The 286,525-nt window shown below is 35.1% G+C and overlaps 26 protein-coding genes, 1 non-coding gene and 4 pseudogenes across 55 annotated transcripts in view; 15 read left to right on the forward strand and 16 right to left on the reverse strand.

Moving 5' to 3' along the window:
* Window positions 1-13,901: 13,901 nt before the first annotated feature.
* LOC147392259 (UDP-Glycosyltransferase superfamily protein) lies at window positions 13,902-15,573 on the reverse strand. Its single transcript, XM_086459947.1, has one exon. The coding sequence runs from the start codon at window positions 15,528-15,530 to the stop codon at window positions 14,082-14,084; it is 1,449 nt and encodes a 482-aa protein (XP_086316073.1). The 5' UTR covers window positions 15,531-15,573; the 3' UTR covers window positions 13,902-14,081.
* Window positions 15,574-21,813: 6,240 nt separating this feature from the next.
* Window positions 21,814-25,173, forward strand: LOC147392260 (GDSL-like Lipase/Acylhydrolase superfamily protein). Its single transcript, XM_086417273.1, has 5 exons — window positions 21,814-22,126; window positions 22,248-22,469; window positions 22,549-22,697; window positions 23,866-24,139; window positions 24,815-25,173. The coding sequence occupies exons 1-5, from the start codon at window positions 21,886-21,888 to the stop codon at window positions 25,045-25,047; spliced, it is 1,119 nt and encodes a 372-aa protein (XP_086273399.1). The 5' UTR covers window positions 21,814-21,885; the 3' UTR covers window positions 25,048-25,173.
* An 11,046-nt stretch (window positions 25,174-36,219) lies between these two features.
* Window positions 36,220-38,004, forward strand: LOC147392261 (adenylate-forming reductase 06235-like). Its single transcript, XM_086457356.1, has one exon. The coding sequence runs from the start codon at window positions 36,271-36,273 to the stop codon at window positions 37,918-37,920; it is 1,650 nt and encodes a 549-aa protein (XP_086313482.1). The 5' UTR covers window positions 36,220-36,270; the 3' UTR covers window positions 37,921-38,004.
* Window positions 38,005-47,331: 9,327 nt separating this feature from the next.
* Window positions 47,332-48,984, forward strand: LOC147392262 (adenylate-forming reductase 03009-like). Its single transcript, XM_086459160.1, has 3 exons — window positions 47,332-48,128; window positions 48,213-48,723; window positions 48,775-48,984. Exons 1-3 carry the CDS (start codon window positions 47,332-47,334, stop codon window positions 48,982-48,984), a joined length of 1,518 nt encoding a protein of 505 aa, XP_086315286.1.
* A 719-nt stretch (window positions 48,985-49,703) lies between these two features.
* On the forward strand, window positions 49,704-51,474 carry LOC147392263 (uncharacterized). The gene is made up of 3 exons (XM_086459161.1): window positions 49,704-49,719; window positions 49,791-50,947; window positions 51,187-51,474. Exons 1-3 carry the CDS (start codon window positions 49,704-49,706, stop codon window positions 51,472-51,474), a joined length of 1,461 nt encoding a protein of 486 aa, XP_086315287.1.
* Window positions 51,475-51,838: 364 nt separating this feature from the next.
* IPT9 (isopentenyltransferase 9) lies at window positions 51,839-62,891 on the reverse strand. Of its 2 annotated transcripts, none has more exons than XM_086458400.1 (11): window positions 62,593-62,891; window positions 62,465-62,518; window positions 61,184-61,226; window positions 60,217-60,325; window positions 58,907-59,105; window positions 58,395-58,620; window positions 56,729-56,823; window positions 54,053-54,147; window positions 53,212-53,287; window positions 52,356-52,495; window positions 51,839-52,278 (listed from the first exon to the last, which is right to left on the reverse strand). In XM_086458400.1, the coding sequence occupies exons 1-11, from the start codon at window positions 62,851-62,853 to the stop codon at window positions 52,200-52,202; spliced, it is 1,377 nt and encodes a 458-aa protein (XP_086314526.1). In that variant the 5' UTR covers window positions 62,854-62,891; the 3' UTR covers window positions 51,839-52,199. The 2 variants fall into 2 exon arrangements, with proteins under 2 accessions (XP_086314526.1, XP_086314527.1); XM_086458401.1 differs by lacking the exon at window positions 51,839-52,278 and adding an exon at window positions 52,690-52,726 and having other exon boundaries at window positions 52,376-52,495.
* A 10,622-nt stretch (window positions 62,892-73,513) lies between these two features.
* On the forward strand, window positions 73,514-79,324 carry LOC147392265 (Tetratricopeptide repeat (TPR)-like superfamily protein). Its single transcript, XM_086417128.1, has 6 exons — window positions 73,514-74,938; window positions 76,449-76,580; window positions 76,669-76,850; window positions 76,941-77,052; window positions 78,845-78,979; window positions 79,091-79,324. The coding sequence occupies exons 1-6, from the start codon at window positions 73,730-73,732 to the stop codon at window positions 79,217-79,219; spliced, it is 1,899 nt and encodes a 632-aa protein (XP_086273254.1). The 5' UTR covers window positions 73,514-73,729; the 3' UTR covers window positions 79,220-79,324.
* Window positions 79,325-79,544: 220 nt separating this feature from the next.
* On the reverse strand, window positions 79,545-80,352 carry LOC147392266 (uncharacterized). The gene is made up of 3 exons (XM_086417130.1): window positions 80,153-80,352; window positions 79,949-80,065; window positions 79,545-79,837 (listed from the first exon to the last, which is right to left on the reverse strand). Exons 1-3 carry the CDS (start codon window positions 80,213-80,215, stop codon window positions 79,634-79,636), a joined length of 384 nt encoding a protein of 127 aa, XP_086273256.1. The 5' UTR covers window positions 80,216-80,352; the 3' UTR covers window positions 79,545-79,633.
* Window positions 80,353-81,245: 893 nt separating this feature from the next.
* On the reverse strand, window positions 81,246-86,645 carry LOC147392267 (protein trichome birefringence-like 38). Its single transcript, XM_086417129.1, has 5 exons — window positions 86,296-86,645; window positions 86,028-86,199; window positions 83,448-83,623; window positions 83,151-83,309; window positions 81,246-81,951 (listed from the first exon to the last, which is right to left on the reverse strand). Exons 1-5 carry the CDS (start codon window positions 86,580-86,582, stop codon window positions 81,660-81,662), a joined length of 1,086 nt encoding a protein of 361 aa, XP_086273255.1. The 5' UTR covers window positions 86,583-86,645; the 3' UTR covers window positions 81,246-81,659.
* Window positions 86,646-104,709: 18,064 nt separating this feature from the next.
* Window positions 104,710-105,970, forward strand: LOC147392268 (senescence-specific cysteine protease SAG39 pseudogene; annotated as a pseudogene).
* Window positions 105,971-107,770: 1,800 nt separating this feature from the next.
* On the forward strand, window positions 107,771-108,961 carry LOC147392269 (senescence-specific cysteine protease SAG39 pseudogene; annotated as a pseudogene).
* Window positions 108,962-110,877: 1,916 nt separating this feature from the next.
* LOC147392270 (senescence-specific cysteine protease SAG39-like) lies at window positions 110,878-112,458 on the forward strand. Its single transcript, XM_086457918.1, has 2 exons — window positions 110,878-111,501; window positions 111,782-112,458. The coding sequence occupies exons 1-2, from the start codon at window positions 111,066-111,068 to the stop codon at window positions 112,369-112,371; spliced, it is 1,026 nt and encodes a 341-aa protein (XP_086314044.1). The 5' UTR covers window positions 110,878-111,065; the 3' UTR covers window positions 112,372-112,458.
* Window positions 112,459-112,577: 119 nt separating this feature from the next.
* Window positions 112,578-124,075, reverse strand: MEE18 (maternal effect embryo arrest 18). 2 transcript variants are annotated; one of them, XM_086457915.1, is made up of 14 exons: window positions 123,839-124,074; window positions 123,126-123,242; window positions 122,862-122,994; window positions 121,112-121,208; window positions 120,727-120,770; window positions 119,850-120,006; window positions 119,326-119,397; window positions 118,943-119,026; window positions 117,427-117,528; window positions 115,022-115,069; window positions 114,669-114,794; window positions 113,639-113,731; window positions 113,063-113,270; window positions 112,578-112,955 (listed from the first exon to the last, which is right to left on the reverse strand). In XM_086457915.1, exons 1-13 carry the CDS (start codon window positions 124,011-124,013, stop codon window positions 113,148-113,150), a joined length of 1,371 nt encoding a protein of 456 aa, XP_086314041.1. In that variant the 5' UTR covers window positions 124,014-124,074; the 3' UTR covers window positions 112,578-112,955; window positions 113,063-113,147. The 2 variants fall into 2 exon arrangements, with proteins under 2 accessions (XP_086314041.1, XP_086314042.1); XM_086457916.1 differs by lacking the exon at window positions 117,427-117,528 and having other exon boundaries at window positions 123,839-124,075.
* Window positions 124,076-125,699: 1,624 nt separating this feature from the next.
* Window positions 125,700-139,361, reverse strand: LOC147392272 (uncharacterized). 7 transcript variants are annotated; one of them, XM_086457525.1, is made up of 6 exons: window positions 139,208-139,341; window positions 137,056-137,134; window positions 136,470-136,590; window positions 128,516-128,591; window positions 128,321-128,447; window positions 125,700-126,355 (listed from the first exon to the last, which is right to left on the reverse strand). In XM_086457525.1, the coding sequence occupies exons 3-6, from the start codon at window positions 136,581-136,583 to the stop codon at window positions 126,166-126,168; spliced, it is 507 nt and encodes a 168-aa protein (XP_086313651.1). In that variant the 5' UTR covers window positions 136,584-136,590; window positions 137,056-137,134; window positions 139,208-139,341; the 3' UTR covers window positions 125,700-126,165. The 7 variants fall into 7 exon arrangements, with proteins under 7 accessions (XP_086313651.1, XP_086313652.1, XP_086313653.1 ...); XM_086457526.1 differs by having other exon boundaries at window positions 137,056-137,177; window positions 139,208-139,315; XM_086457527.1 differs by having other exon boundaries at window positions 137,056-137,145; window positions 139,208-139,285.
* A 2,802-nt stretch (window positions 139,362-142,163) lies between these two features.
* On the forward strand, window positions 142,164-144,338 carry LOC147392273 (Phototropic-responsive NPH3 family protein). Its single transcript, XM_086459163.1, has 3 exons — window positions 142,164-142,192; window positions 142,278-142,347; window positions 142,675-144,338. The coding sequence occupies exons 1-3, from the start codon at window positions 142,164-142,166 to the stop codon at window positions 144,235-144,237; spliced, it is 1,662 nt and encodes a 553-aa protein (XP_086315289.1). The 3' UTR covers window positions 144,238-144,338.
* A 782-nt stretch (window positions 144,339-145,120) lies between these two features.
* LOC147392274 (uncharacterized) lies at window positions 145,121-151,446 on the reverse strand. 8 transcript variants are annotated; one of them, XM_086459550.1, is made up of 6 exons: window positions 151,284-151,443; window positions 150,720-150,775; window positions 146,248-147,834; window positions 146,098-146,163; window positions 145,629-145,801; window positions 145,121-145,545 (listed from the first exon to the last, which is right to left on the reverse strand). In XM_086459550.1, exons 3-6 carry the CDS (start codon window positions 147,743-147,745, stop codon window positions 145,339-145,341), a joined length of 1,944 nt encoding a protein of 647 aa, XP_086315676.1. In that variant the 5' UTR covers window positions 147,746-147,834; window positions 150,720-150,775; window positions 151,284-151,443; the 3' UTR covers window positions 145,121-145,338. The 8 variants fall into 8 exon arrangements, with proteins under 8 accessions (XP_086315676.1, XP_086315675.1, XP_086315680.1 ...); XM_086459549.1 differs by having other exon boundaries at window positions 150,657-150,775; XM_086459554.1 differs by lacking the exon at window positions 150,720-150,775 and having other exon boundaries at window positions 145,121-145,540; window positions 151,284-151,446.
* Window positions 151,447-154,231: 2,785 nt separating this feature from the next.
* LOC147392275 (UBP1-associated protein 2C pseudogene) lies at window positions 154,232-161,313 on the reverse strand (annotated as a pseudogene). 4 transcript variants are annotated; one of them, XR_015183106.1, is made up of 2 exons: window positions 159,977-161,313; window positions 154,232-155,852 (listed from the first exon to the last, which is right to left on the reverse strand). The product of XR_015183106.1 is annotated as a UBP1-associated protein 2C pseudogene, transcript variant X4 (transcript). The 4 variants fall into 4 exon arrangements; XR_015183104.1 differs by having other exon boundaries at window positions 154,232-157,822; XR_015183105.1 differs by having other exon boundaries at window positions 154,232-157,835.
* A 2,411-nt stretch (window positions 161,314-163,724) lies between these two features.
* TRNAG-GCC (transfer RNA glycine (anticodon GCC)) lies at window positions 163,725-163,795 on the reverse strand. Its single transcript has one exon. It is a non-coding gene; the product is annotated as a tRNA-Gly (tRNA).
* Window positions 163,796-164,375: 580 nt separating this feature from the next.
* APG7 (ThiF family protein) lies at window positions 164,376-169,647 on the reverse strand. Its single transcript, XM_086459948.1, has 14 exons — window positions 169,321-169,647; window positions 167,798-168,018; window positions 167,484-167,675; window positions 167,330-167,384; window positions 167,153-167,247; window positions 166,782-166,990; window positions 166,589-166,693; window positions 166,361-166,505; window positions 166,120-166,278; window positions 165,838-166,026; window positions 165,544-165,744; window positions 165,334-165,449; window positions 165,071-165,230; window positions 164,376-164,754 (listed from the first exon to the last, which is right to left on the reverse strand). The coding sequence occupies exons 1-14, from the start codon at window positions 169,457-169,459 to the stop codon at window positions 164,584-164,586; spliced, it is 2,157 nt and encodes a 718-aa protein (XP_086316074.1). The 5' UTR covers window positions 169,460-169,647; the 3' UTR covers window positions 164,376-164,583.
* Window positions 169,648-174,130: 4,483 nt separating this feature from the next.
* Window positions 174,131-176,338, forward strand: ABCG10 (ABC-2 type transporter family protein). Its single transcript, XM_086459452.1, has one exon. The coding sequence runs from the start codon at window positions 174,396-174,398 to the stop codon at window positions 176,229-176,231; it is 1,836 nt and encodes a 611-aa protein (XP_086315578.1). The 5' UTR covers window positions 174,131-174,395; the 3' UTR covers window positions 176,232-176,338.
* An 8,428-nt stretch (window positions 176,339-184,766) lies between these two features.
* LOC147392279 (increased DNA methylation 1-like) lies at window positions 184,767-195,815 on the forward strand. Of its 4 annotated transcripts, none has more exons than XM_086458468.1 (9): window positions 184,774-185,060; window positions 185,942-189,328; window positions 190,812-190,935; window positions 192,282-192,361; window positions 192,942-193,183; window positions 193,747-193,914; window positions 194,168-194,267; window positions 195,142-195,346; window positions 195,464-195,815. In XM_086458468.1, the coding sequence occupies exons 2-9, from the start codon at window positions 186,056-186,058 to the stop codon at window positions 195,553-195,555; spliced, it is 4,284 nt and encodes a 1,427-aa protein (XP_086314594.1). In that variant the 5' UTR covers window positions 184,774-185,060; window positions 185,942-186,055; the 3' UTR covers window positions 195,556-195,815. The 4 variants fall into 4 exon arrangements, with proteins under 4 accessions (XP_086314597.1, XP_086314596.1, XP_086314594.1 ...); XM_086458469.1 differs by having other exon boundaries at window positions 184,778-185,060; window positions 193,828-193,914; XM_086458470.1 differs by lacking the exons at window positions 193,747-193,914; window positions 194,168-194,267; window positions 195,142-195,346; window positions 195,464-195,815 and having other exon boundaries at window positions 184,769-185,060; window positions 192,282-192,377; window positions 192,942-193,140.
* Window positions 195,816-197,628: 1,813 nt separating this feature from the next.
* Window positions 197,629-201,239, forward strand: LOC147392280 (ketol-acid reductoisomerase, chloroplastic-like). The gene is made up of 10 exons (XM_086458567.1): window positions 197,629-197,989; window positions 198,111-198,203; window positions 198,869-198,934; window positions 199,031-199,171; window positions 199,414-199,641; window positions 199,746-199,863; window positions 199,947-200,086; window positions 200,172-200,339; window positions 200,564-200,719; window positions 200,829-201,239. Exons 1-10 carry the CDS (start codon window positions 197,693-197,695, stop codon window positions 201,195-201,197), a joined length of 1,776 nt encoding a protein of 591 aa, XP_086314693.1. The 5' UTR covers window positions 197,629-197,692; the 3' UTR covers window positions 201,198-201,239.
* Window positions 201,240-206,086: 4,847 nt separating this feature from the next.
* LOC147392281 (ketol-acid reductoisomerase, chloroplastic-like) lies at window positions 206,087-211,029 on the forward strand. The gene is made up of 10 exons (XM_086457857.1): window positions 206,087-206,401; window positions 206,527-206,619; window positions 207,883-207,948; window positions 208,047-208,187; window positions 209,100-209,327; window positions 209,432-209,549; window positions 209,635-209,774; window positions 209,862-210,029; window positions 210,239-210,394; window positions 210,496-211,029. The coding sequence occupies exons 1-10, from the start codon at window positions 206,108-206,110 to the stop codon at window positions 210,862-210,864; spliced, it is 1,773 nt and encodes a 590-aa protein (XP_086313983.1). The 5' UTR covers window positions 206,087-206,107; the 3' UTR covers window positions 210,865-211,029.
* A 9,138-nt stretch (window positions 211,030-220,167) lies between these two features.
* Window positions 220,168-224,583, forward strand: LOC147392282 (TPR repeat-containing thioredoxin TTL1-like). The gene is made up of 7 exons (XM_086460272.1): window positions 220,168-221,367; window positions 222,054-222,249; window positions 222,354-222,538; window positions 222,632-222,965; window positions 223,085-223,289; window positions 223,405-223,511; window positions 223,616-224,583. The coding sequence occupies exons 1-7, from the start codon at window positions 220,436-220,438 to the stop codon at window positions 223,766-223,768; spliced, it is 2,112 nt and encodes a 703-aa protein (XP_086316398.1). The 5' UTR covers window positions 220,168-220,435; the 3' UTR covers window positions 223,769-224,583.
* A 4,164-nt stretch (window positions 224,584-228,747) lies between these two features.
* Window positions 228,748-239,331, reverse strand: LOC147392283 (ubiquitin-conjugating enzyme E2 36-like). Its single transcript, XM_086459868.1, has 8 exons — window positions 239,132-239,331; window positions 238,910-238,937; window positions 235,081-235,167; window positions 231,415-231,473; window positions 230,222-230,263; window positions 229,968-230,041; window positions 229,536-229,633; window positions 228,748-229,267 (listed from the first exon to the last, which is right to left on the reverse strand). Exons 1-8 carry the CDS (start codon window positions 239,165-239,167, stop codon window positions 229,230-229,232), a joined length of 462 nt encoding a protein of 153 aa, XP_086315994.1. The 5' UTR covers window positions 239,168-239,331; the 3' UTR covers window positions 228,748-229,229.
* Window positions 239,332-242,104: 2,773 nt separating this feature from the next.
* Window positions 242,105-243,096, reverse strand: LOC147392284 (olee1-like protein pseudogene; annotated as a pseudogene).
* A 4,513-nt stretch (window positions 243,097-247,609) lies between these two features.
* LOC147392285 (uncharacterized) lies at window positions 247,610-254,142 on the forward strand. Its single transcript, XM_086458113.1, has 6 exons — window positions 247,610-248,359; window positions 252,636-252,786; window positions 252,881-253,165; window positions 253,270-253,441; window positions 253,541-253,619; window positions 253,690-254,142. The coding sequence occupies exons 1-6, from the start codon at window positions 247,794-247,796 to the stop codon at window positions 253,892-253,894; spliced, it is 1,458 nt and encodes a 485-aa protein (XP_086314239.1). The 5' UTR covers window positions 247,610-247,793; the 3' UTR covers window positions 253,895-254,142.
* Window positions 254,143-254,665: 523 nt separating this feature from the next.
* On the reverse strand, window positions 254,666-259,128 carry LOC147392286 (14-3-3-like protein D). 2 transcript variants are annotated; one of them, XM_086458115.1, is made up of 7 exons: window positions 258,969-259,128; window positions 258,521-258,827; window positions 258,334-258,421; window positions 256,276-256,385; window positions 256,031-256,179; window positions 255,182-255,234; window positions 254,666-255,093 (listed from the first exon to the last, which is right to left on the reverse strand). In XM_086458115.1, exons 1-7 carry the CDS (start codon window positions 259,039-259,041, stop codon window positions 255,091-255,093), a joined length of 783 nt encoding a protein of 260 aa, XP_086314241.1. In that variant the 5' UTR covers window positions 259,042-259,128; the 3' UTR covers window positions 254,666-255,090. The 2 variants fall into 2 exon arrangements, with proteins under 2 accessions (XP_086314241.1, XP_086314240.1); XM_086458114.1 differs by having other exon boundaries at window positions 255,182-255,237.
* Window positions 259,129-262,163: 3,035 nt separating this feature from the next.
* LOC147392287 (Hydrolase-like protein family) lies at window positions 262,164-270,169 on the reverse strand. Of its 2 annotated transcripts, XM_086459810.1 has the most exons (11): window positions 269,854-270,161; window positions 266,752-266,896; window positions 265,625-265,692; window positions 265,308-265,378; window positions 264,895-265,155; window positions 263,857-264,020; window positions 263,687-263,742; window positions 263,512-263,564; window positions 262,920-263,088; window positions 262,753-262,850; window positions 262,164-262,666 (listed from the first exon to the last, which is right to left on the reverse strand). In XM_086459810.1, the coding sequence occupies exons 1-11, from the start codon at window positions 270,023-270,025 to the stop codon at window positions 262,562-262,564; spliced, it is 1,362 nt and encodes a 453-aa protein (XP_086315936.1). In that variant the 5' UTR covers window positions 270,026-270,161; the 3' UTR covers window positions 262,164-262,561. The 2 variants fall into 2 exon arrangements, with proteins under 2 accessions (XP_086315936.1, XP_086315937.1); XM_086459811.1 differs by lacking the exon at window positions 265,625-265,692 and having other exon boundaries at window positions 265,308-265,344; window positions 269,854-270,169.
* An 8,926-nt stretch (window positions 270,170-279,095) lies between these two features.
* Window positions 279,096-285,018, reverse strand: LOC147392288 (disease resistance protein At4g27190-like). 3 transcript variants are annotated; one of them, XM_086460106.1, is made up of 2 exons: window positions 284,731-285,018; window positions 279,096-282,382 (listed from the first exon to the last, which is right to left on the reverse strand). In XM_086460106.1, exon 2 carries the CDS (start codon window positions 282,375-282,377, stop codon window positions 279,321-279,323), a length of 3,057 nt encoding a protein of 1,018 aa, XP_086316232.1. In that variant the 5' UTR covers window positions 282,378-282,382; window positions 284,731-285,018; the 3' UTR covers window positions 279,096-279,320. The 3 variants fall into 3 exon arrangements, with proteins under 3 accessions (XP_086316232.1, XP_086316233.1, XP_086316234.1); XM_086460107.1 differs by lacking the exon at window positions 284,731-285,018 and adding an exon at window positions 282,732-282,847; XM_086460108.1 differs by lacking the exon at window positions 284,731-285,018 and having other exon boundaries at window positions 279,671-279,854; window positions 279,997-282,859.
* A 509-nt stretch (window positions 285,019-285,527) lies between these two features.
* Window positions 285,528-286,525, reverse strand: part of LOC147392289 (phosphoenolpyruvate carboxylase 2) — an 8,505-nt gene continuing 7,507 nt past the window's right edge. For all 3 annotated transcript variants that reach the window (XM_086458182.1, XM_086458180.1, XM_086458181.1), the window contains 2 exons: window positions 286,121-286,507; window positions 285,528-286,023 (listed from right to left, as the gene is read on the reverse strand). In XM_086458182.1, the coding sequence (XP_086314308.1) occupies window positions 285,727-286,023; window positions 286,121-286,507 (684 nt within the window). In that variant the 3' untranslated portion in view covers window positions 285,528-285,726. The remainder of the gene's footprint in view (window positions 286,024-286,120; window positions 286,508-286,525) is intronic.

Genomic DNA, 286,525 nt, shown 5'->3' on the forward strand with positions numbered 1-286,525 from the left:
AGAACTACTCATGAAAAATTAAATGCTCTTATTTATTTATGGACTTTTTTGTCTTGAAATTAGGTTTGACGTATAACATCAAACATCAGTTAGAGATGGAAGGAAGAAAGAACACAAGTTTCCTAGGGATCAATACATGTTTCATAGCAATCTCTTTATTTGAAAATCCCTAGTGGATATCGTCCCAACTCAATCTTTGGTTTGATGGAGAACCTCAAACATTGGTTGAGGCTAGTGTTTTCTTTTGTTTGAAGTTTTAATAAGGAGTGACTAGTTGCATACCACCAAGAACCAATTGCACCTCATTACTTAAAAATTCCCTTTTGCACTCCATTGATATGATTACACCATCAATGAAAAAAAAAAAAAAGTTACACTCCATCTTTCTTCCTTCAACAAATAATAATAATATTAAATAAATAGATAAATAAAAATACAATTGTAGTTCCCTACCTTGTAATAGTTTTGTAAGGGGATAATCCTCTCATTAGTTGCAATTTTGTAGGATAAGCCTTCTATCAAATTATAATTTTGTAAGACCCACTTTATTCCCATTACTCTTCACCCCTTATAATTTTACTATATTTTCTTTTTTATTTTTTTAATCTCAATTTTTTAATAGTACCCCTTCAACCATATTTTTCCCGTTTTTACCCCCTTAACATGTACAGCATGGGCGGATTATATATATATATATATATATATATATTAAACAATAGTACCCCATTCTTTTTATACTCCATAAAATATTAGTTGTTCCTATTTTATGGATATAAAGATTGATATAAATGAGTAAGGTCAGGACAATCCCATTTTATTGTCTTTTCTTTTCTCTTCCTTCAACTTTATTGTATTTGTCCTATTTCCCTTTTTAACAATAATACCCCTATAATTTTATCATATTTCATCTTTTACCCCTTTAACCCTAAAAAAGATGTTCGTGCTATATGTATGGACAAACTCTAGTCTATATAATAAAATACAATAACAAGTCCCACTCTCTTTATCTCAAGATTTATACCCCATAAAAAATGTATCTTGAGGAAATGTTTTACCTTTTTACATTCTTTCTTTTTTCAAAATTATCCTTAACTTTATTCCCTTTTTTCTTCTACCTTTTTTCAATACTACCCATCCAATTTTCTTGTCTTTCCTCTTCTCTCCCTTTTCTTAATAATAACTCTTCAACTTTATTATTTTCTATTTTACCTTTTTTAATCTTAATGATATTTTAATAATACCTACAACTTTATTAGGATGTCAAATTCTAGGTATACATATTAAGATTAGAGTCAAACTAATAACTTTTGATCTCGAACCAAGCCTTTCTTCCAATATTTCACTTTTTTATTGTCTAAGCACCGTCCAAATACGGCAGATAAAGAATAAAAAGGCAAATGGTCGGTCAACAAGAACATTCCATCTGATTTGATATTAAGAGAGAGAGAGAGACAAAAGAAACATTGAAGTGCACATGGGCTGATCCTATACTCTATGAGTTGAGCAACTTAACCCAACTCCACATCTTGTTTTTGCCATGAATCGTGATCTTTAACCCACTGACCCAAGATTGTTTAGCTGGTTGACCTAGGCACACCTTAGTTGGTGATCTCTAGCAATTGCATTTAAGCATTCTTCGTGGGCCGGTTAGCCATAACCAAAGAAACTGCTCTAGTCAATGTTTCCATACCATTTTTTCAAATTAGCAATTATATCATTTTTGTTCTAATTTTTGTGCATAAATGATTCAGAAGAAACCTTCCTTGCACGAGATAGTACTAGAGTGGTGGAATTGGAAGCTAGGCTGATAAACTTGTAATTATCAAGTCCAAGGTATCGGTCGGGCGTGCACCCCAAATTTTACTTATTACTCCCCAATTAAAAAATAAGTTCGTGACTGAGAATAAGTAAAACTTGGGGGTGGCAATAGAACCCCCCCTCTCAATTTAGACTTCAATTTGTTAGATTGAGGATTTTATATGTGCCTAATACTAATTGTAAACAATTGCTGAAGTTGTTTGAATATGTTATAGTGCTTGGTAAAGTTGAGGTAATAACCTAAACCAAAATTTTGTAAGGTTTGTATGATGTTTTTTAATCTTAATTAGGGTGGGATAAATAATTTAAGAAATTAGGTTGCAATAAGTAAAATTTTGGGTTCCAATAGTACCTCTCTTCAAAAATAAAAACCATTACCTGTACTTAGTAGGGTGGTAGGAATCTTTGGATTCCTACCAATTTAGTGAAGGCTCAATTCATGGGTACCTTTTAATATTTAAAAAAATAAAAAATAAAAATAGAAAACAACGAAACACCCTATGGCTACTTGAGCTTATGACACATTAATTACCAATCTGTTTGTTAGAGAATAAGATGCATATATATGAGATACATTGTATCATTTTCATTCTATCTCATCATAAATAATAGGATGTAATAAGGAATATTGTATTTATAATAGATCAATTAGGATATTCTACATAAGAAAGTATTAATAATTTATTAGAATCTTTATTTTAGGTTACATTTTATATCTTGATTGATATTAATCTATATATAAATACCCTATTATCATTCTTTTAATAATAATCCAAGAATTATCAATAATATCATTACTCTATTGGTTTCGTTGAGTGATTTTTTGTTCACAGCTCAACGGCCATTTGACATGTGGTGCAAATGAGATCAACAATCTGCTCGAACATCCTCTACGCACAAATTTTAATTTTAAGATTTAAAATTTTAAAATGATTTGTTGAGTTCACATGGATTATCACATTGGAAATCTAACACCACAAGCTTCTAGATTTTATGAAAAAAACTCATATTAAAAAAAAGGTTTTCGAACTTGATCGAAGGAATTGAAAATGGACGGTTACGAGCACCCAAATTTAAAATTAAAATTCAACATTGAAAAATATATTTTTTTTTCATTTTCTTTTATAGTTCATAGAATTTCTTCCTCTACAACCTCGTGGCACTGGATCATGTTTTTAAATGCCACAAGGTGATCCAATCACGAAATTTTCCATTTTCCACTGTGGGCAGGAGAGAAATTTTCTCTCTTATTGCTTATGTCATTTGTGCCATGTCAAATGGCCATGTGAGCTAAAAATCACTTGTTCATTAAGCTCATGAAGAAAAAATTATTCACTTCCCATTATCACTAATCTTTCAGTGTAAAGAGATGATCAACCGATACTGGATATATAGATTTGCACGTGGAAAAAAGGAGACATGGATTATTAGGTCACATTACTCTTAAGTCTTGGAGTAGAGAATGCTTATGGCGCACAACCAAGAACAATGGTCCTCAAATCTAATGAAAAGAGAGGATTTTTTTTGTTTTTAAGATATGGTGGAGCATAAGAAACATAAACCATGCTCCATTTTGGATAGAAGACAATAGTCTACGTTGGATTTGTCTGCATGAAGTGGCAGTTGAGATAAATTCTGCTTATACGATCTTCCATTATAGAATGTTTTATAACATTTTCCGGACCTTAAGACAATAAAACACGTACACGTTTGTCCCACTAACACTTTAAGCTCTCTTTCTCTCTCTCTTCATTTGATCTGCTTGTATAAATATGGGTTACCATCAACTATTAAACTACTTGCCTTCATCACTTATCTTGGTAGCTTAAGTTACTGACCTTCTTTATAGCTCAAACATTGCAAGAAGAGAGAGACTTGGAGATAGATGGCTAATTCAGTTATGGTGCAAGTGTTAATGTTAATTCTAATCATCTCATCCACGTTCACCAAGAGTTTGGCGGGTCGTGTTTGTCCTACAAAGATGATCAACAACAGCGGACTTATTTTACATAGGTTAGGGTTCGATCTCTCAAAGCTGGAGTATTATCGAATGAGATTGATGACGGAAGGAACCAGAAGAATCTCACCAGGAGGCCCAGATCCACAACATCACTCTCAACCACCTGCATTGCCCTAATTCTCACTCTGGAAAGTTGTTGGGTTGCATAGGAATTGAGCTGGCATGTTCTTTTCAAAACAGAACTTCTTCTTTTTTTTTTTTCTTTTGTTTTTTGTTTTTGTTTTCTGTTTTTGTCGACTAGTACAGGCGACAAAACACCCTAAAAGTGTTGCTGTGCTTGCTCTTGTTGTTTTGCTTTTCTTTTGCTTTCTGTTTAGGTTCTTAGCTATAAGTAGGCCATCTCGACCTCCTTTCGATCTTTTTTTTTTTTTTTTTTCTTTCTTATGTAGTAAATTTGCAGGCTTGCAGCTAAAAAAGAATCACTTTCTAATAAGGTGTAAGGGCTTCCTCTGGTTAGTGTGAGGATTGAGGATAAGAAAGTTGAATGAAAAAGAGTTTGAATGAAAAAGAATATTATTTCTTAGGCAATGGAATTAAGTGTTGCATGTCATGTTTTCTTTTCTTAATTGTATAGAGTAGATTTTTGTTGGGGCTGAACGTCAAATTCTGCAACCATCCAGTTCTTTTTGAGATCATTAACCTGGAAAAACGAACACCTAATCTGTCATTAATTCAAAGGACATTGTACCCCCAAACTTCAATATATAGTGCACTTATTAATCAAGATTTCTCAGTCTATAGGGTTCACATATGAGGTTTAGGGTCCATGATAATAATAGAGATATTTACGAAAAAGTGATCAACTTCTGACAATGATTCTGGATCACTGTTAATATTAATTACCAAAATGTGAATGATAACAAATTCGGAGCTTTTTAAAGTGACTATTTTGCAGGTTTAACGTGATAATTTCACTTTAAACCTGTGAAATTGTCACTTCAAACCTGTGAAATAGTCACTTTGTTCTAAATCTTTTTTAACGAAAATGTGATTGTTCACATTTTGATAATTAAAATGAAACGTGGTCGGAATCCTAAATTACTCATTTTAAGCTCACGAAATACTAATTCACCCCTAATGATATTTGATTATTCCGGGTGTATTAGAATAAGGTGTGTATTATGATACACCAAATTATCTTCTCTGAAGACGAGGATGAACATTAGGATATAATATGATTAGATTAGATTTATTTAGATAGAGTTTTTTAATTTCTATTTAGGACTATTCTTTATTTAAAGTTATATATCATATATTACACCTTATTATAATGCATCTTATTATAATATTCTAATAAATGATAATGATGATGATTACCTTTGTTAGAAATAATATGTACATCACTAACGTGATTTGACTAAGATAAATATCAATAGGATTAATTAGATTAAAGCATTGATGGATAGAGATTACCTTTGGCGATAGCTAGCTATCCAGTTATTAATAATTTTTTTCTCTATTGACATTATAACATTATGAATAATGTGAGCTCGGATCCCTAGCCCAATGATAAACATTGATGAAAAATAGCCAAGAAATATTAAATCACGAAAATACAAGATTTATGTGGTTTGGCAAAACCTATGTCCACGGATCAGAAATAAGAGAATTCACACTTCTTTTGAGAATGATTATACGTAGCCCTAACTTATGTAACTGTAGGTTTTCCAATATTACAAAAAACAATTCATTCGAGGTAGATTTATGAGGTTCGGCTAAACCTATGTCCACTGTAGGTATTCCGTGGACATAGTTTAATCCATTGGGACCTTAATTCAAGGAGTCGTGATAATCTGACTATCCCACGTGGCGCACTCAATCGACTCTCTTGATGTGACAAGTTCATGAACCGTTGATCTATATGCCTCAGGATACATGGTTCCCTCAAGATACACTTTTTATGGGAAAGTGCAGTTTTGTATCCCGAGGCATAAAAATCTACTATTCCCGAACTTATCACGTTAGGAGAGTCAGATTATCACTATTCTAACTCAAGACATCTAACTTAACAAATAATTTACACTTCTTTTTTTTGTTTTGAGGGTTCTTAAAGGAAAACCAAAAATAGGGAGTGCAAGGGACTCTCTGGATCTCTGAAAGGAACATCAAGTGATCTCTAGCAACTTATTCAATCCTTGCCTATCGTAAACTCCACGTATACCTTAGTGATCTCTAGGAATTTGATATTATAAGATTTTTTTCATGATGGGCTTGGAGCCTAGTTATAGAAATGTTCAAAAAGCCCATGAGGAAGGGTAAATTCAATGGCAAGAAATCACCAATCAAGCTAAGTGATTTAAAAATGAGACCACGACCAGTCGCAATAGAACCTAACTCGCCCAATAACATGATCCGCATTAGTGTGCAAGGTGCTTGTTAGTTTAAAAAGAAGAGAGGAAGCGTGGATAGCTTTAAAATGCGTCAAAGAAGAGGACTCCATTTGATTGATGGGTAAACAAACTCTTGTATAAAGCCTTTAAAAAAATATAACTTTTTTTTTTGACAAGTATAGATTATATTAGATAAAAGCAAGGGGATACAAAGTAGAAGCCCTGACAAGCAGAAGAAAAAAAAAAAAAAGGAGATTGGGGGAAATTTACATAGAATGGGCTCAAGTAATGGACAATTTATTCTGGAGTTTGATTGTCTAAGATGATATCTATAGAAGCACGGATCGCTCCACCCCAGGGTTACAGAGCTTTGTTCAGATACCTTTGGTATTGATCAATCCTTGAAATGACGTTCGGTTCCCCCTTGCAAAACAACCTCTCTGATGATCAAATTAGAGAATATTTATTATTCTCCACTTGTTTTGTAGGGAATGACATTAATACCTATGGAACCGACCGTTCTTAGGCTAGTGGGAAGCTAATATCCACCCTTTTCTTCTCTTGATATTCGCTAAGGATTTCAAAAGAGATAATCGTCTTGTGATTCTGTCGAATTTTGGCCATCCTTGATTCTGTCGAACTTCTCATGTTTTCCGTTTCTTCTGGTCTATGTGATCGGTATTTTAACTCTTATGCACAATGACATGTGAGCATCTTGCTATTGGTTAGGGATTTTTGTCCTCCACAATATCTATATGACCCCACAAGTAGGAGCAGAAGTATAGACTTGACCAAAATTTGATCATATTTGTAAAAGAAATTAACTAAAATACAACATCTGCTCCCACTATTAAATTCCATCTCGCATCTTTCATTTGTGTTGTAATGCAAAGGAGGGCATTTATATGCTAACAACGGGAATGGGATGGGTTAAGTTTCTTCATCGAGGAAATATTCATTTACTTTTCAAGAAAATTGGATCTTCCATTGGAAGCTAGTCTTGGCCAAGTGCGCAAGGTAGACCTTTGGCCTATACACTTGTAAAGTACGGGCTGTACCTGGTCTTGTATGTAAATGCTTCAACTGGTGTATATATATATACTCATATATCAACAACGTGTTTTATCCTAGTGGTTAAAAGTTTCAGATTGAGGTGATTTTTGGTGATGATGATCTCTATGATCAGGAGATCATCCTCACCAAAAATCACCTCAATCCGAAATTTTAAACCTTGTCAAAAGTGATTTACAAAAAATGAACGGTCCACGATTCTTCAACTCATAAATATGGGGTTAGAAGTTTTAGAATTAGCTGATTTTTGGTGTGGATGATCTCCTTATCATAGAGATCATCCTCACAAAAAATCAGCTCAATCAGAAATTTTTAGTCCACATAAGAAAAAACACGTTGTAAATATATGAGTAGATATGTGTGCACACGGATCCTAATCCATATATATATATATATATATATATATATATATATATATATATATGGGTCCCGTTCGGCACCCTAAGTTTTACCACACACTTTAACAAACGCGTTTTGTCTTACATGGGTTAGAAGTTTCGGAATGAGCTGATTTTTGGTGAGGATGATCTCTATGGTGAGGAGATCATCCTCACCAAAAATCAGCTCATTCCAAAACTTCTAACCCCATCAAAATTGATTTACAAAAAAGGGACGGTCCATGATTTTTCAACGTGTAAACATGGGGTTAAACATTTCGGAATGGGCTGATTTTTGGGGAGGATGATCTTCTAATCATAGAGATCATTCTCACCAAAAATCAACTCATTCCAAAACTTCTAACCCATGTAGGACAAAAAACGTTTGTTAAAGTGTGTGGTAAAACTTAGGGTGCTGAACATTTCCCTATATATATATATAGGACAGCGTTATTACGACTCACATTGCGACATACCGTTTGTCTTATATGGGCAAAAATATTTGGAATGAGTTGATTTTTTGTGAGGATGATCTCTGTGATGAGGGGACATCCTGGCAAAAAATCATCCCATTCCAAACCTTCTAACCCCATCAAAATTGATTTACAAAAATTGGACGGTCTAAAATTTTTCAACTTGTAAACATGGGGCTAGAGGTTTCATATATGAGGACGGTTCAGCAGCCCTAAAGTTTGCCAAGTTTGGTGCCAAACATTTTTCAAAATATGAGTAAGAAGCTTTGGAATGAGCTGATTTTTTGTGAGGATGATCTCTATGATGAGGAGATCATCCTCACAAAAAATCAGCCTAATCCAAAACTTCTAATCCCATCAAAAGTGATTTACAAAAATTGGACGGTCCACGATTCTTCAACTTGTAAACTAGGGTTAGAAGTTTCAAAATGAGCTGATTTTTTGTGAGGATGATCTCTTCACCGTAGAGATCATCCTCACAAAAAATCAGCCTATTCCAAAACTTCTAACCCCATCAAAAGTGATTTACAAAAAATGTTTGGCAACAAACTTGGCAAACTTTAAGGCTGCTGAACCGCTCCCTATATATATATATATATATATATGGGAAATGTTCAGCACCCTAAGTTTTACCACACACTTTAACAAACGTTTTTTGTCCTACATGGGTTAGAAGTTTTGGAATGAGCTGATTTTTGGTGAGGATGATCTCTATGATTAGAAGATCATCCTTCCCAAAAATCAGCTCATTCCGAAATGTTTAGCCCCATGTTTACACGTTGAAAAATCATGGACCGTCCCTTTTTTGTAAACCATTTTTGATGGGGTTAGAAGTTTTGGAATGAGCTGATTTTTGGTGAGGATGATCTCCTCACCATTGAGATCATCCTCACCAAAAATCAGCCCATTCCAAAACTTCTAACCCATGTAAGACAAAACACGTTTGTTAAAGTGTGTGGTAAAGCTTAGGGTGCTGAACGGGACCCTATATATATATATATTTTACAAATGTAAATAAACGAAGAAAGGGATGCAGAAGCGACGGGTAACCTGGTTAAGGACAAACAGAAATAAAGGAAAAGAGAATACGAGAAGCTAGCAATAACACAAACCAAAACAGTATATATATATATATTTTACAAATGTAAATAAACGAAGAAAGGGATGCAGAAGCGACGGGTAACCTGGTTAAGGACAAACAGAAATAAAGGAAAAGAGAATACGAGAAGCTAGCAATAACACAAACCAAAACAGCTGTATGGCATCCTTATAAACAGTTTCTCACCTCAAAATAAAGTTCTCAAAAAAGACGCCTTAGCCGTCCTTAAAGAATTTGCACCAAAAGAAAACAAGGCCTAAATTATTAATGATAACAACCTCATGCATCGGTCTCTCATCCTGCATTAAAGCACACTCATTTTCTTATTTTTAAGTTGCCAATGGGATCAAACTCTATAAGATCTTTTTTTTCTTAATAAAAATTTGTGCACTCTAAAGTTTGAAGAAAGATAATAGTACTTGTCAAGAAAAAGATTCCAATTGAAATAAAAAAGATTAGTGAAATAGAACTGTCACATGCAGGGGTGGAGTCAGGATTTTTGGTCAATGAGGGCTAAGTGTAATGATGGTCGACCAATAATCTTTGTTTCCTTCTACCCCCAAAACACATTCTTCTCCTACGACAAAAATCCTATCTCGATGTTTATGTTTGAAGGTGAAAGAGAAAATCTTAAGGTTCTAGACTTTATTACCTTAAAATTTGTTAATGTTCAAGTTGTTAATCTTTAGGAAAAACTATTTTTTTAAACCGATTCGTCTCTTTTTAAACACATCACCTTCAAAGTCTTGTGGAAATCCTTGATTTCTCTACCAATAAAAAAAATTGTACTTCTCTGAAAATTCCAACTTGCTTTTATTGTTTGAATGTTAAAGAAAAAAGGCATTCAAGGCTAAAAAGAGGAGATAGCAATCTTAGCCAAAAGTTGAAGATGACTGATTTTGGGGATATAAGCAAAGGGTATTTAAGTAAAGGTTGAAGATGAGGTCAGGTTAAACCATCTTAAATATCTGATTTTTTAGTGGGCAAGGGATGCATGTCATCAGTTTGAAAAACGGAATATCTCAAATGTCAACCAAATTTTTAATTTTTTTTTTCAACAGAGGATGAAGGTGAGGATCCTTAAGTAATTTTACATTAGTGTATGAGAAGATTGAAGCCAAGGCATGCATTTAATCAATTTGAAAAACATAGGGGATCTCTTTAATATCGATCTAAACTTGTGCGGGTGGGCAAGGTTAAATCTCAAGATTTTTTTACTACAACTCCCTAGGAGTTCTAACAACTCAAAGAGAACATCACTTTATCAAAAAATTTACCCAACAAACTTATACCTATAATACTCTCATTTCTTTTAATAGGGCTTAAAACAGGTGGGATACGAGTGTTTCCATATCCATATTCGAATATTTTATTTGGATTCATATTCGGATCCGAATCTGACTTGGATCATACAAATAGAAAGGTCTGTACGATAAGGATCGGGTTATTTTAACAAAATCCTAGACAACATTTTAGATAAAGTTTTGTCTTATATGGCTAAATTTTTTGGAATAGACTAGTTTTTTGTGAGGATGATCTTTTTAGTGAGTAGATCATCCTCACAAAAAATTAACCAATTCTGAAACTTCTAACCCCATGATATGAGTCAGATTTGAATCCAAACTTCTAATTCCGATAAAATATTCGGTTATGGATATAGAGACACTAGTATCTGACCCATATCTGACCTGTTTTAAGCCCTATCCAAAGAAATGAAGGTATTATAAGTATAAGAAATGGCGGGGGGGTTCCTCAATCATCGAATTTTTTTTTTTTTTTTCAAAAAAATTTACAGAGGTTGAAGGTGAGGGCTCTTAAGTAATTTTACATTAGTATATGAGAAGATTGAAGCCAAGGAATGCATTTCATCAATTTGAAAAATATAGGGGTATCTTTAATATCGATCTAAACTTGTTGGGGGAGGGGGCGAGGTGAGGTTAAATCTCAAGATTTTTTTTTACTACAACTACTCCCTTGGAGTTTTAACAACTCAGAGAATCTTACTTCATTTACCCAACAAACTTATACCTATAACACCTTCATTTCTTTGGATAGGGCTTAAAACGGGTCGGATACGGGCCAAATACTAGTGTCTCTATATCCGTATCTGAATATTTTATTTGGATTCATAATCAGATCTGAATCTAACTCGGATCATACTAATTAAGATTATTTCCGAACCATTTTACTTTTATTAAAATCATATCCAAATTTCACTAGGTTCATACTAACAGAAAGGTCTGCACGATAAAGGTCAGGTTATTTTAACAAAATCTTAAACAATATTTTAGACAAGTTTTTGTTTTTTATGACTAAAAAATTTCGGAATGGACTAATTTTATGTGAGGATGAGATATATAGTGAGTAGATCATCCTCACAAAAAATCAGCCAATTCTGAAACTGCAAATCTCATGAAAAGTAATTACAAATTAACAGTAAAAAATTGACGGTTCATGATTCTTCAACTTATAAGCTAGGATTAGAAAGTTCAGAATTTGCTGATATTTTGTGAGGATGATTTTCTCACCATAGAGGTCATCTTCACAAAAAATTAGCCTATTATAAAACTTTTAGCCCATATAAGAAAAAATATTTTATCTAAAACATTGTCAAGGATTTTGTCAAAAGAACCCTACCCATATAGATATAATAGGTATTTGATTTAAAATTTGTGAGTATCATATCTCCTTTTCATATCTATTCACTTCAAAAACATGGAGAGGATATAATAGGTAATTTATTAAAAGAACTGAAGGTGTTATAGGTATTTAATTATATAAAATGACATGAGTTCCATTTCAAGATTTGTTAAGTAAGAAAAACACTTTACTTAAGTTAGTAAGAAAAGTTTTCTTATCGCATCTATTTGTCGTATCCAAAAGCATGACCTGATGCCACATCCAAAAACAAAATTCTAAGAACTTAATTTTTTTTTTTAAATAAAATAATTTTCATTGTTGAATTTTAATTTTGAGAGTTGGCCAAGCTTTAAAAAGATTTTTTTTTCGAAATCTAAATTTTTCGATGAAAGTTAAAAGATTGTGGTGTTGGATTGACAATGTGATAATCCTTGAAATCTTACTTAGTCAGGCTAGCCACATTCATAAGAAACGTTTGTTGAGTAACATACTTGATAAAGTAAGGGATTTTTTGTAATAAAATGCAATAGAAGGTCTACCAAATAAATCTCCTTTTAAAACTTCTATGGGCATGCCTGTCGTCAGTTTCAAAAAAATACATGGGTGTCTGTAATATTGATCAAATTGTAGGGGTACCTGTATATATCTCTTTTATTAAAACCTCGGTAGGGGCTGCATGTAGTCAATTTCAAAAACAGTTGAGCTATCTCTAATATCGATCAAATTTTAGGGGCTAAAAAACGATTTTTTTTCTTCATAAAGTTCATGAATATGTGGTGTGGTGTGGGGGAGGGGTTAGACCCCACTCGTCCCGATGTGGCTCCGGTCCTAGTCACATGAGAAATTACAAGTAAGGAATTTAGGAGGTGATTAACGGATTTGCCACCACATTTTACAAGCAAGGAACAATAATTATACCACAAGACAATTCAAATCTGAAAGCAGCTCATTTTCATTGATTAGCAAAGAAATATTTCAAATCAGAAGCATAATTGAAAAACTAACCCGAGTATAAGACTAAATATCAAATCCAAAAACCTGTAGAGGAGGTTTCATCATTATATAATTAAAGGAGTTAAACTCTTCTACCCTAAAAAGGACAAGTAGTACAAGCCTTTCTCTCAAATGAAGCATCTCCATCCCTTGGAATCCAGTACTGTTTAGAGAAGAACAAACAATACAACCCCAATTTTTATACAAATCAGGAAAATAAAAAAAAGGGTTTTCTTCTTAGTTGATAAGGTATGAAATCCGGGGGAAAATATAGAGACCTTCCAAAGGTTGATTGTTAATCAGAGGAGAATGCTCCAGTTCCTCTAGTAAGTGCAATGAGATCCATATCACTGTTTTATAATAAATAATAATAATAATGATAATAATAATAAATGACTAATGATGAATGCACACAGTTAATCATATGCGGCTGATGTGGCAAGGGCATAGAACCGCAGATTTTTTCCTTGTTATCCTGGAGAAAAAGATCTTTGGTTCTGTGCCTTTGCCTTCGCCACGTCAAATCATGACTAGAAAAATTGTCATCTTATTTTGCCTAGCCTGAAAGAGTCACGATGTGTCTTGCTTAGGAGCCTGATCTGTTTTTATCCAACCAAAACAGACTAACTAGATGCACTACTGGATCCTCATTCATCTTGAATAAGGTACCATTTGTAAATGAGTCGTGATAATCTGACTTAGGCATGTGACATACTCAATGGACTGCTTGACGTGACAGGCTTGAAAATCATAAATCTGCTTTCCTTGGGATACAAAATTACACCTTTTTATGAGAAACCGTATTCTGTATCCCGAGGAGAGCACATCTACGGTTCCCCAACCTGTCACATCAGGTAAGTGGGTTGAGTTGCCACATGCCTAAGTCAGATTATCAGCATTCTATGTAAATATGTAATTAACTATATGTCATTGGTTGTTGGATGCTTTTGACAATGAAAGAATCCTATTAAATTTAATTGGTCTAATTGATAAAAAATTGGGTCCCAACTCTGACCAGAACAAGCTTGGAATGAATGACATTTCTAATTAATTATGGGCACTTCCACCGACCTAGGGAGTTATTTTGTCTAATGGATGAAGAGTTGAGGTCAATCCAAACGGATCGTAGTGAGTGTGTATGTGTGTGTGATTAATTAGACCATTTCTTTGCATTCTCCTTCTAACAGTACCGTTGACTGTAAAAGATAATATATAGTGTACTGATATATATTGGTACAAAGAATCGAATGAGAGAAGCATCTAACAATCTGTAGGAAGGGGATACTGGCAATATCTAGAGTTCTTCATACATAGAAAGAACCGCTCATAAGCCGAAGCCATCTTAGTTGCTGTGAACATCCCCGATGCATAGGCCTTGCATGCCATTCCCTTCTTGTGCAATACGTCGCGTCCATCTTTTATTGCTGACTCCAAGGCCTCCACGAAAGACCTCACATTGGGAGAAAATGTATACCCAAATCTTTCATTCATGATAACTGTACCCGTTATGCTAGGGAAATTAGGTGTTAACACCGTCTTCCCACACTGCATTGCTTCCATCAATGTCAAATCGAGCCCTTGAGGCCTCAATGTAGGGTTAACAAACACATCAAGCGCATTATAGAACTTGGCCAGCTCTGATGGATCTAATGCACCTAACACCTTTACATTTGGCCCTAAGTCCATGTAATGCTTCCCCCATGGGCCTGACCCGGCTACTAGTAGAAATACATTGGGGTGATGCTCGCTTATTAATGAAAACGCCTCGTAGAGAAGAGGATGCCCTTTGTCCCTCACCAGCCGCCCCGCAACTCCCATCACTAAACTTGCATTATTAGGCACCCCATGCTGTGCCCTAAAATGTGCCCCGGCCTCTATGTCGTGCACAAATTTTGTGTCATCTACCCCATTGAGTATAACATGGACATTCCGACGGGGAAGTTGGTAGATATTAGTAAGGACCTCACCAGCACTATTGCTAATACATATATGCTGTGTGTAGCTAGAGAAGAACCGAATCTCATCTACTAGCCGTGACATTGCATCATGAAGCTCAGGGTCCGGTCTAATGCCGTGTCCTGTCGGAACCAAAATTAGTTCTTGTAACAACTTGGAATGCATGATCTCATACCATATACCATGCCAAGTGACAGCGACCTTAGGCACCATCTTTGCGCGCCAATGTGGTAATGATACACTCTCAGTGTGGACATAATCGAATGATCCCACCATGTTCTCCCGGTTAAAAATCTCAAACGCTAATGAGCAATTAACAGACCCGTGATCATTGGCTGCAAAATAAACATGAAGGTTACCGTCATGGATGTCAGGGTAAGGCTGCCTATCACTAGGCACAGTGAATATGTGCACCTCATGTCCCTTAGCGGCTAGAGTGGTGTATAAGGTCGAAGCATGGCGCTCCATACCACCAGGATCAGCATCAACTGGCCATGTCTTGGAGAAGACAGCCAGTTTGAGCTTATCAACAGTGGGACCAAAGCAAAGCTTGTTCCAGGGGAACTGAGCTTCTCGAAGATCACCATGGAATCGATTATCCTCAGTTCGAAAGAATGGTTCGGGGAGATGCAGTGTTGGTGGCGTGACAAAGAGGAAGAAGGAGGTGAGGAGGAGAGCTAAGGGGAGGAAGGTTGTACACTTCATGGTTGAGGAAGAAGAGGAGCTCTTGGAAGTCTGATGCTTCAAGCCCATGCTTATGTTAATGATTGAAGAAGAAGGGTTTGATCCTTCCTTTTTCAATGTATGTTGGATTGCTGATTGAAGTAAAGTAATGGGCTTCAGTTACTTTAGTCAAATATTAACTAAATTATGTAAAAAAAAATTATTTAATCATATTCAATTTTTTCGAACCAAAAACATGGAGTCAATTGAGTTATCTGGTTGACTCATCGAGTCAGTAAATATGTTGGTATAAATCATTTTTGAAATTTTAAAACACATTTATTTACTATTTTTCCCAAAGGAAAAAAAAAATGAGATATGACAAATTTAGCTCAGTCAAGTTTCTAATCTGACCCAACAAGTTTTCTGTGGACCCCTAAATCCATTCTTTCTGAGTTTATGGTACGTTGAGTAAAAAACCTACCGAATCGAGTTGACTCGAATTGAGTTTTTGGCCAACTTTATGAGTTTTAGACCTATTATTTATTGATATTAGTTAACAATCTGAAAGTTAATTATTTAATTATATTTAGTGTTACTGAAATTAATGGTTCCTCACCATTTATGCCGGATCTCATCTAGCTTTATTCCATAAATTTTGTGTATGAAATGCACATGGCTTGTTTCTCTCAACCTCCTTACTTTCAGACTTTTAAGCAACCTTTTTGTTGACTATTTTGAATCCGTATGGTCTTGGAGTTTGGACTGTGTGGTTTAACATATAATTTTAAAACTTGTTAATTGAGTCAATTCAAAACCAAGTGAAATTGACTAGACTGATTTGTAAGGTGATTCGGCTCTGAACTCGATTAATCAATTTGCAAAATCAAGTCAGGAAATCACAGTCAATTCATTAACTCGAGTCATCTCAAAATTTGTTTGAACTAACTCGGCTGAGCAGAATCGGAAACTTGGTCAATCAAATTATAATATCTAATGTTCATCGAGTCAAAAACCATAAAATAAAATTAAAAAGCGCGGTCTATCTACATCCACTTTTTTACTTTTTCACCCCCTTTTCCAATAAATCACGAAATTACTCATCACACCCACTTAAGAAAAAGATTAATTTATTCATTCAGTAGGAACCTACTAAAATTTACATTGCAACTCGGTAGGATCCTATAGAATCCACCTAAAAGAACTCAGTAGGAACTTACCCATTGGCGCTTACTAAATGAAGCTTTGTTAGATATTTTTTTTCTAATAACTACTACATTTGGAGTTGGGTTTAGATGTGGTTTAGGCGTTGAACATGATTTGGTTGGCTTTAATAGTTGGAGAGGGTTAGAGTTAGCTTAAATAGTGGATCCTAGAGTAAAGATGGGCTTTAAAAGAAGCGAATTTAGGAATTGACTGAGTCTAGGTTAGGAGGGTGGTCTGTGAACTATTGGATTTGAAAGGTGGGCCTAAGTTAGGTGTTTGAATGGGCTTAGAGAGGAAATGGGCATGAAAAGGAAAGTGCAAGATGCAATGAGGAAAGTATTTTATAGTGGATGCATAGGCCAATTAAAGGCCTTAGGACTTTTATTTTGAACAAATGGTAGATTTTTGAAAATTTGGGACTTCAACCTTTTTTAAGAAAAACAAATATTTTATGGATCCTTTTTGAGTGGAGCCTGTGAAAATTGGGTGTCTACAATAACTTTTTGAAAGTTTCTCTCCATAACATTCCAATGATCCGCATCACTTTCTACGACCGACGTTATCTCTATGGAGAAAGACATAATTCAAATTTTTGGAACTCCACTTCTCAAATAGTATAGAAATATAATAGCCTAAGACTCACAACCAAGAAGAAGAACAATAATTTAAAAGGATGAAAAGAGAATTACTAAGTTAATTCAAAAATAAACTTTACAAGTTGGAAGTAAAACCTCCACTCACACACACACACACACATGCATATATATATATATATATGTGTGATGGAGAAAATTTCTAGTAATGTTAGAATGCTTGTTCAAAAAATTTTAAGAAGATTTCTAGAAGATTCAAGTTAGAAAATGAAAATGCATTGGGAGTTAAGGTTGATTGCATGGGAAAATGGAGATAATTGATAATAATGTGATTCATCAATGAAGATGGAGATTTTAGAAGAGTACATGAGAAAAGCACTAATGATTACATGGGAATACAAAGGTGATGAGATAGAGAAAAGAGAGACAGTAACATGTGCCAATCACACCTATGAATTAAAAAAAAAAACCACACATGTGAAGTTGTGCCCATACAAAATTACATAAATACCCTCACTACAACCCTTAAAATAAAATAAGAAAATATAATAAGACTTCTAAAAAATTAACTTTAAAATTTAACAATCTCGACATCACCCCTACATTAGGTTTTCATGTTTTGCACCATCCACAAACTCCCTTTTATCAATTCTCAAACCATCAAGTTAACTCCAAGTTTGTGCACATCAAAATCAAAAGTTAGCATGATGGTATAGTTCTAGTCACCCAATATTAGTATTTATTGGATTTTTCAATTTTTTCTCATCTTTTATTTGATTTTGAAGTATTGTCTTCTTTTTCATTACTAGTTTAGAGATGGAAGAAGTGGATGGATGAAATTGGTGAAAAGGGACACTAGACCAGACGAAGAGGTCATAAACATCTTAGTTATGAGCATCTCTCAAGTTTTTTCTAACAATTATTTTTCTATAAAATTGGAGAAAAACACTCAAGCTTTTTCTCACATTTTTCTCTCATTTAATAAACTACACAAGTTTAATGTCATGTGTTTTCATTTGTATAGGACGAGTGTTGTTATTTTCTTGATCTTTTTTTTTTTTCTTTTTTTTATTTGAAAATTTAACCATCTAATTCTTAGCTAGCAATGAAATCAAACTCGATTTTGGCATGTTAAAAATTAAAACAAGAGCTTGGCTCATAGGGGTAAAGGTGAGATTTGGATTCTAGCTATTTCTCTATGAAAATATACTGTAGGGGCATTGTCACTTCTTAGGATTCATCTACTTTGACACAATAAACATAGTTGATGAGGTATAACCCCTCTATTTATGAGAGAGGCTTGTTAAAAAACAGATGAAAATTAAGATGAGAAAAATATTCAAAAGAAATACTGCTATTGGCACCCTAACTTTTACTTATTACAACCCAATTGAAAATAAAGGGTGAATCTGCATTTCATACTCTGAATACGACAAGTTTCCAAATTTGGTACACTTTTCATTTTAATTCCCAAAGCATGCATTCAGCATTTTTATAACCTATGAACTCGTGAGTTCGTCACTTTTAACATCAACAAATTCATAGATATATCAACGAATTCATTGATTATAAAAGTCACTCGAAATGCATGCTTTGGGATTAAAATGAATAGTGTAGTGATATCGGAATTTGGAAATAAGTTGAGTACGTTTTGAGAAAAATCCCTAAAATAAATTAATGATTGAGAACAAGTATAAGTTGGGGTGTCAAAAGGAAAGCTCTCTCTTTGTTTTTTTTTTTTTTTTTTTTCCTTTTTTTTTTGCTAGATTTTCTATTTTTTGTGTTTAGGATTTTATACGAGCCTAACCATAAGTATAAACAACAATTGAAATTGTTTGTTGGATTCTTATAATGTTTTGTAATGTTGAGATTATAATTTGAGCCAAACAATCTTTGTAATGTTTGATGGGTGTGTTCTAATCTTTAATTGGAGGGTGACAAATAATTTAAAAAATTGGGGTATAATAAGTAAAAGTTGGCTGCCAATAGCAGCACTCCGAAAAAATATCCCAATAAGTTTTTAGTATTTGGATTTTTTCCTACGAACTCGTTCCTGGTAATCCCTAGAAAATCTTTACAACTCATCGATTCATTGAAAGCTCAGTATCGAATGAATGTTGGCCACTACAATTTTCTAAGGGAAATGTTCAGCACCCTAAGTTTTACCACACACTTTAACAAACGTTTTTTGTCCTACATGGGTTAGAAGTTTTGGAACGGGCTGATTTTTGGTGAGGATGATATTAGAAGATCATCCTCCCCAAAAATTAGCCCATTCCAAAATGTTTAACCCCATGTTTATATGTTGAAAAATCGTGGACCGTCCATTTTTTGTAAACCATTTTTTATGGGGTTAGAAATTTTGGAATGAGCTGATTTTTGGTGAGGATGATCTCCTCACCAAAAATCAGCCCATTCCAAAACTTCTAATCCATGTAAGACAAAACATGTTTATTAAAGTGTGTGGTAAAGCTTAGGGTGCTGAATGGGACCCATTTTCTAATATCCATATATTTCCATTTAAATAATACATCATGGGCATCTGTCAAGTTTGCCATTCATACTCAACAAAAACCCTAATTTGGGCATTTGACTTCAAACATAGTGGACAGGTGGACTTTTAAAGATTCAACTTACCAACTATTGCTTTTATATTATTGTTTTAAACCGTGATAGTAGGCAATCTTTTCTTGGTTTTCTTCTCACCTACAGCATTGAGATTGCTAATGGGTTTCTTGTTGCATCCCCATCGATTTCTTGTGCTGTTGGATTAACACTTCAACCACCTACCTACACATGTGAGTCGACACATAAACACTAATATAAAATTGAAAATTTTATAATTTTAAGTATAGTCATTCACTGTATTTTGGGGAAATTTCTTGACATGAGCATAATTAACACATGTAGCTTGATGAGTACCATATTTGACTCGGTAAAATTTTGAGTTGATTAGATAATCCTACTTTTTCCATGTGTATTGAATCCAATTGACTTAGATGAGACTTGAGGCGATTGAGTTCTAAAACTATTTGTGGATTTTTTTTTCACCGGATCGATACCATCAATTTAATGGAGGATGAGAGAAATTCTACGGCTCTAAGCCGTCAAAACTGGTGTACATTAAAAATTCCATTGGCCTTGGACCATTGAAATTCGATTTTAAAAAAATTTGGACTTTGGCCCATCAAATTTTCCAATTTTCACATAACGATTTAACCCACATGGATTACCACATTGGCAATACAACACCATAACCTTGGAGATTGCATGGAAAAAACTCAAATTCAAAATGAAGTAAAATAAAATAAAAAGAGCTTGATCAAAAGTGAAAATTTACTTTATTTTGAATTTTCTTTTTAAGTTCTTAGAATTTTTTCCTTTATACCCACGTGGCATTGGTTCAAGTTTTTGGACGCGACAAGGTGCTGCATTAAAGAAACTTTCCTTACCAACTCTATGAGGAAAGTGTTTTTCTAATTAAAATGGCGAACTAGTTGTGATCCTCAATCATTGGAGTCTTGTGCTAATGCATTAGAGCTTTCTATTATTTTAGTTTTTGATAGGCAAACATGGGTTACTGGTCTGCGTGAAAGCAAGTCGGCCCTGGGTCCTTGGGATAAGATTTGTCATTGTTGTTATTGTTGTTATTATTATTTTGACAAATGAAAGGATTGATGGTTTGTGATTGGTAAGTGATGGCAAGTTTTAAACCTAAGTTGTGGGATAAACACTTATCAAACTTTAGCCAACCTAGTAAATTTGACACCTTTTATTATTGTTGTCACCATTGTCATTGTCATCATTTTCTTCAAGTAAAAGTACGTTAATTCAAAAAAAAAATATATATTTTAAAATATAGGATTTGATTGTTATTTTTTACCTAAACGCAAGCCTAACTTGCTATATTATTTTCTAAAATGTTCTCTCCCACCCAAAAGATTAAAAAAGAAATGGAGTTTTTGTTCAATATCAATAGGATCAACATAACTAATGTGGTTATTATTTAATAGAGTCCTAATAATATGACTTGCCAGGTGTCATATATCAACTCCCTAACGTGAATAAATTCAAGAATTGTAGATCTGTACACCTTGGGATACACGACTCCTTTAAGATACACTTTTTTATGGGAAAGCACAATCGTATATCTCAAGATGTATAGATTTATGATTCCCAAACTTGTAACGTCAAGGAATTGATTGACTATACCACTTGACAAGTCATATTATCATGACTCTATTTAATTTGCATTCATGTTCTTGACCTAAAAATTTAGTCTAATGAAAGCAAGTGATTTTGGTATGTCACTGACATGGTAAAGTCACAAAATCATACAACTTTTTATCAAGGTACAAATAAAAAGTATCAAGAGTCATTATTCTTATTCTTATTCAAATATTTAAGCTAAGACGTAACCGATGACCATGATGTCATATCGTACTATAAATCGAATGGTCAAAAATTACCAGACACGCAATAGTATGGTGAGATTTGTAGCGTTAATTAGATCACGCTTCATTGCCAACAACTGGAAAATCATGCTATTTAAGGATGAAAGCTACAGAGAGCAACCACTATGTACACCTCCACACCATAATTCTGAATCAACTTGACTATCTCCTTCTTTCTTTTCAGAGTTCATCATGAATCTCACTCTCCTCCTTATCTTCCTTTTTTCTACTTTCTGCTTCATCAAAACAGATTCAACCCCCGGACCCTACAAAGCAATTTTCAGCTTCGGTGACTCACTCGCCGATACTGGAAACTACCTACTCTCTGGTGCCATGGCCTTTCCCGCCATTGGCAGATTCCCTTACGGCGAGACCTTCTTTCGACATCCAACGGGTCGGTGCTCCAATGGACGCTTGATCGTCGACTTCATTGGTATATATGATACATCTCTTTTTTCCTCAAATTCAGTCCTGATCGACTCAGTAAAAACCGAGTCGACCCAGCTCATAAGTAATTAATCCTTATAATGTTGTCTGAAAATTTTATATTGTAGCTGAAGCATATGGACTTCCACTCCTACCACCTTATCTAGCACATTCAAAAGTGGAAGATTTTCGATTAGGAGTGAATTTCGCTGTTGCGGGAGCTACTGCACTCGATGCTAAGTTCTTCTATGATCGCAATCTTGCGTCAAACATGTGGACAAACAATTCATTAAGCATCCAACTTAAGTGGTTCAAGGATTTGAAATCCTCACTTTGCACTACAAAAGAAGGTAACACAAAAGATATCTTTTATATATCTATATCAAATAAGAAAATTTTCTCTAACTCAAGTTTTGTCAACGTTAACAGATTGTTCTGAGTACTTCAGTAAATCACTCTTTCTGGTAGGAGAAATAGGAGGAAACGATTACAACTATCAATTCTTTGTAGGCGCAAGCACTAAACAGGTTCGAGCTTTGGTGCCATCAGTGGTAAAAAACATAGCTGCAGCCATTAGTGTAAGTTTTTTTTTTTTTTTGCTGGGTATCAGTGATTTATATTTTATAGTAGGAATGTGCTGTACTGCTGTATACTAGGAAAATACTGTATATTTATATCCAAATTAAGGTCACAAGAACAATTTCTTCTTTGTTTTTATTTTTTATTTATTTTTTTATTTGTTATACTTTTTTTAGCCTTAAAAGAATTTGGATAGAGAAATTATTGGAAGGGATTTAATTTGGTTAGTTTGGATAAATCCATAATAGTTCCGGAAAAAATTCATGAAAATTTTGGGAGGCATTCAAATGATGTTTTTGAGTTTCCTCCCAAAAATCCATTATCTTCAACCCCTGTAAAAAAAATAATAATAATAATAAAAACCTATCTTGTTCTTGAGATTTAAAGATTGAAAAAGATAAAATGTTCAATAAAATTTGGAAGAAGAAGAAATATGAAGGTTGTCGAGGATGGTTCGTTGATTTAAATGGCTGGTCCCTTATTAGACAATTAAAAATATACAATGAATATGAACAAATATTTTTCTCCAGCAAACATATATGACTGAGATGAGAGAAAAAACATATGTTTCCTTCCAGATCAGAACAAGTTTCCTAGGGATCCATTTCTTGAGAATCCCAAGGAATATTCTCCCGTGTCAATCATGGGCTCGACCAAAAGCCTCAAAATAATCCCTTTTAATTTACGAAGGATTTTTTTTAAAATTCCCTTTTATTAAGGCAACAAATATGCTTATTTTTTAAGAAACCAAATTGAATCAGATATAAATGCAACCAATGTGATGTGTGGGCGTTGCACGTGCCCAGGGAAGGGACCCATATGCTTGACTCTTCTCGTCCCCTTAGTCGGACGTAAGTTCAGACACCCCCGTTATAAAATTAAAAAAAAAAAAACAAAAATACTACATATATATATTTGATACTTATTTGAGGATAATTCTCTATGGTTTGCGAATTTCACATTTTACATGGTCAGGATCAATCAAGTGTTTTTTGTTTAGTTAATTTCATATTTCAATCGAAATTGGAGGCTTTTTATTTTTATAAACTTTTTGATTAATTTTGTCGAGTTACTTTCACGTGGGTCAGATAAATGGTTTGCCATAATCTGATCACAAGTTCACAACTGAAAATTTGGATGTGGTGTTGACTTCTTGTTCAACTTCAGTCATTGATTGAAGAAGGTGCGGTGGAGCTAGTTGTGCCAGGAAATCTACCGATCGGGTGCTCCGCGATATACCTAACTTTATTCCAAACCCCTAACAAAGGAGAATATGACCGTTACGGATGCTTGAAAGCGCTCAACCGCTTCTCAGAGTATCACAACCGTCAAGTTAAAATCGCTTTGGAGAAGCTGAGAGAAAAGTATCCAAATGCCAAGATCATATATGCAGACTACTATGGTGCAACTATTCCTTTCTTTCACTCTCCGCGCCATTTTGGTGAGTTAACTCACTTGGAAAATCATACAATGCACCTAACTAGTTTTTGGAGACGATGTTCTCTACGCCAAGAACCATCAAATCTTCAGTGCATGCCACATCAAGCATAGCAAGTGTAGTTTTGTAAATTAGGGATGCCACTCAATACATACGGGCAAATGTGATTGGTGGATCCCGGATTTTCTTGGATAGGTGGAATGTCGATCCTGCAGACTTCTTCCCGTGACAGTAAAATTACCATTCAAGTTTTGGTAATTAAAATGAACAGTTAGCCGAAATAGTGAACAACTCATTTTCAGCTCACAAAATTGTAATTCACCCTAATTTCAATTCTCAACTACTTCTCTCGCCTTGCAATAACTTTCCAAAATAAAGAGATAGATGTGTCTATGTGTGTAGAAAGATATACACACCTGTATCTTGGGTCCACATGATTTATTAGCACAGATGAAGTCCATGGGGAATAAAATATATCACGCCATGACGGACCTGGACAGGTCCATCAATCCAAGTTCTAGACAGTTGGATATTCCTTGAGATTTCTAAATTGAAAATCAAGAGTTGACTTGGATGAGTCAGATTTAAATTAATAAATATTTAATGATTTTTTTAGAATAAGTTTTCGACCACGATGATGATGAATTTATTAATTAATATTTATGAGGTTTAATGCAGGATTTAGCAATGGAGCTCTAACAGCATGTTGTGGAGCGGGTGGACCATACAACGTCAATGGAACAGTAAGATGTGGAAATAAAGGAGCTAAAGCATGCATTGAGCCATCCACTTATGTGAATTGGGATGGAATCCATTTAACGGAGGCTGCTTATCGGAAAGTTGCAATAAGTTTAATAGAAGGCCCTTACTCATTTCCACCTTTCACATCTCCCCATACTTTGTTAATTTAAGACTAATACATTATTAGGTCATATTGTGTGGAATTAAATAAGGTACAGTCTTATAATTAAGTACTTGTAATGAACTCTCCATTTGTATTATTTCATATATATAATATTCTATCAAAATTCGATTTATGAGAGTCACTAGTTAAAAAATCATTTTTCGATGACCTAACTCAATCTCTTGCCATCTGATTCGTAAATTTTATCCATTTGATTGGAGTATTTTTCTCATCATGGAAACTATTAATGTTGATAAAACCATAAAACAATAAATGTTTGGATAACGGTTGGAATTTTCCTATAATTAAGATTGGATTTTATTTTTAATTTAGGCCTACAATGATAGCCCAAATTTCATGGGGTGCTGGCCTCAAATAAAGAATGAGTCCTCCATTGCATGAGTTGGGTGACGTTTCCGACTGTTAGTTTTCTTTTTGAGTCCTGATAATAAGACTTGCTAGGTGGCATACTCAATCGACTCCTTGACATATGTGGACAAGTTTGGGAATTGTAGATCTATATGCCTTGGGATACACGACTCCATCAGGCCATACTTTTTATGGGGAAATGCAATCATGTATCCAAAGACATACAGATCTATGGTTCTCGAACTTGTCACGTCAGGGAGTTGATTGAGTATGTCACCTGGCGAGTTATATAATCACGACTCATTCTTTTTTACACGCGTGTGGTAACCTCTCTAAGGTCCACTCATTCTTTTTTTTTTTCCACTTATTAAAAATCTAAAACAGTTAGCTAGGCTGCCTAACTTAGAAAGATTTAAAATCTTGCCGAGGGTCTTTGGGCCTCCATGGATTTCCACATTGGCAATTCAACACGGCTCTCTAGATTCCATGGTGTATACTAGATTTACAAATATAAACTCAAAAGGAAAGAACTTTTTTTTTAAAACTTTTGTCCAAGGCTTTGAAAAATGATAGCTGCCAAACACCCAAATTATAAATTAAAATTCAACTTCAAAAGTTCTGAAAATTTTGGGCTGTACATCGTTGTCATGTCCGATCATATTTTTAGATGTCATAAGGTGATGCGGTCCTGAAACTTTCCTGCTAACGATATAAATTGTTGTCCAATTTAAAATGAGTCTGCCACGTCTTACTAAGCTAGTAAGGATTTCACTTTTACTTGGAGTCCTTGGGCCATTAAATGCTTTAGGGTTGTAGAGGACAAAAATCTATGAACTTTGCAGAAAAAAATGTGAAATTTTCATTGTTGGGTTTTAATTTTAAAGTTTGGAGTTATGTGGAAGTCCATTAAAGGTCCATTTTTAAAACCTTGGACCCAGCCCAAAAGAAATTGTTAGTTTTATTTTTATATCAATTTTCCCATAAAATGTAGAGGGTTGTAGTGTTGGATTGCTAATGTGATAATTCATATTAACAAAACGACCCTTAGTAAAGTTTAAAATTTACTAAGTTAGTAAGAAATTTATTTCTCATATAAAAGAATGTGATAATTTGACTAACCCATGTGGCAAACTCAACCGAGGATCTGACGTGACAAGTTAGGGAACTGTAAATCTACTCTCTTCGGGAAACACGACTGCAATTCCCCATAAAAAAGTGTATCTCAAGGGAACCATGTATCTTGAGGAGCATAGATCTACGATACCCTAACTTGTCACGTCAAACTAGTCGATTGAGTTTGCCACGTGGGGTAACTGATTATCACAACTCCATATAAAATCATGGCGAGTAGTCCGAATTTCTTTTTTATGGATCAGGATCTTTAGTAATACAAATAAACAATATAACATATACACACACAAATAAAGGACTTTTCATTAATTAAAAGTATAAAATTTGTTAGAATAACAAACCACGTAGAAGTACATTTTGTGCTTCTTCTCCCTTTTATTACAGTTGATTACATCTCTTGGCAGCATAGAAACTGATCGCCGACACATTGGGCAGACCAGAAACAGCTGTGTCATGGACAATCACTTTCTCTTTCGGAAACCCACTCACCATTTCCTTAATTAATTCCGTGCCAAAATTCTGCTACACTCCCTTCGCCACCCACACCAAGCACACATCCGCCGAGCATGGCGGAAGAAGGAATGACAAGAGCACACAGATACCTGACCCTGATCGAAGGAATGACAAGATTTACATGAGATACTTTAAATTTATTACAATCGGTCTAATTGAAGGAAGATTCATAAAATCTCCATGTACAAATGCCCTTCGAGCTAGAAGAAGGAGATCCTCTTATGAGAAACCACGTCATCCTGACTTATTAAACACAAGATCCAACTGTATTGAATTATACTTATCCCGATAACATATATTTTGGGACTACCAATTCTGAGGGGAAATCTAAGTCACTATATTTCATGTTTACATGGTTGAGATCATGAATTTTTTCTAAGTCATGGGTAGGGCTGTCAACGGATGCTTATCGGTTTGGATACAGCAACATCTGAATCCGAATCCGAATCCGAAATTTTTATCTAATATCCGAATTCGAATCCTACGGATGTTCTAAAACTCTATCCGAATTCGAATCCGATTATCCTATCAGATATCGGATAATATTTGATTAGAATTCGAATAATTTGTATATTAAAAAAAATATATAATTTTTATTTATCCAATTGATTTTTTATTATTTAAAAAACTTATTATATATTATGTTATATATATAATAAATAAAATAAAATAAAATAATATATATTATATATTATTTCGAATCAGATATTATTGGATTCGAAATGTTAATATCTGAATCCTTATCCGATAAGGATTCAAATGTATAAAACTATCCGAATTCCAATCCGATATCCGAAAATTTCAGATAATATCCGACTTTTAGAATTCAAATTTGAATTGATTGAATTTTCAACTATCCATTGATTCCCCTAGTCATGGGAACCTGATCCATATATTCAACTGTTCCACTCGTCCCCACAAACTATTCTTATTTTTTTGAGTACTATCGAGTATGAGTCTAAAAGATGGATAGAGACTATGTTTCATTTTTATTGGGGAAATTACTAATTAATAAGCCCTAAGGGAGTGGTTTCTTTCTATATAGTCCATGAGTTTTGGGCAATTTTCTTCTTTCTTTATTTTATTTTTGTGTATTAAGAGAGCGGAATTTTATAAATAAATGGGAAAAAAAATATATTACAAAATTCTAATGTTTGAGAGATTCATTTGATAATCTATTTAGTAAACTTTATATATCTATATGCTCCCTCAATCCCATTTATAATATTTTTGGAGAACCAAAACTACCATTTTCTCATTTTCTACACATATTTGGATTTTTCAAAGGCAGTTTGCAATCATTTCTAATGGAGGACACACTCCTAAATTTTAATATTTATATGTATTTTTTTTTTAATCTATTTTGACAATTTGTAACAAACAAACAAAAAAAAAAAAAAATGAATAAATTTGGATTCAATTTTTTGTTTTGTTTTGTTTTTTTTTTTTTTTTTTTGAAGATTTCATTGTAACTTCTTATTCGAGTATCCATTTCCCAATTATAAACTTGAATTTTGGATATTTTGAGAAGATCTATCCATTGTCAAGGTAAAAAAAAAAAAAATTGAATCATATTTACAGTGTCGAATTCAACATTTTTCATTAGAAGGGAAAAAACATTACAGAACTTTTTATCTTCATGCTTTCTTATTTTCTTTTTCCCATTAAAAATAAAATCCAAATATGTATTATTAAGAAACTCCCTCATTTTAGAAATTATGTCGTCATTTTAAAAGAAATATTTTTAAAATTCAATATTTTAAAACAGTTGGTTGAAAATGGTAATTCACTTGGTTCGATGATTGAATCACTAGATTTAGAAATTATATTGTCTTATTGTAGGATATCTTCTTATAAACATCTCTTGGTTTCTCGCCCTAATGACAAAATTTTAAAATATCAATGATTGAGCTGCAAAAGCTACACAAAATTCTTTGTGATTAAATAATATTTTTCTTGTAACTTTCCAATATGAAATACAAAGTTTCGCTTTGCCGACAACATGCTATTGACTCAGTCAGACAATAATTGTATCCAATTTTTAAAACGCTAAAACTCAAGGTGCAGGTCTTCGGTATATATGTATCTACCAAATAGTCCCCATCAATCTGGCTGCTTGAGTTTATATTTTATGGATCAGGATTTTGTGCTTGTTTATGAATCTATGACCCGATCTTTCAGTAAATAACCATTTTTTGAAAATTGGACCAATCATTGCCCCATATGATTGACCAAGTTGGTCCAAAGTGATCCGACTGATAGGTCAAATCTGACAGATCCAAAAGTAAAATATTAAGTAAAAGTATTTTTATTTTTTATTTTTTTCCGAAATCAAGTAACTTCAACTTTTAAAAAAAAACGATCAAAATGACATAACTAGTATGCAGATTAAAATATTTTAATAATTTTAAAAAAATAAAAATAATTTTATTTTTCATCCTTGGATTTGAATTTGAATTTAAAATTTTAAAATTTAATCATCATATATTTTCAAAGCATGGAAATCCAAAATAATATTTTTTTATTATTATTTTAAATATGATCTACGCCTGAATTTTATAGGGTTGTAGTGTTATTTTTCCAACATGACAATTCATGAGAGCCCTTAAATTAAAATATTTCTAAGTTTGATTATTTTCAATTAGTTTATAAGAGAAATATACCTTAGGTCAGGGGCCATATCATCAATTTCAAAACACAAAAGATATCTTAAATCAGATTGTGACAGGGTATGTTATAAGTCATCACCCAAAAATTGGACCAATCTTTTTTCAAGCCCAGACGAGTCACCAGGTAAATCGGTGGAACCAAATGGGCCAATTGGCTTTGTTAAAATTGGAGTTTTGTGATCAACTCGACCAATTGAAACTAACGGATCAGGTCCAACCCAGTTGAACTGGCTAGTCTGATCTAATTTTTAAAACGTTCATATATAATGAAAAGGTCTTGTATAAATTACTTATAGGACTGGTTTCCTGGCCTCACACCTGAGGTCAAGCCCCACCAAACACGAGAATTGTTGATCAGACTGAATCAAAACTAAATAAGCACAATGACACTACCAAACTCGATCCACTGGCCCATTTGACAACCCTAGTGCAATCCATGTTTGCCCATATATATATATATGCGTAGGGACGTCTCACAAACTGATTGAGAAACCGATATGTAGGCTTCGTCGGACTTGAGGGAAACAATGGCGTGGATTGCGTATTCAGGTAATTGCGAGACAGCTAGAAATGATACGAAATATTTGAGGTATTTTCAAATACCTCCCTCGTTTTGTCTTTTTTCTTTTTTAACTTAAATAAACTCTCATTCTCTCTCACTGTAATCCAACGAAATCAATTCATTCTCTTCTCTTTCTTTCTATTGAAAACACAAACAGAGTAGAACGAAGTCCAAGAACTCACAAGACTCTCTCGAGCTCTCACACTCTCTCTCTTTCAATTGACAGCTTCACTCTCTCTTGATTGACTCTTGAGAGATGACTTTAAAGAACTGGAACCACAAAGAGTAGAATGATTCGAGCTCTCACAAACTCTCTCTCCATCGACGGCTTCACTCCCTCTCTCTCTCTCTCTCTCTAGATTGACAGCTACGATAAGAGATTGTGGGATGTCTTCCTTCTTGACAATGATCGTATATCGATTACTTGGCACAAAGAAATTGTTTCCCTACATGGAGAATTAGTTGGAAGTAGATATACAAGGAGAATCAGTATTGGAAGTAGAAGATTAGGCATGGTGACCAACAAAGAACATCCAGGTTTGATCGAACTGTGATACTTCCCACAAAGAGAGGAGGGAGCTTCAAGGAATCCTATAATTTGTTTGTCCTTTTTGATAATAAAGGAAATTTGCAATTTGATTCTCATTCAAAATCATGTTAAATGAGGGAAAAAGTGGTTATATCTGTGCTTGAGTTCAAATTACTGTTATTAAACTAATGATGTAATATTATTGAAAGTTGCTTAAAATTCCTTATGAAAGGGCTCCATAACCAAAGGTAGTTCCAACAACTATTGAGGGAAAGGGCCAAATCATCATATCTAGAAATCAGTGGGGTATCCTAAAATAGATTTGATAAACCAAACTCTCACATTCCAGTTGACGTATGAAGGCAACCAATCTACAGACTATAGAGGATAAAAAGGTTGTGCTGTTGTGTGCCTCTATAGCTCATCAATGGTAGGGGCACCTCAACACAAGTGCTGTATGTACAGAACAATGCGCCGAGATGTAAATAAAACCAAGAAAATAAAGCACAAACCATAGCCAAACAGCTAAAGATCCAGATGCACATCTGTCTTTGTTTGTAGTAGAGAGAAATAGAAGAGAATGAATCGATTTCGTTGGATTACAGTGAGAGAGAATGAGAGTTTATTTAAGTTAAAAAAGAAAAAAGACAAAATGAGGGAGGTATTTGAAATACCTCAAATATTTCATTTTATTTCCAGCTGTCTCGCAATTACTTGAACACGCAATCCACGACATTGTTTCCCTCAGATCCAACGAAGCCCACGCATCGGTTTCTAAATCAGTTTGTGAGACATCTCACGAACCGCCCAAACATTGTGCCAAACATTTTTCAAAACATGGGTTAGAAGTTTTGGAATGGGCTGATTTTTTGTGAGGATGATCTCTATGATGAGGAGATCATCCTCACCAAAAATCAGCCTATTTCAAAACTTCTAACCCCATCAAAAGTGATTTACAAAAATTGGACAGTCCACAAAGAGATCATCCTCACAAAAAATCAGCTCATTCCAAAGCTTCTAACCCATGTTTTGAAAATGTTTGACAAACTTTAGGGCCATTGAACTGCTCCCTATATATATATTTCACAACTAACAGGTTTAATCTTTCATTGAATATATTAATACCCTTTTTCTCAAATAACAAATTCATATTCTTGAATTTTCTTGGAGGGATATCGTATGATTGTGGAATTGAATTGAAAAAAAGATTTCATGCAATGGGTTCTCTCCAATATTATTATATTTGAGTGTTTATCAGTTTATTTATTTTATTTCACATCTATTGGAAAAGTCTATCATGGTGGCTTTTTGTTCGCTACGTGAGGATGATTAAACTATGACAACATGGTATCCATTGAGTTTTATGTGGTAGCAGAAGCTCTCCTATTTTCAAATGGTAGAGGTGATTTTTGTGATTCACCTCGAGATTTGCAACTTCTATCAAGATCACACCCACAAAAATCATATGAATGATACAAAAGTATATAAAAGAGAACATTAAAGATTTTTTATATGGTTCAACAAATGCGTTTACATCTGTGGGCTCTGGGAGCATTCCACTATAATTTGTGTCTAATATTATATAACTGCATTTAACCCCAAATCCCTCTTTTTTCCTTCCTCTTCCTCTCTTTTGCTGCCTCATTTTACAATGACCTTAAACTTTTTAGATAGACGAAAATCATAAACCTAGAAAAGACAACATAATCTTAATTACATTGTAATTTTCATATTCACCTATATCCAAAATTTCAAATAAAGTAATTGTCTAAATAGAAGAGAATCCTCTCAAATTGGGATTTTTCTATAATTAAATAGATTTCTAGTCAAATAATGTCACATGTGCACCTCGAGATTTTCATGATGGGTATGACATGAACAATCCATATGGGAGAGGATTCTTTTCCTTCACAACAACTCTTATGGTCTTCGAGAATTATTAGAAGTATGGACTCTTTTAATGTGATCTAGGTTATTATGGGAGAATTTGATTGTGCTTAGAAATGTGATTTCTTAGTTTTTGACATTCGAAGAGTAATGAATAATTTTGATATATGTGAGTTTGAGTTCTTTCGGAAAGAGACTAACAGGACAATAGACCTTCTTACAAGATTTGTTGCGAGCTAGAGCTATACATTTTTTTGTGACTCTTGATTTTAGTGTAATTCCTCATGATTTGGCCATTTCGTCATGATGATGTAATAACTATCTCAGATAGTTGATTATTTTAATATTATCATGGGGGTAGTTAATATCCCAACTTATCGATAAAAAACTCTTTATTTTTAGATAACTATATTTTGTTAAATTATTTATATATAGGTGACGTGAAGATCAACTTGTAGCTGATAAGATTTGAAACATGTGGCATTGTAATGCTATAGATTCATTTGGATACAGTGAACCAACGTCGGATTTAGAAAAGATAATATAATCTTCATAAAAGAAATTTATCTAACAATCAAAATTTAATATAAAGTTACAATGTTATTTTTTATAAATGAAAATATTAAAATAGATAATTTAAAAAGTAACGCGTTTTAAAAATTCTTTATTAAATGTAAACATACCCCCCATCAAATCAAATCATGGCCTAACTTCCCTAGTCATACCAATTGATACAACTGGATTTGATAAAATAAAAATAAATAAATTAATCAAAATTATTGGATCAATAAAAGATCATCATATATGTCAAATGCAGAGAGGATTTGCTCCACCTGGAAAAAGATCATCATCACCTACACTTCTCAAGCTATGGTCCACGATCAATGTCTTGAAGTGTGGATTCATTGAACACTTCATCATTGAACTCAAGTCGGTCCAATCATCGATTTGATTGTCAAACGATTGACTTTGACCAATTCAAAAAGTCAAAGGTTTTGTTATCCCACTTTCACATTTCTCCGTCCAACCATTTGGTTCGGTTGCCTATCACATCTATTTGGACCAATGGCAAAAAGTCAAACGTTTCGATTCTCTCATCGCAATAACAGTCAGACTATCTAGCCCGAGTTTAGGAGCAATTGATACCATGACTTGGTCGTTGAATGTTCTAACTATGCCACAACAAAAAGACCTGTCACGTCACAAACTTTTTTTACTAATGATACCTTACCGCCGTAAACTGATGCAGTTGACGAGGCATGGGAACATAATCACATATCTTTTTTCTTTTGTATTGCAAGGAAAAAAATGATCAGAGACGGATTTATTGAGGCACTTGTCCTCAAGAATTTTCAAATTCTATGGATTAATGAATTATTACGATAATTTTTAATCATGGATAAAAAAAAATTTCATTGTTAGTCTCATAAAAAATATTTACATTCTTAACAGTCCTCACAAATATATACTTTTTTTCACTTTTAATTACTCCCACAAAAAAAGTTTAGTATTAATTGTTCCCATATGGGCAAAATCCTGATTTCATTAGAGCTTAAAACAGGTCGGATATGAGTATATCTCTATTTGTATCCGAATTCATATTCAAATCTGAATCTGACTTGAATCATACAAGTTAAGATCATATCTTAATCAATTTATTTTTATTAAAATCATATCTGGATTCAATCTGATCGAATTTGTTAATTTAGGTCGATCGAGTCAAATAATATCATATTATTTAAGATTATTTTAAATAAAATTGTTAAAATGTGATTAAATTATGATTTGAATTCTAAGTTCTCTCCATTTTGAAGAGAGACATTGATCACTACACCTAACCATTTTTGAGAGATTATTTAAAAAATATAAGAATACCTCTTGCAAAGTAATATATCATTCGGATCTTGACGGATATAGGGATTGAACCGTATCCGGCCTGGATCCGACTTCGGTCAAGGGACATCAACCCATATCAAAACATATTTTAATTTGGATATACTTGATGAAATAAAACCCGCTAAATTCAAATTTCAGATAAAATCTATATCATTTTAAGCCCTAGGCTCTACCCATGTCTATGGTTACGTGCACATGCCACATCAAGCATGTCATCATCACATCAATTTATCATAACTCTTTCTTTTCTCTCCTCTAAGTTGATTATGTAAAAATGATTCTAAGTATGATGTGGAAAAGAGAATATAGAACTCAAAAGCAGATTCTATGTAGTAATTCTTTCCTGAAGTTTCTTGTGTTGATCTTGGAAAATTAGAATATCACCCCATCAACAAGAGAATAAATTTATACCGTGCATTTAAATTTGAGAGTTCAATAGTCATTTATTTTCAAAATCATGGATCATGGTTAAAAAAATTATAAAATTGAAATTCTTTTTTCAAATCTAATCCATCTCATGAAAATTAGAGGTTTGACTTGTTCATTGATTTCAAAATAATCTTATATTGACTGTGGAAGATCCATGGTTTGACCTCCTGATCATCTGCTACACTACCTTCCTATAACATTGTGCATTTTAAAACCTATAGACTTTTCTAGATAGTATAACACTCATATCTCAAGGAAATAATTTATGATTTTGATTTTTGTGCACTTCACCACGTTAGTGCAATGTTGAAGGATGTAGGAAATCAATTTAGCATTTTTCACGAAAAAATATTTAAAAAAAATTAAAAATAAAGTGTCGTGCTACACTGATCTCATTGGACACTGCATTCAACATTATGTTGATGTGGCAGTACACAAATAACCATAGATTTCTTACCTTGAGATACAAGTTAACAAGTCAATGGTTCTCTATGCACTGTCACATTTACACGATATCCAATGAAGTCAATCCAACATTTTCTCAAAATAAAGAAAAATGTTAAAATAACATTAAAGTGCACATTCTTTCACACATTGCTGACGTGAATGTGTAAATAGAACCATAGATACTTTTCATCAAGATAAGATTGAAAAACATCTATGATTATGTGTACACCTCCAGATCAGAAATGTGTGAAACGACAAAAATTTTAATGTCACAGTAGCACGACTCAAAATAAATAATCGTGATGGTACACAGTTGGATACACGGCTGACATGGTAAGAGCACAGAATCATAGATCATTTTCATCCCCATACACAATAAAAAATAGTGAGTCTTTACCTTTACCACGTCAGCTGCATGCCGAATCACGTCTCACGACTGTGTGCATTCATCATTATACCAAAGTAGAAAATGTCAATCAGTATGACTTTCCATAATTGGTCCATATTCCCAAATAGGACATATATCCAAATAAGGATGCCGCGTGCCATCTCAAGAGCTGAAGCATTGACGCTATCATGCCGTCATCTGGCTACACGAATTTACTTCTATCAATTATTTATGCCTTTTTTTTCTATGGAAAGTTGTTGGAATACTGAAACAAACGCTTAGGTTATTCTTCACTTGGATCTCCCCATCTATATAAAGGTAGCCCCCCTCATGCCCTAAACTCATTCTCAAGCTCCATCTCTCTTCTCTAAGCTAGAATCTTGGGTTCAAAGAACATTAGCTAACTAAGCATGGAGGAGAACAACGTGGTTAGATTCTCAAGCTGCCGTGGAGTTGCCTTCGAGATCAACCCAAACAAAGTCAATCCATTTGCTGTCGTCGAACCTCCCCAAGAGGTTAAAAACAGTGGGTGGGATTGGCTCCCTTGGGCTCAGAAGAATTCTATCAAGGTGTTTCCCATGTCGGGTTCAATCCAAAGAACGATGAGTCGACCCAGTAGCCACTTTTGTGATCTAGAACTCGACGATAATAATGGAAATGAAGTCGTAATCTCTGATATCGACGAAGAAGATGAGAAAGATTTGGAGGAACAGAAGATAGCTGATTTGGTTATTAAACAAGAAAAACTTCCCCATGCACCGAAAAAAAAAGAATCGAGGCTTTCGATAATACTTCTCGATCAAGGCCTCTTCACAGTCTACAAACGCCTCTTCGTACTTTGCTTCACACTTAATATAATCGGTTTGGTTCTTGCTGCCACTGGAAATTTTCCATATGCAAGAAAGAAAGCTTCCCTATTCTCCATAGCTAACATACTTGCTCTCACTCTCTGTCGAAGTGAGGCACTATTGCGTGTCGTCTTCTTTCTTGCAGTGAAACTGCTTGGGAGACCTTGGGTTCCTCTCAGACTTAGAACGGCAACCACTTCATTCCTCCAATGTCTCGGAGGGATTCACAGTGGTTGCGGCGTTTCTTCCATAGCTTGGCTTGTTTATGCTTTAATTCTCTCAGTTAGAGATAGAGATAACACTTCTCCAGAGATAATTGCGGTGGCTTCTACCATATTATCGCTTATATTCATCTCAGCCTTGGCAGCGTTCCCTCTGGTTCGCCATCTTCATCATAATGTCTTCGAACGAACGCACCGGTTTGCCGGCTGGACAGCTCTCGTTCTAGTCTGGGTCTTTGTCATACTCACCACATGTTACCAACCTATCTCCAAAACCTATGATTTAAGCCTCTCTAAGCTTGTTAAGCAACTAGAGTTCTGGTTCACTTTAGCCATCACACTTGTAATAATTCTTCCATGGGTGTCGGTGAGACGGGTACCAGTGAAGGTATCCGCTCCTTCAGGTCATGCTTCAATTATTAAGTTCGAGGGGGGAGTACAACCTGGCATACTAGGGAGAATTAGTCCATCACCCTTATCAGAGTGGCACGCGTTTGGAATCATATCGGACGGAAAAAAAGAACACATGATGTTGGCTGGTGCAGTCGGAGACTTCACTAAGTCCTTGGTTTCTGACCCACCGAGCCACCTATGGGTTCGACAGGTGCACTTTGCCGGGTTACCTTACCTAGTGAACATGTATGAGAGAGTGGTACTTGTTGCGACTGGGTCAGGTATCTGTGTGTTCTTGTCGTTCCTTCTTCAGCCATGTTCGGCGGATGTGTGCTTGGTATGGGTGGCAAAAGGAGTGGAGCAGAATTTTGGGACGGAGATTAAGGAGATGGTGAGTGGGTTTCCAAAAGAGAAGGTGATCGTTCATGACACTGCTATTTCTGGTCGGCCCGATGTGTCGGCGATGAGTGTCGATGCTGCCAAGAGATGGAATGCTCAGGTGGTGATTGTTACCAGTAACCCTGAAGGGAGTAGAGATGTTGTGGATGCATGCAAGGCCTCTGGGATACCTGCTTTTGGGCCTATTTGGGATTCTTAGATTTATAGTATTCGCTTGCTTACAATATTTATGGCTTTTTTGTTTTAATTTATTCTTTGACCTAATGTAATCAACAAATTATAAAATCCCAATCCTTGAAATACAAAATTCAATTGTTAAGATTTATCTTTGGTATATGTAAATACATGCATTAAAGATGTCTAAAATTGGCCCGTCCCAACCAGGCCATTTAGATGGGCCGGACTTGGGCTAACATTCTTAAGTTTGATTAAAGAGTCATGATAAACTGACTGTCCCACGTGGCATACTCAATCGACTCTCCTGGTGTGAGAAGTTCGGGAACCGTAGATTTCTATGCTTGGGGATACATGGTTCTTGGGATACACTTGTTTTTATGGGGAAGTGCAGTTGTGTATCCTGAGAGGTACAGGTCTACCGTTCCAAACTTGTCAAGGGAATCGATTGAGTATGCCCCATGAGGTAGTCAGATTATCATTATTATTGATTAAATTCAGCCATTCAAGGGAATAGCTACTTATGCAATTAAGAGGCTCCAGCTGAGGTGGAACCAAAATTCAGCCCATTTATGGGTATAGGGAAACGATTGGATGGGAAGCCTTTGAAGCATCAACCTCCACCAGTTTCTTCCCTAGGAGCCAAAGGCAAGCAACTAGAGGCATCTGATAGTGGTATTCAGTAGGGGTGCACATAGTTCAGATTGGTTCGGATTTTTGCAAAATTGGAACCAAACCAATCCAATTATCCTATAGAACCGAATCAATCCAAACCAACCTTGGTTCGGATTGATTCTCGGTTCTCATACTTTCAAAATAGAAAAACTAGTATTTTTTTCTTTTAAAAGAGGAACCCTTTGGATCAAATCATAAATAATGCCTATTTTTAAAATAAAAATGATTTTATGATTAAATTTTGACTTAAATCTGTATAAATTGAATACTAGAGGAAACTCAATGAGACTAAAAAAAAAAATACAATTTTAAAATTGGTATTTTGGATGGATTAATGAGAAAACTAATTCATAAATGGTAGAATAACGAATCTAAGTCTAGTATATTTCATTTAACAAACATGGCATAAAGGTTCTCATAAAAAAATAAGGAATCAAACTTTTAAGAAAAGTTTTTCTATAAATGGATTGATCCATTTGAGAGTTGAGAGAGAGATTTGTATACATTTATTTTTTTTTTTATGAGTTTTTGTTAGAAAAAATATAGAGGAGATGAAGTTGAAGAAGAGAGAAATAGATAATAGAAGAACGGAACTATTTTATTTTTAAATAAATAATATATATATATATATAGGGTCACGTTCAAGGGCCAACTTTTTGGCAAAACATTTTTTAAAACATGAGTTAGAAGTTTTGGAATGGGCTGATTTTTGGTGAGAATGATCTACATGGGTTAGAAGTTTTGGAATGGGCTGATATTTGGTGAGGATGATCTTCTCACCGTAGAGATCATTCTCACCAAAAATCAGCCCATTCCAAAACTTCTAACTCATGTTTTGAAAAATGTTTTGCCAAAAAGTTGGCCCTTGAACGTGACCCTATATATATATACTTCAGATTAGTTCGATTCTCGGATTGGTTCGGTTCTCGGATTTATCCAATCCAATGTACACCCCTCATATTCAGCATTCAACAGGGTTAGGTTGTGTTTGGTTCAAATGTAAATCATACTCCCAAAGGAGCACAAAAGGTACATCTTGTCTGATGTTTGGTTCAAATGCTATTTGGGCTTTTTATTTCCTCAACGTGGATATGTTAAGAAGTCTTGTTGATTTATTTTGTATGTAGAAGATTGCTGTTGTTAAATCTTCTTTTAGCTATATGTTAAATACTGAAAAGAGCTAGACATTCTGCAGATTTTAATGCTATAATATAAATATATTTTGATTGATACATTACCTCTGTTTATATACAATATTTCCTATTGTTTATATGTCGAGAACTTGCAGATTTTGGCTACAAAATTGGGTGGGAGCGCACTATTCAGCTTTTGTTTCTTTATGAATTGGTTAGTTCTGGTAAGATTAGTTCTCATTTCTAATGATAGCTAGCTTTAAAAGAACCTATAGTGAGCTCAATTTTTGTCCTATGATTCAATTCGTATTCACCATTAATTAACATTTTTCCTCTTTCTTTGGCTTATACATTTGTGTACGTTGATTACCACATTTTGAAACCTACTTTTCAATTAATAAGGCCTGTCAAAGCTGTTTGTAGTGAAATTCTCTCGGGACAGTTTCTTGAGCTTCTACTGATATTCCTTAATATGTTCAGAATTAGTTCTACAAATTCAAAGTAACATAGCCTATATCTCACACGATTAAAACAAATGGATGGTATTGGGACATTTTTAAAGGTTTAGTGAAGATGCACAGAGAATTGCTGCTGGAAAGCCAAGTGGATGTCCCCTTTTCCTATTCTTCTCTATGAGTTCCCGTTCTAAATGTTGGATGTTGCATTTTTCATGATTTGGACTTATTGGTCATCCAAGTGAGGTGCCTTGGATAGTGTCAAGGCAATAAAAGATTGGGTATATGGTGGCCCATTATATATATTTTTTTTCTACTTGTATTTTGTTTGGCTCATGAAAGTTTATTCAAGTGCAGCTACTTAATGCAAGTGGGAATGATCGAAGAACTTGCTTCTGTAAGTTGGAATAATAGAATATGGCGGCCCATTACATTCAACTGTTTGAATGTCTTCTTCAAGGATATGGGTTCAACTGTTTGAATGATTGAAGAACTTGCTTCTGTAAGTGGATTTTTTTCCCATTTATGATTAAGCATACTTGATCAAGCATTGATTGCCTGATAGTCTTAAAATCCGTGTCTCCATATTCCCCTTTGATAGTTTACATATCTGTTTGATTGGCATAGAATAACTATTGAATTTTATAGAGATCATCATGATTTGGATTGTATTTGTTGGAAAAAGACAAAATCTGGGATTGGAACTCTAGTTCTACTATTATTTGATACCAACACATTTCTGGGGGTCCACTATTTAGCATTTTTATTTTGGAGTCATATGACATAACATTAATTTGGATTGAACTAAAAGAGGCTCAAAACTGTTCTGTTTAGAGTCAACCTAAGAAAATACAAAGCTAACAATGCACACCAAATGAGGTGAAAGAGTGACAAGTAAGCAAAATCACAAGGCAGAGAGAGCAATACAAGGAACACAATGACACTCCATGGGCTACAGGTGTAGGCTACACTTAGGAGAAAGTTTGTCAAGCTTTGGTCCTCTCCACTAACTTAGGCAATCTGCTTATTCTCAATGAACACTTTTCCATATAGCACCCTACGACATATGATTTCTTATAATGGCTTCAGATGTTTTTTGCAGATATTTCACATGGTGTAGGTTACGAAAAGCATTGTTGAACATAGATTGTGACCCCTTTCAGATTTAAGCATTTATTTCATGATGGTCAGGATTAATTCTAAGAAATTGACTACAAATGCTGAAAAACTGAAAAACCAACTTCAACTAGTTACAGCTCTTTAGGCCTAAAGAGGTCTAAAAATATAACTAATTGAAATCAACATCAAATTCAGCTTTCAAATATGATAATTCCATCTAGTATTGGTTTTCTCAATGATTGAGTGCAAAACCATGTTAATTGCTTCAGTTTTAATATATTATTTTATTTCTAACTTCTGAGTAACATGAGTTTAATTTCTTATATATATATATATATATATATATATATATGTATATATTCGAAACATGTCGAAGAGCAGAACAAGCTGTGTTGAAAGGACCATTGATGAAGCTTGAGAAAGGTGTGTTCCTGATCTTAATTTGTCTATATTTGTTGGTAGAGTACATTTAGTAGTTCTCTTAAATACATGTACTTAATTTAATTTTTATTAGATCATTCTCTTTTGATCAAAATTTATGAGAAGATGATGGTCATTCCAGCATATAATCTCTGAAAATATGACTATATAAAAGAGAGTTCTCTAATTATATAAACAAGAGTTACTAAAACATTTAAAACTTCCTAAAACAGAAACCCCATAATTAGAACACCCCTTAAGAAAATATACACACAAGTACCAAAAATTCCAAAAAATATAGACACAGATACCACTACTTCACAAAATGACGGAAAATTTCCCTTCTCTGACTGTCTGACCTATGCCCCCATCTTAGAGCCGTAAATCATTTGCCTCGGGATACACACATTTTTTAAAATATGATTATGCATATCTTGAGGCAAATGATCTAAGGTTCTGTGAAAATCATTACACTTTCACAAAATATTTAAAACTTCACAAAATTTTCCAATTTTTCTAAAAACTTTGTTGAACTCTTCAAATCAGCGATTTGCATATCAAATCCAAGAATTGACATTTACCAATTGAATCATGATAATTTGACTTACCCACGTGGCATATTCAATTGACACCCTTGACGTGATAGGTTCAAAAATCGTAGATCTACTCTCCTCTGTATAAGGATGTTCACAATCCTCTATGTTTTAATTAGTTGAATATATTAATAACTTATATATATTAGAAAAAAAAAAGATACAGCTAGAATGTAGTACTAAATAGTTTCTTCATGCAGAATGTTAATGTTTTTCATTCATTTCTGCTCATAGAAAATAAAATGTTACTAATATTCATTTTCACGTTCCATATGATATTATTTATTGTATATTATTTTTAATATATATATATATATATATACTATTGTGGCGGATAGTATTATCCGCCGCTATATGTGTTAGATTTTATTTTTTTTTTAATTACCTATTGTAGTGGTTTTAAGTATCCGTCGCTATATGGGTTATATTTTATTTTAAAAAAAATTACCTATTGCAGCAGTTATTTGTATCCGCTACTATATGGGTTATATTTTATTTGTTTTAAAAATTACATATTGCAGTGAATTTTAATATCCGCCACTATATATATTATATGTTGTTTGTGAAGAAAATGATTTATTGCAACGGATTTTAATATTCACCGCTATATATTATCTATGACAGCAGAACAAGATATCCGCTGCTACGTTTAGCGACCAAGGCAACACCCTCGGATCCCAGTTCCACTGCTCATGTGCCGCAATAACTTTTATCGAAGGAAAACCTCCCCTGTAACGATGGAAAAATCTGCCATTGTAAATCAAAAATGTTGTAGTGGATTCATTGACTGCCTAGTGGCACAATTCAACTGTTTTGTATTCTTATAAGACAAATAATAGCTGGCTTTTTATTTAATAGGATCCTTTGGCACATTAAAAAATTAAATGAAATCTCAACTATTAAATAGCGAATCCAATGATCAAGTTTTATATATCTTAAGAATGCATGATGATCCTCACAATATGTGCTTTATCTCATTGGATAGTGTCTTTTAATTTGTTGGGATTTTGTGATTTTTCATGACTAATTTTTAGTTAATGACCAATATATACGTGGTTGAGTACCTGGGTTTCATGAGAAAACACATAATTCAACGGTCGAAATTCTTACATATCTTGATATGACACATCTCAGAGGCACTTTTCAATCATCAAATTTCAAGTTTACTCGGTCCAGGTCATTTGGTGTTGGGTTCAATAACTCTTTCGAGAAAACACATGATCCTAGTCGTGAAAACAAGAAATCCAATCATCCTGAATTATACTTATCTAGAAAACATATACATTGCGATTACTAATCCGAATCATTGGTTTCGTGTTTACACAGTCGAGATCATATGTTTTTACTATGAGTCCTGGGAACCTGGCCCATATCTTCAATTGTTCCACTTATCTCTACAAACTATTCTTATTTTCCCTACTAAACGCGTTAAGAGAAGATCGATAGGGACTATGTCTCATTTACTTTTTATCACTGAGGGCCGGTCTTGACATCTCATTGGAGAAGCAGATTTATAAATTGCTGCCGACTCCCTTCTCCTTTTTTTTAATTAATTATAATTATAGATAATTAATCTGACCAAGTCATTGGACCCATGTGCCCCACATTATTGGATTGAACCCACAACTCCAACTTTGGTTGATACACTCAAAAGATCAGCACTTTGAGCTGTAATGTTTTAAAAATTGATTGCTTGTCTGGGTTCAGTTGGATTTTGTAAAAACGCTGGTCCCATTTTCAAATTGGTTTGACCCAGTAAGCAGGAACAATGTTGCCACCAAAAGTAGAACTCTTTGTTTCTTCTTTAAAATCTCACAATTGTTCCAAAATAATTAGAAAGATATTTTTTTAATCAATAAGAAAAAAAAAAAATTCCACGGCACTAGACCGTCGAATTATAATGAATCAGGAACAAGCAAATCGACCTATTTTTGGATGGCTTCCTTGATCGTCGGAATAATTCTTTGGTTTCGACAAACTTATTTTCTTTTGGATTTTTTGACTCTGTGGGCCGTTGAATTTTTTTTAATATGTAGGCTTAGGAATGAAGAATTTCAAAAAAATTCACATCTGACAACTCAATCATATATGATGGAATCATCAAATATTTGATCTTTTCGATCGATTATGTGTATAATTGAATGTTTGAAAATCAAAGAGAAAATGAAAGAATCAATTTTTACAAAATTAATGGTTCAACCATTGCTTTATGAATTATTTTAAAATAGATAACATAATTCCTATACTTGGAAGGCTTTTCAATAATTAAATCTTAATAATACGCATTTAATGTTAAATTTTTACGAAAATAAAAGAAAGAACACATGAAGATATGAAGTTAATAATGTTGCTTCACTTCAGAGATTATTATTTATAAGCTTTAGGTATATTATTTGGTTTCCAACTTTGTAAATCTTATAAGATATTTACTTGCATAGCAATAAAAAATATATAAAATTTTGAAATTATTGCACATTTTCGGAGATTCCTCATCACAGTAGTGATTCGGTTCTTAAGACTTTAGCAGATTTGTGTTAAGTTTCTATATCTATATTCCTTTTCACACAAGAAAGAGTCATTGGAGTTTGGATCAATGTCAAGAAAGAGTCAAAGGTTTTTCCTTCTCCCATTGTAAAAATCGTTATGGACAATGCTTCCATGACTTGGTCGTCCAAGGTTTCGACCATCCCACATTCATTACTGCCACATACACTCTTTGGGTCCCACACTCACGAATCAATATTTTTTAGCGAAAGAACCAACCCATCAAAAACTAAATATAACCAGGATGATTTCTCACCTTTTTTTTTTTGAAAAAAAAAAAAAAATACCTATGCTATGATTTTATATATATATATATATATATATATATATATATATATATATATATATATATATATATAGAGAGAGAGAGAGAGAGAGAGAGAGAGAGAGAGGTTCGAGGGTCATATGTAAAAACATATGAAAAAACAATGATTTTTCAAAATATGGGTTAGAGATTTTGGATTGAGCTGATTTTTTGCAAGGATAGTCACTATGACGAGAAGATCATCCTCACAAAAAATCAGCTCAATCAGAAACTTCTAAATCTATCAAAAGTGATTTACAAATTATTGATAAAAATTGACAAAAATCGATGGTCCACATTCTAAATCACTTTTAATGGGTTTAGAAGTTTCAAATTAGACTGATTTTTTTTTTCTAATGATCTTCCCATCATAGAGATCGTCCTCACAAAAAATCAGCTCAATCCAAAATTTCTAACCCATATTTTAAAATTTTATAAATGTTACATTGTTTTTACATATATTTTCTCATATGTCCCTTGAACCTGACCCATATATATATATATGAATTGCTTGAATCCTTTCTTAAAAATTAGGGAAAGCTACTAAAAAATGATTAAATATTTTAATATTTACATCAAAGATTTTATTTTAAAAAAAAATTACCAAAAATGAATTAAGTTGCTGGACAATCCAACATTTTAAATGGAGGCTAAATTATTGGGATGTCAAAGCAAGCTATTAAAATGTTGGGCAATCCAACGTTTTAAGCATTCAAATAGCATTCTTGGTAAAGTAATGTATTTTAGCACATTAAAACGTTGGACAGTCCAACGAATTACTAAAACGTTGAATAGTCCAATGAGTTACTAAAACGTTGAATTGTCCAGCGATCTTAATTCGCTTTTGATAATTTTTATAAAAATAGATTATGTTATATAAATATTAAAAGACTTTACTCTTTTTAATAATTCTCCCTAAAATTCATCAACTAGGATGCTTTTGAATGTTAAGGTCCACCAAGAGTGGGGCAAAAGTTGATCCCACCACAACTTGAAAAAAGCTCATATTCGGCAAATTAGGGCGTCAACTTTTTTTTCTTCCAACGGGTTGAAATAGTCTAATCAATGGAGGACAGGAGAAATTCGACGGTTCTAAGCCGTCAAATCTAGGGAATATCACAAATTACGATGGCCCTAGGCCGTTGAATTTTTATTTTTAAAATTCAAAGGCCTAGACCTATCAAATTTTGTTATGAAATTTTACAATTTTCACATTGTGCACAATTTCCTATATTATACTTAATAACCTACCTAATTTGTTGTAGAGATTTTATGAATCATGCATATGTTATTTCTATTTGTTCTTGGATTGTCAGATCAATTTCTATAGTTTACGAATCTTGAAAGTGTCATTCTTTATGAGATGAGATGGTGAAGTCTACGAATCATAATGATTTTTCAATTAGAAAGTCTTCACTCGGCTTTACTTGCCATGGACACGAAACCATAGATTCTTTTTGTCGAGATACACAACTGCATAGATTTTATGAGAATGTGCAATTGTGTATCTCGAATGAAAGAATCGATGATTCTGTGTCCATGCCATGTCAATCAAGTATTGATTGATTGAAGATTTTCTAGTTAGAAAATCAGGACTCAAAATAAAAATATGAGTCCTAATAATATGACTCACTAAGTGGCATACTCAATTGACTCCCTGATGGGGACAAGTTTGGGAATCGTAGATCTGTATGCATTGGGATACACTTTTTGTGAGAAAGTGCAATCGTGTTTCCCAAGGCATACAGACCCCAAATTTGTCATGTCAAGGAGTCGATTGAGTATGCCACCTAGCGAGTCATATTATCACGATTCTAAAAACATGGCAATGGGGTATGATTTTCCATTGCTAGGTCCACATAATCATAGCAAGATTCCATGTGGCATCTTAAGATATGTGTGGCAATTAACTTATCATATATCTAGCTACATTAATAATTACTTACAGAATTATATATGTCAACTATTCATTATTTTTTCAATAAAGAAATTAAATTAAATTAATATGGGGCTCATCATGGGGAAATTGTTGGAAGACGGTGAAACACACGCTTGAGTTTGTTTTCACTTGTATCTCTTCACCTATATAAAGGTACCACCCCTCATGTTCTAATTTCATTCTCCATCTCCATCTTCATCCTCATTTCTCTTCACTAAGTTTCTTAGAGTTTGAAGAACACTAGCTAACTAATCATGGAGGAGAACAAGGTGGTTAGATTCTCGAGCTGTCGTGGAGTTGCCTTTGAGATCAAACCTAACAAAGTCAATCCATTCGCTGTCGCCGAACCTCCCCAAGAGGTACGAAACAGTGGATGGGATTGGCTTCCATGGACTCAGAAGAATTCTTTCAGAGTGTTTCCAACGTCGGGTTCAATCCGAAGATCGGTGAGTCGACCCAGTAGCCACTTTTGTGATCTAGAAATCGAGGATGACACTGCCAATGACATCGTATTCTTCGATATTGATGAAGAAGAAGAAGAGAAAGATGTGGAGAAACAGAAGGTAACTGATATTGTTATCAAACAAGAGAAACCTCCCAATGCACCCAAACAAAAGGAATCGAGGCTTTCGATAATACTTCTCGATCAAGGCCTCTTCACAGTCTACAAACGCCTCTTCATCGTTTGCTTCACACTTAATATAATCGGTTTGGTTCTTGCTGCCACTGGAAATTTTCCCTATGCGAAGAGAAAAGCTTCGCTCTTCTCCATAGCTAACATACTTGCACTCACTCTCTGTCGAAGTGAGGCCTTATTGCGTGTCGTCTTCTTTCTTGCAGTAAAGCTGCTTGGGAGACCTTGGGTTCCTCTCAGACTTAGAACAGCAACCACTTCATTCCTCCAATGTCTCGGAGGGATTCACAGTGGTTGTGGTGTATCTTCCATAGCTTGGCTTGTTTACTCTTTAATTCTCTCAGTTAGAGATAGAGATAACACTTCTCCAGAGATAATTGGCGTGGCGTCTACCATATTATCCCTTATCTGTATCTCTTCCTTGGCAGCATTCCCTCTCATTCGACATCTTCATCACAATGTCTTCGAACGAGCCCACCGGTTTGCTGGCTGGACCGCTCTTGCTCTAGTCTGGGTCTTTGTCATCCTCACCAAATGTTACCAACCTATCTCCAAAACCTATGACTTAAGCATGTCTAAGCTTGTTAAACAACAAGAGTTCTGGTTCACTTTAGCCATCACAATTGTGATAATTCTTCCATGGGTCACTGTGAGACGGGTACCCGTAAAGGTATCCGCTCCATCCGGTCACGCTTCAATTATCAAGTTCGAGGGAGGAGCGCAACCGGGCATACTAGGGAGGATTAGTCCATCACCCTTATCGGAGTGGCACGCTTTTGGAATCATATCAGATGGAAAGAAAGAACACATGATGCTAGCTGGTGCGGTCGGAGACTTCACTAAGTCCTTGGTTTCAAACCCACCGAGCCACCTATGGGTTCGACAGGTGCACTTTGCCGGGTTACCTTACCTAGTGAATATGTATGAGAGAGTGGTACTTGTTGCAACAGGGTCAGGTATCTGTGTGTTCTTGTCGTTCCTTCTTCAGCCATGCTCGGCAGATGTGTGCTTGGTGTGGGTGGCGAAGGGAGTGGAGCAGAATTTTGGGACGGAGATTAAGGAGATGGTGAGTGGGTTTCCGAAAGAGAAGGTGATTGTTCATGACACGGCTATTTCTGGTCGGCCTGATGTGTCGGCGATGAGTGTCGATGCTGCCAAGAGATGGAATGCTCAGGTGGTGATTGTTACAAGTAATCCTGAAGGGAGTAGAGATGTTGTGGATGCATGTAAGGCCTCTGGGATAGCTGCTTTTGGTCCTATTTGGGACTCTTAGGTTTATGGTATTGGCTTGCTTAATATCTTTATGGGAATTTGGTATTCAGTATTTGCTCTTTGATCTTATGTAATCAACTGTGATAAAAGGGAGAATAAGCGCAGAATGTACTTCTGTGGTCTATTGTTCTGTTTTGTATAATTATTGTTTTTGCTTAAATTCCACAATTAAGGCCTTGAGATCATGAGTTTCTTGAAAAAAAAACAAAGACAACCATACATCATTTCTAAATCCCAACATTTACTATATTATATGAATTCCAACCCTTGCAATGGATGAAATTAAATAGAGGTTAGAACCAATAAATATTGAACAATTGGTGCATGAGTTGTGATTAGGGGTTGATCGAACCAATGGTAAAATGTATAAAACATCAGAATCATCCCTGGTCTACTTTTCAATGGTTTGTAGACTAATTGGAGACTCAGATGATTTGGGGAGTCATCTTGATCATTGATGCAACTAAGCAAAATGTCATTATGAATCGTCCATCTTATTGACTCGTCCGACGATATTTTTTCTAAAATACCAGCTGAGTTTATGAAAACAGAGACCAGGTCAACCGATTTTGATATTTTTAATATAAAGCAATCACGTTCCTATAATTTAAGTATTTGTAACTAAATACTTTCCTTGAGACCAAAAATAATTTCCAGAAAACTACACATGCCCTTCCACTACCTAGTGTGTTACGTCAGTGTCCTTTTCTATTTTAGTCAATGGTAGTCCGGCAGGGTACTTTCGAAGCTCCAGGGGGTTAAGACAGGGAGATCCATTATCCCCATTTTTATTTCTGATTGTGACAGAAGCATTGGGAAAACTGTTTAGGAGGGGGGTGGAGTTAGGGAGGTTGTCCGGTTTTAGTGTGTCTAGTGAGGGCCCGTTGATATCACATTTGCAATTCGCAGACGATACCTTAGTATTCTTAGATCCCTCTAGAGAACAAGTGAGAGTGCTTCGGATTTTATTATGTTGCTTTGAAGCAATTTCAGGTTTACACGTCAATCTGCAGAAAAGCAAGTTGTTTGGTGTTGGTGAGGTGCAGGGTCTTCAGGTTTTAGCTACTACTTTGGGGTGCAGGAGTGATATGCTTCCATCGTCCTATTTAGGCTTACCTCTCGGGGCTCCGTATTGCAGTAAAAACATATGGGAGGGAGTTATCGAGAAAATGGAAATGAAATTGAGTACCTGGAAGGCCAAATACCTCTCAAAAGGGGGTAAGGTAACGTTGATTAAGAGTACTTTAACGAGTATTCCGATTTATTTTTTATCCATGTTTTCGATGCCACAATCAGTGGAGGTTAGGATTGAAAGACTTATGAAGAATTTTCTGTGGAATGACAATAACGGTGGTAAAAAGTATCATTTGGTGAATTGGAAGATAGTTTGCACTCCGAAGAAGAATGGAGGTCTGGGAATTCGGGGGCTAAGACTAACTAATAAAGCTCTCCTGGGCAAGTGGCTATGGAGATTTGGCGAAGAAAGAGATAACTTGTGGAGGAAAGTGATTAAGGCAAAATATGGAGAGAAGAGATTTGGGTGGTATAGTGGAGAGCCCACAGGGACTTATGGTTGTAGTGTGTGGAGAGGTATTATGAAGGTTGCCGAGAGGTTTGAAAGGGGAATCAGATACAAAGTTGGGACGGGGGATAAGGTCAGATTTTGTGAGGATTTATGGTGTGGAACTTCAACTCTGTCTACTCAATTCCCATCCTTGTACGCTTGCTCGTTGAAAAAGAATAGTTCAGTAAGACAATGTCTGATTCGGGATGGGAACACGGACTCTTGGGATCTGGGTTTTAGGAGGTACTTTAACGATTGGGAATTGACAAATGTTACATCTCTTCTAGATCTCCTCAATTCGATTCAATTAAGAGAGAACGAGCCAGATAGAAGGGAATGGCTCAAGGCTAAGGATAAGAAGTTTCTATTAAGTCATTCTATTATTGCTTGGTGCCGGAGGGTGAGATTTCTTTCCCCCCATCCATTGTTTGGTCCGTTCATGTCCCCTCAAAGGTGTCTTTCTTTCTATGGTTGGTCTCATTAGGAAGAATTCTCACCTTGGATAATTTGATCTATCGAGGGTGGATTACTCCAAATTTTTGCTTTCTTTGTTCTAGGGATGGGGAGTCTATTAACCACATTCTTGTCCATTGTCCTTTTACTCGAGATATTTGGATGTTTTTCTTATCCCGTTTCCAGGTGGATTGGGTACTTCCTTCATCTTTTTTGGCGCTTCTAGAGGGTTGGAGTTTAAATATATTTGATTCTAGAAAGAAGCTTCTATGGGCTATCCTGCCGTTCGCAATTGCTTGGGGTCTTTGGAGAGAACGCAATAACAAGATTTTTCATAGCAAGGAGAGCTCGTCTCACATTGTGATTTTGGAGATCTTGGGTTTGCTCTTCCTTTGGTCTAAACTGAATAGAGAATTTGAGGGAGTGTGTTTCCAAGACTTTGTTTTTAATTGGGATAACATGTGTGGTTTGTAGTCCCAAGTAGGACGTGTTCTTTTGCTTTCTTTCTCTTTTCTTGTTGTTTTCTTGTCTTGTTGTTTGGGGACTACCTCAGCCTTCCGTTTGCCTTTCAATTTATATAATTTATATTTATCAAAAAAAAAAAGTTAATTGGAATAAAGTGAATAAAGATTGGAAAATACCTGCTTCCAATGGCATTTGAGGCATACCATATTGCTACAAATTCCAGGAAAAAAAAAAAAAAAAAAAAGAATCCTTAGGAAACCTATGCTTTCCTCTCCCATCTCATCCGAATGTTTGACGATCTCCATCAAACCCAGTTAGTCATTCTCATCAAATCAAAGTTGGTCATTCTTGGAGTTCTGGGACTCCATGAAACTGAAACATATATAGTTTAAATAGATGATAACCTCCTTCAGAAAATTATATATAAACACTGTTGAAGATGAATATGGAATTATACATTTAATAATTAAAAAAATCTCATCCAGGCCCCAAAGCCCTAATAAGAAAGCCCCTTGTTACTTGCATTAAACTACACTTTGACCTAACCATCAATCACATCTGTCGTCCCATTTTCCGCAGAAATTCAGACTCGAACTGTTTTGTTTATATTTCAATAGTTGAAACCTGCTGAATGATAACCCGAAGTTCACATCTTTAAGGTGTTCGAAGTTGGTTCAGCAAATGTTTTCGATTCGACTCTTGTCATTAAATGGGGTAGTCAAGACCAACTGAAGTTAATGAGCAGCACTATATTGCCTTTGGGTTCTTATCCAATCCAAAATTTCCGAACAATCTTCACGTCTGATAAAATGTCTGCAAATGCCAAGAACTTATTAAGCCCTTCGTCTTAAATAATGGAACTACATGGTACTAGTGATGTCAGATTTTACCTATTTTTGGTACGATAAACCTTCAATTCAGATATTTCCCTCCGACTCGACAAATCTTTCTTCATTTTAAGTGATTCTGGCACCACCAAGCTTCCTGTTTGGTCATGGTATGCATCATAAATGAAGTCGAGCACCTTATCCTGCAAAAAAATGTATTGGTCACAGATTCTATTTGAATTTACTTCATTCAATCCATAAATATAAGAAACTACATAAAAGAAACTAAAACTATACCAAATTTATTGGAAAAAGAAAAATAGAAAAGACCCCACAACAGAACAACTCTAATATTAGAATTTGTTTCAGACCTAACTTGACAAAGATATGTTCTTACATTTTAGGTGATTGGAGGCATTTTAAGAGACCTAGCACTGCATCATGAAAAGAATCAAGGAAAGAAGATCGAGATGGTTTGGACAAGTAGAATGAAAATAAATGATGGCATTAGTGAGTATTTTGGTGTGAGGAAGACCGAAAAGGGCGTGGAAAGAGACTACAAAAATAATTGAAATGAACTTAGCAGAAGATATGGCTCTAGATGAGAAAAGAAAAAAAGAATTTTGTTGGGGGACTAGAGCAATACAATGGTGTGTGGGTAAGTTCAAGAAGGCACATTCAACATAGCCAATCTGGGCAGATCATCTATCAAATAAAATAGACTGAATTTTCCATGTGAACCCTTCATGAGAAAGAAACCGCCTCCCCACCCCTTCTCCCACCCTCCTTAACAGGAAAGAGCATGTTATGACCTTTTTTTTTCCATTGTTTAAGAATCAATGTGTTCATGGTACTTAAAAGTAAGAGAATCCGTTCAAAGAATCGACTACCAAACAAAGGAATACAAAGGTTGACTTACCAAGGGTTGTGAAGCATCAAGCCAGTGATAAATAAGCTCATTACGGAACCACGTCATTTGCCTTTTAGCGAAGTTTCTATATAAAAAGTTCAAGAAAGAATTAACTCCACAAAAATGCAGGTACTCATATCATGGAGAATAGTAGGATAAGCTTTATGAAGTTCGAAGAGCATGTAAGCACGGCATGCAAAATAAAATTTCTTAAGTTCAACATAGAGGCATACAGAAAAGTGAGAAAACTAATGGGTAGATGCGGTCCATAGAAACTGTGACGAATACTGATCCGCACATAAACACATCCAAGTGATTGAGTTGGGTACTTTTGAAAAATACAGACTACATCGGATTGGATTTCAAATTTACCCAAACAAATACAACATTCATTTAAGAAAGAAAAAAAAACATAGACATACATTCGCATATTCCATCAATATATGCAAGAAATGAGAGCGCATGAATCCCAGAAACGAGAGCAGTGCATCAATTGAATCATGCCCATTCCTTGATTTTCTAGCATTTGCCGATTATTTCAACTTCCAACAACACTTGTATTTGAAAGTTTCATCAATCTATACCACACCATTTCCTTATTGCCTTCCACATTGCTTCCAATATGTTCCCCTATTGTCTTCAACATCTTTTATAAGCATATTGTTAGCATTTCTTTATATTAATGTTTGATAAATCCTCCAACCAAAACAATAATTCAATATCTCGTGTGGACTAAAACTAGAAATTGTATGAATGAAACAAGAACAAATCATCTAGGTGTACTCCCTTCAACAATAAAAGGAATAGATTAATATTAAATGCTATACTCTTAAAGAAGAAGAAGAAATACCTAGATGCTTTTTGAAATTCTGATAAAAAAGAAAAAAATTCACCAGGAGAGCTGCTACCCCCTTGTTGTCGACAGTTTAGTAGATACTCCATAGCCTGAAGTAATAAATCATATACATCAAAATAAACCCCTAGCATTAATCTTTTTAACTTGTAAAGTAAAATAGAACTAGCCAATTAGGATCCAAATATGCAAAAGCAAATAGGAAACTAAATCGAACTAAACCAACCCCAACATACAGAAACATTAATAGAATAAATCGTGTACAAGGAATGAATGTGTCACTTACTAGTTAGAGATGACTATATGGGTGTACTCAAAATGTGTCCTTCCACACAACAAGGAACGCACATCAATGAGGAATGAATGTGTCACTTACTAGTAAGAGATGACTATATAGGTGTACTCAAAATGTGTCCTTCCACACAACAAGGAACGCACATCAATGGTGGTGTCTGTGACCTATCAAAGCTTTACTAAGTTGGCAACGTCAAAACTATTTTATGAAAAAATATATATTTTTGAAAAGTATAATATATTGATAAAAGGAAACAACAAAATACAAGGAGGCCGAGGAAGCCTCACAAAGAGCGATAAAGCAAAAATAAAAACATCAATGATTACAAAGAGAGTTCCATCTAAAAACAAAGTCATCTAAGGTAACTCCCACAAACTCTATGTACTGTTTTGACCACAGGTACAAAGAGCCCAAGATCTCCAAGAAACCTGCATGAGAGCTTCTACTCTTACTATTGGACACCATGTTATTTTTCTCGTTCCAAATCCCCCAAGCAATAGCCGAGGGAAGCATAGCCCACAAGAGTCTTTTTCTAGAATGGAATGCATTACTAGCCCACTCAACTATTTTATGAAATTTATGGACTAGTCATAAAATATTTGTAGTGAGACGAGGCACTTTTCCCTGCCCAATGGATCTATTGTCCTCGGTGTACCAGTGTGTATTATTTTTTGATGATGTAGTGGTGGTCGACAAACCAAAGAAGAAAACTCAAAACGAGAATTATAGGTTAGAATAAATTATTCTCATCTAAAGAATAGACCCGTGCAGTCAATCAATCCAAAATTGGTTGACAAATCAGACAGGGTACAAGGGAAGTCTTCAAAATGATCGTGAACTAATCATAACTTAGAAACTAAGAATTTTAAGAAAAGTACCGGAAAGACAAGAATATACGCAATCAACTTTAATCAGGGCACTTTTAGGAATGAGAAACTAGTTAAGATTAATGGACAATAAAACCCATCAATATGAAGAAATTGGTAAGGATGTAACAGATGGATCAAGTAGAGGAGTGTCCCTGTCAAACTAAATAAACCATGCTATAGAGCTGAATGTTGGACCATTAACAAACATGCTCATATAATGGGCGTAATAAAGCTGATAATGTTGAGATGCACGAGTGTTGAGACAAGGAAAGACTAACAAAAAATGAGTGTATGCGAGGGAATTAGGATTAGTTTCAATTAGAGGAAAAATAATGGTGATAATGTTGAGGTTTGTGTGTGTTAAGACTAGGAAAGACCATAAAAAATGAGTGTCTGCAAGGGAATTTGGAATAGCTTCAATTTGAGGAAAATAAAGAAAAGTGGACAGGTGTGTTTCATCCACCATATGCCTATAGTTGTTTGATACTCTTCCCCCTTACAAAGCTAGACATAATTTATAGAATGGCTTTGCAATATATAGAAATGTCCTCTTTGATTTTTCATACATTTCTTTCCTTATTTTATTTAGAAACGGTCTTTTCGTTAAAAAAATATATTTAACCAAAATATACAAACTACTAATAAAGGTGTAAACTTGTGCTGTGTTTCAGGCTTCTGGGACATCGTGTCAAACTCCTTATGCATATCTTGAGTGCCAACACCATCTTATCACAGAGGATCAAATGCAGATAATACAAGGAAGAAATTATAAATATAAGTAACAGTTTATGAGATATACTTCGATTACTGGAATTGCAGACTTCAAGATTGGAAGATCCATAAATAAGAAGCCACGTGGACATGGAAATATTTTCCACACTTCTATAAGAAAAAACCACTTCCACCAATATCTAAGACATACAATTCAAATAGTACACACCTTGAACTAATTAAAACCCAGTGGGCTTTTTGCCACATCAACATGTCCTAACACAGCCCAACTCATGGCTGTGCAACCTTTTGTATTTAATGATGTCTTATAAAAAGAATAATTTCTAAAAGTTGCTTGGTATGTTCCATCCTACATATGCTCCTTTATAAGTTATTAAATAGAACAAAGGTAAAAGTGTGAGTGTTGATACCACAACCAGGGTTCAAACCCGCATTCATCTACTAATTACAGACCACTAATCTCGTTTGCCAGGCAAAAATAAAATTTCAAATAGAACAGTGGTTGTTCAACATTCTCTCCATCTATAAATCTACTTACATGTATTAAGTTATTGGATGGCGTTATGGTATATGGAAATGTCTTCTTTTACTTCTCATCCATTTCTTTCCAGATTTTATACAAAAATGAACTTCTGATTTTAGTATAACTAAAATGATACACAATTAATACAGGGACAAGACGCACCTGTGTTTCCTTGTATATGCAAAAGTTCAAATGCAGATTGCACAACAAAGAAATAGGAATTAGAAGAGTAAACTAAAGTTTATAGGACATACTTGTCTATAGCCGATTGCTCGAGTTGCAGAATTCGAATTTGGAAGAAGACCCATATCAAGAAGTCGTGTAGCCTCGGATAGAAGTCCTTCATGTCCTACATTTAAAAACCACTTTTACCAAAATTTATTACACAAAATTCAAATACTATAATTTAAAATGATTGATAACCATAATCAAGGAATAAAATTGATCAGTATGATATCTATCAAACTGTTTTTCCATTGGATCATCCAATAAAAACATGTATGAGTTTATATCAGATCATGATGCACTTACAAGGTGCTATATGGAGCCAAACTTAGGCTTTCTACAAATGACCAATCATATAGAGGGATGAGTCCCAATTTTTCATTATCAATATCACTCTAGGACTATCTCCCACATCTACCACAAGACATCACTTTTATTTATGGGTAAGCCCGAACCCATGACCTCAAAGTTGCTTTGCAATGTGTCAAACCAACCAAGCTATGGGTCCCTTTCCATTTCGTTTACTTGGCTACTTCAGCATGGTTTCTCTGATACTATTTTCAGTTTGAGGGAGTTACAAGTTTATACACATTGAAACATGTATATGTACATACAAATCAGCAGCAAGTTAGGTACTTCTCCTTATTATTTCTGACCCCTGTATATGTCAGCATAGCAACCCATATCAAGAATTTATTTGTCAATTTATGAGATACAGCATATTATCCAGACTCCTGAGTGTTCCAAAAACATTGACAGCACCAGAGTCATCCTTGTGCCCATCAATGTGCATACCACGAAGCATGCAACCCCATAAAAAAAGCCATGGGCAAGGTCATCAATTACGAGCTGATTCAGACTAAACCAGTCACCCAAGCCTAGTTATTGACATTACTGCAAGGCACAATCCTGACCATTTGATCATGATGAGCACCTGATAGTTGATCTACAATAGAGCATTCCCAAAGAGTTTGAGAGCACCAAAAGTGTAAATGCATTTGATGTCCACCGTGAATCAACTAAAGGATAAGAGGGGAAATTTTGTGTTGCAGGAAGTTATTGAGGATAAGCTCAAATGTCCCTAATTTGAGAACATGATTTGCATATGTGTGGTAGGGAGCATAGTCACCAAAATGTGGTGATTCATTGAAAAAATCATGATTTTTTCCTTCCACAATTTAATTGCAACATTTTCATTAAATTGCAACTCTTCATTTTACACGAACTTCACAATTAAAATGAAAAATCTTGATTAATATTTTTTTTTAAATCCAAATAATACCACCCTCCCTCAATTTATTTTTTACTTTATTTTCAAAAATTAGAAAATGAGTACTATTACAGATGATATCCATATGGGGTTTGCTAATATATTATTGTACTTCAATATGGGATTTGTTCTCTCTCAGTTTATTTTTACTTTATTTTCAAAAATTAGAAACAGCCTTAACCCTAGCTCAATTTTGTCCCCAACTTTTACAAGTACCATGTGGATCATTTCTTCATGTATTATGATTCAGAAATGATCTGACAACTTTATGAATTAAAAGCAAGTAAAATAATCAAGCAATCAGCTACATTGGTCACAGATATTTGTAATTTGTAAAGCAATGAAAGCATTAGTGACTTAGATCTCCAAGGCATGTATGCATGTTGAGTAATACTAACATCTTTCAGTGGAATGGAACATGATACCTGAAAGCATATCTTCGCACCGCATATCAATCAGTCTATAAAGATCCAATCTTTGATTGGAAAGGAAAAAGCAAATGAAGTCATAGTCCAAGTCCTTCGAAAGGTTTTCTTTGCGTCCATCACCAGAAAAGGTGACATTGTGAGAGCTGTCTGATAGTCTTGAATCAATCTGATCCCTAAAAGAATCATATGGTACTTGGAATGCAGATGGAGGTGATCCACTAGACTGACATGTCGAACAAAACTTCATTAGAGGCGCAGAAAGATATGTTAAAGATGTAAAAGTATTTAAATGATTTACCCATTTAAAGAGAATGTTAACTTGAATTCTTTCACATTCCAATTAAAGAATATAAGTATGAAATTCAAAAATCCAAACCCTGTCAAGAAATATGCACACTAGATAAAACCACATTCCTCATTAAATAAAAAATATTGACTGATAAATTCCATAATACAGTAAAAATTATTCCAATATACAAGGTTCATGACTAGAAATAACGAGGACTAACCTTGATAATCTCAAGGCTACGCCTTAGACGATACCAATCATTGGAAGGCAAATATTGAGCCCTTGGATCACCTGCTTTCACCACCAACTGCACACCTGCATCCCAGTCCCCATTCCTCTGTAACTCTATGAGCTCTGAGAACACTTCGGAAGCAATCTCTGGAGAAGCTTTTGGAACTTCTGGCTTTCCATATATATACCTTTCAGTTTAAAAAAATATAACATCGTCATTATGCAGCCATTAGTTAAGTCTTCTATGAACTTGCTGGATATGAAGAATCCAATGTAGTGTAAAAGCACTCAAAAGTTTCAGGAAAAATGCAATATGTATATATTTAATGCAATAAAGAACAATTTAGTTTCCATATCAGACAAGAAAAACCCATTTGGTGCAAGATTTTGTGATCCAGGATCGGGAGAATATAACATGATATTTTGGCTTCAAAAGGAATTAGAGTAATTGAAAATTTTATCTCGTTGCAACATTTTTTAATCGAATAAGTGTATCATTTTCTCCCCCCAGGTGATGATAATGTTTCACTTGGAAGCTGAGATTGTTTTTTCAGTGTTTATAATACACTTCTTTTATCCTGGACTGCCTCCCACCCCCAATTTTGTCTTTCTAACATCTTTCCATGGGGTTTAAGATTCCATCTAAAGTGACTTTCTTCACCTGGACAGCTTCTTGGGACTAAATCTTGACTGTGGGCCATCTAACTAACCATAGGACCTCTATGCACAAGGTTAGTGGACAAATGGTTAATCATCGCATGATTCATTATCACTTAAGAGTTTTCTGGGGTTCCCTTTTTTTTTTTTCTCTATATTAACAATTTGTTCGATTCTTCTTAGGTCTAGTTTAGAGGTCCTGAATTGTTATACCAACATGTTTCCTTCCAAAGGGAGTCGTAAACTGGATGATAATTCCTTTTGCAGTCATTTGGGGCCTTCAAAAGGAAAGGAATAAGAGGGATTTTGAAGGCATAGAGGTAGTAAATCATTTTACATATTAAAGCCCTCTTATATAAATGGTCAAAATTATTCAAGGAATTTAGGGGGCCATTTTTTGAGGATTTTGTTTCTAAATGCACCATATCATTATGGTAAAAGAGATGGATTGGTGTTTTTATTTTCTTTTGCATTTCCTTGGGAGTTCACCTTGACGTCTTGGTTGATTGTGCTCCTCTCTTAGCTTTATTAAATTTTATACTTCAAAAAATAATAATAATAATAATAACAATAATGTTTATCTTCAGGTACCAAATGTTAAAAATGTGCTTCATATATAGATAAAGACATGTAAAAAAATACCATCGCAAGTACAATCCAGTCCCACCAGCAACTATTGGTACATGGCCATTTTCAAGTATATTACTTGTAGCTTGCCTAGCATCCTCGAAGAATTGCCCAACAGAATAATCTATAAGTTAAAGAAACATTACTTTCTGCATCGGTAGAGAAAAAAAAAAATCAAAACTCACAATGCTTGAGAAAGAATGATCAATCCATAATTAATAAAACATAATTGCACAATCACCACTAAACACTTTTTTTTTAATAAGCAAGGAAGTGAAGGCAAGTCTTGAAACCAGGTCTTTGGTATTGCCATTTACATATTTTACTAATTGTTCCCAGGAACGAAGGGTCAATGTAATATGAGGGCCAATGTAAAGAATCCAATTTCGAGTCACGAGATATAGATACTACGAAAGTCACGAGGGTTGTACGTGAGCCAAAGAAGTAAAACATTCGGTTAAGAATCATATTGCTTATTTCCGATACTCAGGGCGGAAGAGAACGCTCAGCACCTTTCACTTGCTTAGCAGGAGAGACTCCACCAAAGAAACTTAAGAAATCAACCGGAACTAAAAAGGCAAATTTCTTTGTACCTCTCGCGGTAGATGTCCGACGAGCTCAATCTTCTAATGAAAAATGAGCTAAAATATTACAAAATTAAACATAGCTAAAATATTCCATTATAACTATAAAATTGGTATTTTAGGATTCTCAAAGGACTATTTGATGGACACTGACGCACGCATGCATACACACAAGTAAGAGAGCCCCTAAAGCTTTACAAGTATTCTGGCAGCCAAGTTAAAAACAAATCTCGTAAGGACGCATGCAAATAGATCAAACTCTAAAAAATATTCACATAGTTGCTTTCCAAATATTGAGGAAATACTAATTTCTTAAAGAAAATATATCATTTAGCACAAATTCCATATAGCTAACAAACTTTGACTGATACATTCAATAATTTTTAGTTGAATAATACCTTTGGAGGGGTGCAATATGTCAATCAAATGGTGTGGCACTTCCTGCAAAAATATAAATAGAATAAAAAATGTGCACTTACCAAACAAAATATATTATAGTTGAACACCAAATGGCTTTGCTAAATTATGGTGAACTTCAAAATCTAGACATGTTAGCTTTTTTTACCGATTGAGGAAAAAACCATAAACATGCGTGATTGTGATCAACAGGGTTGAAAATGTATTTGATTTTATTATTAAACATGATGACGACTGACAATCTGATAGACTCTTCAACCAACCTCCTTTGGGACTTCTCCAAAATAGTCCAGTTCAATTCTCAGTGCATAACCGTAAACAAAAATTCTCTAGCACCTCAGGGAGGTTATTGCTAGAGATATAATTTACACATGGATAAATATAAGGTTATGGGGTAAAGAGAGGCAGAACTAAGCAGGGTGGCAATGTGGCATCCCACTATTCCATCCAAGGTGACAAGGAAGGATAGACTGCAAACAGGGAAACAAAAATATTCAAAAATGGATTAATCAGACTCTCTAACTCGAGAAGCTCCGCCTCTACACGGTAAAGATATTAACCATCCCTTTACTACCTAACTCACAGGTTTCTTTTATATATATATATATATATATAAGAAGGTTAGAACTCAGTATTCAGTAGGTGAAGGTGGGTTTTGAGCCTAGTTTGTGGTATCGACTCACGACTTTAACCAACTTAGCAAGCTAACACCTTCACTCGCGGGTTAAGATTTCTTATATAAAAGAGATCCAAGGCTACCATATCATGAAATAATATCACCGTACCAACCAATGTTCATACCTCAATTGATCAACAAACTCAATTGACACACACACACACACACATCCCAACTACTAAATTGCAGCCATGAGGTCACCATGGGTTCAATCCCAGCTTACACACATGGGCGCACTCGAAAATGCAAATAATAGGCTCCCAACTACAAATATTATATTTAAGATATTTTTATTCATCTACTAATATGCACACAATTTTCATGCGATCCAAACAGACCCATAATTGTATTCAATCGGAAAAATTCAAATATGATCCAAATAACAGAATTTTATTTGATTATGTGGTGCAAAGCGCAAACACACCAAATATTTGATGAAAGTACACTATGTAGCCTCTACTCACATCTTAGCTCGTTTAAGATCTAAATTCGTCAATATTTTTTTGTTTTCTTGGCTTCACTTCTACTCGAACTAACTTCCTTGTTTCAAATAAAATTAGAAGAAAAAAAAAACTAACTAAACTACCTTTCTATCAATTGGAGAAGGCTTAGCAGATCCAATATCAAGTCCTCGATAAACCTGAAACACCAATCACACTGTAATTGATCAAACTAAATCAAAACCACACATCATAATTAAAAGGTTGTGCTGACCTGTACTGAGTCTGCGCTGATAATTTCTCCATTAAGTCTCTTTGCTAACTCCAGAGCAAGCCTACTTTTGCCAGAACCGGTCGGACCGGAGATTACAATGACCTTCTCCTTCTTCGTCTTCTTTGTGGGAGAAGTCGAACAAGTTGTCGCTAACGTACGCCGGGGGTTCAGCTTAAATGTATAACGTAAGAAGAGAGGTTTGTAGTCCGTCGTCGATGCTAACCTTAGCCCCCAAGTTCGCAGCCCGACTCCGCCATTCATTTGTGGAACAGTGGGAGAGAATGTGTCCGTGAGTTGCATATTAGGATCAAGTAGGCCTATCTTTTATATGGGTTCCAGGTCGGCCCATGGTTAGACATTTGAACTAGATCATGGGCCTCTTAATCTGGCTAAAGAGGCCCATGATCTGGTCCAAAATCAAGTCTCATTTTTTCATATAAGCTTGATCCGATCCATTTATTACAATTAATCACTTTTTATCTTCTGCCAAGCAGTGGACAAGTGCATGTTGGGAGGATAGAGGTTACTCAAATTTATGGGTTCTTGTAATTATACATTTTCTTATTTATTAAAGAGAATTTAAAAGATAAAAATAATTTATATTTTATAATATTGTAGATGAAGTATTTCAAATTCATTAATGATTTATCCAAAGATACTTTTATAATTTAAATTACTTATTTAAGATTTCGAACCATAGTATGAAAAGTAAGAGTAAAACAAGTCAAATAAGTTATTAGATTGTATATAAATATATTGGGTTGTAATATTACAATCCTATTCTTATAGTATATATTGAGTTGAATGCAAGCCTCACATAAGAAGGCTAGGACTTCAACGAAAACAACAACAAAGCCTTATTTTAAATTTTTGGGGGCTCGGTTAAATGAACTTTGTTCCTCTATTCCCCTTTATCCAAGATCGAGTCTCATTTTTTTAATTTCAATCAATAAGGCTGTTTTTGATAAGTCTGATAACTCAACGCTAGAGGGATTTGAACCTAGGCCTCTGGTATCTTGTCTAAGTCAACTTTTTCAAACCAAGTGATCAAACTAGGGCACAATTCAGCATCTAAGCCCAACTCCAACCTATGGGCTTCCAAATGAAGCCCATACATCATACTCTAGCAGATATGCTACAACTAAATATTGTCCAATAAATCAATTTTACCAGATTTAATTCTAAATATCAACCTTGACTCATAGTCTAATTAGCATAGCCAAGGCCAAAATGACAGTGTATCTGACCCAAACAATATGTTTAAGACTAAGTTTATTCATAGAGGTGTCAGCTAGTTTAGTTGGTAAAGTCTATAAGTGATGATACCGTAGATATGAATTCAATTCCCATTGTGCTTGAATTATTAATCTCATTAAATTGGGTAACCTTTCGATAGTCTTTAAGTTACATATTTCTTTTTTTTAAGTACTTGTATCCACAGTTTATTTGGTTGACACATAGCAATGCAACTTTGATACTGTGGGTTGAGGTCAAGTTTACATACAAAATATAAAGAAAGAAAGGGTAAAAGATAATTTTGAAGTACTGTTTGGGATTTTTATTGGAAAACGTAAGATATTCATAAGAGACTAACCCAACAAAAAAAATTGAATGAATGAAATGCCATCGACTTAAACATCTTGCTAAAATTCTTTGATTTTTTTTTTTTTTAATCTTGTTTGTTTGATCTTCAAATCTAAGATAATTACTGTATGGATATTTCTGAGTTTATCTCTATCAATTCGGTTTGTAGTTTCAATGGTCACTCCTTGCTCCCCCAATCATTCAATGGCACAGATGTGATACTTGTCAAGAATCCTTTGACGCTCAAGTTAGAAAGTGATGAAGGTAATGTAATTTAAAAGTTCACACTGCGTTTGGATAGAACTTCTTGACGACTTCTGCTCTTGCGGGGAGCTAGCAAACGTTTGGATAGATTTTTGCTTTGGCGTGGAGAGGTTTTTGCTCTTGCGGGGAGAGGTTTTTTGCTCTTTGTGGAGAAGCTTCAAAGACCTGCTCTTCCGCGGAGAGGTTTTTTGCTCTTGCGGGGAGTGATTGAGCTTTTGCTCTTGCACGGAGAGGTGTATCCACACAGGCCCTCAGTCTCTCAATCCAGTTAAAAAGTCCTTTCCTCAATTGATTTCCTCCCTTATATAGGAATCACCCTTCGTTATAGCAAAGCGAAGCAAGTGCTCAATTCTCCATACCTGTTCAGCTTTGGCACACCCTACTACTAGAGTAAAGCAAATGCTTAGCTCTATCCTGATTGAGCAAGGTAGAGCTCATGCTCAACACAACTTAGTCTGGACCAGGTTGGATATCTTTCGAGGTACTACCAACCTTGGATAAGATTTCTGTCTGATCTATTCTCAATTTCACTCATTTCTTGGCATGTGTAGGGCCCATATCAAACATTGCTTTTATCCTCTACGACTATCTTTTACCTTTATCTTCAACCTCAAGATTTTTTCTCCTAAAACATCCAAACCTCCTCGATGGTGTTTTGGGGAGGTTAAAGATGGTGGATTTTCTTGAAGAAAATTAAAGTGTTTATGACCATGAGTTGAAGAGGTGTAAGAAAATGGATTTTTGACAAGACAATAAAGTTGCGGGAGTTTTTATTATTAAGGATTTCACCCTAAGGGTCCTTGGGACCACCTCATGACATCCAAAAACAAGATCTAATGCTTCAGGGTTATAGAGAATAAAATTTTATGAACTTTAAAAGAAGAAAAAAAAAATCCGAAGCAAGTTATTTTCATCTTTGAATTTTATTTTTTAGTTTGGGAGTTAATTGAAGGTTCAATAGTTGTCTATTTTCAAAATCTTGGATTAAGTTCAAAAGAAATTATTTTTTAAAGTTTTTATTTTTATTTGTTTAATCTGAGTTTTTCAATAAGAATTTGAGGGCCGTGATGTTGGATTGCTGATGTCGTAATCTATATGAGTAAAACGATTCTTAATAAGATTTAAAATCCTTAAAATGATTCTTAATAAAATTTAAAATCTTACTAAGTTAGTAAGAAAAATGTTTCTCTTGTTTTAATTGCTCTTTCATGAAAGACCAAATTCAAGTCAACACGTGTCAAAAGAATACGAAAGGTGGTGGATGTGTAAGGGTTCAGTGGCATTGTATCATTGCAACTTCAAACTAATTAAGTATGAGTGGGCCCAAATAGGTCCCCAAGTTTTGTCATCAGCAAATTTTATTGCAGTCACACGTCACATCAAAAATTGTAGGAGGATCCTGTAGTCCGAACCAAACAAAAGGCTCCCACGGGATCAGCTCAGGGAGGAACAAACTGAAAGGGGTTTGGATCCTATACTCTGCGAATTGGATAGCTACTCAACTCCATATCTCTATTTTCATGCTACGCGGTTTTTGTTAGACCCATTGGCAAATCACAGGTAACCTGGATTTTCAACTAAGGACTTACTTTTCTTGAACATACTTTGAAAAAGTAAAAAAAAAAAAAGACACCCAAAATGTAGGAGTGTCAATGGATAGTCGAAAATCCGAATTCGATTCAAATTTGAAAATTTGGGTATTATTCAAAATTTTCGGATATCAAATTTGGATTCGAATACTTTTATCTATTTGAATCCTTATCGGATATGTATTCATATATGAACATATCGAATCTAATAATATCTGATCCAAAATAATATAATATATTTATAATGTTGAACACAATATATATATATATATATATATATATATATATATATATATATATATATATATATATATATATATATATTAATTTGATACAAATGAAGATGAGGATTTTTTTTTTTTTTTGGATTACGAAAAATCAATTAGATTTAAGAAAAATCAAGAATTTTTTCTCTCTACATGTTATTTGAATTCCAATTGGATATTTTTGGATATTTGATAAGAAAATCATATTTGAATTCGCATAGTGATTTAATGATATTCATCGGATTCAGATATCAGATAAAATTCTCAAATACGGATACAGTTGAATCCAAATTGATAACTATCCATTGACAGCCCTACTTACACACATTGTGCACAAAACCATTGATTTTTAAGTTGTGATAATTAAACCGAGTCTTAGTCTTGGTAGCAATCTCTTATTTAGTGTTATTTGAAATATGTCCCCCACAAATCTCATGGTAATGCATGCCAAATGGATGGAAATTTTTTTTGTGAAAAATGTATTTTTTGGCCATTTTCTTTGAAACTCATTTTCTAAACCAAATCGATTTCATACCCTATGCTGAAAAATGTTCTTCCAACCCACTTCCAGGAAAATCATTTCTCCACCTCCTAATGATATTCTCGTATGATTATCCCCACCACCAAAACTTAGAAAATACCATCTCTAATAAATTTTCCAAGGTGCATGTATGCAACCAAAGGGTGAAAGTCATTTCCTCATGGAATTCAGTTTCCCATAATCATTTTTTCAATGAATTAACATTTTCTTGAAAATATCTTAAGGTTTTAAAAAGGTTTAAGATGAGGATATTTCAATGATTTTTGGTGGCAAAAATCAATGGGTATGTCATTACTTTCATAGTCTTAAGGGTTTCTCAAATATACACCAAAAGCTAAAGGGATATATAAAATAAAATAAAACTTCAATCTCACAGTTAAAAAAAATAAACAAACATCACAAGATAGATTTGCTTATAGTTGGATTTGGATAGTTACTGTGCTCCCTGTAGTACATAATCTACACTTCTCGCACGGACACCAACCTTTGCTCACTTGCCTCTTCACGTTTTTCTATTCTCATCTTACCCATCTAACACGACACACTCTAATTGATAGAAAATTCTATAAAAGTCAAACCAGTCCTCCTCTTCACGTGTCTGACCTGGTCCCCTTCGAACCGGATCCAATGGTTGGTTCAGGTATCCGGACCAGTTTTGTTGGACCGTTACTTTCACCTTTACAAACAAGTCCAATTTCCGGCACCCCCCACCCTCTCTCTTTCTCTCTCTCTCTCTCTCTCTCCCTCCCTCCTAGGAATGAGATCCCTTACTTTTAAATCAACCCCACAACTGATCTAGTGGTTTTCAGTGATCCGTATTTGGGTGCATGAGCTAATTAAATAAGGATGATGGGGTCAACCTCGATAAATGATGCCTAATCGAGCGGTGCAGATAGCGATGTAACATCAGAATTTGGTTTTTTGGAGTATCATGGGATCTTTTCACACTTGGATTTATGTTGTAAAGCTGAGCTCATTTGGACATAAGGTCAGGCTATTTGGTGGTATGTCCCTTGGCACCAACACCATTCGAATCTCCCGTATTGTCCTCTACTAGATTCGAACTCGTGGGTCGGATACACCTAGGTCATGCAATGTGAAAACAACCTAGTGGGGTTGTAGATGGATCGGGTTGATCCACTAACTAATTCAATTGGGTTGGGTATACATTTTGGATTCAACCAATTCGGATATAAGGTTCACAAGCGAATCAATCTGATAATAGAAGATATGACTCTGGACAGAATGGAATAAAAGAATGAAATTCGATTAATATATCCTATTAGTATTATTAGAATTTTTGTTTAAGAGATAAGCAACAACAACACGCATCAGAAGATAAGTCCATGTCAGGTTGCGATCATTGGACCTGTGAAAGTTGAATCATTTTCAAACACGCAATCCCAACTTTAAGAAAAAAACATGTACCGTATTCTTAGGATACATTCTAATAGTATGATTTCATGTTTTAAAGGTCAGCAATTTTTACATGAGTCCATTGATCTCGACTCATGTCAATAACTAATTAAACTAAAAGCATGACTATTTAAAAGGACCGTGTAATTCTAAAATTCTAGAAAAGTAAGAGGCAGATCCAAAAGAATGTGAATCGGTATTATAAAAAGTAAATACGAATGTGGGAATGTTATAAATTTGAGGTCCAACTCAAAACCAATTGACAATAAGTAGAGAGGTCCGGGAGTTTAAAAGAAGAGAGACAAGACATTGAGTGTCCATGTGGGATTAAACTCAACATAATGTGACTCCATGCATATATAGGAATAAGATTCATTTAGTAAACTCCAAATTTTTATGGTAAGACTTCTTGATGATGATGAATACTCTAGTAACGTAAAAATGAGATTTGATTTTAAGTTAATAATCAAAATACATCTGAAATATTTCTAAAAAGTTTAAGCTAATAAATAAATAAGTTTATGTTAAAAATGTCCATAAAAAGCTTTCGAAATTGGTTTTAGACCTTAAAAAATGCATTTCACATGCAATGTCACTAAGCAATAGTCGTGGTTGTGGTTTTATTATGCAAATGATTAGAAGAGAAGTGATTCCATAGAGGTCCTTCGACTGAAAACAGAACTGCCCCATTGCGGTCCTATTGTCCCTTTAAAACATGTGAGCAACTTTCACAATTGTTGTTCCAATAAAACTAAACCAAACCTTCACCGGCGTTACGAGACAGTGTCACCATCACAGGCATAAATGGCTCATGCATCCTTAATTCTCACAGCCCATGCTTTGATGGCTTTGCATGTGTAATGGTTCCTACACCATTACTATGTTCAAATGGCTCACGCATACTTAATTCTCACAGCCCATGCTTTGGTGGCCTTGCATGTGTAATGGCTCCTACACCATTACTATGTTCAGAGATAAAGAAGGGGACCATTACGATCCCCTTTACATTCACTTCCACCCTCTCTCTCTCTCTCTCTCTCTTATCATGCACATATGTAGGCGCACATGCGCTAGGCCTGCCAATGGATCAGATCAGAGTCGATATGATATCAATCTGATAAGAGTTATATTGGATCCGAAACCAATCTGATTTGGTATACAATATATGTATAAACTTCACATATTTGAATTAAGTCTAGGATTCATTAACTCACTAAAAATGACTTAAAAGAAAAAAATACACAATCCCAACCTGAGTTACCCAATTCGCTAAAGAAGTAGTGAATCGTGAATCAATTCGATCCGAACCAAACCACGGTACAATTTTTTTTTTTTTTTTGTTGCTAAATAAGCGAAGTACCATATTTTGCCTTAATTTCTTCACAACACCTCCACATGTTAATACATTGAGATATCGCCTTGAATTTAAAATTGAAAGAATGCCCCTTTGGCCTTGGTCTTTATTAATAAACTGATCATGAAAAAAGATTAAATACCTTAATCTTTTTCACTATATTCATCACTTCAATCTTCAAATGCCCATTCTCAAGTGTTGAACCATGAACCCGAATTTGAACTGAGCGAACCGACTAATCAAGTAACATAGATCCCAACATAATCAAAAATTATCTTTGAGATAAGTATCAAAAGGATATGTATTATTGTAGTACCTACACATTCCAACTGTTGGATTTCACATTTACATAGTTAGAATATTGTGTGTTTTTTCTCGGTTCATTTTTACAAAGTTAATATAATTAGATTTGGTTCCTCGATCCATTGAGAGCCCCAACCTACACACATTTCTGTTTGTTAAAAAAAGAAAATGAGCTCTCTCAATGCTAAAGATCTCCAGTCAATCTGATTTTAAGATTTTCAGAGTATAAATTGACTTTAGTCAAAATTCTAACAAACTCCCAGGAGCACATGATCTGAGAGTGAGGTAACAAGGTTCAAAAGCGCTTCTTACGTCAACGTCATCCCTTCACTACTCTTTACTGCAAACGATTCCTGCTTTTTGACAAATTATAACTTCACAGACAATGGAACAAAAAGTGACAAAATCAACTGAAGAAGTCTCTTTCACAACGACAAATGAGACAAAATTAACTACTACGCCAATAAAAGAGCATTTTTCGTGACTAATACAGTTTTTGGAAGTTGGATTGTTAATGTGTTGAAGTCGACTCAAGATCCAATCCAAATGATCAATGGATCAGGGTATTGGTTTGGAGTCCGGACTTAGCAGTTATGATCTGCTAAGTTAATGGATTGAATGTGGAACAATGCTGATTTGGTATGATTAAAACTCGAGACATGAAATATTTTGAATATAAAATCTTATTCACATTATAATGTTACTTATTATTTATGAATTTTATTTACTTTATGCCCGAATTAATGTGGAGTCCATTTTTGTTACACCTCGAGATAAGAACACACGTCCTTCTTATTTCATTGAGTTCAATCTAAATGTCAGACACTTCCAATGAGGTTCGAAGATTGTCATGTGTCGGATGGTATACATTGATTGAGCAAACTATCGTACTTAGAGAACCACAGAATTAGTCCAGAAGTCAAAACATCTGTGCTAGGGCAAAGGACAGAGCTTGGAGGCCAGTAAGTACCCGATCAAACAAGAGAGTTTCAGAATGAAATTTTGTTAGTTTGGAAGGAAAATCTTGGGTATAAGAAGAATAAGAAATTTATGACAGTCAGAACTCGATCACGTGCCAAATTTTCACATTAAATGCGATATCCGCATGTACTTATCAAAACAATACTATCAATGATATTTTTTTATTTCATCAATCCTTAAACAGTGAAATCAAAATCAACTTAGCAATTAATTCATTGAGACACTACTTATTGATCTTGAGTATTAATATTTATAAGGCATGGGACACAACAACCAGGGACAGAAACGACAACCCCCATCCACCTCAGATTCCACGTGACAAGAACTATAAGCGGTCATGTGGCGACACTTGTCCTAGACTCGAAACTATAATACCCCCTCTCAAAGGTTAATGAAAGGTGTTAAAAAAAAATCACTTTCTCATACATACAAACAAAAAGAACACTTTGCACTTCACTATTCATCATTTTCTTTATTTCCAACCTCTAAGATTTCTTCCATTTTTCGTATCTTTTATAGACTTAATCTTCGAAAGACCTATGGCAAGCACTGCACGACTTCATCCTTTTTCATTAAACCTTTAAAGAATCAAGAGTCCACCTAACCAACAATGTCCAAGAAGAAAGGTCAAGTGATCAAAAATTCAAAAGAATAGAGTCGGAGGATCATAGATTGAACTGTTTGTTTGAGAATTTCACACATCTCGAGGAATTGAAGCTCCTCAAAGCCTCCACAATTAACAAGTGTATCAAATAAATTGTTGGCCTTGTCAATCGAATCAGATAAGGATCAATAAGTTAACATTTCGGTATGGATCACATCCAACAAGTCTTATTGGATTGGGATTGGATTTGGATCTACCATGACATGGATAGGTTTGGATCTACCCTTATTCAATTTTAAATGAACTGATCTTGATAAACCTAGATCCATAACATTTGATATTTCCCATGCTACGCAGTGCCTATTTATTCTTTCTCTCATTTCATCTAACATTTCCAAATAGTTTCTCATTTGTCATATTAGATATCATATTTAATTTTGGGATCTTTTGCTTCTAGTATCATTTTATACCATTTGAAGTGATTAATACAAATATAAAGGTCTTTACAAGCAAATGTCGATACCATTATGATGAGAAAATAGTTAGTATTGTTCATTAAAATCCACATTAAATAATATTATAAAATCTAATTCCTTAACCTATCGAATTGGTTCTAGATCAATCATATACTCATCTGATAGAAACCCAACTCAAAAAATGTCAAAGAGTACGTGCGTATCTAATATTTCATTTAACATTATGAAGCTTATTTATATTTCATATACTAAATCAGATTTGATATGGTATGGACTCAGTCCAATTATAATTATATAAAATTTTAACGGAACCTTTTAACAATACAAGAATAATAAAATCTAGAATCTACTAGAAAAGAACTCTTAAAAATAAATTTTACTAAATTAAAAATGATTTCTGCAATGCAATTACAACTCTTTTTATAGAATTGTATTCCTTATCAAACACGAAAATGATCAAAAATAACAAAATTACTCAAATTAGTAAAAAAGAACAAACCATGAAAATAGAAACTATTTAACCTTACAAGTAAAACAAAATCGACGGTGCATTATTCTAACATCTATAACTAAAATTATTAACAAAAAATTATCAAAATAATAAATTGACTAAAAAATAAGATAGACGAAGAAATCGTGCCTAAAGCTGAAAACTCTGTCACAAATCATAAATCTTCACAATATTGATGTTTCCATTTAAGATTGGGTCTCCTTAGATGATTCTGACTCCATCACCGATTCGGATCCGTGGGCTACGGGTAATATGTTCTGCATCAGATTTCGATCCTATTATTTAGATCCAATATCAGATAAACGTACACTGATTCAATCGGATTCTTTTCGGATGGATCCAATCCAATCTGGACCCCATCAATTGACACCGGTGGATTCATTAATTTTCTTACAGGTAATTTAAGAGGGAGAGAAGCTCCCTCACAATGAAATATAATCTACCCTGTCATGTTATACACGTGTATTCAAAACACTCCCAGTCCACAGTATGCATACCTATTTATGCCACGTGTAGAAACGCGATTGGTTCATTGAGAACTGTGGGCCTTAAGTCAAGCAGAATTCAAATACAAACAAACCGCGAAAAGACAGTAAAAATATAAAATATCGCGATAAATTACTTATAGTTATTAGTTATCCTGCCACGTGTACAAACACGATTGGCTCATTGAGAACTGTGGGCCTTAAGTCAAGCAGAATTCAAATAAGAACAAACCGCGAAAAGACAGTAAAAATATAAAATATCGCGATAAATTACTTATAGTTGATCAGTTATCCTGCCGTTGTAGATACCATTCTAGTAAGTTTCCGTATATTTATTAGTCTCTCACCCTTAAATATTTTTACCCTACACTCAGTATTAGCGTCAGCTAGGATTGACTGTCATCCCAAGATCGAAACAAAAACATATTCTTGAGATTGTAAAAAAATCAGAAAGAAAAATCCAACAGTCTGAATATACGGATGACAGTCCACCGCTAGGTTGTAAAAGAAAAAACATCTGATTTCAAATTGGATCCAAGAAAAGAAGACCGTTCCTCGAATTCTGTGCCTCTTTCTCTCTCTCAAACAACTCACTCACAAGCTCAAGTTGCAGAAGGGCTCGTTTTCAAGGACAGACAAACAACGATGTGTTTGGATCTTTCGTTCTCTTTGTTGTTGGATTAGAGATTACAAGCTAGAAAATTTGTTGAATCACTGAGAATCTAAATAAGAAAGCAGAGGAGATCGAAAGATTAGAGCTTCAATGGTTGCAGGTAAGGTAAAAGTGGCGATGGGGTTACAGAAATCATCTCCTGTAGCACCAAAGACAAAGACAGAGACTTCGAAGAACATTCCCTCTCCCAGCTCTACCAAATCTTCTCAGAAAACCCCCTTCTCTCGTTCCTTTGGTGCCTACTTCCCTCGCTCTTCTGCTCAAGTTCAACCTCGCCCACCGGATGTTACAGAGCTCATTCGCATTGTTGAAGAATTACGTGATAGAGAGTCTCTCCTTAAAACAGAACTTCTTGAGTTAAAACTTCTGAAGGAATCTGCATCGATAGTTCCGTTTTTGGAGAATGAGATTTCTTCGAAGGATGTAGAGCTTGAAATTTCGAAAAAGAGAATCGAGAGCTTAGAGACTGATAACGAGAAGCTGAAACAAGAGCTTGAGAGTTTACAGTCGAGATTTGAAGAAGAAAAGAAAGAAAGCGAGAAGAAAGTGAGGGAGATAGAAGAGGAGATTGCGGATCTCAAGAGAACGGTTTCAGTTTTGAAAGGAAACAGAGTTCATTCGAATTCGAAGTTGATCTGTAACGGAACAGGAGAGATTGAAGAGTGCGTTTCGTCGCAGAGGTTTCAGGGATTAATCGACGCATCTGCCAAGTCGTTTTTGTTGAAAAACTTGAGGAGTAAGTCTATGAGATCGATGGACATTGCTTTTAATTATGAGAATCAGAAGCTTGAAGTTGCAGATCCGAAGAGAGAAGTTGTGGAAATCGAATCGATGCAGCAATCTCGCTGCAACAAAGCAGAAGAAATCTCGGAAATCTCTGAATCTTCAAGTTTATCTGTGAAATGTAGAGGTCCTAGGGTTCCAAAACCTCCTCCAAAGCCTGTATCTTCTTCATCTTCATCATCATCATCTTCTACATCATTGAAATCTGATTCTACTTCGACTACAGAGACCAAAGATTCATCGAAAGATAAGAATCTGATACCGATTCCGCCACCACCTCCACCTATGAAAATGGCGCCACCACCACCACCACCACCTCCACCATTGCCGGCTAAAGGGTCGAAAGCGACAGTAGCGAAGGTGAAGCGAGTGCCGGAGGTGGTAGAGTTTTATCATTCTTTGATGAGGAGAGATTCAAGGAGGGATTCTGGCGTCGGAGTATCTGATGTTCCGGCGGCGGCGAACGCGCGCGATATGATCGGAGAAATTGAGAATCGATCGGCGCATCTTCTCGCTGTAAGTCCTCTCCTCCCGCTCGTTTCCTGAGTTTTCATTTTTTTAATCCAAAATTTACGATATTGCCACTGGAGTTCTGTTAAAGATGTAAAAAAACCTAAATTGCTCTTATCTGAATGAGGGGATGTGTTTGGAAACTTTGTTTGTTTGTGTTTTTTTACTTTTCACTCTTTTATATTTTCTGGGCAATTGGGAAACCGAGAAGACAGGCTTCAGAGTTTAAATCCCTATCTGACTTGAATACCCTTTTATCTCTTTAAAATTAAAATGCCTATATCACTCCTTTCCATCACAACTTTAAATGACCTTAATGCCCTCATGTTTCACTGGTGTGGGCCTGTGGGGAACAATCTAGAGAGCTTCTTCGGCCTTTTGGTTAATTCAAAAAGCTGCCGTAGGAGTTGCAACATTAGTAAGGAAACTTCTTCATTCTTTGCTGCATTATTGGTGGAATCTTTGTTAAATTCTTTATGTACCCCAATACCCTAGATTCAATTTGTTGGAGGAAGACCTGTAGAAGTAAAGGGAAAGGGCTTCTTAGTCTTTTTAGTTGTAGAGTTGTCAATTGGGCCCATTGGCCTGCTAATCCCCCTCCCAAAAAAAGATTAGCTCCATGATCTTGAAACAACAAAGGTACAGTCTGGTACAAAATTTTCCAACCCATTAAATCCGTATTGGTGGATTTTCGTACACCATAATGTTCGACCTGGCCGATTAATATATTTTAGATATGCATATTATATATAATTATATATATAATTTTATAAAAGAAATATATTCTAAAATAATAAATTTACTCTCAACTCTAACCATTGTTTCAATTCGGATGGGGATTGTACCCATATTTTAATAAAAAAATATGAAAGATTCCAAATGATTTGAAGAGTGCATTAATTATTATTTGTTTTAATAAAACACAAAAATCAATTAGAGTCTGGACCAAACCTGTTACGAGGGAATTTGGAGTTTGAAAATTTTGGGGTCCAACTCAAAATCAGTTGGCAATGAGTGGAGAGGCCACAGACTTACAAAGAGAGAGACAAGGCAATGAGTGTCCAATGTAGACTAAACTCAACACACCTCCGCACATGGAGGCATGAACTGGTTAACATGGAGGAGAAGAAGGCCTGCTCTGATACCAGGATAAATTTAAGGTCCAACTCACAATCGGCTTATTAGGAGATAGACAAGGCAATGAGCATCCCATCTGGCACTAAGGCTCAATTAAGCTGAGGTTTGAGTTAAGCCCGAACGTGATCATCCGTTCAATTCCGATAGTGCCTTTTCGTTCTTTAGTCTACTTTTTTACTTCTACATGCATAATATATTTCATCATAAATTTGAAATACTTATACAAATTCGAATACGTTTGTGTGCTTGGCCAGTTAACATGGACTAGTTCATAGATCTTTGGGACATGTACATAATTGTCAATCGGTGAAACATATGAGTAATTCATGGAATTTTAATATTGCTACTTTCTATTCTCTCTTCTTCGTTGTTTTCACAGATAAAAACAGACGTAGAAACACAGGGAGATTTCATCCAGTTCTTGATAAAAGAAGTTGAGAGTGCTGCCTTTACAGACATCGAAGATGTGGTTGCATTTGTTAAGTGGCTTGACGATGAGCTCTCTTACTTGGTAAATTCCCTAAAAATCCAATTAAACCAAATAAAATTATATGAAATTCCACAAAATATCCTCTCAAAGCTACTTTGTTTCTCTTCAGGTGGATGAGAGAGCAGTGCTCAAGCACTTTGATTGGCCAGAAAACAAGGCCGATGCATTGCGAGAGGCCGCATTTGGCTACTGTGATCTAAAGAAGCTTGAATCTGAGGCTTCATCTTTTCGTGATGACATTCGCCAACCATGCGGTTCTCCACTCAAGAAGATTCAGGCTTTACTAGAGAAGTAAAATTTCTATTCCTTTCATCTTCTTTTTGTTGTTGCAAAATTGATGGATAGTGTGTTCAAAAAAATTTCGGCATTTTGTTGCTACAGATTAGAGCATGGGGTGTACAATCTATCACGTATGAGAGAAACTGCAACGAAGAAATTCAAAGGATTCCATATCCCTACAGAGTGGATGCTCGAAACTGGATTCGTTAGCCAGGTATTATTATATAGGGTGAATTACCTTTTCATGAGCTGAATTTGATGAATTTACGAATCTGGCTCACTGTCCATTTAAATTACCAAAATGTGAACGGTAACAAATTCGGAGTTTTGAAAGTGATTATTTCACAGGTTTATAAGCGAAACCTGCGAAATTGTTACCATTCACGTTTTGATAATTAAAATGAACAATGAGCCGGAATCATAAATTCGTCAGAAGTTGATCACTTTTTTGTGAATATGCCTATTATATATCATTAATTATTTTGACTTCACTGAATCTTTGTAATATATAACCATACCCAAACCATCGAACATCTCTTATTTTATTGTCCAAGTTACTACTGCATTTTATCGAATGTATGCACCATTAATATCTTTCCTAGTCTTTACTCGTCCATCTCAACCTCTCAATTTATCAGCAATAAAGCTAATAATCTGATCTATTCACTCGGTTTGTTGTCATATTACAATATGCAATGCAACCAACTTCGACTAGGACTTGGATCCATGGCTGGGTTGACACATTACAAAGTGCAATGCAACTTTGGTTGACATATTACAATATGCAATGCAACTTTGACTAGGACTTGGATCCATGGCTAGGTTTATTGGAGTAATTAGTTATGTTGCATTGTAATATGGTGTACTACTGTACACTGTATCATATCTATTGAGATTAAGATAAGCTTAGATTGATTTGGTTGAGATTTATTAGGGATAGAGTTTATATCTAAATATGATTTGCTTTCTATAAAATCCTATTAGAGTTGCTATAATTATTATCTAAGAGAATCAATAATATCTCATTCTTCTTTATAGTATCAGAGCATAGTCTCTTTTGAGAGTCCGATCTAACAAATCCACCTTCTACTACCGACAGTGGCAACACTGTCGGCAGGCTGCCATTCATTAGATTTTGTTTTTCATGAATAAAATTTCCAACTCCTATTCTACAATTTTCATTTCCTTGATAGTCTTCATTTTTCGTCATTTATAATCTCGATTGAGATATAATTATCAAGTCATGTTATCCAATCAAATGCTTTTGGGAGAGATCATATGATCTGATTTAATGACCACCAACTCCAACAAATTCCATGATGTGTGGGATGCAACAATGATGCCTTCACAGATAGTCAATGACCATCAAAAGCACGATGGATACTCGTTAGCAACACTAAGCATTTAATAATTGCAATCTCAAGAAATTTGATATTAATCAATCGTGCGTTCCTTATTCTAAGGAACATGCAATTGCGGGGAGGGTATTGGAGTAATTAGTTATGTTGCATTGTAATATGGTGTACTACAATACACCGTATCATATCTATTGAGATTAAGGTAAGGTTATTGATTTGGTTGAGATTTATTAGGGAGAGTTTATCTCTAGATATGATTTGTTTTCTATAAAACCCTATTTGGGTTTCTATAATATTATCTAAGAGAATCAATAATATCTCCATCTTTAAGGTTGACATATTACAATGTGCAATGCAACTTTGCGAGTGTTGAGCTCTCAAGTCAAAGATTACCCATTGGTGACTTCCCTCTTTTTTTCACTAATCAAGCCATTATTCGTGACTTCCCTCATTCCCTATCACAAAGTTCATAATGTTTCTTTACTCTCTCTATCCTTTAGAGTTGTACAGTTGCTACTTCAAAAGAGCATGCACATCCTAATTGAGAGGAATACTGGAGAGTTTTGAATTAAAACTGTCCCATTTTGACATTGTTGTATCCCATACTCTCTTACGTTTTCAGATCTTTGACATTGTTTATCCATGCAGATCAAGTTGGCCTCTGTGAAGTTAGCTATGAAGTACATGAAGAGAGTATCTGCAGAGTTGGAAGTAGTTGGCAGTGGTCCTGAAGTAGAAGAGTTGATGCTCCAAGGAGTGAGGTTTGCTTTTCGAGTGCACCAGGTAAAAACAGTCTCACCATTCTTCACAAAAGGTCACAAATTTCTCAATGGCTCCATTAAGATTTCTTTCCAACTCTTTCTGAGTTTTTTTTTCTACATTTTATTATGCCAGTTCGCAGGTGGATTTGACACAGAAACAATGCGAGCATTTCAGGAACTAAGAAACAAAGCGAGGTCATGCCATTTACAATTCGATAATCAGCAACAACAGAAGCTTGTTTGTAGGTCTACACCTTGCTAACCTGTATCAAACTCAGCTTCATAATTGCTACCAGTTTTTGCTGTAAAAGTATATATATACATATATGAAATTCAGTTGGTAGCCATTTAAATTCAAATTTATTCATCATTCCTCTCAAGTACATCAAAAGAGACTTCACATGCACACACACCAAACACGAAAACATACTTAAAAACACCATTTACCACATTACATCTCTATATTCTTTCTTTAGGCTCCCCAACTAATAAATCTTGGAAAATGCTGGAATAACAAAAACGGTGACACAAAGGTGACAAACATGATGTGGGGTCGCCCACATAACCGTAGATGCTTTTTAGTAGATGCTTTTTACTCGTATCTCACAGAAAAGCATCTATGGTAATGTGGGCGACACCACATCATTTTGTCACCTTTGTGTCATCCCAGCACAACTCATAAATCTTTAGTAGACTTGACTATGTCAACCAGGGTTTCACCAACTGTTCCTAATAACCCACCACCTTGATTTTCCTCATTTTCTTGCCCTTGCTTGACATCATCTTCAATAGGTCCTAATTCTGTGTCTAAATTCTCTTTTATATCTGATGCATCTTGCCACTTCTCTCCTGTCTCTTCATCAAACTCCCCCATTCCTTGCTGTGTACATAAACAAGTTAATAGGACTTGAAATGTTGCATTTTGAACTAAAGTATTATTATAGGACACATTTAATTGTAGATGACTAGCAAGATTTGGTCTTAATTTTACCTTAAATTGCGAATATCTCTTGGCTTCTTTATTTTGTGCTTCCTCCTCAGCCTCCTTTGCCTTCGCCTTGGCTAGTTCCGCAACTCTGCAACCAGCATCTGCAGTTGCCTCTGTTACCTACATAGATTAGTCACCACATCTGAATAAATTGGTTGAACTGTGTAAATGTTCCTATTAAGAAACCTTTTCAATAAGCATTGTTACCTGCACTGCTTTCTCAAGTGAGTAATGTGTTGCGCGAAAACTGATCACCACCGCAGGATCCATGGCTTGTGCTGCTTTGTGGCCCGCGATATCCTTCGCTACCACTGCTTTTTCACCAACATAATGCACAGTAGTCTCACCAGCACTCACTACTACATCCTTAGCTTGTACTGCCTATTGGGCAGCGTAGTCCAAAGCCGTCTTGCCAGCACTAGTTAGAGTACTACCACCCTTCGCCTTCGAATACCGCTCTTCCACGCCCTTGATAGCCTCCATGGAGTTCTGTTGCGCCTCAGTCCTGTACTTCCCAATCTCCTCCAACGAGGGTGACTTTTCTTCTTTCTTTGCTTGAGTTTCTCTGTACATGATTGAGTCTTTCTCCTGCTCTGGTTGAGCTTCTCTGCAACTAGTAGTGTTTGATTTCACTTCTTCCACTACAATTTGTCTAGGAAATCTTATACCTTTTGTTGAATGATGAGGTTCTTCGAAGTCTTTGGCTATCTCAGCTAGAGATTCAAAGTGATGAGTTATCTTTGGGACTCTTGGTTCTTGATACTGGGTATCTTCGTCCTCCTGCATGTTAGAGTCTCCCTTGGTAACTTGTTCAGAAGCCATTGTTTGATGAAATATTTTTCACAGAATACTATAGTAGTAGTGGTGATGATGTGATCAAAGGTTTGAGTTTTTAAAAGGTTAGGCCTTGGCGGTTTAATGTAGTCTGCTTGACCAACCAATCTGAAGGTGGATGATATCTATTAAGCCACGTGTTAGTATTTTGAAACTCGGGAAGTGACTCAGCATAGGCATTATAACACGTGGCAAACTATGGATGTGTGGGAGTGGGACACGTTTGATAAAAATTAGTCTCATCAAAAGAGGAATCCGAGTCCAGCATTATTCTTTGATATATTACTAGAGCCAACGTGGCATGCTGTTTGAGGGCCACCAATACTTTTCAACTTAATTTGATTTACCTAACAAACAACGAAGTAGAATAGATTTTTTTTCCCCGTTACATACTATTATTCTTGAGATTTACCATGCAACCAAGTACGTAAAAATAAATGAAAAAATAAAAAACTGAAGAAAGTCATAGAACAAATCTTCCTTTTTCATTCATTCCAAATCCTTAATGAATTCAACTTTCATGGTAGTTTCACTTTCAACACCTTAAATAAGAGTAACTAACTTACAATTGTTCCACAACTTCCATTATTAAATTAAAAGACAAGAAGATAGGAAATGAGAAACTTCTCTTTCAAATCAAATAGACTAATGATATACTGACACGTTAAAATGTACGTGGTGATGACGTGGTTGACGTCCTAAGTGCACATAGCCATAGATCTTTTTTTTTTTTTTTTTTTTGTGTATCCCAAAGAAAAAGATCTATGATTTCCGTACAGACCACATATGTTTTAGAGCATCCATTTATTATGACTCAATCAAATAATATACAAACAATGAGACTTTTGTAAATTTAAATAGAAGGAATGATTCTTCTTTTTCAAAGGACGAGAGCTGCATATAGTAGCTGGTTCCAAGTATCAGGTAATCCGGGAAGACACCAATGACTGCAATCTATGCCACTGTGATCACCACTGTAAGCCGAAGGGTGCGCGTCCTTTCTCAATTGTGATAGTGTGGTCACGTCGAGGAGATACACTGGGGTTCTTATCCTACTTAGTACTTTGCTCACCACAGTTACCTCCGGAGGCAGACCGGCCGGATACGTTGACCCTGAAAGTGGTTCGCTCTGGCCATTGCAATTCTTCCCTGACTGACTCCAATCCTTCCCTCTAGATAAACAAATAATGGACAAGTAAATCTGTTAATTTGCAGTTAAGATCATAGTTTTAAAACTTGAAAAATTCGACTAAGCTGACACAAAAATGCCGATCGTGTGAGAATGAAATAAAATTATATTATGATTCTTTTAAACAAGGGGATCAATGATTGGTAATTAGTGAGTGAATAAAATTATATTAATTTTTTTTAATAATAAAGGGAGTCAGGGGTTAGAATTGGAAAAATGATGGACTGACTTCATTGGAAACAGCGCTCATGTGACATTGCATGGTGAACTGTTGATCTTTTTACCTTGTAAGAAATCTATGATTATCTGTGCACTGCTACGTTGGGGGTAGTGTCGAACTCAGCATCCAACCAAGTGAGTGTATCTTAGTAAAGGAGAATTTTGAATATGCTAAAGTTACTCCCTACCACACTAGGCTGACGAAACCATAGAAACTTTTCCTTCAGATACAAGTGGAAAGCATCTATCATTTCGTGCACACCTCCACTTCATCTCAATGTAAAACACATTATTGTGCGTCGTCACTCTAACATTACTCTTAGAATTTTGGTAACTAATTTAGCAAGTTGACTTCAAAAATGGTTTTAAATTTAGAAAATTGGTTCGCACCCAAAAAGAAAGGAGTTCTGTCTAAGCTAAGTTTGGAGATGAAAGTTTTCTTTCATTTCTCAACGATGAAGTCAGATTAAGTTCATGAGCTTATTATCCTAGAGATGGGACGTAAAAAAAGGAAAGATAGGGATGGAGTTTATCTCATTTTTGACATAACAGGCCTTTAATGGGAGACCCGCACGACGGGTTATTGACTCAGTGGTAGAGCATGCCCTTGATAATTGTGTCATTGTGCCTGAGTTGTGAGGGCTCTTAGCCACATGGATAGTTCTTCGAATTTCGATAACTAATTTAGCAAGTTGATTTCAAAATTATTTTTAAATTAAGAAAATATTTTAAATTAATTTTTAATATTTTAAAATAAATAAAAATACTTATTTCTTGTTTAAAAAAAAAAGTATAACACAAATAGTTTAGTTCAATTTCTATCCCCAATCCATGCACTTTTGAGCTAACTTGATGGGATTGATGATTTGCCAACTTGACTCAGCGAGTCAGTCCCAATGAGCTGGTCTTTATTTTCAATAATAATAATAATAATAATAATAATAATGAAAAATGGGTGCTTACTGGTAATGGGTAGGAGAAATCCCTTGGAAGAAAACTTTAGTTTTTAAAGGATCAACATTGCTGTCCACCCATCTGCCCCATGTTGTCAACCCTTTATAAAATGCTATAAGACGATCCAAATCTTTATACAATGTCGTCCCCTCTTGCAAGTAATCCCATCTGCAACAACACAAACCGTTCCAATTATATATATATATATATATATTACTATTAAGTGTCAATTTAATGAACGATCCTGATACTCTACTCCCATTAATTAATTAATTTCAATATATTCAAGTTTGAGTTGATCATTACGGTTGACTTTTTCCTCTATGAGTCCACCAATGCCACGTGTTGAAGATCAGCATGTCCATACCATTCCATGCGTTACCACCCTCGATGGAATCCAACTTCAAAACTCGGCCCACTGTTTCTCCAACTAGATCTACCAGGTATGGCGTACGATAAAGCAACAACGTAACTCCATACTCCTGAAATAAACAAAAAAACAAAAACAAAAAAAGTCTGCAATCTTTAGATTTTTATGATAATCACAGCCGTTAGATGTACTGAAACGAAGGATATTTTCGTCTTTTTGTAAAAAGGTAGATGCGTGGGGTCAAAAACCTTGCAACTTTTCCTGTAAGCGGTGTCACGGACATCAGCTCACGGGGGAAGATTTTAAAAGTACTTCGCTGACTCGATAAGTTCTGGCAGTGATGAAATGACAAATATCTCCTTTTCCTTTACTCCATAGTCCATATTCCATATTCCAAAGATGATTTATAAGAAGAATTTATAGTTTTGTTGATATGTCCCATCAAAATTTCATATAAATCTTGAGTCCCCTAATTTTTAAAGTAGACCAGCCTTACTAACATAAGTGAGGGGAAAAAAAAAAAAAAAAAAGCCCCCACCTACCAGGTCTCATCTACCGTCAAAAAGACCTTGAGATTCGTAAAACAAATCCTTAAGATTCAGAACAAATCTCAAGATTTTTTCACGGTGTGATGAGACTTAATAAGCCCTTTTTCCTATTTATCTCAGTTATTGGCTCGTTAATTTTACATATAACAAATCAATGATATCAAGTCAAATGATTTGTCTAGATATATAGATAACCATTATTTGTATTTTGCTATGATGATGACCATTTGTTTTTTTCTCCCTACTTTTATTAGAAAATCAATTCTTCTCTTGATGTTTTCTTCAAAGGGAGGCCAAATATATTTCTTCTCCTGAAAATGATCTTTTTCGTAAAGAGAGAGATTGATGAACTTTTGAGGGATTCATTCATGGAGGGGATTTTAAATCTTAGAAATTATGAAATAACATTTTTTTATTTAAAAATTAATTAAAAAAAAAAAAGACCTCTTCCCTCTCTTTTTCTATCTTCCTCTTTCTTTTGTTCCTTCCCTTCCGCTTTAGGGTTTTTACTCCAAGTTTTTATTAGAAATTCTTGAAGATGATTTTGGTCTCTTTAATCTTATGTGGTGTTAGTGAATAATTTTATGGATTATTGTGTCATAGATAAAAGTTGGTTATCTTTTCTTTATCTACCCATTTAGTTGATGGCATGATTGGTGATCTAATCATTGGGTTACAATATCATTAAAAAAAATTCATTTAATATCATAAAATTAAATAAAAAAATCAAATGATTTTTTTTTTTAATGACGGGGTGTCCAAACTTACGGACGACTAGCAAAACCGGAAGAACTAAGGCCAAAGCCAAGGCATATGGGTTCCTCCCTCATGCACGTGCAACACCCGCACATCGCACGCACCGGAGGATGTACCCCCACGGGTGGCCCTGAGAAAATACTACTTATATTGGATCTTAAATGATTGAAAACAACTCTAAACAAAATGGCTCATAGGATAGAGTTCAACCATATGATACACATTTCACGATCTTAGTTACAGCAATTTTGGTTGATACAAGTCTTACCCTTGTTTTCCATCATTTCCAAATAAAAATTCTTAGAATTTGAGAAGGCCTTTTTTATTTTTTGTAAGTCTAACAACAAAAATACAAAGTAGTTCAATCGAAATATTTTGAGAAATTCCAAGATATTCTAGATCATTCTAAAACATTTTGAGATAATTTGAAACATTCCCAAACATTGTTTTAAATCTCATCTGAGATAGAGACGAATTGTTCGATACATCTGGTATCGTCCACCAATGAAACGGATAGACAAGTCAAATGTATCGGACAAGATTTAAAGTCACGATTCATTTGTTTTATTGTTGAACGAGACGACTCAAACATATCTAAAAACTCGTCCGAGACAACTCGGTCTCATTCAGATAAGACAAGACAAGACGTCAAAACCAGTTTTAAAACCATGTTCCCAAATCATAGAATATTTGAACGGGTTAATTTTTCATTCTAATCTTGACCAAAGTTGAAAAAATTTCAAAGATATCTAACTCTCTAAAAATTATTATTGAAACCAAAATTAGTTCTTAATATTGAATTGGATTAAATATGGACTTCTCCTACAGGTTTGAAGTTTTCAAATTGGCCTTAAAATTTATAATTAAAAAAAAAAAAACCTTGTAATTTTGATCAATAATTACCCAAAAATGGAAGTTGCTTTCTTGAATTAATAACGATGTGCAGGCCAATTAAATGATATGGGCAAGTGGGTTTCATCCCTTCTTTTCATCTTTAATTTCAAACCTTATAAGATCTCTATTCAGAAGAAAAAGCTTGTCAGGTCCCAAAATGTAAAACAGAATAGAATCTATTAAACACAGACAAACAAACATGCCCTACTGCAGGAAATGATTTTGTAAATCAGTTCCATTTATTAGAAAATTAAGTGAGTCTTTTTTTTTTTTTTTTTCTGGAAAAAAAAAAATAAACAGAGCAACACATGGACTTACCTCGAATGTCACTGAAGCCAAAGAATCTCTTCTTACAACAGTAGTCTTGCTGTTGGGTACTGAAGCATGAATCATACAAGTTAACGATTGCCACTGATTCAGACTCAGCGAGTCACCGACAAACATGATTTTCTTACCTCTCCATCTCATCAAGAAATCCAAACCATTAAACCTTAAACAACAACAACAACAAATAAGACCCATTTAGCCAAAAGCGAGACTTGTGAGCTAAATCAAGAAAAATAAATCAAAATGGCCAAATGGGTACCTTGGTAATTCACAAGAGCTTGGTTTCCATCTATATTTGAGATAGAGATTATCGGGTCGACCATACTTTTGGCAATTAAACTCAGGATCAATGAAGGGACAAGATGATGAATCATAGAGAGGATATGAAGAGTCGAAAATCCAACTTCCTTGAAAGAAATTACAGCTACTCATTTGTTTTCTACCTCTTAAACTAGTCAAGTTGTATGATTCCTCTGTTCTAGCTTGTTTCATAAACAAAAACAAGAAGAAAAACAAAGGGGAGACTACTTGGATTCGAAAACCCATCTTGGATTTCGATCCTAAATAATGAAACAAAAGACTAGAACTGTGAAGGAAAAGCTGTCTGAGAATGAGTTTATATATAAAGAGAGAAAGAGCGGTTTTTAATATATAATTTTTAATGAATTTTATTTCCAACGTGAGTTGAGAAAAATCTTGGATGGATTTTGTCGTGGAGTTATAGCATGTGAGGTTGGGTTGTCTTTCTTTGTTTTTATTTTATTTTTAATGTTGAAATTATGAGCCTTATTTATTAATTCTATAAATTTTCTCTTAAAAAAAAAGGAAAGAAATACTAAGATTTTGGTTTTTAGATACAGATCCCCCTAACCAGAAAACAATAATAAGCAATATTTTAAGACTCAGCCGACTCGAGTCGACTTTACTTGATTAAACTTTATTCAATTTTTGAGGTGACTCAATAGTAAGACATGTGAACCAACTCTTCTGACTTAAAAAAAAAAAAAAGGTGATTTAGGGAGTAACCGATCTCTTTTTATTTTTCTTGTTTTCTTTTGTATTTCATTAAATATGATATCCCCACACCCTTTTAAGATGGGAGTAGTCCTTAAGCAAGTGATTTTTTGCTTATACAATGCTCACCGACTCTCTAACACGTGCCACGTTAAATCTAACTATGGTAATTTTTTAAATTTTAGATGCATTTAATATACGTGGGCTCATGTGATTGGAGGATACACGATTCTATGAGCAAAACAAATTTTGACCTTATGATTGCACTTCCAACCTTTTAAAGTTTTTTAATGTACAATAAAATAAGTTAAAAGACCAATCAATTTCGAACACACGACCATAAGGAGGAAACCCTTATAACTAGTTTTACCATTGAACCAAATACCTTTGGTGGTTAGAAAGAGTTAAGCTCATAGTAAGGATTGTGGGACTTAGAAATCTTCAAAAAACTTTAGAGGTTAAGGAATTTGTTCTGGAATAGAATTTTCAGAAATAAGTTCATAAGAATTTGACTTAGTCAAATCCTTAAAAAAATTTACATCTATAGATTCAATGATGTCACTAGTATCCATGTCAAGAAAATGATAAATTAGACTATTCTAAATAAGCATACTTGTCGATAAAACAAATATACAATAAAAAAAATTTCATCTCAATTATTATTCATCTATAATCATTGAAGAGGTAACTTGGGCTTTTGAGATTTACTTTAGATACATCTTCTACATTGGGAGAACTTGAATTGAAGAAAAAGATCAAAGTTTTTATGTATCTCAAGAAAGATTATTTAGTTTTTACTTTTATATATTTAATTCGTGGTACAATATATTATTTTCCTTAATAATTCGATTCAGACCTCAATTTAAAATATATATTCTCAAACAATCCTCTACCCCCTTAAAGCAAATTATTTTTCTTACATTTTTTATATTAATTAAAAAATAATTTCTAAATAAATAAAAAGAATTGAGAGTCTGACTTTGAAGCCGATAGGCAGCTTCAAAATTTGGGTTGAAACTTATTAGCAACATTACACATGTTTTTTTTCTATTTCTTTCACAACCCTACATTCTTATTAATATTTAGACACCACTTGTAATCCAACGTAGATGTTTCTATCAACTTTTGAAGCAAACTGTGAACTTCAGAGTTTTTTCCTTAAAAAAGAAGTTGGGATACATAACGGTGACCCATTCAAAGGTGTCCATTCGGATCATGACTCTTAATCTCATTGTCTTCATCCTCTCCAAATTCCATTACTAAAATCGACAAGTAGCAAGACATCCTAAATTCCTAACCAAACAAGGTACACCCTTTCTCTTCTTCATCAGGGTTTATTAATTGCTATAAAAGAGATTCGCACTTAGTGAAGTTGGGGACGATGACGATTTATCCCTCTCTTTTTTTTAAATCATGCTTTTAAGTTTTTATGTTTTTTTTATCGATTTATCTACTTTTTCCTTTTCTTATTGAATATTTTAATAAAATTTTATATTGTTGATCTAATAGTTATATATTTTGTTAATCAGTTACTCTTGTCGACATTCCAATTGATCTCACTCTGAGGTTTTCAAGGAATTCGAATTCTCTCAATCCATATTCTCCAAAAGATTGAAGGAGGAACTCATTATCATTAACTTGTACATGTTAGGATAAGAGAAATGGTGATCTTATATCTTTTTAAAGTGGTCGTGGTTTCATATGAAGGAACAAAAGGTTAAAAGGAATTCTTAAATTAATATAATTGCTCCATTTTGTAATCTTAATTGAAATATTATTTTTTATTTTTATTTTTGAAGTATATATATTGACACAAAATGGTAAAAAATTTATGATTATTTTATCAAATGAAACAATATAATCAACTACAATGAAAGTTGATTTGGATTCTAAAATCCAATTATTTCATATATTCCAATATTTGGTTGATATTGTAATAATGCATTTCCCATATTAAGTCACATACATTTTTGGAATCTGTTTCATTCAATTTTACATCAAAATAACAATTTTCATTCTATATATAGAAATTGACTATATATTATTCTGTCACTTTTATTATTTATTTGTTTACTCTCTTTCGTAAATCTAAATCCAACTTAAGGGCATAAAGATAGATTCATTAAAGAGAATTATGAAATGGCATATATAACTTTTTCCATTAATTAAAAAATTAAGATTTTAAATCTTATTAAAGGGCATTTTGTGCAAAAAGATTACCACATGGGCGTTAGCACAATCCAACACATAGTCTTCTAGATTTCACAGAAAAACTTATATATATATATATAGGGTCCCGTTCGCCACCCTTAGTTTTACCACACACTTTAACAAACGCGTTTTGTCTTACATGGGTTAGAAGTTTCGGAATGAGCTGATTTTTGGTGAGGATGATCTCTATGGTGAGGAGATCATCCTCACCAAAAATCAGCTCATTCCAAAACTTCTAACCCCATCAAAATTGATTTACAAAAAATGGACGGTCCACGATTTTTCAACGTGTAAACATGGGGCTAAACATTTCGGAATGGGCTGATTTTTGGGGAGGATGATCTTCTAATCATAGAGATCATCCTCACCAAAAATCAGCTCATTCCAAAACTTCTAACCCATGTAGGACAAAAAACGTTTGTTAAAGTGTGTGGTAAAACTTAGGATGCTGAACATTTCCCATATATATATATATATATATATATATATATATAGGGTCGCGTTATTACGACCCCCTTTGCGACCCCCTTTGCGACACACCTTTTTGTCTTATATGGGCAAAAATGTTTGGAATGGGCTGATTTTTTGTGAGGATGATCTCTATGGTGAGGGGATCATCCTGGCAAAAAATCATCCCATTCCAAAACTTCTAACCCCATCAAAATTGATTTACAAAAATTGGACGGTCTATAATTTTTCAACAAAAATCGGACGGTCTAGAAGTTTTGGAATGGGATGATTTTTTGCCAGGATGATCCCCTCACCATAGAGATCATCCTCACAAAAAATCAGCTCATTCCAAACATTTTTGCCCATATAAGACAAAAAGGTGTGTCGCAAAGGGGGTCGCAAAGGGGGTCGTAATAACGTGACCCATATATATATATATATATAAACTTCAAGCTTTTTAAAGCTTGAACCAAGGTTTTGAAAATGGATGTCTTTTGAACTGCCACGGAAATCTCAAATTATTAAGAGTATTTATCAAATGAAATCTAAGGAATTTACTTTTAGAAATTTATTTTTTGGAATCCATACCTAAATACTTTATATTTGATTTATTTTGTAAATATTGGTTGTCTTACATGAACATAACAATAGTCAAGTTTGACGAGCATGTCTGTGTGGTACTTTGTAAGCCTGACAAATGGTTGACTTCGGATTTCTAGGTTCTTAGATTAAAAGAATGTTTAGTGGTTGATTGCATGGTGACATGTGCAAACTTTCTAAAATTGATCATATGTTGATGTGTGTAAATGCACATTAATAGACTTATTGCATAGAGTTGAATGAATTAGTTTGATTTTTGGAGGTTTGGAGAATGTGTAGTTCGTACTTAGGTATATAAGTGAAAAATCAAAATTATGATTATAATTCTCAAATTTGATTATTATATTAGATTAATACATATTCTTTTTCATTGTTATTTGTGTGATTAAATAGATTATAATATAACTTATTTAAAATTTATTAGAATATATTACTAACATTAGGACTCAAAATATGGTATGGATCATACAGCTCGCACGTGCAAGGTTAACTATCATATAAAAAGTGATTAATTAAAATGTTTTCTAAATTAAAAGAAAAACGAAAAAACTTACCTAAACAAACAAGCCCTAAAGAAGAAGCGGATTTTGAAACGGGGACCATGGCATTAACGCAACTTGAATCACTTGACCCATTTGTCACGTGTGTCCAGTGTCACGCACAAAACTTTGACCACTTGTGACATTGGAAGTTGATATGACCGTCTCCGGTGGCGAGGGTGCGGTGGTTGTAGTTTTTTGGACCAACGACTGTCATCCACTCAAGGACATTTTAGTAAATTTCCTTTTTTTTTAATTAAATTGGAAAGTGGAAATTTGTTAGAGAACTGCTATTGCCACCCCAACTTTTATTTATTACTTCTCAATTAAAAATAAAGAAAATAAGTGAATGTTGGAGAATAAGTAAAAGTTGGGTAATAGAAGATGTCTTGGGGGGTTTTTATTTTTTATTTTTTATGTTGTTGTTGTTGTTGTTAGATTTCTATATTTTGATTTTAGGATTTTACGTGAGTCTGATCATACTTGTAAACACCTATTGCATTTGTTTGAACGAGTGTTATAATGTTGAGATTTTAAGTTGAGTTAAACCTTTGTAATGTTTGAAAAATATGTTTTAATCTTTAATTGGGGTGTGATAATTAATTTAATAAATTAGAGTGTAATAAGTAAATATTAGGGTGCCAATAGAAGCTCTCAAATTTTAGAACAATATCTCATTATCTAATGCTTGGACAGTTTAACTAACTATTGTTTTTAGTTAATAAAATGCCATGTGGCAAGATTAGTGCGACCGATATTATGTGGGCCCACTCTATTATTTGAGGGCATCATTGTGGGTTCCGCTAGTATTGTTAACAATACGAAGAAAAAGACTCCTCATATTGGGAATTAAGGAAGAGATAGTAAGTTTCATAATCATAAATCTTTTTTCTTTGTGCATCCCAAAGCAAAGGATCTATATGATTATGTGATGGAGGTGTCTAAAAAAAGAAATTTAGATTATAACGACTCATTTTCATATGATTGAAATCATATGAGAACATAAAGAAATCGCTTCAAAATTTGATAGCCATAAAGAATTTGATTCAAGATTAATATGGAAAAATAAATAAAGATTCAAACGCACAAAAAATATAAAGATTTATGTGATTACGTTAAGATTTAGGAACATCTATGGATTCACAATGACTCCACTAGAAAGAGAAAATTATTTATATAGATTATAGGGTAGTGTTTGACAGCCAATGTTGGGAGTCAAAAATTTTTTATATGACTTAAAAGTTTTGAATTTGGATGATTTTTTTTATGAGGATGGTCTCCATGGTGAGATCATCATTAAAAAAATCATTTTAATCTAAAACTTCTAACCCCATCAAAAGTGATTTACAAATTAACGATAACAATTTTAAGCCACTTTTAATGGGATTAGAAATTTCAAGTTGGGCTGATATTTTGTAAGGATGATCTTCTCATCATAATTATCATCCTCACAAAAAATTGGCCCATTCCAAAGCTTCTAACCCATATAGGACAAAGGTGTTAGCTTCTAAGACCAACTAGTTCCACATCATTAATCGTTGGTTGCACACCAAATTAAAAAAATCCCCCCCCCCCTTCCTTTTTTTTTCTTTTTTGATTTTTTTTTTATAACCTCTATTAACCTACAAATTGCACCTCAATACGTAACCTTCTAGGATTTAAAATTTTTCATCTTTTTGTAGTTTTGTATTATTTACTCGTTTTGTATTTTGCTTGTGATTTATTTTTCTCATGATTGATGTTGCACATGTTCTTTTTGTGTCTACTTTAAGATATTAATTTTCGAATCACTCTTTAGATTTTGTTTAAAAAATAATATGAGCCCATGTTTGAATCTCATCTCTTGATCTTCATGATTTCTGATCTAGCTAAAGTGTTGATAGAAATGTTTATTTTTTTATTCTATAATGCAAAAGCATTGGATTTTTGTTTACTCTTTTGCAATTGTTCTTTAAATAGAAAGAAGAAAAGAATTATAAAAATATGAGTGCAACATTTTTTTTAAATTATTTTTGGAGTGCAATCACCCAAATAAAGTGCAAAGGGGAATTTTTTAAGTGATGGAGTGCAATTGATAATAGGCAATGTGCAACTAGTCGGTCCTTTAGCTTGTCGAACATGACCCTCGATTATAACGAATTCGATTCAAGAATAATATAAAAATAAATAAATAAAGATGCAAACATACAAAAATTTATGTGGTTACGTTAAGATTTAGGTACATCTATGGATTCACACCCACGAAAATTATTTAATTAGATTATAACATCTCACCTAATAAAGAAAAATAATCTTTAATTAGTCACAACAATGTGGTACGGCTCGAGCTGATTCGATTTCTCCCTTACAACCCATTGAAACCACTCAAATTCAAGTCAAATGACATTATAGTTTATTTTTAAAATAGAATTATCCTTGCAAAAGTTAGGAAATATTCAAAACTTGCAATCTAAATTATCCATTGAGATTAAGAACAAAAATGATCAAATTGGATTTTATTTATTGATCTAGAGTAGAGTCATCATTACCCTTGTTTAAAAAAAAAAAAAAAAAAAATCTTTAGAAAGGAAATATTTTCTTCTATAATTTGTATAAAAAAATACTTTTAAAAGTAAGAATTTCCTTTTTTTCAAATAGAAATGAAAGAAAAATCTTCTAAGCTTTCAGACAAGGAGGAGTGCTACAGGTCACTTGTCACAAAGGAAATTCTAAACTACACGTCTAATTAGTGGGTCAAATGATTTGGAAATATGAATAGAAGATGATGTCGACCTTCTTCTTTATGATTTATTTCATTAAAACTATAACGAAATAAGATAAGAGACAGAAAGAAGGAAGAGAAGAAAGAAAAAAAGAAGTTAATGTCTTTTTTAGCTGCCGATTACAAGTTGCAATGTGGTGTGTCTTTTAGAGAAAGAAAAATTCAAGATATTAATTATTACTCCAGAGACAAATAATTGGAACTGTTTGGTTTTCTCTTTGTCTCTTCCCTTCACTCGCAAACATCTAACCACTCCACTCTCTCTCTCTCTCTCTCTCTCTCTCTCTCTCTTAATAATTTAGAATTAATTAATTATAACAATTTTGCATCTCTATCCCTCTCTCTCTCTCAATGATAAAAGCTTCATAATAAAAGCATATTTTGCATGGCTGCCTCTCCCTCTAGTCCCGTTATAAAGTCTTTTTCAATGATTCCAACCACACGTATACGCAATGTTCTAAAGCCGTCCAATTTTTATTTAAAGCTAAACAAGATAGATTTGAGACTTAGAGACTTGAGACTTGAGACTAGAAGACTTGAGTGCTGTCAATAAAACAAGGGTCATTGGAATCGGAGGGTATTTCGGTAAAAAGTGTATTTATTGCACTTTAAACAAGACCCTAAAACAAATAACCATATCAAGATTTTGACATAATTTCATCAAACACTTATTTAACATGGTTAGGGTTGTTGATGTATAGGATCAGATTCAAACAAAATTAATTTGAAATGTTTCGATATGATAATTTTGGATTAGGATCGAGGATTTGGATTTCGATAAGGGATCAATCCAATAATAATCCATTTTGATAGCATCTTAGATTGGTTTTGGATCAACCATACCAATCCATAAGGGACCCAATCGAACAAAATGTGAGAAAATATGTATACTTGTTTTTGGGTGAGATTAGGGTTCAATGATTAGTAGCTAGGTGAAAATGGTTATGGTTTCAACACTCACATACCTTAATTAACTTAGTATATTGGCAAGATGAGAAAATGAGTAATTATAAATAAATATATGGAATTTATTTAGATTTAGCAAATCAAATTGGTTTTAATCTGATCCAGACAAGAACAATTATCATTAGATTGGATATGGATCATAATATTGAACCTATAAAAACATGAGCCAATCCAATGCTTTGGATTCGATCCAATCCTTACTGGATTGGTCCTAGATCAACCCTGATCCACTAAAAGCCCTAATCATGGCTTTATGACTCGGCCAATCATATTGTGACTTGGACGAGTTGGAATGGGATTTGAACTATATGTCTCGAGTTCAATCTATTTAGAGAATTTGAAAAAATCATGATAATCTGACACTCCTTTTTTGTATGCTCTTTGTATTGTCCCTTCACAAAATTTTAGATCCATTGCTTTGGAATGCATAAACACAAATATTTATGATTTTGTACGATTTTGTGAAGAAAGTGTACAAATAGCGTACAAAAAAGGAGCGTTAGATTATCACGACTCAACTTAAAATTTGTATTTTTCCCCCCAAGTCAGTAGACAACTTTTAACATTTTAAATGTTTGTGATTGGTGTATAGAAGATTTTGAGGGGATAGATGGATAATATTTTTTGGATTATCCAACTAGACAAATCACTCTAAGCATGACGATCGTTAATGTCATCAAATAGTGGATCCTAATATTATTAAATATATTAAAAATCTAATTTAAAATAACAATTTAAATGAATAATTCCTATTTTTAAATTCTAATAAGCTTTTAACTATGATATTATATTAGAATGGATTTAATGGACTAAATTTTGTGAGGATGATCTCCAAAAGGGAGACGTCTTGAGTTCAAGCTCCCTCATTAGCCACCCATAAAGATATCAGGCATGTGTGGTATTGCATGTACCTGAGGATTTGGACGAGATATAGTGATTAAGGAGGCTAGTTGTCTCACTCTTGGTAGTCCGGATTCGGACCTATGGGTTTGGACTCCATCATAAAAACTAAAAATAAAAAATTGTATAGAGTAAGCTTCTTTTCCCACAATCATTTGTTATTTAGAAATTTTATGATGGTTGAGAAGAAATTTATACAATCAGATCATGTTTCGAAAATTATTTTAACTCTCAAGGATCAAAAATCGATAGATATTTTTCCATCTCAATAAGAAAATCTGTCTGTAGGTTAATGCTTTTGCCACAAAAATCATAGTTCTACTTTAAATCGTGATTATCTAATTACCCCACGTGGTACAATCAATCGACTTTCTTGATGTGACAAATTCGGGAACCATGGATCTACATGCCTCGGGATACAAAACTTGACTCCCCCATAAAAATGTGTATCCCGAGGGAACCTTGTATCCCGAGATGTACAGATCTATAGTTCCTGAACTTGTCATGTCAGGAGAGTCGATTGAATATGCCAGGTGGGGTAATTAGATTATCACGACTCTTCTAGCAAAACCAGTGATTAGTACTAAGACCCAAGATTTTAATTTTTTAATTTTTAAAAAAATTGTAAAATAATATTACCACATGCAAGTGGGGCACACCCTTAATTCTATAAGCCTCACCTAGGCTACCTAGGTTGAAAGTCAAAGTGATTGGATAATCACAACCATCTATTCTATGGGTTTCCATCGTGACCCTTCACCAACCGTATTGTCGCCTACAAGGTTGTTATATGTCTATGCTTTGGCCTGGTCCCTAGTGAGATTTTTCTGTGCTGGAGCTGTCGAATGGGAGGTCCATGTCCCCACCGCTTCTATGTTCGACACGTATTCATATAATACTTAAAAGAGATCACAAACCTCCAAAGCTTGATGGATACTTTCCCTACATTTCCACGGTTTTAGGCTGTACTTGATGATCTCCAAATTAAATTCATGTAAATCTCGAGGTCATCCAATGGTTTGGACTTTTAAAACCTGTTTTTATTTTTATTTTTTTGCCAATAAATTTATATTTAATGAGATCAATGGTATTATCATTCATCATCCATAGATTTTACCAATTAAGTTAACTTTAAGATGTCTCTTTTATTCGGGCTGTCAATGATTCGATCTGAGACCAATCAAATAAGGATCTGAAACAGACCAATAAGGAACAAATTGGACCCACGTCACGTCAGATCAAGTATTAAATCCAAGGTGTATTTAATGCATTATATATTGTGCCCTTTGGGCACACGTTAAAAAGACGTTTCTTATTATGATATCTGGTGGGGGTCTATACCCATAATAATTCAACACATGAAAAAAAATTCGATACGAGATTAATTTGAGTAATTTAAAATTTTGGTTAAAAATGATTCACGTATAATTTGAGTTCATCCATCTAAAAAAATTTCAAAAGTTGGAGTGATGAAAAAATCATGAGTGATTCGCTAAAAGTCAAAAAACCGATAATTTTTCCAATGAGTAGAATTACACAATGATTTTAATGGGTTCTTATATTATTTCAGAGACTTCGTGCACAATTCATGACTTATTTCGAGAATCGCTAGTTATCGATCTGTCTTAATCTCATATTATCTTGCAAAAAATTAAGGAAAAAAGAAGAAAATATTGTTAAGAAGGTGACATAAAAAATTATGCCACCGAGACATGGATATTTGACCTTTTATCAGTTGGTGGTAACGGAAGGTAGAAGTGAGGAAGGAATCTCGGACTCAATGTCACCTTAAACTACGTTTGGTGGGCTACTTTAGGTGGTGGGCTTAGATATGGGCCCACTTGCAGAGTACTTGGATGGTTTTATTAGGAGTAGTTGCGTGTTAATTAAGCACCTAATCCCCTTGACAACAGCATCTCTTTTAGGCCACTGACCTTTGCCTTACTTTAACTTAAAGAAATAGGTAAGTTGAAGACTTGAAAATTATTTGTTTTAACAATCAAGGAGAATATGGATTAATGACACCAATTATTGGTGTCGATACCTCTCCATGGATATGTGTCTCTTGTGATAAAATACTTTTAGATTGGGTCAGTCGTTTTTATTCGGTTTAGAACTTTCCGTAATTTTCTTCAATATATGCTTATTTATTTTTCAAATTTAAATTTCACAAATTGAATTTGAATTTTATATGAAAGAAATAAGAGAAAAGAACAAAAACTAAAAACAATAATGCTGAAGTGACCTCAGACTGGAATCTCATATCACACTTCTTGACGTGAAAGTGTATGAGAACCATAGATGCTTTTTATCGATATATGATAAACAATGACAACAATAATGCTGAAGTGACCTCAATTCGGAACCTCATATCGCACTTCTTGACGTGAAAGTGTATGGGAATTATAGATACTTTTCATCAAGATACGAGTGAAAACGCATCTATGCTTCCTATCCACTTTCACGTCAGGAAGTACGATATGAGGTTCCAGCTTGAGGTCACTCCAACACCTATCTTTACTATTATATTGAGAGAAGAATGAGTATTGTTGATGCAAAATTATAGTAATTATTTTTATTTTTTTTCAAATAATATAATGTCTTGTATATTCGTTTACTATGTAATATGTAATAATCGACCTAGATACCAATTATTCGAAAATACAGGGTTATCTCAAAGTTCTGTTGGGGCAATTCCCCTCACAAGCTCCTTACTAGCTCCGCCCATGGCTTGGGCTTGGAATGTTAAGGGATTCCAAAACAAAAATTTATCTTCTGAGAAAAATATTGTATTTGCCCTAAAAGATTAAAACTGATGTCTAAGAAATATGCATTTTCCCTCTAATCCTAACAGTTATGTCGATAGAGAGTCTCAACCGTGGGTTGAAGTTAGAAAAGTCAAATAACATACAAAAAGGTTGGTTTTTTTTTTCTGTTTTTTAAGAGTGTGTGTGTGGATAAGTTGGACTTGAACCCACGGCCTCAAAGTTGTTTTGCATACCTACCATGCTATGGTTCAAAGCCCCGTACATTGATCTCTTATACTCTCAGCATCATCCAAGGTGGTAGGGAAAGCTTTTATGGCATGGGAATTGAGTGCCCTGGCCGACATGAGGGATAGCAAGTGCACCATACTTGATTGTTAGTGGGGTAGGAGCTGATGTAGTGCTGGGCACACATGTCTTGAGGTTGTCATCAAGTCATGACTCATGTCAATATAATTAAGAATAGCCACTTCAAATAGGAGTATTAGTGTATTACCATCCCATACACTCCAATAAATACGACGATGAAGGTTATTGGCATGAGATGATGAGTCTTGTGCTGAAATGACTTCTATCAAATTATTTTCATAGAAATCTTATATTTTTACATATAAATTTGACTATTATAATTAATATTTAGAAAATCGTTCAACAGACCGAAGTGATTTAAATGTTGATTTATGTCAAAGAATGAAAATATATAATAGGTTAATTTTTGCATCGAACTTGTACAAATGAAATTGTTCAATATATTGGGTGTGTATTGTTGGCAAATCAACATTAGCTAATTTTTTAAAATTACAAAATTTTCTTGGATTATATTGAATGTGTATCGATTTGAATTTTTTTTTTTTTTTTTTTTAAAAACCTCTTAAATTAAGAGAACTTCCATTGCCACATTAATTTTTTTCTCAAAATATCCGCAATAATAAAATTAAATGGACTTCAAAGATGTGTACATAAGATTTTCTAAATATTAATCATGAGACTCCGCTCGTTTTCTCTTCAACTAAAATCATAAACTTAAAATTTACTCTCAACGCCAAATCCAAATCCCAACCATTTGAACCCTATAAAAAAACACTTGGACATAATCAACTTCCTCTAATTCTATAATCATCAATCCATTATTAACATTAATGGCCTAAGAGTTCATTTGGGTCCGCATTTGGCTAGTTTGAAGAAAGTATGGACGCATTAATGGAAAATTTAAGAAGTTGATGATGGGCTTTTGGAGAGGTACGAGTACAGATTATTGAGGATGTGGTTGTGAAAATGTCTGATGTAAAAGAAAGAGAAAAGTACAATGAGAGGAGATATAATGAAAAAAAAGAAGCAGCAAAGAGGGCAAACAATCGCACACATAACACAAGGATTTACATGGTTCTTCAGTATGCCTATGTCCACGGATCAGATCTTTAGTCTAATCACACTATTTTCTTTTGAGTTTTTCATCCCCTAGGGTTCTCTAGCAAAAACTTGAGTAGAGAAAATGAGTCTATCTCCCCAAAATAGAAAAACTTTTAAGAAAATATTACATAATTACCTTTTTTTAAACCCTTAGGAGTGCTATCTCTTGCACGCTCGCAACTCAACTTATCACCAATAAAATACAAGAAGTTGTGCATGTTTTGGTAAATCGGCCTTTATACAACATGAAGAGAGAGAGAGAGAGAGTGTGTGAAAGATGCACCATTTAAGTATTTCAACGTGATGGGCTTCTCACAAGGAATTAAATCAATAGGGGAACAAACCATGGGCTATGAGAAAGATATGTGGCTGAGTCAGGTCTGTTTAAGTGGGCTAAATTGATCTTGGAGACCAACCCGGCCAATGTAATAAGGTCTATCCATCACGTCCTCACGGATTAAATTATTAGTTGAGTTTATTTCTTATTAGGATTTGTTTCATTTATGTAATCCAGGTTCATATAATTAAATCAAGAATCAATAGAATTCAATTCCTCTCTAAAGTGCTCAACATCTTACATTTTTGTAACATTTCATTGATAACTAGACAATCCATCATTAATATATTTAAGGTTTATTGTAATTTATAACTATTTGATCTTGGTAATCGTTGATGGGTCAATTGGAGCCTCAATTATAAAATTCAAATGTTGCTTAAACCCATGCAGGCTTGCATTAATGTTTATGAATAGTAGGATTTGGGATGGGTCTAGACACCATGAAATTCTCTATTTTCTAAGCATTTGAGGTGTGACCACTATGTTACAAACTCAGCTTTCTGTGTATCCAAATTTTATCCATTAATTTCGTTGGATCTTCTGAAACATTGCAAGTTTAGTAGATTATTAATTTGGTTTGCAAATTAACATAAAGAAATAGGTAAGTTGAAGAATTGAAAATTATTTGTTTTAACAATTAAGGAGAATATGGATTAATGACACCAATTATTGGTGTCGATACCTCTCCATGGATATATGTCTCTTGTGGTAAAATACTTTTAAATTGGGTCAGTAGTTTTTATTCGTTTTAGAACTGTTTTGGTAATTTTCTTCAATATATGTTTATTTATTTTTCAAATTTAAATTTCACAAATTGAATTTGAATTTTTATGAAAGAAATAAGAGAAATGAACGAAGACTATAAACAATAATGCTCAAGTGACCTCAGGCTGGAATCTCATATCGCACTTCTTGAAGCGAAAGTGTATGGGAACCATAGATGCTTTTCATCGAGATATGATAAATAATGACAACAATAATGCTGAAGTGACCTCAATTTGGAATCTCTTATCACACTTCTTGAAGTGAAAGTGTATGAGAACTATAGATGTTTTTGATCGAGTGAAAAGGCATCTATAGTAGTTATTCACTTTCATGTCAAGAAGTGCGATATGAGGTTCTAGCTTGAGGTCACTCCAACACCTATCTTTACTATGATATTAAGAGAAGAATGAGTATTGTTGATGCAAAATTATAGTAGTTATTATTTTTATTTTTTTTCAAATAATATAATGTCTTGTATATTCGTTTACTATGTAATATGTAATATTCGACCTAGATACCAATTAGTTGAAAATACAGGGTTATCTCAAAGTTCTGTAAGGACAATTGCTCCCACAGGCTCCTTACTAGCTCTGTCCATGGCATGGGCTTGTAGTGTTAAGGGATTCTAAAAAAAAAAAAATTATCTTCTAAGAAAAATATTGTGTTTGCCTTAAAAGATTAAAACTGATCTCTAAGAAATATGCATTTTCCCTCTAATCCTAACAGTTATGTCGATGGAGAGCCTCAACCGTGGGTTGAGGTTAGATGGGTCAAAGCCCCGTACATCGATCTCTTGTACTCTCAGCATCATCCAAGGTGGTAGGGTAAGCTTTTATGGCATGGGAATTGAGTGCCCTTGCCGACATTAGGGATAACAAGTGCACCATACTTGATTGTTAATGGGGTAGGAGCTGATGTAGTGTTGGGCACACGTCTTGAGGTTGTCATCAAGTCATGACTCATGTCAATATAATTAAGAATAGCCACTTCAAATAGGAGTATTAGTGTATTACCATCCCACATACTCCAATAAATACGATGATGAAGGTCACTTGCATGAGATGACGAGTCTTGTGCTGAAATGACTTCTATCAAATTATTTTCATAGAAATCTTATATTTTTACATATAAATTTGATTATTATAACTAATATTTAGAAAATCATTCAACAGACCGAAGTGATTTAAATGTTGATTTATGTCAAAGAATGAAAAGATATAATAGGTTAATTTTTGCGTTGAACTTGTACAAATGAAATTGTTCAATTTATTGGCAAATCAACATTAGGTAATTTTTTAAAATTACAAAATGTTCTTGGATTACATTGAATGTATATCGATTTGATTTTTTTTTTTTTTTAAACCTTTGAAAATAAGAGAACTTCTATTACCACATTAATTTTTTTTCTTACAATAAATATCCGCAATAATAAAATTAAATGGATTTCAAAGATGTGGACATAAGATTTTCTAAATATTCATCATGAGACTCCTTTCGATTTCTATAAACTTAAAATTTACTCTCATCGCCAAATCCAAATCCAAAACCCATCCATTTGAACCCTATAAAAAATAAAAAAAATAAAAAATAAAAAACCTTGCACATAATCAACTTCCTCTAATTCTATTATCATCAATCCATTATTAACATTAATGGCCCTAAGAGTTTATTTGAGTCCGCGTTTAGCTGGGTTGAAGAAAGTATGGACACATTAAAGGAAAATTTAAGAAGTTGATGATGGGATTTTGATGAAGTTGAAAAAGTTTAGAGGAAATGGAATATTAAAATTAGGAATGGTGTATTTGGGATTTTGGAGAGGTACAAGTAAAGATTATTGAGGATATGGTTGTGAAAATCTCGGACGAAAAAGAAAGAGAAAAGTAAAAGGAGAGGAGATATAATGAAAAAAAAAGCAGCAGCAAAAAGGGCAAACAATCGCACGTAGAACACAAGGATTTACATGGTTCTTCAATAAGCCTATGTCCACGGATCAGATCAAGAATTCAATCACACTATTTTCTTTTGAGTTTTGCATCCCCTAGAGTTCTCTAGCAAAAAACTTGAGTAGAGAAAATGACTCTGTCTCCCCTTAAAAATAGAAAAACCTTTAAGAAAATATTACATAATTGTCTTTTTGTAAATCCCTGGCAGGAGGTGTTAATTCTCGCACCCTCGCAACTCAACTTATCACCAATAAAATATAAGACATTTACACAACATGGAGAGAGAGAGAGACTAGTCTGGTCTTTCTATGGTCTCAAGTTCAAATCCCACTACCCATAAAAAACCTTGGTGACCACGCACCGCTCCACGTAGTGGGGTATAGCCTGAGTGCGGGGCGTAGGGACTAGTCTGGTGCGTGTAAACTGGCCCGGATACCCTTCGTTATCAAAAAAAAAAAGAGAGAGAGAGAGATGCGCCATTTTAAGTATTTCAATGGGTTTCTCATAAGGAATTAAATTAATAGGGCAACAAAACATGGGCAACGAGAAAGATATGTGGTTTAGCCCAAAGGATGTCAGATCAGGCTGAGTCAGGTGTGTTTAAGTGGGCTCAATTCATCTTGGATGCCAACCCGGCCAATGTAATAAGGTCTATCCATTACGCCCTCATGGATTAAATTATTAGTTGAGTTTATTTCTTATTGGGATTTGTTTCATTTATGTAATCCAGGTTCATATAATTAAATCAAGAATCAATAGAATTCAATTCCTCTCTAAAGTGCTCAACAACATCTTACATTTTTGTAGCATTTCATTGATAACTAGACAATCCATCATTGATATATTTAAGGTTGGCAACCCTTTATTGTAATTTATAACTATTTGATCTTGGTAATCGTTGATGGGTCAATTGGAGCCTCAATTATAAAATTCAAATGTTGCTTAAACCCATGTAGGCTTGCATAAAAGTTTATGAATAGTAGGATTTGGGATGGCATGAAATTCTCAATTTCTAAGCATTTGAAGTGTGAACCACTATGTTACAAACTCAGCTTTCTGTGTATCCAAATTTTATCCATAATTTCATTGGTTCTTCTGAAACAGTGCAAATTTAGTAGATTATTAATTTGGTTTGGCTACATTGTATCATGCGGCTGCCGGTCATATTTCAAATGACCCATTAACATCTCAACGACAATGGTGTTCATTGTGCCTTGGAGTGATTACTAGACCAAAATTGTGTATGTTTTTTCTAGCAATTCTTTTGATTTCAGTCAATAGTGCTGTCAAAACATCCATTGCTCATGCCTCATGGAATGAATGGGACATAGCCTGAGAATCCAAGCACCCAAAATGAACAAGATGGTGCACATGTCACCAATTTTGTGTTTAAGCCACAGTTTACCAACTACAATCCAAGATTACAAGGGACATTGTCGACAAATCTAGGGTTTCCTACTAAGGATTAAGGTGAGATTGAATAAATTAAAAGAAATTTACTATAGAGGTTAAAGAGGTTGAAGATAATAGATTATGAGACAAAAATAAGCGGTTTTCTGGCTAGAGGTTAAAGACGAGGGCATTTAAGTCATTTAGTATTAATCTTTAAGAGAAGACCGAGGTCAAGGAGGGCATGTCATTTGTTTGAAAACAAAGGCTACCTAAAATATAAGCCAAAACTTGGAGGGGCATGTTCAAAATCATCCTAAATTCAAGAATTAATCAAACAACCATATAAGATGACAAAGAAATGAGATACAAAAGAAGAGCTATATATAGATGACTCTATTTCCTTTATTTATTAAAATTGAATGTGAATATAGAGGAGGAGCAATGTAGACAAAAATAGGTTTCACTTTGCCGTTCAGGGCACACTATTACAATAGGGTTAATTCTAAACAACATAACAAATCCTTAAGCAAATATGTGACACTATATAAACTCTAAAGCCCCTCCACCAATAACAACATTCCTCAACAAATAAACAATATCTTCCAAGTACTAAGAAAAACATGGCGGCTTCAGCGTGTCAATCACAATGCATGTTTGTGGCCTTTTTCATTTTGGGTGTTTGGGCATCTCAGGTCATGCCTCGAACACTCCATGAGGAGTCCATGACAGAGAGGCATGAACAATGGATGGCTCATTACGGGCGCACTTATGAAAATACTGCAGAGAAGGAGATGCGCTTCGAGATATTCAAGGACAATGTAGATTTCATAGAATCTTTTAACAGTGTTGGAGACCGACCCTACAAGCTAAGCGTCAATGAATTTGCAGATCAAACCAATGAAGAGTTTAAGGCCTCTCGTAACGGATATAAAAGGTCTTTGAAATCAAGGACATCAGCAATGACTTCCTTCAGACATGAAAATGTCACTGCAGCGCCGTCTAGTATGGACTGGAGAAAGAAAGGAGCCGTTACTCCCATTAAAAACCAAGGCCAATGTGGTAAGCAATAATATATCTTAGAGAGCGCAAACGTTACGTTTGATTACACAAAATTGCATTTGGTTCGGTCGTATAAAAATGTGCTTTTGTAAAGTGGATTTCAGTTACAAAAAAAATATTCAAAATAATATGATCCCCAATTCTTTGTCCTACGATCAATACACATTATTTGTTTCTCCTTGTTAGATGTCTTGCTAACTCATTCGTCTAATTGATCAATTGTTGTGCATAGGATGTTGTTGGGCATTCTCAGCTGTAGCGGCAATGGAAGGTATTACTCAGCTCACTACCAATAAGTTGATCTCCCTATCTGAGCAAGAGCTAGTGGACTGTGATACTAGCGGTGAGGATCAAGGCTGCGAGGGTGGTCTCATGGATGATGCCTTTGATTTCATCCAACAAAATCAAGGCCTAACCACTGAAGCAAATTACCCATACAAGGGAGTTGATGGCACTTGCAACAGAAAGAAGGCAGCTTCCCATGCAGCTGATATCAATGGTTATGAAGATGTACCAGCCAACAATGAGAAGGCGTTATTGAAAGCTGTATCTAAGCAACCAGTTTCAGTGGCCATTGATGCTAGTGGATCTGCCTTCCAATTCTACTCGAGTGGCATATTCACGGGAGATTGTGGCACCGAGTTAGACCATGGTGTTACTGCAGTAGGCTACGGGAGTAGCGGTGGGACTGAATATTGGTTGGTTAAGAACTCATGGGGCACCGAATGGGGTGAAGATGGATATATAAGAATGCAACGAGATATTGATGCCAAGGAAGGTCTTTGTGGTATTGCAATGGATGCCTCCTACCCAACTGCTTAGACAAATACATGATAATAGAATATTAAGAGGAAGGAAAGAAGTCTTTTCGTTATACTTTCAGACATTTGTAATTTAAAACTACATGTGTTAATGTATATTTGTATGTGTTTTTCGCAATCGAAGTATATGGTAGTTCAATTATGTGATTTGTCACTGAATTCGAGTGCAAGTAATAACTAATAAGCATGACAGAAAAAGTTCTAAGTAAAATTCTCATTTAATTTATTTTTTTAAAAGGAACTCATAAACTGCTCCATGCAACAACAACAATAAAAAAGAGTTGTTTGTAGAGAAATCGCTCCAAGAACAATAAAGAATAAAATTAAGAACAAGATGCAAACACACAAAAAAAGCACAGATTTTTACATCCTTGGATCACACCGATTCCACTATGAAGAGAAAATTCTCAGTTACTGATTACAACTCTTCACCCCAATAAACCATAACTAAGGTTTTACGTAATACCAATGAAATTACGAAAATGACCTTGGGAAATGATGAACAGTACTCCTTGCTGTCTAGTATCATCAAGCTCCACAGACCATATGTCCACAACATTTTGCAAAAGATCCTAGGGTTGAAGAGGTAAACAAGATTCAACTGGATGGCCACCCTTCCTCAAGATTGTTTATATGAAAATCTGTGATCTTCAGTCCACAGCGTGAGCTTGTTTTTTGTATGGGTACATATTTCCAGCGTTAACTTATAAGATGGTGCTGATGGGGTCGATCAAAAGGAGAGTCGATCACATCAATGTTGAAAAGGTACCTTAGATCATCAGATCCATGGTGCTGAAAACTGCATGATCGACACGAAAACACCTTCTGGTTTGGTATAATTTTAGACTTTCTTCTGGTTTTTGAGGTTCTATCATCCTTTCTATTTAGAGTCAATTATTAATTCCATTTTTTTGCTACAAATTTAACTATAAATTAACATAATTTTAACTGGTTTAAATGGCTTGTTCCCATTCCAAAGGCCTTAGGTGCTTGTTTTGAAAACAGACAATGAGTACTATAGACGGTTGTTGGTTATTGGAGTTTCAATTTTTATATCACATAATAATTACATTGAAGAACTTAGTCTGGAGCCTTTAAATCATATGAAAATCCTATCTAAACAAAATGAAATCGCTCCAAGAACAATAAAAAAAGTTGAACAGTCCAGCATGTTAATTTTTTTGGTAACAAAATCTTACCATTGTTAATTTTTTGATATTTAAAAAAAAAATTCCTTTTAGGATAATTTTTTGTAAATTAAAAGGAAAATTTATGGTCTATATTTGTCTTTAAATCCCTACGAATCACTTCCGGACTCAACAATATATTCGACAATGTGAGTCAAACACTGTTGGAGATTAGAAAAATCTAAGGGCCTAAATGATTGTGCATAGAAAATGGGCAGGAAAAAGTTTTTTCCTGAAAAATGTGATTTTAAGGTGTATAATTGTGTACTTCCCCTGAAATCAATTTTCATTAGAACAATAAAATTGATTCAAGGCTATCCTAAAGGACTGTATAAAAAGACAAAGATATGAAAGACAAAGGAAGAGCTAATTGATTCTATGGTGTATTAAAATGGAATGTTAATTTAGAGGAGGAGCAACGTAGACGAAACCAGGATTCACATTGCCGGGCACACTGCAAAGAAGGGTCCCTATCAGTCAAAATGAAACCATAAAATAAAATTAGGACCCACGCTTTAGAAAATGTGTGACACTATTATATAAACTCTAAAGCCCCTACATCAAAAACAATAACATTCCTTAACAAACTCTTTCTTGTAAGTACTAAGAAAAACATGTCTTCAGCGTATCTATTGCAATGTATGTGTGTCACCTTCTTCATTTTGTGTGTTTGGGCTTCTCAGGCTATGTCTCGTGCACTCAATGAGGCATCCATGACAGAGAGGCACGAACAATGGATGGTCCGTTATGGGCGCACTTATGAGGATGCCACAGAGAAGGAGATGCGCTTCAAGAAATTCAAGGATAATGTAGAATTCATAGATTCTTTTAACAGTGTCGGAGACCGACCCTACAAGCTAAGTGTCAATGAATTTGCAGACCAAAGTAACGAAGAATTTAGGGCCTCTCGCAACGGGTATAAGAGGTCATCCCAACCGAGATCATCAGCTATAGTGTCCTTCAGATATGAAAATGTCACTGCCACGCCGTCTAGTATGGACTGGAGAAAGAAAGGAGCTGTTACTCCTATCAAAAACCAAGGCCAATGTGGTAAGCAGTACATACTATAATATTTAAGTGTAATTTTATGAAGTTGATTTCAGAAGAACTCGTAAAGAAAATAGAAAAATGTAACGTGGTTATATGTTCCTCTTTCTTTACTGAATGCTTTCTAGCTCTGTTGTTTGATTTTTCTTTTTTTTTGGTACATAGGTAGTTGTTGGGCATTCTCAGCTGTGGCGGCAATGGAAGGTATTACCGAGCTTACAACGAGTAAGTTGATCTCTCTGTCCGAGCAAGAGGTGGTGGACTGTGATACCAAAGGCGAGGATCAAGGCTGCATGGGCGGCTTAATGGAGGATGCCTTCCTATTCATCCAACACAATGGAGGCCTAACCACTGAAACTAAATACCCATACAAGGGGGTTGATGGAACTTGCAACACCAAGAAAGCATCTTCCCATGCAGCACAAATTAATGGTTATGAAATTGTACCAGCCAACAATGAGAAGGCATTATTGAAAGCTGTATCTAAGCAGCCAGTTTCTGTTTCCATCGACGCTAGTGGATCTGCCTTCCAATTCTACTCAAGTGGCATATTTACGGGTGATTGTGGCACAGAGCTGGACCATGGTGTTACTGCAGTGGGGTATGGGACAAGTAGCAATGGGACCAAATATTGGTTGGTTAAGAACTCGTGGGGCACCGAATGGGGTGAAGATGGATACATAAGAATGCAACGAGATATAGATGCCAAGGAAGGTATTTGTGGTATTGCTATGGATTCTTCCTACCCAACTGCTTGAAAAATACTTGATAATAGAATAACTAGAGGAAGAAAAGAAAAAAAGAAGTTTGTATAGAGATGCATGGTTTTATAGTGTGTCTACAGAAGTCCCTCTTTATACTTTCAGATGTCTGTATTTTCAAACTACTTGTATTACTATATATATGAGTTTTTCGCAATTAAAGTACATGGTACTTCAATTATGTGATTTGTTACTGGATTTGAGCACATCGTAATAACTAATAAGCACGACAACAAAAATTCACAAAGTAATTGAAAAGGCAAAGATGGTATACATGAAATCTATTTGTCCAATTTTTTATATACCTGAGTTGATCACACTACGAATGGGGAAGTTTTTTCCTCAGAGACTTTTTTGTCACAGCGCTCACAGGCTCTCTCCATTGTGTGACATGCGCATCCCAACAAGGGCAGTTTTGTAAATTTGAGAATGCTCTCAATTGTCAATACACACAGGCTAATGTGATTGTTCGGTCCCGGATCCTGTAAGTGCTGTGACCAAAGTCCGAGCAATTTTTTTTTCCTAAGAACGAGTCTGGACATTTAATTTATATGGCAGAGTCTATCAAAATCATGGGCTCTCGCTGTTGCACATTTTTTTCACTTGTTGGAATAACTTTAAAAGATAATGTTATCAATTGCTCTCTTCGAAGTTCAAACCAAACAAACATTGCAAGAATTGGAAGAAATTTTTCATTAAAAAAGGATCTCTTTTTCTTTAGATACCAACTTAAAAGGACCAATTTGGGACTTTCAAGAAGCCACCCCCCCCCCCCCCCCCCCCCCCCCAAAAAAAAAATATATATATATATATATATATATATATATAAATAAATAAGAATTAGAAGCAACTTATCCCTATTGGGGATGGATATTAGCTATCCCGGATAATGCAAGACGGGTGTGCCGTGAGACTCTTGGGTCAATACCCAAGGGGAATGTGCTGTGGGTGTGGGAATCCCTCAGATTATGTCACATCCATGCGTGTCATTGAATCATCAAGACATCGTTCCACGTTTGGCACATAAAGGCTTGCATCAGTTAGGCCGTGAACTAGCACGCCGCACGACCCCATCTGTTGTAGTTCCAATTTGGCCGTGAGTTTTATTTGACAATGTGTGAGTCAGACACTACAAGAGAGTAGAAAAATCTAGTAAAAATTGGGGTGATTTAGATACAACCCTCTACGTTTTGGAGAACATTTAAGATGCCCCCTATGTTTTCAAGCTGATGTCACCGCCAAATTTGGTCTTATCTGACAAACTAATAGAAAATAACCTCAATGCCCTCATCTTCAACCTATAGCCAATTACATTTGATTTTTCTTCTCAAAATCAGTCATCTTCAACTTCTCGGGTAAAATCGTTTACCCTTGTCTTCAACCTTAAGATTCTACCCACTTCAACCTTAGAACATCAAGGCAATAGAGGATTTTTGGTAAAATAGAAAACGATAGAATTTTGAGTAAGAAATTTTTTTTTTTTTTTTCTATAAAGGGTAAAGGTGAGGTTGAAACAATGGATTGAAGATAAGATCATGTAGAATGCAAAAAAAAAAAAAAAAAAAAAAAAAAAAAAAACAAACCAGAGGTTGAAGAGCTAAAGAATGATAGATTATGGGAGTAAAATGAAGGAGGTTTTTGAACTAGAAGATGACGATAAGGACATTTAAGACATTTAGCATTACTCTACAAGAGAAGACTTTGGTTAAGGAGGAAATATCATCTGTTTGAAGAAAAAAAGGGCATCTCAAATATTAACTAAAACTTGGAGGGGGTATGTCTAAATCACCCTAAAAATTGATTCAAGGCTTTAGTAAACAAACATAGAAGAAGACAAGGAAATGCAAGACAAAAGAAGAGCTATAGGATTCTATAATTTATTAGAATTGATTGTGAATTTAGAGGAGGAGCAACGTAGAGGAAACCAGGTTTCACTTTGCCGGTTAAGGCACACAAAGGAGAAGGGTCCCTATAGATCACAACGTAGGTATAATTCTCAACAACAGAAACAGAAACACGTCACACTATATAAGCTCTAAAGCCCCTCCACCAATAACACCACCACTCCTCAACAAACTCTCTGCTAAGTACTAAAAAAACCATGGCTTCCGTACGTCGGTCACAATGCATGTGTTTGGCCTTCGTCATTTTGGGTGTTTGGGCATCTCAGGTCATGTCTCGAACACTCCAAGAGGCGTCCATGACAGAGAGGCATGAACAATGGATGGTTCGTTACGGACGCACTTATGAGGATGCCACAGAGAAGGAGATGCGCTTCAAGATATTCAAGGACAATGTAGATTTCATAGACTCCTTTAATAGTATTGGAGACCGACCTTACAAGCTAAGCATCAATGAATTTGCAGACCAAACCAATGAAGAGTTTAGGACCTCTCGCAATGGATATAAGAGGTCTTCAGAACAGAGGTCATCAGCTATAGTATCGTTCAAATACGAAAATGTCACTGCAGCGCCTTCTAGTATGGACTGGAGAAAGAAAGGAGCTGTTACTCCTGTCAAAAACCAAGGCCAATGTGGTAAGCAGTAACAAACGCATACTAGGCCGCATTTTGGTATTTCTTAGAAAGTGCTTTTGTGACTTTATAAAAAATTCGAAAAAGTCGCAAATATGCATTTGGTTCTATAATTAAAAGGGTAGTTTTATGAAGTTGATTTCAGATGGGGAGGACAAAAAAAACTCTTAAATTAAGAATAAATAAAAAATCGTAACATGGTTCACAGATCATGCCTTCCAGCATATCTTTCTCTAGTACATGTTTCCTAACTCTCTTGTACAATTCTGTGGTTTGTACATAGGATGCTGTTGGGCATTCTCGGCTGTGGCGGCAATGGAAGGTATAACCCAGCTCACTACCAGTAAATTAATCTCCCTATCTGAGCAAGAGCTAGTGGACTGTGATACTAGCGGTGAGGATCAAGGCTGCGAGGGTGGTCTCATGGACAATGCCTTCGATTTCATCCAACAAAATCAAGGCCTAACCACTGAAGCAAATTACCCATACAAGGGAGTTGATGGCACTTGCAACAGCAAGAAGGCAGCTTCCCATGCAGCTGATATCAATGGTTATGAAGATGTACCAGCCAACAACGAGAAGGCATTATTGAAAGCTGTATCTAAGCAACCCGTTTCGGTGGCCATCGATGCTAGTGGATCTGCCTTCCAATTCTACTCGAGTGGCATATTCATGGGAGATTGCGGTACCGAGTTAGACCATGGTGTTACTGCAGTAGGCTACGGGAGTAACGGTGGGACCAAATATTGGTTGGTTAAGAACTCATGGGGCACCGAATGGGGTGAAGATGGATACATAAGAATGCAACGCGATATTGATGCGGAGGAAGGTCTTTGTGGTATTGCTATGGATGCTTCCTACCCAACTGCTTAAGAAGAAAGAACCATGAGTGACCCGATCACAAAAACAGAAACAAAAAAGAACCATGAGTGGATGAGCCATCTTCAGTGTTTATATAGTTACACCATTGAGCTTACGATGTACTTATTATTCTCAGTAATTATGCTTGTGTTACATGTGTATGTAAATTACAAATTTATCAATGCGAATACATGGTAGATTTGTGACAAGTGGAACAGTTCATAAACCAAACCATAAATAAAGTACATTTTTATACAATTTATAATTCCCTCTTTTAGGGTTCTTAGTTAACATCACTGGTAAGTAATGGAGTTAAGACTCTTTGAAGGACAAACATATATACTTCAAAGAATGGGTGGCTAAGACTATTAGTGCAAATGAAATACATGAGTGGAGACACTGGTATCAGCCACTTTTCAAGGAAAACTGCTATTTGCTTCTGCCCACCACTTCGCAAACTGTTGCAATCAACTAACAAAATTTCCTTTACAAGCACACCACAGTATATCCACTTATTCACCTTCACAATGATCAACTACCTTCACCTATTAGCACTTGTAGACGAACATATATAAAAGATGGTCATGCAAAAATACCTGCCATTTGAACAAGAAAAGCAGATTATAGGACTAATTATTAGTGGATTTGTAGTGAAATCAATGGGATAATTGCTGAGTCGAAGATGTAATGGATATGTTTGTACCTTGGAATCAGTCCCAACTAAAGGCATGATCTGAAAGATCTGTTAACTATCATTTTTTCCAATCAGTCTGAAATACCATGACTGGTTATTTAGCCTCAGCAACATGCAAGCTCAAGTGCTCAGTTATCAAATCGGCAATAGCTTGTATTAAAGATTCGGGATCAAAAATGATACCCACTTTGGGATCACATATGGAATCAACAGTTACCTGCAACAATGTGTTGTCCAACAGTCCAACTTACATGTAAATTAGATAAACATTAAGTACAGTATAACTTTAGAATATAGAAGTTATCTAACTTTTTAAATAAGATAATCTAGAAAATAAGGGTGTCCCAACCCCCATTTAAAAGCTACAATTTATGCCAAATAAAAAGCACTAAAAGAACTGTATTGTGTTCCCCTCCGAAATATGGAATTAATGTGTTTCATGGCATTACATCCCATGCTTTGCATTAGATTTTGGGCCGCATTCTTGACAAATAATGTGTTGGGTGGATGATTCTAAGTAACAGTGAACTTAATTATCAATGGTAAACCAGATGTTGTTAAAGGCTGGTTAAAGATGTACAATACCACATGAAAGATTCCTTGGGAAGCCAAACATTGAACATCCACTGGAACTTGACCATCCCTGGGTACCACCAAGGCATTGATGTACTGGCATGGCTGCACAGAAAAATGAAGCTAGCTGTAGGCCTTGTATTCATACGGTGAAATCACATGGACATCATGGAAATAGCTGCCTTTGACATTTGAAATGATGCTGAAGAACAATTGTGTATGTTTGTGGTGAAAAGATACATTCTAAAAAATGTTGATCGAAGAAATAATGAAAAAATGGTAGAACAGAAAGGAAGCAACTTAATATAAACCAAATTTGACAAGTATTTCTTAAGAGATCTGTTTATGGAAAAATAGAGACATAAACATCGGTTGAAAAACTATACATGAAAATCAACAGTTCTACAAAGAATACAAATGGCAGTGGAACTAATGCAGAATAAAAATGTACAGTGGTTAGCGACTTAGCGTGACTAAAGTGACTTTTTTACATTCGTTCCAGGAATATCAAAGGTAGAATCCTCAATAAACACAAATATTAGATAACTTCACTTTTAAATAGTACAAAATTCCAGAAAGACCATTCAGTATTTCAAAGTTTATGACTGCATTTGTTATTTTTACCATCTTCGTACTTGTACTGTCTCATGGACTTTTAATTTTACCTTAAATCTCACGAGATGAAATAAGAAATAGAACCTTCTTGCCTCCTTTATAGAGTTTCCAATTGGAGTCGAAGTTTTTTTTTTTTTCCCTTACTAAAGCGTGCTCCATGGGAGGTAGGCAGAGCAAAGAAGAAAGTGAAGATCTACCGACTCAGATTTAAAGATGTCAAACGACATAAAGAGAGAGGATTGAAGACTCTACGACCCTTGCAACAACACTTACTTAAAAACTGAATAAAATGGTTTCTGGGAACAATATGAAGTACAAACAGAATATTATTACACAGAATCTAACAATGTATATGATGCAGCACAGTACCAAAAAAATCAATTAATTTTACATGTGAAATCTTTAAACTGGGGCATGATTCACTTACACGGTTCTTGAGACAATTATGAGGATCTCCATAGGTTCGATTTAGAGCATCTGTAATGGCAGTCACAAAGCCAGAGGCAGATAAGCCACTAGTTTCTCGATCATGTGAGCCATTCAACAGAAGTACCTACATTTGGAAAAGCCATCTTACAAGTTGGCATTTAGAGAAATTCCAACCACCACAGAATTTCAGTTTAAATTAGATTTTTACATTGATGGAAGTCACTATTCAGCTAGGGGAAGATATGTAGCTTATTAGAAAGCTAAGGCGGCACGGAATGGACAAGCAAATACAACAATAGCCTTCACAATGTTTTCTAAGTAGTGAGTACCTCAAGACTTAGCAGAGAATACCTTGGGACAGGACCTTGAGGAAATGATCTCCCCAATGCCAAGCAAGACCTAGAAATTTGTCGACATCAATAAGAAATGAAATACATACAAGTTCCTCAGGCATGAAACAATATACAACTTATGAGTGCCAAGATTCCTCTTTGGAAAGAAAGTAGATGGAACAGCCTATGTCAAATGTAAGACTACTATTTCATACTATTGTACCATGGTCAATGGGTGCAACCCATAATCTAATCACATAGATTTGTGTGTATGTGCATGTGCCAACAACATGCACCTATGATAAAAGCATACATGCCATAATAAGGCTGACCATAATTCAGTTTGACTCAAGAAACAAGCATGAACAGAATACATAGGTCCTGATACAACAACCATCACACAAATACACAAGCAAGAAAAACCGAAAGAACTGTCACAAAAGTTAGAAATAAGTTATATATGAAAAAAATAAATACGGATCAAAAAAAATTTTGAACAAACCTATCAAAGAAAATTTAAAATGTATAACTGGATTGAACCCAAACAATGAATATGTACAAGCATTTTTCAGGCAAACAATGAAAGATAAGGCAACTTTATTCAGTGCTCATCAAATTTAGATAGAAAAAGTGTAGAAACCTATTCAAGGCTAAAAAAAAATTGGTCAAAGTTTAGCTTGGACAAGTAAAGCAAAAAATTTAATGAAGCTTATGAACCAAAAGACCCCAGATGAGAGTCTCAGCTACTGGATGTTTCAGAGCTCTGAAGAAAAGAGTTGGCCCTGTTGAAATATATTCTCAGCCATGGTTCAAAGGTTCCCTCTGTTTTGGAATGTTTTGGTGGAACATTCTGGTTTTCACCTTGACCAGAACCAAATATTGACCCCAAAACATCGAATGTTTTAGATTGTCTCAAAATGTTTCAGGATGTCTCAGAATGTTTAGGTAAAGATCGTCTCAGTTTTTCTCCTAACTGAAATATAACCTCAAGATGAGATTTTAAACCTTGTTACTTGCCTAAAAACCATCAAACAGAGATGTGTTCTTTGCCATATTGCTGGATATGACAGCACAAATTGAGCGACAAGACTTGCACAAAATGGGGTTCATAGTCATCATCAAAGCATTATCCCAAAATTTGGGGTCAGCTGAACAAATCATGTTCCCATTCAATTTGCCTAAAGCCACGTCTTCTAATAATTCAAGTGTATCCATATCTACTCTCACTACCTCAATCAATGTACTTTGTGGTCTTCTCGTGCTGTTTTAGAACCTTCAACTTGTAGATTCCTACCAACTAGGGCCATTAGTAGTCTTCATTGCACATGAACAAACCATCTCAATTGACTTCACCTTAGTTTATTACCTTTTGGTGCTACTCCTACATCTACAGATATGTGTTCATTTCTAGTTTCATCTTTCTATATTTCCACTCATTCCTATGGACATGTTTCTTAACCACCTTACGTTCAGCTCAATAAAACATATAGCTGGTCATGTTGGCATCACATTAAAGGTCTTCTCTAATTTAATTGGAACACATTGGTCACATAGTACTCCAGATGCACCCTCCACTTTAACCACCCAACTCTGGTTCTATGGAATAAAAAACCCCCCTCAATCTTTCCTTTCTTATGGGTAATAGAACCAAAGTTAAGAAAATAGTTGATTTGGGGTATTTCTTAGCCATCAATTTTTACTAGCCCTTATTTTCGCTGTATATCATTTTAAAAGTTGCACTCATACACTATGTCTTGGACATACTTATTATGAAGCCCTTGGACTCCAAACAACAAAGTTCATGCAACAAAACTGAAGAAAATGAAAAAAGGGGAAGGCAAAAAGCAAAGGAGGAACTACCAAAATAGGTTTGGTAAGGGAGATCAAAGAATGAAGAAAAAAGAGAAGTCCTAATTTATTTGAACTTTTTAGCAGAACTGTGTTTGATTACTTGACCATTGTAAAACAAATGCATGGCTAGTCATTGCATCTTAGAGATCAAATCCCAACAAAACTGACCCACTTGGCTAGTTTCACGTAAAGTTCCAATGTTGGACCTTGGCTGGAGGTCCCCAATGTCGTTAAGAATACATTATCCGAATATATTTTTTAATGTAAAAAATTGAAAAGATAAAACAATTAACTTGCCAAAGTAATGTAAATCACTAACAACGTATGCAAATTTGGTGCTTTACAAGATACATTCATATCTGATACCACTATTTATATGATGAAGCTCATATGGGAAAACTAGAACTGTAAAAATCAATTTTCTAGATTGCATTAACCTAAAACAAATTAGTGAGAACAAAATCATCTGTAAGTTCTTCAAGCAGTTATGCAACTTGATCACCATACTGCAAGAGCTTCATCAAACAAAATAACAAGACAAATATAGCAATCAAAGTGATTCTCAGATATTACCAGTGAAGGACAAACAGAAGTAAAAAGGGATCCCATCGCATAAACGATGCAGTCCACTTCACTCAACTGCTCCAGGACACTAGGGTTAACAGTGGGGAAGACCTAATCAATGAAAGTAATGATACTATCAATAGATCCAAGTATTAGAAATTAGAAAAACACTTCGACAGTAACTAATAAGATTTTATAGGAAATCCAATTTACTAATATCCAGAAATGGGTAATTAATTCAAAACTTCAAGGAAAACAGTAATCATCCTTACCTTCCGCAAGTCCATACTTTAGTCCAGGTAGGCTTTTGAGTAGGTACATCTTTGGTGGCAGCTTACTGCTAAAAACTCACAAGACTGGAAAAGTAGCCTAAAGGCTAGGCTCAAATTTATAGGTATTTCCTCTATATTTTTAGGTCTGAACATGCCAATAAAGATGACAGGAGTTTTAGATTTGTTGAGAGAGAGAACTTAATTGTAGTGCTTTTAGTATATAATTGTGGGCTTAGTCCCACATTGCTTATAGGTTATTTTTGTACTTATAAAGGAACTTAGGCCACCATGTAATATATCCAATTCAATAAAACAATCTTTCTTAACATATTACAGAGCTAGTGATTTTGATCAAGCCCTGCATCATTTCTCCAGCAAGTGATGGTGATACAGCATGCGGGCTTTAACCTCTTTGAGCATTTGCCAAGTAATAGATCTAATCACAATGAAAGGTTATTTTGACTAGAGTTTCTTCTAAAACAAACATTATTCATCGTGGATATAATTCATCATAGTTCATCAAAGTATTGTTCATGATGGATACTATTCACGGTATTGTGCAAGGTATTATTTACAATAAAACGTGAGGTTTTTATCTGGTGAACAGGGTTTGGGAACAACAATGAAAAAAGGAAGAATCATTCAATCAAATACCGAAGGTGCATATTGGTTGGGACATGGCTTGGATGATGATAATCCAAATGTATTTATATGCATACATAGCACCATCTAATGGTGCTAAACACATGTTTACCATGCTTTTAGAAGTTTGAAAGCTAATCTCGAGTTCCAGCTCCCTCCAGAAATTGATGGTAGATTGCACATAACCCATACTATATTGCTACTTCTGCAGGCTCTAAGATACATATAACAAACACAACGCGTATTATCACATAAGGACAAGAGGGGGGGAGGGAGCAAGAACAACTACATTGGTTTTATTGTTTTCAATACCATAGCATTAGAGGGCATATTTTTACAAATCTAGGACCATTAATACCAAACACCGCCAATCATTCCAAACAAGCACTTGAAAAGTTGTAAATTAGACTTAAAAACTTAATTTGTCCTTATTGTGCATCGACACAGGCACGCCCCTTATACCGGAGAACGTTATTGAAACTGTAAACAAGTTCCTCATAACATGATAATAAAAACATTTAGCCGAATGGAACACACCTGAAGTAATGCAAAAAAATGGTCTCTGATAGAATGTGCCAAATAAAAAAAGAAACTTTAGATGCATCATTCACCTCATGCAACAAGTTTCTGCCCTCGCTTGACATGTAGAATATTCGTTTTATACTCGAAGAAAGTGTTGGAACTGAAGAGCATTCCTATCCATAACAATCCAACAGTAAAATAAGAACAAAACTATCTATACTAGCAATGCCACAATATGAATCAGTAAATTACTAAGGATCTGCTTAGTATGACCATGAATTGCCATAAATTGGTGTAAAACAAAATAATAATAATAATAATAATAATAAATCTTTTATTTCACCTGTTCAAAAATAAATGGTTGTGGCAAAAAATAATATTAATCAAGAAAGACGATTGTTTCAGTACAGATTTTATCAACTTAACAAAAAAAATAAAGAGATCAAGTTAAGGAATTTCTCCCTTACCATACCTTAACTATAGGTTGCATAGATCCAATAGTTGGATGAGATATTTCATTTTGACCACGTATTACAGTTCCATCCTGAAAGTGACTAGCACAAAATCAATGGAAAACCCAAATAAAACTTAATGGATAAAAAAAATTACTCTCTCTCTCTCTCTCTCCTCGTACACAAAATTATGCAAAAATATGCTCCAAGTTATGCTTCAGCGTCATGGGGCATTCCCCTCCCCTTATCCACTCACAACCATAACCTTCTTCTTTGATAACTTGTTATTTAGATGGGAGCAAATGTGCAATGAGGACGTGCAGTAGGGTTTTTTTTTTTGTGTCCTTTACTATTTAGGAATATAATTGATGCATTTATAAGATAAATAGAGGATGAAGAAATAAAATAGCCCAACCATGAATATTGGTAATGCTTACACAGATTGAACCTCATTATCACTTTGGAAAAGAAAAAATATCATGATAAATCCACTTATTGAGCTAAGAAATAACATAAAGACAAAGACATTAATCAACAAGCATACCCATAATTCACATCCTAACGTAAGCCTGTCATTTGTGGAAATCACAGGGAGAACAAGACTCTCTGTGGGAATATCTGAAACACGTGAAAATAAAAATATTGCAGCATCTAAAGACTGAAAGAATATCCGTGCCCCTGCAAAAAAGAAATTTCCAATGCTGCAGCATGATGAAAGTCAGTTAATTTTTAACTATAGCCTTAATCTGAAAAATGTTGAACACCGAATATTAAATATGAAACAGTAGTTCATGAGAAGTCCTATCCATGAATGACAAATTCTAAAACAAATGAAAGGCAAACAGAACATAAAGGATGTATTCTCACGGTAAAATAAAAACCATGAAGCGTACAAGGTATATGTGAGAATGACCCATGGAAATTAGTTCGAAACATGATAGTAGAACTTAGTTTATGCAAATGGGTCTAAAACACCCAATATAAACCCAAAGACGAAAATTAAGTAATTGTAGAACAAGATAGATTACAAAGAGGAAAACTTAGGAACATGGTTTGTCTTTGTATGAGGCTTTCAATATAGCCTATAAGATGTACGCGGCCAAGAGGAAGCAATTTTGGACTAAAAGGCACTGCTAAAGCTCTGTTTTAAGCCTGGTAAAGCACATTACTTCAACAATGCTTTATCCAAAATGCCGCCAACCCCTCTATCTTATGCATGGACCCACTGCATTTTGTCAAGAGCTTCAACCCTAATGTACTTCACCCACAATCCCCTGGCCCTCACCCAGACCTTGGGTCTTACATCAAACAACAAAAATCATACCACATAACAGTTTACGAACTCAGAATTTATGTAATCCTATAAAGAGAAAAAAAAAAAGCATAACATGAGTTTGATCCACTAAAGGAAACAAAAATACCTCCCATTCTTGAAACAAAATGATTCACTTGACCGTCGAAGGATCTGTGTAACAAAAGAACAATCGTAAAGTTTCCCCACTATTCTATTGCATAAAAACATTAAGGGAATATAAAAAGAATGACTTTAAAAATACAAATCATGTTTGTTTGCAGCATTTAAGCAACATATTATTATGAATGTGTAAATTCATCAGATACATAAATCAATAAAGCATATACTCAAGGAGTTATTGTTACATTTCAACTTTTCTGAGTGAAAATCCACCCAAAAAAATGGAAAAAAAAAAAAAAAAGAAGAAAAACAAATGAAGTAAGACGACAGAGGAAGAGTGTGTAACAAGGTGTTAAAAGGTCAATTAAATATGTTGAAGTAAGATGGAATACCTGATTTTGAAAGTAAACCAGAAAAGCTCGTATTGTTTCCCGATAGGGTCCTGATACACCTTTCCACAAAGCGTGTTCTCCTTCTACAATATTATACCTGTCAAATTCTTAACTCAGCACAGCAACATTCACAACTCCCACCATTATAATGTATTTTTATGCAACAGGGTGTTCCCACCCCCCTTAGAAGTGGGACTAATCCCTGCGGGTACACCCTGCCACTGCAAACAAGCGTATTTGGTGAAGTCACGGACCCACCATTATAATGCTTGGAAAAGATATGAGAATTTTTTTAGTAAGTACAAGTAATTTTATCAGAAGGGAAAAGAAAGAAATAGATAACCCTCCCACGGGGTCAAGTTAACCTACAAAGGAAGGACCAACTAAAATCAAAAGGAGATACAACAAACAACCCCAACTGGTAAAGTAGAACAAAAAAAAATCCAACACCGAGAAGCAACAAAATCACTCAACGGCAATGCAAATTTACAAGTAAGTTGTAACCATTAGGATCCTGAAGGTGTTGATATTAGTAGTATCAAAAACCGATCGCCAAAAATATAGAAAATTTTGAGTCATGACATCTCTGGACTCTTAGAATCATTTGACTTTAGTATCAAGCCCTCCTAGACACTTTGCAACATCACCGTCACCCCAATTAGGATAGCTCTGAATATTAGAATTCTCATCCTAATATCCATTAGTATCAGGATCAAAATGATTGGCACTGATGAAAACCCTTATAACCTACAAACCGTTCAATACCAATAGCCCACACATATGGGCGCCATGTGCATTAGGCGCCAACACCCGACTCACCTAAAAGTGTGTTGTCCTGTCTAAGCACCCACCACTATTGTTGACTAGGTGCCTCCCATTCCTACTAATTGTTGTCCCGCAAAGGCACCCCATGGTTTGAATAATTCTCAGCTTTTTTACTTACTCTTCACCTATCTCTTTTCTTTTTTCTCTCCCTGTATCTTTTACTCTTCTCCCTTTCTTCCTTTTTTTTTCCATTGAATTCCAACAAACTATTATTTGGAGATTTAGACCATCACAGTCAAACTTTCCAAATCAAGTTGGAAGACTTTTAGGAGATTATAATTGCACGTAAGATAACAAAAGGATTAAAATTATATTTGAAATAATGGCCTATACCCACCAATACTCCAAATGATTCTCGAAAAGTTTAAAATGCACCTCTGTGATTTGCTTGGCTTAGCAAGTTCTAATGGTTCCTAGAAAAAAAGAGATACAAAGCCAAAATGTGCATTACCAAGGACCCAACATCTTTCCATTACTAGTATTTTAACAAAGTAACCTGTAATTTATAGGAAACATAAATGCATTTCCACGCAAAAATAATAATAATAATAATAAAGCTTTTGGATTCAATTAACAACAATCCAATTTCCTCCTGAAGTCCAAATTGTTCATCAGTTAACACAATTTGGAGGTAAGTATAGGTGAATAGGACATTGGAAAAGCATGCGACCTCTAACAGAATCAAAATGTTAGAAGCCAACCATGAAAGAAACGTATTTTATAATTCGGTATGGCTTGTACACAATAAAGAAAGTAACAGGTCAATTAAGGCTCAGGCATGACATCCTATACTAAAATACCTTATACACGTTCAATTTTGATCCATCTAAATGGCATATCTAAGGTAGCATAATTAACGATGCCATATGAAAATCACATTATATAGAATGGGAAGAACCAGTTATATGAAAACTAGTTGTAGTACCATTCTAATTTTGCTTCTCGTTCATCGAGGGTTAAGCGGTGACCAAGCAATCTTCGCACAGCAAGAGCTTCTGAAGTACTTTCATCAGATAATCTCAAACATCTTGATCGAATGTCTCCTACAGCTGGACCACCTATAATAGTCCCAACCATTTTTCATACATTTCATCATCTTGAAAAAATATATATTATTCTTGTTTTCTTTTTATTTCTTTGGAGCGAGACAAATGATAGGCATAAAATTTTGAATAAGAAATAAACTAACCTAGTACACGAACAATCTCAGCTGTACTTCCTCCATCATCGGAAACAGGGAGAACGTGTGCAACACGAGTTGTTAACTTTTTCAACTCTTCCACAACTCCATTAAATGCAGTTCCACCTAAAGTGACATAACATTGAGGTATAAATATGCTTGGAGTAACAATCATGGAAACAACCAACATAAAAATTAGCAATTCAAACAATGGTGAGCCGACTTTCTTATCGTGAACAAGAGCAGTTTAAAGGATATTGGTATAAAATCAAATGTCAGACAAAGGAACATGTGATTCTCACCAATTTCGAGCAACAAATTAAATATTTTGTGATACACCCAATTAATAATTTCTATTAAATTATTAAATTTATATAAATTTCATCAGAAATTCTAACATAGCCTTAATTACTTGATTTAACTATGACTAACGCTATGATTGGGGGGCAAAAAAAGTTACCCACTTAGCATTTCCTTCTTTACATGAACACCCCATTTAACATTTCTTGATCAATTCTTATTCATAAAAACAATTTAAGCAATTCTATCATTAATATTACAGCATCTCTTCATGAAAGAGGTCTCACTGTCACGTCCAAATTAATTTGCATATTTCACATAAAAATTCCAATTGAAGAAAAATAATAATGATAAAAGAAAAACAATTAAAGATTTATATTTTGGACATAAAATTGGAAAAATGAAGAAATGAGGAATGAAACCTGAGAAAACAAGCAATGAAGGTTGATGCTGAGTAGGGTTTAGAGAGGAATGGTTGGAAGCCATGGAGAGGATGGATCTTGAACCGGTAGAAGAAGAAGAGATTGGAAGATTTGGGAGTGAGAGTGGGAACATTGCCTTAGATAGTGCCGCTGGACCCAAACTAGTGTCCGCCATACCATACGCTCTCGAAGTCTCTCTCCTCCAACGAAAAAGCAAAGATGTTGCTAGTCAAAATTGTGGGAGTAGAGAAAAACTATGCCTACTTCAAACTCTAGCGTACTCCCTTATGTCCATTATCCTCAGCCACACATCTCTGGCCCTCATTCTAGACACCAAAAGTCATCTTGATTGGTGATTTTCACTATTAGCAAAACAGGCGAAAAAAAAATTAATAAAAAGGGAGAGTTACTATTGCCACCAAAAATTTTACTAATGCGGCACCAATTTCTTTATAAATTGGTGCAGTGTTAGTAAAAATTGGTGAGGCAATATCAAATCTTAAAAAATGTTATATAGATGAGTGTTAACTGTCTAACTACAAAGCCTTCACTTGGTGGACCTGGCATGAACACGAAACCATAGGTCTCTTTTCTCGGGATATACAATTACACATCTTTTATGAGTATGTGCACTTGTATATCCTGAGGAAAAAGATCTATGGATTTGTGTTTGTGCCACGTCGGTTGAGTATTGACCAAGTGAAGACTTTCTAGTTAGAAAATCATTATGCTATATTGATTCCAATAAAATCAGTTCAACTAGTCTTACTAAGAAAGGATTTCACCCTTTCTTAAAGGCCCTTATGCTCACCTGGTGCTAGGGTTACAACTTGGGTGGCTTGGAGGCTCAACCTGACCATCAAGTTAAAACTCATTAACCCAAGTTCAACTCAAGATTGAACTTCTAAAGTTGGGTTGAGCTCGGATTAATTCAAGTTAGGTAATTTTTTACGGATTAGATGGGTTGAGCGTCTAATTTCATTTTTGATCAACACATAAATTTTATTTTATATCTTAAAACAGAAATACAATATAAAAAATAAAACTACTAGTAAATAAATTTCCACACAAACTCCAAATCCATAAATTTTGTATTACAAAAATAAAATTTTCTTAATCTTACAAATATATTTAGAAAGAGAAAATTAATATTTTTTTTAAATAAATAAAAATATTTGTATATGAATATATAGCATCAGGTTCAACTTGAGTCGAGTTACCCAGAACCTCAACCCAAGCTTAACCTAAATTCAATTCGGATTGAGATTTCCTAGCCCAGGCTCAATTCATTTTCCATATAATTTAACTCAAGTTCGCCCATAAATCGGGTTGGACCTGAGTTAGCTTGCCCAAGTTGCAGCTCTACCTTGTGGCATCCAAAAACATGATCGGATAATTCAAGGTTGTAGAGAACAAAATTCTATGAACTTTCAAAAATATAAAAAACAATTTTTTTTTTATCTGAGTTTTTCCAAGAAATCTATTTTCGGCAAGAATTAGTTAAGTAATCTGATTCGAACTACCGATTTTCAGCAAGAATTGTATTCTAGAATCCAAACTAAATACCACCTTAGTGTTTTTATTCACCAAAGAGTAAGTAGTGTCGATTTTTGGTGTCTAGGATTTTTAGGGTCATGGAGAGATAGGCCAGATATTGATAAGGTGAGTGAACCCAAAAAATGCCATGTAATGGTCTTGATAATGGTACATTTCATCTTTATTCTTTTCTTTCCAATGGATGGAGAGACATTATAGGAATTTGTCATAGAATAATAGATGAGAGAGAGAAAGTTAGAGGAAAAGTGAAAGCAATTTTCATAATCTGATTCTAACAATCCAGTCAGAATATGAAATCAAAATCTAACAATCCGAACGAAATGGTCCCTTCATTAATCACAGTTCCAAAGCAAACTGGGATGATAAATCATGTGGAAGATTACACTACTAACGATGCAAAACAGGTCAAAGGGAGCCTAGGCATTAACTCACCTAAATACTCCAAATGCTATGGAATATTTATTTTATGAAACAGTAAATTGAACCAAAATTTGCCAAAAGTCCACAAAACATCGTCACCATGTTAGGCATAAAATTAATTTAAGAAATACAGGTTTATTTTTGGTGGGTAAGCTGAGATCGAACCCCATGTCCTAATGATTGAGATGCATTACATCGACGAACTGCTCTATGGGGTCAAGCTTGTTTTAAAGACAAACCCTGAGGACAATTCTCTCTGCTCTTTGTCTAGTACAAAAGTATATTAAATCTCCACAATAGATGTTCGCAAGTGTTCTCCTCACAACTTTGAGAGCTTCCCGTTTTATCGGTTAAGAATCTGTATCTGAATTTGACTCTGCATCTGAATTCAACTCAACGGGTCTAATTCTATTCAAATTGGCTTCTAGTGGGGGAAGACCATCATCATCACTTGAATTCAGTTCCTCAGCAATTTCGGAAGTTGGTATCTGAGGATGGCTATTTGAATCATTTGTGATTTCTGTTCTGAAAATTGTTGGCCTGCATTGGGTGTCAAACATAAGCAAGGGGAATAAAATAGCTGATAAAGAAACAGAAAACAAGCAAATGACAAATTGGTGAAGGCATGCTATTAGGTCTAGTTGATTACCGTTAAACATATTTGGGATAAAGGCACAAGATTACGATGATGATGACAATGAGTGGGTTCACTAAGCCAAGCTTACTTAGATTTGAGATGCCCGAGGCAAATAAGTATAGAAAAACTTAGCTTATTTAAAATTTTAAAAAAAGACTCCGACTTGCCGATTTTACTAGAACTTTGCTTGTTTGGTTTAGTTTTAAATCAGTCCTTGTACAACAACAATTATAAACCTCGAAAAGGAAAACAACACATTTCCCTTTCTTACCAGGTGTTGAGTGTATATTTTCCTCCACTCTCAAGTGTGTCATACCCCAATTAAGCCTCGTGACTCTCTTATATTCATAGTTCTCCCGCTCTCCAACAGATCGGTCTTTTAGAGCAGTTGGTTGGTTAACATGGTATCAGCACGCTAGGTTCATATAGGTCACGGGTTTGATTCTTTCCACCCCTACGGATGAGGGGAGTGTTCAGTGTATATTTTCCTCCACTCACAGGTGTGTCATACCCCAATTAAGCCCCATTACCCTCTTATATTCATAGTTCTCCCCCTCTCCAACAGATCGGTCTTTTAGAGCAATGGGTTGGTTAACATGGTATCAGAGCGCTACGTTCATATAGGTCACGGGTTCAATTCTTTCCACCCTTATAGGCGAGGGAGAGTGTTGAGTGTATATTTTCCTCCACTCTCGAAGTGTGTCATCCCTCTTATATTCATAGTTCTCCCCCTATCCAACAGATTGGACTTTTGGAGTAGTTGGTTGGTTAACACCAAGGCTTAGATTTTGGCATAGACCATTATTTTCATATTTCAAATAGATAATTGACACGCTCGAAAAATCTACCTTGGAATTTAACCAAATACTTCCAATTACAGATTTTAGCCAAATGAATACAAGTGGAGCATGATTTATAAACTCAATATCAAAAAAGACACAATAGAAGCTAGTCCAGATCAAGTGAGTTGGGACTTCGGAGTACTTCGATCTAGTCTATAATTAGAGTGTTAGCATAGTAGCATAGAATATGAGAAATGCCAATAGAACTAGTGATTGTAACTAGAGTACAAGTATGTAATATAAGAAACATTAGTAGGACCACAAATAATAAATCGAGTACTAGTATGTGGTCTGTGAAACATTAATAGGCCATGATTGTAACTAGAGTACTAGTACAAATCATTAAGAAATTTGGACTTGGGTTTACAACTTTATCAAGAACTAGAGAAATCTTCTTGTATAAATATAATTTTCAGTACTTGATTAAACTAAAGAAATGGTATGACATGTTTAGATCTACATTTTTTTTTGAATTGATTTTTAACCTATTATATGGCTAGTTACTTGCTGAGCTTTCAAGCTCATCCCATTCATAACTTACATTGGAAAGTGACCAATAGCAGTGAGCTAACGACCAGATGGAAAAGATTTAAAAGTTTAAAGGTATATCTACTTTAGGTTTTCTACATGTTTGGTACAATATAGTGGACTTTATGTAAGTAGAACAAACAGATTGCTATGGAATTATTTTAGTTGATGCTCTACATGATCAAGGAGTTGAGATTTTTAAATAAAGAGATGATATTTTATTATTGTTTTGAAAATCATTGAGTAGCTACGACCTCAAAATTGGGAAATTTCATATTCCACATGTTGGATCGTGTCAATTCAACTTGATTGATGTTCTTTCACAAATACCAGATTAATTTTTTTCAAGAAAAACCGAGCCGCAAACTAGAGATCATGATTTTTGAAACATGTGAAAAGCGAACACAAGTGAAGGTCATTTATGTTCATAGAAGGCACATTTGGTACTTCTAAAGTCATATTCCATATTAAACTAGTGGAATAGGAAAGAAAACAAACCATTCCAAAGATCCCTGAAGCTCACGAACTTGTTCGTGAAAGAGAACTTGTGTGACTATACAAGCCACCTTGCTACCAGATTCAAGAGCCATATCCCTCCCTCTTCCATCTACCACAACAAAGCTTCCTATAATGGCAAAGTGATAAACATCAAAAATTGAGATGACTGAGGCCGTAACATGATAAATCACAAACCTCGTTTTATCCACATGCTCTTTTGAAATTTGGCTGGAAATAGTGCAAGTGATTTCTCGCCTCCTGCATCCATTACCTAGAGAAATAGAGAAACACAACAAGAACAACTAAGAAAACATAACTACATAAACTATTAAACCTAAAAAAAACGTAACTACATAAGCTATTAAACCTAAATTATAAGACCTAAGAAACAAACTTAACTTATGGTAGTAAGATAATAAAAAAATTGAAAGTTTTTTCATACAAAATATACACAGAAAAAAACACTTTTTATAATTCACAAAACTTGCAAAACAAAGGTGAACCCAATTTAGAAGTTCTACTACTGTAACTATTAAGACCCAAACCAATGCTTCAAAAATACCTAGGCGTCAATGGAGTGAAAAGTTTAAGACTAAACCTAAGGATCGCAACATACCCCCACGCTTCAAGGCTAATGTCCTCGTTGCCTACTTTATGGCTAGCCCCCCAAGATCCTCGGCCTTTTTTCCAAGTACCAAGTACCCATTTCTCTTTTTGCAGTAGTCACCCCTTTCATACTAAGGGAAGTCCGTCCCCCACCCTTCTTTAAGGCCAATGTCTTCATTGCCCACTTTATAGAGTCCCTTGGACTTTTATCCAAGTACCAAATACCCCTTTATATTTTTGAAGAAGTCAACCCTACCCAGACAAATCACGATGGCCTACTATGATGGACCCCTTCCTTATCCCATACTATGGTGAGCCCCTCCCCCACCCATTTTTTAAAACCCCTTCTTCAAGGCCAACGTCCTCGTTGCCTACTTTATGGTGAGCACCCCGAGCCCCTTGGCCTTCTTTCCAAGTACTAGGTACCCCTTTCTCTTTTACCAAAAGTCACCCCTTCCCAGACTAATCACAATGGCCTACTATGATGGACCCTTTCCCACCCACCACCACCACCCCCTTCTTTTTTTTAGACCTTCTATATCCCATACTTTTGGACGAATCCTTTTTTTTTTTTTTTTTTCAGAACCCCTTTCATATCCCATACTATTGAGGTAACACTTTTATTTTTACATAATCACCTCTCCAGGACTCGAACCCTGGACGTGGGGGGTTGTTTCTGATACAAAATGTTAAGACCCAAATCAATGCTCCAAAAATAACTAGCGTCAATAGAGTGGAAAGTTTTAAGTCTTAACCTAAGAATCGTAACAGTAGTAACTAACAACTCAATTGTTGTGAACTAAGAATCTCAAAAACTATCCTACAACTACCAGAGAGATTATAGACTATGTTCAGGGAAAATAATAGCTTTGAATAGAAAGCAAGAACAAGAAGTGAGAAATTATAAACTATATATTTAACAGAGAGATTATAGACTATATTCAGGGAAAATAATAGCTTTGAATAGAAAGCAAGAACAAGAAGTGAGAAATTATAAACTATATATTTAATAGAAATAAGGATAAACTCACTTCGATGAGATTTGAGCCTTGAAGGGATATAACAAGCATCAAACTTTGACCTTCTTGAAGGGTTAGGGTTTGTTCTGTCACTACTCTCTTCAGATTCTTCCTTCCTCCTTTCATCGTGTTCCTTTATTGATGCAATGCAAGTATGTAACTCCACGAAACATAAACCTACTTAAACCATCCCTTTATCTAATATCTATCTATGTCTTTGCCACTAAGATTTAAAGGACCTTAATTAAGGGATTTCTTTCTAATTAATCCGTAAGTTTTAGGGTCTCTCTTAAGTTTATTTAGTAAAACTCCCTTTCTAATCAGTCCATGAACCCAATTTCCCACATTTCTCGCAATTGCATGCCTTAACCGTTTTCATCCCCCCCCCCCCAAAATATATATATATATATTTGGCTTACCAATCGAGTTTAGAGACTCCATTCTATCAGACAGAATTTAACAAGAAATAAGAATCAATTTTCAAGGGTTTTCTCAACTATTTTGAAGACTTGTAAAAACTTACTTTGTTTTTGGATGAAAATCGAACAAGAATGGTTCCTTTGGTTTGAGATCATCTAGAAAAGTTGTGATCTCATATTTTTAGTAGATTTTTTTAATGTATTTAAGTTGGAAAAACTCTAAAAAACGAAAATGGGAGGGTTTTACAGCTCAATAATAAAAGTTGTGAGTTTGACAATAAATAAAAAGTGGTGAGCTCGCCAATAATTACGTACCATTAAGAAATAAAATATTTACTAAATGGACCATTAAATTATCATCCAAAACTTAGGGATTATCTACAAAGAAATCCCTCTGTCGGAGTCCTTTTAAGTAATTTTCCCTTACCTTATTAATTAAAGAAGACGGAGTAGAAGTTGTTTGACACCAAAATTTGAATGACCAAAACTGCCCTTAGCATTTATTTTGGGCCTTTCTTGAAAATGGTTTCTTCTTTCTTGTTAAATTCTTTCCGACAGAATGGAGTCTCTAAACTTGATTGGTATGCCAAAAATCTGAATTTTTTTTTTGTGGGGAGGGGATGAAAACTATTAAGGCATGCATTCATGAGAAATGTTGGAAATTGGGTTCATGGACTCATTAGAAAGAAATTTCTACTAAATAGAGGTGGAGGCAAATATGTATTGAACACTCCCCCTCAAAACCTATATGAACCTAGCGCTCTGATACCACGCTAACCTCCCAACTGCTCCAAAAGAACGATCTATTGGAGAAGGGGAGAACTATGAATATAAGAGGGTCACGAGGCTTAACTGGGGTATGACACACTCGAGAGTGGAGGAAAATATACACTCAACACCTAGAAAGAAAGGGAAATGTGTTGTTTTCCATTTCGAAGTTTATAATTGTCGTCGTACAAGGACTGATTTAAAACTAAGCCAAACAAGCAAAGTTCTAGTAAAATCGGCAAGTCGAAGTCTTTTTTTTTAATTTTAAATAAGCTAAGTTTTTCTATCTTATTCTTGGCTTAGTGAACCCACTCATTGTCATCATCATCATAATCTTGTGCCTTCATCCCAAATATGTTTAATGGTAATCAACTAGACCTAATAGCATGCCTTCACCAATTTGTCATTTGCTTGTTTTCGGTTTCTTTATCAACTATCTTATTCCCCTTGCTTATCTTTGACACCCAATGCAGGTCAACAATTTTCAAAACAAAAATCACAAATGATTCAAATAGCCATCCTCAGATACCGACTTCTGAAATTGCTGAGGATCTGAATTCGAGTGATGATAATGGTCTTCCCCAACTAGAAGTCAATCTAAATAGAATCAGACCCGTTGAATTGAATTCAGATGCAAAGTAAAATTCAGATATAGATTCTTAACCAATAATTCGGGAAGCTCTCAAAGTTGTGAGGAGAACACTTATGAAAAGCTATTGTGGATATTTAATTTACTTTAGTACTAGAAAAAGAGTAGAGAGAATTGTCTTTTGGGTTTGTCTTTAAAACAGGCTTGACCCCAAAAGCAGTTCGTTGATGTAATGCATCTCAATCATTAAGACATTTCAATTTATGAATGGCACATCACTATTGGCCAACTCACAACTGTTATTATTGAGTTGTAAAACCCTCCCATTTTCATTTTTTGAGTTTCCAACTAAAATACATGAGAAAAATCTACTAAAAATATGAGATAACTTTTCTAGATGATTTCAAACCAAAGGAATCATTCTTGTTCAATTTTCATCCAAAAACAAAGTTTTAACATAAGTCTTCAAAATAGTTGAGAAAACCCTTGAAAATGGTTTCTTCTTTCTCGTTAAATTCTTTCCGACAAAATGGAATCTCTAAACTTGATTGGTACTCCAAAAATCTTTTTTTTTTTTTTTGGAGAAGGGGGGGGGGATGAAAACGGTTAAGGCATGCAATCGCGAGAAATGTGGGAAATTGGGTTCATGGACTGATTAAAAAGAAAGTTTTACTAAATAAACTTAAGAGAGACCCTAAAACTTATTTGTCAAGGTCCTTTAAATAATTTTCCTAATAGCAAAGACACAGATAGTATTAGATAGAGAGATGGTTTAAGTAGATTTATGTTTCGTGGAGTTACATATTTGCATTACATCAATCAAGGAACACGATAAAAGGATAAAGGAAGAATCTGAAGAGAGCAGCGACGGAAAAAACCGTAACCCTTCAAGAAGGTCAAAGTCAGATACTTGTTATATCCCTTCGAGGCTCAAATCTCATCGAAGTGAGTTTATCCTTATTTCCCCTAAATATATAGTCTATAATTTCGCACTTCTTATTCTTGCTTCCTATTCAAAGCTATTATTTTCCCTGAATATAATCTATAATCTCTCTTGTAGGTGTAAGATGGCTTTTGAGTCTTCACAGTTCACAATAATTGGGTTGTTAGTAGTTATTGTTACGATTCTTAGATTAAAACTTAAACTTTCCACTCCATTGACACTAGTTATTTTTGGGAGCATTAATTTGGGTCTTAACATTTTGTATCAGAAACAACCCCACGTCCAGGTTTCGAGTTATGGGGAGGTGATTATGTAAAAATAAAAGTGCCACCTCCGTAGTATGGGATATGAAAGGGGTTGTGAAGAAACAAAAAAAAAAAAAAAAGATTCGTCCAAAAGTATGGGATATAGAAAGGGTTCTAAAAAACAGAAGGGGTGGTGGTGGTGGGTGTGAATGAATCCGTCATAGTAGGCCACTGTGATTAGTCTGGGAAGGGGTGACTTTTGGTAAAAGAGAAAGGGGTACCTAGTACTTGGAAAGAAGGCCAAGGGAATCGGGGAGCTCACTATAAAGTGGGCAATAAAGATGTTGGCTTTGAAGAAGGGGTTCTAAAAAGTGGGCAAGGGAGTGGCTCACCATAGTATGGGATATGGAAGGGGCCCATCATCGTGATTAGTCTAGGTAGGGTCGACTTTTGCAAAAAAAGAAAGGGGCACTTGGTACTTGGAAAAAAGGCCAAGAGACTCCATAAAGTAGGGCAACGAAGACATTGACCTTGGAAAAGGGGTTCTAAAAATAAGGACGGGGAAGTGGCTTCCCACAACATTGGATATTGCAATGGTTTGTCATAGTAGGCCACTGTGATTAGTTTGGGAAGGGGCGACTTCTGCAAAAAGAGAAACGGGTACCTAGTACTTGGAAAAAAGGCCAAAGATCTTGGGTGGCTCGCCATAAAGGGGGCAACAAGGACATTGGCCTTGAAGCGTGGGGGCATGTTGCAATCCTTAGGCTTAGTCTTAAACTTTCCACTCTTTGACGCCTAGGTATTTTTGGAGCATTGATTTGGGTCTTAACAGTTACAATAGTAGAACTTCTGAATTGGGTTCACCTTTGTTTTGCAAGTTTTGTGAATTATAAAAAGTGTTTTATTCTGTGTATATTTTGTACGAAAAAGGTTTCAATTTTTTTTATATCTTACCACCATAAGTTAAGTTTATTTCTCAGGTCTTATAATTTAGGTTTAATAGCTTATCTAGTTATGTTTTCTTAGTTGTTCTTGTTGTATTTCTCTATTTCTCTAGGTAATGGATGCAGGAGGCAAGAAATCACTTGCACTATTTCCAGCCAAATTTCAAAAGAGCATGTGGATAAAACGAGATTTGTGCTTTATCATGTAACGGCCTCAGTCATCCCAATTTTTTATGTTTATCACTTTGTCATTATAGGAAGCTTTGTTGTGGTAGATGGAAGAGGGAGGGATATGGTTCTTAAATCTGGTAGCAAAGTGGCTTGTATAGTCACACAAGTTCTCTTTCACGAACAAGTTTGTGAGCTTCAGGGATCTTTGGAATGGTTTGTTTTCTTTCTTGTTCACTAGTTTAATATGGAATATGATTTTAAAAGTACCAAATGTGCCTTCTATGAACATAAATGACCTTCACTTGTGTTTCGCTTTTCACATGTTTCAAAAATCATGACCTCTAGTTTGCGGTTCGACTTTTCTTGAAAAAAATTAATCTAGTATTTGTGAATGGACATCAATCAAGTTGCATTGACACGATCCAACATGTGGAATATGAAATTTGCCAAGTTTGAGGTCATAGCTACTCAATGATTTCAAAACAATAATAAAATATCATCTGTTTATTTAAGAATCTCAACTCCTTGATCATGTAGAGCATCAACTAAAATAATTCCATAGCAATCTGTTTGTTCTACTTAACATAAAGTCCACTATATTGTACCAAACATGTAGAAAACCTAAAGTAGATATACCTTTAAACTTTTAAATCTTTTCCTTCTAATCGTTAGCTCGCTGCTATTGGTCACTCTCCAATGTAAGCTATGAATGGGATGAGCTTGAAAGCTCAGCAAGCAACTAGCCATATAATAGGTTAAAAATCAATTTAAAAAGAAGGAGAAACTCACTTCGATGAGATTTGAGCCTCGAAAGGATATAACAAGCATCAAACTTTGATCTTCTTGAAAGATTACGATTTTTTCCGTCGCTGTTTTCTTCAAATGCTTCCTTCCTCCTTTCATTGTGTTCTTTGATTGATGCAATGCAATTATGTAACTCCACGAAACATAAACCTACTTAAACCATCTCTCTATCTAATATTTATCTGTGTCTTTGCCATTAGGAAAATAATTTAAAGGACCTTGACAAAGGGATTTATTTCTAATTAATCCCTAAGTTTTAGGGCCTCTCTTAAGTTTATTTAGTAAAACTTTCTTTCTAACCAGTCCATGAACCCAATTTCTCACGTTTGCATGCCTTAACCTTTTTCATCCCCTCTCCCCCCAAAAAAAATTAGATTTTAGCATACCAATCGAGTTTAGAGACTTCATTCTGTCGGAAAGAATTTAACAAGAAAGAAGAATCCATTTTCAAGGGTTTTCTCAACTATTTTGAAAACTTGTAAAAACTTACCTTGTTTTTGGATGAAAATCAAACAAGAATGGTTCCTTTGGTTTGAAATCATCTAGACAAATTGTTATCTCATATTTTTAGTAGATTTTTTCATGTATTTTAGTTGGAAAAACTCAAAAAATGAAAATGGGAAGGTTTACAACTCAACAATAAAATTTGTGAGTTTGACAATAAATAAAAAGTGATGAGCTCGCCGATAATGACGTACCATTAAGAAATAAAAAATTTACTAAATGGACAATCAAATTATCATCCAAAACTTAGGAAATATCTACAAAGAAATCCTTCCGTCAGGGTCCATGTAAGTAATTTTCCTTAACATTAATAATAAGAGAAAGCGGAGTAGAAGTGGTTTAACACTAAAATTTGAATGAACAAAACTGCCCTTCGCATTTATATTTAAAATTATAGAACTGGTATTGGCACCCCAACTTTCAATTATTACTAGGGTTGTAAACGAATACTAATTGAATCGGATGTGGTCATATCATATACAATGGTGAGCCCCTTCCATATCCCATACTATGATGAGCCCCTCCCTTGCCCATTTTTTAGAATCCCTTCTTCAAGGCCAACATCTTTGTTGCCCACTTTATAGTGAGCGCCCCGAACCCCTTGGCCTTTTTTCCAAGTACTAGGTACACCGTTCTCTTTTTCCATAAGTCAACCCTTCCCAAACTAATCATGGTGGCCTACTATGACGGACCCATTCTCACCCACCACCACCACCCCCTTCTTTATGTTAGAACCCCTTCTATATCCCATACTTTTGGACGAATCCTTTTTTTTCTTCAGAACCCCTATCATATCCCATACTATAGAGGAGGCACTTTTATTTTTACATAATCACCTCCTCATAACTTGAACCCTGGACGTGGGGTTGTTTCTGATACCAAATGTTAAGACCCAAATCAATGCCCCAAAAATAGCTAGGGTCAATGGAGTGCAAAGTTGAAGTCTTAACCTAAGAATCGTAATAGTAACAACTAACAACCCAATTGTTGTGAGCTGTGAAGACTCAAAGGCCATCTTACAACTACCAGAGAGATTATACATTATATTCAGGGAAAATAATAGCTTTGAATAAGAAGCAAGAACAACAAGTGAAAAATTATAGACTATATATTTAGGGGAAATAAGGAGAAACTCACCTCGATGAGATTTGAGCCTCGAAGGGATTTAACAAGCATCAGACTTTGACCTTCTTGAAGGGTTATGGTTTTTTCCGTCGCTGCTCTCTTCAGATTCTTCCTTCCTCCTTTCATCGTGTTCCTTGATTGATACAATGCAAGTATGTAACTCCACAAATAATAATAGGTATCCAATCGGATAGTGCTATATCCGAATTCGAATCCGAAAAAAAATAATGATATCCGAATTCAAATTCAAATTCGAATCAGATATCACTAACAAACATTCAAATTCGAATTTGAAAAATATATCGGATATCCGATCCGATGAAAAATCCTACAAAATACCATCATCCTCAATATGTAAAAGAACAAATTGATTTTCTTAATTCTTTTTCAACTTCAAAAGTCGTAATCTTCCACCTATTTCAGTATTAAAATCGAATAAAATGGGGTTTTACTTTGTATATGTGTGTGTGTGTCTGTGTGAGAGAAAGAGAGAGAGGAAGTATCTTTGGATGCTCGTCGGCCGGAAAAGACGGTGGTTATGAAGCTCGCACAGTCGAAAAAATAGGATTTTACCGAGAGAGAGAGAGAGAATATATACCTGGATGCTCGCCGGCCGGAGAAGATGGTGGGTACGGAGCTCGCACAGTCGAAAATCACCCTTACCGTTACTTCGACGACTGGTTATTCACTTCTTGCGTTTTAGGTTGAAAGAATATAAAGCTTTAAAAGTAAAGTTTTGTTGTATAACACCACCATATATATATATATATATATACATAAAAGTTTTATTGTAAAACATGAATGATAGGAGCGGTTCAAGGGCCATATGTAAAAACATATGAAAAAATAATGATTTTTCAAAATATGGGTTAGAGGTTTTGGATTGAGCTGATTTTTTGCAAGGATGGTTACCATTATGAGAAGATCATCCTCACAAAAAATCAGCTCAATCAGAAATTTTAAAATCCATCAAAAGTGATTTACAAATTAGTGACAAAAATTGGCAAAAAATCGACGGTCTACATTCTATATCACTTTTAATGGGGTTAGAAGTTTCAGATTGGACTGATTTTTTTTTTTTTCGGATGATCTTCCCATCATAGAGATCATCCTTACAAAAAATCAGCTCAATCCGAAATTTCTAATCCATATTTTAAAATTTTATTAATGTTACATTGTTTTTACATATGTTTTTTCATATATATATATATATATATGGGTCCCGTTCCCCACCCTAAGCTTTACCCGCACTTTAACAAATGTGTTTTGTCCTACATGGGTTAGAAGTTTTGGAATTGGTTGATTTTTGGTGAGGGTGATCTCTATGGTGAGGAGATCATCCTCACGAAAAATCAGCTCATTACAAAACTTCCAACCCCATCAAAAATGGTTTACAAAAAATGGACGGTCCATGATTTTTCAACTTGTAAATATGGGGTTAAAAATTTCGGAATGGGCTGATTTTTGATGAGGATGATCTTCTAATCATAGAGATCATCCTCACCAAAAATCAGCCCATTTCAAAACTTCTAACCCATGTAGGACAAAACACATTTGTTAAAGTGTAGGGTAAAGCTTAGAGTGTTGAACATTTCCCTATATATATATTATATTGAAGAGGATATTATCGAATCGGATTTCGCAACATCTAAATTCGAATTCAAAATTCATTCGAATTTTAAAATAACATATGAATCCGAATTTGATATTCGAAAATTTTGGATAATATTTGATTTTTCTAATTCGGATTTCGACTATCCATTGACACTCCTAAAAAAGACCTTGACAAAGGGAGTTCTTTCTAATTAATCCCTAAGCTTTAGGGCCTCTCTTAAGTCTATTTAGTAAAATTTTCTTTCTAATCAGTCTATGAACCCAATTTCTCACATCGTGATTGCATGCCTTAACCATTTTCATCCCCAAAAATAAAAATTAGATTTTTAGCATTCCAATTGAGTTTCAAGACTCCATTTTGTCGGAAAGAATTTAACAACAAAAAAAAAAAAAAAACCATTTTCAATGGTTTTCTCAACTATTTTGAAGACTTATATAAAAACTTACTTTGTTTTTGAATGAAAATCGAACAAGAATGGTTCTTTGGTTTGAAATCATCTAGACAAGTTGTTATCTCATATTTTAGTAGATTTTATCATGTATTTTAGTTGGAAAAACTCAAAAAATAAATATGGGTGAATTTTACAACTTAACAATAAAAGTTGTGAGTTTGACAATGAATAAAAAGTGGTGAGCACCCCAACTTTCAATTATTACGAGGGCTGCAAACGGAGACTAATTGAATCGAATGTGGTGATATCCAAATTCGAATTCGAAATTTTTTTACAACATTTGAATTCAAATCCGAAATCCAATGGATCTTATGAATCAAGATTCGAATTTGGATTCGAAAAATATATCAGATATCCGATAAAAATCCTACAAAAATTAAATTCGATCTATACCATTATCTTCAATCTGTTAAAAAAAAAAAATCGATTTTCCTATTCTTTTCAACTTCAAAAGTTGTAGTCTTCAACCTATTTCAACCTTTGGAATCAAATAATATTTTATTTTTGAGAAAAAAAATGATGAAAAATTCAAGCAAAACATCAAGTATTTTTTACATCAACGTTGAAGATATGGATTTTCAATAAACAAATTAAGATTCTCTTGTTTTGAGGTTGAAGCCAACAAATTTTGAAGGGAAAAAATAGGGTTTTACTTTAAGAAAGTGAGAGAGAGAGAGAATCTACTTGGATACTCGCTGGCCGGAGAAGATGGTGGTTATGGAGCTCAAATAGTCGAAACCAACCCTTTAGCTAGTTTTGCGTTTTAGGTTGAGAGAGAAGATAAAAATATATGAAAGCAAATTAAGTTTCGTTGCATACCATGAATACATAAGACCATATATATAAGTTTTGTTGTGTAACAGGAATATATAACAGATATATTTAAATCAAAACGGATATTATCAAATCGGATATCGCAACATCCAAATTTGTATCTGAAACTCATTTGAATCTTAAAATAACATCTAAATTTGAATCCGATATCCGAAAAATTCAAATAATATCTAATTTTTCAAATTGAATTTGGATCCTGATTTTTCAATATCCATTGATGAGCGTAATTATTACAACAGCCCAATTAAAAATAAAGAAAATAAGGGAATGATTGAGAATAACTAGAAGTTGGAGTGCCAACAAAATCTTTTTGGTATTTTTTGATAGATTTTTATTATCAAATCATAGTGGATATTATCAAATCTGATTTCACAACATCCGAAATTGTATCCTAAACTCATTCGAATCTTAAAATAACATTCGAATTCGAATCCGATATCCGAAAAATTTGAATGATATCCGATTTTTTTAATCGAATTCGAATCCGGATTTTTGCATATACATTGACAAGTGTAACTATTACAGCTCAACTAAAAATGAAGAAACTAAGGGAATGATTGAGAATAAGTAGAAGTTGGAGTGCCAATAAAAGCTCTTTGGTATTTTTTTGATATATTTTTATTATCAAATCAGTGTGGATATTATCAAATTGGATTTCGCAACATCCGAATTTGTATCCAAAACTCATTTAAATCTTAAAATAACATCCGAATTCAAATCCGATATCTAAAAAATTCAAATAATATTTGATTTTTCGAATCGAATTTAGATCCAGATTTTTGAATATCAATTGACAAGCGTAATTATTACAGCCCAATTAAAAATAAAGAAAATAAGGGAAAGATTGAGAATAAGTAGAAGTTGGGGTACCAATAAAAGCTGTTTGGTATTTTTGATAGATTTTTATTATCAAATCAGAGCAGATATTATCAAATTGGATTTTGCAACATCCGAATTTGTATCCAAAACCTATTTGAATCTTAAAACAACATCCAAATTCGAATCCAATTTTTTGAATCGAATTCAGATCCGGATTTTTTAATATCCATTGACAAGTGTAATTATTATAGCCCAATTAAAAATAAAGAAAATAAGGGAATGATTGAGAGCAAGTAAAAGTTGGGGTGCCAATAAAAGCTCTTTGGTATTTTTTGATAGATTTTTATTTTTTAGTTTTAGGATTTTATATGAGCCTAATCATAATCGCAAACAACTACTAAAATTATTTGAACAAGTGTTATAATGTTTTGTATATAATTTGAGTCAAACCTTTTAATGTTTGAAGAGTGTGTTTTAATCCCTAATTTGGATATAAAATAATTGAAGAAATTGAGGTGTAATGATGGCAGCTCTTTAAATTTAATATAAGAGGGTCATTTTGTTCAAAAACAAGAAAATTGCAACCCATGCCTCTATTATCACATTTAGTTTTCAAAATTACAAAATTAACTTTTTTTACCATGTAAACTTTAGAAGCCCTTCAATCAATATTTTAAATTACAAATAAGTCATTTTGATATATGTGCATTGTACATGTCATCTTCTACTTCTATATGATAAAACAAGACGTTCGCTGGTATTAAGTCATTGCTTGTTGGTTGTTACTTGCTGACTAGGGTTGGCAGCTAAATTCAGTCTTCGAGACCTGCGAGTGGAGTGCATAAGCCCTTTAGAGAGAGGGGCGAGCTTGACGAGACAGGGGCGAATGAGCAAGTAGGGGGCGGCAACTAAAGAGGTAGCGAGCCCTAGAAGAAAAAGCCGCAATTGCAGGAATAGGTTCGACTCTCTTTCATTTTGGTTATGGAAAGTGAAAGTCGTTTCGTTTAGTACGAGATCGCTTCACACCTCGCGGTGCTTACACCTCTCGCCTATCTAAGTTCTGTTCAAAAACCTCGTACGAGAACTTGTATAGAGAAGGATTTCCCGCGGCGCAGCAGTTCTTCCATACCAACTTAGCTGCCCGATGCTCATCATGAATTTTGAGGAAAATTTTAACTTTATTTCTTTTAAAAAAATACTCCTCCGAACTCCAACTTTATTGTTTCTTCTCTTCTACCCCTCAACTCAAAAGAGGATGCTCATGCCAATAGACCAAAAGTGATTATGTAAAGTAGCATATATCATTATGTGAAAGTGTCCAACAAAATTTGATGGTAGAAATGTCATAAAAAAATAAATAAATAAATAAACTAGAAGCTAAAATAAATTAAATTAAAATAAAAGATTTGATAATAAAAATTCTATTGAAGTTTCAACAATATCTCCTCTAGAAAAGAATGTTTCGAATAGGATCACCAAATGGATAGTTGAAATTCACTCGATTTGGATGTTTGTTTTATCATCTTCAATATCCATGTTACAGTTAGGGTTCTGTAATAGGTACCCATTTAACTAGATGCGAAATTGAAAACCCTAGTTCTGATTATTTTTTGGAGTCAATTAGAGTCGGATCTGAAATGGAACTAAACTAATAGGAATCGGAATCGTTAGGTTCTATTTTATGGGTACCTACAACTCTTTAAGTTTTTTAATATTTTAAAATAAATACATTTTACAATCCAGAAAAATAGGCCTCGTTCCCCTGTTTTTATTGAAACAAAAAAGAGGAGAGAGAAAGCCCCGGTCCAACCATCGGTCTGGCCCGGTTTTTAAAACACTAATCCGGAAAAGCTAATTCAAAATTTCAAACTGAATCAGTCATCCAAAGTTGTTAGGTTTCTAACAAAACAAATTCCTTAAAATCTCATCTCTCACTCTCCAAATCCATAACAAACAATAACACAACCACCATTACATTTTCAACAAAATGGCCATTAAAGAAACCAAAGACTCTTGGTAATTAAACCTCTCTCTCTCTCTCTCTCTCTCTCTCTCTCTCACACACACACACACACATACTCACTTACGTCTTTGTTTTCAGGTTTTCTAAATCTATAACTCCATCAGATGTCCATCTACACGTGCATGGAAGGACCTACTATTTAAACAGAGTAAGAATAAAACTTCCAATACCACCCCCTTCAAATTATTTATTTATTTATTAGTCCCTAAAAGGCTAAAACAAAGAAACAATGTAATAAGTAGTAGTTTTAGAGAGGTTGATGATGAGAAGTTAAGAACACATATACATATGATCTTTGATACCAAGACACAACAAGAATAGAATACAAAATTGGACTGATACAAGCATCGAATCGACAACATTCACACTTAAAAATCGATATTTTCAAGTATCGTAGAACATAATCTATCTGATTTCATGTTATTTGGGTTCTCTTGACTTGACATTTTTGTTCATTTAATTTTTTCTTGTATAGAAACTTGTCGTTGAAAGATCGGGAAAGCTAGCAATCTTACTCCAAAATGAAGAAACACTATCTTATTCTCTCCCAGACATACCTGGTGATTCGAAAACCTTTGAGCTTGTCATGAGGTTCTTCTATGGGTTTGAACCCGACATGTCGGCCGACAATGTTGTTCCCCTCATTTGCATTGCATACTACCTAGAGATGACTGAAAACCACAGTCCCAATAACCTCTTAAATAAGACTCTCAACTTCTTTCACCATAAAGTTTGCCTACTTTGGAACGACTCCGTTAAGGCTTTGCAAACTACAGAACATGTTTTTCAACAAGCGATGTATCTAGGCTTGGTTGATATTTGCTTGGATTCCCTTGTTGGAAAGGCCCTTATCGATCCCCGAATCCTTGGAGAACCAATTGAGAATCCTACCAACGAAGATGATGGCAATGACGATAAATACATGCCGAATGCAAGGAGAAGACTCTTTGTTATGGACTGGAAATCGGAAGATTTAACCAATTTAACTCTCCGACTTTACAAGCTCACGATGTCAAAGATGATTAAAGCTGGAGTTCGGACAGAATATGTGATTGGGTCTCTTCTACGATACACGAAGAAGTGGACTCATGTCAGGATTGAAGGAGGTGAAGATGATGAGTTGGTTTGTAAGAAGAGCTACCAAAGAGAGGTTATTGAAACAATGGTGAAGCTTTTGCCTGATGAGACAAGACTCCTTCCTTGCAAGTTATTGCTCGAAATGCTCCAAACCGCAATTGCCTTGCAAGCCAGCTTGAATTGTAGATACGACCTCGAGATCAGGATAGGAAGACAACTAACCGAAGCCAGTGCTGAAGATCTATTGATACCTTCTCAAGGTTATGCTAAGGAAGTGCAATACGATACCGAATGTGTGAAGAGGATTTTGAAGGCATTCTATGCCAATTACACTTCTTCGGACAATTCGGGATTGATTATAGTTGCAGAGCTAATAGAAGAGTTCTTAGCCAAGGTAGCGAGCGATGTAGATATGAAGAAGGATATGTTTATATCCTTAGCAGAAATGTTGGTTGCAACGTCGATTGCAACGAAACGAGGCTCAGATGGAATATATCACGCTATTGATATTTACTTGGATAAGCACAGCTACCTTACAGAGTCGGAGAAGGAGGAAGTGTGTCGGATGTTGGATTGCCAGAAAATGACACAAGAAGCATGCACTCATGCTGCACAGAACAAGCGATTGCCATTACGGGTGGTGGTGCAGGCATTGTTTGTGGGTCAGTTGCATTTAAGAGAGACGATCGTTAGTAGGATCGAGGATTCTCGTGATGGGTCAGAGATGGTGATGACGGATGGTGGTGAGGGTGAGGAAGTGATGAGGATTGAGATGGAGAGAATGGATAATAGGGTGATGGAGTTGGAGAAAGAGTGCTCTAAAATGAAGAGACAGACAAGGAAAGATGGTAGAAAAGGGGGAATGTGGATGCAATTGAAGAGGAAGTTTGGGTGCATAAGTAGTATGCATGATGACTATAATTGTCCAGTAAAGAAGAAAGTGCATCCAAGAAGGAATTAATGGAGTCTAATATGTTGATTGTTTCATCTGTGCCCCCGGTCTAATTACTCCAATACTCTCCATGTAACGATTTGACATTCGAAGAGCAAAGTAGTGATCATCCTATCATTTTATGAATATTGAATTGAATTCTTTCCCTCTTCGAGCAATCTTTTTGGTAAGTAAGATGATATCCAGATTTATATTCATCGTGTGTCCTTAGAAAAGTAGATGAAAATTAGTAGATCAAAATCATATCACATTTTCAAATGAATCGACACTTTTCTTCTTCTTTGATGATTAAATGCTTCATATGCCAAAAAATTTACACAGAAGGTAGGTTTGTTACATGAGATTCTAAAACTACAAAAGAAATTCCTTGATCTCCTCAAGAGGGCACAAAATTATATATTTTTCTTCCACTTTGGAGCCACAATAACTTTAAATCGTTGTTCTCATTTTGTTTTATCTCAAGAATAAAAATATTTATAAGTCCAAGCACAACTGTTTTTTGGCTTTTCATTGCAAAATCCATTTCTCTCTCAAAAAAGATTTCAAGAAGATGAATGAAACAATCGATGGTAGTGAGAATATCAGCTCATATTCCACAATTAATTTCTTTTTCACTAAATCATTTTTTGGAAAGAATACCCAAAGGAGAATCCAATAATCTAGTTCTCACAATCCTTAATCAGAATCTGAAATCAAAGATTATCAATTCGAAGCCAAGTTCCACTTATTGCAACTTCACTTAATAGAAGAGCATTGCAACAAATCACAAGTATTAAGATGAAAACCTACAGTATCAGGGCAATGAAAAGTAAAGACAAACCATAAATGAGATCCAAGCTGTATAATGCCACCAGTAAATGCCACAAACAAAACCAAATGTGTATCGAACCCATATTCAAGTTTTTCAATTTTATAAATAAGTAAAAAAATCCAAGTATTTATTCCATCTCTAGAACTGATGAATCAGTCCCAGCTCTTATCTATACATTGTTTCATAATCAACTGAGGCAGTTTGGCCAATGATTATTGCTATACATCATATTCATCAACAGGCAGTGCTGCAAAACGAGTTGGGTTGCATGGGAATTTACACAGTACCGGTCGTATTATCTAGAGAATTTCCCAGTCAGACTCGCATAAATCATGGGCTGGTAAGTTTTTCGAGTCAAAATCTCTGGTGAGAGTGGATGGAAGTGACCCTTTGGTTCTCACTGGGTTGATTTCTGCGTGTAAGTCTATATGTAAAATGGCTAGCTGCTCGTACTCTCGTTGCTTTGTTGACCCCATTCTTGAAGCAAACGCATCCTGAATTCTTTTCTGATAAGAAGTGTTATTAGTTAATCTTTAGGTGAATAAAAGATATAGATAGAGAAATGTGGGGTAAGGAGAGCATGTACTACCCTGTAGGATCTGCGGTTGCTGGCCCTGGGAGAGATGAAGAAAGTCTCTTTACTGTCCATAATTACACAACTTTCCCCAAGCTTCACATCATCAAATTCTTCAATCATTTCCATGATGGGTTTAACATCATCATTAAGCTCAGCGAGCTTCGCATTGTAATCGTCTGATCTTCCTGAACCCACACCAGTGACTGCATCTCAAAATAACATGATCAAAAGTAATCAAGAACAAACTAGGCAAGATTGAAGTCTAATGTATGTTGATAATAGCTTCCTGTGGATTGCGAGAATATTCTGATATGATTCACTTAAATTATTAACAATTTAAAGGCACTACACATGCTCTCATCAATCAAGTTAGGATAATTCAGACCAACAAGAAGTAGCCGAATGTCCAATTTTTAGTAGGCAACGTGAAAAGAGTCCAAGAAAGAGAGTTTTCAAGTCATGCATTTATGCAAATTCTTACTAACTTCAAGAGGGGAAATTGAAAAACTGTCCTTCTCAAGCTTATTGGTAAAAAATCCCATTGGAGCTACCAAAAACAGAAGTTTTTAGTGCAATAATAGAACAAAAGGAAAAAAACAAATGTAGTGATGTAAGGCTCAGAAATAGTCACCGTTACATTCTGCGGATAGAATGATGCTGGAGGGAGTGGGTCCAATATCCATAACTTTGTCCTCACAGGGTACAACCAGACAAACTTGAGAGGAGTTACCCACCGTAGATTTAACTGAAAGTGGGAATGATATTCTTGTCGGTGTATCACATGCTTTCTCATTATTTTCATCGCCAAGTACATTGAGAGATGATGCTGAACTCGAACCACTCTCTGCAGGAACAACCACTGATGCCTCAGTTGATGGTGGTTTCTCAGTTGAAGGATTTTCTTCAATGCCTGCCATTGAATTTTTATGCACCCCCCTATCATTATTTTGTTCCAGAGGCAAGTCCACTAGAACGCTGCTGGATGGAGTCGGTCTAATCTCCACAACGTTGTTCTCATGGGGTACAACCGGACAGACTGGAGAGGAGTTATCCCCCATAAGTTTAACTGAATGTGGGAATGATATTTTTGTTGGTGTATCACATGCTTTCTCATTATTTTGATGGCCGAGTATGTTGAAAGAAGATGCTGAATTCAAATCACTACCTGAAGGAGCACCCTCTGATGCCTTGGTTGGCGGTGGTTGCTTATTTATAGGATCTCCTTCAATACCTGCCATAGAACTTTTATACATCCCCCTATCATTATTTTGTTCTAGAGGCAAGTCCAACCCCGCACCTTCAACAGAATCCATATTATTTTTGTCGCAAAGATTGCTTAATAATGATGCTTGAATCTCGATGGGCGCAATTTCTTCTGACAGCCCAGGCGTGGGCACTTTGTTCTTTAGAGGATCTTCTTCAGTACCTGCACCTGATCTTGTATGCATAAGAAATCTGCTCTCTTTGGGAGATAAGTCCAAATCTACCCCTTTAAGAGCAATTTCTTCTGACAGTCCAGGAGCAGGCACCTTGTTTTTTATAGGATCCTCAATACCTGCCTTTGATCCATCCAGAGATAAGTCCAAACCTGCCTCTTTAACAGGATCCACAGAAGATGGAAGAAGCAAAGGATTTACATTGCTGACTCCATTGGAAAATGATGTTTGACTCAAATATTTCTTTACAGGAGCAATTACCCCCAACTTCTTATGGGGAGAGGTCTTCTCCTTTATAGGATCTTCGTCACTAGGTACTTCAGACTTTTTATAGATCCCAAGCAAAGGATTTACGTTGCTGACTCCATTGGAATATGATGTTTGATTTGAATCTTTATCTGCAGAAGCAATTACCCCCAACTCCTTACGAGGAGATTTCTTCTCCTTTATACGATATTTGGCGTTATCTTCATCAGACTTTTTATAGGTTCCAACATCAGCATTTTGCTCCAAAGATAATTCGGAACCTGTTTTTTTAATGGGGTCCACAGCAGTTGGAGGGAGAAAATCTTGCACAACTTCTTCACACATTTTTTTAACATTAATGCCAACTGTCTCCACCTCCACACACATAGCCTCTAACTTCTGACATAAGTTCCCAACCCAGGTTCTCCCTTTACATTTCAAATCCATAGTAAAACATAAACCTCACTAGAGAAGGATTCTCAAAATTTCTACACCTTCAATTCCTCTTGTTAATTCCAAGGACATGATACACCTCACTGCAAACATTGGATGAAAGATTTATTAAGACTGGCATGGAATGGAAATGCAAGATGTAGTTCACACAAACACACATGGGTGAACATTCAACACTATCAGCAGAAGTCAATTAGTACAGCAATTGTTAGGGTCAGGCGTCTGGTAAAAAGCTCAAAGGAAGAAGGCAAGGTCTTATTATCATGTAAAGCCACTTAAACAGTATATTTCATTACGATGCACAATGAGAAAAAGAGTACAACTCAGAAACTGACAAGGACAAGCCACGACCAAATTCTAGGCCAAATTTGACTCACTTTTAGGAGACTTTGGTCATGTAAAAAGCTCTCTATGTGAGTTAAACATCTAAATGAGAAAACCTAGGTCTAGGTAAGGTGTCAGCAGATTACATGTGTGCACATAGACTTATATATTATGTATGTATCTCTTTTCTTTTCTTTTTTTGATAAATATAGAATGTATTTCTACAAAAACAAAGAATACAACCTTGTTCAAAGAAGCCTTCAAAGAAGAGGGCCCTATATTCAGATTTGTCACTTTGTTCAAAAGAAAAAAACTGATCCAATATTGAGAATGATGGTTGGAGTGTCACAATTCTTGCCTTTAAAGTTCCTATAGTTCTTTCCTCCCAAAGGCCCCAGCAGATAGCAAAAACCAGAAGCCGTCAAATCATCCTACCTCTTAAGGAATGGCAGCTAATAAAAAGATCTAACCCTGACCATAGGATAACCTACCTAATACAAAACCCAAGAAAGAAAGAAGCCCACAATTCTTTATCCAAATCACAATGACGAAAAATGTCAGTTAGTGCATAACCATTGGCTTTGCACATTGAACCTAAATCAACAATGATACTTTCCCAGGATATCAAATATCAAATGTTAGATTTAATCTTTTGAGCAAGGATTTTTTGGGGGTTTCTTTTGATGTTTTTGTTTTCAGATGGGGTCCTATATGTAACTCTTAGTGTCCTTTGGTTGCTCGTTTTTTTGCTTTTTTATTTATCTTTGGTTTTCTATGGGGGCTACCTCAGCCTCCTTCGTTTGTATCTTTTGGTCACTTACTTTTCAAATAATTTCTACACTAATAAAAAAAAAAAATGTTAGATCTAATGTAATGAGATAGTCCAAGTAATAGTATACAACTAATTTAGAATAAACTTTGGACCACAAAATGAAGGCAACAAAGAAATCCAAACTCGGAATAATAGGATAGGAGGCCAAAGTTGAATAAAAAGAATTATATGAGAATGAGCTATCTCGACTTTATGTCCAATTGTCCAAATAATAGTATACAACTATTTTAGAATAAACTTTGGACCACAAAATGAAGGCAACAAAGAAATCCAAACTCGGAATAATAGGATAGGAGGCCAAAGTTGAGTAAAAAGAATTATACGAGAATGAGCTATCTCAACTTTATGTCCAATTGTCCTAAAAAGAAGTCCCACAACTGACCTTCACCATTCTAGGTCAAGAAGGTTTAGCAGCAGATGGTCTTTTTGATCCTGTAGGGAAAAGAGAAAAGAAAATTCTAATTTGAGGAGAGTCAACACAACACTTACCCTCTTGGAAACATACTAAGATGCCCTTACCCACTCAAAATATAACACCTGTAGCAAGTCAAAAAAACCATTGATAATAGGTCTTCAAACACTACAACTGTAAGGTAAACCAAGTGCCATACTATTCCACATGAAATTCCTAGGACCATACTCAGATACAATAACATTCCTCTTAACAGAAACAGAAATAGAGTGATTCACTGATGACAATTAGTACAAAGAGAAAGTGAGGAGAGAGATATCAAAGAATAGACAAACAATTCCGCCACCAAGCTGGTAGTCCAACAGGGGTACTACACTCTTCTATAAGGGGAAAAACACTAACCCATGAAATTGATGAGAACCATTATTCAAGGTTTTCTTTTTTCAAGTCTCGTAATGCACAATTATCATCTACCATCCAGGAGAGCATCTGTTTGAGCTGATTTTCTTTTTTTTTTTTTAAAAGAGCTTAACTTTACACTGAATAATTTACATTTGATACATATGGACCCAGTACCAATCGACCTCATATTGCTATAACCTAACCACAATGAGAAACCCTTTCCTTAATAAGATAGTGAGGAAAAAGGGCTTCCTAAGCCTCATCCACCATCAAAAATACCTCCAGATGCGTAAAACTTGACCTTGAGATTTATTGTGGATCTCGTTGATTTGTTTTGCGCATCTCAAGGTCATTTTGACGGTGGATGAGGCTTAGTAAGTCCTTTTTCCCTCACTATCTTAATAAGGCTAGTCGGATTCAACCATAATCTACCATCCTTGTTGTGCTACATCATGTAAGTTATTTTTGTATGTCTCATACTAGAGCATGACATCGTTTCCTAATGTAATTCGCAACTATTTTTTAGTTTCTAAGACTATAAAGATTATAAACGGGAAATAACATGGCACAATATTTGTACAGCACAAAACCCATAAAAACATTTAGTACAGTCCCCTTACTTGTATTAGGTGTAATCCTATATCAACACATCCAAAGAATAACATACCCACTACATCTCTAACTCGTACCCAAAATAATAGGTATTCCAATAGTGCATTGCAATATATGAGTTCTCTTCTTAATGATACTGGACTCTAAAGCTCATGCCAGACTATAGTCAAACTAAAGCACCTTTTTTATGCACCAAAAAAAAAAAAAAAACCCAAAACAGATTAATCATCCAAACAGGGGTGGATTTAACACTGGGGGCACTTGCCCCCACAAGAATTTTTGAAGTCTATGAAGATAAATAAGTTATTGCGACAGATAACAACGGGGGATAAGAAAATCCGCCGTTATTGCCCCCATAAATTTTTTTCCTCTACCGGTTGCCCCACCAAAAAAAAAATTTGCTCTTGGTTGCCCCCATGAGAGCAAAATCCTTGCTCCGCCCCTGCATCCAAAGCAACAAACTCAAAATCCTAGAAACTCATAGTATCTCGATCGGAATTTAATCAAATTAATATTACCAAAAAAAAAACCCCCCATTTTTATTCGAAGTGGTAGATTCCCTGTACTAACCAAAAAAAAAAAACTCCTTTAAACTGTTGATGTAAAGAACTAAAAAAAACCCATAACTTCTAGGGTTTTAAGATTCCAAACAAAAGAAAGATAAGACACACACATCCAACATTATCAAATTTCTCATAATTAGAACTCTGCAACTGTTTTCCACGTAAAACAAAACAAGCCCACTTCAGAATTTGGCTATAACTAAAGAACCCATTACAAATTTACAATCGATAACAAACAAACAAATATAAAATCGATTAAGAAACAAAAACCCACTTCAGAATCACTATAACATAGAGAATGATATATGAAGAACAAACCCGTGAGAGTAAATTCGTAAAACAAAAAAGGACAGAAAGGTATTTTGAAATTTAAGTTCATCGACCTACCAAAGGTTGTGAGAATCAATCAAAACCCAAGAAAAGAAAACCTGAGGAATCAAAGAAGAAAGAGAGTGAGAGAGAGCGCGCAGTTCTTATAGCTTTAAAAGAACAAAAGAAAACGTCGAAAAAGAGGAGAAAGTTCACTCAAGAAAGGAGAGGAGGAATTGTAATCATAGAAGGAAAGGCTTACTTTCCATGAGAGGAAAGAAACCTGCGTTGCTACTCATTAATACCTGTCACACGTATTAGCGAAGCATAACTTTCCACGTCGCACATCGTTTTACGGGTGAGGTCACGTCTACGATTCGGCGTTTATTTGGCGGGGGTTTCAGTTGGGATAAGTTGTATGAGTCGTGATTTTTGTTCTAAATTTTTTTCACTCGGCTGACGTGGTAAAGATACAAAATCATAGATCATTTCTTCGAGATACACAAGGAAAAAGGATTTATGATTTTGTGCCATTTCCACATCAGCCGACTACAGTGAAAAAAATCGATCCAAAAAACAATTATCCTAAGTTTCTTTCATAAATAAAGAGCGGTAATAATATGACGTCCCCCTCTTACACACACTCCTGTCACAGAATCGTAGATATTTTGCCTCAGAATACACAAGAAATTTTTTTGTAATTATATATATCTCGAGGCAAATAATGTATAATTATGTGATGAGGGGGTGTGTGTCAAAGGGGGGTTGTCAAAAAATCATTACTCATAAATAAATTGAAAAGAAATATTCACCACTTCGAGTGTTTTAGCTCGCTACACTGCACTCGAGTGATTGTTTGCTCACAAACCAACACCATTTTGGCATGTGGCATTGATTCCATAAGCAATAATAAGAGAATTTTTCCCTCTCCTGCCCACATGTCCACTGCCCATAAATCTTTATTTTAATATTTCCAATCTTAAAAGGTATTGTATGATCCACATGAATTATCATATTCGCATAACCTTATAAATTTTATGAAAAACTTCATTGTAAAAAAATAAAATAAAATTTTTTGAATTTGATCAATGGCGTAGAAAATGGACGACTACCGAACACCCAAATTTAAAATTAAAATACAATGGTGACAAATATATTTTCTTAATTTTTTTGAAATTCATAGAATTTCATCTTCTATAACACTTTTGTATTGGATCATACTTTTTAATGTGAGAAGATGATCTTATTAGGAAATTTTGATTTTTTATTATGATAGGAGAGTGAAAAATTCTCTTATTAATGCTTATGTCATTAATGCCACATCTCTATGAGCAAACAATCACTCCACCGTACTCTACCTAAAGTAGTTAAATTTAAAAAAAAAATAATGATTTTTTGATGCCCACCTCCGGCACACACCACCATTTGCCGCTGATGTGGCATGTGTTAGAATCACAAATTATATTCCTCGGGATGCACAACCACACATTCATGGGGATGCACGAGAGAAATCTATGATTCTAACTTGTGGGCATTAGAAAATCACGACTCTTTAAAGAATGGGGAATGATCAAATTGACCTTAATAATAAATAAATAAATAAATAAAACTCTACAATTCTATAATGAAACTCGATTGGATCCTACCGGATTTACTTGAATGAACTCAATAGTAAACAATATGAATTGTAAGAACCTACTAAATCTTTGTTGGATGAATCTTCTTGAGCTAAACTTAATAAATCTTTGTTAGAGAATTTAATAATGACCCGATGAAATTTCAAGGGGTTGAGTTTCTATTGGTCATTTTTAACCTATTTTGTAAGTTTTAAGGGTATTACTTCTTAAATCACTAAATCTTAATTGAAACTCACGTAGAAGAAGAGCGTAGAGCAAAGGAGAGAGAGAGAGAGAGAGAGAGAAAATAATGTTCAATTTCTTTGATGAAGAATAAGGTATCGGTTTAATGAGAATTTTGAAATTTTGGGGTGGTGCAAAGAGTAAGGTGATTCACAAGTAGAATGAGTCAAAATTGAAATATTATGAGTAATGTTGTAATAATCAAACAAATTGTTGGCCCAAACGATTAACGGATTTGATCTGAGTATTGGATCATTTCCCATTTGTTTGGAAGAGAAGATCATAGATCAAGTGGACATCTCATCAGTTTCAAAACACGTGTATCTAAAATATATATATTTACCAAAACATGAGGGTTAGGTTTAAAATCACTTGACAAATAGAACAAATGAAATTCAAAAACTCGATCGAGTCAATCAGATCACCAATCAAATAGATTGAACTGGGCCCATCTTTTGATTTTTTTGAAAAGTGGGTTTACTAACTTGACACGAACCCATGAAAGCTACCTAATCTGATCCAACTCAAGGCCAATTTTTAAAACAGTTATTTTGAGGATCATAAGAAATGTTTTTTTTTTTTTCACACCATCTATAACTATCAACATCCTGGTTTAATTCTACTGCAACCTGCATGTGTGGATAGCCGAGCTATAAAAGTACTTTTTGAAGGGGTTAGAGATAAGTATCATAGAATAGGATACGCATTTGGAAAATAAACTTTGTTAAATTTCTCATAATCTAACAAAAAATACAATAACAGCTTTGAGCACACTCATCTGACCATCGTATCCTTCAATTCAATCGAAAATGTTTTAAGTTTGATCCGAAAATGGATTTATTTGGGGAAAGAGGAACCTTAATTTATTTAGGGTTGGGACCTGTTGACTCCTAAGAATGACTCATGGGAAAAACACATTATCCCAAATGGTAGAGATTTATGAGCATCCAAATAACACAAATCTCGGAGATACTTATCCCGATGATAAATCCCAATCATCAAATTTTGCATTCAAAGGGTTGGGATCATGTGTTTTTTTCGCGAGTCATTCTTCAGAGTTGAGGGATCCTGACCCATTTATTTATAGGAGTGAAAGCAATATGACTTAAGAATCATTGTAGGGAGAACAAGATGGTGGTCTTCCTCTCCAAAATGACTTGAGATATGCTCAATGGTTTAGATTGATGGGGTCTTCTCTGAACAAAAGCTTGAGAGATAGACAAGTATATGTTACAATTCAAACAGCTGAAATAATGTGTTGAAATTTTAATAAAACTTCAAGGTCAATTTAGGAAGAAAACCAAAAAAATTGATGGTGCTCTCCTACTCCGCCAAGAGTAATTTGAGAAGCATCAATGGAGACATTTTAGCCCTCCGCAAGAGCAAAGGAGAAGATTACTTTTTTATCCAAATGCACCGAAGAGTGCTTCTACATACCAGGATTCTATTGCAACCCCTTGTCTCAGCCAACTTCAACCCATCCTTATAGCTTGAAACTCATGGTGCACAACAGATTTGCGCTCTACACAGACTGCAACATTGGCTATCATGTCATCCCTGTTTCTCACTATTGCTCCATAGCTCACTATATGCTCCATCTGTGCTGAGGATCCAAACACCTTCATCTGGTGCTAACTTATTCTTATTTAATTTAATTGATGTGTGCCAATATAGACCAGCATAATTTGAATATCTTCTCTTACAAAGTTTCCCCCTCCCATTTTTCCCACCTCAATCCTTCTCACTTACTAACCTCTCTAACAACAATAACAAGTTTACTTGGTCCAAACCCAGTAAGATTTTAATACAATAAATAGAGATTCCAAGCCCTGATCCCACAATCAAATCAGGTATCTCACGAGAGCAACCCAATGGGTTTTCCTATCTATAAACAAATTAGGCACAGAACTATACATAGAATCAGCAAATGTAACAAACAAAAAAAAAACATTTAGGTCATAATCTACATCTGATGATCAAAACATCTTGAGAGCTTGTGAACCGCCAGATCAATAGAATCCATTTGAATAACATATTGACCAAAAATAAGTTAGATGACAATATCTAACTATTCGATAATTAACAAAAATAAATTCAATTATAGACTTTTTGCCTAGGAATTTCTGATATAATCCAAAAAATTAGTAAAATTTGGTTGATGATTTGAATCATCAGATTGGGATGCATTTTTGTTTTTATAAATAGAGTGACTACATTATTAATAATCAAACGTGAAACAAAGATATACCAACTTGAAGGGTGGTCGGGAAGATTACGCAGGGTGCCCTGGTGGGAAGAGCTACAATGACAAACTCAATGAGTTTTTTTTTTATAGCTAAAGATAATTTCATTAAATCAAAATGGAGGTCGCAGGGACCAACTGAAAGAAAGAAATACAAACCTATCAAAAGGCGAGCAAGCAGCCAAAAAAGAAAGAAAAAAAGATTACCCATATCTATATTACAAACCCTCTCCCACCTAACTAAGAAGTCTTCGAAGAAAATACCCCTAAACTCTTTAAACCTTTTGCACCCAAAAAATACCAAAGCTATGGCCTTCAAAACCACGTCTTGCACATCCTTTCCTTTATTCTCGAACACTTGTCGATTCCTCTCCTTCCAAATCGACCAAAGAGTCAATTTTTCCTTGGTGAAATGGATCCCCCACTGAAGCCAACTCTCCACCAAGTCCTTCACCGAGTTTGGCAAACACCCCACCGACCCAAATAATTGAAGGAAATGGTTCCAAACCTTGCAGGTGTAGGAGCAATGCAAAAGCAAATGATTTTCTGATTCGCAAAGGCAACAAAAATTTGCTTAGTAAAACCCTTTCTTTCTCAAAATGTCAATGGTCGACAATCTTCCAAGCGTAGCAAGCCACATAACACCGAAACCTTTTGAGGGGACACTTGATCACCAAACCGTGAAGATTGGGTTTGTTGCCTACTATCAACCTAATTGTCCTTTGGTCTTGGTTTTATTTTCTTATGCATTCGTTGGTCACCTCTACCACTTTCATCATATATAAAATCTCTACTTATCCAAAAATAAAAAGAAATAAATAAAATCCAACCAAAAGCATTGTGCACAACAAATGATGATATATCAAGGCCTCCCATCTAAAAAATCTCCTTGAAGGATGATCAACGACAGTAATTAATTTACACCCTCATAACAGAAAATTTGGCAGGAGAGAGAGCAGTCCAAAGAAAATATAATATAGCAAAAAAAAATTCAAAGAAAATATTAAACATAAAAAGGAAAAAGAAAAAAAAAGAGCATGAATTAGACACAACAGGAATTAAACCCTCTATACAGGCTCTCAATTTGGAGAAATAAATATCAATAACCCCAAATTCATAGCATAATGATCCCGACCCTTCAAACCCTAGGATAGGCTAGACAAAATATACCTAACAACAGGATATCCTGACTCTACTTTCTACCAAAATAGTACAATCTCCCATTTTTGAATCATGCAATCATATGAAGTTTGGGATTAAGTAGTTCAAATTACAAGTCAAAGTCCAACTCTGAAGGTGTCTCACAATCGGTTGGTAGGTAGCAGAACATTTACAGCAAAATACTGCATGTCCAGTCTGTGATTACGTTGGCAGGACCCATCAGATCTATAGATACCAGCATCTTCATTAACAATTTCAAGATGCAAATGAAAACCATATGGCCACATTGCAACCTAAAAAATATCGATGCCATCAGTCACTCTTCAAGTATGTCACCCGTCTATGTTCGAACGTGATGACTACACCATTTTTAAAACAGATACATAAACACCAAGTTCATCCCCCATCAAAATATTAATTAGTTCAAGGGAAACCAAAGAAAAATAAAAAAGGGCAACACAACTTGCAGCAGTTCTTAGCATAGCAGAGTAAACAAAATATGAGTACAGGGACCCCACACAGTAGAAATTTCTTAAAATTCACCCCTATTCAGTTGGGGATTTTCATAGGCAGAATCCACTTGAACCCTTTCCATCAACAGTACAGCCAGGTACTTACTAAAACCATAATCACAAAAGCAACCAAACTTTATATGAAGCTACCACTTAAAAGCACAAGAAAACATGGTCCTCCAACATAAGATTATCAATTAAAAGAATCACGACTCGTCCAGCTCCAAAAAATATACAGTTTTGATACCCCGCATTTCATCTAACATTCAGGCACAAGTTCAAACAGAGAGAAAATAATTGAAAGAACTGCAAGTACATCCACAAATAACAGAAGTGGAGTTTATGTGAGTGCATTTCCATTTCTGGAGTTGGGTACATGACAAGAAACACTGCCACCCATCAACTAGTACAAAACATCCAACAATGGATAGTTAAAAAAACTAATCATCACCACAATAGGGTCACTTTGTAGCTAGCAATTCAAATACATATTCATCAGAAGATGTACCTTAGAAATTCTACAGCACAAACAAAGAAAGCTACTTATATTTGCCGATAAAATCGGTTTGGTGCATTGATCTTACCATAAGATTTTTCAACTACCCTTTCTTTTCGAAAAATCTTCACCCAACAATATCCTTTTAGCATACAAGGATTTATTTTAATATTGACTATAAACACACACACCTATTAGCAGGTGGTTGATATGAACCTTCTCCCCTTGTGGAAGGTTGCGGGTTCAATCTCTAGGGGCAGGTTTATCAGGAGGTAACAGTGCCATCGATTGAGACCCTCCTCTATACTGATGGTACAATAGATTTAGCTGTCCAAGACATCGTTTGCCTGATAAAAAGGACTACAAAGAATTGATGCAATCATAAACAATTTATAATCACATACAGTAAACGGGGACACAATAATCGACCATCTTAGAACCTGCATGGATATGCCCATCATGAACACTAATGCATAAACAAACACAAGTTTGTGCTCGAATCAGACAAAAAAAGGCACACAATTGCACAAAGTTGGTAAAATATAATGTTTTAATATAAAAGAGTCTAGGTAGAAGATGGCTCTAGAACAGAGATCTATTTAGTACCATAAACTAACATCTATGTCAAGTAACATCCATTAAAAACAAACTACATCTCTAAGGAGCAGAGGAAAAAGGAACTTGCAACAAATGTATAGCAAACCATTTAATCAAAGCAGAGATTATATCTGCATTCACCACAACCATTTAAACCATTTGCCCCAAGAAGCTGTCATACACCTGAATCAAACACCCATCCACAACTCAATCCATCATTTCACATCCAACATAGAAAATAGAGTTCATGCAAGTAAAAACGCAACAGTGACCAATCAAGTAATAATCAGAAGCATCCTTATAATGAAAACAATCATACTGAAAGGTAATAACACCATTCGGTAGTCCCAAGAAGAATTAGAAGCACAAGGAGACATGGAAAAACACCACAAGCCACAGCAGTAACTAACACAAATATGATCATACAACTACAAGAATAGAATTTTAAGTGAGAAGTCCAAAGGCAATGAAACTACATTGAAAATATGATGAATTATAAGCTAATAAGAAAGAGTATTTCCCTCTCAGTAACATTTAGGTTTGAAAATATAAATGTAGAGACGAATTACAAACAGTGAAGATTTTGATGTATATAAATGAGAGCACAATTATTATTCACAAATTGATAAGAGTATGACATATCCGGATAGTATGAACCAATAGTGAAAGATTATGATAATCAAACCAAATAAGAAGATGGCCACTAGAGCAACACCATATTGTTCAACATACCGTACGTTTTTTTTTAAATATGTAAACAGTACATGGAGAATATACCCTAGTACTGATATCATTAAAAATAAATAAATTAGCACGACCATCTAAAGCATATTACAAAAATATATGTCGTAAACAATATAAATATAAATTCCTATATACCCTGAATTAACCAACAGAACATTAGAAAAAAGGCAAAAGTGGCAACTGAGGCCAACATGTGATGTATAAATGGGGGAATTCTTCTCTCTCTTGACCACTGTTATTTACATATACATAAAGAACATATTTTAATTCCGATATCCTTAAGAAACTAAATTTATTGGGCTAGCATAAATATATTAAACATATATAAATATCTTCATGTAGCCCAGGTTAACCAATGGAAACTGAAGCCAGCTAAAATGTAAGAAATAATTGGGTAAAATACTTCTTTCTCTTGAACACTTGTATTAGCACCCACAACTGGACCTAAGGGCAAAAACAGATTCTCTGAGCTAAAACTCACCGTGCACAAGTCATCTCTCAGGCACATTCAAGCCCCCATCAAACAAATTTTGGAGGGTACATGCCCCAAATTCCACAACCAAAAAGATCGGACAAGAACATGAAAATTGAATAAATGAAGCAAATATAAAAAGAATATTAGGAATATCTGACCAAGCACAAGAAATTACCAAGGGCAAGAAATTACAAGACTTACAAATTATCATTCCAAGCAAAAGGATCATTCCATGCAGCAATACGCACCAAACATATAACATGAGGGTCACCACATAGAGACACAGGAAAGACAAGAAAGCATTCGCACAAAAAGGAACCTAAAAAAATGGCATCCATTCACAGACACTGGAGGTCACACATCACAGAGCCAGTTATACGAATTTTACGAAGAAAACAATAGCATTCTTAATGAACACAAGAACAATGAGCACACAAGGGGCATATCAAAGATAATCTCATGCACTAACAAACCTATTCCAAGTAGCAACTCCACAACCAATTCCAAGGAAAAGTACAAAAACATGGACAAAAAAAATCAATAATCTCTATTTTCAATCAAACCATATTTACCACCAATTTCATCCAATGCATGCCAAATACAACAAACATTAATTAACAAGAAAAGCAAGTAAGAAAGCAAAACCCAATAGAAACAATATGTGAAAGAGAAAAAGGTACATTACCTCAGTAATAAGGGGGCATGTTCTGGTACATCCCTCCAGCTGGAACTCTAGTTAGAGGCGACGTTCCTGAAGGCTGGTGGTGTTGGCTTGGGATAGCAGATGTCGCTGACGCTGACAACCCATAGTGCCCACTCTCTGGATAAACCCCCGATGACGGCATCCCAACTGAACTATGAGGCAATCTATATAAAGACGACCCGGTGCCACCCAAACCACTATACCCTCCGCCCAAGGTCGGCCCACCTCCCAACCCACCATAAGGACCACCCAGCCCAACACTATATCCACCACGGGCGCCACCCAATGATGATGGCACTGACGCCTGATTCCCCATCAACAACATCCCTGGAGCACCAACCGACGACTGTAACGACGAGTGCATATGGTGATGTGGGAATCCTCCATAAGAAGAAAGATTGCCCGGTGGTGCACCATATTGGGAAGTGAGAGAACTCGGTGGCATCGATGCATGACCATCTCCAACAGTTTCAACTCCAGTTGTACCAGAAGGTTTACCCTTCTTTCCATCAATGGCCAATTTGCAAACCAATTGATGCCCATCAATCACCTTGATGGGATCAACAAGTGAAGCCCTAGCACCCTCGGCCGTCTTATACACAAACAACGCAAACCCTCTCGATTTCCCTGTTTGCTTATCAAACCCTAATGGTCCTTCTTCGATCTCTCCATACGACGAAAAATGTGACAAAAGCCGATCTGTCTGCATATCGGACGGAACATTCCCAACGAAAATTTTCCTCATCGAAACATCGACGGATGGGAGATTATTTGCGGATCCAGAAACCCCCGTTGAAGCGAGTTGTGAGACTGCCATCCGACCGTCGATTTTCTTGCTTGGTTCTTTCAAAGCAAGAAGAGCCCCATCGATGTGTTTGAAGGTGACGAAGCCATAGCCTTTACTCTTGTTTGTAGCTTTGTCGAGGATTACAATGGCTTCTGCAAGTTCGCCATACGAGGAGAAGAGATCGCGAAGGCCTTCAGTGGTGGTTTCATAGCCAAGACCACGGATGAAGAGCTTTCGTTGGGATTGATCGTCGTCTGCGATTGATCGAATGGCGTCAAGGACGTCCACGTGGCGGATTGCAGCGTTTTGGATGATCTCGAGGAGTTGTTCTTGAGTGAATGGTTCGATGATCTTGCGAACGTCTTCTGGTGTGAGATTATTAGGGTTTGAAGAGGGATCGATTAAGAGTGAGCCGTTGTCGTCTGTTTTTCTCTTCTTGGTCGAAGGATCCATGGCGGGAAGGAAGAGACCGCAAACGCTAGGAAAAACTTTGTTCTTTACTTCGCAATTTGACTGTTTGAGTTGATGTGAGAACCGTGAAGTTATCCTTTTAAATAGGGCGTAAAGTGGGTTGGATTTTCTCAAGTTCCGATTGATTTGAATCCGAATTAAACGGGCTTGGTTCTTTCGATTATGTCTGAATAAAAAAAAATGAGTCTGATATGGGTTGAGTTCCTTTGATCTGATTCCGATACAAATTCATCCCTATATCTGTCTAGATTATAATGATATGTTACTTTGAAAATTAGATTTTTCAAAATATCTTTCTCTAACAAATAAGTGTTGGGTGCAGTAATTAGGGTATCCCTCCAAAAAGATAGAGGTTTTGAGTTCAAGTCTCTTTTTGACTAATCTTATGATTTTTTTTAAATGACTTGATACATGTGGAGAGAGGGAAAGAGTTAAACGATTTGAAATTATCCAACCCAAATCAATTACTTTGATCAGATTGGATTTGAATTGGAGTTCGGTGAAAGCTGTGGTCCTAGCTAATAGGATCTGAGTCAGATTCGGATAAAAAATCGAATATGGATATACTCATATCTTGCCTAAATCCGGCCCATTTTAAGCCCTACTTTTTACATGGATTGACTAGTTGTAAATCACCAAAGTAACGATTGAACAGCAACTTTAAAAAAAAAAATTGCTTTTATTTTAAAATTTTCATCCTCATACTTGCTTGCTCCACCTCATGAAAAAATTCATTGATTCAGTTGGACTAATAAAATCCATGGCAATTAAGTTAATGTTCAAACCTTCAAAACTAATCATTTAAAGCAAAAAAGGTCATGCAAATTTAGCAAAATCTCTAGATACTATAGTTTTATGTATAGGTGATTTTCTTCAAGTACTCTACCTGTTTATTTTAAGATGTATATGACACCTAGGTTTCAGTGGGGAGAGGTAAGAAAAATCACCAACTTCACCCTTTTTCCATACCATCAACCATGAGCTCAAGATAGGGATTTTTATCCTACTTGGTAGGAATGAAATCTCTTGCTACATCCACTCAAGGCCTTTATTTTTGGGATTGTTATCTTCATCATTTCCAAACTGGATGTAAATCAAATAAGCTATTTGAAGCCTGAGATGAACATCTATCACCATAACTTGAAATAATAAAAGATATGCAACAACTCCTAATATTGGATAATTATCATACTGATAAATCTATATCTATATATAATAAAATACAATTGTAGGGCCCACTTTTGTGGGGAGACAAACTTTCATCCAACTAGGATAAATATCTCGTCCAACTACAAATTTTGTAGGATCCATTTTATCGTCTTTCTTTTTCACCTCTAACTTTACTATATTTCTCTTCTATCTGACTTTATTGTATTTTATCTTTTACCCCTTAACATCAAATTTTTTAATAATGTTTCCTAACTTTTATTCTCACTTTTACCCCCTTAATCTCAAAGAGGGCACGAGTGAACTCTAATTAACTCATACAACACCAATGCAAAGAGCATATGAATCCATGAGTATATATAAAGAATTCCAAGATGAGTCAACTATGCACACAAACTCTATGGATAGGGGAGCTACTTTTGATAACAAAGGTAAGGTACTTAAGCTAGGCTCAGATGAGCCCTAGCTCAACCCTAAAGTGGTAAGTTGCACCTAGTTCGAGGAGACTTATCTTTATTTTAGGCTTGATAAAATTGATTATCTACTACGATAGCGCTCCATCCGTTGCTTGTTCCTCTTATACTCTCAAAGCCTACCTATTCTTTCTCTTGTTAGTCGAGTGGCTTCCTCTCTTGCAGATCCTCTCTTTCAAGCCCCGTGAAAGGGTCTCTAATTCTCTTCTTTGATTTTCGTGGGATTCTCTTCTTATACCAACTTTTTGAAAATGACAAAAACTTATCAGTCCATTTGAACAATTCTCATTTAATTTAAGTACATTTGTGAAAGGTTCGAAGTTGGCTAAACAAACCTTTTTTCTCCATTCCACTCTATCCAAAGCGAAGTTTCTTGTGATTGAGAATGATATAAAGATTCATGTAAAGAAGTGATCACTTTTCAGTTTGATACAACCCTTCTCCTTTATTTGGACTTGGGATCAGCAATGTACGCGAAAAGAAAGATTACATAAGCAGAGTTTATGGAAACAATGATCTACCAACCTAAAAATACAAAAATTTAAAACCAACACAATGAAAATCAGGTTTATAGAGTAATTCAAAAGATTAAATAGTCAAGTAAGAATGAAAGACTGGACATTCAAGTATAACCAAATAAAAGTAGCATTCAGATACTAAATTTAAAAAACAAAAAAAGGGTAAATTGAGGTCTTAAAATCACTCCAAGCCTCTGTTATACTTGTGAGGTTGGGTATTTTTCATCTAGAAGTCAATTTTTTAAGGACCATTTATTATATATTAATTAAAGATATATCAATGTTGATAGAAAAAGAAGTAAAAAAATAACAAATGCACCAGCCGGGAATCGAACCCGGGTCTGTACCGTGGCAGGGTACTATTCTACCACTAGACCACTGGTGCTTTTTGATTCTAAGTTATTAATTATTAAAGTAAATAACATTTAAATCTCCTTTAGAGTCAACCTTAAGAACATGGGGTGCATGCTTTTCATCGTTCTCATTATCAAAGCATTCTTTTAAATGCTGGTAGGTTTATTTAATTTTGTATAAAACCATTTAATGCGGCATAGGTTGGATAGTTGCCATCATCCAATTGGCTGATTTTTGGTTTCGACAAATTCCTATCATGCTCCATAACCATTATTATGTTCATATCAGCCTCACTACCTTAACCCATTTTCTTTTTTGTCTTTCGTTCTTTTAAAACCTTCAACTTACACATTTTAGGATTTTCGTTGAGCATGACCAAATCATCTAAATCTATCTTCACTTGGTGCATTATATGTAACTTCAAATAATAGATGAGATGTTCTATAATGCTTATCGATTTTTTTTCTTTCCATGCCATCCTCAGCAAATAAACCTTGAAAAACATTCCTAAAGAAATCTAGCCACGGCCCAGGAAGATCAAACCTGATTACAAACATTTCGATACACAGCGAAACAACAAACAAAATTGCACCAACCATCCAGAAAATGCCTCTTTTTTTTTTCCCCCATTAATAGTCACTAAGACATCCTGAGATCTTCAGATATACGACACATTACAAAATAGCGTTGCTTGTTAAAGATGAAAACAAAACGCTAAAAGAAATTTGGCAAATTAATTACTTTCCTAATAACTTATGCACAATTGTTTTGTATAAATTAAAATAAATAGTGTGTATAAACTAAAGATAAACAGTGTCATCAGATTTCAGTATCATTTTCATCATCGTCAGTCTCGTTATCCCAACCCAGCTCGAAGGAATTTGCCAACTTCATTAACTCTGTAAGCCCTGTGAGATCCTCTAAATAGTTGGGGTGGTTAATAGCTTGGAGGAGAAACTCCACTCCTCTTTTCCTGTATTCTGATACCACCTGAAATCATAAAAATACATATGAGCAATGCTAATAAGCTTTCACAGCCCGGTACTAATGACGTGCATGAACACTTGGGCGATAAAAAGAAGCCAACAGGAACTTTAGATGGATTGGTTTCAAGCAGATAATTCAAACATGAAATCGTAAGTATTGAAGTCTGTTACTCATCATGCTTATCAGCACAAAACAAGGCTTGAACTCGATGGCCATGACATCAACTAAAAGATTCTCACCATTGAGGCATGAGAAACGGATTTGTGAATGATTCTCTCTCTTTGCTAAAGATAACAATTTGAGATCAGGTGAGACTTACAGTGCTGCAACAAGCCGTACAACTGTTTGAGGAGTGACCTACGAGCGTCATCTGAGAGAACTGAGAAATAGAGCCTCGGATCTGATGGGGTAAGATACCAAGAGGTTGCTCGCTGTTCCCATTATAAGAGGTGGTGGCAATCTCACCTGGGGCAAGTATACTGCAAACACACACCCGAGTATGAAAACCCTATTTCGATTTGGAAATCTAATCTGACAGCAAAACAACAGAGCAGCTTTCGTTCGCATAGTTCCAAGGCTTACCCATCGGGTTGATGAAGAATTCCCACCAATAGTTCAACGGCAAGAGCAGAAGCAATTGGAGCAAGCCCTGGACGTGTAACAGTGCATTGCTGGTCTAATGTGCGGTTGGCAGTTGACTGCACAAAAAACAGCGTAATTATTGATACAGGTAGTATAGCTTCGGCTCAAGTATGCCAGAATACCACATATAAAGCTATTAAGAAAAATTACATCGATAGGTGCAACGACATCATTGCAGAAGTAACAACCCAACCGTTGTCCTCCATCTCTATCTTCTGTGGATAAGCTGTCTGTGTTAGCAGACAAAGCATCGACAGCTTCATTATTAACATCAGGGGAAAAACTGAGAGGACCAGCTCCATGACGCATAACTACATAGCTGTCAAACCCCAAAGCTGCAGTAATGGTAATCTGCACACAATTACAGATTATAATTTTATAAACACAACCCAAGAAGATAAACTTAGCCAGTCAATGTCCACAACAAAAATTATGCAGATAAACCTTGTTTGCATTAGCACAAAGAAGTGTTGGAAGCCATCGGCTTTCCCTTGTGTCAGTCAACAAGAAAACTACATCGTGAGAATCAATCAAATTATGAAGGCGTCTGCAATCTTCGAGCACGCTATCTTCCTCTTGGATCGGCACAGGATGTCCAGGCATTGGAATCGCCATCACAATACCTTCGCTTTCCTTAAAAATATCAAACCGATGTATGTTTTAGATAAAAGTCGCATTCCCCTGGTGGGCCTGGCCTATAAAGCAATACAGGATAAGAGAAAATACCGCAGCAGGAAATATTTGCTTGAGACTTCGAACAGCTGCCATGGCTTTCAACTCACCACCATTGAGGCAGTCATCAAATGTATACAGAGATTGTCTCAATGGGTTAGACATAGACACCCGGCCACTGTCAAGTAGCGTAATTTTCCGGACACCCCAAGCCTGCAAGTGAATATAGTTTTTTCATCTCCTGACAAATAGAATGGAGTAATATTTTTATTAAATTGTTTTTTTAAGTACTCACCATGAGCATTCGTGCAACCTGGCAGCCTAGCGTACCTGCTCCTAAAAGAAGACACTTAAGGCTAGACAAGATTTTTAGGTCCAGAGATGGCAAAGCACGCCATCTCATGAGTTTTAAGTTCAAATCCGCTGCGGAAACAGCTAACCTGTGAAAGCCTTCGGCAAATGCTTAAAAATGGGAAAAATAGAAACAGTAGACTTTTATTAAGAAAATGCATAAACAATATACCTCGTTGGGTCCATGGATTTAGCAAGTGTGATCCACCTGGATACCATCTTTCCTTTGTTTAGTTCCCATCCCACAACATTAGGAACAAATTGAGGATCATTCAGCCTAAAACAATTAATACTCAAAGTTTAGGAGGGGAATGGCCATGGAAACCAATTGAAGCTATAGATAACAATCAGAACAGATCCTTTACCCATTTTTTGCCGCTCTACCTTGTGGAGTGGAAACCAAGGCTTCACCAACAAGTGACAACCCCAGATCTGCAAATCCATGCTTTTCTCGATAGCATAGAAACTGAACCTTCTCCATATTCCATCTTGAACAGATAAGTGCAAGGAAGTTGCGAAGGGGCCAACTGGGATAGTTCGGAAGATTACATGGATCATAAAAACCAAAAAGAATCTGCCAACACAATATACAATAAAACCCACTAATTATGCTTTGAATATTGATTTCACATACAGAATTAATAAGTAAAGGTACACAAGATAACTGTCTTATATTAATCAATGAGTAGAGATATAGAATAAAGTTTCCTGCAATGCCAAAATGGTGTGAACAAACCTTTTGACCGTCACCTTGACAGGCCTCCCAATCTTTCAGAGGCCTAATCGTTGCATGGGAATTTAAAGTTATGCTAACCAGAAAGAACGGCACATCTGCAAAAGTTCCAATGATTATGTGAAGCTGTAGAGATTATGTGAAAGATCAAAGCATAAATAACACAAGCAACTGCCTGACCTGCTGTTGAACTTGTGTTACGCCATTCATTACAAGCTGCCGACACTGATTCCACCTATTAATTGTAATAACAAAGTTGGCATTACAAAGACACAGAAGGTAATCGATAAAGATGAACAGAACATATTTACAACAACATTTAACTCCTTGGCACCTCTTCTAGAGTAAAGCACTGCGAAGCTGGCCTTAAATCAATCAAGGTTGCTGGAGGATCAAGCACCAAAGCAGGGAAAGCAAACCAGTAATGGAACCTCCACTTTTTCAAATCAGCGAACGAGATTAGAAGGAACCTTGAAAGTACTGCACTCTCTTCCTCTGCTTTTCCAGAACGGATATCATCCCAAATCTAGTGGTAATGAGCACTGTTAGCTTTGGAAGTGAGACTTCAAACCATACGTTAGGGCTATTCTACTATCATATTAGAGGATTGTTTGAAACGAAGAGTAGAGAATAATCTGTAAAGCGTACTTTCTTTGCTTCTGCCTTCAAAAGGCTTTGTTTGTCAAGGGCATGGAAGTCCTCCAATGTATTTGTATTGTAAAGTATGCCCGGGACAGAACATCGGTTCCTATTACCACGAATTATTGTTGCTTCCGATGATGATTGTTCACCAGATTCAGGTGGCAAAGATTCGGTAAGAAGTGTTAAATGATTTGAAACTTGGGCATGTGAGCACGGTGCATAGAAACCTGCACACAAGTTCAGTTTGCATCTTACAATCCAAGACGCCAAAGTAGTAAAAAAATGGGCAGTGGGCTTATAAAGAAACTTAAGAGCAAGGCAAACCACCCTCTATTTCAATTTTTTTTTTTTTTTTTTTTTATAAGCAAAGAATTTTATTAAGAAAGAAAGAAAGAAAGAAAGAGAAAGGGTGATCGAGGTGACCAGCCCAAATACAAAGAAAAACTCAAAAAGCCTCACGACACTACAAGACTAAACCACTATGAGGCTACAAACCCTATCCCATCTTACAAGGAAATCTTCAAAAAAGAACCCACTAAAAACCTTAAAAAACATACCCCAGTAAAATAAGCGATTACTGAGAGAATCAAATCCTGGATAGGACGCTCTTTCCCTTCAAATATGAACCTATTCCTCTCCTTCCACAGAGTCCAACAGATTGCAAAAGAGTCCAACAGATTGCAAAAGGAGTAATGTTCCACAGGATCCTCTTAGCCTCGCCAAAAGAGGAGCCCCAATGAAGCCAAGACTCGGACAGGGATCGAATTGAACAGGGAAACAACCCAAAACACTAAACAAAAAAAGGAAATGATCCCAAAAGACCAAAATACCATTAATCTTTTATCATTTTGGTTAAACCCATTCAAAAATTGTGGAGATAGGACCAATTTTCAATAAATGTAAGTTTTATATAAATTGTAGAAATCACGTAATTAATTCATCTTTCTATGTGTTCCGTTACAATCTGCGGAGGGATGCAATGCTTCTCGTCCCAATGTCTCAAACCCGTTTGAATTATAATCCAACCTTATGATGAAGTCCTAGCTTCACAATATAAAGATTAAATTTTTAGAATTTTTCTTGAAAACTCATATTTAATCTTATATTTGGAGAATTTACACTCTATTTGGATCAAATTATTTCATAACAATTTATTTATTTCAACAAACACTAAATCCCAAATTAAACCCTACGATTCTAGAAATCTTAAACAAACATCACACGTCAATTCTTCAATAATCTTCAGCTTAAACAGAAAAGAGTGATCTTTTTTCCCAGAAAATCCAAAAAAAAAAAAACTAATTGAATTCAATTTTCATGCAATCTCCCTCGCATCCTCGATTCATTAACAAATCTCGACAAAAATAACTAATCGAAAATAGTTAAGACGCCAACTACATCGAAAAACCACAGAGATCAAGATTCCACAAAAGATGGAAACAACATCAACAGCAATCAAGAATCATTAAAAATCAAATAATAAATAATAGAGAGTGAGATACAGATAGAGCGAGTGAAAGAAAGCTTACCAGTGATGTTAATGGGAGATTGATCTATCCCTAATGTATCGAGCTTCAGAGAAGATAATCTTCGCCAGAAACCCTCGTCAACTAAGCTCTGAAAGGGCGCGAACTGAAGAATAACAGGTCCCCTCTCGTTCTCCGCCATTGCTAGGGTTTCTTCGTTCTTCTTCAGCTCTTCTTCTCTCTTTCTCAGCTCTCGATCGGCTTTGCTCCTTTATCAGCGGGTCGTCGTCTCGACTCGAAACTCAAACAGGGTCAACCAGGTAGATCATTAACTCGTTTCTGTACTACGTAACCAGATGCAACTCGTTTGAGACGTTCGAACGAAGTACTTTGCAAAAATTATGGAATCGGTCTCTTTTTAAAGCAGGCGAGTTTGATTGATTCGAAGACTTCGCACAATATCTGTTTCAACTTTCAATCAGTGTTTTAAAAACCGAATTGAACCGACGGTCCGACCGGATTTTGAAAAAATATCGGTTCAATTCACTCTGAACCAATATTTTATAAATAACCTTCGATTTTTGTGAAAATCAAGGGTTCAACCATAAAAATTATCGGCTCTCATGAACCGATTCTTCAAAACTTAAAAATATTATTATTAAAAAAGTCGATTTTATTAGGAATTTTAAAGGAAAGAAGTTGAAAACATTTGAAGATTTGAATAAAATACAATAATTTCAAGAAAACTATTTAATCCTTTTTGTGTGTTTTTTTATGCATTTGTTAAAACATTGAGTCTCTGGTAGTAAATTACTTAAATGCTCTCATTTTTAATTTTTAGGAAAAAAAAATCTAAATTCAAAGTTCTTTTCTAAATGCAGATTATCAAGTAAGTCAATCTCTATCTATATTATACATGGATTCAACCTCATTTTGAGTTCATTCGAGAAAATTTCTAATTTTCTATGTAAAACTTCAACGTTTTTATTTTTTTCAAAAAATTTATTTCTTTCAAAAATCAATATTTGTAGAGAATGTTCAAAAAAAAATTTATATCAAAATTTATGCAGTTTTCTAGCCCAAAAAAAAAAAAAAAGGGTTGAGATTAGAAAATTGAAATTGATAGAATCTAAGGTTGAAGAAGAAAAGAAAAGAAAACTTGAAAATGACTGGTTTTCGATGAGGAAAAAATAATGGAGGTTTTTTCACAATATGTTCAAGATGAAGGCCATTTAGGTCAATTTAACTACATTTATTGTGGGTATATCAGAAATTCTCGGATTGAAAACTGACGTGGTATGCATGTGTGACTTCGTGGCACGTATGTGTGACTTTACACATCTCTATGAGGCGCATGGTTTTAAAACTTAGTTTTGCATTTCGTCTTGTCCATGCTAGATATCGAGTCATTTCGGACGAGTTTTCCAATACGTTTGAGATGTCTCGTCCAATAAAATTTAAAAATGCACATGGGGTATTAAATCTCATTTGAAAATTTGACTTGTCCATTCGTCTCGTTCATGCCTAATATCGAGATGACTCGGATGATATGTCTCAGTCTCGAACAAATTTTGAAACCATTTGGGCGAAGTGTTGCATCAAACTCGCCTCCCTTTTTAATGTTTAAGAAAGTATTTCTAGTTTGCTTAATATATTTCTTCATTGCTTGTAGTTTTTTTTTTTTTTCAATAATTAAGTTCTACTATAAAAATAATAAATATTTATTAAAACACGTTATTATTTTGGGAAAGTTTGAGTTGTGAATTAATTGGAGATTTTCCTGAGGAAAAGGGAATGTCATAAGGTTCCAAAGCTGCAATCCTAACCCTTGATTATGAAACTAGATAGAGTCATGCTGGAGTGGCCTCAAGATTGAACCTCATATCGCACATCTTGACATGAAAGTGGATAAGAATCATAGATGCTTTTTCACTTGTATCTCGAGAAAAAACATCTATGGTTCTCATACACTTTTCTGTTAGAGTGTGTGATATGAGGTTCAATCTTGAGGTCACTTCAACATTATTCAACTAAATATTCTGATTCAACCTCAACTCTTCTTCGTAAAAACTACTTTCTATCTGATCTTCTCTTCTCACAAACGTTTCATAATCAAGACATCAAAGTTTTTAGTTCTTTTATTACCTTGCATTGTTTTGTTTCGAAACAAAGTTAATTAATACATATCGAAAATGGGGTACATATTGAAACATTCAGAAAGAATCATGAAAATCTGATTATTTTCAAAAAGGAAAATGCCAAACTTACTTCTCCGTAAAATTATTTTTATTATTTATTTTTATACAAAAGATGTTCTTTATTTTAAAGAAAATTGTTGGAGATGCTCTAACATGATAGGTCATGTTAACATTGTATCTATTTTCCTTGTATCTAGAGGGAAAAATCTATTGTCATTTGCCCATTGCTACGTCAACATAATATTGAGTTCAGTGTCAAAGGAAGTCAATTTAGAACAACTTTTTCAAAAATCTTGTTTATAACAAGCTACAATTATGAATTCAACTGATAAAGTTAAATATATATATGGGAGTAAACTCATCTTCAAGGAAAAGTACACATTTAAGTCTATCATTGGACAAATAAAGGGTGAGGGGTCATGATTAAAGATGGTTGTCAAGGTGCCTCATGTGGATTACTTGATTGATGGCGGTTTCTTTATGGGCTGCAATTCTTGGGAAACTACTTATACTCATAAAATGGGTTTAAAGTGAGTTACTAAAATAAGAAAAAGAATCGTAATAATCTGACTTCTCCATGTGGCACACTCAATCAACTCTTGACGTGACAAGTTTGGAAATCATAGATATGTACATCTCAAGATACAAAATTGCACTTCCCCATAAAAAGTATATCCTGAGGGAATTGTGTATCCCAAGGTGTACAAATCTACGATCCTAAACTTGTCACATCAGGAGAGTCAATTGAGTGTGCCACGTGGGATAATAAGATTATCACGACTCTAAGAAAAACTTGGTGAAATGTGTATAAGCAAAAATTCATTTTTTAAATAAAAAAAGAACCTTTAATTTTCTTTCACCTTGTGAAAATGCTTTGTTGCAAACTTAATTGGGATAGGTCTAATGAAAGATCCGCCTATAGGATAATGCTGAAGTGACCATCTCACATCTTGACATGAAAGTCTATGAAAATCATAGATGCTTTTCATCGAGATATGAGTGAAGAAGCATCTATGATTCCTACACTCTTTCACGTCAAGATGTGCGATATGAGATACAATCTTGAGGTCACTTCAGCACGACTCTAAAGTCAATTGTGACTTCAGTGATGTGCGTATCTATACACGCTTCGCATAGCTTCTCATGTAAGGAGCTTGCCTCAAACTCAAACTCATGTGACTCCTAAAGTGAGGCAACATTATATTTCGAATGATTGTTTCATATATATTTCCTTTTACTTGGAGGATCCTATTTTTAATCCTTTAAACTAATGTACTCACTAAATATCATGATAATGATTGCTTTGTTGATCTCCATAAACAAAAAAATATACAAAATAAATAAACAATAGCTTATTATAATTTTGGCATGTGGGGCCATGGCATTATCTATATAACAAAACATAATTGTAGGGTCCACGATTACTACAAACATCTCGTTCAGGTACAATTTTTGTATGGCCCATTTTATTTTTTTTACTTTTCACCCCTTTAATTTGACATGTGTTTCTCTTTTTTACTTTTTTAATTTATTTTATTATTTTTCATCTTTTATCTTTTTAATCTCAATTTTTTTTAATAATCCCTCTCTAATTTTTTTTTTTTTTTAAATACTTTTACCTCGTTCACCCCAAAGAGGATGCATGTATCGTAGGAGAATGATATGTAAAAAAAAAAATTATCATTTTTTAATAAAACATCGAAATAAAAAATCGACAACCTAACTATGCGAAGAAGATGAGAAAAATGATAGTTTGGGTATTTCAAAGGCATTTTAACATGATGAGATCCCGGGACAAAGAAAAAGTTTGCTAAATGAACTATTTATATATTGCCCTAAACTTAGGGACCATTTGGAATATATAGGGTATCAGGGGTTCTTAGAGGCTCAAATGGTACTTTTGATGGTTAGGATTAATCAATCAATACCAATCAAGAATCTTGTTCATGCATTCAACTAAAGTGGAGACTATCCCTTAATCACTTTTTAGGTTATAGTAGGTAAATTCTTCATCTCCTAAGCATCCTTCCTGTTTGCTGGTAGTTAGAGACAATGACAGATCATATGTGCCACGTCTCTCGCCTTGGATCATGCCACGTGTTAATTTATATTAAAACAGGTAATAAAATACACAAACTAGGAAATAAGAAATAATGAAACAGACTTTCCCCATATAGAAATCTAGGCTTGCGTGAGCGTTTTCTAGGAAAATGTAAACGGGCATATAACAATAATGATCCTGTACTCCAGGGTATTGGATAGCTAACCAACTCTATGTCTCCATTCTGGGCCACAAGACATATTCTTCGGACCCACCAACTCAAATCACCCATTTCTCTTTGAACCCAATTTTCTAACAAATTTTCAATTGGTCCAATCCGAGTTTCACTCTAGTGGGGGTTTCACATCTTGGGCACTGTGATATAAAAAATATAAAATAATCATCAATTGGGATGATCTTCCATGTGGGTCCATAGAGTGTGTGGACATGAAAGGGTGGCCACATAGCTACCTAACTCTCTGAAGTATAGGATCTATATTTCCAAAAGACAACCTCACATTTCTTGAAATTACCAAACTACCATGTAAGGGCTGTGAGAGAAGAAACTACACAGCTGTCAGTTGGGGGAGCTGGTGAGGCCACCAATACCAACCATACTTAGTCAATATTCAGTTCACCTGAATAGCTTTGCCATCTCTTTGGGTTTGAAACCTCCAAACTCCTTACACCAAATCCAAAACACAAGAAATCCTCAAAAACTCAGAAAGAAACCAAGTCAAGCTGAACTTCATGCATGCAAAAGTAACATAATTAGAGCTAACTTGTATTGAAATAGCCTGTTTGGTGTGTTAGCTCATCTCCTCTTTCCTCCCCTTACTTCACATCTCTCCTGATCTCTATCTTTCTCTGTTTCTCTCTATCACTCCCTCCCTTCCTCCATGGAATTGCCAGTAAGAACTCCAGTTTCGGGTGGCCGAAAAACCCAATATAAAATAGAAACCAAGAAAATTTCTTACAAGTTATGCAGACAAATTGATGATTTCAATTGGGTTTGCTGTGGGAGGACTACTAATCCTAGTAAGTACATTTTAGAGAGTGTAAGTTGTGAAGTTAAACCAGGGAAGATCACCGCAATTGCCGGTCCTAGCGGGGCTGGGAAGACTACGTTATTGGAAATTCTCGCCGGAATGATACCACAAAGTAGAGTCTTGGGTTGGATTCTAGTGAACGATTCGCCAATGGATGCTACACATTTTCGGAGGATCTCGGGGTATGTCACACAAGACGATGCTTTGTTTCCATTGCTTACCGTTGAAGAGACGCTTATGTATAGTGCCCGTCTAAGGCTAAGCAGCGGACGTAATGAGACAAAGGGTAGAGTCTGGCAACTCTTGAAGGAGCTTGGGTTGGATCATATCGCTGGTTCGAGAATTGGTAGTGGGATTTCAGGTGGTGAGAAGCGTAGGGTCTCGATCGGGGTGGATTTAGTCCATGATCCGGCTATTCTTTTGATCGATGAACCAACATCGGGATTGGATTCAGCTTCGGCTCTTCATGTTGTTTCATTGCTTAAATCTATGGTGGTGAATCAAGGTAAGACGATTGTCTTAACTATCCATCAACCTGGTTTTCGGATTCTTGAACTTATCGATCACCTCGTGTTGCTATCAAATGGAATTGTTCTTCACCATGGGTCACCGCAGTTTCTCGAAGAGCGTCTTAGGGTTGCTGGCCATTACATTCCTCGGCATGTCAATGTGCTTGAATTCGCCATCGATTCCATGGAAAGCCTAGTTATCAAAACTTCCATAACCCACGATGACCAAAACTTTCTTGAGGACAAAGATAATGAAAACTACATTGAAGATTTGATGAGAATTTCGAAATCAAAGTTTGTTAAAGCAAAGAGTTTGGTCTATCCAAATTCTCGATACGAAGAGGTCTTAATACTAAGCCAAAGATTCTGCAACAACATATTTAGAACCAATCAATTATTTGCTGCAAGAATGATTCAGTCACTAATGGCTGGATTCGTGCTAGGGACGATATTCATGAATGCTACCAATGATCGTGGGCAGCTATCATTACAAACCCAAGTCGGATTCTTCGCCTTCACCCTTACTTTCTTGCTCTCTACCACAACAGAAGGCTTACCAATTTTCTTGCAAGAGAGGAGAATTTTAATGAAAGAGACCTCAAGAGGTGCCTACAGAGCTTCTTCTTATGTTATAGCGAACACCCTCGTCTTCCTTCCATTCCTGCTTACCGTTGCTCTTCTCTATACTACTCCCGTCTATTGGCTTGTCAGATTAAGGAGGGATATCGATGGGTTTCTCTACTTCTCTCTAGTGGTTTGGATGGTTGTCTTGATGTCAAATTCTTTCGTTGCCTGTTTCAGTGCTCTCGTGCCAAATTTCATCATGGGGACTTCATTGATTGCTGGGTTTATGGGTTCATTTTTCCTCTTTTCGGGGTATTTTATATCGAAGAAGAACATACCAACGTATTGGATTTTCATGCACTATTTGAGTTTGTTTAAGTACCCATTTGAGTGTTTTATGTTAAATGAGTATGGAGGAGAGAAAGGGAGGAGGAGATGTGTGCAAAGTGAGAGAGGAGAATGTATTCTTTATGGAGATGGTTTCTTGCGACAGCAAGGTGTGATAGAGTCACAGAAATGGAGCAATTTAGGTGTCATGTTGGGTTTCATATTTGGGTATAGAGTACTGTGTTTTTTAATTCTATGGGTCAGATGTTACAAGACCAAAGTCTAGAGAATTTTTCTTACCCATCAAATGAAAAGAGGGGAGAAAAAAAAATGTTAGTTTTTATTCTTATTTTTTATAAATAAGTTATCTTTACTGTAATTCAATTGATTTATGATTATTTTCACAAATGTTTGTTTCATTTGGATGTTTTGAGTGAAGGAGGGAAGGGAGAGGTTTTATTTGGGTCTGACCTAAAAGAAGGTCAATAGTACATGAATTAAGATAATAAAAGTGGACATAAACTCGTTTTCAATGACAAAAGACATAGATTGGTACAATTGAATAACGAAATATGATAAGTTTTATTGATCCCAGATCTTTGGGAGAAAGTTTTGTTAGCCTCAAAATGAAATATTGACCCCAATACATTGAAAATCTTAGAATATTACAGTTGAATCCATTTATAAAGTAAAATTACTTAAAGGACCTTGGGGTGGAGGGATTTCTTTCTAAATATATAGCACCTAAGTTTTAGGGCTTCTCTGAATAGTCCATTTAGTAAAACTTTTCTTTGTAATCACTCCTTCAACCTCACTCCTCACATTTCTCATAATTGAAACGTCGAATGTGTCCTAATCATTCGAATTCACCATTTTCATCCAAAAAATATTGGATTTTCGGCATATAAATCGAGTTTCGAAACTCCATCTTGACATAAAGGATTTTAGAAAGAATAATAAACCCTTCCCAAGGATTTTTCCAAGCATTTTAAAGACATGTAAAGAATTAGGATTTTTTTCAATTAATTCTTTTTTTGCTTCGTTCTTAGATGAAAAATGATCAAGGATGGTTCTTTTGATTTGAAATCATCTAACCAAGTTGTTATGTCGAGTTTGACATTTTTTTTAAATTGTTGAGTTCAATAACAAAAATTGTTGAACTCAACAATAAAAATTGGTGAACTCGACAATAAATAGAAAGTGGTGAGCTCAACAACAGATAAAAATGGTGAGCTCGATAATAAAATTGTTGACCTCAACAATACATAAAAAGAGGTGAGCTCCATAATAATGAGGGATCATTAAGAAATACAAAGTTTATTAAATGGACTATCAAGTTGCCGTCCAAAATTCAATGACTATTTAGAAAAAAAAAATCCTTTCGTTGGGTCTTTAAGTAATTTTTCCATTTTTCAAATCGGGTCTGTGCACCAAGGTCTTTAATTTTCAATAGGAAAAGGCTGAAGTAGCATTAAAATTGACATCATTTCACACATTACTAACGTGGATGTTTTTATAGAACCCTAGATGTTGTTCATCCATCTGCGAGTGAGAAGAGAAGCATTTATGGTTATGTGCGCTCTTCCACATCAGCGATGTGTGAAACAATGTTAATTTTAATGTCACTACAGCACATCTTTCAATTTTTTGTTTGGTGCTGTGCTTGAAACTATATAGAAAGATCTTTAACAAAAAGAAAATGATTTCTTAAACGATAATTTTACAAATAAGGTAATTTTAAAGTGCCTCCTCATGATTTGGTAAAAATTAAATAACGTGTTTTTGACATGAGGTTGACCACACAAGGACGTTTCAGTCACTTTACATTATTGGAAGATCAAAGTAAAGGAGGTGGATGAAAAAAATTCATCTTTGAGACTATAACAATAGGGAATTTAAAATTCATTTTCCCATTTGGTTGAGTTAGAAAGAAAAATTCTCCTAAAATGAAAATTTTCTTTCCATGGAAAATGAATTCTAAGAAAAATATGCAATCATACAACTGAAAATTACACTTCTCAAAAGAAATCATTTTCTCACCATATTTTTTCCTCTTCATGAGATTTGAAAGGAAATTAACTCTTGAGGTTAAAGATGGGATATCATATTTTTACTTAATTTTAGATTCTTATGAAGATCAAAGACAAGGCATGTCATCAGTTTAAAAAGATTGGTTGTATCTCTAATTTTTGTCAAAATCTGAAGGGGTACCTCAAAATTACCCTCAACTACCAACTAGAAGGTCCTATGTGCAAGTCGAATAAAAGGGGCTTATTTGTAATTTAAAATATTGATTAAAGCGTTTTGTAATTTTGAAAACTAACCAATTTGATCATAAGGTCATGGGTTGCAATTTTCTTGATTTTTGACCAAAATGATCATGATTATATTAAGTTTAAATGTGAAGGTGAGGGGACATTTATGAGATCCAAATTTTGGTTTTGAACAACTTCTGAGTTTTCTCCACCTTCTCTCATTATAATACTAAAGACGATAAGCCGATAAGTTGCAACAAAGACAATATGATAAATGGCTGATATTGCCCATTAGGGACTGCGTTTGTTTAAATAAGAGAGTAATTGCATGATTTACATGGGAAACAATTTGATTGGTGATTTTTAAACTTAAAAGTTTATGATCAGTGCCTCAGTGGGCCCAAAGAGTGTGCTACATGATCACAGAAATGAGAACTAGATTTCCTTAGCTACAACTCCATATCCATTCTATGAATATATGTATTTGGGGCCGGATCATGTGATATAAGTAAAAACATATGTAAAAATAATTATTTTCCAAAATATGGGTTAGAAGTTTTGGATGGAGTTGATTTTTTGTGAGGATGATCTCTATGATAATAAGATCATCCTCACAAAAAACCGGCCCAATCTGAATCTTTTAAATCCATCAAAAGTGATTTACAAATTATTGGTAAAAAATCGACGGTCCACATCTTCTTATCATAGAGATCATCCTCACAAAAAATCTGCTCAACCCATATTTTGAAAAGTGATTATTATTACATTGTTTTTACATATATATATATATAGGGAAATGTTCAGCACCCTAAGTTTTACCACACACTTTAACAAACGTTTTTTGTCCTACATGGGTTAGAAGTTTTGGAATGGGCTGATTTTTGGTGAGGATGATCTCTATGATTAGCAGATCATCCTCCCCAAAAATCAGCCCATTCTAAAATGTTTAGCCCCATGTTTACACGTTGAAAAATTGTGGACCGTCCATTTTTTTGTAAACCATTTTTGATGGGGTTAGAAGTTTTGGAATGAGCTGATTTTTGGTGAGAATGATCTCCTCACCATAGAGATCATTCTCACCAAAAATCAGCCCATTCCAAAACTTTTAACCCATGTAAGACAAAACAGGTTTGTTAAAGTGTGTGGTAAAGCTTAGGGTGCTGAACAGGACCCATATATATATATATATATGGGTCCCGTTCGCCACCCTTAGTTTTACCACACACTTTAACAAACGCGTTTTGTCTTACATTGGTTAGAAGTTTCGGAATGAGCTGATTTTTGGTGAGGATGATCTCTATGGTGAGGAGATCATCCTCACCAAAAATCAGCTCATTCCAAAACTTCTAACCCCATCAAAATTGATTTACAAAAAATGGACGGTCCACGATTTTTCAACGTGTAAACATGGGGCTAAACATTTCGGAATGGGCTGATTTTTGGGGAGGATGATCTTCTAATCATAGAGATCATCCTCACCAAAAATCAGCTCATTCCAAAACTTCTAACTCATGTAGGACAAAAAACGTTTGTTAAAGTGTGTGGTAAAACTTAGGGTGCTGAACATTTCCCTATATATATATATATCAGTAGCATTTGGTAGACAATCTTACGAGGACAACATTGGAAGATAAAATTTGTCCTATATAACTTAAAGTTTCAGATTAGGCGGATTTTTTGTGAGGATGACCTTTATGGTGAGGAGATCATCTTTAAAAAAAGTCAATCAAATCTGAAAACTTCTAACCTCATAAAAAATGATTTAAAAATTAACGATAAAAATCAACGATCCACAATTACTCAACTTTGTAAACCACTTTTGATGGGGTTAGAAGTTTCAGATTGAGCTGATTTTTTGTGAGGGTGATCTCCTTGCCATAGAAATCATCCTCACAAAAAACCAATACAATCCAAAACTTTTAAATCATATAAGACAAATTTTATCTTCCAACGTTATCCTCCTAAGATTGTTTGGTGAACACTCCCCTATACATATATACATTAAGAGAGGCATATTTTTACTTACTTAAACATAGATGGTTGGATCTGTGTTGGTGGTGCATCATGGAGATTCATTTGTTGGAATTTTATGATTAGCTATGTAGAAGGGTTTTTATTTACCCCTAGGTTGAGGATGAGGGCATTTAAGTCAAATTTGGTTAGTCTTCTAAAGTAGTAAAACGTCGAGGGGTGTGTGTGATCAGTTTGAAAACATTGTGTGGGTGTCTCAAATATTCACCAAAACATGGAGGGGCTTCTCTAAATGGGAGCAATCCTCTATATCTTTTTTTTTTTTTTTTTCCTTGTGGTTACATGTGTTTATCAACGGTTGAGGGCGCACCACATCGTCTACAGTTACATAAATTCATTTAAATTTAGGAGTTCAATCAACATTCATATTCAAATGCTTGATCATAACACAAAAATATATACATTTAAAAAAATAAAATTCTGATTTAAACCATGAATCCAAGAGGACTGAGTTGTTATTTTTCTTCAATGTGATTTTCTATGGATTGTAAAAACAAGTTATAGAGGATCCACTCCCTCTCTAAACCACCCAAAAATAAGAATGAGTTGAATTGCCAAAGGGTCGGGATCCGTAGACTCATGAAACGTGAACTCATATGTTCACACACAATCCCATCCGTGTATACATGAGATCCAATGGTTGGGATAAAAGATGTATACTGAGAATATATTATGGGTCTCTAAGATACACCTCAACCATTGGATTTCACAAATACACAGTCGAGATTGTGTGTGAACATCTGAGTTCACTGTCATGAGTCTATAGATCCCGACCGTGTATGTGTGATCCAACAATTGTGATAAAAGATGTATCTCGAGAATATATTACAGATCTCTAAGTTCAAACATATGTTTAAGTTGGATAAAACATATGGTGGAGAATTTATAGTGAGCTTACCAAGTTCAAACATGAACATGATAGATTCAAATAGACTAGCTGTTGATATAGAGAGTTAAACAAATTTGCCATTTCTACAAATTGAGAAAATTCAAAATATGAAAAAGCATACTAATTTTGACTTGCAATCAACAATCATTAATAATTTGTATTTATTAATCTCTTATAAGAATCTTGATGCAATAGTTGTCCTATAGATTAAAAGAAATTCCCCTTCTTCTTGCTCTGTCTCTTCACATAAACCTCTTAACACCCTTTACCCTGTTCTCACTAACTTTTTTTTTTTTCTCCTCTCTTATATTCCTTAAAACCAATCCATCTCTTTTTCTCTCTCTCTCTCTCTCTCTCTCTCTCTCTCTCTCTCATATGGTGTTTATTTCACTATCCCCATATATAAACATGATGAAATATAAAAATAAGAATGCATTTTGCTGATCTCAATATTTAAATCGAAATACAAAAGGCGACGCTGATGAAATAAAGTAAAAGCTCTCATCCCAAGTTTTTTCGTAGCGTGAGACCATTATTTCTAAGAAATCCCATTCTCAAGGAAACCATACTCTCATGCACACTGGAGAGGATTTACAATGGGGGACAATTGTCCTTACAAGAATTTTTAAAACTAGTAAAGATTTTTGAGATATTACGATAGATAACAACGAAAGATAAAAAAATCAGTTGTTATTTTTTTTTTTTCCCATTCTTAGTGGCCCTCAAGTGGACAAAATCCTGGCTCCCGCCCAACGTGCACATTTAAGAAATGAATGTGATCCCATTTTTCAAAAAATAGGTAAATTCTAATATTCATTTTTCACTGATTCTCTCTCAACTTAAATGTCATGGGACAGGCTTTCAAAAGATTTAATGCTCCACAATTGTTGTTTTTTGTTTATGTATTCTTGATTTATCCAATAGGTCAATTTGGTTGGGTTTTTTTGCACCTTTTAACATACACATGAGGGATTCGTAGATCCTCTGATCAACGTTGATGAGAGGACGACGTTCATTATCTTCAAGAATGCCTTGTTCTCATGGTCCAAGCTCAAAGAGTCGTTAATCAATAAGCGATCGAAAAAGTTGAAAGATATGTTCGTTAGAATGAAAAAAAAAACTATAAACTAGAGGAATTTCAGAGAGAAACCCCAACAATTCATATCATCTCGAAGCCCGCCTCTAAATCCAAACCCACTTCTCAATCATTTTTCACATATTTTACATTTTCGTTAAGTAAAACATTTAATGTTCATTTTTCTTTTTGGCTTTATGTATACTTCTTCTTAAATTTGAAAATTTAACGTTCATTGTAAATCACTTTTGATGGTTAGAAGTTGGGCTGATTTTTTGTGAGGGTGATCTTCTTATCATAGACATCATTCACAAAAAATCAACCCAATCTAAAACTTTTAAATCATATAAGACAAATTTTGTCTCCCAACATTATCCTCCTAAGATTTTTTGGCGAACGATCCCCTGTACATATATTAAGAGCGGCATATTTTTACTTACTTAAACATAGACAGTTGGTTAGTTTTCTAAAGTAGTAAAACAACGAGGGGCGCATGTCATCAGTTTGAAAACATTGTGTGGGTGTCTCAAATATTCACCAAGACATGGAGGGGCATCTCTAAATAAGAGCAATCCTCTCTGTCTTTTTTTTTTTTTTCCCCTTGGAGTTCCATGTTGTGTTTATCAACGGTTGAGGGCGCACCACATCGTCTAGACAGTTACATAAACACATTTAAATTTAGGAGTTCAATCAACATTCATATTCAAATGCTTGATCAGGACAAAATAATATATACATTTAAAAAAATAAAATTCTGATTTAAACCATGAATTCAAGAGGACTTCGTTGTTATTTTTCTTCAATGTGATTTTCTATGGACTGTAAAAACAAGTTACAGAGGATCCACTCCCTCTCTAAACCACCCAAAAATAAGAATGAGTTGAATTACCAAAAAGGTCGAGTTCTGTAGACTGATATGTTCACACACAATCTTGTCCATGTATACGTGAGATCCAACGGTTGGGATAAAAGATGTATACTGAAAATATATTATGGGTCTCTAAGATACACCTCGACCGTTGGATCTCACAAATACACAGTCGAGATTGTGTATGAACATCTGAGTTCACTTTCATGAGTCTACAGACCCTAATCTTTACCATCCCGACCGTGTATATGTGTGATCCAACAGTTGTGATAAAAGATGTATCCTGAGAATATATTATGGATCTCTAAGTTCAAACATATGTTTAGGTTGGATAAAACATATGGTGGAGAATTTACAGTGAACTTACCAAGTTAAAACATGAACATGATAGATTCGAATAGACCAGTTGTCAATATAGAGAGAAACAAATTTGCAATTTCTACAAATTGAGAAAATTCAAAATATGAAAAAGCATACCAATTTTGACTTACAATCAACAATCATTAATTATTTTTATTTATTAATTCTTATAAGAATCTTGATGCAATAGTTGTCCTATAGATTAAAAGAAATTTCCCTTCTTCTTGCTCTGTCTCTTCACATAAACCTCTTAACACCCTTTACCCTGTTCTCACATACTTTTTTTTTTCTCCTCTCTTATATTCCTTAAAACCAATCCATCTCTCTCTCTCTCTTATGGTGTTTATTTCATTATCCCCATATATAAACATGATGAAATATAAAAATAAGATGCATTTTGCTGATCTCAATATTTAAATCGAAATACAAAAGGCGACGCTGATGAAATAAAGTAAAAGCTCTCATCCCAAGTTTTTTCGTAGAATGAGACCATCATTTCTAAGAAATCCCATTCTCAAGGAAACCATACTCTCATGCACACAGGAGGATTTACAATGGGGGACAATTGTCCCTACAAGAATTTTTTAAATTAATAAGGATATATTACGACATATAACAACGACGGAGAAAAAATTTTGTCGTTATTTTCCCCCACAAATTTTTTTCCCATTCTTAATTGTTCCCACGTGGACAAAATCCTGACTCCCGCCCAACGTGCACATTTAAGAAATGAATGTGATCCCATTTTTCAAAAAATAGGTAAATTCTAATATTCCTTTTTCACTGGTTCTCTCTCAACTTAAATGTCATGAAACGGGCTTTCAAAAAATTTAATGCTCCACAATTGTTGTTTTTTGTTTTTGTAGTCTTGATTTATCCAATAGGCCAATCTGGTTGATTTTTTTTGCACCTTTTAACATACACATGAGCGATTCGTAGATCCTTTGATCAAAGTTGATGAGAGGACGCCGTTCATCGTCTTCAAGAATGCCTTGTTCGCATGGTCCAAGCTCAAAGAGTCGTTAATCAACAAGTGACCGAAAAAATTGAAAGATATGTTCATCAAAATGAAAAAAAAAAATTATAAATTAGAGGAATTTCAGAGAGAAACCTCGACAATTCATATCATCTCGAAGCCCGCCTCTAAATCCAAACCCACTTCTCAATCGTTTTTCACATATTTTACATTTTCATTTCGACGTTAAGTAAAACATTTAATGTTCATTTTTCATTTTGGTTTCATGTATACTTCTTCTTAAATTTGAAAATTTAAATTAAGAGAAAGGGGTGAGAAAAAAAAAAAACAAAGTTTGAAGAAAAAAAAAAAAAAAGAGTTTGAAGAGGGAGGAGGGGACAACCTACAATACAACACGTACATGGCGAGTACAAAGGATAGAGAAAGTGGTACTTCGGAGCAATTATTTGCTTCTCCCAAAGCCCAAAAACCCATGCAATTTCTTTCTATATATACATTAGGGGGTTGGGTATCTTGGTTGGCGATGAAGCCAAAGGAGATTCCTTTTTTGTTTCCCCCTTCTTCTCGTGCCCTAGTAACTTCTGAGCGTGTTCAAACCAAAGGAACCCTAAACCTAAACCTGAAATTTGTTATAGTTTGTGACTCCAATCGCCATTCCCAGGTGTGTTCTTGCTTCTATTATTATTATTATTTTATTTTTTTTCTTTCTTTTTAATTCTCTGCAATCCACTAATGTATTTGTTGATCATGAACTTCTAGCTAATGTAATCTTAACTGTTTTATAAGTTCATGAATCATTCACTTTTTTGATCTATTTGAACGGAATTGCTCTGCTAAAATTGGGATTTTTTTTTTCTTTAGGAAGATCATTTTTAGGCAGATTTAAGGTTTTTTGTTTGGATCTTAAATGCAATGCATTTATCTGCTTAAATTGGAGTCTTGGTTGATGATATTTATGTTCTCATTTCTCTGCATGTTGTTTTTAATCTTTAAAAGATCAATTTTTAGCCAGTTTTTGTTTTTTGGTTTTTTGTTTTAGTTTTGTTTGGATCTTAAATGCATGTATCTTCTTCCATTCCCTGAATTGTAGTCTTGGTTGATGATTTATGGATTCTCCCTTCTCTGCATTTTTTTTTTGGGTTTTTTTAAAATTTGGGTTTTGCTTAATGGTGTTTGAATGAATGTGGAATACACAAGGTTATTATAGAACTCTGGGTTTGGTTTGTACACACTAGGGGAGAAGAATAATAGTATATAGGAACCAAAACTTAGGGATTTAAGAATAGAAATCTATAGGGCTTAGGCGAGCCTGGCATAGTGTTGCATAAACTGAACTTTTTTCCTGGTTTTTTTATGGGGAAATTTTGATTGTTGGGGTAAATAGCTTTCTGACAGAAGGGAAAATAATATAGCTGAAGTGGGATTTCAAGGAGTTGAGGAGGACTGTATTCATTTAAAAATCAATACGTACGGTTCTGACAATTGATTTCTGTAGGGCTTAGGTGAATATAGTAGGTTTTTTAACGTCATTTTCTGTTTCAGATTTTCGCACCAATGGTGGGCTTTTTGAGGGGAAACTTTGCTTGTTGGGATAAATAGCTTTCTGATGGAAGGGAAAACAAAGTAGCTGTGGCTGGATTCAAAGGGTTGACAAGGATGTTATTAGGCAAAGAAATCGATGGTCTCTACAATGATGGCTTTGAGGGGTCAAAGAATGAGCATCGAATTTTTGTGGAGGTTTTCTATGGAAGCGACACAGTTGCTGGAGCTGTTAATTTTGAAGCAGAATTCAGGAAGTACAGAAATGCATTCCGTTGTTCGAATAGTGAAAAATCAGTGGTGATGAATCAGTCTTCCACAAAGGATATGTATGTGGAGGATTCTTGTACTATAAATAAAGACTCTGTACATGTGAAGGAGAATCAGGAAGGAATATGTAGAGGAATTGCTGTTTCAGGGTGTGCTCAAGAAGGCTCTACTCTTTGGGCTGGAAGGAATGGCTGTGATGCTAACTTTAAGCGAATGAAATGGACATCTGATTGTTTCATTGACACGGCAAAGGATTTGATTCATGTAGAATCTTTGAAAGCAGTTGTCCCGGGGATGCCCGCTCAAGATCCATTCTGTGTTGATCAACCAATAAGATGCCACTTGGTTGAATCTTCCAGTCGGGGTATTGTATCTAGTTGTTATCTGCTCAAGCGACACAGAGATGTGGACAGCAGAAGTCACGTGGATGATAGAGAGGCCTCTAAAAGAAAACCATCAAGCTTATATGGAATAGATGGAAAGACAGTTATTGAAAGTAAAGCTACTACATCACCAATTTCTCAGCAGAGCATTGCACCCAAGCTTTTGGTTGGAGGTGCATCCGTCACTCATAAATCTGTAGCCGTAATAGGTTCTAAAGAAGATTCCAAGGAATCTCTTCTTTTGAACTCAGATATAGTTAATGTGGCTCGGAAGATGGATTCTATAAAGGATCAATGCCCACGTCTCCGTGGCCATATCAATCATTTACTTTTGGCTACAGGTTGGTGTCTCGAGAAGCGGAAAAGAGGCAGCGAGGCTCGTATGAGGTCTGTTTATATATCACCTGAGGGAAGGGTTATTGGTGAATTCCATAAAGTATGGAGGTCATGTGGTGAGAGTTTGTTTGCTAGAAGACACAAATTGATGCAGGAAGAAAATGGGCGGCAGTGGGATGATATCACCAAGTTTTGGTCTGACTTGTCAGATACATTAACACATATTGAGAAAGAGATGCAGCACATGGAAACTTCTGTGCTGGCTTGTCAATGGAGTCTTCTGGATCCCTTTGTTACAGTAGTCTTCATTAATAGACAAATTGGTGCCCTGAGAGAGGGAAGACTAATCAAAGCAAACAGAACTGTATTGTTTGATTTAAGCAAGAGAAAGGATATTTTGGTCTCTGAAAGTGCCGAGACAGTAGTTGATGGTAACGGACATGTTCACAACGAGCAATATAGAAATGGGAGCTTTACTTTCTCTGGTGAAAAGAAACAGGGAGAGGTAGTCAAAGTTCTTACGGGTGTATCGGTTTATTTGAAAGAGGAAAAGAGTCCATTTGTGGAAACCAAAGTCATGGGTGCGAGTATGACTGGTATTCAGCATATGGGAAGCTTCACGGATCAAACAGTTAGCTTGAATCTTGGTTTGGTCCCATCTCGTCGGTCGTGGATAGCACCTGCCGAAGCAGATATATGCCTTCATGATGTTCCCGTCTCCTATAAAAGTGCAGATGTAGTCATTAAAGGGACGGAAAGTGCTCTCTCTGTGTTAAATATCAATGCAAGTCAGTCAAGCCGTGGTGAGCAGAATTCTGGATTGATAGAGGCAAGGACCATGGGAGCTATCAAAGATGTATCAGTTGATGAATCAGCTGGATTGATAGCTATCAAACATGTTCCCTTTGATTTGAATGGAGAGATCACTGTGATGGACAGTCCAAAGGAGTTGCCAGAAAGAACACAGGAAGTTCTCTCACCTTCTGAAGACAAGGTGTCCCATGAAATGATCGAGGACTGTATGGAAGAGGGGCGTTCTCAGGAGTGCGCATTGAAAACTGTCAAAGAAGTGTCTATGCATAAAGAAACAAAATCTTCTTTATGCATGAAGAGCCTCAGCAGGAAGGATCTGCATTTTGACGTGGATGATAAGATGAAAGGTGATTTCGACGACTCACCCTGTGAAGAAGAACTGAATTTACCTGAAAGGAAAATACCACCAGAGAATTTACAGCATTCAGTACATTTTGAAAATGAGGGTGTTGGGGGCACTGTGGCTTCGAACTTAGAGATCAAACAAGCATTTGTGGCAGTAAAAAATGACCTGGTAAAGAAGAAACCTAAGAATTCTAAGAAGATTTCGGAGATCAAAGTGACCAAGAGGAAGTTGGGTTTATTCAAACCTCAGAAGGTTGAACCACAAAACGTCCAAGAAGTTAAAACTCATCGGCAGTCTAGAAAAGGCCAGAAATGCAGTGAAGCTAATGTAAGGACAATTGAAAATCATAACAAATCCTTGTCTCTAAGCTCTTCCCAGCAAAAAATTGTCAAGAGATCAAAATTTAATAAGTTTCAGCATAAATACAGTGGTTCTGAAGAATTGGTTGTGGTCCCTTGCGATGGAAAGAGTCCAAAGGGACACAAGTATGTAGAAAATACTGATAGAAACCCTTTGCATATGAACATTGAGTCTCTGGACCCTCCAAGTTGCAAGAAAATTGTGAAATCCAAAAATTCCAAAGTCAACAATGACAATGGATGGAAAAGTTTTCCTGGATCCCCTATTGATGATGAGGACCTTTTAGTCTCGGCTATCATAATAAACAAAGACTTATGCTCAAACAGCAAACAGTCTACTGTTAAACCTCAAAATAAAAAAGCTATGAGAAAGCTTAAGAGTCAAAAGGGCAGACGCAAGTTGCTTCCACGGAATCCTGCAAAAGGTGGAAAGCACTTCATGGATGGGAAAAGGTCCTTCTTGAGAGCAAGAACAGTGTTGTCCTGGTTGATTGATGTTGGTGTTGTATCTATGAATGATGTGGTTCAATATCGAAGCCCAAAGGATGGTACTGTGGTTAAGGATGGTTGGATTACTAACGATGGGGTCCTCTGTAAATGCTGCAATAAAGTGCTTTCTGTTTCTGAGTTCAAAGTTCATGCTGGCTTCAAGCTGTATAGGCCCTGTTTGAATCTTTTCATGGAGTCTGGTAAGCCATTCACAGTTTGCCAGCTTGAGGCTTGGGCAGCTGAATATAAGGCCAGGAAAGGTGGAACACGAGAAGTGAAAATTAATGAGGTTGATCAGAATGACGATACATGTGGGCTTTGTGGTGATGGTGGCAATCTGATATGTTGTGATAACTGCCCTTCAACTTTTCATCAGACGTGCTTGTCTGCACAGGTATGTCTTTCGCTAAATACATATATTTTATTTATTTTGTTTCCTTGTGCACAATAATTTGTTTGCCAGCAATGCTTAAAATAGCCACTGTCAATTTCATAGCAGTATTACTAGAATCTGTTGATCTGATTTTAGGGCCTCAATTTATATTCCTTTTGCTTATCTCATGCTTTAACAAAGTGCATAAAATTCCTCTCAACACGTGGAGATTAGAGGCAAGAGATATGAGGTATTTTGTGATCTTCTTTTCCGATTACTCACTCAGTGCTCTAACAAGGTGCTTGCAAATTACACTTTGACACCTAAATTATTTTTTAGTTTTTCAGAGCATAGGCTTAGATCAAAGAGATTTTTTTTTTTTTTTGAAAAGTAGATCAAAGAGATTTATATACCTTAACCCTTTTTTGTCCTTTCTTTAAGTATGGAGTGGTGACATGGAAGATCTCTCTTGCCATGTCCCGGGATCATGTGGCTTTGGGGCATGTTAATAGGGGTCATTCTTAGAAGATTGCGTTCTTTCCGCCATGTTTGGGGGACCGATCAAACTCTCAGACGGCTGCGGCCTGTGTGGTTCTAGGCTGTTTTGGTGGTTAAGCGTGATATCATGGTACCTCTTCTTGAGGAATCGAGGTTGAACAGCCTTCCCAAAATTTAATGCTTCTGAGAATCAACTTCCTTGTCTCCTCCCATCCCAGACAAGAATGTCTTTCCATCTTCGTATTCTGTCCCAAAGATGTCCGAATTAAATTGTTGGCATCTTATTGAAGGCACATCTATAATGGAGCTTAAATGTGTTTTTTGTACGCTTACATACATATAGTATTTTTTAAATATATATAAATGCATGCTAAAATTTCCAACTAATTAGAACTTGAATGATATATTAATGCCTAGCTAATCATCAATCGTTAACGACTCATGTGGATCCTCCATCAACTAAAGAAGCTCCCATCTGGGACTCATTTCATTATCATCTCCCCAAATCAAGGTTTGAGCTTGTTTGTTCAAACTCTTATTAAACCTCTTGTGAACTTTAAATGACCTTGATTGATCCCAACCATTAACTTTCTCCAATACCTCTTCGTGAAATTAGTTCTTCTTCACTGACATTATCAACATTTTTATCATTGGTGTCATTGCTTATGGATGTATGGTATCCCTGGGTTCCACTTTTAACTTGTTTGCAACTTAGTCTTATGGACTATAGACTTTGAAAGGTGATCATCAAATTTAGTCTCGTTTTTTTCTGGGAATCATCCTTGAGTTGTGTACCTGCTTGATCTGATCGATTGTTTATCATAGTTTTGAAATACATTTTTATTTGGTGTTTTTGTCTGGTTTGTTAACTTATTAAAGGCACAGGGACCTTTTGTCCTACATTATTGGGCTTCACGTTGGTTCTTATTAATACAGAGTTTTAGATTAGTCAGAAAGCTTTTGGATAGGTGAATTATGTTTGTTAAATCTTGGTTCTTTTCTTCAGGAGTTACCTGAAGGTAGCTGGTACTGCTCATACTGCACTTGTCGGATTTGTGGGTACGTGGTCAGTGAAAAAGAGGCTTCGAGTTCCTTGATCATACTAAAGTGCTCACAATGCGAGCATAAATGTATTTCCCTTTTACCTTCTTTTTTTATTTTTATTTTTATTTTTTTGGTTTGAGCAGATAAATCATCAATTCCTAGTAGAGTTCATTTCTGTTTCTTTGTTCGTAAGGTTTCTTGTGATCTATAAAATTGCTGATTAACTAGGATGAGAATTTGAAATTGATTCATGTATGAAAAGTAACAGGAAACTCTATGTTTACAATCTTGAAAGCAAAGCAGGCTCATTAATACGTAGAAAACTTCTACATCATGTGCATATTGGTCAAATATATCAAATGGACAATTCACAAGATTAATGGAAAGTAAGAAGGAAAACTAGAGATGGCTTCACAAGAAACAGATTGGAAATATCAAGAAGATCACATGGGGTTTCTATGTACGTGGAAGATGCCTAGGATTGTTAATCGAAAAAATCCATAGATACCTCTTGTAATAATAATCGTTCTGCTCAAACAATGTGAAAGAGGCATGAGGTGCTTCGTGTCCCAGATACCCATAAGAACTTGGGGTCCAGGCAATTGTGAGCAAGAAAGATTTCACCTAGTTTTCAAATTGGATACACTTTTTATTTACAAAGGTTGGGATGTTTGTTTTTTGTTTTTGTTTTTTGGGTGGGGGTGGGGGACTCTCTTAAGTTTTTTTTTTCCGATTAAGTATAATTTTTGTTGGAAGAGAAAGGAGGTTGAGAAGATCTGCCCAATTACAAAAGACGCTGAATCTAGCAAGTTACCAAGCACATGGCCCTTAAAATATATACCCTTGAATTCGTCAAATGAAAATTGACTTGCACCAAAAATACAACAGCCCTTTCTTATTCAGTGAAAAACCCATTGTGCTTCCAACACTAGCTTCCATTTCTTGTTTAAAATGATGAATCACAAGGTCATATTTTCTTAATATTTTTATTTTAGAAATAAAGAATGCTTATTCTTGTCCTTTATCATATTCACACCATATGTTGTTCATTCATATACAAATAGCATATTTCATTTGAATGAAGGCATATAATCTTCTTTGGCATTTCTATTTGGACTAATATCAACACATTATAATCTTTACTTAGCAGTGATTAAGAGCAACCGTTTGCTGTTGATCTCTACTGCTAAACGATTTCTCAAGGAAGAGTTGATGAGGTTCCGATGATGTTGATAATCTGGACACCTTGTACGCATAATTTTATGGTGTTCAATTTGTGTAAAACATTTTTCTCTGGTAACTTGGAAACCTAGTGTTCCTGATGTTTGTTAAATTCCTACACAGATCATGGGATATTGTTTAAAGTACAATGTTATTTTCATTTGGTAACTCATACACGTACTGTTCCTGATAATTCTTATTTTGTGAACAGATCATGGATCATGCCTAAAAGGTACTGATGTTTGTAGATTAGCTTCTGATTCGTGGTTTTGTGGAGCAAACTGTCAGGAGGTACGCTTGAGCTATGGTTCGTAATTTTCCTGGTTTGTTCATCAAATTTGCACAGAAAGGACGCATCTGGTTTATGTAGAACTTATCTTGATGGTTTGTTGTGGCATATTTGATCTTGAAGGTCAATTATGAGCTTGACAAAAGGGTATCCTCACGGTTTCAAGTCTTGGTCAGTTCAAACTGAGGCAATGTGAGTCGTGAGACACTAAAAGCCACACAAAACATTAAAAAAATAAAAATAAAAAATCAAGATGTGATGTAAAAATCAGGGTGATCCAGATGATATGGAAGGAAAAGTTATCCAGTTCGAATCATGAAACACACATGAATCATGTCTGGGTCCTCGGCAATACTGAGATGGATGCACACACACACACACACGCACAATGGGGGAAAATAGAGGGGCACATGTGGTCTGTTTAGTTTACAGTTTGCGCACACTTATCTGCTAATTCATATCCCGTGTCTTGCTTTGCATTTTTTTCATGTTGCCCAAAATATCTATGGGTTTCTGTCATTTTGTTTTTGCTGATTGTTGGTTATTCTTGTTTTAAAAAGTTCAATTCACTGCTGCATGCAGGTTTACTCTGGTCTTCATTCTCATGTTGGCATTTCAAACCATATTGCTGATGGTTTTTCATGGAGCCTTCTTAAATGTATCCGTGGTGACCAAAAAGTTTGTTCTGCACAAAGATTTGCACTGATGGCTGAATGCAATTCAAAATTGGTTGTTGCTCTTAGTATTATGGAGGAATGCTTTCTCCCAATGTTGGATACAAGAACAGGCATAGACATGATACCACATGTGTTATACAATTGGGGGTGTGTATTTCCTCTGTATTATTATTTGTCCATTTCCTTCATTTGTTTGACAAAGTGCATTTTTTTTTTACGTTGTTTGCATATTCTTTTCTGTGCTATTCCACATCATTTCCACTTAAATATGTAATATTATACATCTTGTTATTGTAGCTTCTTTTGCATTCATGCCTTGGTAGTAATCTATGATTACAGTCACTGGATGGTTGTTGAATCCTGTGTGGCTTTAGTGCAATTAATGCATAGTGTCTTTTAAGAATCTGACATGACCATGAACCTTGCAGAAAGCTGGAAGAATTTTTAGCACCTCTCTAGACCCCTCATTCATATGAAATTGGAGCCATACCCTCCCAACTTTAGCATGCTTGTGCTCGAGTTTTTAGAATATCGTATGAACTTTTAAATCGTTCTTTTATCTTTGTTTTGTTTTGTTTTTAAAAGGTTTTCTCTACACCATAATCCAATATCCTTACTGTTAAATGGCTATTTGATATTAAAGTGAACATTGGACTTCTATTTACTTCTGGTAAGTGACATCACACATTATCTTAATGTTATAATTTCAGGTCAGGCATCATCACTCTCTCTTTTGGAAGCTATTTGGCTGTAGCCTACAAGTATTTAATTGTTTTCTTCTTGTTTCTCAGCTCAAATTTCTCTCGTTTGAATTATCAAGGCTTTTACACTCTGATATTGGAGAAGGGGGATGAGGTTATATCGGTAGCATCCATCAGGTAATACTTTATTGGAGAACAGCTTATTTGTAAATTACTTATACTTACAAAGGCTCTAGATTACAACCCATATTCTGAACAAGAGGTGGTAAATTCCCAAATAGATAGCCGGGGCAGTACTGCAAACAGTGAGAATTTCTAATCATAGGGGCAAGAATGCTCCCCTTGCCTTTCTCTTGCACGTAATATCGGTCGACCTTAATTTTGGATACATCTTTCAAATTTTGTGAGCTCATCTTTGGTTTTTGTGCAGGGTGCATGGAATCACAGTTGCAGAGATGCCTCTTGTTGCAACTCACATCGAGCATCGTCGCCAGGGAATGTGCCGACGTCTTTTAAATGCTATTGAAGAGGTATTTTGAATCTGAGACTTTTATGTTTGAGTGAATTTTCATGAGGAATTCCTCATGGCATGCATAAATCCTGGTTCAATCTGAGTGTATCAAAACATTGGCTTTAAATCGAAAAAACTAGTTTTATTTATAGATGAATAAATCAAACTATTTTTAAGTGTTTAAAATGAAAGCTAGAATTAATAATCACACTTGCTTCTATTAATACACATTACAAATGTTTCTAAATATTCTGGAACAAGTATATGTACCTCAAAACATTGTGTATGATACATATAAAATGTTAAAAAAGTTTTTATTATATTTTTATTTGTCTTAATGATTATTGGAAGTTATGTAGTTTGGTTATGCTTCATTTATTATCGAATACCCGTGACTTAATGGGAATACATATGTTTTTCTGTTATGTTCCTTATGTTTTGCGAAACGTTGGGATACATTTGGAATTTCAAAACGATATTAATGTGGCATCCTTTTTTGTTTTTTTGGAAGGTAAAGATTGTTGGAGATTAAATAATGTGGCATTCTTGTATGTCAAAAAAACAGAAAGTTTTGGCTGAAACATTCAGGAGTGACACAAAACTTTAAACCAGATAATATATCCTCTTTAATGCTCATTTAAAATTGGAAATTCGGTGTGAGTGTTATTTCTTTCTACTCTTATTTGGTTCTACAAAGTACAATTAGCGTCGGTTGGCAGATAAGATCATGCTCTTTTTCACTAAAAGTTGATTATGACTTTCATTTGCATCTGCCTCAATATTTCACACTTTGAGCGTTTAATTTCCTTGAGCTTTAACTTTCACGAGAGTTTCTTAGGTGCTTTAAGCAGTCAACTTCGGATTTGCTTATTTGTTAGTCTTCGTGGTTGTAGATGTTAAAATCTCTCAAGGTTGAGAGGCTTGTAGTGGCTGCTATTCCAAGTTTAGTGGATACTTGGACATTTGGTTTCGGCTTTGAGCTCATGAAAGATGAAGAGAGAGACTATTTGAACAGCATCAACTTCATGACATTTCCAGGAACAACATTGCTAAGAAAGAACCTGTACAGGAAAGAAGTTACAGAGATGGAACAAAAGGGTGGGTTTTCTTTTTCATTAATTAAACTCCAAATTCATTTTCCTTCAATGCGTTTTACTTTGGTTAATCTACAACGGTGCTTGGATTACGTATTTATAAGTTTCTCCTTTAATGCAGGACCAGGAGATGCGCCACCTTCATGTCCAGATGAAGCAATAGAAAGTGGTGTTTGTGGTGGTAGTGAAAGGAGCATCCATGACTCTGTGTGACCATCTGATGAACAGAGAAGTAATCCGCAGAAACGTCCCATCTGGGTCTCCTAAGGAGTGTCTTTCAGATTTTGGGGGGAAGTAAACATGAAATTACTTCTAATATTGAATATTGCAAAGAAAACTAAACTTGGATATATGTGATGGGGTTCAGCTTTTTCCGATAGAACGGTAGCAAAAACCCCATGCATTTAGAGGTAGTTTAAAAAAACAAGACACAGAGAAACTTGTTTTTCCTTAAAAATAAAAAAAAATAAAAACCTTTAAGAAAGTGTTAAGTAAAACAAAAATAAATAAAGAGAAGACAATTGCAACAATAGGTGTTCAGGTGCATTTTTATTTTGACAGGCAAATTAAATGCTTTGCAGGGAAATTCCTAAAGTGTGCTTCAGATGCATTTTATGCTACCATGCAAACAGTCCATTTGATATGGACTTTGGGGGCATTTGGTTTGGAAGAGGCAAATATGGCATTGCCTTTGGATATGTTTTTATTTTAAAAAATATTATAATTATTTATATATAATTATATATTAATAAAGGGTCGGGTTCAAGAACTAATGACATAGGCTAATAAAATAATCAACGTGTTTTCTCCTATACTGGTTAGAAGTTTTGGATTGGGTTGATTTTTTGTGAAGATGATCTTTATGATGAAGACATCATCCTCATAAAAATCAGTCCATTCTGAAACTTCTAACCCTAATTTATAAGTTGAAGAATAGTGGATCCTCAATTTGTGAGATCATCTTCACAAACAATCAGTTCATTTCAAAATTTCTAGTCCAAGAAACACAAAACATGTTGGCTACATTATTGGGTCTTGAACCTGATCCATTAATAAATAATCGCAAATCAAGTTAAATAGTTTATCTCGTCCAACTTGGTCTTGTCTTGTGACGCTCGAGACGCCAACTTGAGATTAGAAACCATGTCATAGAAGTGTGGGAGTGCTGGATTTGGTCCAATAGTTTTGTCTTGAGTGAAGTAAATTGGTTTTATGCTCAGATGGATGAGACAAAATCTCCATACCTCTGCTTAGAGTATTTAATCTCTCAGTTGACATGGACTGTTCCACTACGTTAGGTTGGAATTGAAAGAAATGTTTTCTGAAAAGAGTCGTGATAAAATGACTCGTCAGGTGGCATACTCAAATGATTTCATCACGTGATAAGTTCGGATATCATAGATCTGAATGTCTCAAGATACACGATTGCACTTCCCCATAAAAAGTATATCCCAAGGGAATTGTGTATCTTGAGGCATACAGATCTACAGTTCGAGTCATTTGATTATGCCACCTGACGAGTCATATTATCAGAACTCTTATGAAAATTGACCAAACCCGAACCCAACTCATCTAATAATGGTATCAAAATCTGAAACCGAAATTCGACTTTTGTATTAAATTGGTAACATGAAAATATCCGTGTAATCCATTTATAAATATGTTGATTTATGTCATGTTCAAGTCGGCACATATAATCCGTGAGCACGACACAATAATGACTAGAGCACAAATACAACCATGACCTAAACACAAAGATAAATGTAAGTACAACTCGGACATGATTATAACCCATATCTAGCAATCCACCCTTAACATAAATTAAGTATCACAAAATATAAATAAAATTCCACAAACAAACAAAGAACCAAAATCACCAAGTCAATGTAAGCATTAATGACACGATAATTATACATGTTAAAACTCTTCAAATATTTTATCGATAAAAAAAAAAAAATTAAACATGTTAAAACATGTTATACGGATTGATGTCCATAATCCGAATTCGACCATTTAATAAATGAATTGGACATATCAACATGATTATCAAACGAAAACGATTAGACTCAATCCAAACTTGTTAACTTGGTGCCATTTGTGGTATTAGAATTGCCACCCGTATTTGTGGTACATTTAAGGTTGAGAAATGGTGGTGTGGTGATAGGAATTCTCATAAGAAAAATAGAGTAAAAAAAAACCACTTAGTGCGTATGATAGACGCATGTGCGTAATCCACTCCCAGGCGTAGGATAGCCTAACTGATAATAGACTATAAAGCTGGTGTAAGTAACCAGTCAACCACTCACGAAGTGGCGCAAGTGTTGTACTGTTGTTTCAGTTACAGTCATCAATGGCGGCTTCTATTTCTTTCTCTCCTTCTGTGACCTCTTCTCCTTCTTCATCTTCATCTCAAACCCTAAAACATGTCCCCAAAGCCCTAGGCCTCAATCTAGGGTTTTTCTCTTCTTCTTCTAAAACTCTTGAACCTCTCCTCGCTAGTGTCAATAATGCCTCCATCTCAACCGTTAGATCTGCTTTTGCATCTCGAATGATGGTCTCCATGCCTGCAGTCAAGCCTTTCACGACTCTCGATTTCGAGACCTCTGTGTTCAAGAAGGAGAAGGTCACACTTGCTGGTCATGAAGAAGTAAGAAAGCCCTCTTTTTTCCGTTTAATTCAATATCTGTGTCAGATTTTATTTCCCCTCTCGTATTTGGGGGAAAATTTGTGAATTTTTTTTTAAATTTTTTTATGCTTGTTTGTTGCAGTATATTGTTAGAGGAGGGAGGGATTTGTTTCATTTGTTGCCGGATGCGTTCAAAGGGATTAAGCAAATTGGCGTCATTGGGTGGGGTTCTCAGGTAAATTTTTTATTCTTCGATTCTTATGGCCTGTTTGGATAGACATTTTTTTGGCCCGCAATTACAAATAGTATGCTTGTTCTGGTTCATGTTAGTGGTGTGGAATTTCTGTAAATGAATTACCTTTGAGGCATGCAAACATTTGGTTATCTCTTTTCAATTTGTATGTTTTTATAGCTTGAGGCGGTGTTTGAATTACCCATTTTGTGAGAAAGGTTATCTGTAAAGTATCTTTAATTTCTTGAAGATTGCTATCCAGACAGGAACTAAGCGCTCCTTTTCCACAATTTTTTTTGGGATTTGTATCAAACCATTGATATTTGGTAGTGTTCCATAGTTGATTTAATCATGCCAAGTTGAAATTTTTGGGAATCAAAACACTTGAAACCATCAACTCTTTTATCGCTAATATTTGTAAGTGATGAAACCTATGAAGTGGTTTGAGGCCCGTCTTTTCCTCACCCACAGAAACAAACATCCCAACCGAAAAGAAAACATCTACATGCAAGCAAACATAGAAAAGATATACGCCTTTTACATGTGTGCAAAAATGAGCTTTTTCTTATGTTTTATTGTAATTGGTATAAATCTTTCTTTCCCTTTTTTTGTGTGAGTAACTGGTATAATCTTTTATCTGCGCAATTAACTACTTTTATCTGGTGTAGGGACCTGCACAAGCTCAGAATTTGAGAGATTCACTTGCAGAGGTGAAGTCTGATATTGTCGTCAAGGTAAATTCTTATAAGCATTTGTTATATTCTCATGGATTACAGTACCATTTATTCATCTATATATTAACTTTATTGTGGTTGCTTTTTGTGCTACAGATTGGGTTGAGGAAAGGCTCGCGTTCTTTTGATGAAGCACGTGTTGCAGGATTTACCGAGGAGAGTGGAACTCTGGGTGACATATGGGAAACAATCTCAGGCAGTGATCTTGTGTTGCTATTGATTTCCGATGCAGCACAGGTTGACATTTCTTAATCTTGAATTTTCATATGTAATTGCTTGATATGCTCTGAGGTATATAGCTTCTTATAGCTTACCTGGGTCATGTTAATGGTATTTGAGCAAGAATGTGTGGCTGGTTATGCATTCTGTGTGATATATATGCCTAGTTATTCACTTTTTTGTTTTGTTTTGTTTTGTCTTTTGAACTTATGAACATTGTTTGGTTTCTGGTGGTTCTGAAGTTGCTTTCTGTGTTGCAGGCAGATAATTATGAGAAAGTTCTCTCCCACATGAAGGCTAATAGTATACTTGGGCTTTCCCATGGATTTCTTCTTGGACATTTGCAGTCCGTAGGGCTTGATTTCCCCAAGAACATCAGCGTTATTGCTGTATGTCCCAAGGGAATGGGCCCATCTGTGAGGAGACTCTATGTTCAAGGAAAAGAGATAAATGGTGCAGGAATCAATGCTAGTTTTGCTGTCCACCAGGTTTATTCCTTTGCTTTCCTTTCTTTCATTCTTATAAGTTTTTTATGTTTTGCTGTACTTTACATGTTCAATGTTACTGAATGTTCACATTATCTATTGTGCAGGATGTTGATGGTAGAGCCACTGAGGTTGCCTTGGGGTGGTCAGTTGCCCTTGGTTCCCCTTTTACATTCGCCACTACTCTAGAGCAGGAGTACAAGAGTGACATTTTTGGGGAACGGGGTGTGTTCATCGGTGTCTGATGTTTTGTTTTTTTCCCATTGTTAATACACACTTGTTCTCATTATTGCCCGGTCAATTTGTAGGTATTTTACTTGGGGCTGTGCATGGAATTGTGGAATCCTTGTTTAGAAGATACACTGAGAATGGAATGAGTGAAGAGATGGCTTATAAGAACACTGTTGAGTGCATCACAGGAACCATATCAAAAACCATCTCGACTGAGGTTGCATTCCCTTCCCTCTATCTTGTTTCTCCAATTGCGGGTACAAGTTCTCATTGGAGATTTGTGGTTTTGTTCATTCCAACAGGGCATGCTGGCTGTGTACAACTCTTTGTCAGAGGATGATAAAAAGGAGTTCCAGGCTGCATACAGTGCATCATATTATCCTTGCATGGACATCCTGTATGAGTGCTATGAGGATGTGGCTAGTGGGAGTGAGATTCGAAGCGTTGTCCTGGCTGGGCGTCGGTTTTATGTATGTTTATTCTCTTACTCATCTCTACATCTTTTTATTTTTGATCAAATGATATATCTTACACTTTGGTTCTTATCGTTTTGATTACTTATATTATCTTAGGCTGCTTTGAAGCTTTATGATTGTTTGGTGTTGTACTATTGTCTGCAAGATCATTCGTTCAAATTCCAAATCAAGTAAAATTGAGTTGGTGATGTATTCTAGTTGTGTCCTTTACTTAACAGGAAAAGGATGGTCTGCCAGCTTTTCCAATGGGTAAGATCGATCAGACACGAATGTGGAAAGTCGGTGAGCGAGTCAGATCAACACGACCAGCAGGTGATTTGGGTCCATTGTATCCTTTCACTGCTGGAGTTTATGTGGCATTAATGATGGCTCAGGTAACATTCTCTTCTCTTCAGAATATTGATGGTTATGAGAAGGATGATGGTTTCATTGTGCCTTTCTGTTAGCTTACATCTTCCCGTTAAAATTCCAAATAAAACCCAGATTGAGATATTGAAGAAGAAGGGGCATTCATACTCGGAGATCATCAATGAAAGTGTGATAGAGTCGGTGGATTCGTTGAATCCCTTCATGCATGCACGTGGAGTAGCTTTCATGGTTGATAACTGTTCCACAACAGCACGATTGGGATCAAGGAAGTGGGCCCCACGCTTTGATTACATTCTCACCCAGCAGGCCTTGGTAGCCATTGACAAAAATGCTCCTATCAACCAAGACCTCATAAGCAACTTCTTGTCTGACCCCGTTCATGGAGCCATCGAAGTGTGTGCTCAGCTGAGGCCTACAGTTGACATATCAGTGCCACCAGATGCAGATTTCGTACGCCCTGAGCTGCGCCAATCAAGCAATTAGTCATCAATGAGAGTCAGCAGCATCTCCTTTTGTGGGGTTGATGATCAAAAACGGGAGCAATGAGAAAGCTCTGTAAGAAGTTTGAGTTGGTTTCTTTTTTGGGTATGTTTCTTTTTTAATGGTTTGTTTAGTGGTAGGTATTGGAATGATGGTAAGAGTATTGGTATTTATAATTGGACTACTTCTCAGAACACAATCTATGCAATGTTGGATCATAATTCATTCGTATCCATCTAAATACAAAGTAGAATCAAACTTATGGTGAAGAATTGCTATATTTGTAGGTTAAAATCTGTTAGAAAAGTTGTGAAAAGTCCATGTAAGTGTAGTACAAGCTCAAGTGTGTGACAGGTTTAAGTGATGTGGTCCTGACTTCCCTACCGAGGATTGATTTAAGCAGTTTTCGTACTCAGATAAGCAGGAAATTAACTCAAGAAATTCTCCTATTATAATCCATGCTATGCCGGTGACTTAAACATGTCTCCATCAGTTTCGACTTTGCCATCTCATTAGTATACAACAGTTTGATGGGTCCTCATACCTTATCAAACTATCTTTTATTGATTTCATATGTATCACTAATACAATGATTTTTACTAGGGGTGCACATGGTTCGGATTGGTTCGGATTTTGGCAAAATTGAAACCGAACCAAACATGATCGGTTCTATAAATTTGAAATCAAACCAATCCAATTACCCTATAGAACCGAACCAATCCAATCCAATCTTGGTTCGGATTGGTTCGGATCGGTTCTCGGTTCTCATACTTATTGAAGATAGATACCTTCTTCCTCAATCCAAGCATTCTATCTCCTCCAATCTTCAAACCTTAAAAACAAGTAGGACTTTTTTTGAACGTGGACTTTGGGATAATAAAAAAAATTAAAAGGAAGAAGAAGAAAGAAATAAAAAATTGAAATTTTTATTTTTTAAATAATTATATATATATATATATATATATATATATATATATATATATATATATATATATATATATATATATATATATATATATTTATTTATATATAATTGGTTCGGTTTTCGGATTGGTTCGGTTCTATTATATCCTAATCCGGAACCGAACCAAATTAATCGGATTTTTTTTTCTTCGATCCGTACCCGAACCGTGGGTGTGTTTAGTCCGAACCAATCCAATCCAAAAGCTTTGGATTGGTTCGGATCTCGGATTTACCCAATCCAATGTGCACCCCTAATTTTTACAGATGGAAATCAAATATCATAGAGTTAGAATACCCAATTAATGCACTTTGAAGGGAGCACATCAAATATGGGATGTTAGTCAAAATAATAAATTATATATTTTTAATAAAGGGTCTTGTGCGCTAAGGAATATGCTTTTTCTATAGTCTCAAGTTCAAATTCCATTACCCATAAAAAATCTTGGTGGCCACACCACTCCACGTAATGGGGTATAGCCTGAGTGCGGGGTGTATGGACTAGTCTGGTGCGCGCAAGCTGGTCCGGATACCCTTCGTTATATAAAAAAAAAAAAATTGTAATAAATACACGTTGGAAATTGAGTTTTGTACTGAATATATCCTTGAAAATTTCTTTTTTACCTAAATACCCTCAAATTCCAATTTAGGTGTATTTTAGGTGTGGCAGTCTCAAAAAAGACCTAATAACATGACACGAAATTAGTGGGTTTGGGTCAAGAACAAGCAAAATGATAGACTTCCAGTACCTTTAGATCAAAACGGAATCTTAGTAATTAGTGATTGTTCCTGGATCGGGGTTGTAAAGCGCGGGATCTGCAAAGCATTTTCTACTGCCGCTCGCGGGCAGTGAGGAAAGGGGGCAAAAGCTAAGTTCTATGAAACAGTCTCCTTTGAGACCTACCCACCGAGCTTAGCAGATGGGGGAAATCTTGGAACTGTGCCCGATGCTGAACCATATCCGGACCACCTTTGTGGCAATCTTAACATGACCCATGATAGTGTCAACCTGTCTAATACGATTATTAAATAGGTAGGGATCAGGTTAGGGGTGTCAACTTGCTTAACCCATTTTGATACGTTTAGTTATTCTGTTATTAACGTGTAGTTTCAAATATATTAACAATTATTTAAGAAAATTTTAAATTATCCTTTTTTTTTTTTACTTGAATTTCTCAATTTTTATAATGTTTTTTTCGTAAAAGGAATTTTATATAATATAGAGATTGTTTTAAGATATTTTTCAAGTAATTAATTATTAAGCTTTTAGTTTTGAAAAGAAAAAACACTTTCTATACTAAGTTATTTATTTATTAATATTTGTATTTTTGTTAATCTATTTTTTCATTGAAATCTAGAGGCATGTAGTTTTTGATTCCTAACATGGATATCCATCAGGGCAAAACAACCCTTATTAAGATTTAATATCTTACTAAGGTTAGTTTGTCTATGTGATAATGAAACATTTTGTATAGCTAAAAAATATAATAATAATTAAGAACACTTTCCTTACTAAGTTAGTAAAGAAAGTTTTTTGACCACATCACCTTATGACATCCAAAAGCATGATTTGATGTCACATGGCTGTAAAGGACAAAATTATTTTTCACTATTGAACTTAGTTTATGGTTGTGTGCTTTTTATTTTTAGTAATGATATTTTATTTTTGATGATGAAAATGTAACTTTTTTTTTTTTTTAATAAAGATTAGAATTTTATTAAATAGATTACATATGGATTGAGTCAAATATACCTATTTATAAATGAGTTGGATTTTAGTTTTTGACACGATTATTAAATGAATCGGATTTGATTTTGATAAATTTTCATAATACCCTTACCTCAACACATTAGGACCCGGCCCATTGCCACACCTACGATATTTATTGCACTTTAACGTGTGCCCTTAGGGCATATGTTAACAAAATCCTTTAATAAATATCAATGTCAAACATATTTCAATGACGTTAATTGACCCTTCTAAATTGAGTAAGGCTAGCCTGATTTCGTCACAAACTTCTTAAAAGGGGTTATTGGGTTCACGTGATAGCAAAATTAGACGATAACCCATGTGATAACACGTCAGATGGATTACCACATTAGCAATTCAACACCACAGCCCTCTTAATTTTGTGGAAAAAACTCCAATCCCAAAAGGGCTGTGGTGGTGACTGCCTTCATAGAGCTAATAGAGCACGTAATTAACTTCCTTAAAAACTCAGGTTTCATAGAATTTGTGACTATCTTTTAAAAAGGGCTGTTGGCCACATGTTAGCTGAATAGCCCTAAGAATTCCATGGTCTTGATCTGATATAAAAACATTAATAAATAAATGAAAGTTTTTTGTTTTTTAGCTTGATCCAACACTTACTATTTAGCTTGATCCAACACTTACTATTTTGTTATAGTTGTTTATAATAATTCTTCAAATTTGGTGTTCTACGTTGCCGTGGCATCCTATATCAGATTTTGGATGCCAAATAGTGGTATGATCATGGAATCCTTTTTTTTTTCATTGAGAAAAGTATGGAAAAAGAAGAAACGTATTATTTAAAAATAAATGCATGCTATAGGACTTGAAACTATTAAGTTCTATTCAATAGGTACCCGAAACCAATTTATTTTGTCATTTCTTTCTATAGATGATTTAAGATATTTTTTATTTCAAAAATAAATGTATATTATATAAAATTATTCAGTTCTTCATATAAATTATCAATTGAAATTTAAAATGAGTTACTATTCTTAAAAAATATTATTTTTAATAAAGATATATTTTTATTTTTGAAAAAAATAATAATTAATTTATATCTTAAGTATAATAAATTATAACTAAGATAACAATTTTGCTAATAATATGTTAAGTTTTTTAAAGGAAATTTTTTTTATAATGATTTGAAATACTTTTTTGTCATTCGATTCTTAAGAACCAAAATAGATTTTTGGTAGTTTTGGTTCCGATTTCATTTATTTTGGAATCGGACCCAGAAACGATAAGAATTAAAACCAAACTAATATAATGGTTATGGTTCTAAGTTCCTTAAAAATCGAATTGGAACCGACCCATTAATACCCTTAATATATATATATGGAGAATGCTAACGTCAAAGACCTTATAGGAACGTTAGCATTTTCCAATATTTTATTTTTCAATAGTATCCTTATTCGTTTTGTCTTTTAATAAAAACAAATAGAGATATGATAGTCTTTTACACAATAAATATTTTTTTTTTTTTGCATTAATTGTCAAATTATTTATTAAAATAAGACATTTAATTTTAAAAATTAAATATCTTTGGTATTTATTATAAAATAGACAAGTATAAATTAAATAAATACACATTTATTATGTAAAAAAAAACTAATATATCATTGTCTTTTTCACTAAATGACAAAATGGATAGGAATATCATTTTTAAAAAAAGTGTTAAAGAAGACTAACGTCCTATGAGATCTTGAATGTTAGCATTCCTCTATATATATAATAACGTTTTATCCTATATGACAAAACAATTTTGAAATGAACTGATTTTTTGTAAGGATGATCTCTATGGTGAGTAGATTCATTATCTTCACAAAAAATAAATTGATTCTAAAACTTTTGACCATATGAAAAGTAGTTACAAACTAACGGCTAAAGTGAACAGTCCACGGTTCTTTAACTTATAAATTGGGACTAGCAATTTTAGAATGGGTTGATGCAAGGATGATCCCCTCACCATAGAGATCAGCCTCACTTGGATTTCTTTGCCAGATCCAGATCCGGATCCGGATCCGTACCCATCAATTTTTTGATAATGGTGTGATAATCAAAAATTGGTGTGGCACAGTGGATTCTATACTGTACTGTACTGGTTTGCGTAAGTCGCTCCCATGCGTAGGATTGCCCGAGTACCCGACAGATTTAGTATAAAGTTGCTGCAATAACGCACATTTGGTCTTCTTTATCTCCTATGGCGGCGACGATATCTCTATCTACCTCTACAGCCTCTCCATCTTCGTGTTCTTCTCAAACCCTAAAACCAGTTCCCAAAACCCCAAGTCTCAACCTAGGGTTTCTCTCTTCGTCTTCTAAAACCCTGAAACCTCTCCTCGCTCGTGTCAATAATCCCTCAATCTCGACCGTTAGATCTGCTCTTGCATCTCGCATGATGGTCTCAATGCCTGCAATCAAGCCCCCCACGACTCTTGATTTTGAGACCTCTGTGTTCAAGAAGGAAAAGGTCACACTTGCTGGTCATGATGAGGTAAAAAAGCCCACTTTTTTACGTTTAATTCAATACTTATTGGTCAGCTTTTTTTTTTTTTTTTTTTCTATCTTTTTTTGGGGGGAAAATTTGAGATTTTTGTTGGGGGTGATGGCTTGTTGCAGTATATTGTTAGAGGAGGGAGGGATTTGTTCCATTTGTTGCCGGATGCGTTCAAAGGGATTAAGCAGATTGGCGTCATAGGGTGGGGTTCTCAGGTAAATTTGTGATTCTTTGATTTTTTTTATATATATTTTTCGATCAACATTTTCTCGACTGCAATGGCGATCCAAACAAGCCCTTGCATCATTGTTTAGTTTGCATGTTCTGGTTCATGTTGGTGGTATTGAATCTCTGTAAATGAAGTGCCTTTCATGTGTGAGAACATTTCAATTTTCAATTTTCAATTTGTGTTTTTTTCCATAGTTTAAAAATCCGGTATTCTGTCTCGGAAGATATTAGCAGTTTAACTTGGTTTATAATTATATTAATATTCAAATAATTATAATTTTTTTTATATAAAATAAGATGGATTTAAAGATTATTAGGGTCTGTTTGGATCTGTTACAAGATTCTATTCCGAGAAATGAGTTTTCAGCTCCTGCGGGGAGCTAGAAGTTAGTATCCAAACAGCTCAGGAAGCGCTTCCAGTTCCCTGCTGGAGCTGGAACTTGATTTGGAGTTAATCCAGACACATAGTTGGATACAAGATCATATTTTTATTTAGAAAATAAATATTTAAGTTAAAAAAAATTAATTATCTTAATCAGAAAATGCAAACAACCTGGTTGACTCTGCCGTTCAGCAACGCTACCAAGATGATTCGGCCAAGTTGTCTCAGTCTCAAATGATTTTGAAAACCATGCTTCTTTCGTTTTGTACAGCTTGAGAGCCTGTTTGGATTTCCAATTTTATGAGAAAGATTATCAATGTTTTTCATTCAGACAAGCTAATATCTTTTACTGCTTGAAGGTTGCTATCCAAACAGGAGCTGAATGCTACTCTTTTTTTTTTTCCAGTTTTCTTCGGATTGGTATCAACCCATTGTTATTTGATAGTATTGTATAGTTGGTTTATTTGTGCCAGCTTGGAGTTTTGGGAAATCAAAATACTTGAAATTATCAACTCTTTAGTCCATTACGGTTTGAAGAGGAATCTTTTAATGTCTGTTGTAACGCGGTTTTTCGAAGCCCCTCTTTTCCCCACACACAAACAAGCATCTCACAAAAAAGAAAAAGCCCACATGCATACAAACAGAGAAAATAAATTGCTTTGACTTGATATCATGGTATTATTAGGCATTTTTAATATGATTATTGCATCTACATATGGAAGAAGGTTCCTTTTCTTTCTTGTAGTAATCATACTTTTTCATGTGTGTACGTCTTTGTAAACTCAACTTTTTCCTTATGTTTTCTTGTAACTGGTATATATATCTTTATCGACTTATCTAAGCAACTACCTTCTTTTCTCCTGTATAGGGACCTGCACAAGCTCAGAATTTGAGGGATTCACTTGCAGAGGCGAAGTCAGATATTGTGGTCAAGGTAAAATTCTTATAAGAATTAGTTATATTATCTTGGATTACAGGACCATCTAGTCATCTAAAATAGTTACTTTATCATGGTTGCTTTCTGTTTTACAGATTGGACTGAGGAAAGGCTCAGGTTCTTTTGCTGAAGCACGTGTTGCTGGATTTACTGAGGAGAATGGAACTCTAGGTGATATATGGGAAACAGTCTCGGGCAGTGATCTTGTGCTGCTATTGATTTCCGATGCAGCACAGGTTGGCTTGTCTTAACCTTCAATTTTCATGATCCCTGTTACAGTAACTATGTCTTAAAATGTCACTTTGGAGGTTTTTTCTTGCTGATCCTTATCATAAGAGCGTCTTAATGATATTGTTTTGCATATTTGTGTCTACAAAAGTCCAGTATCTGAATTTCTCGCTAATAATCAATTTTAATTCATTTTTCATATTCTTATAATATTTGGTCGTTGTTCCTTGATCTTTTTCAAATTAATTGGGTCTTTCCTTGTAAGTTCTCCTCGTTGTTAGCAGAATGGGACAGTAAAGTCTTCTCCTTCAGAAAAAGATTCCTTTGGGTGATGCTTCCATCGGCTATTGCTTGGGGGGTTTGGATGGAGAGAAATAACAGGGTCTTCAATAGTAAGAGCAGAAGATCTCACGAAGGTTTCTTGGAGATATTGGGCTTGTTGTACCTTTGTTCTAAACAAAATTCAGACTTTGCAGGAATCACTTTTGAAGATTTCGTTTTTAGATGGAGCTCTTTTTGTGATCATTGACTTGTTCCTTTCTTTGTTCTGTTTTTTTAGAGGCCATCTCGGCCTCCTTGTATTTCGTTTTCCTTTTATTAATATATTATACTTATCAAAAAAAAAAAAAAAAACCTGTGAAATTAGCTTGGGAGATTGTTTAAAAAACTTAGTTTTGTACTCTCAAAACTTTAAGCATGCAAAATAATATGCAATTGCTTGATATAAACTCTGGCATATAGCTTCTAATGAAATTATGATTTAGCTTACCTTAGACATTGTAATGGTATTTGGGTTAGAATGTGTGGCAGGTTATGCACTGAATATGTATGCCTATTTATCCCTTAAAAAAAAAATGTTTTTAAACTTCTGAGGTTTTGTTCAATATCTGGTGGTTCTTAAGTTGCATCTTGTGTTGCAGGCAGATAATTATTTGAAAATTTTCTCCCACATGAAGCCTAATAGCATACTTGGGCTCTCGCATGGATTTCTTCTTGGACATTTGCAATCCAGTGGGCTTGATTTCCCAAAGAACATCAGTGTGATTGCTGTATGTCCCAAGGGAATGGGCCCATCTGTGAGGAGACTCTATGTTCAAGGGAAAGAGATAAATGGTGCAGGAATCAATGCTAGTTTTGCTGTCCACCAGGTATATACCTCTCCTCCTTGTGGTTTCCTTTTCATTTTTTAACTTCTGTCGCATGTTAATTTTTCACATTTTCTCGCTCAATGCTCATATTAACTATTGTACAGGATGTTGATGGTAGAGCTATAGAGGTTGCCCTGGGGTGGTCAGTTGCCCTTGGTTCTCCTTTTACATTTGCCACTACTCTAGAGCAGGAGTACAAGAGTGATATTTTTGGGGAACGGGGTGAGTTCCTCTGTGTCCACTTTTTTTTTTTTTTTTTGCCTCTGCTAATACGCACTTGTCTGATTATTGCCCATTCAACTTGTAGGTATTTTACTTGGGGCTGTGCATGGAATTGTGGAGTCCTTGTTCAGAAGATACACTGAGAATGGAATGAGCGAAGAACTAGCTTACAAGAACACTGTTGAGAGCATCACAGGAACCATATCAAAAACCATCTCGACTGAGGTTTCATTCCCTTCCCTCTCTATCTTGTTTCACCAATTGTGGGTTCAAGTTCTCATTGGAGATTTGTGGTTTTGTTCATTCTAACAGGGCATGCTAGCTGTGTACAACTCTTTGTCAGAGGATGATAAAAAGGAGTTCCAGGCAGCATACAGTGCCTCATATTATCCTTGTATGGACATCCTGTATGAGTGCTATGAGGATGTGGCTAGCGGTAGTGAGATTCGGAGTGTTGTCTTGGCTGGGCGTCGGTTTTATGTATGTTCATTTATTCATCCATCACTACATCTTTTTTTTTTTTTTTTTTTCAAATGATATGGGCTTTGATTATGTCCGTTATCCTTGGCTGCTTTGAAGCTTTATGATCTTTTAGTGTTCTATTATTGTCTTCAAGGTCATTCCTTCAATTTTGAGTTAAAGTAAAATGGAGCTGGTGACTGATTATTTGTGTATTATTTTCCTAACAGGAAAAAGATGGTCTGCCAGCTTTTCCAATGGGTAAGATTGATCAGACACGGATGTGGAAAGTTGGTGAGCGAGTTCGATCAACACGGCCAGCTGGTGATTTGGGTCCATTATATCCTTTCACTGCTGGAGTTTACGTAGCCTTAATGATGGCTCAGGTAAGATTCTCCTCTTTTAGGAAGATTAATTCTCAGCAATGGTTTAATTGTGCTTATTTTTTATAGCTGACTTTGTCGTGTGAAAATGCCAAATAACCCAGATTGAGATATTGAGGAAGAAGGGGCATTCATACTCGGAGATCATCAATGAAAGCGTGATCGAGTCGGTGGATTCTTTGAATCCCTTCATGCATGCACGTGGAGTATCTTTCATGGTTGATAACTGTTCCACAACAGCACGATTGGGATCAAGGAAGTGGGCCCCACGCTTTGATTACATTCTCACCCAGCAGGCCTTGGTAGCCATTGACAAAAATGCTCCTATCAACCAAGACCTCATAAGCAACTTCTTGTCTGACCCTGTTCATGGAGCCATTGAAGTGTGTGCTCAGCTGAGGCCGACAGTTGACATATCAGTGCCACCAGATGCAGATTTCGTACGCCCTGAGCTGCGCCAATCAAGCAATTAGTCATCAATGAGAGTCAGCAGCATCACCTTTTGTGGGGATGATCAATAACAGGTGTGGGAGCATCCTTATTAGAGAGCTCTGTAAGTTATTATGTTTTTGCATGGATATGTTTCTTGTTGAATGGTTGTTTTAGTAGTGATGATGATTGAGTGTTATTAGTAGTTATTGCTCGGGTACTTTTCAGAACACAATCTACATGGTGTTGAGGATCATAATTCATGCATGCCCATCTCAGTACAGTGTAGAAGCAAAATAATGGTGAAGAATGGCTACATTTATTTATTGAAATCTACGTGACCCATTGTCAACGATACAAACCCATCTGATTATACATCAGAAACTTACCTGTATTTTTTGAGACGTAAAATTTATTGATAAGAGGAGATATGTCCTCAAGAAACGAAAACATAATACATACTTCTCTCTTCAATTACATTATCCTCTTAAAAAAAAAAAAAACAAACCTCTAAACTCAAATTGTTTTCACCCATAAAAAAAAAAAAATACAAGTTATTAGAGCTAATGTTTAATCCTGTAAATAGCATTCTTTTATGTCAAACGCCGGTCCACACCTTTCTTTCCAAAGGGACTCGTTAACAGCAAAGGGTAGTAAACTTGTGTAGAATCTTTAATCTGCCGGAAAAAGGATGGGATTGGGTCTTCCACCCAAACAGGAGAGAGTGGGGAAGACAACAACCAAAGAGATCCTAAACGAGGATAGGAAATGAGGCCAAAAGCCAACTCACAACGTAAAAGAAGATGATCAACAGATTCCCCATTCTCCTTGTACAAGCAACAAAAATACACCAAATAAAGCCCTTTTCTCCTCAGACCATCTATTGTAGGGAGTCTCTTCAATGCGGCCAATCACAAGACAGAAAAAGGGGACTAAGGAGACTTTTGTGGGCACTCTTTTGAGGACCAAATGAAGGAATAAGGAAAGCTGATATCCTGATTATTCTCAAGCAAAGAAAAGGACTTAGGCATCCCAAGGTGGGGACTCAGTGCAGAAAATTCAACTCATGACCACATCGGCTAATCAAATACAGCAAAAAGGTGCAGTACAATCAAGATGAGTTAGAGAGTCTTAACTGGTTGATTGATGTTAACAATGATCTACTTGACGAGGAGCGAGGCACATTAAAGCAGTTGGTCCTGATCCTCGAACAAATGTGGAGGCCACACTTGATTATGGTTCTTCTACCAATTGAACAGTAATTTTTGATGATTTATGATAATGTTCTCACCTCCGTTACTACTACTACTACTACTACTACGTAAACAGGTATCTTAATCATTGCTGCAAAAGGGAGAATAGAAAATCCTTAGATTATTTATTTATGGCCAGAATAATTTATTTCTTTTCCTAAAAATCCAACTTTATCGTCATGAATTTTAATCAATAGGCTTCTGTTTGCATTTCAATGATGAATTTCAAATGTAAATAAAATCTAATTTTAGGTAGAAAATGTAATATTTCTAAGAAATTATTTTTGACAAATAATAGATTTTGATTAAATATTCCGTGTTTGAAAATTAATCTAAAAATATTGATAAAATTTATAATTACTATGAAAAACTATAAAAAAAAATTTCGTTACATATATAATAGTAATAGTATTCATCTCTTTGAGTTCAAGCCCCCTCATTGGCCACCCAATCATCTCTGTTTAGTTTGGGGGGTGTGGAGGTGATATTGTAGATGTTTTATCTATTAAGTTTTGTATCCAAGAAAGTTTCAGTTCGGCCCTAAACATGCATTGGGCCTTGCCTGTCCTTATAAACAAACAGGCCCAAAAGCATTTAGATGGGCTAATCCAGACTGGATCGGATTAAAACCCGACCCATTTTCAGCCGTACCTTGACGGCATGGGCTATGGTCAGAATAGGCAGAGAAAACGACGAAAAGAGTTGGTTACATACCTTTCTCGTTGAGATAAATTGAGATATTTATGGATAAAATTTAATGCTACAAAAGAGGGCCCACAATACAAAGTTTCCAAAATCAAAATCAAAATCATGATCTCTCTCTCCCTCTCTCTATTCTCTCTCAAAATGGGCCTTGGCCTGCACTGCTTTATCATCCTCTTTTCATTGGGTAAAACTCCAATTTCAACACAATGTACCACAAAAGCTACCTGTGAATGAGAGAGAGCGATATAAAGAAAATAAAAATAAAAATCATTTGCCACACCAACTCTTTTTTATTACAAGAAAACAAAATACTAAAATATAACTCAACTGTTTCTTTGTTTGTTATTTGTTACAAGAGAAAGTTGATATGGTAATTCTAACTCCCAAAAAAAAATCCTTGAATCAACAGAGAGAGGAGAGAGGAGAGAGGACAGAAGGACAAATAATAGCTTTAACATGAGGGAAGTACTTCTCTCCTTCCTATCAACATCATCCCCCATGTGATTATCTTTCTATCCATGAATCTCTCTCTCTCTCTCTCTAGTCTCTCCCTCCCTCGATTCCATGTGACAGACATGTTCAACAAGTCACGTTTTGGCCTGTAATGGCATGCCATAAACATACGAGTCTTGCTGGGGTGACAAAGGATTTACTATGATTCTCACAATTCTGATGTGGTCATGCACATATAATCGTAGATGATTTTTACTCGTATCGTGAGGAAACACATCTATGGGTATGTACACATCCCACGTCAGACTTGTGAGAATCGCAGTAAATACTTTTTGTCATTTCAGCATTTTCCTAAACGTAATTGAACTATAGGTTCAAAACTCGTTAAATCAACTAGAAACTCGGACAAGTCAACTTGACTTGCTCAAGGTGAGTCTCCCCAATACTCGATAGAGCCAACTCGCAAATCAATGAACCAACTCATCAACTCAGTTAAGTCAGATAAATAATGCCTTGAGTTGGGTTAGAAACTCAATTGAGTTTTGATGATATATTTAATGGTTTTATGGAGAATCAAAAATAAATATTTTTATTTAGTTTAATCATTTAAAATCTCTTTTTAAATATTTAAAACTAGGGATTAAAATGGGTTGGGTTCGGGCTAGCCAAATATGAGTATATTCATATCCATTTTCAAATTTTATACCTTTATCCGATTTCGATTCAACCAAATAATTGATTCGAATTGAATACTTTTGAATTGTTAATGTTATTTCAAAGAAAATTCTTAAAAGTTGTCAAAAGGTGATTTAAACTCAAGATCTCACCCTTTTTTTAAGGAGGACCTGGTCATTATGCCCAACCTATATTGATTGAAGAAAGATATCTTAAAAAATATAAAAATATAATTTAAAAAGTAATATTTCATTTGAATTTAAATGGATATAAGAATGGATCTGTATCCATAACCAATTCAGGTCAATGGATGTCAAGCCATATCTAACCCATTTTTAAATTTAGATATACACAAACGAACCAAACCTTATAAGTGTAGATTTAGATCACTTGAATTTCAGATAAAATCTGACCCATTTTATGCCTTATTTATAACTAACATATTTTTATTTGACTCATCCAAGGTGACTCATGAGTTTTTGACATGACTCAACTTGATGGAGTCGAGTTTTAGAGTTCGAAAACTATGATATAAATAGGTATTATATATAAGGTATATATATATTAGACAATAAGGATTATCAACCATCTTCACATGCCTGTACAAATGGCACATGCAAGATAGGGTGGGGTATACACTATATAGTGGTTTGAGGTCAATTCAATTGATTGTGTTGGACATTATTTGAGATCTATTTAAGTCAATTTGGTGGGAATATAAAAGATAAGATTCCATCCTAATTATTGCCAATAAAAATAATAAATCAAAAAAAAAAAAATCTTCTATAATTCATTTTATTTTATGATTCACTACTAAAAATTGTATTCACAGGCAACAATAGATAATTTTCATTATATTTGAATTTAAAAAGAGAATATAACATTAACCTAATTAATGACTAAGCAATAGAAAATGCTACCAGTTCATTCCTCGAATAAAACACATTGATTTCCATGAGAATCAACAATCAAGAGTTGACAAATGGATAAATTCGGGTGCAGACCTACCATGAATCATCAAAAGGGTCAAACAGTGTGGGGAACAGATCCTCTGTAGCTCAATTTTCCTGTAGTGCCCTATAATGCTTCTTCTATAGTCTGTAAAACATTATATTTAAAAATAAATAAATAAATAACCTTTCAGTTCTCTTGTAATCATGATTTGGATCAGATTAGTTTTTTTTTTTTTTTTTTTTAAATATTCGAAGACTTTGAAAATGGATGGTCTTTGAACCTCTAACTTTCAAACAATTTTCAACGGTTTAATTTGAAAGTGTTGTTGATGTGGTACTCTCTTTAACTTCTAAAGCGCTATAACCCAAATTAACAACATACTCGATACAAAAGCTTACGTAGAAGAGAAAATTATTTGCTTGCCTTACTATAATATATCCAAACTATAGAAAATATAGGCACAAGAAATGTTGTTATATATAAATTACAAATAAACTGCAAATCAAAAGTAAAAGATCGGAAAGATTGTTAATGTCCATGGGGGGTGATAATGAGACCCTTTCAATATTTTTATGAAAATTGGGGTAAAAATCTCTCAATCACGTCCACTAGAAAATTTAGGAATCTCTCATAGAAACCACATAATGAATTTGCTATGAGTATATAGACCGTCCAAGGACAAAATTGCCAGTAGGATTGAAACTTACTAAATTTAGTAGAAAATTCAATCGTAAAATTCAAACTTGTGTAATCGCTTCTCGGTGTAGTCCATTCTAAATATATAATCATCCATAAAATGAAACATGATGGTGAGTCCCATTCTACTATAGTTTGTGTGGGACTACAGAGGAGTGGGATTCATTTTATTGTCTTTCCTCATCACCTCATTCAACATTATAGTCTTTCCTCTCCCCTCTCACTCTTCCTAATAATATCCGTTTAATTTTATTTTCCTTATTTTTCTTACCATTTTAACCTATTTTATTATTTTTCTCATTTTACCCATTATTATTGGATCAAAATCAATTGGATTTCGGGTACGATTCGATCACTTTCAACCCTAATCACATTGATGGCACTAGTAATGGAATAGTGCTTTTTCATAATATAAATTTCACATTGCAAGAATTATTTATAAATAATAATATGCCCCCTATTTCCCAACTTCCCATTTCTAAATTTGATTTAAATAACATTGAAGTAATTAAAAATAATGAATTTATGCTCTACAAGGAAGAAGATTTAGGGTTCGAGTCAGATAAACCTTCCCGAGAAGAAGTGATGCTTTAGGGAAAAAAAAAGGATTTCTTTAATGTTGGGGAACCCACATTTCCTCAAATCACAGACTAATAATCTCCTATTTTAAGCTGCACATGCACTGTAAGGCATCCACTAAGATCGAGTTGACTCATCCCTATCCTCTCTTCTAATCTAGCTTAATTTTTTTACAATTATATATTTATTTAAATAATGATTTTTTTCTTTTTTTTATCAAGTTGATTAGTGGATGCTCGTTCACAAAATCTTGTTCTTATATAGATTAAAATTAAAAAAAAAAAAATCATTGAGAATTATTTATTTTATAAATAATGCTGGAGTGACCTCGGGCTGAAATCTCAAATGACACTTCTTGATGTGAAAGCATAAGGAAATCATATATATAATTTTCATCGAGATACGAGTGAAAAAGCATTTATGATTCCTATCCACTTTCATGTCAAGAAGTGTGCTATGAGATTCCAACTTGAAGTCACTCCAGCATGAGCACGACTAATGTTATTAAATTTTGTCTCACTAGTAGTTTGCATTGTCTCATGATCGACTCGTAAAATGGAGATTAGAGTTTGGCTTGCAAATTTGGATTCAAATTGATTTAATATTTATTGATCCGATAAGTTTTGTTTTCAAAATTATTAAATTGTCTATTAAAACTGGGATAACAGAGGTTACAACTGAAAGCTCTCTTTTATATCAATCAATAATACAAGTATAAATTCTCAAAAGATATTTAAACATACAAATAAAAAATCAACTCGATCGAATTTGAGGAAAATAAAAATAAAAAAATGGCCTAAGTTAAATCGAGATCAACTAGAGATGATGATATACATCATAGTAGTTGTGCCCATCAATCTAGACAATTCTATTGATGGACCACTTATGTGATGTGTAACATCGTAAAAGTTGATTATCAATGATGAGTAATAGATGTAATAATACAGTCGAAACATAACCATCGTGGACATCGATCAAAGGTTCACATTGATGAGCACATGCAGATGTTGGTGGTGAAGGTACTACTCTATACTTCCCCTTAGAAAATTGAACAAGAAGAGCTCGGTTGAAGGTTCATGGTTAACTAGGAATAATGACATTGATCTCCTTGATTTAAGCTCTTATTCACCATAAAATCCAATTAATGTCAAAGTCAAACTACAGAGCAAATTATGATTAAGAGAGAGAGAGAGAGAGAGAGAGAGAGAACTTGAAAAAAAATTCCATGAAGTAAAACTGAAGGGTCAAAAGTCAATGTGATCAAATGCTGAAGGGTCAAAAGTCAATCACCAATTGGGACGGTTCATGGATCGGATTCGGATAAAAGTGGGTCAATCCAAAATTATTTGGATAATAATCAAATTAGATTTGGATCCAATCTGATAAAATATTAGAAAAAAGAAATTATATGATTTCAGACTCAGAATTCCCATTTATTTGTAAAAAACAAGGGAAAAAAAAAAGTTGAAGTTTTTCGGAGTTAGAAAGAAACATAATTAAAAATTACACTTCTAATAAAGTGACGAGGACGAATATGTAAAGATTCTTGAAAATACAAAGATGAATTTATAAATAGAAGTTGTCAAAGGAAAATGTATCCAATTCAAATTCATTCCTACTATTCATATGATGCTTTGACTTGATCATCGAAGAGTCTTCAGGTGGATCCCCTGTCGACATGGTTTTTAAACTCGTCCGAGACGTCTCGATCGCCCGAGTTAACTCGGTATCAGAGCTGAACGAGACCAACTCACAAAGTCATTTTTTTGATCGAGTTTTATATCTCACGTTATATTTTTTGAGTTATCTCACGAGACGTCTCAAACGTATCGAAAAACTCGTCCGAAACGACTCGGTATCGGAGTTGAATGAGACGAGACACGATACCGGATTTAAAAACCATGCCTGTCGAAGTAATCGAATAAGCAAAGAAAAACTAAAGAAAAAATTATTTAAAGAACTCCAATGAAGGGATTTCTTTCTAATTAGTCCCTAAGTTATAAGACTTCACTTAATAGTCTATTTAGTAACACTTTTGTTTATAATTAGTCTTTGAACCCCACTCCACACATTTCTCAAGACTGAAATATCAAAACTGCCATAACCATTCGAACTAAACATTTTCGTCCAAACAAATTGGATTTCTGGCATCCCAGTCGAGTTTCGAAGACTCCATCTAGATGGGAAGGATTTGAAAAGAAAGAAGAAGTCGTTTCAAGTATTTTGAAGATGTATATAAAAATCTTGGATTTTTTTTGTTTCGTTTTTACATGAAATCAAATCAATGATGGTTTTTTCGGTTTGAAATCTACACAAATCGTCATATCAAGTTTTTAGTTGATCTTTCTATGTATTTTAATTGAAAAATGAAAATGGGTGGATTTTTTTTTTTTTTAAATCTTGACTTCCTTCTTCATTTTTTTTATACTTTAAATCAACGAAATAAATAAATAAATAATACATCTAAATGTTCAAAATTCAAAGTTTATTATTTTCATTCGTTACTCACAATAAAATAAAATCGTGGGAAATGATTAGAATCGTGATTGGAAAACCTAAGTATGTGAAGAAGTTGAAAAAAAAAATGATAGTTTAGGTATTTCAAAAATATTATAACCTGAGATGAGATTCGAGGGACCATTAAGAAAAGAAAGTTTTTCTAAGTAGACTATCAATCAACCACACCAAACTCAAGGATTAAATAAAAAGAAATCCCTCCATTAGGGTCCTTTAAGTAATTTTCTTAAAAAGAAAAGACAAAAAGAGAATCAAAGAGATTGTAAAAGGGCTAAAGAGCCATATTTTACCCTCTACTTAATAAGAAAAGAATTTTGAATCTTTATTCTATTACTTTCTCTTTATCTAAAGGTTCATTTTATATTTCATATTCCTTCTCAATTTTAACTACAAACAAAGATCTAGTACCTAATTTTATTGTCACACCAAAATTTTCTAACACCATCCCAAGATGTGTGTTAATTCTTGGGATTTTTTCTCAAAATGTGAGCTACTCATGTTCAAATTTTGGTTTCGATACATTATTCATTTTAATTCTCAAAACATGCATGTCAAGTGAATTCGTAATATTTATAATCAATGAATGCATAGATGTTAAAAATGACAAACTCACGAGGGGACATTCACCCTTAATTCTTTGGTGTTCTACATATAAATTGGGGTGACATTAGCAAAAGTTGGTGTGGCAATAAAATCTCTCAAATATTTTTTTATGATTTCGATTCTGATTCTGTTTCTTTAGAACAAAATCAAGGGCCCACGCGTTGACTCCCCTACTTGATGGATCAATGAACCGACCCGTTACAATGTTGTATTTAACGGAAACGTTGGAGCATTCCAAGAATAAAATAAACGCCGTTATGTGCTTAGCTGGAGTCCGGTTCTTGTATGGACTAGCTGGCCCAGCACAAAACACATGGCCAGCTGGCCCTGTCTCTAGTGTGAAAAAACCATTTTACCCCTTATTTCAACACAAATAACCAAGGGCCACTGCTACACTTCTCGATCATATAATTTCGTTTCTTAATAACCCTAACCATCTACTAAAGGGTATTTTTGCCATATAAGAATGAAGGGTGATTTGGTCTTTTCATAAAAGGGGTCTTTGACTCCTTCTTTTACGCATAAAACCTGACACGAGAGAGAGATAGAGTCTGTTAGGCAGACCGTATCATTACTACAAACCATCGGATGATGAGAATCTCGAGGAATACCAATCGTGTCCGCTGCTGACGGTAACACTATTGTGTGTTTTTATAATAAATTGGAGTGGTATTACGTGTCCCACACGATTGGATTTGGATCACAAGTCGTGCTGGAGTGACTCAGATTGACTTCATTTCGCACTTTTCACAGAACCATAAATGAATTCCACTCGTATCTCGATGATGTCATATTTGGTGAAGTGTCTTGACGTGCGCACTCTCTCCCTCTTAAAAAAAATCAAATTAAGGACTCAATTAGAGAGAGAAAGAGACGAAAATATTTAATAAAACTTAAAATATAGAGAGAGAGAGAGAGAGAGAGAAGAGAAGAGGAGAGGTGTCCGTGAAGAAGCAAGTAAAAAAGAAAAACTCTTCTTGTTTCTCATCTTCTCTCTCTACTTTTCTAACAGTCGCATTCATTCCTTGCTTCTTCCTTTTGAATCACGAGATCCCCATTTCTTTCTCTCTCTGTTAAATGTCCATTTTCAAGAACTGTAGCTAAGATACGTTAGTGGGAGAGAAGAACAAAAACCAAACAAAGAAAAAAATTGAAACTTTTTTAGTAATTTTGTACTAAAATGGCTCATTCAAGAAAACCCATAACAGAAATCGGGTTTGATTCTCTAACAGATCAGTTTAATGGCGCATTGATTTGCGAGGACAACAAGCCAGATTTTAAAGAATTCGATTTGGGTTCCCCTGTTTCGCCTCTACGGACCAATCGTGGTGGCCGTGATGGCGCCAATGCAAGTGGTGTCACCACTACTAGTAGTAGCTCTAGTTCTTCTGGTTCGATTTCTGGGAAAAATGGCAACAATCCAATTGTTAAAAGATCTGATGGAGTTGGGAAAAATCATTCTGGGGAGCTCTTTGGGTCGATCGAAAGCAGCCTTAAATCTGCCACTCCAACTCAGAATTCCAAGCCCAGACATGGAAGATCGAAATCGGTTGGTTCTCCATTTATCCATACAGGTGGAAACATTAGTGGGAGTTCCGTTAATTCAATAAATTTGAATGTGAATGCTCTTCCGACGGGGAACATTTGTCCATCTGGGAAGATTTTGAAGACGGGAATGGTACATCGAAACTCGGTTCGAAACGATGTGTTGGGTTCGGGCACCGGGAATTATGGGCACGGAAGTATAATGCGGGGTGCCAGTGCAGGGAAATTGAGTGCCGGTGGTGAAGGGAGTGGGGCAAATGTGATGGGAAATATACACATTGCAAGGGAATCAGTAATGGTGAAGCGAGCGATGGCGAGTTTGGATCCGGAGGAGGTTAAGAGAGCTGGAAATGAGAAGTATAAAAGGGGGAATTTTACGGAGGCTTTGTCTTTGTATGATCGAGCTATTTGGATTTCTCCAGATAATGCGGCATATAGAAGTAATAGGTCAGCAGCATTGAGTGGGCTTGGGAGGTTGGTAGAGGCGGTGAGAGAGTGCGAGGAGGCGGTGAGGTTGGATCCGAGGTATAGGAGGGCGCATCAGCGATTGGCGTCTCTGCATCTGCGGTGAGGGAGGGAGATTGGAATCTGCTTTTTTGTTTCCTACTATTAATTTTAGTTGAACATATTGTTTTACTACGTGTTATTTGTGAATTTGTTGGTGTTGGAATGATCTGCATTTGTGTTTGTGTTCTGTTTCTTATTGGATTTGGTGTGAATTGGGTTTTTCTTGGGTGGTCAAGATCTGGTTTCTGTGATTTTTTTATTACTGTTTTGTTTGTTGTGGTTCTCATGTCTGTTATTCGTTCTATGTTCTGGTTGGTGAATTTGATTTTTAATCTTCCTGTTTCTACTGTTTTATTTTGTTATTTTCGGTTACTAAATTAGATTGGTTATGTTGTTTCCTTGTTTTTCATTGATGTTGGAGTGATTTAGAATGGTGGGTATTCTCTGGTTCTGTGATTGAGTGATTCATATTCATGGGGTTCTTATTTATTTGCTTAATCTTCCCCTTTTAATGGTTTTAATAATAATTATTTTCCTTAATTGTTTCGTGGCTGTTGGATTGGTTTAGATTAGTGTGATATCTTTATAGAACATTGAAGTTTAAGACCATTTATTTTTCTTTGTATGCTCAGTATTTAGCTGGTGTCTTCAATTTAGGAAAACATGATTTCATAGTTCCTCGTGCATGCTGTCGGACAACACGACTTCATGATAGTTGTGTGATCCTAACCTGGTTTTTTCTACAGGTTAGGACATGTCGAGAATGCCCGAAGGCACCTTTACTTCCTAGGACAACAGCCAGACACAATTGAGTTGCAAAAGTTGCAGGCAGTGGAGAAGCATTTTAACAGATGTGCCGATGCCAGGAAGATTGGTGATTGGAAGATTACATTGAGGGAAGGTGACGCAGCCATCGCTGCCGGTGCAGACTCTTCTCCTCAGGTAAAACTCTAGCCCCAATTTGCTTTAGTCAGATTGAACAATTGATTTAGATATAGAGATAAGAAATATCAAAACGACCTGAATTGGTTGGAATGGAATTACAGCTTTTTGCATGTAGAGTAGAAGCGCTTCTGAAGCTCCATCAACTTGACGATGCAGACACCGGCATAGGAAACATACCAAAATTCAAATCACCTCCTCCTTCATGCTCACAGTCCAAGTTCTTTGGAATGCTTGCTGAAGCTTACCTTTTCTTTGTACGAGCTCAGGTTGACATGGCATTAGGAAGGTGAGCCTCAAATTTATTATCAAGTTCATAAGATATAAAAAAAAAAAGGGAGGATCTTGGAGTGAGTGAGAATGGATGATGGATGTCTTGCAGGTTTGAGAATGCAGTCGTGGCTGCTGAGAAGGCTGGGCAGATTGATCCTCAAAGCGTTGAAATCATGGGGTTACTGAAAAATGTGAGGTTGGTGACTAGAGCTCGTGCCCGCGGTAATGATCTCTTCAATTCTTGCAAGTTCGCTGAAGCCTGCTCAGCTTATGGGGAAGGTTTGAAGTTAGATCCTTCCAACTCTGTTCTCTATTGCAATAGAGCGGCTTGTTGGTCAAAGCTTGGACAATGGGAGAGATCTGTCAAAGATTGTAACAGGGCTCTGAAAATTCAACCTAATTACACCAAGGCTCTTCTTCGACGGGCCGCATCCAACGACAAGGTGAATTGGGTTTTCTGTCCTTTTTTCAATCTCCATTCCTGGTTTGCATCTTTTCCATTTCAAGAGTTCTATGGTTAAATTGATCAATCATTTGCATCATTTTCTTTGGTGAGTTATAGCTTGAACGATGGGCTGAATCTATAAGAGATTATGAAGTCTTGAGGAGGGAACTTCCAGAGGACAATGAGGTAGCAGAAGGTCTATTCCATGCCCAAGTGGCATTGAAAAAATCCCGTGGGGAGGAAATCTACAATATGAAGTTTGGTGGTGATGTGGAAGAAGTCTTGGGCCTTGATCAGTTTAGAGCTGCAATAACCTTACCTGGTGTGCCTTTCCCTCTTTGTTTCTTGGGTGTTTTTGGGTTCATTCATTTCCACCTTGTTTAGCTATATAGTTTCTTAAATGCTCATATTGTGTAAGATCATACTTGAAATCTCAGGTGTTTCAGTTGTCCTTTTCAAGGCTCCCTCGAACCAGCAATGTGAACAGTTATCCCCATTCTTGGACACACTATGTGTCCGGTATCCATCTGTGAATTTTCTCAAGGTTGGTAATCCACGATGAACAGATATCTTTCCATTAATTTCTATGATATCCTACTCATGCAAAAGAAAGTTATCTGATATCATTTGATGGGTGTTTTATGGAAGGTGGACGTTGAGGAGAACACGACTGTAGCCAATGCTGAGAATGTCAGAATCGTTCCAACACTAAAGATTTACAAGAATGGTGGCAAAGTGAAGGAGATGATCTGCCCAAGCCATCAGGTCTTGGAATATTCGGTCAGGCACTATGGTTTCTAAAACAAGTCTGCTTTTATTTTCAAATGTACACTCTCCTTTCGTGACCAAGCCCACCTGATGTGAGCCTGTTAATTGTCACGGAACCACCATAGCTTCCTTTAGAGCCAAGGCCAAAAGAACCCAGAGAGTGACACGGAAAAAGAGAGCACTTAGTTTCGATTGCAGTTTTTATTCATTATTCGATGGGTTTGTCTCCATTCCATCCATTTCCCATATCTTGACAAAAAAACCCTAGAAAGATCTTCAATTATTTTAAGCTTGTTGGCTCATTAGTAGAACTTAAGAGGGAGAGGGAAGGAGAGAGAGAGATGGGTGATGGGGGAGATTGTGTACATGTTTATGTCTGTATATGATAGATACCAAACATTGGAAGCCATGGGAGATTGGATGTCTGGTGGGTACAATTAGTTTAGTTAGAGGAGAGAGGAACATTTATGAATTTTTTTTTTCCATTGATGTTGTTACTTCAGCTCTACCATTTTTATGAATAAAAATTCTCAAATTCTTCAATCTTCCCCCAACCTATTGTTATTTTTCATTGTGGGTTTGCATATGTTCTGGTTTATTGGTCATTCACCAATCCTCAAATAAAAACTAGTGTGGCATTTGGTTTGGATACTAGTATGAGATTCTAGATAATTTTATGTTTGTTTCGGATTACGTTTGTTTTGAAGTATGTTTCATATGTTTTCTGCTCTAATATGATAATTTTGGACTTAGATATATAATATTTCGAATCACAATTGTAGATACAAAAACTTACACTGCCTCGAGATTCTCATTGAATCCAGATTCTTTCTTCCCTGCACTCCTAGGTGTACTTGCAACAACACCTCTTCGATGTCCAAATTAGAACCTTAGTACAAGAAAATAATATAAAGTTTGTATGGGAGAAAATTGTATATCTTGTAGTGGAATTTTCCTTGATTTTCGTGAATATGATTATATTCCTGATTTTCAGGGATTCGAAGTGACCGAACTATACCCTCAATGATGAGGGGGGTATTTGGATCATTAGAAGGCAAGTGGGGTTGATTATTCATTAATTACTACTTGGGTAGGCTGTCAAGTGAGGTAATGTCCTTATGGTTCGGACTCTTGGGAATTTATAAATGTGAAAGAGTGTTTTACTAAAACGGTCAAATGATGAGGGGTATTTGGGTCATTTCGTTGATGATTCGAAGGCAAGTTGTGTTGATTATTCATTAATTGCTACTTGCTGTCAAGTGAGGTAATGTAGACCAGGAAGTTTATAAATGTGAAAGGGTGTTTCACTAATACGGTCAAAAAGAATTTTCCAATAATTACCAAACCAGTCTTGACTGAGTGCTTGAAATGATGAGGGATATTAGAATCATTTCACTCATGGTTAGAAAACAAGAGGGTTTGAATATGCATTAATTACTACTTTGGGTAGACTGTCAAGTGAGGTAATGTACTTTTGTACACCCTAAAACGGTCAAAAAGAATTTCTCAATAATTACCGTACCAGTCATGACTTTTAATATTGGGTGATTTAGAGATGCGGGCACTTCATATTTTGGGCTGTATTAGAGATATTCCTTATGTTTTCAAAACAATGATATTTCTTTTGATTTGGGTAATCCAGGAGGAACTAACATAGGTGACTTAAATATTCTCATCTTCAACTGTAAGTAGGTAAAGTTTTTCAATCTTAAAATTTCATATTCTTTAATCTTTAAATCTTTAGAACAAGATAACATTTTTGGACTCTTAGGAAAAATTCGATTTGATGACAGAGATTTGTTATTTTTGATTATAGATTTGAAGTTTGAGTATCTTTGGACGACGTACCATGTTACACATTGAGAAACTTCCATGATGTCAGGATGTGAGATTAAAAGGAGTAGTCTTATCCTAAAAGCGTTTAAGGATATCCAACATTATTAAGAAAAAAAAAAGATAGAATTTTTGAAGAAGTACAATAATGAATTTTTCTAAAAAAATTTAAGATTTTTACCAAACATTAAAGACAACAAAATGAGGATTAATGTTTATGGATATCTCTAATTTTAGCCAATATGAGTGGTCGTTTGTCTAAATCATCTTTTAATATTTATAAAAATGATTGTATATCAGATATATTTATTTTTAAAATAATTTTTTATGAAAATGTTTATATGATATATGGGAGTAGGTTCAACAACCAACGTGTTTTGTCTTACATGAGTTATAAATTTTAAAATGGTGTAATTTTTTGTGAGGATGATCTATCATCCTCATAAAATATCAGTTTATTTTGAAATTTCTAACTCTGATTTACAAATTTAAGAATTGTAGATCATTCATTTTTTTTTATATCACTTTTGGTTGGATTAGAAATTTTAAATTAAAAAAAAATTAACTCATGTCAAAATCTTTAACCCATGTAAGATAAAATATTGGCTGTTGAGCCTGCCTTAACGTATAATGATAGCGCGATAAAATAATCATTTTAGTTAAAATAGTAATTTTCAAATTGGATAAAAATAATCCTTCTTGCAAATATAAAAATACAGTAATTTAAAACAAAATATATAACTTTTTTGGTAAAATATAGCAAGTGACGTGTATTCTTGTTTGTTTTTTTTCCTTTAATGAAGAGTACTGAAACGGCATCTGCAGCGTAGCCGTACCCACCTCCCTTACCTTTCACCTGTACCTTCTTCTGTCACAGAGACCTTTTCAAGTTATATGTGATCAATACTGTCTACTATGCTAACATGTGCCTTGTGGTCCATAGTTCCATTCCCTTCATTTTAGACAAGGCGACCGGCCTTTAGGTGACCATGTCAGATGAAGGGGACATGTCTATCCTCTTTATGAACTCAATAAATTTGGTGGAATTTTAAAAATACTCTCTAGATTTTGATGAAAATTTGAGATAACCCCTTATTTATTCAAGCGGATGACATATCGCTTTAATCTTATCGTGGGTATCCTCATCCTTTGGTGAAGACTAATCCCACGTTCACCCTCGAAAAGTCCTACATTCAACGTGTTGAGTTGAGGGTCAATCACGCTTGAAAGGTGATCTCAAAGACTTCATTGTTTCGTAGGATTTCAAACACTTGACCTATCCTTCTTGACGTGCTTATCAAGGCTTGATTTGCCGCTAGACCAATCTCTTGGGATTCCCTTAACAATAACCTTTAATGAGAGACTCATGGACCAAAACATAAAATTTAAACAAAATACCCTTCTCTTGAATTTCTTGATGTCAAATGTGTGTGTGTTTTTTGTTTTTATTTTTTTTATTTTTTCAAATACTTCTTCAAATTCAATCTTCAAGATAAAACCTTTGATTTATTTGTCCACCATTGAGTTTTGTTTTTTCCTGAAAAATATCGAAGACCCATCTTTATATCTTAACTTATTTGAGAAATCTAAGATAATAATTATATAAAAAAAATTGTTTATTTTTTTCACCTTAGTTTAAAAAAAATGAGAATTAGAGATAATCGAATAATTAATCAAAATGCTGTGGAGAAGAATTGACAATCAATCTTGTCATTTTGATTTTAAAAGGGGGTATTTCGGTCATTTTATTAGAATCTCATAGAAGATTGTTGTCAAAGGAGAATGCCATGATAACATTCGTATGAGGACAAATAGAAACATCTCAAAAGTAATGATGATCATTGATGAAGAGAGACTGTGATTATGTGAAGAGGATCCAATTCCAAGGGAGAGATATATCTGATGGTACATAGTCGTACCAAAACCAATACCTACCTCCTGCTTGATTCTAGATGTTGTTATGCTATTTATCCACGTGGCATTTGAAAAGATAGGGTTGAAATCTACGATTCTAACCAAGACTTTATAATAGTGCCACGTGTCCTGCTCACTAACCTATAATAAAAGTCTCAGACGGCTGAGATGGGAGGATATTCATGGAGATTACCTTGCAATAGATCCTAGGAAACATGTACCAACCCTTGGAAAAATCCAAACTTACCAACATTTCGCCCATAACAGAACAAAATCACCATTTAAGCTTTTTTTTTCTTTCATATTTTAAATTTTTAAATAAAAATATTATTTTTCGAGATTGAACATCTTGATATTAAAAATGTCGTTTAAAGCTTCAAATAATACTAATTTTAACGGAACTGGTGCTTTCGGGACTCGGGATGAATAATAATGAGAAAAATGCTGAAGGATCATTGAAATTGACATCGTTTCAAACATTGCTGATGTGGATGTGTGTACACAACCATAGATGCTTGACTAATGCTTTTTGAACTCAACTTGACAGTACGACTCAAAAACTATCGACATGTCATGCGTAAAGAACCATAGATTCTTTTCCTTAGGATACACAATTACAGATGGCAAGTTGGTTGTGTACACCAAGGGACAATCTACGATTCTTTGTCCATACCAAATGAATGGATTTTTGAATCCCCCTGTTACATTTGAGTTAGCTTTTCAACGATACACACAAAACGAGTGAGAAGCATTTATGGCTGTGTGCACACCAATGTCAATTTTTTATTTTACTTCAACACGACTAATGATAAAATAACTCCCCATGACTAATGATAAAATAACTACCCCTCTGAAATGGCTGTACATTAAACCATATATTTTTCTCTGGGATACACAACTGCACACATTTATGGGGGATGTCTCCGGATCTATGCTTATTTTCAACTCCCCATAGCATTTCATCGTTTGCTACGCCCTTCCTCATCTCTGGGTGCCTAGGTATCCACCCTAAGCCTTTCCTCATTTGAACCGCACTGCTGCCATCCTAAGGTGCTGCTAAATGGAAGGATCTTATCAACGTCCATGAATAATGGTAAGGAAAGTTAAACCCAATCTCTTGGCAGTCGTCGCAAGTTAGCTACTACTCAAAATCGAGCACGCTTTAACCAGCTAGGTGGGTCACTAGGTGCCTCATACCATGTGTCTAGGTAATGAGCTATGTTTTAGGTCAGTCACGACAAATGATCCAAGAACAGATATCATCATGCATTAGACATTTGTGCATTTCATAATGTACTTGAGATCAATCCTCCGTGTGGATAGAAGGATTGATGTGTTAGTTTAAAAATACAATAATGCTAAAGATTGTACCTCACATTGCACATCCTCCTGATGTGAAAGTGTATAGGAACCATAGATGTTTTTCATTGAGATACATGGGAAAAAGCATCTATGGTTCCTTGCACTTTCACATCAGGATGTGCGATATGAGGCATTCAATCTTGAGCTCACTCCAGCATGACTCTTTAAAATTTAAAAAATATAGTGTAGAACACAGCAAACTTTATCTAGTCAATACAAATTTGAAGACAAGAGCTTCCAAGTGAGGGAAATAATTAACATTTTGTTACTAGGGCTAGGATTAATCTTTCGTACTTCAGAGATCAATTCTTTCATTTTCATTTGAAAACAAACTGACTACTTTAGACACATCATAAATGTTATTCGCGGCATCCCCAATATGTCTTCACGCACCACTTGCATATAAACGGGTCCATTCCTTGGCTGCGGATCATAGCACAAGTGAAGAAAGACAAATGTAACTTAATTTTTTTCAGGAAATATCTCACACAATTAGCTAAATTTCAACAGATTTGATGAAAGCTACAATAGAGCCATCAAGTTGTGTGCACAGGAAGAAAGCCTTTAATGTCTTTTATTGGGACATATTTTCGACATTTTTAATGGAAACTTCCAATTTTATAACTTACCTTGTTATCTATAGTAGTGTGGATTCAATGGTATAAAATCCACTAGAGAATGATACCATTACCTGTTTCAACAGCTTCAGTCTCATTTGTCTTCCAATGCTTGGCAATGTTATCAGAAAGAGGATCGTCTGGGTTTGGAGCACTCAGAAGTGCTTGAACACTGATGCAGGATACAGAATAATCCATAGCAAATAGTATCAGTTTATATTACTGGTATTTTGGCTCACTCGTAAGATTTCTCAAAATCATATTTGTTACGGTTTATGTTTGTCAATAATTCCAAGTGAGAGGAAGTGTAGGCATCACAATTAACACGTTGATTTGATCTGTTATAGCATGACTGAGGTTCAATTTGTGCCAGACTTAAGGGAACACCCCACAAAGGAATAACATTAAGTGCTGTGGGGTTAAGATTCCCTAAAGACTTTCAAGTGGAATGTGCACCTCAGGCATGCCATATGATTATTGCTTACAAACAAACAAGGGCTATTTACCTAAGTAATACAGTTCGGATTTGGAGAGCTGGACTCCATTTGTCTTTAAGAATGTCAAGACATATCCGTCCAAGCTGCATTAACAAATCAATCCATTTCAGATGCTAGAAACATCACAATTATAGGCAAGAAAGAAGGATAAAAGGAAGTAGAGCTTGTATGGGGGCTTCCTCAGCCACCAATCTTCTTCTTCTTCTCCTTTAATGAAAGTTATATTTATCAAAAAAAAAAAAAAAGGAAGTAGAGCCACTTGCCTTGTCAATGTTAGGATGGTAAATTTTTGTGAGAAAGCGAACCTGTTATAAGGACATTCAACAAAAGGAAAGAAAGACAAGTCAAAATGCAATGCAAATTAGAAAACAGCAGTCACATATGAAAAAATATAGGATGCAAACTCTGAACAGGGGAACATGATCCACATGGTAAGAGCCAGATATCAAATGAAACTATACAGGAGACTGCTAAGGTCATGTTCGTACAAATAAGCAGACTGCTTTGAAAACACTATGTGTTCATGTGCTTTGTTAGAAATGATTTTCATCATCCCGAAAACCAATATTTAAGCTGAAGTACAGAGACCACATTTGATCTTTTGCAAAAAGGTGAAGAAAGATATTGTGGGTGCTGAAAATATCCACATCAGGATCATATACATGCTCACCAAGGATGCAGATTTGGCTGGTCAACGATCCCAAATTGACGATCTAAAGCGTGCACATGGGAGATTTATTATATATACTATAGATTGCAATATGTCGTCTTCGAACAAGGGGATTTGTCTCCCATGCAGATATGGAAACCTTTGATTTATGGTACTAATATACCTGGTGAATTTATAACAAAAAAATTCCCTCTCCAACAGAGATGAGGGTGGAAAGTTATGTGACTAGAAACTACTAGTGGATGTGCATGTGCTTGTGCACGCAGGTGTGTATGAAGTTAAAAAAGTTCTTTTTAGGAATGTCCTGATACAAAGCGCACCAGTATGACAATGCCTGACTCATCGAGCATTCAAAAAATGGAGTTTCCTTGTGACATAGGCTTGGCATGCTGTTGTATTTTGCATAACCATTGAGCTTATGATGTCCAAGAGCATAACAATTTAGACACATACAATCTATATAAAACTTCCTTGCCTTATTGTAAAGTTCTATTTTAATAGGGAAAGGAAGCACAAGAACACAGGAGTACAGTTGGCAGCTTCTAAATTTAATGCATATGTAAATACTTGCCATCAGAAGGTAACACATTACATAAAAAACAAAATATTGACAATGGGTATAAACTAAGCAACACAACTAACACTCCACAACAAATACTTGACTTCCACTGAATAGAAAGTGCTTTAAATACTATCAAAATTGCATCATGCAACAACTACCATAAACTAATATCTTATTTAGATAAGAAAATGTTGCGAACAGATTTCTAATATAAATTGCCATACCTTAGGCGCAGCCATTGGATATTCTTCAGGCAAAAATAATTCCAACTTAAAAACCCCACCTAGAAATGAAGAAAAAATTGCAACATATCAGATTCTTTTTTTTTTTTTTTTGGGGGGGGGGGGGGGGGGGTTGTTAATAATAACAAGAGGAGAAGAAGATTTGTATATATGCTATATGCAAGGTATTAAATTTCGATTTCGGTTAGACTGGAAATGGAAACATTTTGATCAGTATGGAAATGAACACAATTTCCGGAAATGATCAAAATATTGAAGAAATTTTCATTGAACCCGTAGGAAATGATAAAATAGGCATTAAAACACACTCACCAAGTCATCAAAATAGAATAAACTACCATATGGAGCATGAAATTGAATATCAACAACATTTTGTTACACATATGCACATGTATTGAGAGACTGACAGTGGAAATTAGAATAATAATGTTGCATTAACTACATACAACTTAATATATAAGACATTAAAATGAAGAAACTATTAAGTATTGTATTCATGCATTATTATATTTCTCTTATATTTTAATAAGTATAAGAATAAATCGCTAATGCATCCAACTAATTGAAACATGGTTGATTGTATGCGTGCTTATATAAATGTACTAATATGCTTAGAATATATTAAAATAAGATGATATGGATAACTAATTAATCATAATTCATTTATATTAACGGATGAATTATATGCAATTTTTTATTAAATACTATGTGTAATTTATAAGTTTTTTCAAAAAAGAATATTTCTGTCGAAATTTACTATTCATTGAAATATTACATTTTTATACCTAAGATCAGATAATTTCGGTCGAAATTCACTATTCATCAAAATATTTCACGAAATAAATAGTGATTTCCTTAAAACCGAAATATATACAAAAAGAAACTGTCGGAACTTGTGGAAATGGAAATATTTCGGTATATTTTGTGGAAATGTGTCGAAATTTAATACTATGACTATATGTGTTGCATTTTTCTTTAGTTTAAGCACACGTAACACTTTTTTCTCTACAGCTTAGGCTAAATGGCTATACCAGTGTAGGCCACTGCTTTTGTACAACCACTTGCCCAAGAACTTTTTTAGGTGCTAAGAACCCCAACTAAGCGAAACGCAAGCCTAGGTGATACATAGGTGAAGCTTCTCACACTAACTAGAAATTTCAATTCAAAAGCAAAATCTTCCTAGTACAATAATATTACTTCATAAATGAATAAAGGGAAAAAAAAATAATAATTGTATTCAGCAGCAACCTATCCATCCCATTCACTTTTCTTTAGATCTCAATCATAGAAAAGGACCAAGAAACAAATTCTACTTAATGTTTTGCACAAGACAAGTTTCTCCTAAAAAATTCATCCAGCATGTAATTTATTCATTCCAATGGCAGTGAATGTCGGAGATGAAATATAAAAAATAAATTCAACAAAATATCTGTACAACAAAAAGGGCAGTAAATGGTCTAGGTCTGTGTGAGATAAGGTAGAACCAGACTCAACCATTTACAATTGGGACTTGTATGAAGAAAAAAAACTGAATGAGACAGTTTTGAGTTTCAAAACTAGTAAACCCACTTATTGGAAGGGATGGGTTGGGCACAAAGGGGGATCCAAATCCATCCTATGTAATTATTGCAGGGGAATGGGCTGGATCTGTAACAAGTATACCTAAAATTTTCTTAGGGTAATATGGACAAATATAAATTATGGAAACCTAAAATCTTCTACATCATAGTAATCCTACCATAAAAGAAGAAGTACATTCTGCTTCTTGTTTATGGAGTAAGAAGCATGATGGAAACTAAGGGCCTGTTTGGATACCAGGAGCAGAACTACTCTTCCAAAGAACAGAAGCTGAAGTACTCTATGGAGGAGCTGGAAAAGTAATTCTGTGCAGAAATGGCGTTTGGCAATCAACTCTATGAAGTACTGGCAGAAGTACTTTTGTGCTGGAAGTCTGTTTGGGAACCATACCGACTTCTCATGACTTCTAGAAAAAAGACCAGAATACCCTTATATTATACCAGTTACTGTTTTTTATCTTTTAGTGTCATAATATGCCTTCAAACTATACTGTTTTTGACATTTTAACTATAAATATTAATATAATATAATATAATATTTTAAATATTAAATATTAATATAATATGTTTAAATCCATTATACTTAAAATTTTAAAAAAAAATTGACTGACTGTTTTTGACATAATATGACATAATATTAAAAAAAAAAAATTGACAGACTGTCTTTTAGTGTCATAATATGCCTTCAAACTATATTGTTTTTTACATTTTAACTATAAATATTAATATAATATAATATAATAAATATTATTATAATATAATATAATATTTTAAATATTAAATATTAATATAATGTGTTTAAATCCATTATACTCAAAATTTTAAAAAAATTTTGACAGACTGTCTTTTAGTGTCATAATATGCCTTCAAACTATATTATTTTTGACATTTTAACTATAAATATTAATATAATATAATATAATAAATATTAATATAATATAATATAATATTTTAAATATTAAATATTAATATAATGTGTTTAACTATAAATATTAATATAATATAATATAATATAATAAATATTAATATAATATAATATAATATTTTAAATATTAAATATTAATATAATGTGTTTAAATCCATTATACTCAAAATAAAAAAAAAATAATTTAATATTAATAAATGTTTCTTTTGTTTGATTTAAGGGCAAATGAATTAGAAATATTTTCATAGAAAATTAATAAAGTTAGGGGTATTTTGGTAAAACGAACCGTTAGATTTTGACTCCCCGCAAGAAGAGTTTTGAGAAATAGGTTTTCTTGACTTCTTCATAAAGAGTAATTTCTTGCTCTTGCGCGGAGTAACTCTTCGAGGGAGTAGTTCATACAAACGCATCCAAACGACTTCTAACTCCCCGCAAGAGTCAGAAGTAGCCAAGGAGTCCTATCCAAACGCCTACTAAATGTTTATGAATACAGAGAGAAGAGAGTAGAAAAATCAATGGAACAGATAATATCTACCCTTTGCATACCAATAGTTAAGTATCATTTTGCCTTGGGCAATTGCATAAGAAAGAAATATATCCACATTTTAGGAAAGGATATATATAACATTTAGAGTTAATCGCAACAGTTGTTTCTGTTATGGATCTAAGTCTGGTTGGGTATATTTTGGGTTCAACAAACCATTCCACAGTATAAGTATGCAGGTTTGGTCTTGTTGGGTTCGGGTAAGTGCAAACCCAATTGATAAATGGGATGCCTTCTGCAGGCAGACACATCCCAACTAATAAATGGGACAGACAGGACCAGTTATAATCCAGTTGGATTTGGGTATGCAATAGGTCCAAGCATTCCATTTACAGCGTAACAACAAATAGCATGCACATTCAGGTGAGAGGTATAACGAGTAATATCAGAAACAAACATCTAATAAGAAAATTTATAAAATAAATCGTATGGAAAGATCAACAAAGACAAGGTCCAATTTCGGCCATTAAATTTACAAGCAACCAAGATATCAAAAACCTAAGTTCCAAACATGGGGAAAAAACAGTAAAATAATTCCATGTATAAATAATTCTTTGGCTAAGGAATTAATCAACAAATAATGTTATCCACTGAGTTATTACCCTCGTAGGGGGACTGTGTTGGGCCAAGTATCATGACATTGAAATATCGCATATTGTCCTCCGAAGGTGAAGCACTGATTCCGGGAGCTGCAACAATAAAAGACAAACACCTTAAAATTTCTCAAATTTCGAAATAAAGTAACTAAATTATACTCCAAAATTACAAAAACAAACTGATACAATTGAATCCCCAATCCAATCAGAAACTAGTATTACACAAATCAATCAACACAACCCAAAAAACAAGGTCTTGCTTACGTAACATGATGGCTGGGAAAAAACAAGGTGGCTTTAACACCTGCCTGCCTAAACCAAGTTTATGGTCGCTTGGCTGTTTTGGTGCTAAAGGAGGGGATGTGAGAGAAAGGTCAAAGTGAAGGAGGGGAGATCACAAGGAAAGTAGTTAAGGTTTTCCATGGAAAAGAGACCCCTCCTATGAACGAGGAATTTATAACCATAGGAAACGGGTAAATGTTACGAGTACCTCGGCTACCGCCACTATTGTTGTACTAGCTGTTGTATGTCAGAGTCAATTGTAAGCTCAAACAAGTGTACACAGCAGGTACAGTTTTTACAAATCAACAATACGTTCTTCCTCAAGCGACTTGTCAAGGCTTCCTCGGCATGCCATCATCTGGTGAGTGGGATGGTGCCTTGCAGGCCCTCCTCATAGCCTTTGAACTTTCATCACTGCCACCATCCCCCATTTGACGCCTAGGATCTGAAGCAACTTTACTTTTGTGGTGAGGCACATAATGTCTTGAGTTGCACAGGCCCAAAAGGCATCCCATGGATGTTAAACATGGCAGTTCATATAGACTAGTGACAGTAAGCACACAAGGTAAGGGCATCTTCCATATTTAGTTCCTTGTGTGGCAGGGTAGTCACCTCACTACGTTGGTGCACATCAGATGGCATGCCTTCAGTTAACAGTAATCCTACCAAGGAGGCTTTCTTGGGCCATAATGCACCAAGTATTGGCAAGCAACAATCTTGCTAAGCTAGTCTAGTCATATAGGAAGCTAAATTGCATCTGTGCTGGCAAAGACCATAAAGAGCCAAGAGTTGGGAAGAAAAGAACTTGTCAAGAGAAGTTGTGCTATAACCACTAGGCAATGTTATAGGACCCGAGCCAACAAAATTGATAATGCGACTGTTGGCAAGTTGCAATTTCACCAAAGCAGCTATGTTGTAGCCATTAAGCGGATTTGTCGAATCTAGGCAAACAAAATCCATAGATTGCCAAGTGTCGGCCAGCAGCAAACTCACCAAAGCGGCTGTTATACATATCCAGACCAACAAAATTGAAAGAATGGCAAGTGTTGGCAAACGACGACCTCATGAATATGAGGCTTTGTTGGAACCTTGGACTCAAACTAACAAAAGGCAGAGAATGCCAAGAGTTGGCAAGTGAAAATCTTGACAAGGTGGCAACCCTTAGGTGGCTTTGTTAGACCAGAAGCAATAAAATCCATAGATGCCAACTGCTGTCAAGCGACGATTTTGCCAAAGTACAATTTTGTAGCAATTGGGTGGATCTGAGGGACATAGGTCAACAAAATCCATAAAACACAAACATTAGCTAGTGGCGAACTTTCCAAGACAGCTATATTGTTGCCATTAAGCAGGATTGTTCTACCCGGGCCAACAAAATCCATAGTGCAGCAAGTGTTGGTAAAAAATAATCTTACCAAGGTGGTTCTGTTGGACCCAGAGCAACCCAGAGCAACAAAAGTCATACAGCACTAATTACTAGAAAGAGGCAATCTTGCCAAGGCAGTAGCCATTAGGTGGCTTTGTTGGATCCAAAGCAACAAAGTGTTCAAAATTTCCCATTGATGGAGTCCCCTACCTCATTTAATCATGGCGAACACATTGAACAAGGTCGATTATGTTCTACCGCGTCTAATGACATACATCATCAATTCATCTGATTTTGAGGCAATTATTACAACAGCTTATTTACCAAAAACAATAATCACAATGCTTCTTAGTGCATGAGGACTCCCATCAATTATGGACAATTGCCTAGTGGATTGGTTAAGGAAAAAACATTGATTTTGGGAATATGTGACAATGGTGGAAAAAGATTGTCCATCACTTTTGATTTCATTATGTGTCACTTTTGCTAGGGGGGTGCACATTGGATTGGATAAATCCGAGAACCGAACCAATCTGAAGCTTTTGGATTGGATTGGTTCGGATTGAACACACTCACGGTTCGGGTACGGATCGAAAGAAAAAAATCCGATTGATTTGGTTCGGTTCCGGATTAGACATATAATAGAACCGAACCAATCCGAAATCCGAACCAAATTTATATCTAATATATATATATATATATATATATATATATATATATAATATTTAATTATTTAAAAACAGAACTTTCGTTCTGTATTTCTCTCTTCTTCTTCCAGTTAGAAGAAGCTGAAAACCTAGCCGCCGCCGCCGTCGTTCGTCTCCCTCACTCACCTCATCTCGCCACCTCGTCGAAAAATGAAAAGGTAACTCTTTCTTTCTCTTCTCTCAACTATGTTACGAAGAGGTAACAGTGACACTAACCCGTCTTGCATTTGTGGATGCAAAACCAAATGTAAATCTTATGATGTCTAGATTTAATATTTCTTAGTTGCTTTTCATCACACACATTGCTAACACTATCCTTGAAGGCTGAATTTATTCTTGGTTTCTTTTCATCACATATAAAATGTATTTTATTCTTACAATTGGGTTTCAGATGTTAGGTTTGATATCACGTGTTTCTTCTTTTTATAGAAATCTCTCTAGGCAGGAATTTATTTCTGCACTGTGGGATGCTCTGGGTTTTCAATTTGAATTTTATTTGATGAAAGTGGGGATAGTCAGCTGGATACTTTGATTTGGTTTCCCAACTAACTAAAGCAAGATTCAACCCATCAAAAGAGAAAACTTCAAGAGTAACCAATTCACAAATAGCCTAGTAAAATAGAGTTGCTTCTACTATAAAATTTCCCAATAAGTATGAGAATCGAGAACCGATCCGAACCAATCCGAACCAAGATTGGATTGGATTGGTTCGGTTCTATAGGGTAATTGGATTGGTTCGGTTTCAAATTTGTAGAACCGATCATGTTTGGTTCGGTTCCAATTTTGCCAAAATCCGAACCATGTGCACCCCTAACTTTTGCAACCAAAGAGATGATGCATGTTCGACCAAGTAAAAAACCTAGCAATGTCATGGAGATCGCCTATGTTTTGGGATTTTATTTTATTTTTTTTGATACATGGGTGTCCAAACTTAGTCCGACTAATCCCATGGACACACCCCGTCACCACTTTCAACACGTGCCTTGTGTATCTGGGATCTATGCCTCTTGAGGTATGGAGATTGCCTATGTTTGGGAATTGCATGTTCTACTATAACTATAATTGGTATGCAAACACCATTCTACTATTGTGAATTCTATTCAAGCGTCCTTTGGTCACTAGTTTGTGATGGTTAGTGTGGTGTTCCTAAAGCAACGATGGAAGTGGTTGAGGTGTTCTACAAATCTGCGTAACTTTTCTAAAACTTGCCCAGCTTGAAAAGAGTTAGTCTTCTCACATATGACATTTCTTGTACAACAAGTCTACCATCTAACACCAAAAGTTCGACTGAAGTTTCTGGTTAATTGTAGCAGGCATCTATAGTAGATTTTTATTATTATGAAAAACTCGGAAAATTCACGAGGGAATAGATTAAAACTCTCCCAATTTTCATCTAATGCTAACCCACGCATGTTCTTGTTCAAAGAGACCAAGAAAGAATGATTAAAGCAGAGAGAGAGAGAGAGAGAGAGAGAGAGACCTGGTTCACTGAGGAGACGCTGAGTTTCCTGTTCGAACACACAAGAAAATAACCAAAGATTAAAAAATCAGAATTAGAACCCTAGAATCGAAATCCATAAAAGAAGAATTTGAGTTGAAAATTTGTTTCTTCTTGTTATTCAATAAAATTTTCATGAAATGGAGAGAGGCCTAAATTAAAGAGAATTGGATCGAAGAAATTTAGAGAGGAATCGAGACTAACCTTGATAATCCTTCTAGGTAAATTACTATTCGCCATTCGAAGTGAGATTAAGAGCAGAGACGTTCAAGGAGGAGAAAAGAAGCTAAGCTCGTCGTCTGACCTCTCTCCCAAGTCACAATTAAAGGAAGTAATAAAAAAGAAAAGACATAAGGACAATGCGGTCACTATTTGGATTTCAGGGGAATTCGTTTTTTTTCTAAAAGTGAATTCTGAGAACTTGAGAAAATGCCGCATTATAGCTTTAAAAGTCGTCGTCAACTTCTAACTCGGCCGAGTCATCTCGATTCATTTTGAAGGTGACTTGGCATAAAAAATGCACCTAAGAACCAGATATAATACTAAAGTTCGCCTTGCCTCTTTTGGGTTAGCGGGGGCAAAATAGAAAATTAATAAAGTTTGAAAAAAATGGAAAATTGGAGAGATATAATTGAAAAGAAGAGGGTTAAGAAGAATGGTGTGGGTAGTGTGAATCCCACTTCAAAATTATAGTTGGAGAAGACGTTTATTCTCCATAACTGCAATTAAAGTGGGATTTACAATCGTGTTTTATTATATAGATTAGAATTCAGACATCCTCTATGGGATGTAGAATAGGAAAAATAATAAAGTTGAAAGGATATTCTTGAAAATAACGAAAAGATGATAGCTATTAAAATAAAATAAAAAAATTTGTACATGAGATATGTATGAATATTAAATCTCAACCCTTTTTTATGTAGGAGATAACGAGAGAAGAGTTCACTATCATGTTTTATTATTTTTAGAGACGAAGAGAAGATGAAAGATAGAAAAAAAAAATTAAAGATTGTCTTTGAGATTCGTAGTAAGAATAAATCTCAATCCATCTTTATGGGAAAAGAAATAGGATCCATCGTTGTATTTTATTATATAAAACTTTTAGAAAGAAAAAATTAAAATTAAAATATTTTATTTATTTTAAAATGTATACAAAATATTTTTTATAATTAATTATTGTAATTTTATTTGACTTGAGATGAATTCTCAATTCAGTGGTCATCAAGTCTGGCGGCGTTTTGAGTTCTAAAACAATGATTTTTAGTTGTGGTTGGGAGGTAATCGTGATAGAATGACATTGAGAGATGGAAAAGTGATTTTTATTATAGTAGTGAGATGAGATTCATTTCCCTCCTTGGATGGAAAATCACATAGGAATGGAATGGAATTTGAAAAAAAAAAAAAAAAAATCAAATGCCTAAATCATTTTTCACTCATTTTCCATGTGTAGTTATTGATCCTAACAAATGTGAGAACCATGATTTAAGAATAATTAAAAAAAAAAGAAAAAAAAGAGTAATTTTTAAGTCAATATGGAATTTCACTAAATCCCGAAAGACCAATCATATGAAGCCTAATAAGAGTAGTTTTGTAAATAGGGGATGCCTTCACTACACACGGGCTCATGTAATTGGTCGATCTAGGATTCTATGAAATCTTGAATTGTCTTTTCTTTGAGAGAAAAATATTCTCTAAGAATTATTTGATTTAATCAATTTTTAAATTGCTTGAAACCAAAGACTTGACAAGTGGATCAATCGACCATATGACAAGTGGTTACAAAAAGTGCGACATGTTAACATATATCAAAATTTTGATAATGACATTTTTGTCATAAATATTTTCTCTTGTCTCTACTCAAAAGTGGCAAGTAATCGCTCCTTAGACCTATGCTTCAAAATCAATCTAATCGATGATTTTTAATTGTTAATTAAGCATTCCAAGCATTCCTAAAAGGGTTAGGGATTTCAATGTTTTGCTCATAAATGCTCAAATAATAATCATTCCATATCTAGGTTTGTAGGCTCAAAAGGTGTGCAAAACATTGATGGGTGGCTCCTAAAGAGAGTGATTCATGAAACTTTCGATCAGGATCATTGAACCCCATAGAGGGGTAGGGCATGTCAAATTGGCCTTATTGGAATGAGAGTTTATCGAGCATGTTAATGTCATCCCAAAGACCAAATTATATAAATGGGTCGGACCGGGCCAAATAAAAATACCTATGTTTAAGCCTGGTCCGAATAGTAAGTATATATATATATATATATATATTTGATGGCCCAGGGAGTATCCCCACCTTTTGTGAGACTAGTCTACCTAAGGCCGCATGTACCATCTCACCTTGTCACGTGTTACAAAAGGTAAGTAGCCACTTTACGTGAAGGGGTATATAGAGATTTGAAATCATGACCTGAAAAGCAAATCCAGTCCTATCTCACCTTCTCAACTAACCCCTGGTGGGTATTAATATATATATTTATCTTATGATATATGTACATTAAACATAATTATAATATATCATAAATAAAATAATAAGTGTTGGGGTGGGACAAAAATCACCCAATGGGATGAGGTCCCAACCTTGGTCGGGCCCAAAACATGAGTCAAGTTTATCCCAACCCGACATGATTACCAAACAGATCTAATAATATAACAAAAACCCAACAATCCAAATCTAATTGTCAAGAGTTGCTAAACAATGTCTCAAGAGTTTATTTACTCTCTTTTTGGGGGCCAAGAAAGCTCAAGAAGAGTTTGTTCATATGGTACATGACATTGCAGGTATTAAATCTTGTTTATGACATTCTAAGCATACATAATTATAACTCTTGACAACATGATTTTAAAACTTGTTTTGATGTCTTGTCTTGTCCGTAAACAAGACCGAGTTGTCTCAGATGAGTTTTCTGCTACGTCTGAGACATCTCGTTCAACAATGAAAAAAATGAACGTGAGTTTTAAATCTCTTCTGATACATTGACTTGTCCTCCCGTCTCATTACTGGGCGATACCAAGATGACTCAGGCGATACGTCTTGGTCTCAAATGAGTTTTGAAACCAAGCTTGACAACAATTATCCCAAAATCCTTTATTAAACTCTATAACAACGCAAATTCAACCAATTAAAATAATTAAGCATGCAATAAAGAGGATTCGGCTTCTCTTCTAACTCAATCAAGGCAAGATTGCGTCGGGGAGAAGACCCATGGACTGAAGAACATCGACGCAGGTGGTTATAGGTTCTTTCTTCAAGAACCCCAAGGAATTCACATAGCGTGTAGCGTCGACAATGCCATTATTTTCAGTGACGAGAACATGTCTACGATCACGTTCAATGAGACGTTCACCACAGTCAGGCGCAGGGCTCTTTATTAGCACGACCTCACATATCTCTTCCTCATGATTTCCTTCAACTGAAAGTTTGTACGTACCTGTTGCATCGGTTTCACCCTCAAGGGTGTATGTTAGGTGCCCTTCTTCGCGGTTTCTGCATTGTAGTTTCACTTTAGCACCTACACCAATGCACAGGGAAACCAATTAGTAAGGAAAGTCATAAATGACACCAATACAATTATATATGGCACAATTTTGTTCTCTCGAAAAATGGGTTGGGTTACAATTGCTCCGACTAGCCCTATTCGAATGCCCAAATTTTCTTCAATATGAATCCATATTGTTATTTTTCTAATTCTTTCTAGATCTTATATTTTTATGAATTTTTTTATTATTATTAAAAATGTAATTATTTTCGGAGAGGTATTCGGAAACTTCGGTTTGGAGCGCAACATGACAAGTATCACAATAAACCTTGCCCTCAACATACAAGTAATTATGACAGTCGGCAAAGTCAAAGAGGGACAAAAAACAAAGAACAACGGCAAGGAGGGGAAGAACCTTCAAAGAATTGTTGATTTTTTTTATTTTTGTGGTTGCTCTTTTTGGGTTTGAAAGACAAGGATGAATATGTAAGGAAGAAGGTAATAGCTATTTTTGTGTTTTGGGCGAATGTTACCCAAAATAAGTTAATGGGAAAATTACTTAAAGAACCCTAGCGAAGGGACTTTTTTTTCTTTCTTAATGGTACCTAAGTTTTGGGCAGTCTCTTTATAGTCTGTTTAATAAACTTTTTTTTCTTCTTAACAATCTTGGGACCTCATCTCCCACATTTCTCATGATTGAAAATGACTTCTTAGATTTTTAGTATCTCAATCGAGTTTTGGAGACTCCATTTCGTTAGAAAGGATTAAAAAATGATGAAGAAGTCATTTTCAAATATTTGGAAGATGTATATAAAAAACTAGAATTTTTTTACCATTTTTTTTAAATTGATCAAGAATGGTTCTTTTGGTTGGAAATCATCTAAATAAGTCATTATCTCAAGTTTTTAGTTAATCTTTCCACGTATTTTAGTCAGAAACTTGAAAATTGAAAATGAGTGGGTTTTACTAATGTTGAGTTCACCACTTTTTATTTTTTGTTGAACTTGACAATAGATAAAAAATGGTGAACTCGACAATAAATAAAAAGCGGTGAGTTCTCCAATAATGAGGGACCGTTAAGAAATAAAAAGTTTACTAAGGTGCTGATTGATTCAGCTTCTTAAAACTGCTGTCAGCTTCTGCTGTCAGAATCTACTGTCTGAATCTGCTGTTAGAATCTGAAAAGCTGAAAAACTTGTTTGATAGAGCTTTTTAAAACTGCTGTGCTGTTGACTAGAATCTGACTGTGGACTGTTTGATACAGCTTCTAAAATCTGTTGTAGTAGGGTTAAATGACCAGAATGCCCTTAAGGTTGATAATGCAACCAGAATGTATGAAAATTACCAGAATACCCCTATACATATATAATTACACTAAATATATATAAATATAATAAAATTATATAAAAAATTAAAAAAATAATTATTTTAATTTTAAAATGTTCATAAATCTATAAAAAATTATAAAAAAATTTATAATTTTATAGAAATTTCGGCAACATCTCCTCTTAAAAATAGACATATAAAATTTTTCTGATAAACAAAATACCTGCATAATACACAACCCAATATAATGTACGCAGAATACATCAAAAATTACTAAAATACCCCTATAAATATATAATTACACTAAATATAGATAAATATAATAAAATTCTATAAAAATTTCAACAGCATCTCCTCTTGAAATTAAACATATGAAATTTTCCTGATAAACAAAATACCTGCATAATACGCAATCCAACATTTACATTACATCGTATATACATAACACATTCATATTCTGATATCATTTAATTGAATTCTAATTTTTTTAGGTTGTTTACCCAAAGACAGATAAAAACATTGAGTTCGATTTCATGAATTTTGTGAATTTTATGATTAAAGGCTCAATCTTTCATGGACAAACTACAATAAACTTAGATATAAAAGATTCTGTTTTATTTTTAATTTGTATCACCAATTGTGAAACAAGTCGTCTTCAATCAAATATAATGAGTGCTACTATTATCATTCTAAAATCTAAACTGAAACTCTATCAAAACAAAACATCAAGAATTCACAAAAAATAGAAAAACCAACCTGCAACCCTATATTCCTGAAGCGTTCATGGGCATTGCTCATACTACAAATCCATCGATGCGTGGTCGTTTTTTCACCAAAATTCAACAACCATAACAGGGGTGAGGGCTGACGCAAATTCTTTTTCCATCCATCTCAGAAATCCCAAAATTTATACCTGAAAACAATAAAATTGTACCTCATAATCTAAAACAAGAGATAGAAACCATCCAGTGTTCCTTTAGAGAATCACAATCTGAAGCTCTAAGTCCTAAACTCGTAATGACTAACATCATACATGTTTTATGATCTGGTGAGCTCGTAGACACGTGCATCTTTGATAAATAACATTGAATCTTGTCTTAGGTTAATGCAAAGAGATACATTGTATACAATATAGACTATATAAGCTTTACAACCACCATTTTCTGAATGTTCTTAATAGTTCTTAATTTGTGGATTTCAATTCTCACTCTCTTCTACATAAAAAAATAGTTGTAAGTTAATTTCAAGGTCTCTATCACTTGATGTTTCTGCATATACTTTATTAAGTATGGGAGTTGAGAAATTGAAGTTTCATTAAGTTAGAATTTAAAACTGATCCTTTTCTCACTTTGTTTATAATATATTTTGAATTCCCCATACGTGGAGAGACATCACTTGAAGGTGTGGGTTTGTTATTTTGCAGATATTACACATATTTAAACAACTCATGTTTGACTATCTGTTAAGATTGATTAAAAGATGGATAAATACTTACTTGAGAATCACTCTCTTTCTCAACAATTGACGTTGGACATTATTTACTTGGTACAAAGAGGAAGCTGAAAACCAAAAGTAAGACAAGTTTGAAACAAAATTGGGAACTTCTAAAGCATCATGTGTGGATGAAAAAACTCAAAACCGTGGAGGTATCCTTAATTCCAAGGTTTTCCCCAAGGACGATATAAAATTTCTAAATGCAAAAGCTAGTGGAGGCATCATGGATGGTCCAAGATTGAGACCATGGTGCAACATGGCTATAGTAGTTAATGTGCTTAAAGAGATCGAAAAGATCTCATCTACTAATTTATCCACCAAAAATGATACTGGTAGTTAGTTTACCCAACAAAAATTGATGAACAATTGAAAGGCCATATTTGTTTCATTTTTTATTTACAATATGAACATTTCTAATGGTAGAGACAAACAAAACTGTCGGTAAAGATTGTAAAGAGCTGGAAATTGTTTCTTCTTGGCAAGATCACTTGAAGCTCCAAGCATGATAATTGAAAGAGATTCAGTTCCTATTACATTCTAAGAATCTCTTCTCTCTGAGAAAGAGTCACTCCTAAAACTAGATCTTCTTTCGATCGACGATACCATTGTGAATCAGACAAGAACAAAAATTTTCTTGTAAATCTAAATTTAAAGAACAAGAAAAACAAAAAACACAGAGATTCAGCTACAAAATAGAGCGATTCAGCACTATGTACATGGATCCCTTAGTAACAGAGGCAAAAATGAACAAAAAACAAAAGAATATTAAAAAAAAATTCTAAAATATCAGATCAAAAGTTAACTTTGTCATCTAAATTTGCTGAAAAAGATAAAACAGAGAGATCCAGAGTCCAAGAGTCGAATTCAAGATAAAAAAATTGCGAAAGAAATCGATAAGCTACTAGTTCACGAATCGAAATAACTCAAATGAAATTAATCTGAAACTAACCAAGAGATTTAGTCGAATTCAACTGAAAAAACTACTAAAGTTGATGCAAAACGAGATTAAAGTCTTAAAAAGATCAAAATAAAAAATCTACCAAGATTTGGAAACCAAAAAGGAAAATTGGAGAAGTAGAAACGATGAGGGTACCTTTGGAATGCGATCCTCGAAGAGAAAAAAAATGTGTTTTTTTGTCCTTAATTTTGACGGTTTCGTTGGTCACCAACTCTCTCCGTCTTCTTTACTAGCAGCCGTAGTCGACACTCGACACATCTGAATAATAATACTGGTTTTCTATTCTAGGGTTTCAGATGAACCAGAGTTTCTAGCTAAAGATGGAGAGAGAGAGAGAGAGATGTGCGAGGTTCTATCGACAGAGTAGAGAAGAAAAGAGAGAGAGCTGTGAGAGAGAGACAGAGAGACTGTGCGAGTTTCCACCATGTTCGTTGAAGAGAAGAGGAGAAAGAAGAGAAGAAAATAGATCGGGGCATTTTGGTCTTTTCATTGAGCCGTTTTTCGGTAGTTCGCTTCTCCCGCAAACGCAAATTGGAAAAGCTTCTTTTAACTGCTTTTCATATTTGCGTTTCTAAACGCAATTTCATAGCGCAATTTCAAAAAATTGAGTTTTGCTGTGTTTGATTTGGCTTCAAAACTCAGCTTCAAAACGCAAACGCTGGAAAATCCACGTTTTGAAGCGCAATCAATCGCCCCCTAAATGTCTTATAAAGCTACTGCCCAAAACTTAGGGACTATTTAGAAATAAATCCCTCCATTATGATCCTTTAAGTAATTTTTCCTAAGTTAATTAGAGTTAGGGCGCACGATCAAGTTGACGAGTTCACTTGATTATTTGCTGAGTTGATCTGATGAGTTGGTTTCATCACCTCATCCGTCCATTGATCCATTAGATTTGGCCGAGTTTTGAGTCTACTCAACGATTTTTAAAACAATGGTGTGATTTGGGCTTTAGCAGACTTCTTCCTGAGGGCAAGAAGACATCTGAAGTTGAAGTTTTCAAACGAGAAAAAACGATTTCAGCGTAACAAATATTTTGCATTCCAAAAATACCCTTCTATTATGAATTCATATGTGCTGTCAATGGGCTGGGTTCAGATCGATCCAATTTGGAGTGGGCTTAGGTTAAGTGAGTAGAAGCCCATTTGTTTTTGGACTTGGCAAAGAAGGCCTAGTCTGGTTGCTTGGACGGTTGGACCTATGGACTGGGCTCCGATGGCGGTTCTACCGACTTATACAATACATCTCATAACCTTTTGTTATTTAAAAATTTCATGTTATGTAAAACGTGGGACTCCCGCCTACACACGTGTGAGTTCACATCATCCGCGTAACTAACCACGTGCATTCATCATTATCCTTGTTATAAACACCCCACATTTTCCTATTTAAACCCATAGCCAGTGGAAGACTGGGAGAGTCATTAGGCCATACGAGAGTGACAGAACATAGAAGCAAAGGAGATCCTCGTTTCTCTTGTAAAAATTATTAAAATAAGAAAGTGTGATTTGATCTTGAAATAAAAAATATTTCTTTTTCTTACTAAGATTTGTTGGAAGTTCCAACAAGTGATTGTGAAATTCGAAGTGCTACTCTCTGCAAATCCATGGCTGCCATTTTGGACCCATCAAACCATCATCTCCTCTCTTACTCTTGTAAAAAACCCAACTTTCATTTCCCCAGAAAAATATCTCCCACCATTCTATCTTACCCTCTAAACTTTCCCCAAAACCCAGTTCAAACCCAAACCCTAGATCACAAATTCGTTATCAATGGTGGATCAAAACTATCAGGCCACGTCAACATTAGTGGTTCAAAGAACTCAGCATTGGCGATTCTTGCAGGGACCATCTGTTGTTCCGGAACTTCGAAGCTCAATAACATTCCAAATATCTCTGATATTAAGATAATGGTTTCAATTTTGCGATCTTTGGGTGCTGGAGTCGACCAATTTGATGAGGAAGTGATGGTTGACACGGATGGAATTTGCAGAGTCGAGCCATGTTCGGACTCAGTTGGGGAAATTAGGGCTGGGTTTTTTGTGGTTGGACCGTTGGTTGGACGGTTTGGAGAGGCTGTAGTGGCGCTGCCAGGTGGTTGCGACATTGGGGCTCGACCAGTAGATTTATACATTCGTGGGCTCAGAGCGCTTGGCGCCATTGTTGAGTTGAGGTTAGTTTTTATTACTAAGGTTTTGAAAATCATTCGTGAACGAGACGAGACGAGACGCCATGACCGAATCACTCCCATTTCAGATTTTTTAATTTTTATTTTAAGTTCTTCTCATCCTCCTTGTTCGTTCTTGTTTAAAAGATTTGCTCATTTTACATGATTTTAAAACTCGGTATTCCATGGTTTCATTTTAATTAAAATATACAAAATCTCATTTGACTCCTTTGAGTTTTTCTGATTCCGATAAGATTTTCAAACTTTCGTCCCAATCATCTCGTTTTTCTTGCAAGGTTCCTCACAGTTGAGATCATGGTTTTAAAATTCGGTTTCACGTCTTGTCTCGTTCATGCTAGGTACTGAGTCGTCTCGAATGAGTTTTCCGATACAATTGAAACATCTCCTTAAAAAAAATGAAAAATGAAAAATAAAGATGGGATTTTATATTTCGTTCGAAAAATTAATTTGTTCATCCGTTTCATCCATGTGTGACATTGAGACAATTTAGGCAATACGCCTCGGCCTCGGATGAGTTTTGAAACCATGGTTGAGATGTTATGCACATGGTTTTTAAACTCGATATCGCGTCTCGTCTCGTTCAGCTCCGATATTGAGTCGTCTCGGACGAGTTTTTCGATACGTTTGAAATGTCTCGTGAGATAACTCGAAAAATTGTACGTGAGATGTAAAACTCGATCAAAAAAATGATTTTATGAGTTGATCTCGTTCAACTTCGATATCGAGTTAACTCGGGCGATACATCTCGATCTCGAACGAGTTTAAAAACCATGGTTATGCATTAACCATGGTATTAAGTTTCACTTATTTATTAATGAATAATGTTGGAGTGACTTCAAGATTGTACTATATATTACACTTTCCTAACATGGTAGTGTATAGGAATCATAGATGCTTTTGCACTCTTGAGGTCACTCTGGCACTATTTATTAATACGTCTTTATATGTAAATAATCATTTTTTTAATATAAAAGAAGGTGAATTTGAAAATTATTAATCATATTTTTTTATTTTTTAAAAAATACTAATTAAAAATAATTATGTTAATTAGAAAACCCAATTCACAAAACTTTTATTGCCTTGGATAAGATTTTTTAAAAATATCAATCACTCATCTAAGGAGTATATATTTGTCGTTGACAAATTTCTATCCACCAATTAATTACACTTGCTTTTTTGATATACACATGGAGTCATGCCATTGGTTCATTAACTTAAAACAAAAATTTCTTAATAGTACACGCATACTTTCATCTAAAATGTCGGACGAGATATGGTGCAAGAGTATGATTCACATTGAATATATATAAGGATCCGTGTACACATATGTATACTCATAGATCATAGAGATCATCCTCACCAAAAATCAGCTCAATCTAAAATTTTTAACCTCATCAAAAGTGATTTATAAAAAATGGACGGTCCACAATTCTTCAACTTGTAAATTTGGGGTTAGAAATTTTAGAATTAATTGATTTTTGGTGAGGGTGATCTGTATTACATCCGAAACTTTCAGTTTACATAGGATAAAACACATTGTAGATATATGAGTGTACATGTTGTATCCCTGGTGAAAGATGGCATGGACGTTGTATTTGGTCTTACGTCCAGTCCATTTGTTCATGGACCATGTCCGTGAGGACTAAATCCACTGGGTAGATGTAGCCGACCCACACAATCCACCCATCTTTTAAATAAATATCTCTCTCGATCTTGAATGATATCAAGTGAACTTGGGTGAATCATCTTACATTCATGTCTAAGGATTGTTCATGAAAGAGGCAAAATCGGAAATCAAGATTGAAAATCATGATCGGATGTTCTATACTTTAAACGGAAAGTTATTTTTTGTGGATGACATTTTACCAAAATGGAAAACAAAAATGTGAAAAATATCAAATAAGGTTAATGTTCATTTAAAATTTGAAAAGATAGTTAATCATTTCCAAAATTAAAATATTTTACCAAACAGGTAAGAATGTTACAATATTTTAATTCCAAAATGGTAAATTACCATTTTTCAGAATTAATCTAACGGTGGTTGTCAAGTAATTTTGACATTTTCGTTTACCATTTTGTGTTCGAAATTATAATTAGTAACATTTTAGCTTATCATACGTATTAAATGATCCCTTTTGTGCTTTTTTTTTATTATTATTTTTAACACTAAAACACGGAGTCCATTCAAAATTTTGAAGTTGCAAGGCCCCTTCAAAATTTTGAAGTTGCAAGTTTGAAGAAACCTTCTCGTTAGATGACACGTATTTTTTAAAATTATTTCACGCCTTTATTATTTGGGAAATCTCTTGTATACACACCACGTGTCATCTAAGCGGGATGGGCTTTTTCGAATTCTTTTTACATAAATAATTTAAGGGTGAATGATTTAGTGCTCATTAATAAGAAGGCAAGTGATTGTCGGTGGTTGTTCTCAGCTTTTATGGTCTCATAAAGAGGCTGCCACATACCACTTATTGATGGAGATGGTATCTAATTTTGGAAAGTTACTTTGCATGTAGATTGATAGGATATTTAGTAAAAAAATAAAATTTCTTTATGATCCCTCATTTTTGGCCAACTCACCGTTTTCTTATTTACGATTGAGTTCACCGCATTTTATTATTGTCAAGCGATGCTTTTTTATTTAAGGTTGAGTTCATAATTTTCATTGTCGAACTCACCACTATTTACTGTTGAGTTCATTACTGGTAAAACTCACCTATTTTTAATTTTTGATTTTTTCCGATTAAATTACATGGAAAGATCAACTAAAAATTTGAGATAACGACTTATTTATATGATTTTAACTCAAAAGAATCATTCTTGATTGATTTTCATCCAAAATCTAAGAAAAAAAAGGTGAAATAACCCTTAGTTTTGTGTAAATATCTTCAAAATATTTAAAAATGATTTCTTTTTCTTTCTTAAATTATTTTTTATAGAATGAAATCTCCAAAACTCGATTTAAGATGTCAAAAATTCAGTTTTTGGATGAAAATGACGAGATCGAACGGTTAGGACATTCAATCATGAGAAATGTGGGAGATGAGGTCCAGGGATAATTTAAAAAGAAAAAATTAACTAAATGTCTTGCCAAACTATCGTCGAAAACTTAGGGACTATTTAGAAAGAAATCCTTATGTGAGGGATCTTTAAATAATTTTCCCTTATAATTAAGGGGTTTGTTAACATGTGCCCTAAGGACATGCATTGAGCATACGTTGGGGTTGGGGTTTTGTTAGGGCACATGTTTAAGGTAGTGGATCCTCTCTAATAAGTTTTTTTGCTGTAGATTCTTATAGTGGATTTTTTTTTTTTTTTTTTACGATCTTGAATCAATCACTTTTAAACTCAACAACACCAACATCCTCTAGTTTATTGAGCATAGATCAGATTTTATAAAAAAAAAATCGACAAAAAGATTTTTTAAAACCACGATCAATGATTTTGAAAATGAACGATCATTAAACTCTTAATATTAACGAGTGTAGATTTAGTTTTTTGTTATTTTGGTCCATTCAAAAGTATTGCAGGAAAAAACAACCACAGAGGATCCTCTCCCACGTGTGAACCCCCTGCACAAATATCTCCTCACTATCCAAGAATACCTCTTCAACTTTGTTGCATTTTCTCTTCTACCCCTTTCCAATGATAACTCCTTAACTTTATTTCCTTTCCTCTTCTGCCATTTTTTCAATAATACCTCTCCAATTTTATTGTCTTTACTTGTTATCATTTTTTCAATAATACCCTTATCCTTATATCATCTTTCCTGTTAACCCCCCAAAGGATGACCATGCCATAGGCATCAGCAAACTCTAGTAAACAATAATGGGTATTTTATTTATTTAAAATAAATTTTCTTATTTGTTAAAGAAATTAATTTTAAAAATGATAATTTATTGTTTCCGAATTAAAATGAATAGGGCACTGAAATGGAAATTTCACAATTTTCCTTCGATTTTTTTTTTTTTTTATGATTCTCCATGCAAAATAAAACTGCGAAAGCATAGCAAGCAGGATTCGAAAGGTAAAATGTAATTGCAGTGACCAACATTGCCATTATAGTAAACCAAGTTTGGATATGAAAATTGTGTCTGTCTAGCAGGGGTCGTGTTAATTCGGATAAATCCAAGAAAGTTTTGAATATAAAAAATTGGAAAAAAAAAAAAAAAAGTAAAAATTCGAGAATTATACAAATGATACTTTTGGTTTATTCACAACCTTGTTTCGTAAATTAACCCACATTCGAATTTTACAGGGAAAGGAAAGTGCATGCGCGTGCTGCAAATGGCAGAAGACTAGTTGGTGGGAGGTTTCGTCTCGATTATCCCAGTGTTGGTGCAACTGAAACTCTCATGATGGCTGCTTCAATGGCTGATGGTGTGACTGTGCTCTCAAATGCAGCCCAAGTATGTTCAAGTTAAATGAAGATGATATGTCATTTTTTTAAGGCTATTTATATGCAAATTTGAAATGGGTTGTGGCCTGATTTGTTCTCTACAGGAACCAGAAGTGGTCGATCTTGCTCGGTTTCTAACTGATAGTGGGGCCTGTGTGGAAGGAGCAGGTAGTGACACACTTATCATCACTGGTAGGAACCGATTATATGGTCCTGAATTCACCATAATACCAGACAGGATTGAAGCTGGTACATTTATGGTTGCCGCGGCCATCACTGGCTCGTGTTTGTCGATATCACCTGTCGTCCCTTGTCATTTATCTTGCTTGATTGAGAAGCTCTTATATGCTGGATGCCAAATCAGAGAAAGCACACCCAAAACCTTGGAGGTATAATTGTAAATTTTCACTAATTCATGCTTCGGTTTTGAACCCTTTTCTTTTTTTTTTTCTTTTTCCGTTTACGTACTGAGATGATTTTTGCATTTTCTTAGATTGCAGCAATGGTTTCAAAGACTGGAGAAAGTCTTCGAAGTTTCAATGTTAGAACGGGTCCATTTCCACAGTTCCCTACAGATCTTCAACCTCAAATAATGGCACTGCTTACTACCTGTAATGGCATTAGTGCGGTTGAGGAATCAGTCTTTGAAGGGCGTTTGGGTCATGGTAAGTGTAACATATTCGTCGTGGTCTTTTCGATTCATCCTACCACACACAAGGCTAGTTCATTGGCATTGATACCATTTTCATCATTTGTGATAATAGTAAGAGAACTGCAGAAGCTAGGAGCGAGAATGCAAGTTAAAGGAAGCACTGCAATGGTCTATGGGAAGGAGCAAGGATGGTAAGTTGTTTTCATAATATATTTAGGACCTAGTTTGTGCCCATTTTCCCTAAAATTTTCTTCTGGACAGTTCCTTGCAAGGTTGCTGTGTCGTTGCAAGTGATTTAAGAAGTGGAGCTTCATTGGTCTTGGCTGGACTGGCTGCAGCAGGAGTGACAGAAATTGAGGGTGTATCCCATATCGATCGAGGTTATGAGAATCTAGAGACTAAGCTTCATCGTCTAGGCGCTGAAATTGCAAGAAGACCAAGTTCGATGGTTAGTTACAGCATGTGAAGACCGAATCCAGATGGTGAGACTAGTTTCAGGGTTGGCTAGTGCCTCGAGGTGCAATTTAAGTTCAAACTGAGAGTATTCTTCATTGAAAGAGTCGGGAAACATACTCAATTAGGGTGTCAATGTGTCAATTTTGGTTTGAACGTGCGTGAATCCATAATCCATCAAGTGCTGTTTCTTAGCATTTCCACCTCTGTTACTGTAAGGGTGGATACATAAAATCAATTCCAATGGTGTTTAGACATTGAATGATACGTTCCAACTTCGATTTGATATGGTTTATTCATTAAGAACATGGATTGAGATTGTCAAAGCAAATACACCCTTTCAATAACATTCAATAACAAAAGATGTGATCACAGACAACTGATGAAAGAGGAACTAGCTTCTTTTGACCAACCCTAAATCTTTAGGGATAAAGCCTCGATGATGATTACTTTCCAAATATTGGATTGAGTACCCAAAGAGACGCTCTAATCAAATATCCCCAAAAAATGCTTGAATTTATTTGCTTAAATTACTAAATAAAGATTTTTTTTTTTTTTTTTTTTTTTGGGGGGGGGGGGGGGGGAAGGTCCACCAAATGGTTTTGATAGTGTCCCCCACAAGATATTGAGGAGGAGAACATCCGAACCCTGCCTCCGTATTTGTGGACACCTACACCAAAAATAAGCCTTACTGCTAACTTTCATAAAGTTATGCGACATCAAACTGTAACGGGTGGCAAATATCTTCCTTAATTTCAAATAATTGGATATATTGAGTCAAAAGTTACCATAAATAAAGGATGTGGCACAATTTATTTAAATTTAGTACACCGATGCGGTCTGGCCGCGATCAGGTGCGGCAATCTGAGGTAGAAAACATTGCAATTTAAGAAAACAACATGAAGAGAAGGTGGAAGGCAAATGGTAGTACTTCGTTGCATTTTCATAAAAAAAAATAAAACCTCCTAAAGCAACCACACCAATCCTTTAATTGCCGTCCACCATGGCACCATTATCACGGCGATGGGAAGAAAGCTTGGGGGATGCAAAATCATCACCAAACATCAAACAATTATGCTGACAACAATAACCCACACAAGGAAAGGATATATATATATTAGAAATTCTGACTAAAAAAATAAACCCAGAGCTAAGTAGCCATTATCCTTCTCCTTGTTTATGCGTTGCAGGCTCCAAGGTCTGGCTGCTTCACTGAAAATTAGGGGAAAAAAAGAATTTAGTGACTAGAACTTCAAGTGCACAGTGAACTTAAGAGCTGTGAGAGATGCACATGACTTGCCTCAGCATCTTCAGCTCCACCAGCTTTAGCAGAGCTGTCCATCTTTTGACCATCTTCTATTGGGATAAGAATTACAAAATAATAAGCAATAGAGAATCGAGATTTAGTCATCAAGAAGCAATGCACAAGGAAGAAAATAAAGGTCATTAATGATGAGCGTATATAACAATACTACATAACGAAACTACAGGAAAAGTCACAGAATCCAGAGCATTCAAGACTGTTATAGGTGTCCATTACTAGCAATGGATACAGGCCATGTTTATTTTTCTGGGGCTAGGAAACAACCTGCTTAGAGTTGGTCCATTACTTTGCCTTCCCTCCCTCTTAATAAGTAGCTTTCCTCCTTTTGTGCAAAAACATTACTTAAGGGTATTTTTTTTTCCTTCTATTCTACCAAACAATCCAAAAAATATTTATAGTGACCAGACCCCTTTGACACTGCACTTCTTCCTAAACAATGCCTAAGGAGCTCTTAGATAATGAGTTTGATGATGAACACATGTAGAGATTAGAACTCAAATGAAATGATGATGAACATGTTCAACAGCTCATGTACATGTTTATTTTATAAAACCATAAACATGTCGCAATTTTCACTCAATACTACCTCACAACTAAGATTGAACACAGAAATGAATCCAAAATAAAAATAAAAATTGACTAGAATAATGGTACGAATTGTTTAGTCAATCAGATCGAGCGCAATGGCTTAAAACAAAGATCAGCAAGACATTAACAAGGTTAGCAAGGTGAAGGTGGGTTCAATGGGGGCTTGAACCTAGTCTGTCCATGGGAACAACACTCCAGAAAAAGAAATGATGCATGTTCAAGAATTTTATGTATTACCTCCCTCCTCTGGAATGTCAGAAGTCCACAAGGTAAGGTTGTCCCTTAGAAGTTGCATGATTAAAGTGCTATCTTTGTAAGAGTCTTCATTCAGGGTATCGAGCTCGGAAATAGCCTCATCAAAAGCTTGCTTTGCAAGGTGGCAGGCCCTGAGGTTTAGGATTCACAGAAAATGCATGGCATTATACTCAAATTTGAGAAGAGTGTACATCACTTATCCAGATGACCAATAATTTCGGGCATACCTTTCAGGCGAGTTCATAATCTCATAATAAAAGACTGAGAAATTCAATGCCAAACCCAATCGAATTGGATGTGTAGGAGACAAATCAGCCTCTGCTGCACTGGAGGCCAACTACAGACATATTGGATAAACAGATTAGCCAAGATAGTACATGTTAGAAGCATTGTCGTCTATTTTCACTTTTTAACAGATCAAATTACATGCCATGTTCCATCAATCATGCAAGAGAAAAATGCAATCTCAGGCTCCAAGAAGACAATCGATTCCGAGAAATTGAGAAGTGAGTTCCCACAAAAAAGTTAACCTCCATTACAAAACAACATGATCCAAAAACTAACTAGGAATCATATTTAATCATTTGTGAGCCAATGACAACGCTAATGTTAACTTAAAAAACAGTTGATCAGATCTAGAAAGAAACCAAATAGCAACCTAAAGTCAAGGACAACGGAGTGACAGTATACATGGTAGACTAGATTATAGTATGACTAAGTAATAAATCACCATCTTAAACATTCTAGATTTATCCCACCCAAACAGATAATAAAATCATAACCAAAGTAATATGAAAAACCAATAAAAATAAAAGAAAATTACCTCAAATATCCATCAAATGACAACTGTTATTATTATTATTTTTAAGTAAATGACAACTGTGAATTTAAAGAGGAGAGACTGGAAAACATCACTTTAGTTTTCAATTAGAGTGGATTACAAGGGAGAAATTATTGAAGAACCAACTCGAGAAATAAGAAAGAACAAAACACTAAACAACATGGACATTATTGAACTATAGAGATAACCTCTCGAGGGGTTGTTAAACTAGGAAATGGAGAAAAAGAGTAAGGAAGAGATCAAAAGATTTGTGATGAGTTACAAAGAAAGGTAAGCTTATCAGTTTAAAGGATTGACTAAGTATAGAAATAAAGTGTAGCCAACATGAGACAGTTAAACCCCATAACATACCAAAACAACCCTACTTAATGCAAGCTAATGACTAAACATAATTCTAATCATTATCTTCAACAATAACTTTTTATGCTTCACCTTTTTTTTTTTTCTTGGATAGGTTTAAGAGTGAAGGTAGTGTTTTGATCAATGGTCTACGGCGTTACCACCATGGTTTAAAATATCGTATCATTTGAATGTTTCAGTTAATATGAAACCGATACAGTATCGGCCGATACATTCAATGTTTCGTATCAATCTTAGCCAATACCGATATGTATTGACAGATACATTCCGATATTTCAAACCATGGTTACCGCACCCAAACTTTACCACCTCACCGAGTTTGCACATTCATAATGAATGAATAGTAGATGTACAAATATTGTTCCAAGGATGAATAAAAAACAACTTAGCATTAATATTGGTGATACAATTAAAATTGAGTAAAACACTTCTTCTGGACTTAGCTTCCCCTTTGAAATGAATAGAAGATTAACATAATTTGGAATATAAAATTTAGTTCAACCAAGAATACGAGTTCATAAAATTATCAAGAGATTCAGATCAAATCATTTGGCTTCTATGTTATGACCCCAAGAGATAAAGGTCTAACTTTCCATACCATTATCAACTATTGCTATATTAGATAGGTTCGTATCAAATCCAGTACCACATCTTGTGCTCAATCTAGAAAGGATAACCTCGAGAGGTAGCCCAAACAAAGGGTAGTGGGCCACCATTGACAGAAGGAGCGACCTGAAGAAAGGGCTATCTCGACTTTGGTTTTAAAACTCATTTTGATGTCTCATCTTGGACGAGTTTCCGATACGTTTGAGTCATTTCGTTCAATGATGAGAAAAATCGGACAAGTCATCTCGGTCTCAGATGAGATTTAAAACCCTTATCTCGATGCCCCAAAATGGTATTTTTATGACCCAAAGAGATAGAGCTTAAATTTCGCACCATCATGGCATAGTTCCTTATAGAGATCAAACATGAATAAATTAGCCCCATGGAACATGGCATTGATGAACATTGGAGAGAAATGAGATCCAAAAATTCAAAAAAAAAAAAAAAAAATTCGGAAAGAAATGAAGGAGAAAAATACCTCGTATGCTTTCAGTGAGTGGTCAGCAGCCTCTTTCCTCTCATTACCAGCTTTAAACTCCGCAAGATAACGATAATAATCTCCTTTCCTGCAACCAATCAAAGCTTCAAACCCTAAAATCTACAAAATCAAAACAAAAACACTCGAAAAAGAGATCAATAACAGCATCATAAACAAGATTCCCCACATCTTATAATAAAAAACGGTAGATTCTCCAGCAGAAGCAGAAGGAATGAGATGCTCGTCGATCACAGTCATGATATCGTTACAGATGTTCGAGAGCTCTAATTCGACCTTCTGTCGATAATCCTTGATCCGTCTCACGTTTTGATCGTTCCCCTTCGCTTCTTCTTTCTGTTCGATCGAAGATAAGATCCTCCATGAGGCTCTTCGTGCTCCAATCACGTTTTTGTAGCCGACAGAGAGCAGATTTCTTTCTTCGACGGTCAATTCGACATCCAGCTTTGCAACTTTCTTCATCGAATCCACCATTTCTGCCAAAAAAACAAAGACAAAGAAAAAAAAAAATTCTCTTAAATCCTAGATTTCCTCAAATGATTCAAACCCTAACCCTAGAACAACTTAACATTCAAGATCTACACGTAGAGAGAAACAAAAAAGCGAGAAACCCTAACCATCGTAGCGTTCAGCCTGCTCGGCGAGCTTGGCTACGTAGACGAAACTCTCACGTTCTTTAGTAGAAGCCATGGCCAATCTCCGAAATTAGGGTTTCGAACGGTTCTCTGTTGATTTTCTTCTTCACTCTCTGTGTCGAATCGATTTGAGGACAGAAGAGAAGAGAAAAGCGAAAATTAAATGAATACGGTAAGCGAACAATACCTTGTCCGGCTGCATCCTGAAGATGGGACACGTTTTTTTACTAAAGTATATGTCCAATAAAAATGTTCCACCTGTACCATTGAATCCATTGTTCCATATTAAGATGTCTTGCTTATATATTTAATAATAACTGGAGTCGCTTTTAATGATTCACGGACCAATAAAAGTGTCCATAGCACTTACTTTTAGGCCCACTAATCTATAAAACTGTGTGATGGACCCACAATTACAATCATCATGATCGATGTCTTCTGGCCACTTCATATAATAATTTCATCCAAATTTAAATAATAATAAAAATTCAATTTTTAGGGGTTAAAAAAAAATATCGAATCTAACAGCCATGAATTCAAGAATCTAATTATCAGATGTTCCACTTGGTTCGAGTTATAAATTCGATTTTCTTTATAATTAGAATTTTAAAAAATCATGTAAGTTTGGTATTTGTTTTTTGTGCTTGTTGCCTTAATGTGCTATTTACGATCTTAGGTAATATAATATTGAATCCTGATAATCTGACGCTTCTTTTTTTTTTTACTGTGTCTGACGTGGTAATTTATGGAATCATAAATCTTTGTTTTTGTGTATCTCAAAGTAAAGGATCTACGATTTTGTGAAGACAGTAAAAAAAATAAGCATCAAATTATCAGGACTCTATAATATTTCATTGCGCTACTAATAAATTTCTAAAGCGAGTCCAAGAAAAGAGATTATGGAAGCATTTCGTTAGAATTGTAGATCTTGATTATGAATTATTAGATCATCAGATTGTCAATAAATTGATTTTCAGAACTTAGAATCTTGTTTGACTACAATATTTTTGAAATTAAATTTCCCAATCCAAATTCAAAATCAAATTTGGTTAACAATGTGTCCCAATCCTATAATAGGAGCGATGTTTACTAGGCATGTGTTGGTTGGACTTTAAAGCACATCAGTTCCTAAAACAAGCCTTTTTATATATAGCACACAGTCCAATGTGTTTAATTTCCAACAAAAAGGTGTCACATAGACACCATTTCTTACTATAGGAACATGACACTATTCTTGATCGTGACTCTTATCAAAATTGATCTAATGAAAAATTTAAATTAGGGCACATCTTTAGATTGAAGATGAGGGTTAAAATATTAATCCTAGAGATTGAATACAACAAGTTTCACGAGAAAAAAAAAAATCTAAGGTTTTTGGTAAGAGGTTGAAAACGAGGGCATCTACATCATTTTCGATTAGCTTCCAAGAAAATTCCATGGTCAAGGAATATATCTTTAATTTTTATTTTTTGTGAACAGGGGTATCGGAACTTACGTTCGACTAGTGGAATCGGGTGAATCAAATCCTGGACCAAGGCATATGGGTTCCTCCACTGGTCACGTGCAATGCCCACACATCATATGCACCAAGTAAGTGAGGGTTCACCCTCACAGGTGGCGTCGAGGAGCCTTTGCTGACATTGGGTATCAACCTATGGACCCTCACCGCTTATTGGATTCAAAATTGCCATTGAGACAACCTTCTGAGCATCAAGGAATAAATCAAAGTTGCCAAAAGGAATTATGATGGTCATGCAATTTCTATATCAAAAGGAATTTATTTTCGTTGTTGTTATTACCATCATCATCGAATTATTGTAATCATTTAATTTTGCAAAAAAAATAAAAATTGATCATTTAATTCACTATACATTCGCAAATGATTCTACTCAAGTCTTATTTATGATTTTTCAGTACTTTTGGTTTCTAATTAGAAAAAAATTAAGTGGATAATACTAACCAAATGATTCATTGGATTCTAAAATTCGATTACAAGCAAGTGTCATTAGATTCTAAAATCTGAACCAAACACCTCATGATTCTAAATTGCAAAATCAATTTTTAGAAAGTGTGGCCAAATGAAATTCTAGGCTCCAAAAATCAGAATCAAACACAATCTTATCGTCTGTGTTTCCAAGAGTTGGGCCAACAAGCATTTTAATGGGCGATTTATTACCATTTGATTCAATCTTGAACGTAAAAGAGTATTTTTGGGTACTTGATTACAACAGTTAAAATCAGTGGTCAATCTGATATTGGGTGTAAATTCAAAGCAGTAAAGTCAGTATTTACAGGGTCAGTAGGACCAGAAGAGTACGTCATATTTGAGAAAAATAAAGAAAAAAATTATTGATACTTAGAAAGTATAGGGTTCTTGCATTATTTACATTTTCCAAGCTGTTAAAAATAGATTCAGAAAGTAATTAATTTTCTTCTAATACATATTTTATTTGGATTCATAAATTATACACTCACAAGTTATATCAAACACATAAATTCTCAAAAAATCATTTAACTATTTATAACACCAAGCCGGACAGAATTTTAATAAGTAAATAAATATTCCAAGTGTGTATTTGATAATACTTCGTCTGAATAGAGATAGTAGTCCAACTTTATAATTCAGACTTCAGAAGTTTTATTTTCGTTTATTTCATTTCAGATTCCAGATTTTAGAATTGAAATTTAAAAGTTTAGAGCTAACGATGAGGGATGCTGGATGAAACTTCTAAAATCTGATTTCTGATTTTCAGACTTCATAAGTGTTACCAAACATAGTCTTGTCTCTCAAAAAATTAATTGGTTTGTACTGGATTTTTTATGAATAAGTGAATGTAATGGGTTCTATTTTATTTTTTTAATAATATAAATATAAGGGCTCTGATTTGATCATCATTTCTGAAATATGTTAATTACAAGTGTACTAGAGAAGAAAAGTGAAACCTTGAGATTCCAAGATGTAGGGGACAAAAATCACTAAAGACATTGTGCTTGGGAGGCCACGAGTAAATAAGAAAATCCTGACACCCGGATTTGTGCAAACGCATGGGGCCATGAGAAAGGACATGATTCTAGGTGGTTGAAGGACATGTGCACAAAAAGTACATAAAAGCAAGAAGACTAAAGTGGATAGCCCAATTGAACACCTCGTGGAGCACTGATAAAATAGAACTAATAGAAAGACAAATGTATACAATTTTCTCATATCCAAATCAATATTTTGTAGACAACCCCACCAAAAACCAAAAACACGGAGAGTGGTTGGAGAAGGAAAAGGTTTGATAGGCCTTGTATAGGTACTATTCATCTTAAGGTGCTAGAAACTCCTAGAAGAACAATTCTATCATAAACCAAGAAAAAAGTACAACAAGAAAACCGTATCCCAAGGATTTGGGTTCGACTAAATGAATCCTCCAACTCCTCCATTCCATTCTATGTAGAGCTAGGCAGGGACCGAGAAAATAGTAGAGATGAATTTTCTTCTCATTATTTTGTGTGTATGGTACAACGAGTTAGAGCTTGTACGTGCATGGACATAAACAGAGCTTGTACGTGCACGGACATAAACACTGTAACTATAAGCTAGCGGCAATGAGTGTGGTAGATTCTGGTTGCTTTAGGCAGTCTGCGACATGAGCAATCACTCCAGTACCGGCATTATGAAACCATTCATTTTTCACCTGGATCGACAACAATGATTTAACTAATGAAATTCAAGAAGCCAGGTGCAAACATTTCTTAATAACAAAGTAAGTTTGATTCATACATGAATGTTGTTATGGGCAAAGAAGGGCCAAAACGCCGAATGGAAGCTAACGTCGACTTTCATCCATCCAACCCTTTGTAAACCACGAATCATTTCCTCTGAAGACAGGTCTGAAATAGTTAATATTGGTTTTGTAACACTGGGATTATAACTTCATAAAATTTTACCTTCCACAATTTCATGATATTCTGCTGTCTTTTGTGAGCTGGGTGAATTCTGTGCCTCCTCCTTTGCTTTAGCTGCTTTTGGAGGAAAATGAGGGCCCTCAGATGATACTGGGGGGCAATACTCCACATTCACAACGTGCTTGTAACCATCCAAAGATCGTTGAGGGGGCTGTCAATTTGGGCTACAAGAAGTCAGAATGGAAAGAGGAAATAAGGACTTCGATCCCTATCAGTATTTATGCATTTTCAATAATGTTGGGTTTCTAGCTTAATTTATCAGGAAAATAAAAAAAACTATGTTCTTGCTTGATTTCAGATGAAAATTTTAAGAATGATCACTTTTAAGACACTTCTTTTAGTCTACAACCATTTTGGATACTTCCACAACAGGGACCCAAAGTATACAACTCACAGAATCCCTCAAAAAAAAAAAAAAAAAAAAAAAATCAAACAGAATTGAGCAACAAATCAGCATTTATTTGTTTATTTTTCTAATTTAATTGAGAGCTCACTCATCCATAAAATTTAGTAAAGAACCCGTGTTATGATATTGAACAATGGTATAGTTTGTGATCATCATTCATCATATCACCTTTACAAGTTCGATCTCTCTCCTTATGGATGATGTGCGCCAACCAACCATATCTGTATGATGTTCAAGAAAACTGGTTTGAATGGGGAACAGAAGTTACTTGTACGATCCAGGGTATTTTTTTTTACAAAGCACTGCTAAAAAGACTAATCAAAACATTATATGCAAAGGATACGGTCATATGCAACATTGGCATAAACAACACAACGTCTAAAAGCAGCAAGTGCAGATCTGCAAGACAAACAGAGGCAAATAAGAAGCTCTTCAATTGTTATTTACTTCTTTTTTTTTTTTTTTTTTTGGAGTAATTGACTCTTGTATACAAAGAAGTTACTCTAGACTTACATAAACTGTCCATCTTCACAATCAGATGCCATTCTCAGAAGAAGGGGTGGTTTGCTAGGTTTACCATCTGTAAGGAACAGTTGACGACCAGTTCGGCCAACAAAAATTGGAGCTAAAGGTGCAACAAGTTTTTCCAAGATGGGGACCCCCAAGAGAAACGGAAGCTGAAACATAACATATTATATTAGAGCAGTCAGTTGTTTGGCAATTTAGGAGAATCACAGTAATAAAATATACCATCAGATCATGGTTTATGGTGCATCGATGACTAATCTTTCATAAATTCTTCATTAAGACCTACATATTTGCATTGAAATTCAAAAGGTAAATGTCTGATAAGGATTCATGGTGATGATTTATAATTCACTAACCCAACTATTTTGGGTCGGGACATGAATCCTGTTTCCCCATTCAATCCTGTCCAGAACTAATAACTCATGTTAAAGCGTGTGTCTTCAAATGTTTTCTTTCCAACTCAATGCAAATCATTTTCAGCATTCTTCCCATCCTTTTGTAGCACACAACATGCACCAAAGATTGCCTCCAATGGTTCTGACATTGCATACCTAAACCTTCTCAATCGACTTTCCTGTTTTGTCCCCTACTGGTCCTACTCCTAGATCCCTTGGATGTGCTCTTTTCTTATTTTTCCCTTCTAGTCTTTCCACTTGGCCATTTCAACTTTTTCCTAAAATCTTACTATGCAGGACTTAACAACTTTGAAAAAGAATAGATTCTGAAAGAGAATCAAGTGTTACACATGTAACATGAAATTAATTAACAAGAAAATAAATTGAATAGAAGATATGCAAGAACCAACTTATCAGAAAAATTATGCTGCATGCAGTGAGTTTTTTTAAATACTCATACCCTTGTTTTCTTCCATAGGAAATAATATTTCCAAATTGAAAAGCTAAAAATATATCATAATGGTAAGATAACTCAGAGAAATCAAATGCAGCAATGGAGACAAAGTCGACGGAATACAGGATTCTATGATGACAATAGAACCAACAATTATGTGCGTCAGGAATGCACCTGCTTTCTCCCTCTCACTCCGAGATGTGGAGTTGCCAAGGTAATAAAATTGGTTGGCTCCAATCCAGCAATTGTACCCCATTTTGAAGAGCATGAAGAATTTTTATTTCTAGAACCAGGGATGTCATCGTGCTGATTGCCAATCAAGGCATTTGGAGAATAAAGAACAGCAATTGCATATCTTGCAAACAAACCACCAAGGGAATGGGCCAAGAAAGAGATTCTTTTCAAGCTCTCTGTCTTTCGTACAACTTGCTTCACCTGTTTCGAACAAATGTAATCATTTTTTATTAAAAAAACGAAAGAAAAGAATTACCCATTTCAACAGATCAAGTCATCATCTTTTTTCTTTTTGAAAGAACCTACATCAAATACTTAGAGAACTTGGAAACAACACATTCATCAAGACTCACTTCATCTGCTAATCGTCTCCCAGCTCCATCAATGCCACTGAAGGTTTTAGTGTAGGTATTAGAAGAACTTGCTGTACAAAGTGACAAAGTCTTAAAAATTATAATGAAGAAAATTTCTTGGCAGTGAATCATTAGAAATAGGTAACTTCCCAATGGATTGCAACCAACTTGACATATCACATCACCGAAATTTATACATTTGAAAGACAATTTTTAAGACTGTGGAGGAATAACTTAATCCCAAATAAAAGATGAAAACTTAAAAGTTGATTTAAAAATGTATAAAAAAGCATTGCCAACATTCCATATGGCCATACCGTAGATTAAAAAATTGCTTCCTAGTCTCCTTTTCAATTCTGCTTCTGCATATGTCCAGTCACTAGGGCTGTAGTACTTAAAGAATCAGTGTATTGAACAACATTGATTTGGAAGCAGAAGTAACAGAAAACAGAAACATAATTAGGTATTTCTAATTCTCATGCAGGAGATTGGTCTTAGTGTGAGATGCATCCATCCATATGCTTTAAGTATAAACTAAACACCATACATGACTAATAACTAACCAAAAAAATCAAAAAACTGCATTTTGTTATTTTATTTTTTGGTAAGGTACAACATTAGAAGAACATAATCTACCAAGTTGCAAAAGAGAGCCCAAAGAGCAATTTGAGCAACCCTGATCATGCTTAGAAGTTGTTTCTGCATTATCCAATTATGAAAGTTGGCAAAACAGGGAAAGGGTGATTAACAATCCCACAAAAGATATTACCAAGTTCTCCTATCATATTCTATGGAAAATTTTCACTAAAGTGTAAGAGTTTTCCACCAAAAATATGGTACTAGAGCAAATACTGGAGTGTCCCTCACTCCCTCCTCGTATTGTATGACCTTTCTATTCCAATGAGGGAGTCCATGGATGCTACATAAATGCTAGTTTCTTTCTCTTATTCATTTTCGACTTTGTTTTATGTCATTAAGTTGTTTGCTTTGCTGAACTTATGTGCATGTACATTAGTGCTGATCTCATTTCATGTTAAAGCTCATAGTTTGATTTATATTCTGTTTAGATGTTTAAAAAACACTAGATGTTGCTGAGTACCTAAGATGCCGAGGCAATGATTGCAAGCTGAAAGGATATTGAATGACAAGCAACAACATCATGCTGGGAACAGAGAATATAAACATAATACTGATGAAATTTAGAGTTGATATTGCAAAGAAAATGGTCAACCAACTCTGAAAAAGCAATCTTTTGTTGTAGTATTGGTGACTAGATTCAGAGTATAAAATATTTCTTCAATGACCCAGGAATGTAGCACTAGATAGAACAAAAAAACATGTTCATTTGTTATTCTATGTTAGAAGATCCGAGTAAACCACATGTTGATGACTTGGTGATGCCATGCCATAACAGAATCTTTAATGGTTAGTGATCTACAGATACCTAGCAAAGATGCCATGAACAAGGACAAGAAGGTGATCAGGTTCATCATTGAACTTCATAACGCCTTTGGGTGTTGCAACATTTCCTTGAGTATTACCCATTGCTTGAAGTCTGAGGCTCGAATTTTTGTAGGAAGTATTCAAGCCTGCACACAAGTTATCTATTAACTTATAGCCAAAAATGTTATAATAATTCATTTGATGCTTTAATATATTGTAAGAAGACAAGTGAAGCAAATATAAAAGAAATAAGATCATGCCCGCAATATCACAGAACATTTGAACAAAATATTAGAAAGCAGCAGTCTCGAGTACATGACATCCAACATGAAAAATACATGCCACAAATGTGTCTTAAATCTTAAAAATTCCAAAATAATATTAAGAAGTGAGCCGAAGCCAGATATCACTAAAACATTGGATACAATATAGAATGACAAGATTCTTAAAAATTATGACGAAAGAGGATCAAGCTTTGAATTGTGAATTTAATAATAGAAAACAGAAGGAAACACACTCTAAGCTAATAAAAAAATTTAGGATAAAAGCACCTGTGCCTTAATTGGAAATAGTTAATAGTTCATTCATAAGCTTATTGCATGGTCGTGGAGATTCGGGGAAGAGAGGGAAAGCTTGTAGAGGAGGGTGGTGCATGAGAATATGGTGAAAAAAGTTTTGGTTGGTACAATGGGGAGGCAAAAGGGACCTGTGGTTGTAGTGTGTGGAGGGGGATTTTGAAGGAGGTTAGTGAGTTTGATAAAGAGATAAGTTTTAGGGTGGGGTCAGGGAATAGGATTTGATTTTTGGAAGATAGATGGTGTGGGAACTCGACTCTATCATCTCAACACCCGTCTTTGTATGCTTGTTCATTAAAAAAGAATTGGTCGATAGAACAATGTCTAATTCGCAACGGGAACACTTATTATTGGGACTTGGGTTTTAGGAGGAACCTCAATGATTGGGAGATAATCGAGGTGATATCTCTTCTCAACCTTTTAAATGAAATCCAACTCAGAGAAACGAACATAATAAGAGGGAGTGAGTCAAGGCTAAAGATAAGATATTTACTGTTAATTCTTATTACAAAGCCCTTCTTCCAAGGTCAGTAAATTCATACCCAACAAATGCCATTTGTTCATCTTTTGTCCCGACCAAAGTATCATTTTTCACTTGGCTCGCATCCTTAGGGAGGATCCTGACTTTAGAAAATTTGATATCTCGAGGGTGGATCACTCTCATTTTTTGTCCTCTTTGTATGAAAGATGGGGAATCGGTGGATCACACCCTTAATCATTGCTCTTTTTCATGAGGTATTTGGTGTTCTTTTCTATCATTATTTCATATGAGTTGGATTCTCCTCAATAACTTCCATTCTTTGTTAGAAGGGTGGGGCTATAATATCGTCTCTCACAAGAAGAGGCATTTGTGGTCTATTCTTCCTTTGGCCATAGTTTGGGGTTTTTGGAAGGAGAGAAACAACATGGTGTTCAAAGATAAGGAGAAGAATGAACACATAGTCTATATGGAGATACTTGGGCTGATGTTCTTTTGGGCTAAGCTCAACAAGGAGTTCGCTGGGGTTTTCTTTGAAGATTTTGTGTTCAAATGGGATAGCTTGTGTAGCTCTTAGTATAGTTTCTTCCCTATGGTTTTGTTTGTATTTCGTGTTTGTTGGTTTTGTCCTTGTATTTGGGTTTTCTGTTTTGGGGGCTATCTCGGCCTCCCTTGTACTCTTTCTCGTTTTCCTTATTTATAAAATCCTATACTTATCAACAAAAAAAAAACATTCAGAAATCCACACCTTCTTTTGAACCATGTATTCTAATTAGTATAATATGCTAAGTCAAAGACACACCATTTAGAATAATAAATTCTCAATGTTGGTTGTTAGAGTTCTTATTTAATGTCGTGTGGGCCCAATACTTAAGGCCCACACGACCAATCACATGTTTTTAATATAAAAGAGAGGCTGAACCCCATTGGAAGTGACCTACTCATTCTCTTCTCTAGTTTCTTCTCTCCTTAACCCTAGTCTTCTAACATTGGTTAATGCTCTCAATACCAGTTCAGCAAGCCATTTACACAACATCAGGCACTGATGCATCTTTGTTGGACATTCCCCTTATTGAAAGCTATTTGACCAACTACTGGATCAGTCCACAATTAGGTGAATGTGCCACATATATGTAAGAAAATTTAATTGCTTATCACAGGCCAAAAAGAAAAAAGGAACCAGGCCTAATCTAAATAATTTGAAAGAAGACCACAAAACCCATGTCAGGTAAAATTTAGACAGCAACACAATGGACATATAGAACCTACTTTTAAATGAACAATGACATCCTTCAAAACTAAACATTGGTACATGCATGAGTTCCATTGTGGTAAGATACACTATTTACCATACATCTCACAGATGGTTCATTTGTATTAGCATTCGGCGTGTAAACATTGGGGGGTAAAAAAAGAAACATCTTGCATAATGCAATCCCTCAAGCCCCATTTTGGGAAGTGAAAACTGCCATCTAAATTCCAAATCACCCTTCCATGAGAAGCCTAATTGTTGATTGGAAACTGTTAATTAGGATAAATCCACACTAGATGTCCAAAATTTCCCCAATCTTCAACTACTTTACTAAATCCTTCACCATTTCATCTTTCTTAAACATATTAAAATAAATAAATCTTAAAACTCAAATATAAGGGACAGAAGGAGAACATATTGATCTCAACAGAACAGAAAAAAAAAAAAGAAGATTTTTTTCATATCTTTATCACCAGTACACTCGTAATCTCACCCCCCCCCCCCCCCGAAAAAAAAAAAAAAAAAAAAGGTTTCGAGAAATTGAATGTTTCAAAATCTTTCATTGAATGTTTTAATTTGTTTTTTCTTGGTTGAAAAATCCCCTCAAAGACAAAAATTTGAACATTTTTTTTAATCTCTTGGACACGAATTCGACCAATATGTCACTAAAAAAAGAAAATTCAGAAATACAGTTATTTCGAATTGGCCTAATTCTACGACCTACAATGGATAGCATACACACACAAACATAATGCTAACAACAAATTCAAAGTTGCAGAGATTGAAGGAATTAATTACCAGAGAATCCTTGTCGATTATCGAATGAAGAAGAAGAAGGCGAAGAAGAAGATGAAGACGAAGATGAAGATGAAGAAGAAGACTGAGATGGGGTTCCACTATGTCCGCCATTTCTGAGCTTGACCTTGGGGGAATAACTGCAATGCGCGTTAATTAGTGGCGCAGATGCCATAAATACAAAATCTTGCCTACTCGCACAGACACACAGAGAGAGAGAGAGAGAGAGAGAGAGAGCGTTCTTCCTTCCTTCCCTCGTTTTCAGTTATGCCTTAGTGCGTGCCATCATCGCGTTATCCTGACATGATCATGATCATGATCATCTGACCGTCAGATGGCCCATGTCCTGCAATGAGTCGCTATTATGAATTATAATCGACAACAAATGCACCAATTTCGGTACACCAACCTATTTTTAACTTTTAAGAAAAATACAAGAGGAATCCTTCTCGTAAACCACACGAAATAAAAGAGTTTGGGTCAAGTTTAATTAGGTTTGGATGACAATGGTGTGGACGCTTTTAACATGATTATTAAATAGGTAGAGCTTAGATTAGATCCGTGTCGGATCGGGAGTTCAAGATATAATTGATCCAGAACTGATTAGATAAATTATTAGATCAAAACCTTATTGGACTAGATCTTTATCAAAATCCAAATGCTTAATCCATGTCCAAAGTTATTAGAATGAATAGAATTTCAGGACTGATCCGATCCATATATAGACAGTGGAAAATATGGTGCATACGTCAATTAATGATTAATATTTTGATGTAGATACGTGTGTTGATAAGGACAAACTAAGGAAAAATCTTGAGATGTTCCAAGAAACGTGTCATTCAAGGAACAAATGGAAATGGCATTTTATTATTAGTGATGTGCCAAGTGTCCCTTAGGTTGTTTTAAGGTGCAGCTTTAGTTTAGCTTAATTTATTTTATTAGGAAAAATTACTTAAAGGACTCTTATGGAAGGATTTTTTTCTAAATAATCCTTAAGTTTTGGGTGATATGTAAATAACTCATTTAATAAATATTTTATTTCTTAACGGTCTCTTAATCTCATCTCTCAGTTTTAATGATTTTGACATACCCAAACTACCATTTTCTTATCTTTTTCACATAATTAGATTTTTCAAAGGTAATTACAATCATTTTCAATGATTTTTTAATGGAAAACGATGATTAGAGAATGATATACTCTTAATTTTGAATATTTTATTTTGATGATTATTAAAAAAAATGAAGAATGAAATTGAAATTCTATTTTTTATATTTTTATGATTATGTTGTAATTTTTTTATTTACAACTATGATCTATTCATTTAGAGTATTTTGAGGAGATTTACCCAGTATCAAACTAAAAAAAAAGTCAATCACATTTATAGTGTCAAGTTTGACGATTTTTTTCTTATTTGAAAATATTGTCAAACTTGATAATAATAAAATGTTGAACCAAACAATAAAAATTGATGACCTTGACATTAAGTGGTGAGTTCGATAATAAAAATGTTGAACTAGACAATAAAAAGTGGTGAACTCAACGTTGTAATGTAATCCAAATTTTTTTCATTTTTTAGAATTTGATACTTGGTAGGTCTCCCCAAAATACCCAAAATCCATATATTATAGTTAAAAATCAAAAGTTACAGTTTAATCATATATATATATATATATATATATATATATATATATGTATAACGTTCTTTTGACAAAATCAAAGACAACATTCTAGACAAACTTTTGTCTTATATGACTAAAAGTTTTGGAATGGACTGATTTTTTGTGAGGATGATCTCTATAGCCAGTAGATCATCCTCACAAAAAATCAGCCAATTCTAAAACTTATAATCCCATGAAAAGTGGTAATAGTTTAATAGAACAGGTGAATTATTTCAAGAAATAATGCCAGTCGAGTCAACCAAATTGGATTTACAATCCATTTACACGGATTTCAAATGTACCCACTCAGGATTTAAGCTTCAGAGTGGGGGACTCTAAACTGGAAATTATGAATTAGAATGTCCTGCCGATGTGGAGTACAAATCAAAATCCCACAATTGAAAATTAATAACTCGAATAAAGTCTACCATTAGAATGAAATCATATTTAAAACATGGAAAAATCTTAACTGACATTTTCCATTTTCTAAAATTTGAAAGAAATGAGACATTTGGTTTCAACAATCCATCCTTCGTTGGTTTACGATTGATTATTAACTTTCAAAAATCAAGAACCTCAAATTATATGTACAATCGGTGTCTTTTGCACAATATTGGGTTAAATTTCTGCAAAATGGACCCCAGTGCCCATTTCATTCCACACGATGCAAATATATTTTCATGTGGTCATAAAGTGGACATACAGTAAATAAGGTGAAGTTTCATAAACATACTTCCTGTTTGAAGTTGAAAAGAGGTGGTAAAGGGCGACCATTAGGCAGGCGAGCGTTTGGTTCCTGAAGCTCATCAAAGAAAGAATGGGCACATGCCTCTAGTTGTGGTAACAAAATAAAAACCAGTCTATTCGAACAGACGATGGCAAGAATCGTTGGTTTCGTTCGAACTTAACTTGAAAGAGAGAGAGACGGTGATGGCATCGGATTGTTCGAGCTGTAACTTGAGCGAGAGAGAGAGAGAGAGAGAGAGAGAGAGAGAGAGAGAGAGAGAGAGATGGGAGGGAGAGGGTTTCGTCTGTAACTCGGTTTACACAGAAGAAGAGAGTTAAGAAGAGGGATTTATTAAAGAATAATAGATTTGAATAGGGGGTCTTTTGTAATTATTTATATTTTTACTTTAAAACCATAAGACACATCCACACCGTTGCCTTTGGTCAAATCTAACGGACTGAAAAACTTGGAACCAAACTTGTTTTTGTTTAGGGCCGCCGAACCGCTCCCATATATATATATGGGAGGCGTTCGGAGCCATCTGTTTTAACAGTTGTTTTAACAAAAGAAGCTCCATCGTTGGATTTAGAGGCGTTTGACGGTCGAGATTGAATTAAATAGCATATACGTTTAACTTATAAATTTATGGACTTTTTACAGCGCCATCCCTCATTTTTGGGCTTATTAGTGCCACCTCCCTGGCACAATTACAACCTAAGAGTGAAAAAGAACAGAGAGTTCTCGTCTGTTCTCTTAACAGCTGAAACCCTCGAACCTACCTCTCTCTCTCTCTCTCTGACGTAATAATTAATAATTAAAAAATAAAAATTAAAGATAATTTCAAACTGTTTATCACACCATGAACATGGTTCAAAAGAATACACAACAAACCTTAAAAGAAACAGAACAAGAACCAGACCCATTAGAGCTTGTCAATTCTGAGCATGGCCATGGGTTCATTTCAAGAGCAGTACCACTAACATCAGAACACTTCCATGGAGAAGATGTTACCGGTCCAGCCACACCGTGAAGCTTAATATTGGAGAGACAAATCCCCGTAAAAGGTGAGTTCTTCAGCCCTTGTATCAAGCCCGGTTGCTGAACCTTCTCACCCCACACATTTCGAATTATAACACCCTTAACGACAGGTAGAGCATTCGGATCAAATTTGTCATCCGGGTGGTCTCCAACATCCCCAGCAATCCGTATTCCTTTCCGAGTATTTTCCATGTACACATTTGAGAATGTAATATTTCTTATTAAACCTCCCCTACCAATGTTTTTCTTCAAATGGATCGAGGGTTTCAGCGGAGCGAGCGAGCGAGAGAGAGAGAGAGAGAGAGAGAGATAGAGAGAGAGAGAGAGAGAGGTTTGAGGGTTTCAGCTGTTAGAGAGTACAGACGAGAACGAACTCTCTGTTCTTTTTCACTCTCAAGTTGTAATTGTACCAGGGAGGTGGCACTAATAAGCTCACAAATGAGGGATGGCGCTGTAAAAAGTCTATAAATTTATAAGTTAAACGTATATACTATTTAATTCAATCTCGACCGTCCAACGCTTCTAAATCCAACGATGGAGCTTCTTTTGTTAAAACAACTGTTAAAACAGATGGCTCCGAACGCCTCCCTATATATATATATATATATATATATATATATATATATATATATATATATATATATATATATATATATATATATGAGTAGCGTTCAATGGCCAACAGTTTGGCAAACATTTTGGCAAACACATTTTTCAAAACATGGGTTAGAGGTCTTGGAATGGGCTGATTTTTGGTGAGGATGATCTCTATGGTGAGGAGATCATCATCACCAAAAATCAGCCCATTCCAAAACTTCTAAACTCATCAAAAATGGTTTACAAAAAATTGACGGTTCACGATTTTTCAACTTGTAAAATGGGGCTAGAAGTTTTGGAATGAGCTGATTTTTGGTGAGGATGATCTCCTCACCGTAGAGATCATTCTCACCAAAAATCAGCCCATTCCAAGACCTCTAACCCATGTTTTGAAAAAGTGTTTGCCAAAATGTTTGCCAAACTGTTGGCCACGGATAGGGACCCTATATATATATATATAGGGAAATGTTCAGCACCCTAAGTTTTACCACACACTTTAACAAACGTTTTTTGTCCTACATGGGTTAGAAGTTTTGGAATGAGCTGATTTTTGGTGAGGATGATCTCTATGATTAGAAGATCATCCTCCCCAAAAATCAGCCCATTCCGAAATGTTTAGCCCCATGTTTACACGTTGAAAAATCGTGGACCGTCCATTTTTTGTAAATCAATTTTGATGGGGTTAGAAGTTTTGGAATGAGCTGATTTTTGGTGAGGATGATCTCCTCATCATAGAGATCATCCTCACCAAAAATCAGCTCATTCCGAAACTTCTAACCCATGTAAGACAAAACGCGTTTGTTAAAGTGTGTGGTAAAACTAAGGGTGCCGAACGGGACCCATATATATATATGTATAACGTTCTTTTGACAAAATCAAAGACAACATTCTAGACAAACTTTTGTCTTATATGACTAAAAGTTTTGGAATGGACTGATTTTTTGTGAGGATGATCTCTATAGTCAGTAGATCATCCTCACAAAAAATCAGCCAATTCTAAAACTTATAATCCCATGAAAAGTGGTTACAAACTAACGGTAAAAATTGATGGTTCACGATTCTTCATCTTATAAATTAGGATTAGAAATTTTAGAATTTGCTGATTTTTTGTAATGATGATCTTCTCATCATAGAGATCATCCTCACAAAAAATCAGCCCATGCTGAAAATTTTAACCATATAAGACAAAATACTTTGATTAGAATGTTGTCTAGGATTTTATCAAAAGAATGTTATCTATATATATAAATGTTCAAAATTAAGAGAATATCATTCTTCATTCGTCATTCGTGATTAAAGATCGTTGGAAATGATCGCAATTATAATCACCATTGAAAAACCTAACTATGTAAAGAAGATGAGAAAAAAGGTAGTTTGAGTATTTCAAAGACATTATAATGTGAGATGAGGTCCAAGGATCATTAAGAAAGAATTTTTTTTCCACTTAATAAACTATTTAGATACTATCCAAAACTTAGGGACTATTTAGAAAGAAACCCTATTGCCAAGGTATTTTAAGTAATTTTCCCATTTTACTATTTTACAAGTAAGAACAAAATGTTGAGAAAGCTAGTGTCGAGTGCAGATCGTGTATTCCCAAGAGTTGGCTAGATACCAGATGCATGGCCTCTCTTGAATGCCATGTGGAGCATTGTTCCACCAACAATGGAAAAAAAAAAACCAACAAATTTTTTTTTGAGTTCCAATACATTATACGTTGAAAAAAAAATTGCAAGAATCCATTATTATATATCATCATCCCTGTCATGAAAAACTTATATCAAAGATTTTGGACATTAGAGCCAACCACATATTTTGTTATTGGAAGTGTGTTTATAACTGCTTGTGCTAATCTCCATCAATGTTATTGGAAGTGTGTTTAACATTTTCTTTTTATTAATTGAGACTTTAATCAATTTTCAATGAATATGTCCAAATCATCTCAATTGACTCTCTTAAATTGTCACATATTAAAATCATTTATATATATATTTTTTCTGAATATTTTGAATACATAGACATAACAAATTAAACTTTTTTTTAATGATGGGAGGTGTCCAGAATCGTAGGCCCGACTAGCGGAGGCGAAGCAATTGGCTGGCATCTTTTAGAGCACCATATCTTGCCCAAATCTCTCAATTACATGCAATACCAAACGAAACACACATACCAAGTAAGTCAGGATAAATCCCTGTAGGCAACCAACATGGGGGCTGAACTTAAGTCCTCTCTCTATTTTAGGGAGGCCCTATTTTTTATTTTATTTTATTATATATGTTTCTATGTAGAGGGTGGGCCTAAATTCACCCTCAACGAGTCCAAAGAATTTTTTCCCCTTCACTCAATCAAAACCTCATTTCCTATTTCCCATTCCACAATTTCAACTTTCCTCAATATCATATCCACGATGAATTCGATGATCTCTACTTTTAATCATTTATCATAATCTCAATAGAGAGATAATCAAAGTTTCGCAATCCATTTGAATGCTCTTGGAAAATATCATGACAGATGATCTAGTTGAGATGACTCTGACAAGTTCTAGTTGAGATGAATGAAATACAATGATAATAAACTTCATAACAGACGGTGACTACGGACAACAAAATATATATCTTTTGACATCATACATTCAATCAATGAGATCAATGACGACTATTAAATGTAAGCAATGGAACATTATTCCTTATTTTAGGGAACAAGCGATTACGGGTTGATGATATAATATTAGATTAGATGCATAATAAGGTGAGGATTGATACATTAGATCATTTTCTATAATGATTGTGATACTAATAATCAAATAATTGTGCATAATCAAACAAAATTCAATAAAAATGGGTCAATCAGCTTTAGAATTTCTAGTAACCAAACTATTGTTCCTCTCAATCTTCTTCTTCCAGCACTGATGCTTCCAACACTGGCATTGTGATTTCTTCTTCCCACCCAACAACTCTCCCTCTTCTTTCTCTTCTTCCTCTCCTTCCCTCCCTACAATACTACTCCCTCTTGTTGATGTTGATGCCAATCTCACAAACTCTTTCTTCGTCACGCCATCCTTTTCATGTTCTTGGAGTTGATTCTCTTTGTTCTTCATCCATAGTTCTCTCATCCCCTCTCGAATCTCACACGTCTTTTCCTCGTGTGATCCATCACAAAACCCACACTTTATATTTTTCTTGTTCCTTGCAGCCCTAATGCTTTTTGCTTGTTCCCAAGCTAATGCAAGATGTAACGCGTCATTTAGGGAATTGGGTTTTTGTGGATCAATCCAATCCTGAAAATCTTCTCTCAACCCATCGATGAATATCCCTTTCAAGACTTCGTCAGGTATGCCATGGTCATGCCACCTCTTTAGTAACCATTGCATTCTTAAATAAAAGGCATGGACTGATTCATTCTCACTTTGCTTCATCATCATCAATTCTGATCGAAACTGATCGACAAACTCCGTCCTACGATAGACTTGAATGAAGGATGATTTGATTTCTTCCCAATTGAGAGATGGGTAAGGCTCAATGTTCAGATCGTACCAAAGTGCAGCCTCGTTATCAAGTGTAACAGGAAAGATCCTCATCATCATTTCGATCGATGATGCATTGTTTGCTCGACATACTTTTGTAAACCGACTTAGGTGGGTAATTGGGCACTCATCGGCCCCACCCCGAAAAATCGGTAGAGGAGCAACATTTACATAGGTGGTGGTGATGGAGGGTTGTAAGAGATTGGGTGAGTTCGAAGTCGAATTCACTGAGGCCGCTTCTTCATCAGTGTTGCTTTCGTGGATGGACTCAGTCTCTGGAGAAGAAAACCGATTTCTTGGTTTGTTTGTCATGGTTTCGGATTCGGTGTATGGGGTGCCATTGTTTGAATATTCTTCATCATCTTCACCATCATCTTCATCTTCATCTTCATCTTCATATACGTTTTGTTGTGGCAATTCCGATTCTGAAGTTTCGGTTTTGTCGTAGATTCTTTTGTGGGTGCGACGAGGGGGAATTCTACGACCATGCTTGCATTTGGGGGTCTCAATTTCAAAAGAATTCGATGTTTCGGGCGAAAATGCTGAGACTTTCATCCTTTGTGTCATCTATGATTCTAGTTTAATCAAAAAGATAATCAAGATTCTCTCCTTCATAAGGTGACGGTTTTCATTTCTTCATAACTAACTTTTTAAAAGTTAGAAAAGAAAAGACACAAGTATGACCGTTGGAAACATTTAACAACTCTTAGGCCGCAACGTTTCTTATTGCTTTTTATTTCACGGACCGACTGCCCAGGCTTTATTCTCTGCTCCTGCAAGCCTTTGTAATTTAACAACTCTGTATTTTTTTTTTATTAACAAAGTTCATACAAGTTATCTTTAAAGTTTAAACACCGTTTTTGTTCAAATTTTTTTTTCTTGCTAACGAAAACATGATTAACAATTCAAAGCCAGTGAAGCAATTTTAAAAAAATGGTTTATGGTCCATATTAAAACCATGAACCGTTAAGAAGATCCTCTCCAAATTATAGCATTCATTTAGGCATAATCGTAGCTACCAGATTCTATGATCAATTGTAGTTGATCAAATGGGTAATGTTGAATTTTGGTTTGTGTCAAATGCACATTTTAATAGGAATGATGATGAGTTTCACTCTAGTTCGATATACATTCAGAGTCGACCCATTGTCTATTAGGAAGGAAACGATGAATCCCCTTTGTTGAGTTTAGTCCCACATCGGACATTCATTGTCTTGTCTCTCTCCTTATAAGCTCTAGACCTCTCCACTCATTGCCAATTGGTTTTGAGTTCGACCCTCATATTTATCATGGTATCAGAGTGTTAGGTTTGTATAGGTCACGAGTTCGAATCTTTCCACCCTTAAAGATGATTCATATCTCCACGTGCTTGAGCCCAGTCCGGCCCACATGTGCGGGGGCGTGTTGAGTTTATTTTCACATTGAACACTCATTACCTTGTCTCTTTCCTTATAAGTTCTTAGGTCTCTCTACTCATTGTCAATTGGTTTTGAGTTGGGCCCCCCAAATTTATCACCCACCCTTGTTTTAAAGACTACGGAATTTATTAATTTGCCGTGTGTGTCACTTATTAGAAAATCACGAACTGGGTTGAGAACGAATTCTAAAGTTACAGTAGGCAGAAAATTAAGCTAATTCCATGGTGGGATGGGATGAGTATCAAGAGGCATTCCAAGGCAGACCAGGAATTCTAGGGCATGTTTGATTAATTACGCTAATGTTTTTATTATTATTTAGATCATTAGAAGTTGATCATTTAAGCATTGATGTATAATATATACATAGCTTCTACTGATCAAAAAAACAATATATACATAGCTTCTCTGATAAAAGAAATTAACCATTTACTTACACAACAAAACCAGAATTTGCCAAAAAAAAATCCTCATCATCGTTGTTGTCGTCATCAGGGCCATGGAAGCAGTTCTATCTCGCATTTTCGAAATTCTCATCATCAGTGTCATCATCATCGTCGTCATCGTCATCATCATCATCATCATCTTCTTCTTCTTTGTCGTAGTCACCTTTTTCATCGTCTTCACCATCTCCTTCCTCATCTACTCCTCCCCCTCCTACTGCCACAACACCCTCTTCTTTATCTTCTTTGAAAAAGGTTTGAAAAAGGGTCTTGGCATTGTTATCATCCCACTCTAACGCATCCCACCATTTCTTACTTCCTCTAATATGCTTGAGACCCAGTGGTAAGTTATCGACAGATAAAGGAAGCTTCTTAAGCTTCAAACAATCCCATACATCGATGGTGTCTAGCGAACCACAAACAAAAACCCTCCTACAAATACTTGTCAATTCAGGAAGACTAAACAAGTACAAGCGACGTAACCTTGGGAGTGTAATAGTAGCATCAGTAATGTTATCATATTTGCATATTTCCTCCTCTCCTCCCACGATTTCCTCTATCGAAAAAGAATTCCATACTTCAATCTCCTCGAGGTTCCCGAGCTGTTGCAACAATGCAAGAGATAATAGATTCTTTAGATTATTACAACTATGGATATGCAAAGTTTTTAGTCTTGTAAAGACGTTCGTTGTTGCAATTCCATCACAAAGACCCATTAATTTCGGCAACTTTCGAAGTACTAACCTCTCTAAACCAAGCAAAGAATCTTCTTCTGCCATAGTGATGTACTCCATCCCATTACATCTCGAGATGTAACATTCCTTCAACTCACTCAAGTTCGATATACAAGGCAATTTCGATAACCTAGAGATATCATGACAACCTTGTAGTGCCAATTGCCGAGTATTTTCAGGTAGAATGATGGAATTCCCGCCGCTGATGAGTTTACAACCTTGTATTTCTACACTATAACTCTCCTTGGAGATGGGTACAAAGCTTGACAACAACCCAATACCAAGATGATAGCTTCTCAACATTCTCCAATGCTTAGATCTCACATAGCTGAGAAAGCTATTCAAGTCCTTAAAGGAGATACCAAGATTAGCTAGTCTTGTGGAGTCTAAGACTTCTTTGAAACCTGTGTTTGATGACCATCTCCATCGACTTTTGAACATCGAAAGGTTTTCAAGATGGGAAAACTTGGGTATTACCTCAGCAGGAAACACTTTAAGTTTCTCAGTATAAGAGAGGTCAAGACGCCGGAGATTTACTAAACCTTCAATGTCATGTAGTAGCTCTGTAATGTAAGTATATGAGAGATCCAAAACCCTTAGCTTCTTGAGTTTCACCAACGAGGGTAGCTTCTTTATTTTACAAAAGCGTAATAAGAGGGCGTGGAGGTTATTTAAGTTGGAAAGTGAGGTGGGAAGTAGCCTTATCGTCGTATCAGACAGATCAAGAACTCTGAGGTTGTGTAACCGCTCGAAGAACAAATATGAGATGATTTTGGGAAGCGGGTTTCTCTGTAGGAGTAAAGTGCATAGTTTAGTACCCATGGAATGATCCGAAAGAAAATTTATTTCATTTTCCATCAATGAGACCCTCTCAGCATCTTCCATCCGTTCCACCAAAGCAATATTTTTCAATCCAATACCAGCTTTGACGATGAAACAAGGATTCTCCCTCGTGATGGTTATCGCCAAATCTCGAACTAAGTCATGCATCTTTACCCACTTTGTTCCGACGCTCTCTAACATGCAAGCATCTCTCAATTCATTCAAAATCGAATGTCCCTTGTCAATCTCCTTTTCCCTGTCTCCCACTTCATCTATCAATCCTTCGGCCATCCAATACTCTATTAGCTCTTCGATCTCGATCTTATAATCTTCGGGATATAATGCACAGTACAATAGACAAGCTCGAATTCTATCGTTCTTTAAGTGATTATAACTAAATTTTAAACGAGCAAAGACATCCTCTTCCAGTCCTTCAATATCAGCCCTCGAACATTTTAGTTCTTCTAAAGCATTTCTCCATACTCTAACGTTGATAACTCTCCTCATGGCTCGCCCTACCGTGATAATCGCAAGAGGCAAACCGCCACATTCTTTAGTAATTAGCTTTGCAGTTGTTTCTATTTCGGGAAGCAACACTACCTCGGAGCCAACTTTATCCTTGAACAAGTCCCATGCTTCTTCTTGGAACATAACTTCGACTTTGATATCTCTTTGGGTCTCCATGCCTCGACAGACTTTCATCGACTGAGTTGTAAATACTAGTTTGCAACCATTCTCGTCATTTGGTTGAGGGATTCCAACCTCTTCTAAGGGAAAATTACAACACAAATCATCTAAAATGAGTACAAATCTCTTCTTTCTCAACAATGTTCCAAACAATTTGCTTGCTCTACTAGTTGCATCTTCATTGTCCGTGAGATCCAAATCTATCGCCTTTCCAATGTCATGCTGTAATTTCTCCAAGTTCAAAACTTTAGACACAGTCACCCATATCACATTATCGAAAATCTGAGCTTCATTTAATTGGTTATTAATATGCATCATGATGGTTGTTTTCCCAACACCCCCCATACCATGAACACCAATCCTTTTAATCTTTTCGTTCACCAAACAATCCAAAATCTCCTTTAAAGTCCTTTCAGCTGTTCTCCCCATTAGTGTCATCGTGGGTAAGGTCTTTCCTCTATTGGGCAATGCGTCCACAAACAAACCGTTAGGAAATCCTCCTTTCCCGTGAAGCTCAACCACGTATTCCATCTTTTGTTCAACAAGCCTTCCCATTTTTAAGCGCGAATTGAAGTTTGGAAAACACCCTTTCATGCATTTTCCTTTTCCTTCAATAAGTTCTTTTTCAATGGTACTCACTTCCTTTGTAACTTTTTCCACATTTTTCATCCATATTTGTACCTCACTCCTTGGTTTCTTTCCAAACTGAGCCATGGCTCTATTCATTTCCAGTTTTATGTCGTTTTCTTGACCATTTAATTCTTCCATTTTGCTTCGCAAAGTCTCTGAATTAATCTCGACCATTTTGAAAGAATTGAACTGTCTTGCGAGGGGTTTCCAGAAACATTGCACAATAGCAATGAATGGCTCAACGATATTCATAGCCTCTGCATCGAACAAAAGTAGTGAGCAATGGAATGGTACATTAGAGATCAAACTTAACAAGAAAAAAGAATTAAGATACGAAGACATACTATAAGAGGAGACAATAAAAAACATGTGGAAAAAATGCCAACTTTTTGGACAAAAAAAGATGAATGAACAAACATTTATTGTTCAAATATTCAATAGAATATGAAAACAAAGATGTTTAACATATTTTGAGTTTTAATATGAACAGTCCAATAAAATATTGGCCAAGGATGTGTATGATTAACCCAGAGGGGGTGGCTCAATGGAAATTTCGGATCCAAAAGTGGTGAGAGTCCGTAGGTTGTGAGTTCGATGCACCCGTACCTGGTGTGTGTGATGTGCGGGCATTGCACGTGTCCGGGGGGAGGGACCCATATGCCTAGGCGCCGGCTCTGGCTCTTCCAGCCCCCCTAGTCGAATGTAAGTTCGGAACCCCCCGTCATATAAATATATATATATATATATATATAAGATGTGTATGATTGACTAGAAAATATTTTCTCAAAAAAAGAAACACACTGTTTTCATGAGAAAATGCTTCTCAAGAAAATAATTTCAAGAGATAATGTATACCAGTGTTTGTTTGACATAAGAAAGTGCCAAAATTATTACCATTAGAGAGATTCTATTGCCACGCCAACTTTTGCTAACACCACCCCAATTCATATGTAAACCAGCAAATATTAGCGTGTGGGGACACACACACACACACACACACACACAGAGGGTGGCATTAGCAAAAGTTGGTGCGGCAATAGCGGCCCTCTGTTATTATTCTTATTTGATAGTTCTCGGCCACTATTACAATGTAATGTAATATTGTTGTATCAAAATAAGATGAGGAAAAGTCTTGCAGGCGCCTAAACATATAGTCGATCAGTTTCAAATTTTTTTATTATTAAAATTAGTAGTTAACACATGTATTATAAAGGGTTTTTTTTTATAATTTAAAATGTTAATTAAAGGGATTTTGAAGATAACATTAAAAAAAAGAAGAAGGATAATTTGTAATTTTCTAAGAACCACCCTGATTATAGGGCTCGTGGGATTGCAATTGAATTAAATTTTGACGAAATGACTTATAATATTAAGTTTAAATGTTAAGGTGAGGGCATTTTTTATATTCCAAATTTTAATGTTCAACCACTTCTTCTCCACTTTCACTCATTATAATAGTAAAATAGTAAAGATATTAAATCTTTAAATTTTTTAATATTTATGATCAATATAAAATAAAATAGAGTAAATTACAGTTTGACCCCCTATAGTTTGGCATAAATCCATTTTGACCCTCTAATGTTTTGATAATTGTACTTACCTCCCTTTTTACTAAAGGATCAAATTTCAAAGTTATTTTACTATTTTATATTATTTTTTTATTAAAACAAAAATAAAAAATGCTCCCATCTTAGCATCCATTGAACCCATTTTTTTCATAGGTATATTTTTATTTATAAAAAGAAATTACATTTTAAAAGGCAAAATGATCTTTTTATAAAAAGAACCACAATTTGATCGAAGTGGGCAACTGATCCCTTAGATATTTATAAAGGAGATAAGTGTAATTATCAAAGCATTAGGGAGTCAAAATAAAATAATGCCAAACTTTAATTTATCCTATAAAACAAAGTCTTAATGATTAAATACTAGAGCAATGTTATTACTTATTACCACATCATTATGTTACAAATAAACATCCTAAGCGAATATTATTATATGATGTGACTTTACAATTAAAAATACGTTAATGATTTTCTGACTCAAAACTTTTCACTCCATCTGTATTCTGTTGACGTGGCAAAGGTACAAAATTGTTGATCATTTTCTTGTGTATCTCGAAGAAAAAGATCTATGGTTTTGTACCCTTATCACAATCCATATATCTATTTAGTTGTTCCCGTTGACTCAGGAAATAATAAATGACTCCAATCGTGAAGAACAAGATCTAATGGCCAGAATTTTAGGTGTATCTCAAATACATATCCCAATGATATATGTCGATAAGATCTCAGAATTTATTTCTTGAGTCATATTTCATGAATCAACGGAATCCAACCGAATCTATACGGACTTTAACAAGATGGATCATCGAGACTCTGACGTGTCAACTCAATCTTGCGGGTTCGAGACTAGACGATGAAGGGGATTTGAAAATCATGATTCTCAAATCCGGATCCCAGTCATCCGATCTTCTCGTTTTTGATTGGATCGAATTACCAGGTTGAACTATCCATAGAACCAAACCTGAATCGATCTTTATCGAAAAAGATGTAAAACTTTAAAAGAGATTTATGAATCAAAACTCTAACAGCACATCGCTTACCTGTTTATATCTCCAAGTCTGGGCCCACTGAGAAAGAAGAAACTATGGGGACCTTTTTTTTTTGGGTCCACACGATATTTGATGCAAGTGATTTGGATCGTAAGATTGAATCCTCTGCTGATCCTCGAACGGAGCGTTTATGGAGGGTACTTGCATTGATGCGAGAAAACTCTGTTTTAATTTCGCTTGTGGTGTTATGTATGTATTTTGGTGGACTTCTCTAATCTTCAATAACGTTTGACGAACAGCGTCCACCATACGTTTGAGATCGGATAAAATGCACAGGCTTTGAGGGAATCCTAGGCTTTTTTTTTTAACAATGGATTGGCATCCTGCGTCAAACTTTGTGATGACTTTTGAGTTTTGACTAATTGTGTATCCCGAGAAAAAAGATCTATGAGTGAAATTGGAAAATCAATTTTCATAAATCTATGTCACGTGTTGCATCCCAAATAAAAAATAAAGATAAAAACATTTAAATTTGGGATCCCAGTAATCGTATTGAAAAATACTAATATTTAAGACCTCATAAGGATGTTAATATTATCGCTAGAAAATCATCAACCAAGCCAGTTTTTTGTCCATGTTCACCAAAATAGGTGGGACTGCATCACTGGACCACAAAGAATGTTCCATGTGGCGTGCAAAGGAGACCAGGAGTCGAGTCGCAACCCAACTCCTGCGAGAGTACATGGCCTCCGCACAACAAGTATTTGTACCTGAAAATTAAATTAGACTACAAATGCACCAAAGAAAACCATTCATAAGAAATGAAAAACCAAAAACTTAATCCTTACTAAAGAAGAAAAAGCATTGATCCAATTATTGTATAGCAACGATCGAAACTACAAGTAGTTATTTGAGTTCAGAACTCGGATCATACAGCCCCGAGGCATAGTTAGAACCGAAGTTCCAATCAACTTGATCTTCTCTGTAAATAGGAGTAAAGGGCATTCCTTTCCTACAATATTTATATAAATTATGTGTTTGATCTCATCAACCAGTGTTCTGCATGCCTGCAGCGATACCCTTCATGGTCAAAATGAGGGTGTCCTCGAGGCCAGGAGCATATTCACTTGTTGGGTTCAGCTTCACAAGCTCCGCAGCTGGCTTGCTCGATTCCATAATCTCCTTCGACAAGTGAGGCCTCAATGTCACATGGTAGCTGGGGTCTCGGATCCGTTTGAGTGTGTAAGCCTGACACACATTCAGGGTCGTGATGTATGAGTCACGAAGACGGAGTCTTTGCTTCAAGTATGGGTCCCCTTCAAGAAGATCCTTGTGGCCAGCAATCTACAAGAATGGAAAAAATAATAATGGGTTTCTAATAGCTCGAACAACAGAACCAAACTTCATTCTAATGGAAGAAAATGAGCGGATTTCATTTTACCTGGAGAAGAAAGCTCTTAGTTTCTTCATATTCGGCTCTCAACCGTTCTCCAAATGACCACAGCTCCTTGGACACTAGGAGCTTGTCATACAAAGCAGCGATGCCTGGGTCTCCCTTGGCGAACACCATTTCAACCAAGTCAATTGTGACCCTAAAGAATGGCCACTTATTGTACATCTCCTGCAACATATGGAGATTCCTGATGTCCTTTTCAACTGCGTACTTGAATGCGGCCCCAAAGCCTAGCCACACGGGGAGATGAAACCTTGTTTGGGTCCATGCAAAGATCCATGGGATTGCACGAAGTGACTCGATGCCTCCACTTGGCTTTCGTTTTGATGGACGACTACCAATGTTCATCCGACCATATTCTGTCTCTGGTGTTGCCTGTAATTGTCAATGGAA

Source organism: Akebia trifoliata, chromosome 11 (assembly GCF_017979445.1).
Source record: "Akebia trifoliata isolate Shusen 1 chromosome 11, ASM1797944v1, whole genome shotgun sequence".
Taxonomy (NCBI): domain Eukaryota; kingdom Viridiplantae; phylum Streptophyta; class Magnoliopsida; order Ranunculales; family Lardizabalaceae; genus Akebia; species Akebia trifoliata.

Bases quoted from the DNA above. Each gene is read 5' to 3' on its own strand.
- LOC147392265 (XM_086417128.1), top strand. From the start codon at position 73,730: ATGGTTGCAGGTAAGGTAAAAGTGGCGATGGGGTTACAGAAATCATCT. The intron at 74,939-76,448 runs GTAAGTCCTCTC...TTGTTTTCACAG, and splicing joins GATCGGCGCATCTTCTCGCT to ATAAAAACAGACGTAGAAAC. The intron at 76,851-76,940 runs GTAAAATTTCTA...TTGTTGCTACAG, and splicing joins ATTCAGGCTTTACTAGAGAA to ATTAGAGCATGGGGTGTACA.
- LOC147392266 (XM_086417130.1), bottom strand. From the start codon at position 80,215: ATGGATCCTGCGGTGGTGATCAGTTTTCGCGCAACACATTACTCACTT. The intron at 80,066-80,152 runs GTAACAATGCTT...TAATCTATGTAG, and splicing joins CACTTGAGAAAGCAGTGCAG to GTAACAGAGGCAACTGCAGA. The intron at 79,838-79,948 runs GTAAAATTAAGA...TTATGTACACAG, and splicing joins AGAGATATTCGCAATTTAAG to CAAGGAATGGGGGAGTTTGA.
- LOC147392281 (XM_086457857.1), top strand. From the start codon at position 206,108: ATGGCGGCGACGATATCTCTATCTACCTCTACAGCCTCTCCATCTTCG. The intron at 206,620-207,882 runs GTAAATTTGTGA...TCTCCTGTATAG, and splicing joins TCATAGGGTGGGGTTCTCAG to GGACCTGCACAAGCTCAGAA. The intron at 207,949-208,046 runs GTAAAATTCTTA...TCTGTTTTACAG, and splicing joins AGTCAGATATTGTGGTCAAG to ATTGGACTGAGGAAAGGCTC.
- LOC147392259 (XM_086459947.1), bottom strand. From the start codon at position 15,530: ATGGGCTTGAAGCATCAGACTTCCAAGAGCTCCTCTTCTTCCTCAACC.
- LOC147392288 (XM_086460106.1), bottom strand. From the start codon at position 282,377: ATGAATATCGTTGAGCCATTCATTGCTATTGTGCAATGTTTCTGGAAA.
- LOC147392261 (XM_086457356.1), top strand. From the start codon at position 36,271: ATGGAGGAGAACAACGTGGTTAGATTCTCAAGCTGCCGTGGAGTTGCC.
- LOC147392283 (XM_086459868.1), bottom strand. From the start codon at position 239,167: ATGGCGAATAGTAATTTACCTAGAAGGATTATCAAG. The intron at 230,264-231,414 runs GTATGGCAATTT...TCCTTATAACAG, and splicing joins ATCCAATGGCTGCGCCTAAG to GTTCGCTTTCTCACAAAAAT. The intron at 229,268-229,535 runs GTAATGGTATCA...TATGATCCGCAG, and splicing joins GACTGAAGCTGTTGAAACAG to CCAAGGAATGGACCCGTTTA.
- IPT9 (XM_086458400.1), bottom strand. From the start codon at position 62,853: ATGAATGGCGGAGTCGGGCTGCGAACTTGGGGGCTAAGGTTAGCATCG. The intron at 59,106-60,216 runs GTATTTTTTTAC...TTAAACTGAAAG, and splicing joins ACTGGATTGTACTTGCGATG to GTATATATATGGAAAGCCAG. The intron at 58,621-58,906 runs GTTAGTCCTCGT...TCGACATGTCAG, and splicing joins GTAGCCTTGAGATTATCAAG to TCTAGTGGATCACCTCCATC.
- LOC147392273 (XM_086459163.1), top strand. From the start codon at position 142,164: ATGGCCATTAAAGAAACCAAAGACTCTTG. The intron at 142,193-142,277 runs GTAATTAAACCT...CTTTGTTTTCAG, and splicing joins AAAGAAACCAAAGACTCTTG to GTTTTCTAAATCTATAACTC. The intron at 142,348-142,674 runs GTAAGAATAAAA...TTTCTTGTATAG, and splicing joins GGACCTACTATTTAAACAGA to AAACTTGTCGTTGAAAGATC.
- LOC147392279 (XM_086458468.1), top strand. From the start codon at position 186,056: ATGTTATTAGGCAAAGAAATCGATGGTCTCTACAATGATGGCTTTGAG. The intron at 193,915-194,167 runs GTAATACTTTAT...GTTTTTGTGCAG, and splicing joins ATATCGGTAGCATCCATCAG to GGTGCATGGAATCACAGTTG. The intron at 195,347-195,463 runs GTGGGTTTTCTT...CCTTTAATGCAG, and splicing joins TACAGAGATGGAACAAAAGG to GACCAGGAGATGCGCCACCT.
- LOC147392285 (XM_086458113.1), top strand. From the start codon at position 247,794: ATGGCTGCCATTTTGGACCCATCAAACCATCATCTCCTCTCTTACTCT. The intron at 252,787-252,880 runs GTATGTTCAAGT...TGTTCTCTACAG, and splicing joins TGCTCTCAAATGCAGCCCAA to GAACCAGAAGTGGTCGATCT. The intron at 253,166-253,269 runs GTATAATTGTAA...GCATTTTCTTAG, and splicing joins GCACACCCAAAACCTTGGAG to ATTGCAGCAATGGTTTCAAA.
- LOC147392286 (XM_086458114.1), bottom strand. From the start codon at position 259,041: ATGGCTTCTACTAAAGAACGTGAGAGTTTCGTCTACGTAGCCAAGCTC. The intron at 256,386-258,333 runs GTATTTTTCTCC...ATATGTCTGTAG, and splicing joins ACTCACTGAAAGCATACGAG to TTGGCCTCCAGTGCAGCAGA. The intron at 255,238-256,030 runs GTAATACATAAA...TTATCCCAATAG, and splicing joins TGACATTCCAGAGGAGGGAG to AAGATGGTCAAAAGATGGAC.
- LOC147392267 (XM_086417129.1), bottom strand. From the start codon at position 86,582: ATGGGTTTTCGAATCCAAGTAGTCTCCCCTTTGTTTTTCTTCTTGTTT. The intron at 83,624-86,027 runs GTAAGTCCATGT...TGTTTATTTCAG, and splicing joins TGGCTTCAGTGACATTCGAG to GAGTATGGAGTTACGTTGTT. The intron at 83,310-83,447 runs GTAATGATCAAC...GTGTTGTTGCAG, and splicing joins CATAGAGGAAAAAGTCAACC to ATGGGATTACTTGCAAGAGG.
- LOC147392280 (XM_086458567.1), top strand. From the start codon at position 197,693: ATGGCGGCTTCTATTTCTTTCTCTCCTTCTGTGACCTCTTCTCCTTCT. The intron at 198,204-198,868 runs GTAAATTTTTTA...TATCTGGTGTAG, and splicing joins TCATTGGGTGGGGTTCTCAG to GGACCTGCACAAGCTCAGAA. The intron at 200,720-200,828 runs GTAACATTCTCT...AATAAAACCCAG, and splicing joins TGGCATTAATGATGGCTCAG to ATTGAGATATTGAAGAAGAA.
- LOC147392287 (XM_086459810.1), bottom strand. From the start codon at position 270,025: ATGGCATCTGCGCCACTAATTAACGCGCATTGCAGTTATTCCCCCAAG. The intron at 265,379-265,624 runs GTATGGCCATAT...CACTTTGTACAG, and splicing joins AAGCAATTTTTTAATCTACG to CAAGTTCTTCTAATACCTAC. The intron at 263,743-263,856 runs GTAAGTCTAGAG...TTTGTCTTGCAG, and splicing joins TGTGAAGATGGACAGTTTAT to ATCTGCACTTGCTGCTTTTA.
- MEE18 (XM_086457915.1), bottom strand. From the start codon at position 124,013: ATGGCGGACACTAGTTTGGGTCCAGCGGCACTATCTAAGGCAATGTTC. The intron at 120,771-121,111 runs GTATTCCATCTT...TTTGTTACACAG, and splicing joins TGGTTTACTTTCAAAATCAG to ATCCTTCGACGGTCAAGTGA. The intron at 120,007-120,726 runs GTATTTTTGTTT...ATCATGCTGCAG, and splicing joins TTTTGTTTCAAGAATGGGAG to CATTGGAAATTTCTTTTTTG.
- LOC147392272 (XM_086457528.1), bottom strand. From the start codon at position 136,583: ATGAAAGGAGGAAGGAAGAATCTGAAGAGAGCAGCGACGGAAAAAACC. The intron at 128,592-136,469 runs GTGAGTTTCTCC...CTATTTCTCTAG, and splicing joins GAGGCTCAAATCTCATCGAG to GTAATGGATGCAGGAGGCGA. The intron at 128,448-128,515 runs GTTTGTGATTTA...TTGCCATTATAG, and splicing joins GAGCATGTGGATAAAACGAG to GAAGCTTTGTTGTGGTAGAT.
- LOC147392270 (XM_086457918.1), top strand. From the start codon at position 111,066: ATGGCTTCCGTACGTCGGTCACAATGCATGTGTTTGGCCTTCGTCATT. The intron at 111,502-111,781 runs GTAAGCAGTAAC...GTTTGTACATAG, and splicing joins CAAAAACCAAGGCCAATGTG to GATGCTGTTGGGCATTCTCG.
- LOC147392282 (XM_086460272.1), top strand. From the start codon at position 220,436: ATGGCTCATTCAAGAAAACCCATAACAGAAATCGGGTTTGATTCTCTA. The intron at 222,966-223,084 runs GTGAATTGGGTT...GGTGAGTTATAG, and splicing joins GGGCCGCATCCAACGACAAG to CTTGAACGATGGGCTGAATC. The intron at 223,290-223,404 runs GTGTGCCTTTCC...TTGAAATCTCAG, and splicing joins AGCTGCAATAACCTTACCTG to GTGTTTCAGTTGTCCTTTTC.
- APG7 (XM_086459948.1), bottom strand. From the start codon at position 169,459: ATGGCGGAGAACGAGAGGGGACCTGTTATTCTTCAGTTCGCGCCCTTT. The intron at 165,450-165,543 runs GTAATTTTTCTT...TTTTTTGTGCAG, and splicing joins ATGTCGTTGCACCTATCGAT to TCAACTGCCAACCGCACATT. The intron at 164,755-165,070 runs GTAAGTCTCACC...TTATGATTTCAG, and splicing joins GTACGGCTTGTTGCAGCACT to GTGGTATCAGAATACAGGAA.
- LOC147392263 (XM_086459161.1), top strand. The intron at 50,948-51,186 runs GTGAGATTTCTT...TCCCGTTTCCAG, and splicing joins TTATTGCTTGGTGCCGGAGG to GTGGATTGGGTACTTCCTTC.
- ABCG10 (XM_086459452.1), top strand. From the start codon at position 174,396: ATGGAATTGCCAGTAAGAACTCCAGTTTCGGGTGGCCGAAAAACCCAA.
- LOC147392262 (XM_086459160.1), top strand. From the start codon at position 47,332: ATGGAGGAGAACAAGGTGGTTAGATTCTCGAGCTGTCGTGGAGTTGCC. The intron at 48,129-48,212 runs TTCCTTGGCAGC...CTGGACCGCTCT, and splicing joins TTATCCCTTATCTGTATCTC to TGCTCTAGTCTGGGTCTTTG. The intron at 48,724-48,774 runs GTGTGGGTGGCG...GAGATTAAGGAG, and splicing joins GCTCGGCAGATGTGTGCTTG to ATGGTGAGTGGGTTTCCGAA.
- LOC147392260 (XM_086417273.1), top strand. From the start codon at position 21,886: ATGAATCTCACTCTCCTCCTTATCTTCCTTTTTTCTACTTTCTGCTTC. The intron at 22,470-22,548 runs GTAACACAAAAG...CAACGTTAACAG, and splicing joins ACTTTGCACTACAAAAGAAG to ATTGTTCTGAGTACTTCAGT. The intron at 24,140-24,814 runs GTGAGTTAACTC...GGTTTAATGCAG, and splicing joins TCACTCTCCGCGCCATTTTG to GATTTAGCAATGGAGCTCTA.
- LOC147392274 (XM_086459548.1), bottom strand. From the start codon at position 147,745: ATGGATTTGAAATGTAAAGGGAGAACCTGGGTTGGGAACTTATGTCAG. The intron at 146,164-146,247 runs GTGACTATTTCT...TGTTTTTGGTAG, and splicing joins TCTATCCGCAGAATGTAACG to CTCCAATGGGATTTTTTACC. The intron at 145,546-145,628 runs GTAGTACATGCT...ACTTCTTATCAG, and splicing joins GCAACCGCAGATCCTACAGG to AAAAGAATTCAGGATGCGTT.